Source organism: Peromyscus leucopus, chromosome 16_21, assembly GCF_004664715.2.
Source record: "Peromyscus leucopus breed LL Stock chromosome 16_21, UCI_PerLeu_2.1, whole genome shotgun sequence".
Lineage (NCBI taxonomy): Eukaryota > Metazoa > Chordata > Mammalia > Rodentia > Cricetidae > Peromyscus > Peromyscus leucopus.
Genome location: NC_051084.1, coordinates 20,559,355 through 20,847,712, shown reverse-complemented (window position 1 = coordinate 20,847,712; position 288,358 = coordinate 20,559,355). Strand labels below are relative to the sequence as shown.

At 45.8% G+C, this 288,358-nt stretch overlaps 3 protein-coding genes across 8 annotated transcripts in view; all 3 read left to right on the top strand.

Annotated features, from left to right (window-relative positions):
• Bcr (BCR activator of RhoGEF and GTPase) overlaps window positions 1-50,249 on the top strand; it is a 132,930-nt gene extending 82,681 nt beyond the window's left edge. For both annotated transcript variants that reach the window (XM_028874209.2, XM_028874210.2), the window contains exons 6-23: window positions 2,322-2,382; window positions 6,010-6,062; window positions 8,344-8,484; window positions 15,717-15,838; window positions 17,175-17,343; window positions 19,309-19,428; window positions 20,262-20,337; window positions 21,790-21,894; window positions 22,545-22,619; window positions 29,348-29,445; window positions 31,519-31,650; window positions 40,866-40,925; window positions 42,015-42,124; window positions 43,715-43,854; window positions 45,226-45,360; window positions 46,324-46,429; window positions 46,936-47,098; window positions 47,482-50,249. In XM_028874209.2, coding sequence (XP_028730042.1) covers window positions 2,322-2,382; window positions 6,010-6,062; window positions 8,344-8,484; window positions 15,717-15,838; window positions 17,175-17,343; window positions 19,309-19,428; window positions 20,262-20,337; window positions 21,790-21,894; window positions 22,545-22,619; window positions 29,348-29,445; window positions 31,519-31,650; window positions 40,866-40,925; window positions 42,015-42,124; window positions 43,715-43,854; window positions 45,226-45,360; window positions 46,324-46,429; window positions 46,936-47,098; window positions 47,482-47,571 — 1,956 coding nt within the window. In that variant the 3' untranslated portion in view covers window positions 47,572-50,249. The remainder of the gene's footprint in view (window positions 1-2,321; window positions 2,383-6,009; window positions 6,063-8,343; window positions 8,485-15,716; window positions 15,839-17,174; window positions 17,344-19,308; window positions 19,429-20,261; window positions 20,338-21,789; window positions 21,895-22,544; window positions 22,620-29,347; window positions 29,446-31,518; window positions 31,651-40,865; window positions 40,926-42,014; window positions 42,125-43,714; window positions 43,855-45,225; window positions 45,361-46,323; window positions 46,430-46,935; window positions 47,099-47,481) is intronic.
• A 31,408-nt stretch (window positions 50,250-81,657) lies between these two features.
• On the top strand, window positions 81,658-194,224 carry Specc1l (sperm antigen with calponin homology and coiled-coil domains 1 like). Its single transcript, XM_028874212.2, has 16 exons — window positions 81,658-81,806; window positions 101,309-101,498; window positions 111,521-111,674; window positions 115,275-116,908; window positions 119,145-119,352; window positions 133,340-133,413; window positions 134,715-134,890; window positions 138,360-138,523; window positions 139,970-140,061; window positions 144,413-144,503; window positions 152,330-152,413; window positions 155,480-155,636; window positions 159,036-159,138; window positions 189,370-189,486; window positions 190,060-190,119; window positions 191,594-194,224. The coding sequence occupies exons 2-16, from the start codon at window positions 101,346-101,348 to the stop codon at window positions 191,681-191,683; spliced, it is 3,357 nt and encodes a 1,118-aa protein (XP_028730045.1). The 5' UTR covers window positions 81,658-81,806; window positions 101,309-101,345; the 3' UTR covers window positions 191,684-194,224.
• A 4,624-nt stretch (window positions 194,225-198,848) lies between these two features.
• Adora2a (adenosine A2a receptor) lies at window positions 198,849-217,318 on the top strand. Of its 5 annotated transcripts, none has more exons than XM_028874215.2 (3): window positions 198,849-199,089; window positions 208,164-208,729; window positions 215,555-217,318. In XM_028874215.2, exons 2-3 carry the CDS (start codon window positions 208,407-208,409, stop codon window positions 216,456-216,458), a joined length of 1,227 nt encoding a protein of 408 aa, XP_028730048.1. In that variant the 5' UTR covers window positions 198,849-199,089; window positions 208,164-208,406; the 3' UTR covers window positions 216,459-217,318. The 5 variants fall into 5 exon arrangements, with proteins under 5 accessions (XP_028730048.1, XP_028730049.1, XP_028730052.1 ...); XM_028874216.2 differs by lacking the exon at window positions 198,849-199,089 and adding an exon at window positions 199,119-199,383; XM_028874219.2 differs by lacking the exon at window positions 198,849-199,089 and adding an exon at window positions 199,400-199,582.
• The last annotated feature ends 71,040 nt before the right edge of the window (window positions 217,319-288,358 follow it).

Below are 288,358 nucleotides of genomic sequence, written 5' to 3'. Positions count from 1 at the left end.
TCCCTGTCGGCCATATTTACCTCAGGTGTGCAGTCTGCTCCTTCCTCATCCTTCTTCATTAATGAACTACTTTCTATACCTTTATCAACTTCAGTGTTTGTACAGAATCCCAGGTGGCCCCGACAGATAAAAAGATTTGATTCTGGAAAAACAGACTGTAATGAAGTGGCAAAGTCTGAGTCCACCCAGACAGGATTCTACCCAAGGAGAAAGCTGTGGTGGGTTGCCACCCGGAAGGGCGTTCGCATGGTCCTACTGACCGCTGCAGTGGGAATCCGAACCAACACTGGGATGCAAGGAGCAGGCCTGTGGTGCTCTCTGAACCTTGGTTGTTCTGGTTACCACCCGAGCAGCATTTCTGCTGTTCCCTGTTTTTCAAAAATGCTTCAGAGAGATTGGAGCTGCCTGAAGAGAACAAAGTTAAGTTCAAGGAAGAAGCAGCAGCCGTGTGGTTGTGAAGGGACTGGATCCTGGGGCTGTCAGTGCTCATGCGTGGAGCTCTCTGTAGGTTCATCCCCAAGTACAGGGCAGGTAGTGGACTTTTACCCTTCCCCAGGGCCGTTGTGAGAGATGTGTGAGGTGGTACCCAGTTAGACCAGAGATGCCCACCTGGCTTCTGTGGGGTTCTAGTTCTCCAGATGATAAATGAGAGCCAGATAAGAATGACTTTGGAAGTCAGGTGTGCGGAGGAAATGTATGATTAAACTCAAGGCTCCTTGAGGCAGGACGCCATGTACCTTAAACTGTCCGGGAGAATGTGGAGTTTGGGCCGATCCCCTGATCCCATGAGTCTCTCCCTTAGCTTCCATGCCTCCTTCTACCCTTTGGGAGCTACTAAGTAAGATGTAGGTAGAAACAACCACTGCCAAGGCTGTTAACCTCTGAGGAAAAGTACTCAAGTAGCCATCAGGCGTTGGCCCTGATGAGCTAGGGAATACTAATGCCATCTTCCAAACCCAAGACATTACTTGTAGCACAGAGGATCGGAAGAGTGATCCCAGACCTAAGACATTACTTGTAGCTCGGAGGATCGGGAGAGTGATCCCAGACCTAAGACATTACTTATAGCACGGAGGATTGGGAGAGTGATCCCAGAGGCCCTTCCTGTTCCTATACTGGTTATGCATTTGCTCAGGAGTTTAATGTCAGGATACCTGGCAGCTGCCTCACAGGGAGGCTTTAACGTCATGTCTCCAGTAGCACCTCTGATCAAATGAGACATCTTTGATGTCATTCCATTAACAATCCTTGCTTTCAATCTTAGTGCCTCCTTTTATAATAAAGCAATTCATTGGCACAATTAGCGAGTATGTATGTGCATTTCCACTCACGAGACTGGCTGAAGGTAAAACATGATATCTGTCTGGTGGTGCCCCATCCCTACCCCCACTATATTGGCTGTCACCAAAGGTGAGTGAGGATTCTTCTGAATGACCAGCTCCTTGAATGCTGTTAAACTGCCCTGTGCAGAATTCTCCGTCTCAGAGGTCCTCATCTGTAGATGACTTTGTTCTGAAGGAGCATTTGGCAGGAGGATGGATTGTTACTGCACCCATAGATAGGGACCCAGGGATGTGGCTTAGGGCAGCCATGTGGGGCAGACACTCGGGACAAGAGATTTCTGACCCCTCAATGCCCGCACAGGGTGCTGAGGTTAAGAAACCTTGTCTTAGCCGGGCGGTGGTGGCGCACGCCTTTAATCCCAGCACTTGGGAGGCAGAGGCAGGCGGATCTCTGTGAGTTTGAGGCCAGCCTGGGCTACCAAGTGAGTTCCAGGAAAGGCGCAAAGCTACACAGAGAAACCCTGTCTCGAAAAACCAAAAAAAAAAAAAAAAGAAACCTTGTCTTTAGGGAACATCTGGGGCCGTGGTTCTCAATATTGCTAATGCTGTGACCCTTTAATACATTTCCTCATATAGTGGTGACCTCCCCCAACACCATAAAATTATTTTGGTTGCTACTTCATAACTGTAATTTTGCTACTGCTGTGAATCATAATGTAAACATCTGTGTTTTCTGATGGGCTTAGGCAATCCCCCTGTACCCTCCCCACCCCACCTCCACCCTGCATGAAAAGGTCACTTGTCTTCCAGCAGGGTTGCGACCCACAGGTTGAGAACTACTGGTCTAGGGGCACCGGTGGTGCTTATCTTGTTCACAGGCCATGGCTCAACCCGTGTTTTCATTGGGTGGCTCGGAGTGCCCCCTGACGCTTGCTGTACATAGGGGGCTCTGTGGGGAGGAAAGACTAAGTTCTCTGTTCCAGCGCTGTCCAAGCTGCTTCTGCCATTCCGTGTGAGCATGTGCTCTTCTCTCTGCAGAACCTGAGAGCCCGGAGTAACAAGGATGCCAAGGACTCCACCACCAAGAATTCTTTGGAAAGTGAGTTCTCTCTGCAGAGCATGCTCTGTGCTGTGGTGGTTGGTTGGTTTGTCTGTCTGTCTGTTTACTCTTTGCTCTTTGGGGGCCCGCCACCCAGCTCCCAAATAAATACACGGAGACTTACTCTTACTTAAGAATGCCAAGCCTTAGCTTGGCTCCTTTCTTGCCAGCTTTTCTTAAATTACCCTATCTGTCTTTTGCCTCTGGGCTTTTACCTTTCTATATCTCTTTCTTTACTTCTTACTCCGTGGCTGACTGTGTAGCTGGGTGACTGGCCCCTGGAGTCTTCCTCCTTCTCCTTTTTACACTCTTCTCTCTTTTCCTGTTTATTCTCTCTGCCTACCAGCCCCTCCTGTCTTTTTTCCAGCCTTGCTATTGACCGCTCAGCTCGTTATTAGACCAATTAGGTGTTTTAGACAGGCCCAGTAACACAGCTTCAGAGAGTTAAACAAATGCAACATAAAAGAAGGCAACACACCTTTGCATCATTGAACAAATGTTCCACAGCGTTAACGAAGGTAACAACATATCTTCAACTACTGTTCCACACCACTGTGCCTTCGTGGTGGTGACCTCTTCCAGCAGAGGGAGTGCTGTTGGAAAGACAGACACAGGACACCTCATTGGATCATTACTATCATCTTCTCCGTTCTAGACTTCAAGTAGTGAGAGTGAGGAGAAACGAAGGCCAGCCTGGGTCATGGCGGGGCAGAAGGGATGAGGTCACTGACCGTGACACCAGGAAAACATTGCAGGAGTTAGCAGGTACCACCATCTGCCAAGCTCCCTGTGAGGCCATGGGGAAAGGTGCTTGCGGCCATGCCTGATGACCTTGATCCACACGCTAGAAGGAGAGAGCCAATTCTCAAAAGTTACCCTACAAATGCCACATGCATACACCCGTGCCTGCTGTCCAGTGCATGTGCATGCATATGCACACACAAAGCTTATTAATCTATATCTTTAAAAAGGTATTAAAGAGGGGTGCTGGAGAGATGCCTCGGAGGTTAAGAGCACTGGCTGCTCTTCCAGAGGTCCTGAGTTAATCCCCAGCAACCACATGGTGGTTCACAACCATCTATGAGATCTGGTGCCCTCTTCTGGTATGCAGGCAATATGCAGGCAGAACACTGTATTTGTAATAAATAAATAACTCTTTCTCAAAAAATTTCTCTCAAAAAAAAAAAAAGACTTTAAGGGTTTGGAGAGATGATTCAGCAGTTAAAAGCCCTAACAGCTCTTTCAGAGGACCCAGGTTCAGTTCCCAGCACCCACCTACATGGCAGCTCACATAGACACAATATTAATCACATAATAAATATCACATACTAAAGTCTTACTGTAAAGACCAGCGAGGTGGCACACACTGATCATCTCAGCACTTGGGAGACATTTAGGAGAAACTTACATTTGAGGCTGGCCTGGAATACATAGTGAGACCCTGTCTGAAAATAAATCTACACATTGCTGTGCCTGGTTCAGGGACATGCAGTAGTAGCCTGAGACACTGAGGAAGCTGAGGTGGAGGATTGCAAGTTTGGGGCCAGTCTGAGCAAGTGAGAGCCCCATTTTAAAATACTTCTTAAATTTTTTTTTAAAGATTTCCTTATTTCTGTTTTATGTATATGAGTGTTTTGCCTAAATGTATGTATGTGTACCATATGTGCCTGGTACCGAGACCAGGAGAAGGCATTAGATACCTTGGAACTAGAGTTGCAGGCAAATGTCGGCTGGAAAGAGCAGCAAGTGCTCTTAACCACTGAGCAATCTCTCCAGGTCCCAAATACTAATACTACTGATTTTATCATTAGTTGTTGTTGTTGTTGTTTTTATTAAATACTGTGTATGTATGTCTCTATGTGGGTCTGTGCACATGAGTGTGGTTTTGTCCATGGAGGCCAAGAGGCAGTGAATTCCCCTGGAGCTGGAGTTACAGGTGGTTGTGGGTGCTGGGATCTAAACTTGGATCCTCTGGAAGAACAAGAAAGGTACTTAACAACTGAGCCCTTCTCCAGTCCCCCAAAATACTTTAAAAATTGTCTTATTTTAATTGTGTGTGTGTGTGTGTGTTGGGGGAGGAGACTATGCATATTGTGTCCCCTGAAGCTGGAGTTACAGGTGCCTGTGAGCTTCCTAACGTGGGTTCTCTGGAAGAGCAGCATGCACTCTTAAGTGCTGGGCCATCCCTCCGGTCCTCTTAAAATACCTTTTAAGAATATCATCACGTTGTCTCCATTGGCCCTGAAAGGATTGTATTTTCTCTTCTTTTGTAAGTATTAGTCTAGTTTCTGCTGCTGCAACTGAGTAGTACCACTGAGTTCTTTATTTCATTGGTTTTTGAGACAGGGTTTCACACTGTAGTCCAGACTTGCCTGGAACTCACTGCTCTCCTCCTGACTCAGCCTCCCAGGTGATGGGATTACTAATAAGAGCTGCCACGCATGACTTAACTGAGCACTCTGTGGAGAATAAAGGCTTCTTAGCATACACAGTGCCTGTGCTCAATCTCAAGTAATACACACAAGCACACACAGCCTAAAGGGTGAGAAGTTCAAGGTCAATCGTTGCATCCAGTAAGGGCGCTCTTGCCAGTGGGGCCACACAGCACACAGCAAGGCAAACAAGTATCCAAAAGAGATAGTTCAAATGAATGGCAAAGCTACTTCCTTGATAATCCATGAATAGATGAATTCATTCGCGGGGGCAGAGCCCAGTCATGTTTCAAAGGAAAAAACATATCAACTATGGATAGCAGAGAATAAGGCAAGGGCATCATCACATAAAGTGCCTGAGTGGAATGCAGGTAGGCAGGCAGGCAAGCGATGAATCCTGGGACCATGTGTCTGTACTAATTAAAAAGTAGTAAGTTGCTTCTTGCTTGGATTGTTGGGCTGGTGTGAGCAGTCAGGCTGGTGTGAACAGGAAGGGTTAGGCTGGTGTGAACAGGAGGGGTTAGGCTGGTGTGAACAGTTATATTCAGTCATAAGGAACAGTGAACATAGTTCCGTTCCCCAGAGCTCACCCTTTAGCCCTTCTGAGCCCCAATTTCCCCTGTGTATAAAACAGAGACAGCAGTGTATGTCCTGAAACCGTCATGGAACTCATGTAAAGACGTGTACTTGGCATATGTTAGGAAGACCTTGAGTGTCTGTGCTCACATGAACCACATGCTCATCACTGTGTGGGAGAAGCAAAGATGGCCAGGGCTAGCCTTGGTGTCCCCAAATGAGCTCCCATCCCAGAGCACCCACCAGATCTAGAGCTATATTTTGCACCCCACTTGGGTTTTGCCATTCTCGGATCCAGGTCTCTCAAGCTTGTCCAGCCCTGGACTTTGAGAGCCACATCCTGGTCTGCTCCAGGGTAGGATCAGGGCCCTCGCCATCCTCCTGGACAATCCCAGTCAGCAGCACGTCCATACTGAGCCTTTCCAGTGGATCGGGCCCGAGCAGCAGCCCTGAACTTAAAGCTGGTAGCATGGCCGACAGGTACCCCAAGTTTGCCCTCATGGCCCTGCAAAGGGGAGGTAGGACTTGCCTTCCTCTTGGCCTGGCAGCACCAGTGGGTAGATAAGCATGTTGTTCTCTCCAAGTGTGGTCATGTCTCACCCTGCCACTCTTTCCACAGATCTGCTCTACAAGCCTGTGGACCGGGTGACAAGGAGCACGCTAGTCCTTCACGTGAGTCCCATCATAGAAGCGTGACAACTGCCTCCCTCCTCTCCCCGTCCTCAGGCCAGCTAGGGAAGGCCTCTTCGCTTAGGTCTCCCATCCCAAGGTTAATGCTGCTCCTTTGCCCGCCTCTCACCTGCACCCAGCCGTCCCATTGCCACACGCTGTTGTGGAGAAGTCAGGACCTCCCTGGAGGCTTCTGGGTGCTCCCACTGGGACAGACAGGGAAGGAGCATCCTGTCCCACGTGGACAGAGGTCTGTAAGTGGGAACATTCTCTGGCAGTGAAGTGTGTGAGCTGAGGTTCCATGGGAAACAGGCAGGGCTGGGGGAGTGGGCCGGTGTTGCAACGGGAAACCCACTACCAGGAGGTTTCCCTATGCTGAGAAACAAAAGCAGAAAACAGAAACAACTTCAGTCTTGCTGCCCAGGGAAACCCTGTTAATAATACCATGCATGCTTACAAATTCCAGTCATGTATTTTTTTTTAATGTACAACCAATGCACAAGAATTTTATGTTTTCTTGTTCCCCCTCCCACTAAGGAGTCCCCACTAGAGGGTCTGTTGCGTGTGAGCTAACACGTGTGAACATCTTTGTTAGTTACTCAGGAGGTGGCGTCCTCCACGTGTTCACACCACTTCGGTCCTTTTATTTCTGTCTGTGGGTACTTTGTCTGCATGCACATCTGCACACCAGAAAGGGGCATCAGAGAGTTGTGAGCTGCCATGTGGGTGCTGGGAACTGAACTCGGGACCTTCGGAAGAGCAGTGAGCACTCCTAACCTCCGAGCCATCTCTCCAGGTCTTACCTTTTCCCTTTTAATAACGTATATGGAGATGATTATTTCATTTTGGTCTGGGCAGTTTTGTCTCATTTTTTTTTTTAAGCTATGGAATATTCCGTTGTGCGGCAGGGTTTTGCTCTGTAGCCTAAGCTGACCTTGAACTCATGGTTCTTCTGCCTCAGCCTCCCAAGTGCTGGGATTGCAGGCATATGCTACCATACTCACCTTTCTTATTCTTTTATCATGCTCTGATTGCAGTTTTGGATGGGGCTGGAGAGATGGCTCAGCAGTTAGGAGTGTGTACTGCTCTTCTGGAGGGCTTCAAGTTTGGTTTTCAGTATCCACATCAGGTGATTCACAGTCACCTATAACTCCAGTTCCAGGGGGATGGTACCTCTGAGCTCTGTGGGCAGGAGCTCTCAAGGTGACAGATCTTGAAGCCTCCAGTTACATCCACAGTCAAGAGCAGAGATGGGATGAATGTGTGTGCTGTGCAAAGTTGGCTTTCCCCACTCTTACACAATTCATAATGCCCTGACTAGGGAGTGGTACCACCCACCGTGGGCAGGTCTTCCCACCTAAATTAATATGTTCAAGATAATTCCTTATAGGTATGCCTACAAACCATCCTGTTCTAGACAACTCCTCATTAAGGCTTTCTTTCTAGATGACTCTAGAATTGTGAAATAGTAACAGTTCAGAGGTTCTGTCCAGGTGGCCCATCCATTTGACTCTCTTGAGATATTGCCACCTGCTTATGACTGTGATTGGTCCAGATCAGGCACATGTATAATGAAGTACCCTGGGAGAGAAAACCAGAGCCTCCTGGGAGTGGGGGGTGGACCTGCTCATCTCTCCATGTCTTCTTTGTAGCGGGGATTAGGAGTTGAAAGGGTTTTGTTTCTGAATCAGGGAGCTAGCTGTTCACGATGGGCAGGAACAATTTGCCCTTGTGGTAAATAAATCATTAATACTCCTGTCTGGGTAGGAAGAAAGGCCGAGGCTCTCATCTGAAGGAAGGGGAGCCTGGAGGACCCAGGGCTTTCTCCTGACCTTGTATAAGCCAGGGGTTCTGGGCCATGATCAGTTCTGCCCTTAAGGAGCCAGCATCAATGACCAAAGACGTTTTGGTCCTCACAGATGATGATGAGAGAATGTTTACAGCCATCTAGTGCATGCAGAGGCCAGCAGTGGTGCTAAACGCCCTGAGCTGTACAGAAACAGCCCTTTTCTTTCCACTATAACAAAGAGTTTGGCCCCAAATGTTAATTATAGCAAGAACAGAAACCCTGCCCTAGGTCTTTGTAGTGGAAGCCCCCCACCCTTACCGGGTTTTCCGGGCATGCCATGGGGATCAGGGCTTCTTCTGGAATGGAGTTCACCCAAGCGCTCTGAGAGCAGGGAGGCTGCAGCTCTGAACCGCAGCCAGTGTGTGCGCGCGGTTTTCACACGGTGGTCTGTGCCGATCCCGTCCTGACTAACTCTCGTCTTCCCACCGGGGCCAGGACTTGCTAAAGCACACTCCAGCCAGCCATCCCGACCATTCCCTGCTACAGGACGCCCTCCGCATCTCCCAGAACTTCCTGTCCAGCATCAATGAGGAGATCACACCCCGTCGGCAGTCCATGACGGTGAAAAAAGGAGAGGTGAGCATTGGCTGAGCGCGGCACCCTCGACCTCAGGCACAGAGAGCCCCTTGCCGGTCCTTAGCAGGTGGCTCAGCACAGCACAGGACACATGTGTTCCTTGGGGAATCCATGACTCTGCCAGGTACAGCCGGGCATCTGGGTAAAGTCAAAAGGGTGACCTTGTACTGCCATAGCCACATCAGCCTCTGTCACTGTCCCTCACTCAGCCACCTCTTTTTTTTTCCTTTTCTGTTGAGCCTGAAACATCTCTCATTGTTTTCCTCATACGCCACCCGAAGCAACGGCGAGCAGAGGATAGAATTTTGTTTGCCTAGACCTGCCACCATCTCCTGGTGTTCTTTTCTTGGAAAACGGCTAACACCAGATTTAAGGGTTTACTTACATGTCGGACAAAGAGAAGGAGCCACAGGTTGGGGGGACCCGAGTCTGGCTAACGAAGTCGGTATCTTCAGAGCGTCTCTTTCTCCCTGTGGCCGCCACTAATGGTGATTCTGTGTCTGTGTATCATCAGTAAGCAGCCCTTGGCCTGTGCGCCTAGCTGCTTCTGACCCTTTGAAGGAGGAACCCCGCACATTAACGAGGCAGGTACCTTTTTCACTTGGGTGGAATCTGGTGAGGACAGAGGCAGGGCAGAGAGCTGGAATCTAGCGCGAGCATTCTTTGTCAGAAGTGGTGTTAGAGTTAAGGAACCTGTCCTATGGTCTCTGGAGTCTGTGCAGAGACAGGAGCTGTCAGACCTAGGCAGGGCATGGAAAGGTCATGCCATTGACTGCAGGTGCTTGGGGACTTTTTCTTCTTCAGTCTAGTGACAGGTGGGCTGCTCTTGGCTCCCCATGTGCTTCCCTGGGAAGAGCTGGTCTACATGTTGGGTTGAAAGTACTCACTCGGCCACAGTCTGATTGGGCTTATGAGTGAGGTGCCTGGGCACATTTCTCTTGGTGGGACTGACCCAGGAGGAGCCGGGGAAGAGGAGGGAACTGTCCTTCAATTCCATTCACCAGACCTGTCCAGGCTCTGGAATAAAGCCAACTCAGGCTCCGTCCCAGTATCCTGAGGGCCTGCCCCAGAGCATCCCACCACTCACAGCTTCTCCCTTCTAGACCCAGGCTTGGTCTCTACAGTGGGATCGGGACATAACTCACCTCCCTGGGCCCCTGGGCCTCCAAGTGATGCGATTGTTGGAAAAGGCAGTAAATGGCAGCACCCGGGCCCTGTGTGCGTCCACTCTTCCGTTATCGTTAAGTCCATTGAAGACGGAAGTGGTGGGACCCTAGCTTCACTAGGAAAAGTGTTGAGTGGCGCAGTTTCCCACCTTCCTAGGGGAGCCAGGAAGCAGGTCTCGTCTGAAGCGACATGGGGCCTTGCATCTGGTTCTCACTTGAGATAAGGGCAAAGCCTGTGCTTCCCATCAGCAGTCAACTGTTTCTAACTTGGCCTTGGGTCTGTATCCGCCATGATCTCATGTATCGATTGGATGCCTGCTGACGTCACCCACCCCACATGGCGCTTCTCTTCTTTCTCTTTTGCCGGCGGCTGTTCTGTTTCTGAGAGAGCTTGGCCCGAGAAACAAGCATTCGAACCCCTTTTCCCTTGGCCCTGAATATGGGGCCAAGTTCATGCATGTATCCCTGCCCGCTGTCTAGGATCCTTTAAAAGATGTGTTCAGAGCATTCAAATCAGCTGCCTTCGGGACTGAGGATGTGATGTCACCTGGAAGTTAGCAGCTAAGTCCCTATTCCCGCATCTGTCCGTAGTGTTTAGGGCAGAGTGCTTTAGGAAGGCCGGAGACTCCCTGCAGAGGAGTCAGCCGGGACTACCTCAGCTGCTTACAGGCTCTGCCGGTTTGCAGTCCTGACTTAACACCCCTTTCATCCAGCACTGCCCATCAGCACCTCAGGGCTGATTAAGCCAGGATGACAGGCAGGTGCCTCTACTTGTGCCCCGTGGTCCCCAGACATGTCGGTCTGGTCCTCAGCATCCTCCTCAGTATCCTTCCATCATCGACACGGTGCTTGACGCTGCAGAAGAGGCGCTAGAGAGCGACCTTCCAACCCCGCGCCAATCCTCACCCACTGCTTGCCTGTGGACCTGACCTGGGCCCCCTCCCCCTGGAGCGTTTGCGTTCTCTAAGGACAGTGACCCCTCCACTGGGCGGTGGTGAAACAGAGGTGGTGACATGGAGAAGCCCCCTGTGTTGAAGAGGGTGAGCGACACCCTTCATGTCACCATCCAGGAAAGACCCCATAAGTGTCCCAGCGTGGTGAGCCAGGGCCTTGTGGAGAGACCCAACTGTGAGCCGTGGGTAGCAAGCACCTGATCTCCAGTACGTCTGCTGGGAGCTCTTCATGCTTTTCAGCCAAGTCTCCTGACTCCAGGGCTGGCCCTTTTTTGGAAGTGTCTGGGCAGCGTTAAGAGGTGGTTTCCAAACTGGACAGTGGCCAGCAGCGGCCCTGGCAGGCCAGAAGCCTCGCCCGAACACACCAGGAGCTACCCAGCGTGAGGAGTGAGGGCTTGAGACCTCGGCTTTTGGATCAAAGGGTCTTGCAGACACATCCGTCCAGGCCCTAGTCCTGTGAGCTGGTTGGGTGGGTGTGCACTTGTTTGGCCAAATTAACTTCACAGTTAGGTAACTAGGTCCCTGCTGCTCCATGTTTTCCTCCAAGCGGTTGTTGCCTGTCTGCTTTGAGCTCTACCCTGTGTGCAGCTTAGGGCTTGCAAGAGTAGCTGATGAGTCCAGTATTCTCCCTGGGCTTCTAGCGGCCCCTTGTGGAGGAAGGCAGGCAGTGGCTTCTGAGGGAGCTGTAAGAAGGAATCGTGCCGGAGGACTAGGGCTAGGGAAGGCTGAGAGGCAGTGGGGCTCAGACAGAACACGAGGCTTTCCTGCTGGTGATTAAAAAGAGTGGGGGACTAAGGATATACCTCGCTGGTAGAGTACTTGCCTATCATGCTTGAAACCCTGGGCTCCATTCTGTGCACACACACACCCAGTCGTGGAATCACCAGAGCTGGACAAGTCAAACCCATTTGCAGCTGGTGTGGAGAGGGTGGTGAGCAGAGGTGAGGGCAGGGTGAGGCCCCCAACTCCACCAGCACTTGAGTAGTGGGGCAGTGCTTGCTTGGTGTCATGATGAGGATGGGCAGGGACCGCAGAGCCCGCAGCCCATGCAGAAGGCTCAGAACTGTAAGTATAGAACAATATCAGAATATAGATACGAGAGCCCTGAATTTGCTCCTCAGTACCCATAAAAGCCCAGTAGCCCCTGTGAGGCCCTGTGGGTATGCAGTTTCATTTAATCCTCAGAAAAAAAGGAAAAAAAAATGCCACTGAACAAGACTTTTCCCTCCTGTTTTAACTTTTTTTATCTGTAACACTGGCGTGGAACCCAGAGCCTTGTACATGCTAGGCAAGCATTTTGTCGCTGGACTGTAGTTCAACCCCCTCCCTACCCCACATCTGAGTTTTAAAGAAACAGAAACCAAGTCAACAAGCTGTGTCAAGGAGAAAGACAGTGTAAGCGTTAAACCCATAACAACGTGCTTCTGCATTTGGTCTTCCCCAAGGAGGTCCCGGATGGGCTGGTGCCATCCAAGCGATGCCAGGAGACAGGCAGTGAGAGTGGAGGAGACCCTGGATCTCTTCTCCCCAGGATGCCTGGCCATGTTGGGTACTTAAGAAGGCCCTTCCAGCTGGTATTTCCTACCTGAACATAGAGGGCCGCCCAGAGAGTGCCCCCCACCAAACCATACACACATATCTTCCTGCACTGCTCTGCCCCACAATATGGGGACAGAGACACCCACACAGGGACTCCTGCCAGCACACAGGACACGCAGATATGGAGAGACCAGGACTTACACACCAGCAGCCACACACGGGAACATACACACATCCAGGACCTCTCTCCATGTCCTCTTATACACACTCTGGCCATTTCAGCAAACGTCCTTCTCTGAGCTACAGACTCTTTAGACCTGGGTCAGCAAGGTCCTGGGCTGTCTACCCTTCAGCTCTGTCTTGGGGCAGGGGTGGGGCAGGGGTGGGCTGCACTGGGTGAGACTTTGAGTCAACAGTTCTTCCTGGCTGCCTGACCTCATTTAATTTTTTTAGCACCCTGTTGATGCTGTTAGCAGAGGTGGCTCAGCCTTGACCTTGCCTGTGTACCCTGGAGAATGGGGGCAGGCTGGATGGGAAGGCATGGCTGAGCATCCTGTGCTGTAACCCGGGCCTGTAACCAGGCTGACGGGCACTTCTGAGCAAGGTGTCCCCTGGGCAGACTGAAGCTGTGCAAGAGTCTGAAGTCACTGATGCCATGTGAGCTGGCCCAGCCAGACTGACCAGGCTGGCCAGAGCCTGCACAGGAGCCAGGGTTCCAGGAAGGGAATGGGGGAGGCAACAGGGGAGTCGGATTTCCAGTGGAGCCTTCTTAGCAAGGTTACTGTTAGGTCTCCGTTGTCCATTCGCCTCAGTATTTCCTTATCGTAGATTCCTCCCTACATTATCTCACCCCTCCCCCCACCCCCACCTGGAGCTGTTTCCCAGCGGGAGGTGATGGAGGATGGAAGAAGTGAGACTATCTTAGCCCCTCTCCACACGATAGAGCTTCTAGCTGGGCTCCGAGCAGAGTTGAGCCCAGGCCTGGCCAACCTCCTGAGCTATGGAGGAGGCATCTGCCCAGAAGTCCTAGCGATCTTAACTATAAAGCAGGGCAAGACTGCCAGCCTTGAGACTCTGCCCTCCGGGCCTAGGACAGTCCTCATCCTGTAGGACTGGGCCTGCCCTCCCTCTGCCCACGGCTGCCTTCACCCACGGACCCTTCCTTCTCTGATTCCAGACCTCCCTTCCTGGATGGGCTCTTGTGAGGTTTGGGACCTCACCTGTTGTCCCAAGGCTAGGAGGCCCTCCTCCCTGGCTGTTGGATGCTCTGTTTGGGTGGAGCTGACCCCGCCCTGGGGCCCAGAAGTCAGATCCCATGCTGCTTTGCACAAGGACAGCTCTGATGTCCCAGTCAGTGACTTAACACACTCCTGGAAGAGCTCACATAGTCTGAGGGCCTGGGGTGGTGGGGCTGGCTGGGAAGTGATGAAACCCCACCCACCTACTCCCACCCCACCCCCCTCACCCTCCCATCCCCCACTCCCCACCCCGTGACAAAGCTGGAGAGGGGGTTAAGTAACTGCTGTGATATCAAAAGTACTTGCGACGACCAGGCTGAATCTGCCTCTTGGAACCTCTTAAGCCTGCATGAGATTGGAAGAGCATTCAGTGCCAGGGGGCTCTTGTCTGAACACTACTGGCCTAGAGCGTCTAGGCTGGGCTTAGAGTGCCTTCTGCTGGCTGTTGCAAGACGTTCCGTTACTCCGTGTAGAGAAGACTGCCACCTTGTGGTCTGGGGATCCGCTTCTGCGTCCTTATCGACGAAGCAGTCACGTTCCCTGCAGACCTTGGTGTCCCAGCACCTTCCTTTATCCCTACCACAGACCTAGCAATCTGTATACCCAGTCTCTAGAACCTGCCCTCCAGCCCCACGCTGCCATTTCTTCAGACGTATGCACTGCTGGGCTCGGGAGATGGCTCACCTGTTAAAAGGCTAGGCTCACAACCCAAAAGACAAATGTATATACACGGTTCCTTGAATCTTACGGCTACCATCACCCAGAACGCCTTCTTCTGCCTTGTGGAGATGTGTGTGAGATTCATGATCTTAGCATGTTGGTAGCCATATGGACACCAGCCTGTATAAAATAACTGACTGTCCTGTGCTGGCAATCAGCTGGCCGTCATGAGCTGAGCTGCCTGTGATGCTGATGTGTGGCCCTCCAGGGGATGTCAGGGGCCTGTCCAGAATGCACACACCAGAATCTACCTTCTATCCCTACAGAGCATGGGAAGTAGAGTTTATGGAGGTGCAGCCTCCAGTCCACTGTGATGAGGGCAGGGAGCATCCCTGCTTCTCGGGGTGGGGAGGCAACCATACCTCAGGCTGGGGGAGAGAGTGGGTTTTCATGTTGCACTTTGTTGTGTACATCTGACCTGCAGATCCTTCCTAGACAGTGTGGAGAGCAATCACCCCTCCAAAAAGCCTCCCTAAAGCCTGGTGCTCCCCCCTAGGCCAATGGGTACACACACACACACACACACACACACACACACACACACACCGCCAATGAATGCTCCCCCCAGGCCAATGAGTGCTCCCTTGGGCCAACGAGTGCTTCCTCCAGGCTGAGTACTCCCCCCAGGCCAATGAGTACTCCCTCTAGGCCAGTGAGTGCTCCCCCCAGGCCAATGAGTGTACATACCACTTGCTTGCAATGCTGCCTTGGGATGGCCTTTCCAGGACCATTCTCTTATCTTTGAATTGGGCATGGGGGTGGCTCACAGTAGCAGTACCCCATCCTATCTCTGTCCTCTGCGTGGCACCTCACCTGACCCACATGAGGTGTCTGGCATTGTTTGAATAAACTAATGACTTGCCTTACTGTGCCTGCTTAGCAACTTCTTGAGTTGGACAAGTGAGGTGGACTGTCCCTTGGCTCTCAGGTGGACTGTTGAGACACAGAAGGCTTGGGGCCTGTGGGAGACTCTCTTCATATCCTTTTCTTTGTTCTAGGCCCTGCCCACCCAGGTCACATGTCCTGTGCTGTCCACCTCTTTTCTCTCTTGGCCTTGTTCTTAGTCATTAGAGTCTGGGGAAGGGCCAGAGGTGGGGTCCAGACGTAGGTCCATGGCTTCCTGAAGCCTTCGGCCTTAGATCCGGCCCATGTTACCAGCACTGCTCTTCTCAAAGACTTCCTGGGCCCGTCTTCTCCCTACGGATAGGCTGCCCGGTCAGTCCCTGGGGTACTGTGCCTGTGCCTGAGAACAGCCACTCAACAGGGACACCCCTTCGGTGTGGCTGACCTCCGGCCAGCACCTCAGAGAGGCACTGGTCACCCCAAACTGATGTCCACCTCTGCGCCATTCTCTGGTGGTCTTCTATGGGCCGAGTGTCTAGGTGGGACTCAGAATAATTGGCTGAACCAACGAGATGCCATGGCAGCCCCACCTGTTAGCAGGCAAGGAAGATGAATAGAACATGTTGGAAGCCAATGTGCAGAGAGTGAAAATCCCCAAAGGAAAGAGGTTTCTAGATAGTCTCCTCCTCCTGCTGAGCCCAGAGACCCTGGTGCCCCAGCTCCCCGCCACACCCATCACCCTGACTTGCCGCCTGTCCACACTGTGCCCACAGCACCGGCAGCTACTGAAGGACAGCTTCATGGTGGAGCTGGTGGAGGGGGCCCGCAAGCTGCGCCACATCTTTCTGTTCACCGACCTGCTCCTCTGCACCAAGCTGAAGAAGCAAAGTGGAGGGTGAGTGACGTTGGCCGTGCCCTGGCCACAATGCTTTGGGAGGGTGGGTTTCCGACATCTTCCTATTCACTGACCTGCTCCTTTGCACCAAGCTGAAGAAGAAGCAAAGTAGTGTGGGGGAGTGGGGGGGGGGGGTGAGTGACCTTGGCTGTGTCCTCACCACAGTGCTTTGGGAGGGTGGGCTTCCAACAGACACGGATAACAGTGTAGCCAGATCCCCCCCCCTCCACTCCTTACATTGTTTCCATCTGGATATGAATCAAGAACAAAGTCAGGGTTGTCACTAACCATCTGGAGGTGTCGCAGGGCAGGACAGTGACATGTCTTCGCCTTCTGTAATGGGGGGCAGACAAGGTTATGACTCCTATTGTTGGGGGAAGGTCTCATCATAAACCATCCAAGAGTGAGCGTCCAGGGCTATGGGGGTGGGCCAGGAACCCTCCCCTGTCAGCAGCCAGTCACTGGGTAGGTGGTAGCTGTACTTCTGTCTTGCCAAGCTGTGATGCCTTCTAAGTTTTATACACACTACCACCATCAGTGAATTACCCAAAATACACACACATACACCACCACCACCAGTGAATTGTCCAAAATACATACACACATCACCACCACCACCAGTGAATTTTCCAAAATACGTACACACATCACCACTGCCACCAGTGAATTGCCCAAAATACACACACACATATGTACACACACACACCCCACCACCACCACCACCAGTGAATTGCCCGAAATACACACACCACCACCATCACCACCACCACCACCACCACCACCAGTGAACTGCCCAAAATACATACATACATACACACATCACCACTACCACCACCAGTGAATTGCCCAAAATACACACACACACACACACACACACACACACACACACACACACACACACACACACACCACTACCACCACTACTACCACCACTACTACCACCACCACCAGAGATTTGCCCAGGATACACCAGGTTGGAATGGAGTCAAGAGGTCATGTTAGAACAGACGTAAGCCCAGTGGGGTCTCCTTACACATTTCCACTGACTTTGTACAAATGAATCTAATGATTCACTCGGAAGTGAGGCCTCCACTCCCTGTCTGTCAAGTGAAAGGATTATGACAGGTAGATCGCAGCCTCTCTATGCTCTGAACTTCAGTCCTGCCCTGTCTGTCCATAACCAGGGCTGGCGGTGTCTCCTGCCAACCTCCACCTAGCCTGTTACATGAAGCACAGTGTGAGGTCGGGTGAACGGCCCAGCTGCAGACCTATGGCTCTCTGATTCCCAGAAGCAAAGGAAAGTAATTGGTCTGCTAATGTCCTCTTCCCTCTCCAGCAAAACCCAGCAATATGACTGTAAATGGTACATTCCGCTCACGGACCTCAGCTTCCAGATGGTGGATGAATTGGAGGCAGTACCCAACATCCCTCTGGTGCCAGACGAGGAACTGGATGCCTTGAAGATCAAAATCTCCCAAATCAAGAGTGACATCCAACGAGAGAAGGTGCGACCAATTGGGAGAGCTCAGGCCAGGTTCTGGGTAGCCCGAGTACATGTGCAGGCCAAGCAGGTGCCTTCTCAGTCTTGGCCAGGCATCTGTTCCGGGATCTGCTGGGACCCTTGAGAGTTCTCAGCTCCTAGAGTGCTGGGCATCTGGTTGTAGCTGGACTCAGGTTGTCTTAAGAAGCCTCCAACTAAATTTGAGTTCTCATACCAAAGTCACTAGCAACCCAGCCCCAATGGGAAATGAGGCATACTGGCACTGGTGTTCTCAGAGTGTCTATTATAGGATACTTACCCCATCTGTAAAACTGCTTGACGTCCACTTACCTGACTTGTGATCAGCGACCCTCGCACAGAAGGTTCGTGTGCACTCGCCGGTCCCCTGTGACTCCTTTCTGATCCATGTCCAATTGAGTCCTGCGTGGCCATCCCTGGAATGTGAAGAGCCCAGCCTTGTACCTACCTTTTCCCTTCTTCTCATTCTCTCCCCTACCCCATCCTTGCCTGGCATCTCGAGAAAATCTGGCCTCGGGTAGCCTCTGATTCTTCTCATGGAAGGTGTAAATGTAATGTCCTACCACGTAGAAAACAAGCCGGGAGATTGTTACTCTCAGATCCTGGCCAAGAAAGGCACACAAGAGTGGGAGGACCACTTTCCCACCAAGGAGAAATGAAAAGTCAGGCAGAGAAAGAGTGTATACCTGGGACAACTAAGCGCATTCTTTTGCTTGTTAAGAGACAAGGTCTTGGCTGGGTTGTCCAGGCTGGTGTCCTGGGCCTAAGCAATCCTCCTACCCTAGCCTTTTCCATATTTAGAACAGCAGCTAGCTGGTGCGCAGGCAGCATCCATGTGGTACTGAGGCAGGGAGACATGCATAATGGGAGGGGTGTGTCCCATTTAGGCTGGAGAGGACTCAGGGCAGTCTAGGATGTGGGGATGGAGAGGTTGGCCCCTCTAGCTGCCTTGGATTGCAGTCCCCTGAATTCTTTTCTGGAGAACTTTTAGAAGGTGTAAAGAGTGGGTGTGGATCCCTTGAGTCTAGGGTTAATCCAGACCAGAGGGTGGGGAGGGTCTGGTATTAGCCACAAACAAGTTATATCATCAGAAATCGGGCCTCAGCTCAAGGACACCCCCTGGATCCCTGGTGAAGCGGATGCAGCAGGATAGGGGTCCTCTTCAGCCGGTATGCCCCTTCCTAGATCTCCACACTGTAAACGTTGCACATTTAGGAGCGTGTAGGGAAGCCCTGTAGCTTCAGACAGGGGAAATCCAAGACCGCAGTGAATGTTAGATGGTTTGTTTATGACCTTTGTAGGACTGTCCCTAAGCAGAGCAAGCGCTGCATCCTCAGGGCTCCTGGGCCCTGCTGCCTACGGATAGTTGCTTCCATCCCACACCATGCTCTTCATCTGGGAATTGGGGTTGGAGCACCAGCTTATGAGAGGCCACAGTCTTCTTTCCAGGGTATAGCGGCTTCAGGAAAGTTCAGCGCAGCTCAGGACAGGCAGGGGTTTTCTGATCAGATCATGGTGACATTCATCTTAATGTACTAGGACCCTCTCCTCCCCGACCCCCAACATCCCAGGGACCTGATGTTAAATGTGACCAAGGCAGGAAGCAGGTAAAAGGTCTCCTAGGTGCCAGTTAACTCCTGAACATTGTTGCCCAGATTTTGAAAAGTGGAAGGCCTCTCCTCTGCTCTTATGAGAAGGGCTCATTCCTTCAGGAAGGACTTAGTGAGTATAACCCCAGTTAGTGCTGAGGCTCGACCCCAAGGAAAGGCTGTTGACATCCTCTAAAGGCCACCAGCAACAGCTGACGAAGGCCCTGGACTGTGCTGAGTAGACAGATGGGATTCTGTGCTCCGTGAGCCTGGGGTAAGGGTGGAAAGCAATGGACCACAGCTGACGGGGAGCAGGTGGCATTGGTTCCAGATGAAAAGGCAAGACTGTCCTCTCTCTGCAGAGAGCAAACAAGGGCAGCAAGGTCATGGAGAGGCTGAGAAAGAAGCTGTCAGAGCAAGAGTCGCTGCTGCTGTTAATGTCCCCCAGCATGGCTTTCCGGGTACACAGTCGCAATGGCAAGGTGAGTGCCAGCCGCGGTCCAGACTCACCCAGCTGCCTGCTGTCTCCAGCTCATGGATGCCTGGGCCACGACCGGCCATTCTAGGCTCTGGGGAGCATCCCCATTCCAAGAGAGATCAGTGCAGCATGTCGCCTGTGGGCACACATCCCTCTGATGGTGCTTTGGGCTGGAGTCCCCAGCTCAGTAGCAGCAGCTTCAGCTCCTGCAGCTGGGGAGTGGCCAGGACTCCAGGGAGGGAGTAGGGGAGACAGCATGCACATTTTTTTTGCAGATGTGACCTTAGGTACAGGAACCTGGGGACCTCCAGGGCCATTGACATTCTCTTCTGGTTCGATTCCTGGTGCCATCTATAGCCTAGGCCTCTCCCTCCACTAGCCCCGTATGTACTGTGCATACATAGCATGACTAATTCTGTAGCACGTGGCAAGGAGAGCAGTTGACAGACTTTGTGGGGCCTTGTCCCCATCTTGTCCTCTTACGGATTGGATACAGAGGTGAGAGTTCCATCAGCCTTCACCTTAAAGATCGACCTCATAACTCCTCCATATCCCTTAAGCCACACCCCCTCGGCTAGAGTCATTCCCTAACCCAGGCATTTCAGGTAAGACTTGTGCTGGACACAGGCCCATCCTGTGCTTGGGTACGATGGCCCACAGTACAGTCAGTGCAGTAGAGTGTGCAAAAAGTAGTCAGTTTGACTGTGTGCACGCCTGGACTCAGCCGGCTGCTAGAGAACGGTGTGTGTCTCAGACTCCGCCCTCTGGGGTTCTCCCAGTGTTGATTCAGCCAGAGTAGAGATAACTGGGGTCTGTTCTTCTCCTCACTCACCATAGAGTTACACATTCCTGATCTCCTCCGACTATGAGCGAGCCGAGTGGAGAGAAAGCATCCGGGAGCAGCAGAAGAAATGTGAGTGGTCCCCTGTACCCGGCGAACTTGGCCATCAGCCATCAGGGCTAGCTGGCTGGATACTCTGTGGACAGTTCTTAGTGTTCCAACTCCCCTCCCTTTCCCTTGTTTCTCTGCTTGGCTCTTCCTTTCAGAGGGGCTTTTAGACCGAGGGGGAAATTTTGCGTGGAGCCCCGACTAATTCAGCACGCCCATTAGAGGAACTCCCCAGCCCCACTGTGCTCCCCCACCCTCCGTGCCCTTTGATCTTCCCCTAAGAGTCCTTCCTCCAGACCATCCCAACTCCTCATCTTTGCTAGCTGTTCCTGTGTCTGCTCACTGCCCTTCCTAACTTAATACAATTGAAAAGGCCAACTGGTCAACCTCCATCTTAATGAAAAACAAAAACAAACAAAAAAACCTCACACAGCCAACTGGTCGACCTGAATATTATTTTTAAAAAAACACACACAAGTGTATATATGTCAGCTCCCCTGGGGCTCCATTGTTCTCCCTCTGTAGGTAGTAATGAAGAAAGAGCCTTTGGCTGGACCCCCCTAAGGAACCATACTGTGTTGGTCCACTGTCTTCCTCCTACCTCACCTCAGGACAAGACACTTAATCCTCACTGTAATGACTCCTTCCTTCTCTAGGCTCTTCCCTCTGTTAGAGGTTTGTTTTTTGTTTTTTCCTCTCTCTCTGGAATTGCAAGCTACGCTCCAGGCCCTGGAACAGTGTTGGGAGTACAATGATAGACCTTACCCCAAGTCTTTGGGCTGCGGCTGCCCAGCTCCCTAGCTCCCCATTGTCCACAAACTGTGCCCTCAGAGGCCTGCTTGCTCCATGATGAGAAATCAACAGCTCCTGCTGAAGCAGGAGTTTGGGTCCGGTTTCTACAGGTGCAGCTGGGGGTTCTGCCTGCTTCTGACCCATCCTGAGCTCCCGTCTCGAAGGCTCATCATTTATAACATGCTGAGCTAAGACCATCTCTTCCTTTCAGTGCCTCCGTGGCCTGGGAGAGACCCAGGGCCTGTGACCCCGGGATTCTTAGACTGACATGGGGATGCAAAACCATTTCCAGTACGGCAGCATCTGTCCCTGCTCCAAGTTGTGCCCAGAAATAAACCCCTTTGCTTCACCTGACTGAGAGACATGACCCACCTTAGCAGAGTCAAGGACAGAGCTACACTGGTGTCTGTCTGGGGAGACCTTCCGGGCAGATGCTTCCAGGCCATCCTGTTGTATTCAAACCTGCCCTGTGGGCGCTGTGCTTGGGTGGCAGGTCAACACATGTGAACATGAGTTTGTAAGCAATATTGCTGATCCTCTCAGCAGCCCTCGGGCCTGGGCACTCCCGGGCTTCACATTGCTCCGCTGCTGTACCTGCGTTTCACCTGGGAGCCATGGAGCCTCATCTCCCTGCCCCCTGTGTGTTGTGACTGACCTATCCCCTTACCTCCTCCACCCCTTCAGGTTTCAAGAGTTTCTCTCTGACGTCGGTGGAGCTGCAAATGCTGACCAACTCGTGTGTAAAACTTCAGACTGTTCACCACATTCCACTGACCATCAACAAAGAGGGTAAGGCTGGGCTCCCGGGCATTGGGCTGATCTGGTAGGAGCAGTGTCTCCCCTCGCAGCCACGGCTGGGCAGCTGAAGAGACTGGCCAGAGGCTTTGTCCCCAAGTCATCGGGTTTGTGACAGCCCGTCAGACCGTCAGTACAGTGGGTGTGAACCCTGAGTGCCGCCGAAACCAGGCCAAGTTTTGTGTTCAGCGCTGTCCATGTGCATACGGACTCACTTAACACACGTGGGCAGGTTTGGCACACCTTAAGCACACCTGCTCCACACATACCTTTGTCACCCCAGCCCCCTCTCTTTTCTTTGGAACTTTGTTTTTAGTTTTTCAAGACAGGGTTTCTCTGTGTAGCTTTGATGCCTTTCCTGGAACTCACTCTGTAGCCCAGGCTGGCCTCGAACTCACAGAGATCCGCCTGCCTCTGCCTGCCTCTGCCTGCCTCTGCCTGCCGTGTGTTGGGATTAAAGGCGTGTGCCATCGCTGCTGCCGCCGCCGCCACCACCACCCAGCTAGAGCCTAAGACTCAAAATGCAGAATTCACAGTGGGCACATACTGTCTGTGCTACTCCCCCCGTGCTGGATCAACCAGTCGCTTTACCCTCCCATCCTGGTGAGGCAGAAAGCTTACTACCTCTGTGGTCTCTCTTGCAGATGATGAGTCTCCTGGGCTCTATGGCTTCCTGAATGTTATCGTCCATTCGGCCACCGGGTTTAAACAGAGTTCAAGTAAGTAGCTTGGGGGGGGAGGTGGTGGACCCTGTAAGTAAACTTTAACTAAGAAGGACTATCGGACAAGAGGCATGGGCAACCTAGGAACACTGTTCAGATGTCCACCAGAAGTGCAATTCTTTGAGGGGCCTTTGCGGGACCCTGCTGGTTGAAACTTGCTGGACATGGGATTGTTTTCTCAGCCTTTCCCCATATCTGTCTCAGAGAATGCATACAAATGAGCTGCCACCTGCTGGCGGGTCTTTTAATTATTAGGTCTGGAATTTGAGCCCAAGGCCTGATAGCAGCAAAATGCCAGAGAGCCCAAGCTCCAATTCAGGAAACCATAGGCATGGATCCCTCAACCCCCTCAGCAGGGATTTAGTTCTTCTGTTGAACTGGATAGAGAATACCTTTCTGTGGGCAGACCAGCTGCACTTTTATGACCCAGGGTACTCTTGAGTAGGGAGAGGTGAGAAATATTAGCTAGAAAGAGATACCTAGACGAGAGGAAAGACAGAAAACACAGGATAACCTCGGTAGAGCCTGGATCTCAACCCACCAGCCCTGAACTTTATTCCAAAGGGCTTTTTATGGCAATACCAAGAGGAGGAGCAAAGATCTCCCCCTTGCTAGTTACAGCCAAGTGTAGACCCTTCCAAACACCTGTACTCAGGCCTGTGGTCCAATCATCCTCTTATTCAGACCTGCTGAGCAAAGCCACCAGGAAACCCAGATGGGCTCCAATGCCCTTCTCCCAGCTAGCTGCTCTAGCTGCCTGAGGGTGACTGCACTGTAGCTCTACGGATCCCCTTGCCTAGCTCCTCCCCCCAACTCTTAGGCCTATGGTTCAAGGGTGAGGGCAAATACAGTTTTGACCCTCTCCACCACTGCTGCAGAACAAGAGGCCTCCACAAGTTCTGGAATGGATCTGATAAGGGACTTGCATCCAGAATATACAGGGAACTCTTAAAACTAAGCACTTTGAACATGCAATTTAAAACATTTTTTTCTTTTTTTAATGAGTACTGGGTTGGTGAGATGGCTCAGTGCGGGGAAGAGCTTCCCATGCAAGCCTGACCACCTGAGTTCAGTCCCTGGAGCCCACCATGAAAGGAGAGAACCTCCACCTAGAAGTTGCCTTCTGCCTTCTGTACATGCACTGTGAGCACACAAAGGCACCAGCTCACACACCTCATGCATGCATACACACACAACACATGCATGCACACAAACTCACTCATGTGTATGCACACCCCCACACAAATGATGATGATAATTTTTTTAGTGTGAAAAAGATACGGAGAGACACCTAACCAAAGAAATAGTACCTAGCTAGTAAATACCTGAAAAAAAAAATGCTTGTCATGTCAGGAAAATGAGAATGAAAAGTGCTTTAAGATATTTGCTCATACACCCTGAAGTCAGTGATAATCAGTAAGATGCACATGAGAGCTGAAAGTGTAGCTCAATGGTAGAGCCCCTCCCTGACATGAATGGGGCCCAACCCCAACACCTTAAAACAAACAATACATTGAACAGTACCAAATATTGATGAGGAGATGGAAAAACAGGAACACCATGTGCTGACGTCGCATTGTTCAGCTTCCTGGGAAACACTGCAGTTTTTTCTTTTTTTTAAGATTTATTTATCATGTATACAGTGTTCTGCCTGCATGTATGCCTGCAGGCCAGAAGAGGGCACCAGATCTCATGATGGTTGTGAGCCGCCATGTGGTTGCTGGGAATTGAACTCAGGACCTCTGGAAGAGCAGCCAGTGCTCTTAACCTCTGAGCCATCTCTCCAGTCCACCACTGCAGGCTTGTTTGTTTGTTGCCAGGAATTAAACCTAGGGCCCTGTGCATCTGAGCACAAGCTTGACCACCGAGCGACACTCTCATCGCATGGTTCCTTACGAAGTGAAACAAGCCTCCCGTTCACATATTCCACCAACAGCACTCTTAAACCTCTGTCTCCATGAAGTCTTGTGCAGACATAGTGCGGCACCCTTACGATGATCCATCGAAGAGGAATGAGTTAGCTGCTTATATACGCCATAGTTCGGATGAATATAAAATAAAAACACACTGAACAGAGGAAACGGTGCAAAAAAAAAATCTACATCTTGTGTCATTCCATGTATGTTAAATTTGTAGAAAAGGCCAAGGTTGAAGTCAGCCAGCCTCTCCAGGTGTCAGGCTAAAGGTGAGAATGAGACTTGTTTATAGTTGGACCCAAGGAGGCTTTGGGGGTGAGGGCAGTTTTCTGAAATTTTTGCATTATTTGGACAGTTTTTTTTTTTTTTAATTTATCAGAAATTATCAAAGCTGGACATGGTAGGGCACCCTGATAATCCCAACACTCGGGAGACAGAAGGACCATGAATTCTCAGACAGCCTGGGTTGCATTGTGACATCCTTTCTCCAAGAAGCAAAAAAGAGTCACCAAGCCATGCAGTTGCAGCAGATACATTGCTGGGGTACAGACAACTCCCCTAAAGCTATGACAGGCCAGTTAGTCCCAAACGCTTCTCTCTTGGCCCCTATGTGTGTTTACCGGTTACATTAGTTTCTTTTTAATTTTTTTATTACATAGATTTATTTGTGTGTCTGGGTGCTTGGGCATGAGAGATCGATTGAAAATGTTATCTTGGTTACCTCCTATTGCTATGATAAAGCACCGTGACCAAGGCAACTTAGAAAGAAAGCCTTTATCAGGGCTTACAGTTCCAGAGGATCAGAGTCTGCAATGTAGAGTGAAAACTTGGCCATGGGTGCCTGGAGCAGTGGCCAAGTGTTCACTTTTCACAAGTAGGAAGCAGAGAGCACACTGGGAATTGTACGAGTCTTTTGAAACCTCAAAGCCCACCCCCAGTGACACACCTCCTCCAACAAGGCCACGCCTCCTAATCCTTCCCAAACAGTTCACCAAATGGAGATTAAGTATTCAAACCTGTGAGCCTGGAGGGGCCATTGCATGTGCAGGGAGCAGAGGACAACTTGGAGGATTTCCACGTAGATCCCAGGGATCGAACTCACGTTTTCAGCATGGGTGACAAGCTCCTTTACCTATTAAACCATCTCATCAGCCCTTATATTAGTTTCTTATCACTATGACAAGTGCTACAAAATGCAATTTAAAAAGTACTAGAAAATACAAAATATGACAAAATGCAACCGCTACTTAAGGAAGGGGAATTTCTCTGTGACATTTAGTTATGGCATATAAGTTATGGGGCATACAGTCCAACATGGCAGGGAAGCCATGATAACGGGAACATGAAGGAGCCTAGTCACGTTGGCATCCATAGTCATGAAGCAGAGGTGAACATTTGTGTCCAGCTCACTTTGTCCTTTTTATTTAGCTCAGGAGCATTTAGGGTGGGTCTTCTCACTTCAGTCTAAGCTAGATAATTTTCCCACAGTCATGCCCAGAGATTTGTTTCCTTGGTGATTCTAATTCCCGTAACATTGACCACCAAGATTAGCTATAGCAAGTCCACATCTCATCAACTTGACACCCCAACATCACTTTAAGCCCAAACCTTCAATCCCTTGTCCCTGTAGACTCATGACTGTCTCAAATGTAAAACACAGTCTTTTACAATGTCAACACTGCTTAGAAGCCCCAAGTCCTATCTTATCTGAACTCCTATAACACAAAAACAAGTTACATGTTTCCAACATACAATGGCGCAGAATCATCATTCCCATAGCAAAGAGCCAGAGTGGGGGTATAGCAAGGAATGATAGGGTTAAAGCAAGAGTAAAATTCAGCAGGGAAAACACTAACGCCTGCGTGCGGTTTTACGCCCAGCATCTTGGACTTATGATGGAACTCTCTGACCTCGAAAAGGATTGGGTAGCCTCTCCCCTGCCCAGCTCTGCCACATGTAGCCTCTCTCTTTTGCCAGAACTATTCCGTATCTACAGCTTTCCTTGGTGGCTATCTGTGGTCCTGGCATCTTCAACATCCTGGGTCTCCATTGCAGCTTGGGCTTTCCTTCCCAGCTTAACCTGGTGGCCCCTTGAGGCCTCCCGGAAGAGACTCCAACTCTGTTATACATTGTCCGACCTAAGTTGCTCTCTGGAACCCTTGTGCAAGATTCCACGACCCCCTCAATCTTACATCTTTCATGTCCATAAAACCAGTGCAATTGTAGACGATACTACCAAGTTCTGCTGCCAGCTTGGGATAGAGTCTGGTCCCTAGCAACACAGTTACCACGGCTTCTGTGTGCTGACTGAGCCTGGGGAAACACTTCCCAGGGCAGGAGAGGGAACCCTTCAGCCACACCCTCAGTTTAGGCTTTCTCCTTTCAAACGAATTTGCATTTTCACATGGGAGACTTGGATGGGGTCTTGACCTCAGGGCACCTTTGATTTTGTCCCAGTTCAGAGCACACGGTTTCTCTTTAACAATTACAGCCACGTTTTTTTGCCTTGGGTTCTGGCTGCAGCTCTCAACTTGCTCAAGCTCCTCTCCTTAGCAAACCACCCGTTTATGTTTGGATAAGAGCCGTGGGCAACAGCCATGCCACAGCCTGGATGTCCTCTTCTCTTGAAATGTCTTCCATGAAACAAATTAGTCCATTGTTGTTTTTTTTTTAAAATTCAGCCTCACCTCAAGTTCTCAGGACATGGGCAAAATACTGCCCGAACACTTGCCGGACTATAACCTGAATGACCTCTTTCCCAGTTCCCCTCTGAAACCTTATGAGGTGGGCCTCCACCGTCCAAATGTCTCTCAGTCTTCTGGTCCTCCAAACTCACACCAGAATAATGTGTGTTAAATTAAACTCTGCTCACGGCATTCAAAGGCAATTCTAACCCAGAGTTCCAGGTTGCTTTCGCATTCCTCCAACAAGCCCATTCCAGAGTCCTGAAGCCACAGTCAGACTTATCACAGCAACACTCCCGCTCGTGGTACCAGGCCCCTGTATTAGCGTCTCTCTTTTTGTTGTCATGACAACTATCTCAACGGCGGCAGCTTAAGGAGAGAAGAACTTATTCTGGCTCACGGCTCCAGGGTACCATCCATTATGGTGGGGAAGTCACGGAGGCAGGAGGCAGCTGGTCACATGGCATCCGGATAGGAAGCAGAGAGAGGCGAAGGCTTAAGCTAGCTTGCTTTCTCTTCTTAGCATGTGGAATGGTACCACCCACATTTAGGATGGGTCTTTACATCTTAATTAACCTAGTGTAGATAAGTCTCACAGCAATCTGTTTGCCACGGATTCTAAATTCAGTGGAGCCGATAAGATGAACCATAAGGATGGTCCATGAGCATCTTCCTCCCTTGCCAGGCCTACCCCCAGGGTTCATCCAGTAACAAGCCACTGATGCCAGAGCTGCCTTTCCAACTCTTGAGTCCTGACTGTAGATGTAACGGTCTTATTAAATAAGAAACACAGCCAAATGCAGAGTTAAAAGCCCAAGAGGTCAGAGCAGCAGCCAAGAGCTGAGACTTAAAAACCTTTCCTTACCCTTCACTGCCGCTGCTGTCATTCCCCTCAGAAAGAGACCTACTTCCTGTGTATCTTTTTAATTGACTTTCTGTTCTGCCTTCTCATTGGTTGTAAACACAACCACATGACCTCCTTATCACTGCCTGTTTATGCAGACCTCCAGGTCTTCTATGGTTGGTATTGAGATTAAAGGCATGTGTCTCCATGCTGGCTGTATCCTTGAACACACAGAGATCTGTCTGTCATGTGATCAGGATTAAAGGCGTGCGCCACCACCGCCCCAGCTTCTGCTATGGCTTGCTATTAGCTCTGACCCCCAGGCAACTTTCTTTATTAACATACAAATAAAATCACATTTCAGTACAAATAAAATACCACCATACCTGACCTCCCATGTTATTTTTTCATCTGATGTCTTAACTCTCTAAACTTTAAATTTCCAAGCCAGACCTGTGGCTTGCAGCCTCTGGTCCACTTTGTGACTGCTTGCCGTCAGCCAGATGCCATTCTCCACCAGTGTCCCAGTCTGTATTCGTCTGGACTCTGGACACTGCCATTAATAACTGTCCTGTTCCACCACACTGTTCCCCTTGCCTTATCAGTCACATGTCATTATCCACTGTGGCACTTGGGTATCATCTCGGTCTATCTTTGACATGGCCTCCCCGATCCCCGCCCCCAGGCCTCGCCTACTCCTCATCCGGGGCTTTCCTAAGATGCGGAACCCCTCCCCCCCCACCTGTCGTTCCCCACGTACACTTGACCATGTCACACACAACCAGACAAGTGCCTCCGTCTCTTCCTGTGCCCTGCCCTGGTGGGGGACTTCCTGAGCCCTAGCTCTGCACTTGGTGAAATTCCTGTCAGGGTCTGCTCAGATCCTAGGAGCTTCCCCTAGGCTCCGGTTGGTTGCCTCCTTCTCTCACTCCCAGGATAGGAGACATCCGCTGTGCTGTGGCCCTCTCCATGCAACACAGCACCAGCCCACCCTGGCTTCCAAGGCCATATTCGCCTTTCCCCCTACACACCCGGCATAGGTTGCCTGTCACTGAAGGGACTTCAACGGATGCTGAGTGTGCTGTGAGAAGTCCCGTTTCCCAACTCCTCTGGCAGGACCAGGGGTATTGCCTGAGGGCTGGTGTTTGTGCCAGCCACTGTTTAGGTTATTCTAAGAAGAAAAAGTGTTCTTTTTCCTGATTTTTTGTGAATAACGTTTGCTCCTAAGAAAAGCTGGTCATATGGAAAAGTGGTCACCCTAACCCTGTCACTTCCTCCCAGATCTGTACTGCACCCTGGAGGTGGATTCCTTTGGGTATTTTGTGAATAAAGCCAAGACTCGAGTCTACAGGGACACGACCGAGCCGAACTGGAATGAGGTGAGGAGGCTGCCTCCACCAGGATGTTTTCCACAGATCTTAATCTCCAGGGGCTCCCGAAGGGCTTCCCCACACTGCTGCCAGCATTCCTGGAATCTCCCAGAGGTTGGTGGGGTGGGGGTGGGGAGGCATGTGACACAGCCAAGAGATTTTTATCTCTGTGTTCCTCGGAGTCTTACCCACCCACTCCCAGCAGAGAAATACCCCGTTTTTTCCAGAGAACTGTTTGGAAAGAATACTTTAAAAGGCTTTTTGACTCCCGCGATAGCCTATTGTATAGTTGTTAGGTTTCCATTTTCCGGTTTTCCTCTGAAGCTTGAATGAGCTTCTGTGGTTATTCCGGTTTCCAGAGTTCTTGGGCCCTGCCTGTCAGGGTTGTAGGCCGGGCTCCCCAGAGCCCCCTGGTCTGTCTCCAGGGTCCCTGTATGTTTGCCTTGAGGTACTAACTCTGCGCAGTCTGTTGTCTGTAGTTGCCAACCTTGGACCTTAGGAGTGTGCATGAAGTGCTCAGACCTCTAAGTGGCCACTTCTGGTCTCTGCCGTTGCCGCCACCCTAAAGAACCTTGATTTAGTTGGTACAGTAGAGCAGCGGAGTTATAGAGCGGCCTCCCACCCCTTGCCCGCCGAGGAGTGAATCACGAGATACCAGGCACCCTGGTCTAGTCTGCCTTGGTCATGTGGCCTAATAGGAGGACCGTGGGGCCAGATCCCAGGTCTTGCTATATAGCATCCCCTCATTGTCTGTCATTACAAATATTGTTTAAGTAGGACAAAGACACAAGGGAACCAGTACTTACCTCTCTGGTCATCTCAGCTATGATAGTGGCAGGATAAAGCCACATGAGACTTGCTCGGTACATTCTTGCAGTCCCAGTACATGGGAGGTAGAGGCAGGAGAATTGCCTAGCCTTCAAGGCTAGCCTGGGCTACATAGTGAATACCAGGCCAGCTCCATCTTTAAAAAAAAAAAAAAGCTACAGGAGACGCATTGTAGAAGGCCTCCAGAAAACAAGGGGACTGGGGGATTGTGACCCCCTCAGAAGCCTCAAAGATGGATTCTAGGTAGGTTGCAAAAGGTCCAGGTAGGTGTCATCAGCCAAAGCTCTAGGGGGGCATGATGGGAGGTCTGGGTCGCCTGGTGTGTACATGCAGATCATCCAGGGAAGTCCCATACCCCTGACACATCTTCCCAGAAATAGCTACTCTGCCCAGCAAGAGCCGTGCATGCCTGCATAAGCATGAATAGAAAATGAAGGATTCACTGGAGGCTCAGCAGGTTGATAGAGGAGCAAGTTTAACTCCACAAGTGGCAGACAAAGCTCACAGGACCATTCCAAAGCCTTCTGTTTGACCTTCCATGAATTACACTTTTTAAAAGAGAATTTACTGAAACCAGAGCTCGCGTTTGCTGAACACTGAATTGTACCCCTAGCCTCAATTTCATCCTTCAGGCTTAGGTTCACAGCAGAATTAAGAGAAAGGGCAGAAATTCCCATATACTCCCCACTATTAAAATCCTATATGTTGTAATTCACCTACATCAGCAGATCATCGCCCAAAGGCTACAGTTGATGTTAGAAGTACACGCTGTGGATTTTCACAAATAAATGACGACATGTGTCTTCCATTATAGTACTAAACCAGAATGGCTTCACCGCCCTAAAAATGAACTCACCTCAATACCACCCAAAGTTATCAAATATCTGTCTCTAACAGTCAACCCAAGATCCTGGCGCCTCTAACAATCACCCCCAGATTCTGATGTTGTTGGTATCAAGACCATGCTTTGGAGATAGATGCTGATGTACCAAGTTTGAAATAGGTTAGAGAGAGTTTAAAAGCTTCCAGAAACATCCAGTCAGAGAACCACAGTGTGGTGACAGTGATGCCCACAGGGATGCTCACAAAGGCCCCAGGACCAAGTGAGGAGAGTTGTGTGAGGTCCAGGTCCCTCTGGGGCAGCAGGGGTACCATTTGTTGTTCAGCCGTGGTTCAGACACGGCGATGAACTGCCACATCCTTGGTTGGACCTGTTTGTTCGTGGGTAACGTTCTTTCTTTCGGGGAACCACAGGAGTTTGAGATAGAGCTGGAAGGCTCCCAGACCCTGCGGATACTCTGCTATGAAAAGTGTTACAACAAGATGAAGATCCCCAAGGAGGATGGCGAGAGCGCAGACAAGCTCATGGGGAAAGGTCAGCTCCAGGTGAGCCCGCCCCACCCCGACCCTCTGGGTGCTCCGGGGGGGCCTTTCCCATGGGAGGCTGCTAAAACAGCCTAACTCCTGGGATGGAATGGAGAGCCAGCCCAGTCAGTCACGGGTCCTTCCTTCTCTCTGTCTGTCTGTCCTATCGTACTGTCTCGTTCCCCAAGATTTTCTGTTAGACTTATTCTTCAGCTGAAGCCATAGCTTCTCTCGTGGTTCTAGCAGCCCGCAAGCAGATGGTCAGGTGGTGCTAAAGTTGGTTATGAAACCATCTCTCTTTGGAAAAGTTAGAATCCCAGAGCCTACTCCTCTTCTGTCCGGTGTATAGGCCCAATTTTCAGCCGCTTTCCTGAACAGGGTACACACAAGTACTCCCCAGAGTTAGCATAGGAACCCCCAGGAAGGCCAAGAGACTATGTCCATACGGGACCAGCGCAGGGTCCCCAGGCCTCAGGAAGGGCCACTTGGACCCTCTGTCCTTTGGAACTAGCTTTATACAGCCCCAGAAGCATCACCGGTGTTCCGCTGCTTCCTGGCAGACTGGAGCTGATGCCACCTGCTGTGAGTGTCTCATGGCTTTGCCTGACCGCTCTGTAGGAGTAGCTAGGAGGAAATCTGGACTGCAGCTGGATGGACTGCATGTGCCTAGTATGATCACATGAACTCTAGTGTTCAGAGGCCAGTCTGGTGTTGCAGAGAGCAATCCTTTTTCAAAAATAAAAAAGGTGTAGTCTCTACTTTCCTTACAAGTGTGACTTCTTTCTGTGGGGTATTTATTTGTTTATTTATTTCATGTGTGGGCACGGCATCCCAGAGTAGGCATGTAGAGGTCATAGGACATCTCCTTCCACCTTGAAGCAGGGTCTCTTGTCTCTGCTGCTTTGCTGAGTATTCCAGATGAGCTGGCCTGTGAGCTTCCAGGCAATCCTCCTGCCTCCTCTCTCACCATCCTGCTGGTGCGTCTTACTCCATGCAACGCAGCCCAGCCACTCTGTCTGACCTCTTACTCCCACGGAAGTGGGTCAGGTCTTGAGTATGGCACCCCACTGCCTAGACTTTCTACCTCGGTGTGAGGCCCCTTAGAGGAGAAAAGAGACACCTGTGAGAGAGCTCTATACACACCCACAAGCGCCAGGTTCCTTCCCTGGGGGCGAGAAGTAAGATTCACCTTGTGATAAGAACAGTGTCAGGAGTGGGGAAGTCACTTCTGTGAGAGGCGGGGACCCATCCTCTTCCCTCAGATCAGCAGGTCTCTGCCCCCTGCCTCTCTGTCCCCTGCCTGGCTAGAGTCTTAAGAGGTGCAGGCTGCTGCCTGGCTTTAACTGTGGAAGTGTGTTGGGGGACTCGGGTGCTTGGGGCCTCAAGGGATTACCGTACACCGAGAGCAGACTGGAGAACAGAAATGTTCCTCTAAGTGTCCTGTCCACGCTCAGCCAGACAGTTGCCACTAATCCAGCCAGCCACAGAGTGACCACACTGCCCCTGGACACCATGATGGGTCTTTTTTTTTTTTTTTAAGATTTATTTATTTTTTATCTTATGTGTATAAATGCATGTTTTGCCTGCATGTAGGTATATGCACTACATGTGTGTCTGGTGCCCGAAGAGGCCAGGAAAGGGTACCAGGTCTCCCGGAACTGAAGTTGCAGGTGGCTGTGAGCTGCCACGTGGGTGGTGATGCGAACTGAACCTGGGTCCTCTGTGAAAGCAGTTAAGTGGTTCCAGCCACTGAGCGACCTCCCCAGCCCCAGTATTGGTATTCTCTGTCTGTCTGTTACCATCATACTGTCTCGTTCCCCAAAGATTTTCTGTCAGACTTGTTCTCGCAGCTGAAGCCGTCGCTTCTTAAAGAAGTCAGGTGTTTGCGCATCTACCAAGCCACAGTTACAGATGGAATGAATGTCTGTCATGGCGCATGACAGGCCCTGTGTTGTGTGCCCTATCATTCCATTTTTCTGTAGTGCAGCGTGCTTGAGGCAGGTTACTCAGGGAGAAAAAGGACTTCATTTTGCTCCGTTTTGGAGACCGAAAAGACCATCATATTGGTAGTGATGTAGAAAGAGGAGGTTGCATCTTGAAACGGCAACCCTGGCGGGGGGAGGGGGTGGGGTGGTAGTCTGGGTATCAGGCTTGATCTTGCAACAACTTGTCCTCACTACCTCCCTAGAATCCAGGTGTCCCCTCAGAGCTTCTTCTCCCAAAGACACCTCCTTCGGTGGCTTTAGGACCTCCCACTTAGGCTCCACTTCTGAAAGCACCCACCCTCTCCAGGCTGTCAAATGGAGGGCTGGGTCCATCCAGATTGTAGCTCGAGCTTTCTCCCATGGTACTTACAGCAGATCTTTTTTTTTTTTTTAAGAGAAGGGAGTGAACCCAGGACCTTGCATGTGCTAAGCAAGTAGTCTACCACCGTTCTACAGCCCCGTCCCTTCCTTATTTTGGATGGAGACAGAGTCTTCCTGATTTCTTTCTTTTTTTTTTTTTTTTGGTGTTTCGAGACAGGGTTTTTCTGTGTAGCTTTGCGCCTTTCCTGGAACTCGCTTTGTAGACCAGGCTGGCCTCGAACTCACAGAGATCCGCCTGCCTCTGCCTCCCGAGTGCTGGGATTAAAGGCGTGTGCCACCACCGCCCCGGCAGAGTCTTCCTGGTTTGCCTAGGCAGGCCTTGAGCTCACCTACAGGCCGACTACCTCAGCCTCCGTCGTAGATGTGGGGGGGGGGGGGGAGATCAGGTGTGTGCTGCACCCAAGTGCAATAAGACTTGAAGGGTGCTCATTTGACGTTCAAGGAGATGCTTTCCCAACTGTGTCAGGTCCTCCGGTGAGCAGTACTGTCTGGGACTTGTCAGGAACAATAGCCATTGCTCCGCTCCCCTTCTCCCTCTTGGTATGTGCTCACAACCCAGGCATCCTTCACACACACCCCAGCCCCTGGGACCCTCTTGGAGCCTGTATTACCCAGCTTCACTCAGGGGTGATCCCAAGGATGCCAGCAGACTGGGTGCCTGGCTCCTTCGTGGTTTTATCAAGTCCAGCCAAGAGAAATTCGGGGCCCGCTAGTCATCCTGAGTGACTTGAAGTTTCACCTCTGGAATCTTGAGAGCGGCTGGCTTTGAAGCAAGGCCTCTGAGTACTACCACCAGAAAACTAGGGGTCTCAGTGGAAAGCGGACAGAGCTATTCTGTCAAACTAAGCTTCTCTGGAAATGCCTTGCTGCGGTACTGCCATAGGAACAAAATGTTTCTGGATGTGTTTGCTTTTCTGTCAGGGAGTCTTGAGTGCCCTGTAGCCAGCTTAGTGAAGAGAAGAGAGAAAGTTCCAGAGCCAGAGAGCAGTGAAGGCAACAAAGACAGATTCATTCCGGATGCTTCCGAGAGGGAAGAGACACCTTTATATAGAACAGGGCTCGACTCCAGATACGGCACAGACAAGTGGGAATTTACAGCCAAGTGAGGCTCAGTGGGTGGAAGAATACTAATAGGAAATGCCGTGAGGAAGGAGGATTCTGGCTAGACCAGCCTAATGGGATTTTTGCTCCAGGAAGGTCAGGTAAGCAGATAATACCTAGAGGAAGGTAGGAGATAAAGAACCCAACCGAATATCCAAAGGTGGTGGTGTACACCTGTAATCCCAGCACTTTAGAGATAGAGGCAGGAAATCCCAAGACTCCAAGACCAGTCACAATGCACAGTGAATTAATGGAGGCCAGCCTGGCCTTTAGGAGACACTGTCAAAAAAACAAAACAAAAACCTGGGGGCAATAGGAGGGAGAGATAGTTGATCTGGCGGCTTGAATGTTATCTCCAGAATCCATGTGTAAAAAAGAGGGGCAGGGATAAAAGCCCAGTATAATGACATGCTTCTGATCCCAGCACTGGGGGAACTGAGGCAGACAGATCCCTGGGCCTTGCTGGCCAGCCAGCCTGTCCTTAGGGCAAGTTCCAGGCCAGTGAGAGATCCTATCTTAATGAAAACAAGGTGGATAGCACCCGAGGAACGACAGCTGAGGTTGGCCTCTGGCCTCCACAAACATATATACATACACACACAAAATAAAGCACCCCTAAATATATATATATATACACACACACACACACACACACACACACACACACACACACACACATGCACGCACACACACACACACATGCACGCACACGCACACATAATCTCAGGATAGAGGTTTTTAGTAAAACTGACTTAACAGGATTCTTACTCAAATTGGGTTTTTGAGAATGTGCCCAGGGATGGAGCGGTGTTGAACAAAAAGCTCAGAGTCTGTGTGGTAAAGAAGCTGATCTCTGTCAGCTCCCAGCCCTGCCATGCCCTGTGGGACCCAAGTGAGTCATCACCCCCTCACCCTCCAGTGTTGTTTCCTTACGTAGCTGGTCGGAGTGGGAGACATGATGCATCTGGAGCTCAGTGATGTGTCACTGGGACCTGGTCAACATTTGATGCTATTATGTTATTGTCATCGTCATTGTTAGCGAAGAGGCACTGGAGACAGCCGGATCCTGCTCCGGCCCCCCGGGTCATGAGGATCTATCTCAGCCATGGTCTGAGAGATGAATGGCCTCTGGAACCTCATGAAACAGGAAGGAACCCAAGTGCTTGTAAAGGGTCTAGATGACTCATGGCCGCCTCCACAGTGGCTGGCTGGTCTCCTGGCAACAGGGGCTTGTTCGTGTGATCTCAGGAGGAAGGAAGCAGGAGGAGGAGCCATGGACACCCATGATGCCCTGACACTCCAGTCTGGCTCCGTTCTCCTGCCTCCTGGCTTATTCTCACCTGCAGATACTGTTTTCTGGGTTAGGTGTACCCGGGAGAGACGTCCGTGACTCATTAAGGCCAGCCTTCCTGAACCCAGGCTTCCCCGATGACATCAGTGTCTTCTTCCCTGTGTGCCATGTGGGTTGGGTGCCTAGCTGTCCGTTTCCTGCTGCTGGGAGTTGGTAGGGATGGCAACCTTGGCTCAGAATCTGAGTAGAGGGGCTTCCTATGAGATAAGGCTTTATGCTGAGATGAAGAAGGCACAGTCCTGGATATCCAAGAGAGGACAGGAGGAAGTCCAGTCCCGGGCAGGAGAGCAGGGCCCAAGGGAAGGGCCAGAATGGGAACTGGGACTCCAGCGGTGCTGTTCATTCACATCCCTGGACAGGAGGTGTCGGACTCTTTCGAGGTTTAGATGCTGCCTCGGCATGCTTTTTGCTCCGTAAATGTTGTTATTGAACACTTAGTCCAAGCACCATAGCCTGGCCGGGCGGTGATGGCGCACGCCTTTAATCCCAGCATTCAGGAGGTAGAGCCAGGTGGATCTCTGTGAGTTCCAGGCCAGCCTGGTCTACAGAGTGAGATCCAGGACAGTCACCAAAACTACACGGAGAAACCCTGTCTCGAAAAACTTAAAAAAAAAAAAAAAAAAAAAAAGAACCATAGCCTGAATCTGTGGTTTCTGTCTACCCCACCCCCCAATACATGACTGTCTTAGGTGAGTTACCAGGTCCCCACTTCTCTTCCTGAAGATGGAATTCCACAAGAGAAAGAGTAGGGGTCTCCCTCTTTCTGAACCCAGGATACATGAGAGCCACTGGCCAGAAAGAGAGGGCTGTGGTGGCACTGATCTGGGACACGGTCACCAGGATGGTGCCAGCTGTTCAAAGAGTCACCCAGCAAGGAGAACGGGAGCCCTCACGTGCAGTATGTACCCAAGACCTTGGCCAGGGTCCTTTTCAAGATCGTCCCAAGCTTCTGTGGGTTATCTAAACACACAATACACAAGAGCCTGCTGTATTGCCCTCATGAGGAAGGACCTATATGCCAGGCTTCAAGAATGCCATAACATTTATCCCCAAGCTCTGTGATCCAGAGTAGAGAGACTCAAGAACGATACTACAGATGCCCCGAAAGCGAGGGCCAGCCTGCACCAAGGTCACACTGGTTCAGATGGCACTGATGGTGGCCCAAGGTCAGGGCACAGGGAGACTGTCACAGGATGGGACACTAGCTGTATCTTCAGGGAGAGATTTCCCAAGGTAAAGACATCAAGTTTTACACCCAAGACTAGCAGTAACCCAGGATTCGTGGGGATGCTTGAGCTGTAGCCTGGTGGGATGTGGTCAGGACAGGGACAGGATCCTGAGAGCATCATCCTCAGCCAGGGCCACCATCCAAAGGAAACCATCAGACCCAGCAAAGCCCAGGGCCCTTGGAGATTTTCTCCCTGCCTCTTCTCTTCCCTCATTTCCATTCACATACTTTCTAAGCGGAATAATTCCCACAGCCCTGTTCCTTCTTGGGGAATAACGTCATATCAAGCATATCAAGACATAGAATCTTGTCTTTTCCCATTTTCCCTCCTGTACCATCTCTTCTAACCTCCTAGTGTCCTGCTGGGGTTATCGCTCAGATTCCCACAGAGCCATCTGGGTAATGATATCTTTTGTCTTTAGAGTTTTGTTCATTCTGCACATTTCCTGTCAACAGAATCGTACCAGAGATAATCTGTGACTGTTTTTTTTTAGAGACAGGGTTTCTCTGTGTAGCCCTGTCTGTCCTGGAACTCACTCTATAAACCAGGCTGGCCTCGAACTCAAAGATCTACCTGCCTCTGCCTCCCAAGTGCTGTGATTAAAGGCATGTGCCACCACCGACCAGCTGACTTTTTTTTTTTTTAAGTTTATCTACTTCTTGGTATTATCAATAGTAGCTAAATAAGAGTAACCTGTCATGGCCTACAGTTTTGTTTCTCTGATTACTAGGCTGTTGTGATTGGTGCCGCTGTGGACCATGGCATTGGTATAAGTCAATCTGGCCGACTGCTTTCCAATCATAGGTAGAGGAGGCTCCAGGGCCCATTCAGTGTCTGCTCCAGTTGAACTCAGGCATTCCCCAGCTTGTCCTTCTGTGTACTGAGCAGTTTTCTAGGCAGGCCTCTGAGCAACCATCCCCCAGACCCACTGACTACAGCTCTTGGAAGTTCCTGCCTGATGCAGTCCCAGGGAGACAGTGGTGTTAACAGACTGTCCTTCTGTGACCGCCGTATGAACACGCACCTGCTGGCTGCCCAGTGCCTGGGTGGCACTGTGGTACCTGACAGCCATGGTGGCGCTGAGGGCTTTAGCTTTTCCCTGCACTTGTATGTAATAGCGCTTCCCCCTCGGTCATCAGTTTTTCCAGATCCCGGCCTCTTGCTTGGTTATTGCTCTGGAACTTTAAATAACTGCCTGGCAAAGTGTGCCAGCCTTGAATGCTGTTTGCAGTGTAGCCCGGCCCTCTGTGTCCTGTTATTCTGTACATGGTTTCTGCCCTGCCTAAGCACAGTCTATTCTTTGAGGCCAACCCACCTATTCAAGGCTGCTGTAAGGGTTGAGTGTACCCAGACACCAACATAAGCTACACTTAGGGGTCCCAGCAGCTCTAGGCGGAGTTAGATACTAGGCCTTGGTGCTCGAGAGTGGACAATGTCTAGATCAGCAAGACCCTGGAAGCTTGTGGGGGGGGGGTACGGAACAGGATCAATACTCAGGATGCTCTCTGCCCCCAGTCCATTGATGGCAGTGCATGGGATTTGAAAGTATCAGCTTGCCTGGAAGCATTCTTTCAGGAATGGAAGCTACCAGCTTGGAGTGGACTGACCAACAACACACGTTACTCAGTGTCTCTAAATTTGGACCACAGGAAACCACCCACTCGAAAAGGAGACTCGGGCATGGGAGTAAGGAGACGGTGACCTATCTGAATTCCCGTAACCAATAGGCTCTGGAGCGGGAGCTGTTTTTCCCATATACTGCCCAAAAACAAAAGTGGAATGTAAGGGTGATGGGAAACTGTGACCTTGGCTGGCCCAGCTGTTGGGTGGAGCTTCCCTGGGAGCGCCTGCTCAAAAGGAGACAGAGGTTAGGAGCTCGCCACGGTCCTGCTGGTCAGCTCCACCAGCCGCCTCTTTGCCACCGCCTGACCCCCCGTCGCCATGCAGGGCCTCGTTCGGTTTTTCTACCCGAGCCGGGCAAGCCGGAGCCGGATAGCCTCTGCTGAGAAACGGCTGTGTGCCCGAGGCACTGCCCTGTGGACCCATATCCGATGTCTGGTGTGCAGGGGCAAGGTGGGCCAGTCAGTCAGGGCCCGGGGTCCCGGGTGGGCTGGGAAGGGTGGGACCCAGTCACCCAGATGTCTCAGACGGCCATTCTCCTCACCCTACCGCTCACCCATGTCTTAGGACTGCTCATTCATGGCCTTTGCTCCTCACTGGGTGTCTAGGGGAGAGGGGTCCCCGTTACTCCTGTCCCCAGAGAGAAAGGGAAGGATTTGTCTCACTCCACTTGCTTCTGAAGAAGGAAGGGGCCACTATCCTTGGGCAGCCAAGATGCAGGTGGGGCCCCGGGGTTCCTACAAGGAACCGTGAAGCAAGGACAGGCTTCCCCACCCCACAGATTCCCACAGTGAAGAGAGCTGAATTTCTTTGTAGAAAGAACCTGGGAAGCAGTGGTTGTTCTTTTATTTTTGAATTTGGGGGTCCTAGAGATAAAAAAAAAAAAAACCAGGGACTTTGTGCATGCCAGGGAGAGCTCCAGCACAGCGCCACCCTCAGTTCATGACATGTTTTCAGAAGACTTCGAGTTCCTTATTCGTCTAGCCTCGCTAGTGGCCTCTCTGAAGCCTATGATCGCTCATGGGTGCACACCGAACAGGGGAGACAGAGCTTCTATACATGGCGGCGGCGGTGGGGGGTGGCAGTTATAAAGACTACTTATTCGGGTGACATATAGTAGGTTCCTGTAGACTGGCTGCTGGACAATGGTCTGCAGAGGTCAAAGTTGGGGGTACAGTGAGGCTTCTATCTGATTCGGGGTGGCACTCTATGTCTTTCTGGGCACGGTTGAGGGAGAAAGCGTGATTAGCAACTCTTGATGCTCTGCTCTCTCACAGTCACCACTGAAATTGGTTTTTATATCAGCCTGCCCTCCGTTGGGATCTAGCAACCCCTCTGACAGATGGAAGTGGGACTTAGGCTCCACCTGGGCTGGGGGTGGGGAGCGGGGTTCATGGCGCGGAGCTGTGGCACTCTGAGGTTCCAGGACCATCTAACAGGTCAGTCTGCCTCTCTGGCCATGGTAGGACTCTGCTTCCCGTGTATAGAACAGCATCAGGGTGGCCATTGCCGGGCAGAGCCTCCGAGCAGGCCTGAGGACCTTTTGTAATCGTGCATCTCTGGTTTCAGCTGGACCCCCAGACCCTACAGGACAGAGAGTGGCAACGGACTGTCATCGACATGAATGGGGTAAGTGGCCGGCCACAGGGCTCTTTTTGTGTCTGTTTCCCACTGAAAGTTAAAACAGACCCAGTTCCACCCAGAACGGTCAGAAGAAGGCTAAGCCTGAGATGATGGCCGGAGAGGAGAACGGGCCCCGGAGGAGGAAGGAGTGCCCACCACGAGTGCTGTGTACAGGCAGGAGGGGGGCACCTCCAGAGCAGAGACCCCGTGCATAGGAAGGAGCCCTCTCTATTTGGTGGCCAGTTGCCACCCAGACCCTGCGTGTTCAATCCTGAAAGAAAGATCTGTGATGCTAGGGTCCATCCCCAGGACCACATCTCACCAAACACTTAAGATCCATTGACATCATCTTTGGCTATCCCGGGAAAATATATCCAAAAAGATTGGGACTAGCGCAGTTTTAGAGATTTTTTTTTTTCCTTTTCCTGATATTTGCATGTACATAAGCAGTCTCAGACATGGGACCCAAATATAAATATGAATTTACTATTATCTACTATTTTATAGAGAGTCTACATGCATAGCTGTGGGGTGGTGGGATTTTATGCATCTTAACTCACTCTTGGGCGGCCAGTTGGGTGTGGAACCCTCCACGTGTATCACTTTGGCACTCGGGGAGTTTACAGTTTGTGATTTGCAGTTTAGATTTCCAGATTAGAACCTTCTGACCTGTTCCTTTTGTTGTGGTGGGTTCTTTTTTAGGGGAGGCGGTGGTTGTCCAGCTGTCTTGTCCTCTTCTGCTTTGTTCTGATGATTTGAACTGAACGGAGTACCTTGTGCATGCTAAGGGTGTGCACCGCCACTGAGCTACACGCTCCAGCCCCGCCTGCTTATTTTTTTTTTAAACTATTACTTTAAAAAATGAAGGGAAACAATGAGGGTATGAGAGGAGACTGTGCAGAAGTAAATCCTTTACGCCCCTGGCCACCCCTGGCTCTTACTGACTACGAGGGCTTCCTCCGTCTAATCCTGGGGCCTTGACCTGTCTGCCCTGGGGGTGAAAAGGTTTCTTGGGCTAGGACCTTCAGGGACCCTGAGATCTCAGCCTAAGAGGTCCAGAGGGTAAGAGACCCACACCCTTCCTTTCCCCTGCAGATTGAAGTGAAACTCTCCGTCAAGTTCACGAGCAGGGAGTTCAGCTTGAAGAGAATGCCTTCCCGAAAACAGACAGGGGTCTTCGGTGTCAAGATCGCTGTGGTCACCAAGTGAGTGGTGGGAGGTGTGGGCTTGTTCATGAGGGCCTTCTGCAGGCATGCCTGAGGGAAAGGCCTGCTCTCTTAGGGCACAACCCTGCTGGCTGCCTATGGGGGCCTGGGGGTAGCCCCAGGGGAGACTGTGAGGCTCTGCTTAGCCACAATAAACCTCCTGTGTTTATTGTCAGACCAGCTCAGGAATGTCCTCGCCTCCTGGTCAGGAACTGCCCAAGTGCAGGACTTGCTTCCCTTGCCTGGAATATGTTGTGATCCCAAGTTCCTGTTGAATAATTTGAACCTCGGCCCTTTTGTCGTGAGCCTGTTGCCAGGAGATGCCTGTTTGTTGCTTTGAGGGCAATTCTTGGGGATACAGGCCACTTCCTCCCAGATTTCCATTCACTTCCCCAGGATGGAGTACTGCCCCGACACTGACATGTGTCCAAACACACTCTTGTCCTATGAGAGATTCTGCTTCCAAGCTCTTTCCAGAAAACACGGATGTGCACTTTGGGGGAGGAAGACGCCCCCTCACTTCACCCATGTAACTATGGGATCGGGGCTTGGAAAGGACCTGATTGTGTTTATCTGAGTCCAGGTTCATACCTCCACATAGCACTGGTTCCTATCTTCAAAGCATTCTGGTTCCAGAGCTGTACCAGGAGGTCCAGAGGTTGTCCAGAAGAGAAAGCATTTAAAATGGCAAGGGATCTGGGTAACGCTGAAGACTTGTACATGCAGCATGCCTTAGGATTACTAGTGCTGTGATGAAACACCATGACCAAAGAAACTTGGGGAGGAAAGGGTGTTTTTGGCTTGCAATTCCATATCACTGTTCATCACTGAAGGAAGTCAGGGCAGGAACTCAAGCAGAGCAGGAACCTGGAGGCAGGAGCTGATGTAGAGGCCATGGAGGGGTGCTGCTTACTGGCTTGTTCCCTATGGCTTGCTCAGCCTATTTTCTTACAGAACCCAAAACCACCAGCCCAGGGGTGGAAACACCCACAATGAGCTGGGCCCTCCCCCATTGATCACGAATTAAGAAAATGTCTTATAGCCAGATCTTATGGAGGCATTTTCTCAATTGAGGTTCCCTCCTTTCAGATATCTCTAGCTTGTGTCAAGTTGACATAAAACTATCGAACACACAGCAGATGCAAACCCTGTGCGAGCCTTAGCTCTCCAGGAGCCTCGGGGGATTCACTGCACAGGAGTCAAGGGTCTGGGTCAATATCCTGTCCAGCTTCCTACCTTAGAGGTGAGAGTCTTTATCAGGAGACTCTAGGAAGCTTTTGGTTCATTCACAGCCTGGAAGCTGTACTTCCTAGAGCAGTGTTGCCTAGAAAAGCCTCCTAGGTTGAGAATATAGCTCAGAGTATTTACCTAGCATCTGTGAGGTATGCCCTGAGTGCCCTCCAGCACCGTGGAAGAAAATAACAAGCCTCATGACCTTCCCACGGGGTCATGTGTAACTTGCAATGTGATTGGATACTTCGGGCTCTTAGAAAGTTCCTGATAAAATAGAGAGCTCAAAGCAGGAAGGAAAACTTGCCCGAGCTTACATTTGTGGTCTCAAACTGTACACACCTTCTTCTCCCCCTGCAGGAGAGAGAGGTCCAAGGTACCTTACATTGTGCGTCAGTGTGTGGAGGAGATCGAGCGCCGGGGCATGGAGGAGGTGGGCATCTACCGAGTGTCTGGAGTGGCCACAGACATCCAGGCACTGAAGGCCGCCTTTGACGTCAGTGAGTATTGCCCAGGCAGGGTGGGACAGAGGTGGTGTCCACACTGAGACTCCCAGAGGGCCTGGCACATCACTCTCTACCTTTTCCTTCCTTACTGTCTTATTATTTAAGAGTACAAGACAAAGGCTGGGCATGGCAGTGTGAGCACATACTCTAACATTCAGGAGGATAGACTTTCAGTCTAGCCTGGGCTACATGATGAGTTCCAAGCCAGCTTTAGTCACATAGTGATTCCCCAGATGGCCATACAGTTTGTAAACAATATAAGTCTCTATGTTTACTTGGTTGGGTCTCAGCGGCTGTAGGACTGGCGGGTGAGAGAGATTTGTCCTGACTGTGGGCCAGACAAAAAAACTCTTAACTACACCCAAGTGCTAAGCAAAGGCCTTGAGACCCTTAGAGAGTCAGCCTTAGGTAAGGTTTCTATTGCTGGGATAAAATACCTAGACCAAAAGCAACTTGGGAAAGAAAGGGTTTATTTCAGGTTACAACTCCCAAGTCATAGTCTATCACGGAGGGAAGTCAGGGCGGGAGCCTGGAGACAGAAATTGAATCAGAAGCCATGGAGGCATGCTGCTTACTGAGCTGTTCCTTGTGGCTTGCTCGGTCTGCCTTCTTATACAGAACCACCTGACCAAGGATGGTGCTGCCCACAGTGGTCCAGACCCTTCTACACCAATCATCAATCAAGAAAAGCCTACAGGCCAATCTTATGGGCACATTTTCTCAGTTGAGGTCCCCTCTTCCCAGGGATATCTAGGTTTGTTTCAACTTGACAAAAAACAACCAGCCCCGGGTCCTTAGCCAGCATCCTCAGAGAACAAGTAGACAGAAACAGGACTCGGCAGGACTGTGTACTTAACAGAGACTGTGTGCCGCCTTCCTGACCTGGGGCACCAAGGGCCCAGCACCCTTTGATGAGCCTTGCTGCCCTTTTAGCTTCTCTGGGAAACCAGAGAAGGCTTGCTCTCCATTGGCCACCACAGTCCAAAGAAAATACCCAATAGGACCATAAATATGACCCAAATGACCCCAGGGCCTTCCTGTTAGAAGAAGCGGCCACCCAGGCAGCTGTTCTGTACAGAACAGAGTTGCCTGAGTCCTACCTGGGCTCCATGAACTCTACCTTCTCCTTCTCTGGCCAGCCTGGCTCTGTAGCCGGACCTGCACTTCACAGAGCAGAGACACAGGCAGAGGTGTGAGATACTCTTGCTTCCCCGCAACTCTGCCCAGACCCACACACAGATGCTTGGGAGAAAGAAGGCAAACTACACATTTGTCAGCATGCTGGCGACCTCATTAGCCCGGGCAGGGTTGCAGAAGCCCAGACCTGGGATCCACATAGAGAATCCCTTTCTGTGTTCTTTCCAGATAATAAGGATGTGTCGGTGATGATGAGTGAGATGGACGTGAATGCCATTGCTGGCACGCTGAAGCTCTACTTCCGGGAGCTGCCGGAGCCCCTCTTCACTGATGAGTTCTACCCTAACTTCGCAGAGGGCATTGGTGAGCGTTGACGGCCTCAGCCTTGTGGGAGGCATCTCCCTACCTCTTCTCTCTCCTGGCACTGTTAGGGGAGGGAATCAGAACTCTTCCCCTCTACGCCGGTCCACATTTGAACCCAACCTAAGAGAGTTGGCTGGGTAAGACAAAAACCAAGCCATCTGTGGGTTGTCCCGAGGGCTGCTGCTGCCCTCTCCTCTCAGTGTGGCCAGAGGGTAACCAGTGTCGCCATGGGCACGTCCAGCTGTGGGATCCTGGTAGCCACAGCACTCCTTTCAGTAGAGCAGCATTGAATGGATGGCTTGCCGGGTTCCTCTTGGAACCCCTAACACTCTATCCCCAGGTCCTGGCCCAGTCAAGCAGAGGTTCAAGCCTAACCCTTGACCTTTAGTCAGCCTGAAGGATGGTGCTCAAAGTAGCCACTGGCACATGAGGCAAGCATAGCTCCTACCTCGCCCTTAGGGTGACCCAGCCTGTATGGCCAGTTCACCAGAAGACCTGGGCCTTTAGGCCTGAAAGTGCCCCTAGGGTGCTCATGAAAACAAGGGAAACTCCCAGGGACCGGGGCAGGGGCCTTTCAGCCCTCCAGTTCTCTTTATCCCAGCTCTACATGCTTCCTTCAGAACCTGGGCTCTTTTCGGGTGCTTACAGCAGCAGAAAGTGGCCCTGAGCACAGCTCTGCCCACAGTCAGCAGGGTTAGGACACCTTCTGGACAGGTGCCTAGGCTGCTGTTGTCCCTTTGAGATGAGAGAAGGCATTTCGGGTATCTCCCATGCCACATAAACAACCACCACAGGGTCCTTCTCAGGGGGGATTACCCTAAGCTGTGTGAGCCGCCGAGACCGCGATGGGCCTGAACTCTGTGGCATCTTCCAGCATAGGCTTTGGATCTGTCATCGGATCGCCTCAGGAGAGGGCTCCAGCTTGGGCTATGACCCTGGAAACTAAACTTCCTCTTTCTGTAGCTCTTTCAGACCCCGTCGCAAAGGAGAGCTGCATGCTCAACTTGCTGCTGTCTCTCCCAGAAGCCAACCTACTGACCTTCCTTTTCCTTCTGGACCACTTGAAAAGGTAACGCCTGTTCTCCCCTGCAGCCCGAGACCCCAGGAGACCAGGCACCAAGGGCTTTGTCTCCTTCCCGGGTCTGCAGTCGTTTCCCATTCCAGGGACCAGAACCACTGCCACCCCTGTCCCTCTGCACCATGACATTAAAGCCAGCAGCTAGAACTGCACTTGAACTTGTCCTTGACTCTCAGATCATGGCCCAGAGCTGTCCCAGCTGCCCACTGGCCTTGAGTTCTCTTGATCCAGGGCTCCTCAGACTCGGGGGTGGAGTCTTTTTGTTTGTTTGTCTGTTGTTTGTTTTCGAGACAGGGTTTCTCTGTGTAGTTTTGGTGCCTGTCCTGGATCTCGCTCTGTAGCCCAGGCTGGCCTCAAACTCACAGAGATCCACCTGGCTCTGCCTCCCGAGTGCTGGGATCAAAGGCGTACGCCGCCATGGCCCGGCTGGGGTGGAATCTTTACCTCTGCCCTGAATGTAACGTTGAAACAGCACCCTCTGCCTTGGCCTTGCACAGGGTGGCCGAAAAGGAGACGGTGAACAAGATGTCCCTGCACAACCTCGCCACAGTCTTTGGCCCCACGCTGCTTCGACCCTCAGAGAAGGAAAGCAAGCTCCCTGCTAACCCCAGCCAGCCCATCACCATGACTGACAGCTGGTCCCTGGAGGTCATGTCCCAGGTACAGGAGACCGTAGTCCACGTTACCCTGACTTGACACACGGGGCCTCAGTCTTCTTAGTCATGCCCACCTCTCCTGCAGAGGTCGACCCCCTATGACTGCGAGGGCCAGGAACGAAGGACCCTGGCCACTTTGATTCCCTCGGGACCCGAGTAGATTTGCAGGGCCCAAGGCCCAGCCCACCTGCTGGTCTCTCAAGTGTGCACAGCCTAGGCCTTAAGACGTCATCGCGTGTAGGCGGACACCCGCCTAATCCGGGGTGTCTTGATGCGCGAGGCTGTTGTCACGAACGGGGTCTCTTAGTGCCTGAGCTGGGTGAGCCTAGATGAGCTTCCCACCCGCAACCTCTTACTTGTTTTCCTCTCCCTTCTCTGCTGGGACAGGTCCAAGTGTTGCTGTACTTCCTGCAGCTGGAGGCCATCCCTGCCCCCGACAGCAAGAGACAGAGCGTCCTGTTTTCCACGGAAGTCTAAAGGCCTGGCGTCAGTCGTCTCATTAAGAGGTCCACAGAATGACCTGGAAACCTGTGACAAGAGACTCCATCCCCGGAGTGCGAATGGGACTCTTCTTGTGGTGTAATCTAACCATTCCCAAGCTCTGGGCCATCTGCCGAGAGACAAGTACCCAAAGCCAAAGGCCAAGGGGGCCTACTACACAAGTCATCCGGGTGTGTCTGCAAAAGCGCCAGGCTGGCCCCAGACTGTACTCTTTCCTTGTTGCCACCAGAGGGCGCCCCAGGCCAGCCCATCTGCCAGCCTGCACACGAGGGACCGGTGGCAGAAAGCGTGGTTTTTACGAAATCTAATTTATCAGAGTTAAAAAAAAAAAAATCTCTACTGGATCATTTGTTCCGATGCACCCTCTCTGGGGAATAGGGACACCACCAGATCCCTCACTCTTGTGTCTTGAATAAACACTGCTGCTGCTTCATATTGTGGGGTGGGGGCCAGCCATGTCCCTGGGTGGGTGGGGATATTCTTCACTGCCCCGACTGTGTGACAAACGGGGTTTGAGATGCTGAGTCAACGCAGGGGGGGGGGGGCGCCTTCACTCCTTGCTGCTTGCTCTGTCTTTCTACAAAGATGTCTGTGCAGAAGTAGGTCAGGCTCCTCCTGTCTGCTGATGCTCCTGTTTTAGCTGTTCGTGCCCTTCTCAGGAGGACGCTCCATCGCAGCCCAGAAGTGTCCAGGGGCCAGACACGGGGTGGGGGGAAGGAGACCCCGGCCCTGCACCTTACCATTCCTTCTGCAGGGAGAGTGGCCGTGCCCACTGATCTTTACTGCCTGCCTGGTACCCATGTCTCCCTTTTGGCTTACAAAGGCTGTGACGTCTCTGGCCTGGCTCTAACTGCTCTCTCTCTCTCTCTTTCTCTCTCTCTCTCTCTCTCTCTCTCTCTCTCTCTGTGTCCCCCGTCATCCCACATCCACATCACGTCCTTTCCCCGCTCTCGACTGAGCAGACTCGGTTAACTTTTGTAGGAGTTTCTGCTCCGAAGCAGCAGCTTGCTCTAGCGGCTTGTTTTAAAACTTTGATCCGAAATAGCTTTTGATACTTGAATATTTTTAAGTTTTATACATAGTTTCTAATTTTTTTCCTAACGGATTCAGACACCTAATGAGATACTAGAATGTACACCGTGGACGGGCAGTGTCCAAGCAGCTTTTCTTGTCTTCCTTCAAGAACCAGCTTTCTTTCTTGTTAGGAGTCATTTCTGATGTCCCTGGAACGTCAGAAACTTGGGAAGAAGGTTAGGAAATTCAGGCCCGGGGGTGGGAGCAGATGCCCCAAAGCAGACTGAAAGCTAGCCCATCTTCTGCCCCACCCTCCATTCCTTGTACCTGGGCGGGAGTCGGGGTCGTCTCTTCCTGACCACCCTCCGTAGTGAAAAGAGAAAGGGGAAGCCGCCAATCATCTTCCAGAAAGAAATCCAGAAATCCTTGCATTGTTTTTAAAATGGTCTTGGAATCCCACACTTGGGAGGTTGAGGCAGAATTGCCATGAGTTCAAGACCAGCCTCGGCAGCGTAGAGCTAGCTGATCAGGCGGCCGGCCAAGGCGCCAGCGGTGCAGGGCTGTGGTACAAGGGGCTTGGAGTAGACAGGGGAGAGAAGAAAGAGACCAGTAGACTTGAAAGCTGCGCCGCTCCTGCAGAAAGGCATGACTTGGGGGTGTAGGTTGCTTGTCGTGGAGGACTCCTGCACCTGGTCACATCCGCCACAGCCCCTCCCACGCCCGGAAGGTGGGTGTGTCCGCGAACAGCCTCTGCCGACCCCACAGCACGTGGGGATTCCCGAGAGGCAGAGTCATGTATCCCCTACCGTCTGCTCTTGAACCTGCCCAAGGTGTTGGGCAGGAAACAACAGACCCAGCAGGGTCTTCTCTGTCTGCATACAGTGTTTGTTTAGTTGGCTTTTTTTTTCTCAGCAGAGCCACCCTTTGGTCTGCCCTGGAGCGTTTCTGGACCCAGTGGGCTCCCCTGGTTGGGCTGTCCATCTTGGTCCCCCTCCGTGGCTCTGACCCTAGGAGGGGACACTGCTGAGGAAAGCCAACCCCAGCTGTCGTTTCTGCCCCCCCCCCATCTGTTGTCTCTTGATTTGCATCTGTCACCTTGAACTGGAAAGCAATATATCAACGTGCCAATTTGCATCCCCTCGCCCGGCCCCTCCCTTGGTTCACTTTATTTATATAGGTGTTGTTTGAGGATGGAATGATCACTCTTGTGTTGTGCTCCAAGTGTTCCTCCGCCATCCGGCCACGGTGGCAGTGGCTGGGGCTGCCTCTGTTACCATCTCACTCACCACCTTGCAGGCCTGTAGGCTGGCAAAGCCAACGTGGGGCTGGAAAATACACGGGCGGTTCTCCAGGAGTGGGATAACCTAGCCTTCCCTCTGCAAAGAGAATGATGGCCCGGAGTCCCTCGTGGCTGCCCCCCCCCCAAGCATGGCTGCCAGACAATAAAGGAAGAAGTGATGCTTTCTTACCTTGGAACCTGGGTCCTGCCTGGGTAGAGTGGGCTTGGCGTCAGGGTGGTAACCTGGCCTCCCCGTGGGTGGATGGTCTCTTAGCTGCGATCTTGCTTTTGAGCTCAGCTGTTTGTACTACTCCTGTGCCGGAAGGACCGTGGACACTCTCATTAAAGTCTCCTGAGACTACTTCAGTTTGTGGTGGTTTCTAGTCGGTCAGTTGCCTCTGGGTTTGAAGCCCCCTGCACTCCTGGGGCTTGCCAAAACTGGAAACTGCAGCATAGGGAAGCACCAGTGGACAGAGCCCTTCACTGTCCAGCCAGGCCATCAGTGAGGGAGAAGGGGTCTGCGCGTACCACTGTGGGAAGGCCTGGTTTACTGGAATTGGGTGCCCACAGGCAGTTGCCAGGCAAGCCGTTTCAAGATATGGAGTAGTTAGTAGCTGAGTCCTCAAGCATGGGGCAGTCTAGTTTGGGGAAGGAGCATAGCCTTGGCTAAGGGGGAGAGAGAGAAACCGCATAGGAAGTCAGTCTTGAACTGCACGTGGGAGAGACGGCAGTAGGGTTGTTGACCAATCTTGCTTGTTTTGCTGGGACCTGGTTCTCGCCTATGCCCATGCCCCTGTCTTAAGCCCCTAAGCCTGCTGGGATTGCAAGTTGGGGCAGCTGGACCCTACCTTTGTATGGCACGTAGAGTGGGTAGATGGTCTTGGCTCTCAGAAGCCTGCTTACAGGGAAGTTGCATCTGGGGAAACGGGCATGTGACATGGGTTCTTTCTTTGATGGTGGTGGCTTGGGAAGAGCCTTGCCGTGGCCATCACATTACCTTTGCCAATACCTAAATCAAGTCACCGGAATGCTTCCTAGAACAAGGCTCACTTGACAGAGACTGCAAAATGGCCAAGGGGGCGGGGGAGTGGGGGAGCTGAGCAATGTGGGTTTTCAGTCAGTGTGACTCCAGCCTGCAGGCTGCTTGGAGTAAGGATCACTGTCGCCATTGCCATTTTGACGACAGTGCAGGGTTACAGAGGTGTTAGGAGTGACAGGGTTGCTCAGGGTAGACGCTCACTGCTCCATTCACCAGCGGACAGGCTGGACAGAGATGGCCCTGAAGGACCAAAAGAGCTGCACCCTCCTCACTCTTCGATCCTGAGCAGCCCCAGCTGCCCTAACCCCATTCCCACCCCACAAGCACATGGGTTGACCTTGGACCCACCCTTCCCAGGAAGCTGTGACCAGGAAGGGCGTCTACTGGTAGGAGGCTAAGTCCAGCCCCTGAGAGGTCACAGTCGGCGCTCACTTTCGTTGTCTGCCCGGCTCTGTCTGGAAAACGTACACACATACATGCATTCATAACCTTTTTTGCATCTCTTACTAGAGGTGGATTCTTCAGGCAAAAGCTGACTCCTCACCATGCTTCTGCACGCCAGAGCCAGGTCTGGCCAAACCCAGATCTGTGGCATGGCCTGGGGACAGGATAATTCACTGTGCCCTCAAATCTGAAGTCATCAGCACTTCCGGGAGCCCTTCGAGCAGTGGTTCTCAACCTGTGGGTTGCGACCCCTGGGGTTAAACAACCTTTTCACAGGGGGTGCCTAAGACCGTAGGAAAACACAGAGATTTATATTATGATTCATAACCGTTGCTATGAAATAGCAACAAAATGATTTTATGGCTGGGGTCACTGCAGCTCTACATAGCACTGCAAATCCTGCCTGTGAGCAGATGCGGGGGTCCGTCTTAACTCCCTGTCCCCAAATGTGCCAACTTTCTGATAGGCGAGACCTCGACTTCCAGCCTGGGCCTGAACAAAATGGCATTTGTTGGTGGGGACGTACAGGCTGAGGTTGTCTGGCATCGTGACCTCTCAAATTCACCTAGAAATTGCAGAAGGGCTTCTCATGACCCCTCCCACCCCAATGTGCCAGTGGCCTTAAAAGACATTTCCCGAGGTCTGACGATGGGCCCTTGCAAATAGTTCTGAAAAGGTAAACAAGAAGAGTGAGGGAGTGACAACCTGCTCCTGAAGAGGCCCGAATGGCCTCTGCTGGAGCAGCGCCCACAGGCCAGCAGGACCGGAGCTAGATCCCGGCAGAGGTCAAGAGAGCTGGTGGGGTCGAATGGAAGTGGGAGAGAGCGGACAAGCCACGGTCAACTTCCAGGCAGAGTTCTGCATCACGTGACAATGACGGGCAGTGGGTTAAGAGATGGGTTCTTAAAGACACATGCCACATCTCATTCCTAACCAAATTAGAAAGGGTACCAGCTCCTTGGGGGGAAATGGTGCCCAAAGCTCCTAAACCCAGCAGGCTGGCCTGACGTCGGATGGGTGATAACATTCCAAGAAAGGCTTCAGAGCTCCTCAGGCTATGTCTCCAACTACTGAAGTACTTCAGAGGCTTCATCTACTTTCCTGTCCTGTGTATGGAACTCGGGAAGGGTCAAGACAGCGTGGGCTATCCAGCAAGACCATGTTTCAAAATACGAATGAGAAAATAACCATGCGCAGATGGAGGGGGCAATTTACATGTCAAGTATTGCCAAGGTTGCAGGAGGCACCGTGACTGAAGAGGCAGGCCTGGACCAAAATTCCACCCAGCACATCCATCTGCCGACAGATGAGCTCGGCACTTCTGGCTTCTAGAAGTCAGTCCTGGTTTTCTGGAGCCCTGTGGTTTATAAGTTTCTAAGGCAGCCACATGAAACTAATACTGTCACACAACTAGGAAGTCAAGATACATCCATCAGTCCTAGGGTCCAAAGCCTGAAGGAGAGAGGCAGAAGCCAATGAGGCAGACCCAAAGGTCACCCCCACACTTGGCAATGATGCAGCACAGCATTTGGGCAAACAAAGAGCTTGCTGACCTGATCTAGAGGTCTTGGCTGCGCCTCTTCGACCACCAGCTGTGCTTACAAAGGCCCTGAGGAGGTGGAGTGCCTTCCTCTGCTACGTCCTCACTTGACTCTTGTGTCCACATCCTTCCTAGTCTTGGTCGCACGTCAGGCTCAGTCCGCAAGGCCCTCTAGTATGTTTGGAATTCGTCACCTTCGCCTCACAAACAGCTCCCATCTAGCCCTCGGAAAGCACCAGGGAGTTGGAAATGGGGGTCCGCGACTTGGTGCTTGCCTAAGACGCAGCCCCTGGGCCTTGTCGCTGGAGCTGCAAAGGGAGGGGAAGAGGCATCCACCAGGGCTGCTGCTTGCTCAGAATCTGACATCAGTGACATCTACCTTGAAGTGCGAGATGTGTGCTGGTGTCTGCAGGGGATCAAATCAAGCCCCTCGCACGTGCTAAGCATATGCCTTACCATTGAGCTACACCCCAACTCCAAAAGATCAATTTTTTAAAAAAATTTTTTATTATGCCAACTATACAAAATAATAGTTCCATTAGGATACTTTATACATGTATAAAATCTATTTCAATCATATTTACCCTGTTTCCTTCTCTTTCCCCTTCCTACTTCTACTGATACCATCCTCTTCCCAGCTAGTTTCTAGTCTTTTCATGGTGTGTGTGTGTGTGTGTGTGTGTGTGTGTCTGTCTGTCTGTCTGTCTGTCTATGAGCTTGATTAGGCTTGTTTTCAGGAACATGGGTAAGGGTTTATTCACAGGAGCCCTGGCAACTTACAGAGGTTACACATTTCCCCAAGCAACAGTAACTGCCTATAGAAGGCAAGGAAGGACGGGGTCTCCTGAGTCCCAACCCTGTTGCAGTTCTTAACTGCCTAGAACGCCACTTGCCATACGAGGTCGTTAGCAGGCCTGATCTTGTGCGGGACTTTGTACAGATAATCACAGCTCCTATGAGTTCCTAAGCGCAATGGCCATGTGACATCAGGAAGATGGCGTTCTACAACACTCTATGCCTTTCAGCTCCTTCTCTCTATCCTTCTAGTCTTCCTGAATGTTCCTGAGCCTCGGAGGGGATGATTCAGAATTGAACATTCAGCAGTTACTTATTCTCAGCACTTTGAGTAATTATAAGTCTCAGCAGTAACTGCTGCCTACTGCAAAAAGATGATCTGTCCAGCGTTGAGAGCAACACTAACCTACGGGCATAAAGATTTAGAAGGTAATTGGATAGACACAACATGTCCATTTTTTAAATTTTTGGTTTGGTTTGGTTTTTCAAGACAGGGCCTCTCTGGGTAATAGCTCTGGCTGTCCTAGAAGTCACTATATAGACCAGGCTGGCCTCCCATCCACAGAGATCTGCCTTCCTCTGCCTCCCGAGTGCTGGGATTAAAGGCATGCACCACTATGCCCAGCACAACATGTCTATTTAATAAAACAATAGTTCTAGCCTTGCCACTAAGGCCTAGTCAGGGGATTTGATCAGAATTATGGTACCAGGTATAAATCCCCTGCTGCGGAGCAGACCTCCTTCAAATCCAATCAGAAAGTGGTCACACCATGACTATTCATTCCACCACCAGTGGGCACATTTTGACTAGCAGGTCAGCAGTGAATTATGGCAGGTCTACAGCTGTCTAAGACTGTTAATGACCACCACCATGAAGCTAGCCGACCAGGAAGAAGTTCCCTCCATGCCTGCAACCAAAGCATGTGGTGTCTTCAGTAATAGAGTCTTATCATCCAGTTCTGGTGGGCAATCAAGAGCAGTGGGAATAGCCTATAATGTTTTAGGGGCCTCCCTGGCCAAGAAGTCATTGGGGGATAGCCCACACTCAGCACTCGAATTGTCATTTAATAACCTATGGCTTATGGGCGTAGCTTTATCCACCCACACAGAGTACTTCAGCTTAACTTGATGGTTAATTATCTTATCAAGTAGCAGGTTTATTTACGGCCTTTTGCTGTGGTATGTCTTTCTGTATGCTGTGAATATATGTTGCTCTGATTGGTTGATAAATAAAGCTGTTTGGCCAATGGCGAGGTAAAATAAGGTTAGGCGGTGCATTCGAACAGAAGAGATGGGAGAAGAAAGGAGAGAGAGGAGAGATGCTGTGAGCTGCCCCCAAGAGAAGGAAGATGAGAAAGTGCCAGTAAGCCACGAAGCCATGTATCAAAACAGACTAATAGAAATGGGCGGAATTAAGTTATAAGAGCTGGTTAATAATGAGCCTGAGTCATAGGTCCTATAGTTTGTAATTAATATAAGCCTCAGGACCAGGTGGGACACAGGAAAACTTCTATCCACAACCTTTTTTATACATTCTTAGTCTGGGGTGACCCTCCCCAGCACGCCCTCCTCTCCCCATCTCTCTGTCCTCCTCCATCCTCGCTTAAACTTTCCTGACTCCAGTATTCATTCACCCTTCCACTTTCCTATGACATGTTACTATCCTTGCCCCCAACCAAAGCCTCTTTTCCTCTCCCACGGGCCCCTTCTAGTTTCCTGGCCTCTACACATCCTCACCCTCATATAAATACCCCTATGTGAGAATTAGAGCTACGACGTCATGAGAGGGAACACATGGTGTTCATCTTTCTGAGCCTGGATTACCTCACCTAATCTAACATGCTCTATTTCCATTAATTTTCTCAAATATCTTCATTTCATTTTTCTTCACGGCTGAATAAAATTGCATTATTTATGTGGACTATGTTTTCATTGCCCATTAAAGGACATCTACATTAATTCTATTCCTTTGCTATTTTGGACAGATCAGAAATAAACATGGATGGGCACATGTCTCTGTGAAGGATATAGAGCCCTTTGAGGATATGCCTGGGAGTGCAATGGCTGTGACATATGGAGTTGTGTTTTGAGCTTTTTTTGTGTGTGTGTGTGTGAGAAACCTGCCCACAGATTTCTACAGTAGCTGCACCAGTTTTCCCACTCACCACCAGTAAAGAAGGCTTTACTCATCCTCACTAGCATTTGTCATCCATTGGTATCGTGATGGTAGTCATTCTGACTGTAACAAGAGGGAGTCTCACAGTAGTTTCAATTTGCACATCCCTGACTGCTAAGGATGTTGAAATTTTAAAAAATATACATTGGCCATTTACATTTCTTCTCTTGAGAACCCTCTGTCCAGTTCAACTTCCCTTTTTTTTTTTTTAAAGAAAGGTTTGTTTATTTTTATCTGTTTTATTTTTATGAGTGTTTTGCCTGCATGAATGTATGTGTGCCACATGTGTGCCTGGAACCAGAAGGGGCCAGAAGAGGACACAGGGTTCCCTGAAATTAAAGTTAGAGATGGTTGTGAGCTGCCATGTAGGTGCTGGAGCCAAACCCAGGTCCTCTACAAGAGCAGCAAGTGCTCTTAACCGCTGAGCCGTCTCTCCAGCCCAATTAGCCCATTTGCAACTGGGTTATTTTTCTTACTATTCTAATTTTTAAAAAAAAAAAATTTGTATATTGTTAATATTAATTGTGATGCCTATTCTTGGTTGTCAATTTGACTGTATCTGGAATGAACTATAATCTGGAAATGGAGGGCACACTTGTGATCCAGATCTTGAGGCTGGAAGACACAGGCCTTTGATCTGGATCTTGAGGCTGGAAGACACAGGCCTTTGATCTGGATCTTGAGGCTGGAAGACACAGGCCTTTGATCTGGATCTTGAGGCTGGAAGACACAGGCCTTTAACACAGATCTTGAGGCAGGAAAGCACACCTGTAATCTGGGCCACACCTTCTGCTGGAAGCCTATGTAAGGACAGCGGAAGAAGGAAGCGTTCATTCTTCTTTGCCTGCTTGCCCTCGCCTTGCCAGCACATCCATTTCTTCACTGATATATTGGAGCCCACTTCTTTGGGATTCCAGCACATAGAGAAGACCCGCTGTATGGTCGGTCACTCAGCTGGTGGGACTGAGCAATTACTAGATTCTTGGACTTTCCATTCACAGCTAGCCATTGTTGGACTGTAGCCTGTAAGTCATTCCAATAAATTCGTGTGTGTGTGTGTGTGTGTGTGCGTGCGTGCGTGCGTGCGTGCGTGTTTGTGTGTGTGTGTGTGTGTTGTGTACACATATATAGAGAGAGAAAGAGAAAGAGAGAGAGAGAGAGAGAGAGAGAGAGAGAGAGAGAGAGAGAGATTCATTCCATAAGTTTTTTGACTATTGCTAATCTGTAGGATACCTCTTGACTTCCTTGTCTCCTTGGCTGTACATAAGCTATTTAATTTCAGGAGGTCCCATTTGTCAATTGTTGGGCCTAATTCCTGAGTGCTTGGAGTCTTATTTACAAGTCAGTCCTTAGGCTAGGGAATGACTCAGTGGTCAGAGTGCTGGTCACACTTCCCGAGGACTCAAGTTAGGTTCCTAGCACCTGAGTCAGGAGTCTCACGGCCATCTATAACACTAGCTCCAGGGGATCTGACACCCTCTTCTGGTCCTGTCAGGTGTACACACACACACACACACACACACACACACACACACACACACACACACACGGCAGCCACACAACCACACAGATATACACATGAATAAAAATTAAAACTTCAAAACTATAGTTGAAAGTCCTTACCTATATCTTGAAGTATATGCCCTACTCTTTTTTCTTCTAGTACTTTCAAAGTTTTGTATTAAAGGCTTTGGTCCATGTGTAGTTGATTGTTAGTCAAGGTAAAAGGTAGAAGGGAGCTAGTTTGAGCTGGTGAGATAGTTCAGGAGATAAAGGGGCTTGCCACCAAGACTGACAACTTGAGTTCAATCCCAAGGATCCACATAGTAGACAGAGACTGACTCCAACAAGCTGTCGCCTGACCTCCATGCTTGCGGTAGTGTGTTGTGTACACATACAATAAACAGATAGATAGATAGATAGATAGATAGATAGATAGATAGATAGATAGATAGATAGACAGACAGACAGACAGACAGATAGATAGATAGATAGATAGATAGATGAAATGCGACAGAAAAAGAGACTCTGGTTTCATTCTTCTATATGTAGATAGCCAGCTGTCCCAGCACCATTTGTTAAAGAGAGTGTCTCTTATCCAACAGGTATGTTTGGCATCCTTGTGGTTGTAGTTGCATGGGCTTATATCTAGATTGTCTATTCTATTCCATTGATCTGCTTATCTGGTTTGTGCCAGCACCATGCTATTTTTTCTTATTATGGCTCTGCAGTTTAACTTGAAATCAGGTCTGGTGATAACTCCAGCATTATTCTTTCTGCTCATAATTGCTTTGATTATCTGGGGTCTTTGGTTCCTGTGCATGTTTAAGATTGTTTTCCTGTCTCTGTGGGGAATGGCATTGGAATTTTGATGGGCATTACATTGGATCTATAGGCTGCTCTTCTCAGTGTAGCTGTTTTAACCGTGTTGATTTGTGTCTTCTGGAATTTCTTTTTTTTTTTTTTTTGTAACGATCGATTTTTTTATGTTATGTGTATGAGAGTTTGTCTGCATGTATGTATGTGCACCATGTACTATGTGCAGTGCCCTTGACTGCCAGAAGAAGGCATCAGATTCCCCTGGAACTGATATCACAGGCAATTGTGAGCTGCCATCTGGGTGCTGGGAACTGAACCCTGACCCTCTGTCAGAGCACCAAGTAACCTTAACCACTGAGCCGTCTCTCAAAGTCCTTTCTCTATTTCTTTCTTTGGTGATTTAAAGTCTTCGTTGTAAAGCCTTTTAGTTAGTTAGATTTGTTCCAAGACACTACCTGGTGTGGGGATGATTGTGAATGGGGTTTCTTCCTGATTTCTGTTTCAGAGTGTTTTTATTGTTATGTAGGAAGCTGCTGTGTTTTGTATGTGTCCTGTTTGGCTTTCTGTTGCTGTGACTAAAACCCACTTAGAGAAGCCAAGGGTTTATTTAAGATTACAGCTTATAGTCGACCATGAAGGGAAGCCAGGGCAGGAGCTTAAGGCAGGAACCTGGAGGCAGGACCTGAAGCAGAGACCTTGGAGCAGTGTTCCCCACTGGCCGGCTCCACTTGGCTTGTTTATCTGCCCAGCCCCCTGTGGGTGGTTTAAGAAGCATCGTTGTCCTTTCTTCTTTGAGGTCTGACAAAACCAAGCACTGAATCCATATGAGTCTATGCTTCTTTTAGTCAGAGATTTTCAATTAGTTACTATTTCTATCTCACTTATAAATTATAAATCTTATAAATCTGCTTAAAATGTTTATGTCATCTCGGTTTTGTTTGGCAGAAAATGTGTATCTAGAAATTCATCTATTTCTTTTTCTAATTCAATGGACCATACATATTTAAGGTATGGACTCATGGTTTTCTGAATTTGATTGGTGGATGGTGTGATCTTTTCCCTTTCATCTCTAGTTATATTACATAGATCTTTTCTCCATTTTGGTTAGTTTAGTTAAAGGTTTGTCAATCCTTTTCATCCTTTCAAAGAACCAAGTCTGTTTCATTGGCTCTTTTTATTTGTTTCCATTTCATTAATTTCTGGCTGGTCTTATTTCTTTCTATCTGCTACTTTTGAGTTTGGCCTGTTCTTGTTTTCCCAAGGCCCTAGAGTACATCGTTATATGAGATCTGTCTGATTTTCTTTTGTAAAATATTTATTGGGGCTGGAGAGATGGCTCAGCAATTAAGAGCATTTGTTGCTTTTGCAGAAGCCTGGGTTTCATTCCCATCACCCACATAGTGGCTCACAACCATCTGTAACTCCATATCCAGAAAATCTGAAGCCCTCTTCTGACTTTCTTGGGCACCAGGCACACACCTGCTACCTATACATATATGAAGGTAAAACATTCATAAACATAAAATACAAATAAATCTAAAGATTTTTAGATGTTTGGTTTTATATGTATGTGTGTGTGCCTGAGTGTGAGTATATGAACCACACACCATGTGTGTGCAGAAAAGATATTGGATACTCAGAAAAGATATTGGATACTCTAGAATTAGACTTAGAGCTGCCATGTGGGTGCTGGTAACCAGACCCAGGCCTGCAAGATCAGTAAATGCTCTTAACTACTGAACCATTTCTCTGGCCCTCCTCTCTGATTCTCTTCATGTAGAATCTTATGTAGCTCTGAAACTTCTTAGGAATGTTATCATTCTGTCCAATAGAGTTTGATATGTTGTGGGTTTTTTTTTTCCCATTCAACTCTAAGACTTTTTAAAAATCCCTTCTTGATTTCTGCAATGACCCATTCATTGTCCAATATTGTGTTGTTTCATCTCCATGAATTTGTGTATGTTCTGTAATTTCACTTGCTGTTATGTTGTAGTTTTGTTCAATTGTAATCAGATAGAAAGCAATGAGTTTAAATTTCTTTACACTTTTGAAGATTTGCTTTGTGACCCGAGAGACCATCTATTTTAGGGACAGTTTCATGAGCTATTGAGAAGAATGTGTGTTCTGCAGTGTCTGGGTGGAATTTTCTGTAGATGTATACTATGTCCATTCTACCTATGCATCATCTAATTCAGATGTTTCTCTGTGTATCTCTTGCCTGGATGGCGTGTGAATTGATGTGAACTGGATATTGAATTCATCCACTACTATTGTGTGGTCACTTTTCCTTTAGTAGTATTTATTTTACAAAATTGTATGCACTCGTCTTTGGTAGAAGAATTGAAATGTCCTCTTGACAGAGTGTTCCCTTAATAAGTATAAGGTGACATCTTCCTTGTCTTTGTTACTGGTTTTGATTTGAAATCTGTTTTGACAGATATTAGGACAGTGACAATTGCTTGTTTCCTAGTTCCACTTTCTTAGAATACCTTTTTCCATCCTTTCACCTTAAGATAGTGATGTCTTTTATGGTGATGTGCATTTGGGGGATGCAATAAATAGGTGAATCTTGCCTTTTAATCCCTTTTTGCTAGTCTGAATCTTTGGAGTAAGAAGTTGAGTCCATTTATATTCAGAATTAGTATTGAAGGGTATGTATTAAGTTCTGTCCTCTGTAAATTTTGTAGTGCTTTGTGTTTTCCTATTCCTCTGTTGCTTCTCTATTATCCTGGCATGGTTTGTTCCTTCCTATGGCTGCATGTATGTGTTTGTCATTCTCTTTAGCCTAAATGATTCCTTCATGTACCTTCTCTAGAGCTGGCCCAGTGATCACATGAGGTTTCTCTCTCTCCTTTCATTATTACAGATACCTTTGCTGGGTATAATAGTCAGGGCTGACATAGCTTTGCTGGGTAAAATAGCCTGGGCTGACATAGCCTTGCTGGATATAAAAGTGTTGGCTGACATAGATTGCTGAGATAATAGTCTGGGCTGACACAGCTTTGCTGGGTATAATAATCTGGGCTGAGCCTGGCAGTGGTGGCGCACGCCTTTAATCCCAGCACTCGGGAGGCAGAGCCAGGTGGATCTCTGTGAGTTTGAGGCCAGCTTGGACTACCAAGTGAGTTCCAGGAAAGGCGCAAAGCTACACAGAGAAACCCTGTCTCGAAAAACCAAAAAAAAAAATAAAAAATCTGGGCTGACATAGCTTTGCTGGTTATAGTAGCCTGGGTTGACAGCTTTGCCACATAGAGTAGTCTGGGTTGCATTGTTCTCTTTCAGAGTCTGAAATACCTCATTCCAAGCAGTCCTGGCTTTTAAAGTTTCTGTCAAGACATCTGCTGTAGTTCTGAAGGGCCTGCCTTCCTGTGTGAGTTGATTCTTCTCACTTGTCACTTTCAACACACTTTGCTTTTTCTGTGTATTTACTTATAGTATAATGAGGAAAGTTCTTTTGTGGTTTTTTCTGTTTGGTATTTTAAATCTCTCCTATATGTGGAGTGACATCTTTTCACCTATTTTCAACCATGATTCTATTGAAATTGTTTCTCTACCTTTAGAATGAATTTTTTTTCTCCCTTTCCCATGAGTCTTAGATTTGGTCTTTTCACAGTGTCCCAAATATCTTGAAAGTTCCACTCATAGCATCTTATTAATTTATCTTTGTCCTTTCTCTAATCCCTCTATTGTGTCTTTGGGTTTGGATAGTTTGTTCTTTTCTGGGTCCTTTGTATTGATGAAGCTTTCCATGTGTTTTGTGGGTTTCATTTCCAGTATTTCAGTTAGGCTTTCTTTCAGTATTTTTCCTTATTGAGTTCCCAACCCATATCTTATATCAACTTCCTATTTCATTCACCAATTTTTTGTGCTCTCTTGGATTTCATTTGAGATTTTATTCTTTGAGTTCTTTGAAAATATTTCTAATCCTTCTTTTGAGTTATTTGTTTAAGATTTTTTCTAATTCACCCTCAATGAAGGTCATTACTGTGGGATTAGTAATTTTTGTGTTTTTTTCCAAGACAGGATTGCTTTGTGTAGTCCTGGCTGTCATAGAACTCATTATGTAGACCGGACTGGCCTTGAACTGCTGCCTTCTGAGTGCTGGGATTAAAAGCATGATCCACCACTGCCTGGGCTTTTTGTTTTTGTTTTGGGATTAGTAATTTTTGAAGGAGTAATATTATCTTGGCTTTTCATGCTCTCTGTATTATTACTATATTGGGATTTATGTCTCTGGGGTTATTTTATTGCTTGGATTTTTTCATAAGATGTATTCTCTCATTTGAAGTATTTTCAATGTTCAAGTGAGGCTAGGATGTGATAGAGTGGAGGTATATAATTCAGAAGCCACACCCTGTTTAGGAACTGTATGTGTCTAGTGTGATCTTTAGGAGTAGACCATTAACTGTGGAAGCTACCACAGTGTTGAATATGCCTACTATGCAAATGTACTACTAGCTCATTAGCAACATTGGTCCCTTTGACTTTGGTAATTTTTTTTTACATTTAATTATTTATTGTGTGTGAACATGAATGCCCCATGGGTACCCTAGCAAGCATGTAGAGGTCAGAAAACAACTTGTGGAAGCCAGTTCTCTCCATCCATCATCAAGTTTGGCAGCAAGTGCCCTTACCTATTGAGCAATCTCACATGTCCTCAATAACTCTTGGAGTGAGTGTCTAACATACCTGTGTGAACAGAGCAGTGTAATTATCAAATCCCTCCCTGGCTTGGTTCAGCTCGGCTTGGCTCAGTGCTGTGTGTAGGAGAAGCAAGTGGGAGCCCTTGGCTGCAGAAGCATCCTCAGTGTCCCATGGTGTGCTCATGTGGAGGGAGGTGAGGCAAGTTGCTGCTTGGTGATTCCAGGGACCTCAGCCCTTCTGGGCTCTCTGCTTCTGTTCCTCTGATTTGTGTAAAAAGAAGTACTTCCTGGGTCTTCCCTGCTTCAGCTTAGTTTAACTGGGTTCTGATTTGTGCCAATCAATAGCAGCATCCACCTACTTCCCCACAGATACCTCACCTGGCTTAATAAGTTCATTTATAGATTTTTTTTTTCTCGTGTAGGAAAAGAGATTGTTGTGTGTCATCTTGGCTATTTTCTTTCTCCAAGTATCATGGTTGAGGCTTCTAATCCACTATCTTACCTTGAAGGACACCTTAAGAGGTGACAGAGGGGGCTGGTGATGTGACTCAATGGCAGGGCACCTGCCTACTGTACATAAAGTCCTGAGTTTGATCTCCAGAATAGGTGTATGTATTATCCATATAGGTGCATGGGGAGCCTTAAGGTGGTTCAGAATACTCAGGAAGCTCAAATACAGGAAGGCAGCTGTGGCTTAGGGGACTGAACACAGAACTCAGAGGCCAAGGTTGAGGTCTGCATCTTGATGTATCTCTCTGAGCCCTGCTTTCTTCACATGATAAACGAGAGTGTAAATGAAGATACATTTCCAAGGTAATAAATATGCCTGAAAGCTTCAGGGACACTACTTGAGTCCCTCTGGGCCACTATTCCTTTCCCATGTTGAAGGAAGATAAGGCTCAAATCAGTTGTCAAGGCATGCACATAACGTACTTCCTTATGAGCCAACCTGGAGTCTGCCTGAGGGCCTAGCAACAGGAGCTGTCAGCAGTCCTGATTGTGCCTAGCCAATGAAGGGCAACTACTCAATGTCACCAGATTGGGAAAGCAGCCTGGGTGCTGGGAGGAGGGTATATAAGGCTTTCCCTGTCACTGAATAAACGAGTCTGCTGTCTGCCTTTCACCTGACTCCTGGTGTCTATGTCATTGATGCTGTGTCTTCTCACTCCCTCCCCTAAGGGAGCCGTTAGGACCCAGCAACACCATGTCTCCACTGTGCTTGGAGACATGGTTTCCTGCTTTCATTGTTTTTCATTGGTGTGTGCCATCACGAGGTATGTATGTCATCTTTCTGTTACTGTAACAAATATCAGAGATAATTAATGAGAGGTAATGTTCCATTTGTCTCAAAATTTCAAAGGTTTCAACCCATGATTAGCTTGTCCTGTTGCTTTGAGTCTCTCAGAAGTCAGTGCATCACCATGGGAGCACATGGCAAAAGAGAGAGTTTACATCTCAAGCCAAGGACAAATATAAGAGGAAGGGAAGAGAGCTGCACAATCCGCTTGGAAGATATGCCCCCCCCACCAGGCCCATCTCTTAAAGGTTCTACCACCTCTCCCTAGCACCAAGCTGGGCTTTTAGGCTCAAAGCATGGGCTCTGGCAACTCTAATACACCAATTAAAAAGAGGGTCAGGTGTGAGGGCCCACAGAGACTCCATAGTGTGGCCTTATTCCATCTTGACTCAAGGTCAGAGAGTCTGTGCTTCTTTTGCCCAGCAGGGCTGTATAATAGGATGTTTTGGCCAAGGGCATAGTTACCAGGTGTGTTATATTTCAAGGCCTAATTACAGGATGTTTTGCCATAAAGCGTGGCTACTAGATGTTCTGAGAATTAAGGAAGTGCTTATACTTGTCTGAACTTTGTACCTTGAACCATGGTGTCCTTGAAAGGGGGAGAGGCCTTTTGCCTCTCCCCTTCCTGGTGTATAAAAATCCCATGGCTGTAGTATTGACCCAGAGCCCTCCTGATGCTATCCTGTGTCTCTGTCTTTTTCTTTTAGTCTATGTCCCTATTTTTCATATCTATTATTTCTCAATCCACACTCCCCTATACCAAGGACCATCTGAAGGTTGGGCTGGACTCAGTAGTCAAGTGACCCTGCTAAGTCCATATTTGGGGTCCTGATGTGAGGTTTGGGTTTAAATAGAGGGTAAGGGGTATGCATAACAAAGCAGTCCTATATAAGTGTGACCCGCTCATTCCTGAAGCATCACTGTCTGGCATAGAAGCAATTGGAACGGGATTGAACCAAGCACTCAGGGAATACAGCTAAGGCTTTATTCAGCATGGCTTCAACCAGTGGGACAGAGCTGGTCCGGACTGAGAAGTCTGCTCCTAGACCAAAGGAAGTAGGCCTTCGTTGGTTTCCTAGGCTAGGTGAACCAGCTTAGTTAGGGTTTCTTCATGCTGTGAAGAGACACCATGACCACAGCAACTCTTACAAAGGAAAACATTTCATTGGTGCTGGCTTACAGTTCAGAGGTTTAGTCCATTATCATCATGGCAAGAAGCATGGTGGCATGCAGGCAGGCATGGAGCTGGAGAGGTGGCTGAGAGTTCTATGTCTGGATCTAAAGGCAGCAGTAAGAAAGAGAGACACCGGGCTTGGCTTGAGCATCTGAAACCTCAAAGCCCATCCCGTGACACACTTCCTCCAACAAAGTCACACCTATTCCAACAAGGTCACAGTTCCTAATAGCGCCACACCCTATGAGCCCATGGAGGCCATTTTCATTTAAACCACCGCACAATCCATCATCATCTTGTCAGAAGGACTTCAGGGATTCATGAACATGTGTGGTAAAACTTGAGGTCTCCCAAGTTTTTACATTGCTGCTGCTGCACCTGCAGCCGGAGCAGTGTTTGGGTCCCTGAGAAGTAACCCAGGCAACCGTTCTCCTAACCCTGTCAGAGGTTTTCTCTACCACAAAGCTGGTGGGAAAATAATAGATGGCCCAATTGTGTGGCCTCTAGAGCTAGTGATCTTTATGTCAACTATGAGAAAGTGAAGCCAGTGTATTTAGGTTTTGTGTCGGTAACATGAGGATTTCTGATCTCTCTGAGCCATGAGGGAGGGTGGATGTACTGGTCTGAGTTTTCCCTATGCTTCTCTAGGATGTCTGTAGCTTGAATGGGCACTGCAAGGAACCTCTGGTTCAGCTCACAGCTGCTGGGGTTGGGCCAAGGGGATTTGTAAACAGCTCATCCCTGTACAGAGACACTTCCTCCCTTGGCTGAACTTGTGTATTTCCCAGAACCCATGGTTCCCCTATTTCTAGGGGAACCATGTCAAGAATCCCAAGACTGTGACCTGGCACTCAGACCTGATCACTTGACGATGGTTTGGAACAGTTGTTTTCTGATTAAAACTTGGCCTGCAGCCCTAGCTGGTTCCAGCTTCTCCAGCCATGGGTGTAGGTGGAGGCAGCTGGGCCCCAAAGCCTCAGTTATAGTGGGATGGGTCCGAGGGTTTAGTGTTCAGAGTGAGACGACAGAAACAGAGGCAGTGCACAGCTTGGCTCTTCCCCAGCTGTGGAGTTAGGCCTATTTCAGGGGTAAGGATGTAGGACAGGGCCAACCAGGCCTGACGGGAGAGGAGATGTCATCTCCTGATGTTGGGGTGCTCTCGTTCCATGGGTGGAGGTATGGCGGTATCCATAACCCTGACGTCTGCATGCTGAGTGCAGGAAGGGCCTGACTCATCAGCACATGGCCGTTGCTCAGGCAGTAGGCTGCCATTTCCTCAAGACTGGGCCTTTCTGCAGGTTTCTTCTTGGCTCATGGCCTCTGCTTGCTCTTTCTGCCCCTCCAGTCGTGGAGAGATGAGAAGGATGAGCAGTGACCGGAAGTAAGGTGTAGGAGAGGACAATGGAATCACTCCGATGCTGGCTCTGAGGTCCTCCATCTCCGTGGTGTGGAACTGGGGTGTTCTGTGCCCTGCCTTCAGACCACTCAACTTCTCTTGATCCTAACCTGCCCAACCTCCCCAACATTTTCCTGACTTCCTTGTTCTTTCCCAGGGCATCTCATGTGCCCCCACCCCACCCCTTGTGAAACACTTCTATAGAATCCCACTGGCTAAAGGTTAGTAGCAGGTCTCATCTGGCGACACCAGGTTCTGCTGCTGCCCTAGGCAGAGAAATCCTTAGAGGCTGGGGCCTTGGTCAAAGCTGTAATTGCCCACTTGCAGCCCTGGGTCCAGGCTCTGGTCTTCAGGAAAAACCTACTCAGCTGCCTTTTGTTTGGCCTGTTGAAGACCCTGAGCTCAATCCCCAGCAAAACAGAAACTTTACTAAATACAAGTATGCTCACATGACTTTCCAAAAGTTAACGTTTTAGATTAGCATACAAAGAAATGGACTTCATCATGGCGTCGTCATACGTACATTTGTTACACTTTGTTTTCATTGTTCCCTTCCCCCACTGGTCTGCCTTGTGCTCCGCCCTTCTCCAACTAGTTCCTTTCTCCCCAGTTACTCACTCCCCTTTCTGCTTTGTTATCAGAAATATCCCATTGCCTGCCCTTTCTATTTCCCACCTCCCTGAAGATATTTTTTCCTTCTCTCATCCCTTTCCTAGTTCTAGGACCTACCTATAGCACATGCATAAATACACACTTATGTAATCTTAAATCCAAGTTTCATATGTACAAGAAGACCTTTATTTGTCTTTCTGAGTCTGTCTTATTTATTTTAAGAAGTTCCAGTTGCATCCAGTTCCTTCCAGTGTCATGCTTTTATCTTTCTTCATTTCTTTTATTTATTTGTTTGTTTTTGAGATAGGACACACAATCTTACCGTGTATCCCTGGCTGGCCTGAAACTCACTATGTAGACCAGGCTTGCCTCACACTCACAGAGATCTACCCACTTGCTGGGATTAAAAGTCACTATTAGACCAGACTTGCTCCAGACTCACAGAGATCCACCTGCCTGTTGGGATTAAAGGTCACTATGTAGACCAGACTTTCTTCAAATTTACAGAGATCCACCTGCCTCCTGGGATTAAAGGTCACTATGTAGACCAGACTTGCCTCACACTCATAGAGATCCACCCACCTGCTGGGATCAAAGAATTGCTCCACTAGGTAGGCCTGGCATTTCTTCTAAAGAATAGAGTCTATGTTTTACTTACTTTGAAGTACTTTTTGGCAGTACTGAGTAATGGGTTTTCTGTCCCCTGATAATAAATTTCTTTAACAACGCAGTAAATCAAATGAGGCTGAATTGAAAAAATACAACAGGTTTATCTGAGCAAAGCAATACCTGGGCAAGTTCTCCAGTCCCAGAGATTGATGCCAGAGAAGCAGCACTCTGAACCAAGGCAAGGAGACTTTATAGTTTGTAGGCAAGGGGTGATGACGTGTCTACCACAAGCTGGGCTTGTGCTGAAGTATGATCAAAAGCTGAGTGGTAGGTGGGAACTTGGGTGCCTGGCTACGTCAGGGGAGGAAGCGGCAGTAGCCGCCAAGAATGCCGAACTGGGCTTTTTGGTGTCTTTCCTTTGTTTGGAGACTGAGCGGGTGGATTTGGAGAGAGAGAGGGAGACAGGAATGGGGCTTCTCAGACCTTGCAGGGGTAAGCCAGAAGTTCCAAGTGAACACTGAGAATTGAACCTAGCTAGGACCTCATGCACACGAGGCAAGAGCTGTGCCACTGAGGTACAGCCCCAGCCTTTTCCCTTTCCTTTCTTTTCTTTTTTAGATAGGGCTTTATGTAGCCCAGGCTGTTCTTGAACTTACTATTGTTCTTAACCTTGAACTCCTGGCCCTCCTTCCTCTGCCTCCCAAGTGAGGGGATTACAGGTGTGTGCTACCCTGTTTGGCTTATGTTTTCATTTTTCCTCATAGCTGCATGAAATTCTATTGTGTACACTTGCCACATTCTTTATTCACCCATCTGTTCATGGACAACTAGGCTGGTTCCTTTTCCTGACTTCCTGAATAGTTCAGCAATAATCATGAATATGCATCCTTCCAGGTCTGGGGAAATGGCTCAGTGGGTACATTGGTCCTGCAAGTGAGGACCCGTGTTCAAATTCCCAGAACCCACTTTAAGCTGGGCATGGTAGCACATGTCTGGAATTCCAATGACCTTATGGTGAGGTAGGAAGCAAAGACAGAAGACTTAGAAGCTCATAGGGCAACCAGCCTGGGACACACAGTGGTGAAGAGGAGACCCTGTCCCCAACAAGGTGGATGCAGACCAACACCTGAGGTTGTCCTCTGACTCCTACATCTGTAGTGTGCCAAATGCATCTCTCTCTTTCCCTCTCTCCTTCTCTCTCTCTCTCTCTCTCTCTCTCTCTCTCTCTCTCTCTCTCGCTCTCGCTCTCGCTCTCAATTTTAAAAAAACAAGTAAGTAAATGAGATAATAAAGTACTTATGAGGTATGTTAACTTTGAATCCCTCAGGTATACTTCCAAGAGTGACTGTGCTGGTTAGTTTTTTGTCAACTTGACACAAGCTAGGGTCATCCGGGAAGAAGGAAACTCAATTGAGAAAATGTCTCTGTATGATTGCCCTGTAGGGAAGTGTGTGGGGCATTTTCCTGATAATGACTGATGTGGGAGGACCCAGTCTATTGTGAGTGGTACCGTCCCTAGCCAGGTGATCCTGGGTTGTATAGTAAACCAGGCCACGAGCCGGGCGGTGGTGGCGCACGCCTTTAATCCCAGCACTCGGGAGGCAGAGGCAGGGGGATCTCTGTGAGTTCGAGGCCAGCCTGGACTACCAAGTGAGTTCCAGGAAAAAGCGCAAAGCTACACAGAGAAACCCTGTCTCGAAAAACCAAAAAAAATAAAAAAAATAAAAAAAAATAAATAAATAAACCAGGCCACAAGAGCCATGAGGAAGAAGCCGTGGAAACAGGGTTCTTCCACGGCCTCTGCTTTATTCCTGCCTTCAGGTGCCTGCTTGAGTTCCCACCCTGACTTCCCTCAGCGATGAACTGTGGAAGACTAAACCAAATAAACCCTCTCCTCCCCAACTTGCTTTGGGTCATGGTGTTATCGCAGCAACAGAAGGCGGACCAGGACAGTGGTAGGGCTGGGTCACACAGTGGTTCTGAAGTAGAAAGATGGAAAAAGGAGCCCTTCATCCAGGAATCTGGTTGAAGCCTCTTGCCAGCAGTGAGGCAAGAGCCACCTGTCTCCATTTGCTAAAGCTGGGATGACAGACACACATGGCCATCATGCCCAGGTTTTTATGGCTTCTGGGGATTCAAACTCAGGTCCTCATGCTTGCAAAACAAGTGCTCTTATCCTCAAAGCCAGTTCCTCAACCCCATGGTGTACAACCTTAATGTTCCTGGGCAAACCGAGGTTCCCTTTTGGGCCATTAGTCTCCTTAGTAAAATAATTTAAGAACAGATTCAGAAGGGAGCTTGAGAACGATTTTATTACAATTTGAGGGGGAGGGAACAGGACAGGCAGGTTAACAATCACAGTGGTTGCCAAGAGGAGGGAAGATGAAGAAAAGTTATGCCTTTGAAGTTCAGCATAGAGGTCAGAGAAACAGTAAGAAGGCCCAGGCTATCAAGGAAAACATGCTTAGAAGTGCCAAGTCACAGATCTGAGTTCAGAGCGCTCTCAATCCCAGGCGCTTGTGTCCCAGGGTGGAGGGTTGTACCAGGGACACACAGAAAACAGAAATAGAGACAGCTCATTAAGAAAGGGAAAGCTCTCCCCCAAATGGGAGTGGGGTCACTGGGCTGAGGAGACCTTGTCTCAAAATAATTTTTTTTAAAGTAAGAAATTGTGATAGGTATTTGATAGATGGTAAAGTGTTTGCCTAGCATGCTAGAAGCCCTAGTTCAGTCCCTATTACTGGAATAAGAATGATGGTGATGATGATTGGTGGTGGTGATGGTGGTGACAAAATTTTTTGTGATGCTGAGAACTGAACCCAATGCCTCACACACAATCGCAAATGCTCTACGATTACTAGCGGCAGAGAATACAGTTTCAACTGCTGGCTGTGAAATCTACCAGAGTCAAGTGTCTCTACTGAGATACAGTTGAATTCCGCTCCCCCACCCCCACCCCCACCCCCACCCCGGAGACAGGGTTTCTCTGTGTAGCGTTGGCTGTCCTGAAACTCGATCTGTAGACCAGGATGGCCTTGAACTCACAGAAGTCTGGCTGCATCTGCCTCCCAAGTGCTGGATTAAAGGGGTGTGCTACCACTGCCTGGCTGGTTTGTTTATTTTTATGTGTGTATGCCTGTGCATGTGTATATATGCACCACATGTGTGTAGGAACCCAAGGAGGTCCAATGAGGGCATTGGAGCCCCTGGAACTGGAGATACAAGTGGTTGAGAACTACCATGTGGGTGCTGGGAATTGAACCCAGGTCCTCTGGACAAACACCCAGTGCTCTTAACCACAGAGCTATCTCTCCAGCCCTGCAGTTGACATCTTAATTTAGCTTACTGATTATCACGAAGGACAGGAGAAGAAGGCACCTCAGTGTCACAGCAGGAACTGCATATGTGCTCTCTGACTTTGAAGCCATATCATGTATGTGGAACTTAGAAGGTAACTTTTAGGAGTTAGTTCTCTCCTTCCATTGTGGATTAGTGGGTCAAACTCAGGTCATCAGGCTTGCAGGGCAAGTGTTTTAATCCACTGAGCCAATTTGCCAACCTTCTTTTAATTATTAAGAAGCACGGCTTGGGGCCACCAAGATGGCTCAGTCGGTAATGACATTTAATTCAGCAAGCCTGGCTGACTAAGTTTGGTGCCGAGAACCCACATTAAAGTGGGAAAAGTACAGACTCCCACAGGTTGTCCTCTGACCCGCTCACACACCAGTCCCCCTTATCACACACATGCACTTCTATTAGTTTTCCTTGCTTGAAGAGAATATCTATGAATAACTGCCATTGCTCTTGGTTGCTCACCGTAAGTAGATGGTAAGACACTATTGCTGAAGACATCACTCACTTGGGATGTTGAACAAAGAGAAATCCACCTTGACTGACCAAGACCCTCCCTTCCTGCTGGCTAGCTTACAGAGTGCCAGGAGGGGCTAGGAAGGCTGCTGTGAGAGAAAAGCCATCAGTGGTTAAACACAAACCTGGATCCCAGATAACCACAGTACCAACCTGCCTGGAAAGATGTGCCAATTGGTCAAATTGTGTCATGAAAGTTATGGGGGCGACCAACCACTTTCAGATTGGATACAAGGCTTGCTCCACAAGAGATTTTTATGGCTGGTACTGTGAACCTGGTCAAAAGCCCTTGACTCGGGTGATCATGTGCTCTAGGGTAGGGGAACATACTGTTATGATTTTGCTTAATGGTCAGGTTGCCAAACTACTTCTAAATATTTATGTTTATATCCACATGTAATGGTTATTCTTGATTATCAACTTAACTACCTCTGGAATTAACCAAAACCCAATGCCTGGATACACCTGTGAGGAATTTTTCTTGATGGAATCATTTGAAGTGGAAAGACCCACCTTAAATCCAGATCATTTGAGGTGGGAAAAATCCACCTTTAATCTGGGCCACACCTTCAGGTGGCAGTCTATATAAAGGACATAGAAGAAGGAAGCACTTGCTCTCTCATTCTTGCTGGTTAGTCCATTCCTTCACAGGTATTAGAGCCTACTTCTTCAGGATTCTGGTGTATACTGAAATTCAGCTGAGGCATCCAGCCTACAGACTGAATAACTACTGGATTCTTGATCTTCTATCGGGAGATAACCATTGTTGGAATAGTCAAAACATAACCTGTGTGTGTGTGTGTGTGTGTGTGTGTGTGTGTGTGTGTGTGTGTGTGTGTATAATTTAAGGATATATTAAATATATATATAAATAGGATATATAACTGATGTATATTCATTCAATGAGTTCTGTTTCTCTAGAGAACCCTGACTAGTACACCATAGGTTTGTGTTGCTCTCAACTTTGGTCAGAGAAGCCTCTTTTTACAGTAGGTAGTGATTAATGTAAAGAGTCATAACTGGTCAAAGTTCTGGGAATAAAAAACTGTGAGTGCTTAGTTGTGGATGAATCATCTGCATCAATCTCCACTCCCACACCTAAGGCTCAGGATACACCAGGAAAAAGGGAGCAGAAAGAATATAAGAGCTGGTGGATGGGGAGTGGAGCTATAAAAAATATGGACTCTGAACATGACACAGCTCTTGCACATATCAACTCAAAGCAGCTGTGGTTACCTGTACAAAGCCTGCACAAGATCAAGCCGGTCAAAATTCAAGCATGGATGAGGTCTCTATCTTTGGTGGAGGAGCTAAGGGCAGTTGATGGCTGATGAGAAAGAGAGAGAGAGAAAACGAATGAGCGAGCTGTGGGATGTCTTTCTGTATGCTGTGAATATGTGTGGCTCCCATTGGATAATAAATAAAGCTGCATTGGCCTATGACAGGGCAGGATGGAGCCAGGCAGGAAAATCCAAAAGAGATAGTGAGAGAAGAAGGGCAGAATCAAAGAGATGTCAGCTCGCTGCCAAAAGAGCAACAAGATGCCAGCAGACTGGTAATGCCACGACCATGTGGCAACATACAGATGAGTAGGAATGGGCTAATTTAAGATGAAAGAGCTAGCAAGCAAGAAGCTGAAGCCATAGGCCATACAGTTTGTAATTAATACAAGCCTCTGAGTGATTATTTTATAAATGGCTGCGGGACCGTGGGCTGGGCAGGACTGAGAAACTTCCTGCTACAAAAGAGTCCCTCTCCTTTAAGGATGTGGCTGCTCCCATGTTGCCCATGCCCCAGTGGATGGTCCCATATACTTATGTATATAGACATCACTGATTGGACTGGGGGTTATCAATAACAGAGAATAGCATGAAGTGGAGGATATGGGGTGGGGATACTAGTAGGTGTTGGCAGTAGTAGATCAATATGATCAAAATACACCTGGGAAGGCCAAGAAGCTAGGGAGAGGGTATATAGTGATGGGCCTGCTATACATGAAGTTTGAAAGGGTTAAAGTTAAGAGGTTTTTCTAGAGAGAGCTTGTAAATGAAGGAAAGCAATAGTTAGAACTGGCCAGGACAATTTAAGTTCAAGAATTAGTTTTGTTAAGTATTGTCTGAGAAGAACACTGGCATGTTCCACCTTTTCTGATGACTGGGGTGAATATGAATATGAATGAGTGAATATGAAAAGAGGATTCCATGTCTAAGGAGGTTGCCAGATGTTAAGTTATTTTAAAACAGGTCCATTGTCAGGTTGTAGAGATGACGGCAGGCCAAAACAGTAAGGAACAATTTGAGCTAGAAGGACGCAAGTGGCCTTTTGTATCTCCTCAGACCTAGCTTGGTAAATTCCACCCAAGCTGAGGAAGTGTCTGTGAGAAGACAGGAGAGTTGAGATAGGTCTTGAGAAAGGTAAGAGGAGGTTGATGTCCCATACAGAGTCCCTCATGTAGGGTGGGAAGCATGTATCACAAGAGGGAATAAGGGGGAGTCATATATATGGAGTCGTTGAGATGGTTTCTCCCTTTTCTATTTGGAGAACCTCATCATTATGGGGGTCCCTGCAAATGCCATGATCAGCAGAGTAATCATCCATTTGAGACAAGAATGAAATCCAGTTCAACACAATTTAGTAGCAAGTGTTGGTTCAAACTTCTAGAGTCTGACACCAGTCAGTTTATTTTACATATATTGAAGTACAGTCCAATTTTGGAAAACTGTGTCCTAGTAACAGATATCTCAATCCCATGTGCACAATAAAGCTTAAGGCATGCCAGGTGGTAGTGGTGCATGTCTTTGATCTCAGCACTTGGGAGGCAGAAGCAGGCAGATCTCTGTGAGTTCAAGGCTAGCCTGGTCTACTGAGTGAGTTCCAGGACATCCAGAACTGTTTCAAAGAGAAACTCTGTCTTGAAAAACAAAACAAACAAACAAACAACGCCAACAAAACTCTGTTTGCATAGTGCACATGATCTCTTCCATAAAGATGTGTTCTATAGCTTAAGGTGTTCTATAGCTTAGGATCTGGTGTGGTCTTTGTCATACAGATAGCGCAGAGGTCACCAGGCTATAAAGTACATGTGACATCTTCCTTAAGGATGGATTTTATTGACTGAGAAGCAATGCTCAAGAGAAAGGTCTAGGGAAGAAAAGTCTGGGATGAACATATAGTCTGGGGAACTTGGGTATGGCCTGGCCCTACAGACAGTACAGATCACCAGATTATTACTAACAGCTATTCCCAGCCATCTGGGTGGAAAAACAGTATACACATCCCTTCCGTAAAAGATAAACCTGTGTGTTTAACATTCCTGGTTTCCCTGGTGCTTGTCTGTGAGTTAGATAGGTTGGAATGAGACAAGGGTTAGAAGAGTATTAGAGTCACCAAATGAAACAAATTTGAAGGAGCAGAATTTAGAGGATTGGAATTATATGATGGAGAGGCTAGTGACTGTCTCCCAAGGGGGTCAGCTGGAGCGATGCCTTTGGCTATCTGATCAAAAGCACTTGGGCTGGTGTTGCAGTAGATGACTGCTGCCATCAGAGGCAAGGGGGTGGCCTGGAGTTTATGTATTAATTATAGGTGTCCCCTATGGGGTGAGAGAGCTTTTCTCTTGCCAAATTAGGGCATGAGAATGGAGAATAGGGTCTGCATATTTGGAGTCAATGTACACAGTAACCTTTAGGCTTTGTGTTAGTGTGCCAGGTAAGAGCAGTGAGTGCTGTCTGTTGTGAGGTGATGTGTGTGTGTGTGTGTGTGTGTGTGTGTGTGTGTGTGTGTGTAGGGGACACTGAGCTTCTAGGGTGTGTCCTGTGACAATGGAGCACTGGACAGATGACTAAAAGAAGGTAGCAAAGAGTAAAGAAGACCAATGTAGGAGTAGGGGTCTTCTGGAAGACTCTGTAGGAAGGAGGGTGGCTGGATTAAGAGTTTTACAACATTGAAAAGTGATCAGGAGCTGGCAAGATATCTCTGTGGTTAAGTGCACTTGTTGTTCTTGCAGAGGACCTGAGTTCAGTTCCCAGCACCCATGTGATGGTTCACAACCCCAGTAAGTTCAGTCCCAAGGGGTATGCTGCTGACCTGGGAGGGCACCCCACATGAACACGTGCACACTGGCATGAATGTGGTACATATACACACATGCAGGCCAAACAGTCATAAATGTAAGGTAAAATAAATAAATTAAAAATGTTGTTTAGAAAAAGGTCAGTAGGAGGTTTTGCATAAATTTATGTACCTGTTACCTGCAAGAGGGAGGCAGCTCTAAGGGTCTTTAAGCAAGGCCAGCCCTGTGCCACTCAGTCTAAGTGTTTAGACAGGTAGGCTACTGCTTTGGATGAGTCTCCATAAAACTGACATAGACCTAAGGCTCAGTTATGAGAGGTATGTATAAACAGTATGGAAGTTTTAGAGGGGCCTGGGAACCCTAAAACAGGAATGTTCTGACAGGCTTGGTGCTTGGAGTATAAGGGTAGGATGGGTTGGGAGGGATCCAGAGGTCCTATAAGAGGACCATGAATAGCTTAGTAAAGAGGTTTAGGTAAGACCCTGAAGTTGGGGGTCTGAATGTAAAAGCAACCTGCTAGCCCAGAGAAGAGAGAAAGTCCAATTTCGTTCGGAAGGTTTTGTCCTGGATTAGAGCTTTGCAACTTCGAGTTATGATCCAGGAAGAGGGGGCTAGGATAAGGCCAAGTTGTAGGTTACTTATAGGGAGGCCATAGAGGGTGTAGAACAGGATACCCAGTGTCCCTGGGCAGCTTGAAAAGGAAGGAAGGTAGAGATCTATCTATAGAGATAGATCATAAGAGGGACTTCAAAGAAAGAGGTCATCTACATATTGGAGGAGAGTCCTGGGAGCAACATTGAGGCTTAGCAGGTTGTGGGCAAGGACCTGGCTATAGATGAGAGCTTTTCCAAACTCTCCGGGGAGTGAGTATCCAGGTAAGTTGAGTGGGCATTTGTGTGTCAAGGACTGCCCAGATAAATGCAAAAAGCTCAGGACAAGATAGATTGAGGGGAGTGATATGGTGATTCCTGAGGTCCAGGTCGAGAAATGAGAGGTGGAAGGAGGAATGTAGGATTCCAAGGTACAAGGGTTGGAGACCACCAAGCGGCTAGGAATTACAGCTTTGTTAATTGGGTGTAAACCTTGAAGGGCTGTGGGGAGAGTTAGTAGGCTATAAAATTCAGGCTTTGAAGAGTCTGGTAATTACCGGTTTCAGTCTCTCTCACCCTTTAGAAGTGAGCTGATATTAAGCTTGATGCACGAAGGTGGGGAGGCCCTGTAGTCTGATTTGTGCCATGGGTAGCAACAGTGAGAAGGGGCATTCCAGACCTGAGGATGGTTGGATGGTAACAGAGTAGTAAGGAAGGGGGTGAGTCTGCATGACAGAGTAGGAAAAAGAAAGCTGCTTTGTGATGGACCCATCAGAGGTATGCAATTTTCCTGAATGTCATGTTCCAGGACAGGGGTCAGGTAATGAGGAACGATCAGGAAGGAATGGGAAAGCGAACGTTCAAACAGATTGCACAGTTATGGACTTGTCCGTCTGGGTTTGGATAGAATGCCTTCCACCTCTGCTGTGGGATGTTCTGTATGTTAAATGTGTTGCTCTGATTGGTTAATAAATAAAACACTGATTGGCCAGTAGCCAGGCAGGAAGTATCGGCGGGACAAGGAGAGAGGAGAATTCTGGGAAGTGGAAGGCTGAGGCAGAGAGACGCTGCCAGCCGCCACGATGAGAAGCACATGTTAAGATACAGAGAAGCCATGAACCATGTGGCAACTTATAGGTTAATAGAAATGGGTTAATTTAAGATGTAAGAACAGTTAGCAAGAAGCCTGCCACGGCCATACAGTTTGTAAATAATATAAGCATCTGTGTGTTTATTTTATAAGTGGGCTGTCGGACTGCTGGGGCTTGGTGGGACCCGGAGAGAAAACTCCAGCTATACACCTCAGGACATTATGGTTTAAAAAAAAAAAAACCAAAAAAAGAATAATCTGCACCCCCCTGCCCCAGTGTCAATGAAAAAAAGACACAATCTTGCCAGCTAGTGACAGTGTTGTCCCAGGTCCGAGGAAAGTGATGGTGACGGGAGCAGGCACCTGTCAGCTGGCAGCAGCTGTCAATCCTAACAAACCAACCTATCCCAGGAGTCTGGCATTTAAGACCCAGCAAGGACAGAAGCCTAGTGGGGACTAGCATCCTTCTCCGCTCTGACTCATTTTCGGTGTCCTTTTCCCCACAGAGGGAGCAGGCAGGGGCCAGGCAGTGGCCGCGGTCTGGGGCACGTTCTTGCCCAGCGGACCATTTGGTGGTCTAGCCCTGAGTCGGGAGGGTGTCACTAGAGTTACCCCGGGATGAACCTTGGCATAAGGCTGCCACCAGCATTTGCTCTATCACCTCTTCCTTAAGGTTTTTATTTTGAAGATCCCGCTGTCTGTTATTAAAGACCTTGAAGACCACGTCTGTACGGTCTCTTTGAAGGGTAGAGAGCTGTCTGTCCAGAGCCTTTGAAACTGTTTTCTACTATCAGGCGGCAACTCAAAGCTGCCATGAAAGTGTTGATATAATTTCCCCATCGTTATCCAAGATCGGGTTGGTATGTTTAGTTTCTGGTAAGTGTTAGGTGCAAAGTGGGGGCCCCCCTAGAGGATTCTGTTTACCATGAACCTCCCTTAGTCCGCTCAAGGTCAACTACCTGGAACAAGGGCTCTAGTTCCTGGTCAGTCTTAACAGCTCTATTAGCTCAAAGACCGCATCCTGTTGACTTGTTTTCCCACCATTTTCTCTTCTCTCTGCGTGTGCGGCCCCCCCCCCCCCCCCCGGGAGATAGCCTTGACAGTTTGATCCAATAAACCTTTCTTTCTACCCACAGAGAGGTCTATGTGGTGGTATTGTGTTCCCCAAAATATTTTGTACTCTAATAAATTTATCTGGGGTCAGAGAACAGACAGCCAGTAGACACAAAGGCTAGAAAATGGTGGCACTCACACCTTTAATCCTAGCATTCCAGAGATAGAAATCCCTCTGGATCTCTGTGAGTTCAAGGCCACATTGGAAATAGCCAAGCATGGTGACTCATGCCTTTAATCCCAGAAAGCCAGCCTTTAATCCCAGGGAGTGGTGGTAGAAAGCAGAAAGATATATAAGGCGTGAGGACCAGAAACTAGAAGCTTTTGGCTGGTTCAGCATTTGACTGGTTAAGCTTTCAGGCTATGGAGCAATACAATTCAGCTGAGAGCCATTCCGGATGAGGACTCAGAGGCCTCCAGTCTGAGGAGACAAGACCAGCTGAGAAGTTGACCAGATTCCTGCTACAGGTCTAATTTGGAGGTGTCACTGCACCCTCGCATACAATAAGTGAGAGAAAAATAAGGCTGGACCTTCATTGACTCCCTAGATAATTTCTTTCATTTTTGTCAAAATTGACCACCGTTAAAGGTTGCCGCCTTCCTGCTTGCCTACTTGTCACCTTCTGGCCACGAGGCAAGTCATCATGAAGACTTGTTTGTGGAGCTCATCTGAATTGGGTTGGTAATTCAATGAGGACTGGTGTGTAGAACTGACAGAGCACCTACGTTGATATCAATCCTAGATACGAAGAGTGTTGCCATGTGCCCGAGCTGCCATCCAGATACAGGGATGACATCCTTGGGCGACAGGGTGGAGGTCAGGGTGACATAAATGTCAGGCCTGGTTAGGTTTAAGGCCTGGATAATAAATTGAAAACTGTTGTGATAGAATTTGGTGTCAGACAAGAAGCCCAAACATTTCTCTATTTGGGAGAGATCAGTGAGGGAGGGGAAGAGATTGGCGTATTCGGGGGCCTCAGGTCCAGCAACCCCGTGGAGAGGAGGAACGGAGTAGGGGGTTGACAGAGAGGAGTGAAATGAGAGCAGGTGTGTGGGGCGAAGGGAGGGGCAGGTAAAGGTTTGATGGAGGGAGAGGAGGTGGGTGAACGGCTGAGGGCGGACCAGGGAGGATGGTCCTCAGAATGGGTCTGGCTGAACAGAAGAGAGGAGCGGTGGGGATAGGAGGGGGTTATTGTTAGAAGGAGGCAGTGGCAGAAGACGGGTCTCAAGGCACCACATACCTTTGAATCTTTTTACAGTTCTAGGAATTGTAGGAAACAGTCAGCAATGCAAATAATTCTTTTTTTTTTCTTTCTGAGACAGGTTTCTCTGTGTAACATTCTTGTCTGTCCTGGAACTCGCTCTGTAAACCAGGCTGGCTTCGAATTGACAGAGATCCGCCTGCCTCTGCTTCCCATGTTGGGATTAAAAGAATGCACCACCACTGCCAGGCTAATGCAAATGATTCTCACTTACCTGAGGATAACTCCCACCCCTACTCCCCACCTCCAAACAGGATTAATTTAATATTTCCAATCGATGGATTTGTCTGATCCTTGAATTCTTTGAAGACATATCAATTCCTTCATTTAATTAATGAATCTAATGAACGAATGCTCTAACCAATGTTTACTTTATCTTTGTACAAGGCTCGTGATTTTACTCTCTGAAAATTATCCCTAAGTCTTGAGATGAAGGCCCTGTGGTAGAAAATGTAGCATGTCTGAGGTTCTGGCTTCAATTCTGAACACCAAAATAAAATAAAAAAAATAATGAAACTTCATTAAAATAAACTTCCTGGGGCTGTAGGGGAGGGCATCTGGTTAAATGATAAAGGGACTTAGAAGTCAAATGGCCCATTCAATTTCCAAGTTCTGGGTAATAGCAAGGCCCAGGACCACTTCTGGGTCTGCTGTTTGCTAGCTTGTAATCTTGGGCAAGTGACATACTTTTTTTGTTTGTTTGTTTTTTCGAGACAGGGTTTCTCTGTGTAGCTCTGGCTGTCCTGGAACTCGGCTCTGTAGACCAGGCTGGACTGGAACTCAAGAGATCTGCCTGCTTCTGCCTCCTGAATGCTAGGATTAAGAGCGTGCACCACCATTCCCAGTGAATCAGATACATTCTTAAAAAGAAAACATCAAAGAATAATGCTTTGTCAGTTTGACCCAAGTTAAGTGTTATCTGGGATGAGGAACTTCAGTTGGGAAAGTGTCTTCATCAGATTGCCTGTAGGCAAATCTGTAGGGCATTCTCTTGATGTGGGAGGGCGCAGCTTCATGAGGAGCGGTACCACCCCTGGAGAGGTGGTCCTGGCTGAAGCAAGGCTTGAGGAGCAAGCCAACAATCTGTGTCCCTCCGAGGCTTCTCCTTCGGTTCCTGCCCAGACTTCTCTCAGAGATGGAGCGTGGCTTAAGAGTTGTATAAACTCTCCCTTCCCTCAGTTGCTTTTAACCACACTGCCTTAGACACATTAACTAAGACAAACTAAAAAATAAGCCACTGGAGAATTCCATGGACGTATAGAACTCCTTAACTTTATAACTGCTAGTCGCTCGTTCCCTTTAGGGAGGTAGGTGGGGACAGGTGTTGCTCACTCGTTTTGTGTTCCCTCAAGAGCACCAGGAGTGCCGGTTATGTGCATTTTTCTCAACGGTCGGGTTCGTTAAGAGCAAAGTACTCGGCACACTGAAAACACACACTTCAACCAGAACGGACCTGTTTGCCTGCGAGAGAAAACCTGGAACGAGGGGCTCCTGCACGGATCACCCGGCAGCCCTTACCTTCCTAAGGAACATCTGCAGCACAAAACGCTTGCAGCCTACCAAAGTGGCACGGCCGCCTCGCCACCGCGCCTGCGCAGCCCGGAGCCAGCGGGCGCCTGCGCAGTGTGTGTGGGGGGGCAGGGAGGTGACACGGCGCGTGCGCAGGGAGTCGTCCGGAGGAGGGGAGGGGGGCGGCGCTGGCCGGCCAGGGGCGGGCGGAGGGCGGGAGCCGCCGGGGAGACAGGCGGGCCGAGGGAGCGGCGCCGTGGGGTTGGCTGCTGCCCTGAGGCCGGACTCAACGGATCCGGGCCGCGCCACCGGGCCAGCTCGCCGCCCGGCCCCAGCCCGGAGCCAGCGAGCGAGCGAGGCGGTGCCGCGCGGTAAGAGCCGGGGCAGGGTCTTCTACGCTTGTGCCGCGGGCACCTTCGTCTCCTCAGCGCCGCCCGCGCGGCCAGGCCCGGGCGGCCCCGCAGACCCTGGGCCCCGCGCCTGCGCTGTCCCCCTTCGCCACCCCCTCTCCACCCCCAGCCATCGGCGCCTGCGCCGTCTCCTTCCCGGCGGACCTCACAGCTTGCCGGGCAGACCCCCCCCCACGTCCCATCCCTGTCCCCCCCGGGAGCCCTGGCTGGTGTGGTACCCACCTAGCTGGGGACCTCATCCTGGCGGAGAGGCTGGGTGCGACCCTCGTGCTTGGATTCATTCCCTGTGGTCCCGCCGGGGGAGACTGGGCATTCATTCGCCCTGGTCCCTTGCCCTGGGCTGGGGACAGGTTGCCTCCCCGTCTGGAGGATTGAATGTGGGGAGCAGAAGCGGGGGTGGAGGGGTGGGGGGCGGAGGACCCCCGAAGGCTGCGTCCTGTTGTTAGGACCTAGCTGTTGTGAAGCTGGCAGTGTTCTTTATTCTTGAGACTTGGCTAACTGTATCGAGTTGGATGTGTGTTGTTGAAGAAATGCTGCATTTCCAAGCAGTGGTTACACGTTTGAGACATCTGTGGTTCTTTTTTTGGTGGGTGTGTGTGTGTGTGTGTGTGTGTGTGTGTGTGTGTGTGTGTGTGTTTCTGGGCGGGTTTAGCTATTTACAAACCAAACGAAAATTTCCGCGATCCTTCATATACAGGCAACCTTGATTTGTTCATTGTCCTGAAGATCTGTCCTAAGGTGCAAATGGGGAACCGCTGGATAAAATGGAAAATTGACCTTGTCATGAAAAAGAATCCTAAGCTTTGACCCACACTTGTAATACTGGTACTGGGGAGGCCGAGGCAGGTTGAGCTCGGAGTCGGGCTGCAGAGCGAGACACCTTGCTTCAAAATTAAAAAAAAAAAAAGACAGCTATTGGAGCCCAACAAGGCTTGTTGTCACCCGGCAGGCTAAACCTTGAGGTGAATTCAGCTGTGAACCACAGGCAACAGCAGTTCTTTGTAAAGGTTTGGAGGGAGGGACCTGGGTTGTTGCACAGGCAATACTAAGGCACTGCCCTTTGTTGGTCTTCCAATACATCAGGAAGAAGTTTGAAAAACAGTATGTCTGTGTTGAATTCATGCAGATTTTTTTCTTTTCCTTTCATTGTACTGGCTTAATATAAGAAACTCTTGGCGATTCATGGATACTCGAGGATTAAGTTGTATGTGAATAACTTCATTCCCCCGTCTTTTGGGATTAAGGGCATGGCGTATGGCTAGATACATATAGCTAAGCTATATCCCCAACTCTGCTAGCCTCTTAACCTTTAATTTGGAGATGGAGGTCAGACCAAGTATCCCAAACTAGCAATATCCCTCTCTTTGTTGCCACACAGGCCGGTAACTTTCAGTCCTGTCTCAGCCTCTGGAGTAGCTGGAATTAATTACAGGCCTACACCGCCCTTCTAGCCTAACTTCATCATTCTGGAAGAGACTTGAGTGTCTGCAGATTTTAGTTATCTCCAGAGAGCCTCTAATGCCCCGTGCAGCCAGGACAGTTGTAGCTTTTTTTTTCCCCCTAATCAAAAAATAGAAAAGTAGTACATGTATGTTGCAAAATAGTCAAACCAATATAGGAGGGGGTATGGAGAAAAAGAGTATTGGTCTCATTACATTTTTTCCTATTGAGAAAGAGCTGATGTCCCCCTTTCCTAGATTCCCCCATAAAAATGTCTCATTTCCTTTTGGGTCTAGTGTATACCAGACAATATCCTCACCCTCAGCAACTTTAGATAGCTTGAGAATATTTTGTATGTTTGCATATGTATATCCCAAATGTATAAGGATTTCCTTGCTGTTTCAGCAAGAAAGTGATTATTATACCGCAGAAAAACTGTATCAAGGTGTCTCTTGGTATCATTCAAAATATCAGTATCTGGACAGTTCAAGTGAAATTTGCTCAGGGTGTGAGCCAACATTTTGCTTTCTTGACAGACAGCATGTGACTTCTGAAGTAGAGGTTCCCTTTCTAACTGACTTGATGTAGCTCATTTGATCAGATGACTCAGGTATTGCAAAGGGTCAAAATTCCTATCAGGGTTGGGTTTTCTGAATGTACAAGGCTTGCTAAATAGCCATATGCATATTTAAATCCCGTGTCTAACTTGCACAGAGTGTTATGCAAGCATCTCACCTTAATAGAGGACCGGTGACCGGGTCAAGAGGTGTGGCTTTGGGCCATAAGTGAGTTTCTCCATTCTGTGTGCATGCATACAAAGGAGCTTCAGGAGGGCTGGACTTGTAGCTCAATGGTAGAGTGCCTGCCTAGCATGCACCAAGTTCTGGGTTTGATTCCCCAGTATGATAAAAGAAAAAATTGAAAGGAAGATTTTGCCGGGTGTTGGTGGCGCATGCCTTTAATCCCAGCACTTGGGAGGCAGAGCCAGGAGGATCTCTGTGAGTTCAAGGACAGCCTGGGCTACAGAGTGAGTTCCAGGAAAGGTGCACAGCTACACAGAGAAACCCTGTCTCAAAAAACCAAAAAAAAAAAAAAAAAAGAAAGAAAAAAAAAGGAGCTTCAGGAGCAACTTTAATATTAAAGAATCCTTGTCTACAGTTTTCAGCAAGTGTCTACATGACACTGTGAAGTGTTTAATTATTTTATCAATAAAAATTTGGGAGTCAGAGCCGGGTGGTGGTGGCGGCGGCGCACACGCCTTTAATCCCAGCACTCGGGAGGCAGAGGCAGGCGGATCTCTATGAGTTCGAGGCCAGCCTGGGCTACCAAGTGAGTCCCAGGAAAGGCGCAAAGCTACACAGAGAAACCCTGTCTCGAAAAACCCAAAAAAAAAAAAAATTTGGGAGTCAGATACCGGGGTAAAAATCTGTATGATCAGAGAAGCTGCGGAGAAGCGACCAGTGACAACCTCTCTCCTTTCTCATCCAAAAGGCCAGAATCTTTGTAAGCCCCTCCCTACTACTTCCTGTATCTCTCTATATGTCCTGGGTCCTCCAAAACCTCTATGGCTAATTTTGGTTGGCTAGTAGCTGGCTCCGCCCTCTGATTCAAGGTAAACTTTATTGACAGTCTCAGGGGTGTCAGAGTGTGATCAAAATATCCCACAACAGCACTGTAGTTTCCTTCTCAAAAATCTGGGTGATGAGCCAGGCTGTGTAGTAAGGTAGGTGAGAATGAATTTGAGATACTCTGGTGTGAAGGAATATTGAGTAGGCCTAATAAGAAAAACAAGGACAGTGTTGGGAGTTTTAATGACACTGAATTTTATCCAATTTAAAGGACCATCATTTCTTAAAAAAAAAAAAAAAAAACAAAGTAAACGAAAAAACATCCAGTTTCTTGGTAATAACATTAAGCATTTAGGGTCTGGAGAGTTGTCTCGGTGGTTAAGAGCATTTGTTGCTTTTACAGAGAACCTGTGTTTGATTCCCAGAACCCACATACCATCTGTAACTCCAGACACTAGGGACCCCACACCTTTTAACTTCTGTGGGCACCAAGCATGCATGTAGTGCACATAAATACATTCTTGCAAAACACTCATACACATAAATAATTCTAAAGTAATTTTAAAGTTCAGCATCTAGTTGGATATGGTTTTACAAGCTTGTAGTTCAGTTATATTGGAGGCTGGGGTAGAAGGCTTGCTTGAGTCTAGTGGTCTGAGGCCAGTGTGAGCAACATAGGTAAAAAAAGGTTAAGCATCATTTATGATGGCGATACCAAATGGTGGTGTGTGGTAATTGCATATGGTAAATGTAAGACCACTTATTTATTGTGAGTTTAGAAATAATAATGAGAGCATAAGGTCTTGTTTTGCTGTTGGTGAGTTTAAGGAAACATTTCTGGGCTGTTGTTGCTTTTAAGAAGGTTCAAATACAGCTACAGCCCTGAGGAGGCTGAAGCAGGTGGAGCTTCAGAACAGGCAAGACTACATAGAGAGACCCTGTCTTGAAAAACCAAGGGTGCCAGGGGGTGGGGGTGGGGGGTATTTAAGTACATTTTGTCTGTTGTTTGTTTGTTTGTTTGTTTGCTTGTTTTTGAGATGGGACCTTCTTTTGTAATTCAGGCTATCTTCAAACCCACTGTGTAGACAATGATGACTTCACACTTTTGATTCTTCTGCCTCCATCTTCTGAATGCTAGAATTATAGGTGTAGCACCATGTCCAGGTTTATGGAGTACTGGGGATGGAATGTAGGGATCTGTGTATGCTCAGCAAACACTCATCAACTGAGCTATATTCCTGGGTAGGTCTGAATTACTTTTTGAGAACAAGTATGACTTTGTGATGATTTACCACAGACCACAAAGAATGTAAAAAGCCATTCAGTGTGATATGAAGCATTTCCTGTGATTATCTTGAAAATATGATTCTTGGGCTGGTGGGGGGGGGGGCGCTCAGAGGGAGAGGAAAGCTCTTGCTGCACAAGCGTGAGGACCAGAGTTTGAATCTCCAGAATCCGACCAAAGCTGACGAGGTAGTGTGTATCTGTCACTGCTATCTGTCACTGCAGTACTGCAGTGACAAGTTGTGAGGACACAGGAGCATCCCCAGGTGCTCTCCGGCCAGCTAGCTTGTGGTATGCAGTAGCAGACAGGAGACCCTGTCTCAAGATGGAAGGTGAGGACCAGCACCCAGGCGGTTTTCTGACCTCCGCATGTGCTATGTGGCACTGGATATCTGCATGCAAGAATACGACACAAACACACTATACACATACACAAAGATCAATATGTGTATTTCCCATGTTATAAAACGTCAGGAGTTTTTTCCCTCTTCATTTGTGTGTATGTGTGTGTGTTTATCTGTATATGCATCATGTGCATAAAGTGCCCACTGGTAGAGGTTAACAAATCCCTGGAATTGTGAGTATGTGCCAACAAAATAATACTAAAGGAAATTCCTGTTGGTTGGAATTGTTAGCACTGAATAGACTAGCTGCAAAGTAAAAAACTCCCATCCGCTCAGAAGTTTTTTGTTGTTGTGGTGTTGGGTTTTTTTTTCCCCTTCTCAGTTGTTTGATCTGAAACAACATGATGATCAAATTGGTCTTGGGGATGTAGCTTAGTGCTCAACATCCCTAGATATCAGGGAAGTGCAAATTAAAACTACAGAGATACTATCTCAGCCTAGTCACTGGCTCTTGAGAAATCTGATATAGGGAAAAGGAACTCTTACTCACTGATGGTGGGAGTGTGAATTAATATAGCCATTATGGTAGTCAGTTTGGCGACTCCTCTAGACTGCTCCTGGTCATTTTCCTAAAGATATTCTATTACAGAGATGTTTGCACGTCTGTGTTGATTGCTGCTCTATCCACAACAGCAGGGAAATGGAAACAGCCTAAATACCCATCAGCTGATGATTGGATAATGAAGATATAGTACATACATACAATGGAATATTACTCAGCTATAAATAAAAATGAAATCATGAAGTTTGTAGGAAGGTGGATGAACCTGGGAAGCATATTAAGTGAGGTGACCCAAACTCCGACAAATCAAACCATATGTTCCCCCTCATACGTAGGTCCCGGTCTACATATGTGTTCGTGTATGTGTGTATAAACAGGGGTAAGTGTGGACTAAATCCAAAAGGTAAGGAGACTATTAGGTGATGAAGAAAGCAGGCAAAAGGACACAAGTCATGAGGGAGGACTTGAAACTATTTTCTAGTTTTAACTCTGTCATAGGTGGTCTTGCGTGAGTGTGTGTGTGTGTGTGTGTGTGTGTAGGTGGAAATATGAATCCAACTTTCTGTATATTAAAATAGCAATAATCATTTTGTTCCAAACGAATCTGGTATGTGTTATTCTTTTGAGGCAGTGATTATGAAAATTGGGCTTTCCTTTTCATCCCATTGATTAGCACAATATGATGTGATTAGTTGCTGAGTACATTTGTCTCATTGGCCCACTTAGAAAAAAATGAACAACTTTTTGTTGTTGTAGTTCTGGAGGGAGGGGTTCGGTAACTGGAAATTTTTCTGTTTTTTTTTTTTTTTCATTCTGTTCAAAGCTGTCAAATTATTTTATTACAATGTTATTTAATGTGTAAATTATATTACACTTTATAAAGTATGGTTTTAAGAAAACTTAAGCTTCAGATGAAGCTTAGTGGTAGAGTACTTGCCTAGCGTGTACAAGGTCCTGGGTTCAATCCCCAGCATCACAAAAATAAGTAAATCAGGCTTAAAGAATTGAAGGGGGGTAGGATATTAGGGCAGCTTTGATCCATAGCAAATACAGAGGACTTTGATGTTCATAAAGTTCTTACTACAATTCATGGTAGTCTGCTCAGTGCTTATCCTCCAGAAAAGCATACTGTTATAAACATACAAAAAAAAAAAAAAAGCACACACATGCATGCATACACACATATAACTATAGCTATGAAAGCATACTGCTAAAAAAAAGCTGTAGAGAAAAGTAAAACAAGCAAAAAGATGGTAGGGGATCAAAATTTATTAACAGGTGTATATATATGTTGAAAGCCTTCAAATGAATGTGATCCCAGATTTGTCATTGTGGTGTGCACAATGTAATCCCAACACTCGGGAGGTAGAGGCAGGAGGATCAGGTGATGAAAGGCGTCCTCAGCTGTAGTGAGTTTAAGGACAATCTGGGCTGCATGAGACTGTCTTAAAATAAATAACTCAATTCAGAAGTAAAATCTGGGCCTGCAGAGATGGCTGCGTGGTAAAGAGCACTTGTCCTTCCAGAGGACTGGGGTTCTACATGAGACCCTGACAATAGGTGACATTAAGAAGGGGGAGGAAAGGCATTTTGAGCTTTTTTTAATTATTATTATTATTATTATTATTATTATTATTATTATGTATACAGTGTTCTGTCTTCATGTATCCCTGCAGGCCAGAAGAGGGCACCAGATCTCATTACGGCTGGTTGTGAGCCACCATGTGGTTGCTGGGAATTGAACTCAGGACCTCTGGAAGAGCAGCCAGTGGAGCTCTTAACTGCTAAGCCATCTCTCCAGCCCCAGCATTTTGAACTTTTAGGAATAGCTGTGACGTGAACATCCCTTTGTTGGGGGAAAGAGTTAGCCAAGGGAGGGAAAGGCATATTGTAGAGTGGCCACCAACAGGCATCCTTCATGAAAGACCAGGCAGTCAATGTTTTAGTCATCATAACTGCTAACCACCTCTCAGTGTAGTTCAGAATAGCCTTAAACAGTATGTGAAGGAGAGTAACTGGGCTTCGGTAAAAGGTAAGACTTGACAGCGTTTCCTACTGTGAAATGGTCTAGATTTACTCTCCAGTCCTTCAGTAGCATAATCTGAGTTTGTGATGGTCTGGACTTGGCTTTCTCATAGAAATAGTTAAAAGTGTTAGTTTGCAGCTGTTCATTGCTGTGGGTGGAGATGTAGTTGATTCTTGCACACCAGTCTTGTTCTCGGAGATCTTGTTTTAGTGCTTGTCCTGGATCTCTCTGTAGACCAGGCTGGCCTCGAACTCACAGAGATCCACCTGGCTCTGCCTCCCGAGTGCTGGGATTAAAGTCGTGTACCACCACCGCCCGACTGACATTTGTTCTTCTTAAAAATTATTTATTCAACCAAAGAAAATACATTTTAAAAAGCCAGGCAGTGGTGGCACACACCTTTCCCAGCACTCGGGAGGCAGAGGCAGGTGGGTCTCTGTGAGTTTGAGCCAGCCTGGAGTACAGAGTGAGTTCCAGAAGAGTCAGGGCTATCCAGTGAAACCCTGTTTCGAAAAACAACAACAAAATTATTTATTTATTGGTGTGTGTATGTATGTGTATATGTATATGTGAGGTTTATGTGTATGTGCGTATATGTGAATATGTGTGTATGTGTGTGTATGTGTGTGTGTGTGTGTGTGTGTGTGTTATACACGCCACAGCACACTGTGCCAGAGGACAACTTGTAGGAGGAGTTGGTTCAGATCATCAGGTTTGGTGGAGAGTTCCTTAACCCAGCAAGCGGGCTCTCTGGAAATCACTGGCCCTGATACACTCAGCTTTGTTTGTTTTCAAGACAGGGTTTCTCTGTGTAGTTCTGCCTGTCCTTGAACTCAGAGATCCACCTGCCTCTGCTTCCTGAGTGCTGGCAAAGGCGTGGGCCACCTGGCCTGGCCCTGATACTCATTTTTGATATAAAAATCTTTGTTTTGGATTGTTGGATTAAATTTTACAGGTTTTCTTTTTCTTTTGTGATGCTAGGAGGACTCAAACCCAGGGCCTCATACATGCTAGGCAAATACTCCTACAATACCCTCAAGTTCTAGTTTTCTGAAATTTTGTTTAGAATGTATACATTCACTTCCTGAAGAAATATTAATTAGTAGAGTGTCTTTTTCTCTGTAATTTTTTCCTTTTTTTTTTTTTTTTTTGATAATGCTTTTGCCAACAAGCTAACCTGACAAAGTGAACTGGGAACTACGTTGTAGTTTTCTCGAAGAACATGGTGATTTGAATGTGTTCCCAAAGAAGACTGCTGTGGAAACTCAGTCCCCAATGCTGCAGTGTGAGGTGAGGCTAGGCAGTGCTTGAGTCTTGAGGCGTTCACCCCACAAATGGATTAGATGACAGTTGTAAAAGGCTTGAGGCTATGCGTTCAAGCCCCCCTCTCTCTGTCTCTGTCTGTCTCTGTCTGTCTCTGTCTCTCTTTCTCTCTCTCTCACATTGCCCGCCTCACCATCTATCACAGGTGATCCACAGGGAGGCCTCGCCAGATGCGGCCCCTGTTCTAGACTTCTCCACTTCTGTGTGCCAACCAAATTCTATTCACCCAGGCTAAGGTTTCCTACTAGATCAGCTCAGAACAAACGAGCTGTAGACAGTTGATACCGAGAAGTCGGGCCTTTCCTATTACAAATACCTGACAATGCATATGCAGTTTGGGAACTGAGTGGAGGCCAGATGGGTTTAAAGGAGCAGTCTAGAGGAAAATGTACATTTCTGTGAATGGAACATCACAGGCACGGAGCTATAGAAGAGCCTGGATGTTAGGGATTGGTTAAATGGCTGTCATCGGAATTGCACAAGAAAGACCATTCTAATGAGGTCTCGGGTGGAGCTAAGGACTAGGTACTGGAAACCCTAGCGAAGGCACTGTGGTTCCCAGCTACAAAGACCTTAATGGAATGCAGAACCTGAGAATAGTGGCAGATGAGTGGTTGAGGTGCAGGGTGACCTGGCTGGGGATTGCCTACAGACGAGAAATGATGAAGATGGATTAGATTAACAACAGAAGTAGAATAGCAAGGTTTGGAAAACGTAGAGACTAGCCATTTACAGAGGCCTGGAGCTGATGTAGTGGTGCATGTTTAGAATCCCAGCATGCACATGGTTACATAGTGATACTCTCCCAAAGAATTAAGACAAAGCCAGGTGTGGTGGCTCACTGGTCTGATGGCAGCACTTGGGAGGCTGAGGCAGGAAGATTCCTGTGAGTTCAAGGCCATTTGTGAGCTATGTAGTAAGTTCCAGACTAGCTTGGGCTGCAGAGTAGAACCCCATCTCAGCAAACAAACCCACAAACCAAACAGTGCAAACAACCCCCCCCCCGAAAAATTAAATTTAAAAGTGTGTTAGAGAGATAATACTCAAGATGTGACCAAGGAAACATTCGCTAAAACAATTTATACAGATTGAAGGAAGTAGATTATATTTGTGAAGAAATTGGGAGAAAGATCCTGATGACATCCGAGAGACTTTAAGTCTTTGAGGGTTGTGTTTGCCAGGGAGACACTGTGGGATGTCGTTGGTTGTGGTGTGATACCCCTGGACTTTGCTCCCTGAGTCACAGTGCAGTGTGTTCCAGCATAGTGTCCCTTTGCCCCAACTGTGACACATGTAGGTCCACGTACTTCAGGCTGCCACTCTGAAAGTGGAATCTGTAAGCCTTAGTGCTAATTACAGATGATGAGCACAGGGCACGGGCTGTGGGCTGGGGGCCAAGGGGCTGTGCAGCCTCCTTTGCTTAAAGGATGTGTCAGGCAGCCCAAGGGGCTTAGACAGGAATCTTACAGAGTCTGTCTACCACAGAGCCTTCCATATGACACTATTGAATTGTGGAATTAGGATGCTGTGCAGGCTCCAGCACTGTAGAGCGCATGAGAGAAGCAGGCACAAGGCTCCAGCCTGGGAGATCTGTGGCACGGCCAGCGCCTGCAAAGCCTTATGGGCAGTGCTGCGCGATCTGTCCAGAAGGTGGGGTGTGGAAGTGAGATTATTGGACCCTATGCATGAATAGAACTTTCCCTGCCAACTTTGAACTCGATGTGAGCAGTTGCTCTACTTCTGCATCCAGTCTCCTTTTTGGCATGCAAATCTCTCTTCTGTGCTTATCCTTACCATCACATCCCCCCTTCCTAGTTTCGGTTTTGAAAAGAGGTCTCACTGTGTTGGCTGTGTAGCCCCAGGTGGCTTCAAAATCATCCTCTGCCTCAAGCTCCCTAGTGCTGGTATTACAAGTGTGTGCCGCAATGCTCAGGTCAGTGAAGTGTTTCCTTCTGATTTCAGTTGTCACTGTATTTCATTCTAGAATTGGAAACAGAATTCTATGAAATGTAGGAAGTGTTCCCAGGTAGGCAAATCTTAACTATAAATTGGACTTCTCCCATAAGTACTGGCCATTCAGGTTATCTACTTTGTGCCCTGAGGCCATCTCTTCTTTAATGAGCTTTTGTATTCTGTGTTTCAAGGGATTTGTTTCATCTAAACTTTTGAACTTGTTGACTTAAAGAGAATCTTAGGTGTTGTACCCATTGGCTTTACACGTTTAGCCCTTCTTTGTTTTGCTTACTTTGATTTTCTTTAAAATTTTTGAATTAAATTGATTTATGTAGTGTGTGTGTGTGTGTGTGTGTGTGTGTGTGTGTGTGTGTGTGTGTGATACAGAGGAGAGAGAAAGAGAACGTGTGTGGCTTTGTAGATGTCAGTTTGCTCCCTCCACCCTGTGGGTCCCTGGAATTGAACTCAGTCATCAGGATTGGCAGCAAATACCTTTATCCAGTGAGCCATCTTGCTGGCCCCTTGTCTTTTTCTCATTTCTTGAAGAAGCAGCTGAAGTATTGCTTTGAGTCTTCTTTTTCTAGTGTGTTATATTGAAATTTCCCTCCTCAAATATTGCTTTAATATTCCCACACATTTTTATGTCATGTTATTTTTATTCAATTAAAAGTATATTCTCATGCCCCATTGCCCTTCCTTCCTTCCTTCCTTCCTTCCTTCCTTCCTTCCTTCCTTCCTTCCTTCCCTCCTTCCCTCCCTCCTTCCCTCCCTCTCTCTCCCCCTCCCTCCCTCCCTCCCTCCCTCCCTCCCTCCCTTCTTTTCTTCTTACTATAATTTTAATGTGGAGGGCTTATGTTGCCAAGCTGACCTTGAACTCCTGGGCTCAAGCCATCTTCTGCAGCCTTTAGAGCTGCTGGGCCCTGAGGCGTCCACCACTGTTCCTGGCTAATTCCCCATTTGATTTCTGCTTTGACTCTGATGGTTTAGCAGTGTTTGAGAACTTCTTAGAGATGTTTTTGTTATTTTCTAATTAATTAGTAGTCTACTAAAGAAAACAGCCACAGTACCATTACCCCATCTTAAAAAAGCAATAGTTCAGAAAGACAAGAGATCTGTGTTCATCCGAGAATTGTGTTCAAAGGCCAGTGGAGTGAGTCAAGGAAGGTGGAGTGAATACTCTGAGAAGAGAAAGGGATGGACAGGTGGACGCCAGGACGTCAAAGAAAAGGTAAGAATCAGAAGTGACCCACAGGTGGAGGTTGTGCTGTGGTGGTGAGGGGCAGCAGTGACGGTTGCCCGCCAGAGCTCCCCAGGCCTCTCTCTGAGTGGTGGAAGGGGAGCTGGGCATGTTTCTAGGACCGTAGGGCAAGAGAAGGAATTAGACGTGAGCTTAAAACAAAGGAGAGTTGCCTCACTCGCCGTGTTGGGGAAAGAGTTTATCATGTCACATGTACAGCTGCCCCTTGTTAGTTCACACACTTTGTTTAATGTGGTCCTCAGATTCTGTGCTGTTTTGCTTTCTAACATACTCAGCTTACGCTGTTTTAGATTCTTAGATCTTTCTCCTGCTACTGAGCTATGAGTAATTGTAGAGTGAGTTATTGATACCTTATGACAGGTCACAGCTGTAGTGGAGTGACTAAGTGACCTGACTCGTTAAGAGTTAGGCTTTAATTCTGACTGCATGGATTGGCTCTTCAGATCATAGCTTTGATTTTCTGTTTCTCAACTGTCTGGTTATAGTTTTCGTATAGTTGCTGAGTGGTGCCTCTGACACATGCTGTTTGCTTCCTGTCTGCATTCTAGGAGAGTCCCGTGGGAGAAATGTATGCATAATTGATGTACAGTTTCAAAGCCACTGTTTGGGATTCCTCCAGCACCTTAAGCTCAAGTCTGTTTCTCCTACATTAAACCAGCCACTCTGCCAGCCATTATTGGTGAAATTATTTTGGCCCTCCACGTAGTTAAAAGGATATTTATTTAATGGCGTCTGTTACACTTTTAAAAGCAGTAATAGGAGAAGAGTATGTAGTTGCAGGTTTGGAAAATTCAGGTTGTTTCTGCTATGCCCAAATCTCAGGAAGCCCCCACCCCTACCCCCAAGACCACCATGGAGACCGAATCCCTTATGTAAAAGCAAAGAGCCTTTATTTCAAGCTCAAGCTTGGTCTCTCCATCTGTCTGATGCAGTGGTGAGAGCAGAGAGCCCCGGGCTTGGGCGGGATAGGGTTTTTATTATAGTAGAGGTTGGGGGTGAGAGGGTTTCCAGGGTTCAGTACCCTGATTTGCTGATATTTGTCTAGGGGTACCTTGGCAAAAGGGGAATAGGTGTGTCCTAGGCTCAGGCATCTGGAGATCTTATCTAATCTTATCTAACATTGCAATGTTTGGATTGTCAGGTACCTCCCCTTAGATGCTGGCCCTCGCTGGGTGATGTCAGCTTATGGCTTTTCCTGGATCTGGGTGCTGCCTGCCAGTAAACTGAAACTCAGGCCTGCTTTTTAGCTGGTTTTCATGGATCCTGTCATGTCAGCCGTGTAGCCAAGCTGCTGCTTGGGTCCCACAGTTTCTACTTGTTTATTATATTTCAGTGAACTTTTCTGTGCTAAAGCAATAAAATAGAGTTGTGTTGAATGGTCTTGGAAGACTAACTCATTTCTTCTAGCATCTGCTTAGTTGTGGTTTAATGGAAAGAGCTGACTCTGGGTCGACCAATTGTCACGTTCTCTAGCCTCGTGTCTTCCTCCTCTCCAGCCCCGAGAGTGATTGTGGGGCTTAAATGTACTAGTACTTGTACAGCGTGGGGCTCACCTTATCAGTTATTTATTTGCTGTCGTTTTTAAGTGACAGTAACAAAACCAACCAAGTATCTTGCTGGCTGTGAACCTTTTGAGAATTCTCTAGCCTTTCTTTCCCACTTAGACTTGATCCAGCTGCAGTCTGATTTGGACACATCCTTCACTGGTGCTAGCTTGGCTCTGCTTGCTGTCATTGACATTGAGTCACCTGACATTGACTGAAGGGCCGTTTGGGCACAGCAATGAGTGTGCCTTTCTCCCGTGCCTTTACCTCCAGACTCTCTTCACTATGTGGCCTAGTAGGAAGGAGGGAGCTGTGAGGGGAAGATACTCTCACTATGAAGGTTATTTGCATAATTGGCAGTTCCCATGTTAAATGCATACATGTTAGCAATAATTGCCCCAATTTTAGACCATCGTCCAGCTCCACATTTGCTTTTAAAGTGGTTATTTTTAATGTATTGTCTGAGTATTTGGTATAATTCGTAACTGTAATAGTTGTTTGTGTGGTGTGCTGCGGAATAATCCTCTTGTACACTGTAAAGATTTGACACTCGAATTGATTTAATCAAATGCTGATTGGCCAGTAGCCAGGCAGGAAGTATAGGCAGGGAGACCAAACTAAAGATAATGGGAAGGAGAAGGGTGGAGTCAGGACTCGCCAGCCAGATGCAGAGGAAGCAAGATGAGAATGTTGTACTGAGAAAAGGTACCAAGTCATGTGGCTAAACATAGATAAGAATTATGGGTTAATTTAATGTAAGAGCTTGTTAGTAATAAGCCTCAGTTATTGACCAAGCATTTATAATTTATATTAAGCCTCTGAGTCAATTATTTGAGAAGCAGCTGCTGAGTATTTGGGAACAGGCAGGTGGGAGAGAAACAACCCAGTGGTGGGCTGGAGGATTGGTTTAGTAGTTAAGAATACCTGCTGCTCTTGGAGAGGACCTGGGTTCACCCACATTGTGTTTCATAGTGGAGTCTGCAATTCCAGTTCTAGAGGATTTAATGCCTTCTGGTTTCCGTGAACATTGCAAGCATGTGATGCCCTTGCATGCATACAGGCAAAACATTCATACACATAAAATAAATTAATAAGGGCTGGAAAGATGGCTCTGCTGTTAAGATCACTGGCTGCTCTTCTAGAAGACCCAGTTTCCATTCCTAGCACCCATATGATGACTCACAATGTCTGTAACTCTAGTCCCAGGGTATCTAATGCCCTCTTCTGGCTTCTGAGGGCACTATGCATGTGGTGCTCAGTCATACATGCAGGCAAAACACCCATACACATAAAATAGAGGGGAAAAAAACAATAAATCTCACGCCTTTAATCCCAGCACTTAGGAGGCAGAGGCAGAGGCAGATGGATCTTTTTGAGTTTGAGGCTAGCCTAGTGTACAGAGTGAGTTCCAGGACAAACTCCAAAGCTACACAGAGAAACCCTGTCTCGAAAATTGAAGAATTTAGTATAGAATTTATTGCATTATGATTGACTTAATAAAATGTTTTTTATTGGCTTTTCAAAATTAGTTTGGTTTTTGTAGGTGTGATTTTTATCTGACACTGACTTACCCATGGCACCTACCATGACTTCAGTTCTCCTTTGACTGTGATTCCTTTCCAGTGTTTAACTCTGTTCTTAGTTCATAATTTTAAGATGATTTTTACATTTTAAATTTGTGAAACTATAGAAACTATAGAAAGCTATATTTAGATTGCTTGGATCAAGACCTTTTGTAGATTTTTTTTAATGGGATAATGCTAGGAATAAAAATCAAATTAATAAGCAATTACATTCCTAAAATATGTTTTGAGCACTCCTTGCTGGTATTATCAAGGCTCACAGAGTTAGCCATTTTCAGAATGCCAGACGTAGGATGTAGTCTAGGTTTCTTGATTACTATTCCCACGGACTCCTCCTTACCATGCATCTGCAGCGGTTCCTGATTTGTAATTTTCAGTGGGAAAGATCTAGAAGCTAGTGTTGTTTGTTGACATCTACATGCTAGAGTGTGTAATTTAGTGTAAGTAGTAAGTGAGACAGTCTTTAGTCATTCCTTGTAAAGGAGTCTCAGCCAGGCATAGTGACATACACCTTTGATCCCAGCATTTAGGAAACAGAGGCTGGTAGATTCAAGGCCAGCCTGGATTACATAGAGGGTTCTGGCCAGCCAGAGCTAAGTGAGACACTGTCTCAGAAGGAGTAGGGGAAAGGTTTCTCTTACAGAGTACCTTTTGAATTGCTGCCTTAAAAAAAATATTTTTGTTTTATGTGTGTGGGTGTTTTTCTTTTGTGTATTCTGTACACTGCCTGTGTGCCTCGTGTTTGTAGAGGCCAGAAGAGGGTTCTGGGTTCCCTAGGACTGTGGTCACAGATGGTTGTGAGCCACCGTGTGGGTGCTGAGAATAGAACCTGAACCTGGGTCCTCTGGAAGAGCAGCCCGTGCTCTTACCTGCTGGTCATCTTTCCAGCTCCAAGTTGCTGCCTTTGACTTAATTATTTGTTTGCTTGTTTTGCGATGGTCAGGCTGGTCTCACGCTTGCTGTGCAGCTGAAGATGACCTTGAATTGAGTTTCTCTGCCTCTGCCGCTCAAGTGCTGGGTTACAAGGATCCACCACTATTCCCAGCTGCCTTTGTTTTAATAAGGCTTTAGTAATAGTTGGGATTTGCAAGATGTTCCTCTATAAATTTTGATAGCTTCTATCTATCTGGTCTTCGTTGTGGGCTGTTACTCTGACAAGTATGCTAGGCTTATTATTTAATTATCTCAGCATCCTTATAAAGTACATACTGTTACCAACCCCATTTTATGAACGAAGGAACTAAAATTTCAGGAGTTAAGCAACTAGTCCCTAGATAGATTTGATCTCAAATAGTTACTAGTTTTTAAGACTAAGCATGGAAGATTTTTTTTTTTAAACCCTCCTCAGCATGGAAGATCTTATGATAGCAGTTATATTCAGTACTTGAAAATATCAGTACATTTCTTTTGCAGGGGAAAAATGATTATAATGAGGTTAGAGTTTAAAGGAAAAAGTAACATTCGGGTGTGATGTAGAAAGCAGGCTTGGGTGTGTTTCTGTAGTGTCAAGAAAGGTTCCTGTCCCTCACTGTTAGGTTGGAGACACCCACCAGCCAGGGAGGGGCTTCAGAGCCCTCTGGTTTCCAAGACACTCAGTGTCCTTGATTCAGGTTGGCTTCTCTTTGATGCAGTGTGCCAGGTAAGATAACTCCATAGAGTCCCGTTGGCATTACTTCTAAAACTGGATTGGTCTATCTTTTGTGGGTAGATACTTGGAGAGGGTCGGGCTTCTAAATGGCTCTCTAACGTTGGTATGTTGCAACATGTCTTTAACCTTTGAGCCCTGGTGAAATAACTTCTAGAACTAGGCTGTAAAGACTTCCCTCTTACTGGTTTACATGTGTTATTTGTACCAGAAGTCTTTAAACGAAACTTTATTTTCTTTTATAAGAGAGGAAATTTATAAAGATAAGTGATTTGCCCCTGGGAACATAACTCATATGGCAAAGCTAGAACTTGGACCCAGGTCTCCTGACTTTTCTTTTAAAACACTGTTATTACAGAGAGAGAGAGAGAGAGAGAGAGAGAGGGAGAGGGAGAGGGAGAGGGAGAGGGAGAGGGAGAGGGAGAGGGAGAGAGAGAGAGAGAACACACACTTAAATGGCATATGGACATACCACAGGACATGTAAAAGTCAGAGGATAACGTGGGAGTTGGTTCTTTTCTGAGGTTGTCAGGTTGTGCTATATCTCACCAATTCTATCTTATTTACTATTACTAATTTTTAAATTAAAAAAAAATGTTAGACTGAGTCTTGTTATGTAGCTCAGGATGAACTGAAAATCTGTATAGCCTGGCTTGGCAATCTTCATGCCTCATGCTGGAGAGGAATATTGGACTTCATTGGGTCTGAGGCCCAGAGGAGGCCTCTTTGGGTACACCACAGATTGTTGCTTTGTCCCATGTAACATTGTCAGTGATTAGGTGAATATCTTAGTTACTTTGCTATTGCTGTTAAGAGACACCATGACCAAGGCAACTTATAAGAGAGCATTTAATTGGGTGCTTGCTTACCGTTACAGAGGGTGAGTCCTTGACCATCATGGCCAGAGTCATGGAGGTTGGCAGGTGTAGAAGGGAGGGAGAGGAAGGGTGGAGAGAAAAGAGGAGAGAGAGACTGGGTTTGTCTTGGGCTTCACAACTTCCCCAAGAAAGCCACACTTCCTAATCCTTCCCCAAACAGTTTCACCAACTAGGGGCCAAGCTGAAATATGAATCAGTAGGGGGCGTTCTCATTTAAACAACTACAGTGAATGACATTAAATTATGAGGATGCCTTACATAGATTCCTTACAGTGCAACTTCCTTTTCTTAATTGTAGAAGTAATAATAGCATGCTAGTCAAGGATGAAGAGATGAGTGAGCAGTGGCTAATTTTGAAGGGGCCCTGGATTTGATTCCCAGCACTCAGGTGGTTTCTCATAACCATCGTTAACTTCAGTTCCAGGGGATCCAACACCCTCTTCTGGCCTCCACTGGCACCAAGCCCACAAGTGGTGCACAGACATACGTGTAGGCAAATCACCCACACACATACAAAAAAATTTAAAAGGGGATACAGGTATGTTCAGAATGGTGCAGGAACTGAAAGGAATGAGCTGGAAAGTTCCTGGTACTGAGCTGCTGGGGGAAGAGCCCACAAAGGCAAGCAAGCTCTCTGGCTTTCTCAGACACTGAGTGCAGTGGAGTCAGAATAGTACTTTTGAGCAATAGACTTTGAGCTTAGATTAAGGCAGTGAAAAGTCGCAGGGAAGGATTCCTATTCCATGTCCTCACCCCTGGCCCGTATGCCCTGTGACTCTGTCCTTCATAGCAGCCCCAGGCTTATCTTTGGGAGATGCAGATTGATTAGAACATGATTTCTTTAAACTGTGTGTTCCACCTCCGTGTGGGCCTCAGTGCAAGGTTTCTGGATGCACAACAACTATAGTTTTCAGAGTCACAAGTGTTTCTAGCAGCACTGACCTGTGTTGCATCCTGTGACTTCACTGCAGCCTTGGCTAAATTGACAAGTTCTGGACTAATTTTGTTGGCAGAGAAATTTCAAGACCGCCTAATAGTGACTCTGCCCTGTGGTTATTAATGATTACTCTTACGCAGATATACATTGAGAAAGAGGAAACAGGGCTATATATATATATAGCCTGTTTCCTCTTTATATATATATGTGTGTGTGTGTGTGTGTGTGTGTGTGTGTGATGTACAGTTTGAGGGGAAAAAGAGCGCAGGTAATTTGATGTTGGAACCAAGGTATGTGCTGAAAAAGAAGGAGAAGCCTGATGTGAAATGGAATAAATGAGGGAGTGGTGCCCTCAGGACAAGATGCCACCCAGCTAATCCTCTGATTTGTGAAAGGAAAAGGTTCGAGGAATTTCCTCTACCTAAAAAGCAGCTACAAAGGAACGTTTATGCAAATGTAGTTCAAGGAGGGGCTAGGTTCCATCCAAAGGAAGTAGTCAGACTTGGCCGCTTCAGCCACATGGCTCTGGTTTTAGAGCCATGAAGGATACAGGAGTAGTAAAGGGGTTGTGGAACTTCCTCCATGGGTAAGGAGAGCTGCAGGGACTGGACATGTGGCAGTAGAGTCCCTGCAAGGAGGCCCTGAGAGGCCATTTTGTGAAGATGTGAAAGTGAAACCTGGGTTGTGTTAGAGACCACAAAATGTTGGAGGTACAAGAGCCTTGGGACCCATGCCAGGGAAAACTGAATGCAGGGAGTGGAACCTGCCCGAGAGAGGGAAGTGTGTTGTGGTTAGTAAAGCCGGGAGGACAGAGCCATGTAAGTAAGCCTTTGACACTGGACACAGAGCTGCAGGATTTGGAGTTTGCCCTGCTGGGTTTCGACATAGAACTAGCCCCCACAGATGTAAGGTGTCTGTCTACTGAATGAGCTAGAGCACATTATAAATCAGTAAACTATTACACTTCTATAATGTGAGTTTAAGGGTTTTCAACGTTGTTTTCTGTTGTGACATCTGTCTTTCAGATATTTTGATCATGTGGTGAAATTCTTCAGAAATGGTTTCTAAAGAGCTGTTTTCCAGTTTTCCTTTCAACGTGATGCTGTTTCCCTCCACAGGTTTGATTGTAAATGCATCACCAGGAGGCAGCCCAGAATGAAGAAGGCAAACAGGAGTGTTGGCTCGGTGCCTAAGGTGTCTGGGGTGAGCAAACCGCAAGCCGTAGAGAAAAGCAAGCCCGAGAACGGCTCTTCAGCACCCGCGGGAGGCAAGCCTGTGAAGCCCAGCACAGCAGCATCTTTGTCAAAGGTATTAACATAGCAAGATTTGAATGTGCAGTGGGTTTTAGGCATGCATTTTAATATGCTGAATTTATTAAAGGAGTATTATTTGGGGTTCACTCTCTACAAGTACTAGGGACACAAGTCTTGGAAGAGATCTTACAGCAAGGTGGCCTTAATTGGTGTTTTGGTCCATCCTTATGAATGAAACTAATAATAGGCTCTGCATGAAAAAAATAACCAAGTGCCTGCTTTATGTAGGGTGTTGTGTGCAGGTGAGCTGGAGGTAGAGTCTGCCTTCGGGGAGCTTGAGGAGGAAAAGATGGTCATCATGAGATGCAAGCAGGAACAACTGAACTATGGTGAAATGTCAGATGCCCAAGAGACAGACAGTATGGACAGTAGATAATGCTCCTAGTTCAGGAAGGCTTTGAAAAGCACAGGCGAGCTGTGTTAAAGGATGCCTGGCTGTCATGTTCCTGTGACTAACTGACAGTGTCCGTTCCGTCACACACACTTTTATAGCATGAATCTCTTTGTTTGCTTGTTTTTGTTTTTTGAGACAGGGTTTCTCTGACTCTGTAGCCTTGTAGTTTTTACCTGTCCTGGAACTCTATCTGTAGACCAGGCTGGCCTTGAACTCAGAGATCCTCCTGCCTCTGCTTCTTCAACAGCTGATCCAGTATTAGTCCTAGTTAGCCTTGGGGGTTTTAATTCAGTAAGAACATAGTTAAATTTTCTTTAGACTTTCTTAGAGACTGGATTAAGTTCTTTTTTAGTATAGAATTGTGATTGGACTAGAGACTTTGGGGACAGAGATGAGTACATGGCTTCAAAGGACTGTGGCCATAATTAAAATAGAATACAAGTGGACAGCGCGGATCAAGGACTTAGTCAGTGACAGATGGTAGCAGGTTTGCTGTTGTTGTTAGATTTGAATCTTTTAGCCCAGGATGGATTTTGGGAACATAGCAGTTTTCCAGAGGTATTCTCACTCTTAGGGTATTGTGTATTGGTTTGGGCTATCCAGGGGTTGCTACATGCCAATCTGTCCGTCTGTCTATCTATCTAGTGTGCACATGAGTGTGCATTCGTATGTGTACCCTCAGGCCACAGTGTGGGAGTGGGAGTCGTTCTTCCATCTTTGTGTCACAGGGCTTGAACTCAGGTTGTTAGTCTTGGTGTCCCGCATCTTTACCTGCTGAGTCGCAGCCGTTGCCCTCCACCCCCTCTCTTTAAAATGTCTTTTGTTGTTGTTGTCGAGGTTATGTTTGAAGACAGGAGCTTGCTGTGCGGGCCTGTCTGGCCTCACCCTCCCTGCACTCCCCCTGTCTCGGCCCCCCAAGTGCCTAGATGACAAGTGTGTACCACCGCACCCAACTCCTCGTGCAGTGTTGGATGCCGTTGCACACGGATCCACAGGTCCTCTCCAGCCCTTCCAGTTGAAACGTTATTTCCGTCCTGGCCTGCTTCCTTGCTTTAGTGCTGGGATGTTTGGGGTAGAAACTGACTACAGACTCTGTCTAGGAGGGGTTCTGCCAGTCTGACAAGGAGAAACCAAGCATGGTCTGACCTCCAGCAACCCTTTATTCAGGCAGAGGGTTTTAGGTTGTGGATTCACTTATTTTAAAAGCACTTCAGAAGAACAACTTGGGATGTCCATGTGTGTTCTGAAAGATCTAATAGGAAATGCCGTTCTGTATTTCAAGGTTGTTAAAACTGAACCCGGGCTGATTCAGTGGGCATGGAGGGCCCTAATCTTTTCCTTACAATATTCTTGATGAGTTGCTAGTTGTCATCCTGTGGCCTGGGGGACAGTGCCAGGAAGGACCTTTGCCCTACTCCCGATAGACTGACTCAGCACCCTCAAGTGTTTCCTTGGTGGTAGTACTGCCACTCTTTCATGTAAGGGAGATGGCGTGTTCTGACCTAACTGGTTACTTAGTTGCTGGGCCGTCTTCAGAGTGGAGTGCCTGTGTGACAGGTGACCTGTTATTTATGTGACTGGAAGAACAGGTTGAAGTGTTGTTGTTGGATGATGTGTACCACTGCCTGCCTTCTATGTCCCCTGTGTCAGATTTACTGTGGTCTATGCACTGAGCAGGCATGTCACAGCTGAGGTGTGGGTCTGGAGTTGCTGGGAGTTTGGTCTTGAAGGGTGAGTACTTTTCCACTGTAAAGCAAAACGGTATACTGCTCTGCCAGCACACACCAGCTGTTCCTCTTCTAGGCTTTGTTACAGCAGCAGATTTGTTTAAGTGTGTGTGCATTGTGTTGGGGAGTGTGTGGGTAGATTTGTAGTAGGGAGGGTCAGCTGTCATACTCTGGGGACACTTTGCCTGTACTGGGTCAGCTAGAAAACTGTTGTTGAATAGAAATTGAAAAAGAGTCAGGAAAGAAAAGGCTAAACTAAGCAGAAAAAGTGAAAACATTAAAGAGCTTTTGAGAGGCTCAGAATTCAACCCCGTGGCAGAGTGCTTGCCTAGCAGGTGTTATGCCCTGGGTTCCATCTCTAGCACTGTATAAAAGAAGGGGGTTGCCACCTCTCTGACTTATTTATATTTTGTTTTTCAGAGTTACTGTAGTTCACTGTTCTTCTGGCACAAGCCTCCCACAACCTTCATTCCTGGGACTATAATGGAGCATTGATGAGTAGCAGGATAAATGAAGTGTTTTGTTTTTAGTTATTTAGAGATCATGTGTACATACTTAACCCCATTCATACATTTTTGTCATTGGTCAGTTTTCCCATGACCCCTTTCTCATAGGGTAAGGGTAAAAAAAAACAGCACTTGAACTTTTTTAGTATCTCATTTCAGGTGCCAACTCTAGTTAAGAGTCCCGAGGATGATCTTTGTGACTTAGAGCTCCAGTCACTCCAGATGGGAGCTGCGGTGCTAGGAGACGAGCAGCCATCGCTCTCTGCAGTGAGATGGAGGGAGGGAGGCTCTTCTCACACTTGTTCTCACACAGGGGTTGTGCCGATCTGGTTAGGGCTTCGGCTCTTTGTCAGTCAGTAGCTAAGCTTCTTTTCCATGCCGAGGTGGTCCCTCAGTGCTGGCACCTTCCTCTTTGCATGCTGCTCAGTTATTCATAGCACTTGAAGAAGCAGCAGAGTCCCCTTTGGATTGGGAAATGTTTTTTTAAAAATCGATGGAGGGAACTAATAAGCTTCAGTCAGAACACAAGTAACCAATAGTACTCTGTAATTATTTTGATCATACTTTCCTGCAATTATTATTTTGTAGTATAAAAGCTTAGTTAACAGGGTTGTAGCTTTGCCATAGGCTGCTTGTATACACACACACACACACACACACACACACACACACACACACGCCCATCCATGCACACAGGCACACAGGTAGAGGGGGTGAGTCGGGGGAAGAGAAAGAAAAAGTTAACAGTGTGGCGGTTCCCCTCTGAAATGTACAATTTGGAAAATAATCTTAAAATTTAGGAAAATACATAGACTAGACTTGACCATGAGGTGTATCTAATACTTTGTGAGATTTCACTCTCTGTATCTGCAATATTTTTGCCAAATTAATTGAATCTTGCATCTGTTGTTAAAGGTTCACCCATAACATGTTCCTTCATCAATTTCATGTTTTGGGATGTTATTGATAGGGAATTATTTATGGGAATGTACATCTATTTATGGAATCATAGCATAATTAGAAGAAATGGAAAAACAGCAGTGAGTGTACAAGTAGTCTAATGTAAAAGGCAAACTGGAAGGTACAGTGTTGTTTTGAACTTGTTTTTGCGTTGTGCAGATGCATTGGCAGATGCTCTCAAAGTATACACTGAGCTTAGTGAATCCTTGTGCAGTGGATGTACCCTGCAGCCACCACTCAGGGCAGGAAGCAGCATTCCTGCTTCTCAGCATCCTCGCTAGCAGCCTCGCTAGCACCTCCCGAGAAGTAACTACTGCCTCAGTGTTCAGCACCAGAAATTCATTTGCCAGTTTTGATTTTTATACAAGCGTAACTACAAACGCTGTTCTTACTATGTGTGTTGGGTGCCTTATCCATATTATGGTAAACAACAGAACTTCCTTTGCTGCTGGTTAATACTCCATGTGATTAATAGACCTTAGTTTACTCACCTAGCAGATTGTTGAGTGACTTTCAGACTGCACTGGGAGCTTCTCAAGACCATATTGTTAGGAGCATTCTCACGGACATCTTTATGACCCCTGCATCCTCGTTTCTGTTAGCCCTCTAACCAGAGTGTGGCCACTGTGCTGGATTTTAATAGGCTGGTTAAGTTGCTTCTCAAGCCTGCATACCAGTTTGCATTCCTGGGTGCTTAGTGCCACATTGTTACTTCCTTTATTTTAACCATTCAGGGCTGTGTAGGGGCTTGTGTGGGAAGTTAATTTGCATGTGTTTTATGAATGAGATGGAGCACCTTTTGTATGTGCTTTCTTACTTGTTTTAGAGACAGTATTCTATGTTACTGAGGCTTTGGACTGCTGGTCTCAAAGCCTCAGACTACCATGCCTGACTCTACCATGTATTTTTTACTAAGAATCACCACATACTAACTTTTACTATGGTGTTATAATATATATATATATTAATATATATATATATATGTATATATATATATATATATCAAACACACAGAGAGTTTGTCTTAAACCATTTAATTGTAAATTGTAGACAGTAACGATCCTTTACTGCTGAATATTTATATTTTCAAGAAAACAAACATTCTCTTTTATAGCCATAGTACAATTAAAAACCAGGGCATTATATTACTGTAAATCCAGTAGTTAGCGTATTGGCTCATTAAATTTACTAATACAATAGAGTTCATTACCACAAATGAGAATTTCTTTTCTCTTTAAAAAAGGTTTGCTTTTGTTGGTGGTGGTAGCGCATGCCTTTAATCCCAGCACTTGGGAGGCAGAGGCAGGTGGATCTCTGTGAGTTTGAGGCCAGCCTGGTCTACAGAGCGAGATAACTACACAGAGAAACCCTGTCTCGAAAAACCAAAAAATAAATAAATGGAAAAAAAAAAAAAGGTTTGCTCGTATTTTGTGTGTGAAAGTGTGTTGCCTGCATGTGTGTCTGTATAGCACATGCCTACAGTGCCTGCAGAGGCTGGAAGAAGCGTCAGGTCCCCAGGAACTGGACTTGCAGAGAACTTCTGTTTAGATCCTTAGCCCATTTTTTAAATTGCCATTGTTTCCTCGACTCTTTGATTTCTGAGTTCTTTGTCTCAGGGTTTTATTCTTCTGTCACATGTAGAGCTGGCAAAGTTTCTCCTACTCACTGGTTCCTTCTTCACTCATGATTGTTTTAGTTTTGTGAGGTCATATTTGTCATTTGTTGACCTGAATTCCTGTACAGATGGGGTCCTCTCTGAGTCCTTTCCTACACCCAGATCTTGTAGACACTGCTGCTGTTTACTCCCAGCAGTTTCAGTGTTTTGGGTTTCACAGTGAGTTCTTTGATCCACTTGGATATAATTTGTGCATGGTAATAGATACAAATCTAATATCATTTGCCTGTACACATCCAGTTTTCCTAGCACCATTTGTTGAAGATGTAGTTTTTTATCCAGGGGTTTGGTTTCTCCCCTCCCTCCCTCCCTCCCTCCCTCCCTTCCTGGTGTGTGTGTGTGTGTGTGTGTGTGTGTGTGTGTGTGTGTGTGTGTGTACATGTGTACATGTGTACAGGTCAGGGGGCAACTTGTGAGAGTCAGTTCTTCCCACCATACAGGTTACAAAAATTGAACTCAGGTCTTCAGGCTTGGTGTCAAGTGTGCCATCTCTCGAGCCCTCTATACCACAAAACTGATTATTTTTTAATAGCTGTGTGCCACACTATGTTATATACCAATGCATACATTTACACTGTCCTTCCCGAAAGAGTGTATTATCACACTTTTTCTGTTTTTGCCAGGCTGGTTGGTATCAGTTATTTCACTATTTGGTTTCTTTTCTTTCCTTTCTCTTTCTCTTCCTTTTTATTTGTTTGTTTGCTTGTTCATTTATTTCTTTATTTTAACTGTGATGAGGGTTTTAAAACTTTTTCTAAACTAAAGTTTTATCTTTTTTTATTTTTATTTTTATGTACTTAAGTAGATCGAAGTCTTTGTTTCATGATTTCAGAATTTCTGGTTGTAGTTAGAAACTTTATTTTTAATGTGGTATAAAACACTTCAAACTCATATTCTTTTTCTACTTTGTGAATACACAGTTGACCTAGCATGTTTTCTTGTAAAACCTGTGTCTTCTGAATGACTTTTAAAGCCATAAATCAACTATCTTACTATATAGTTTCTTTATAGAATTTTTTGGTTATTAGTATTTTGGTTTTTTGAGACAAGATCTCTCCATGTAGCTCTGGCTGTCCTGGAACTTGCTACATAGACCAGACTGGCCTTGAACTCAGAGAGATTCACCTGTCTCTGTCTCCTGAGTGCTGGGATTCAAAGTGTGTGCCACCACTCCTGGTTTATTATACTATGGTGGTGGTGCTGAGCGTACAACCCAGGACCTCACACATGCTGGATAAGAGCGCTCCTGCTGAGCTGCACCCTTGCTTTTGGACTCTTTTTTGGCTTCACTGATATATTTTTTTCCCTTTTCTGTACTATGTGATCTGAGTTACAAGTTCAGAGTTTGTGATTTGGTATCCCAGTGTGTGTTTGACTTTGTCAGTACCCAAAGGCAAGTTGTAACCTGAGAAGCGTGACTAGGATTAATCTCCCTCTTCGCATGACTTAGAGAATATTTTAGCCTGGTCTGCAGAGGGAGTTCCAGGACAGCCAGGACCACACAGAGAAACTCTGTCTCAGGGGAAGAGAGAGAAGGAAAGAAAAGCATATCTAACATAATGGGGAAGACAAATTAGTTTGAACATAGCTTTTTTTAAAAAAACATATAAAAGATGATTTGAAAATACACTTGTTGGTCAAGCGGAACGCTGCTCGTGGCTGGCCGCCGCCCGCAGCGGCCATGCCGGCGGCAGAGGAGAGTGCTGATCGGAAGAATCAGAGGCGATGGTTACCTTTTTAGAGCTTTATTGGGAGAGGTGGGGGAGGGGAGAGAAGGAGAGAGAGGACAGACGGAAGGAAGGAGCGGAAAAGAAAAGAGAGGGGTGCACAGAGGGCCCACCCGCTTTTTAGGTTGGGACGCCATTGCAGGCTGATGACGTAATTAAGGACAGAATCCTTACAACACTATGTTGCTTTTTTATAACTGCTAATGGATGAAGATTGATGGGATAGGTAGAGAACTTGAGATTTAGAGGTATTTTGTACCATAGTTGATAGCTGCGTTTTACTAGCAGACACAAGTCTTCATGGTTAATGTCATTTCCCTGTTCTCTTTATCCTATGTATTTAGATGTCAAACAGTATGACAATCCTTAATTATCCGAGTATAATTTTGTAAATGTTTGAAAAACTGATCCCTTTTCCGTCTATTTTTAGTTTTTAATTTAAAAAATATAGTATGAGTGTTTTGCTTGAATGTATGTCTGTACCCCTTGTATGTCTGGTGCTCACAGAGGCCAGAAGAAGGCATCAGGTCCCCTGGAACTGGAATTACAGATGGTTGAGCCACCATGTGGATGCTGGGAGTCAAAGCTGGGTCCTCTGCCAGTACTCTTCACCACTAAGCCATCACTCCAGTCCCCTATTTTACTTTTTATCTTGGTTTTGGGTTCAAACCCAGGTCTGTGAGCATGCTAGGTGAGCATTCTATTTCTTAGCCTCATCCCTAAGTCTTCTGAGTCTTTAAATAAAATGTTGTTACCTATCTGCACTACTGTAAGACAGCTTTAATAATTGACTGATGAAGGGCAGATCAGATGGCTCAGTGATTGAAAGGACATACTGCTTTTTCAGAATATCTAGTGTGGTGGTTTGAATAAGAATGGCCCCCATAGATTCCCTTGTTTGAATGCTTGGCCCATAGGGAGTGGCACTGTTAGGAAGTGTGACCTTGTTGGAGGAAGTGTGTCACTGCTGGGGTGGGCTTTGAGGTCTTATATATGCTCAAGCTACGCCCAGTGTGGGACACATTTCACTTCCTGTTGCTTGTGGATCAAGATAAAGAACTCTTAACTCCTTCTCCAGCACCATGTCTGCCTGCATGCCACCATGTCCTGCTAATGATAATGGACTACATCTGAAAGTGTAAGCCACCTGAATTAAATGTTTTCCTTTATAAGAGTTGCTGTGGTCATGGTGTCTCTTCACAGCAATAGAAACCCTTGTTAAGACACCTAGGTTCACGATACCCAACATTCATATGTTGACTCACAATCATCTGTAACTCCAGTTTCAGGGGATCCATTGCCCTCTTCTGACCTCTGACTCACAATCATCTGTAACTCCAGGTCCAGGGGCTCCAATGCCCTCTTCTGACCTCTGTGGGAACAAATCTCAAATGTGCTGTACAGCCATATATGCAGGCAAAATATCCATACACATTAAATTTTATATATATAATGATGACAACAGACATTTCCATATGGAATCCCTGGTATTGAAAACTGGAAAAAACTTCAGAGTTTACTCATGTATGAACCATTTTTGCTTGTAGAAGTGAATTCGTTATGATTATTTTAGGAGCATTGCTTTAGCCAAAGGTAGGAAATCAGTCAGCTAAAGTGTACTTTCACCTTACGTGGAGAAAAGCTTTGAGTTCTTTTATTAAAAGGCATGTTTTCTTGGTCTGGGAGATGTTCAGTGGGTAAAGGCGTTTGCTGCTGGGCCTGACCACTTGGGTTTGATCCCCAGGATCAATAGAGAATAGATTCCAGTAGATTGACCTCTGACCTCCACCTGTGCTCTGTGCAAGAAGGCACATATATGTGTACACACATGTATACACACACTAGATACATAAATACATAATTATTAAAGTAATAACAAGTACTTTTCCTTTTCTACTGTTTTTTAATTCCTGGTGTTTAAAAAAAGAAGTGAAAACGAGTCTCTCTTAGTCACTTTTCTATTGCTATGGTAAGACACCATGACCAAGGCAACTTATATTTAAAAAAAACAAGAGTATATTGGGACATACAGTTTCAGAAGGTTAGAGTCCATGGCCATCATGGTGGAGAGCGTGGCAGCAGGCAGGCAGTCGTGATGCAGGAGCAGTAGTTGAGAGCTTAAATCTTGATCCGTAAGTGTGAGGCAGAGAGAGCTAACTGGGAATAGTTTGGAAACCTCAAAGCCCACCCCCAGTGACAGAGCTCCTCGAACAAGGCCACACCTCCTAATATTCCCCAGTCTGTCAACTGGGGACCAGGGATTCACATACATGAGCTGCTGGGGGCCTTTCTCACTCAGACCACCACAGGGGCTCATCACTGTTTTTCCTTAAATGATATTTTTAAAGCCATTACCATCATCTGTAGTGTGTTTCTCTTAAAAATCCCCATATTTTTAATCATCTTTATAAAGTATGAATGTTACAAAATACACCTTAGTGGTGGTGATCTTTGGTGTCCCTTGATATCCCAATGAAGTCCCAGTTTTTGTTACTTGTATTACACAGGTCTTTAAATTTTTTTCGGTTTTTTTGCAAATTTAACACTAGAGGATTAGATAAGCTAAGCTGCATTCCAAAATAGTTTCTTTTAGAATCATGTAAAGTATTGAAGATTTACTTGACTCTTAGTGGCAATTTCTAGAACTTACAGCAGTCAGTATCGGCTATCCTCATTGTTGCCTGTATAGTTTCATTGAAGTGATCCCTGTTCATGAGTCATGTCCTAAATGAAAGTTTAATAAGGATAACACCTTCCTGTCTTTGTCTGAATCGGGCACAAGTAGGTACACAGCAGGCATCCATAAAATCTTTTTTTTCTGTGCGTGATTTAGTGTCTTAAGAAGATGTTGTGATTGCCTGTAACTCTAAAGAGACTTTGTGTCTGAGTCTATAGCACAGTGGTGAGCTGCTTATTTATTAAATGTCAGGAAGTCTTATTAGTATAATAAAAGTCCAGAGCCTTGCTGAGTCTTCACATTAATCTTGCTTCATTTAGTCAACGTCTCTTTATTTCCCTTTGCTTCCAGACCAAGAGCAATGATGACCTTTTAGCTGGAATGGCTGGAGGAGTAAATGTGACTAATGGTGTCAAAGCAAAGAAGAGCACCTGTTCATCCGCAGCGCCTTCAGCACCTGCCCCTGCCATGACCGTTGTGGAGAATAAATCTAAGATTAGCACAGGTATGGCTGCTACTCAGTCCTGTACTCATCTGCTTTGGCTGTCCAACTCATAATCAGCCCGGCACCTTCATATCCACCCTCCTCCGGGGGGCGGGGGAGAGAGAGAATAAGAGAATGTGTGTGTGTGTAAGAATGTTTTACTTGTTTATGTGTATATGGTTTCAAGGCTGATCACTTTGTATTGGGTAACCAGTTAGGAGGCTGACCCTGGAGAGGTTAACTTTCTTTCTTCCAGCAGTCATTGTTTGCTGGAGTGGGACCCTTTGAGATTTTTCTCCCTGGTTAGCCTGTCTATTTATAACGCTATTATTGTTTCTGTCTTGTTTGTGCAGTTACTTCTAGAGGAGACAGTCTTATGGCAGTCTTCCTGGTACCTGGTTCTTACAGTCTTTTTGCCTCCTCTGCTGTGATGTTCCCTGAGTTCAGATGCAGGAGCTGTGATGTAAATGTATCCGTTGGAGCTGGGTTCCCTACAATTGGTTGATCTTAGCATTGTGTCCAGTTGGGATTTTCTGTAATGGCTTCAATTTTTGTAGAGAGGCTTTGTTGATCAGGAGTCATGGCCACACTTGTGGTACAGCGATAAGATTTAGAGTGAAGTAAGGAATTATGCTAGTCTAGCAGAGTGGTGGTAGAAGTCTCTTTGGCCTAGGTAATTCAATAGATTTCTAGTACCAGGCATAATTTCCTTTCCGTTGAGTGGGCCTCAGTCTAACTAGACAGCTATTGGTTACCACCAACATGTGAGTGCCACTTTATTGCACCTTTAGGATAGCTTGCCATGGTGGGTATTGGTGTGGATCGTAGTCACAGCTGGGTAGGACTGTTAATGGCTTCCCTCCCTTAGCAGTTTGCATAGTACTTCCTGGTACTATGGAAGCTAGACTGCGAGAGATAGATGGCTTTTAGGTTAGACCCAGCTTAAGTCATCCGAGTCTAGTGTACTATGTGTGTGATTTCTTCAGCAATAGGGGCTTCCCCTCAACCTCTGATCAGAAACCAAGAACAACAGCCGTAGCCTGTGTAGTTTTGGGAGTCCCTTGACTACCCTGACCAGCTACTCAAAAGGATTTTTCTTGTTTCTGGTACTGGGGTTTTTGTTAGTTTGTGGTTCTTTTGGGGAACATTGTCAGCCCAAGTGGCATTTAAGACACACACACACACACACACACACACACACACACACACACACACAAGTGTGTCTTATATAATTTCAGGTGAATATTAAATATGATTACTTAAGGCTTTATCAATCTTAGTATTATTTGTCCCTCTTCCCTTCTCCTTAGCTGTTTGTTTTTAGATTAATAATATTAATCTAATTATTATAATAAAACTAATGAATAAAGTTAATAAATGAACTTAGAAAATCTGACCGTTTAAGGAGGAATATTACCATATTTTACTTCTTATAGTTACAGGAAAAAAAACCCTTCAAAACTAACAGTGAATATAAGATCATGTGGTGAAACCCCTTAATTTGTACAATTAATATGTACTAATAAGTAATTATAAAATATGAAAATGTCACATTATATGAGAAGGCATATGAAAGAAAAGCCAATTGGCCACCGTTATAGGGACCCCTCTTAAGTCATTAGGTAGCCATCAGCCCCTTTGTTTGTGTTAGACTTTCCTAGCCCAGGTTCCGACTGTCCCCTTACCCCTTTGAACCTCTGCAATCTCTTCTTACATTCCAGATCACACTCCACTGTTCATTTTAATGGTGGTGTGGTATGATTAACCAGAGGGAATGATTCCATCCTTACTTTCTATAAGCATTATTTTATTTGATCCTCGCTCATAGGGCAAGCATGTTGAGATGAAATACTCTGTTGCCACCTCCTCTTTGTGACTTCTAGAGCTGAGCAGGGGCACATCCAGTGTGCACATGTGGTTTCCTGTTGATGGTTACACCTGACCTCAGGATTCATTTATTTCCTCCTAGGATTAGGTACTCTAGTTCAGATTGGTATGTCTGTTAGTCTCCTAGTACACCGTAATGCAATACCACAGACTGAGTGGTTTACACAACAGACATTCATTTTATTATAATGTGGTCTGTAAATCAAAGTATTGGCATTACGGCTCCTCCTGAGGCCTCCTTGGCTATTTGGCTGCTTTCTCACTGTGTCCCCCGCAATGTGTCCCTCTGCTTCTGTCCTAATCTCCTCTTTTTGTAGACACAAATCACACTGGATAAGGGCCACTCTAACAGCTTGACTTAGTCAGTGTTCTGTTGCTGTGAAGAGATACCATGACCATGACAACTCTTATAAAAGAAATCATTTAAATTGGGACTTGCTTACAGTTTCAGTGGTTTAGTCCATGCAGGGAGGGAAGCATGGCGGCGTGCAGGCAGACATGGTGCTGGAGCAATAGCTGAGAGGTCTACATTTAGAAAGAGACACTGGGCCAAGCTTGGGTTTTTGAAACCTCAGAGCCCTCCCCCAGTGACACACTTTCTTCAACAAGGTCACACTTCCTCTAACAAGGCCACACCTCCTAATCCTTCCAAATAGTGTCACTCCCTAAGCATTTAAATATTTGAACCTATGGGAGCTGCCATTATTCAAACCACGACACAGCTCTATCTGAATTTAATTGACTGATTGAATTACCCTGTCTACAATACAGTCACATTCTAGGGAGCAGTCATGGCTTTAACATACACGGTTCTGGGGACATATGCATGGTTCAGCCCCAGCAGCATCCTTATTCTTCAGTTCGTTGGCTGTCTGGTGATCTTACTGCTTTAGTAGAAGTAGCTTGGATGGCAGGCCTGCACACCCCCAGGCCCAAACAATCAGTGAATTTTTAAAGAACTGCCATTTTCTGTAGTGGACAGCGAGGCTACAGAGGTGGTGTAGGAAGAAGATGGTTACTTGTGTGGGGGCTGTAGGTGTGTTCTGAAGCAGCTCTGCAACTGGAAAGGAATGAAGATACCATTTACCTCAAAGTTTTGACGAGTCTTCTATAAATTAATGCCTGTAAATTTGTTCCTCTCCCTGCATTGTAGTTCTAATGGTTGAACCCAGAGCCTTGCACATGCTACACAAATACTCTGCCTCCCTCTTGACCTACTCTGAGATTTTCCTGTGTGTACATGGAGTAAACCTAAAAGTTGTAGTTCCGCGCAGAGCTCTTGTTACTGTTTGTGTGGCCCTTTGTGATTGGAAACTCGTTGGCATTTACTTTGGGTGTCATTTTCCTGTGTCTTGTAGGTCGCCTGGACTGGGTGTATTCTGAGGCTGGCTTTCCCTTCATGCTGCCCTGTGATCTCCTTTCACTCTGTTTCCTGTAGTTGATCACCTGACTGGTTGATCTTAGAGCCCATCCTAACTGAGCTTCCCCTAGACTATTGCATTCCAGCCAGTATTCTGGTCCTGTTATATCTTTATAACAGCTTTATTGAGATATAGTTCATAGTCCATAAAATTTATCCTCCTAATGTATAAAATTGGAAGTATAAAAAGGAGATTGACTTTGAAGATGACCAATTGCAGGTCTCTGTCAATGTAGAGTGAAGTTCTGGGCTCTGAACACATGCATTTTTGTTGCTAATAATTTTTTCTTAAATTCTTTGTTTTGAACACGTAGGCACCAGTTCCTCAGCCAAACGGAGTACTTCAGCCGGAAATAAAGAATCCAGTTCTACTAGAGAAAGATTACGTGAACGCACACGGCTAAACCAGAGCAAAAAACTGCCTTCTGTGAGCCAGGGCGCTAACGATGTGGCACTGGCCAAACGCTCTCGCAGTCGCACTGCTACAGAGTGTGACATCCGAATGAGCAAGTCTAAGTCGGACAATCAGATCAGCGACAAAGCTGCTTTGGAAGCCAAGGTGAAAGATCTCCTCACACTGGCCAAAACCAAGGATGTAGAAATTTTACATTTGAGAAACGAACTCCGAGACATGCGTGCTCAGCTGGGCATTAACGAGGAGCCTTCTGAAGGGGATGAACAGTCTGAAGAGAAGGAAACCATGATCGCTCACCAGCCAACTGATGTGGAGTCTACTTTGCTGCAGCTGCAGGAACAGAATACGGCCATCCGCGAGGAGCTCAACCAGCTGAAGAATGAGAACAGAATGCTAAAGGACAGGTTGAATGCATTGGGCTTTTCCCTAGAGCAGAGGCTGGACAACTCTGAAAAACTGTTTGGTTATCAGTCCGTGAGCCCAGAGATCACTGCTGGTAACCAGAGTGATGGAGGAGGAACCCTGACATCTTCAGTAGAAGGTTCTGCCCCTGGGTCAGTGGAAGATCTCCTGAGTCAGGATGAAAATACACTCATGGACCATCAGCACAGTAACTCTATGGACAACCTAGACAGTGAGTGCAGCGAGGTCTACCAGCCCCTCACTTCAAGTGATGATGCTCTGGATGCCCCCTCGTCTTCAGAGTCGGAGGGCATCCCGAGCATAGAGCGCTCTCGGAAGGGGAGCAGTGGGAATGCGAGCGAGGTGTCCGTGGCTTGCCTGACGGAACGGATTCACCAGATGGAAGAGAACCAGCACAGTACCAGCGAGGAGCTTCAGGCTACTCTGCAAGAGTTGGCTGACCTCCAGCAGATTACCCAAGAACTCAACAGTGAGAACGAAAGGCTGGGAGAGGAGAAGGTCATCCTGATGGAGTCACTGTGTCAGCAGAGTGATAAGTTGGAACACTTTGGCCGACAGATTGAGTATTTCCGTTCCCTTCTAGATGAGCATCACATTGCTTATGTCATAGATGAAGACGTAAAGAGTGGGCGCTACATGGAACTGGAGCAGCGTTACATGGATTTGGCTGAGAATGCCCGTTTTGAGCGAGAGCAGCTTCTAGGTGTCCAGCAGCATTTAAGCAACACTCTGAAGATGGCGGAGCAAGACAACAAGGAAGCCCAAGAGATGATAGGTGCACTCAAAGAGCGCAGCCACCACATGGAGCGGATTATTGAGTCTGAGCAGAAGGGCAAGGCGGCCCTGGCAGCCACACTGGAGGAGTACAAAGCTACTGTGGCCAGTGACCAGATAGAGATGAATCGCCTGAAGGCCCAGCTGGAGAACGAAAAGCAGAAAGTGGCCGAGCTGTACTCCATCCACAACTCTGGTGACAAATCGGATATCCAGGACCTCCTGGAGAGCGTTAGGTTGGACAAGGAAAAGGCAGAGACTTTGGCCAGCAGCCTGCAGGAAGATCTGGCTCATACCCGGAATGATGCCAATCGGTTACAGGACACCATTGCTAAGGTATTGCCCAAGCAAAGATGTTCATTTAGCGTCACACAGCTGCCATATATAGCACGCTTGTTGAAAAGCAGAAGTGCTTGCTTAAGGTGCCATTGCCTTTTATTTACAGTCGTTCTCAAGTTTTCAAATGTGCTACCTTAAATAGAGTAAAAGTTCTCTTATAATATTCTCATTTTCCTCCCAAATGGTCTATAGTTAAAATGAATTCATGCCTCCTGGGCAGTAGAGAACTTTATATCCTCATCTTTAATACACTGTGGCACAGGCTAGATGCTGAGTCAGGATTTCCATTTTCAGGGATTGATTGGCAATGTCTGCTGCCTTTTGTCTTGCTGTAGTTGTAGATTTTTCAGATAGCATTTTCTTGTGAGTTAGTTCTAGTTTAGAGTACAGCTGCACCTATTTCTTGGAGATGTAGGAATTACTGCTGGCAGAGAGAGCTTAGAGATGATTCTTCTAGTCTTCATTTTACAGATGTTCAGTGTAATAGTTCTGCCTTAGGATTTCTGTTGCTGTGAAGAAGCACCAGGCCCATGGCAACTCTTATAAAGGAAAACATGTAATTGAGGTGGCGGCTTACAGTTTCAGAGCTTTAGTCCACCATCATCATGGTAGGAGATGGCAGCGTGCAGGCAGACATGGTGCTGGAGAGGTGGCCAAGACTGTTACATTTTCAGGCAACAGGAAGTGAACTGAACATCTGGCGGTATCCTGAGCATAGGAGACCTCAAAGCACACCTCCACAGTGGCCACTTCCTCCAACAAGGCCACACCTCCTAACAGTGCCACTCCCTTTGGGGGCCATTTTCTTTCAGACCACCAGAAATAGTGAAGACTCACTCAGAGGTAGGTTCCTGGTGTTCTGACCAGGGTTCTTTATCAAGAGATTGTTGAAGTGAGTGTTTTTGTACAAGATATCTATTCTGTCCCACATTTTGTTTCTTTTTTAATGTGTATGTGTGCTTGTGTTAATTTATGGCACCTGTGTATGTGCCCACAGAGGCCAGAGGAGGGTGCTGCAGTTACAAGCTGTTGGGACTCCTGACGTGGGTGCTGGGAACTGAACTAGAGTTGTCTAGAAGAGCAGAAAATGCTCTTGATTGCTGAGATCTCCCCTGCCCAAGTGCCATGAGTTTTAAAGAGAGAAGTTTTAGCCGGGCGGTGGCGGCACACGCCTTTAATCCCAGCACTTGGAAGGCAGAGCCAGGCAGATCTCTGTGAGTTCGAGACCAGTCTGGTCTACAGAGCAAGATCCAGGACAGGCACCAAAACTATACAGAGACACCCTGTCTCGAAAAACAACAACAAAAAGAGAGAGAGAGAGGGAGAGAGGAGAGAAGTTTTAGTGCACCTTTGGTTAAAACTTGAATAACTCATATTTTAACTATTTTCTTGATCCCTTTTTAAAAAATCATTTCCCATTTGTTTCAGAGGTGGAAGGGGATAGAATATGTGCATGTTGCTGGAGGGCGTCAGTCAGGACAACTTGTGGGAGTTGGTTTTCTCCTTTTCTCATGTGAGTGCCAAGGACTGGACTCAGGTCATCAATTTTGGCAGCAAGTGCCCTTACCATCTTGCCAGTCTGTTAGTCATCACTTTTAGAGATACAGTTCAGGAGATACATGTTGAGGGGCACTATGAACTAATACTTTGATAAAGGCTATTAGAAATGAAAAATTTATGTTTTACTTATTTTTTGAATGTGTGTGTCTATGTGACCAGGCTGTGAGTCTTGTGAGGAGGATGACGTATTGAAACGTGTCTTCTTCCTCCACCGTGTGGGTCCGGGGACTGAACTCAGGTCTTCCGGCTTGGAAGGTAGCACTTTACCAACCGAGCCATCTTGCTAGTCTTAATTTTTTTTAGTGGCTTCATATTTGATTTGAGTTCTTTTTTTTTCTGTCATAAGTACTGTATTTTTTTTTTTAGTGGTAGGAGAGCATGTTGATCATTCATCAAATGCACACTTTATACTGAAACCGGAAAAGAGAGAAAATGTCCCCCAAGTGCTTCATAAGTAATCTGGTTCAGTTCAGTAATACATTGGTGTTATTTCGGCCAGTGATTGAGCGGGTCTGTGCTCAGACATATCACGTGGAAATCTTGCTGTAGTGCCGCTCCTCGTGTTGTGTTTAGCTGGGTTTCGGTCTGTCTGCAGCTGCTCACACTTAGCCTCTGGGTCAGACAGTAAACACTTCACTTGTGAGGTTATCTCGAGCTGTCATCGTTCCTTCAGGTAGAAGATGAGTACCGGGCTTTCCAGGAGGAAGCCAAGAAGCAGATTGAAGACTTGAATCTGACGTTGGAAAAAGTGAGATCAGAGCTGGAGGAAAAGGAGACAGAAAGGAGTGACATGAAGGAAACTATCTTTGAACTTGAAGATGAAGTAGAGCAACACCGAGCTGTGAAGCTTCACGACAACCTCATCATTTCTGATTTAGAGAGTGAGTAACGAAGGACTTTCTGTTCCCTTCTGTTCAGCCCTTTGCACACTCGTGTTCAGTGGTGAAAATAGTAATCTGACTGGCACATAGTCTGGACACAGTAGCACAGCTGACTTACAGAATTACACATTTGACAGAGGTGTGCTTCCTGAGTTGGGAAAACTTTGAGTATGGTTTGTTCTCAGATGTTCAGTAGAAGCATCCCTTGAAAACTGCATCTCATTTAAGCAAAATCACTTACATGAAAAGCCAATGGAGTCAGTTATTTTCTAGACCATAAGAAATGCCATTTATTTACTTTTAGTGATTGCAAGTGTACAGAATTTAAAAAAAAAAAAAAAAGAAAGAAAGAAAGAAAATACCAATCCTGTAGCATCCTAATTATGGAGCACTGTGGTTTTTTTTTTGTTGTTGTTGTTGTTGTTGTTGTTTTTTAATTTATTTGACTTTTCTGATTACTCTGAAGATCTTGTATTATGGTAGAATGAAACCTCCATTTTCAAGTTTCATTGTACTTTGCATGATAGATTTTTAAACTTTATTTTGAAGTTATTTTGGATTTGTAAGAAAGTTGAGAGATCAGATTTTCATATGAACCTAATCTATTATCTTATAAATTGTTTATTAGTTACAAATGAGAAAAGAGAAAAATAACTGCTTAGGCAGTGTGGAAAGTTGGGCAGTACTTTGGGTTTCCCTGTGGGTGATGGAGGCCCATAGATCCGAGGCATGGCACACGTGAGATACATTCTGACTGAGGCAAACACTCACCTTGGAGAAACATCAGACAAACAAGATGATGTGTGTCCAGTAGTGGAAGTGTGAGGGTGCTACAGCCCTAGAAACATTAGTATTGTGAAAGAGAAAGCCTATGGAAATGTCCCAGACGAAAGGAGATTCAGGAGACATGATAATTAGATGTAATGCCCTTGTCTAGACAGGTTCATTACTATAGGGGAAAATGATATAAAGGCACTAATCGAAAACTAAGTTGTGGCTAAGAGATTAAAGATATGTTAATAATACATTTAGGAAGTTGATAATTACACTATGTTTACATAAAATATCCCTGTTCTTAGAAACCACACACTGAGTTTTCCAGGTGAAGGGCTGTGATTACTACACCCTGGAGGAGTTCTGGGAAAAATTAGGTTGATGGGTAGAGAGAGAAACGAGGGACCGCAGTTTATAGAACAAATGAGCACACACTCCTGACACCGGGGGGCCGTCGGAGTCCATGAACCCATGTACTGTCTGCCACTTCTTGTGAGTTCAAATGATTTCCAATGGTACGTTTCAAACACTCTTGTCTGGAGCTTTCATCTAGATCCATACGTTATTAACAAGTTTTACGTTGTATTACTCCTGCCTGCTTTTGTGACGCTGGAGATGAAGCTCAGGAACTTGTCCATGTGAATGTCACTTTTGTACCACTGAACTACATCCTCTCATTTGTACACTTTCTTTTATATTACAGAGCTGCAGGGAATGGGGTAGCTTTTTCTGATGCATTAAAGTCTTTAAATGATTGGGCGTATGCAGTATTCCTTTGGACACTGTCAGTTTATAATTCCTTGACAGTGTTGATTAGCAAATACAGCATTGGGCCTATCGATAGGTTGGTGGGGACATTTGAGATACTGTCAAAGAAGAACAGGTCATTTGTGGGAAATTGTCAGAGATTCTGAGCTCTGGTTAGCCAGACCCTGAGTCTGTTTATTGAACAAGGTTTTGTTAAAACATTCTGGGGCTTTTCTATTGAAATAGCTAATGATGAGACTAAATCTTTTTGAGATGATGTTGTGTCTGTGTGCCAGCTGGTTTTGTGTGTCAATTTGACACAAACTAGAGTCACAGTTGAGGCTTCTTGAGATCCAGCTGTAGGACATTTTCTCAATTTGTGATCAATGGGGAGGGCCCAGCCTATTGTGGGCAGTGCCATCCCTGGGCTTGTGACCCTGGGTTCTGTAAGAAAGCAGGTTGAGCAGGCCAGAGGAAGCAAACCCGTATCACCCTCCATGGCCTCTGCCTCAGCTCCTGCCTCCAGGTTCCTGCCCTGCTTCAGTTCCTGTCCTGATTTCCTTCGGTGATGGACTCTGATCTGGAAGTCTAAGCCAAATAAATATTTTGTCCTTCCAGCTTGTTCTTTGTCATGGCATTTTGCGGCAGTAATAGAAACCCTAACTAAGACAGGCTGCCATGAACTTTCTCACCTACAACTTAGAAACCCTTCAGCGTGATCTTAGTGATGTGTCTGTGACTCAGTGCTCAGTAGTGATTGATTAGAGTGCTAAGCCATCCTCAGCTTCCTCAGCTACTGCAGTCAGATCTGTCACAGAACCAAAAAAAAGTCAAAGGACTTTCAAGCATTTATTTTTTGTTTTTTAAAAAAGATTCATTTTTACTTTCTAAATTGTGTACGTGTTTGCGTGTCTATGTGTGTGTCTCTGCATATGTGAGGCCAGTGTCCAAGGGGTCCAGAGGAGGATGTCAGAGCCCTGGAGCTCTGATTCAGGTGCTTGTGAGCGGTCTGACATGCACCGGTGCTGGGACTGAACCAGGTCCTCTGGAAGAACAGCCAGTAATCTGAACCACTGAGCCATCTCATCAGCCCTAGCTTAAGTTTGTATTTTGTATTTGAGAGAATTTATTTAATTCTGCTTCTTTCTTATTACATATGTTCAAGTTTTTATTAGCATATATTAATTTTACATAAGAACGTTGCTTTTTGATATTTTATGTGTATATAATATATTGTGATCATACTCATCTCTTTACTCCACTGTCTGTCTCCTGCTGATCTCGTCCTCTCCAGCTAGTGTGTGAGCCCGTGAGTGTCATTAGGGTTTCTTACAGGAATGTGGGTGGATTTTTTTTTAATTGGTGTTATTTATAGGCACATAGGCAAGCCACCAGTGGTTACAGTGCGGTGTGCATCCCCAAACAGTAGCTGCTTATAAATCCTCAGAGGGGCGGGAATGTTGCTTCTTGCATGTAAGAAGTTTTTAAGTTTTCCCGATTAATTTTGGGAGTTCATTCAATGTCCTGTCCATTTAGTAAGCTGGTGCTACCCTTTTCTCAGGCAGTCCTTTGGGCTTTGAACATGGGAAGAGTGACATCTTGTGGTAGCTGGAGCATTAGCTAGAGAAATGTTAGATGATGACGATTGGGGCGGCAAAGCTTTACAAATCATTCATTTTCAACATGTGGAATTTAACTAGAAAATGACTAAAACTCCTGAGTAATTTTAAAAAAATCCATACAGCTTCTTCCCCAACTTTTTGAGATGAAAAGTTCAAATCTGTGTCAATTAGAAGAGTGCTTATTACTTACTCAGTGCTCACCGCTGACAGTCATTGCCACTTTCCATTGCTTGTATGTGTGTGTGTGTGTGTGTGTGTGTGTGTTGAACTGCTTAGTGTGTTCCACCCTGTGACGTATAACTCTTAAATATGTCTGCGTGGGACTCAGAGAAGGAAGAGTTCCTGGGCACGTCTACTAAAGGCAGTCTTACTTTCCTACTGTCGTCGACTGGTAACCTGCAGTTAGATTTTTTTCAGTTGTCATCCAAAGGTCTCTTGATAGCTTTATTTACTCTCAACTTCTAGTAATTTTTAAAATAATGCTACAGATTCATCCCAGGACCTCATGAATGTTAGGCAAGCTTTATGTATTCATGTATTTGGGACTTTATTTGTCTTAGACCAACTGCAAACTCCTGGCCTTTCTGCCTCTGAGTTTCCACAGTTATAAGATTATAGGTGTGTGCTGCCACACTCTCCTGTCTCTCTCTTTCTCTCTCTCAAATGATAACCAGTGTCCAAACTAATTTTCTACTTTATGTTAGATCTCTAGAGTTTGATGGCAGTCAAGTTTTTTCTGTAGAAAATTCTCACATTTGGAGTTAACTCATCATATATCACATGCTACATGAATTTGATGACAAAGAATTGTTATTTGAGAAAGCAAGATTTCCTCTGTAGAATAGTTTAACAAGCGTCATCACAATTCATCAGCCCCCCCCCCCAAATAAGCAATAGCAATCACTCCCCAGTCACCCCAAGATAAACCCTGTATTCGATAGTTGTTGCTCCTCAGTACTGTTAGCATTCAGACCCACCCCTGGGGGACTCGGCCAATAAGCAGTTGGCATCCTGACAACATCATCTTATGTAAAGTCCTCTTTAAGAGAACCCCCTTCCTCTCTCTTGCCACAAGTTAGTGCACACCTCCTCCTTTCCTTTCTTCCCCTTTATTTTTCTCTTTTTCTCTCAGCCCCAACCACTTCCCCCTCTTCCCGTCTCCTTTCCCCCAATAAAACTTTCCACGTGAGCGTTATCGCATGATGTGAGTGACTTTTGACTGTGCCTGTTAGCCCCCACCCGCCAAGGCCACCCCGGCACTGTTTTTAAAATACAACAAGTATCCCAAGATAAATTCCTGTATTTAATAGTAGTGGGTCCCCAGTTACCCCAAGAAAAACCTCATATTAAATAGAAGTTGCTCCTCAGTCACTGCAAGATAAATTCCTGACCTCAGAATTGGTACATAGGGTTTTACAACAGCTCCTGGACTCAAGAATGTGGAGGAACATATGCTCAGAATGAAAGGACAAATGGAAAACTGCAGGGAAATAAAAACTACGAAACAAAACAGGTAGGCATTCTAGAACTCCCAATTTAATGTGTATTATAAAAAACTTCCAGTCATTTAAACATCAAACTAAATGAACAGAACAGTGAACTTGAGGGTTTTAATCTGGTCATTCTGCAGGAGGAGGTACAGAGAGAAAACAGTTGAAGAAAATGAATAGAGATTAATGACCTATGAAATCATCTCAAATTTACAGCACATTTAGAGTCCCAGGAGACTCCCAGATCACACCAGCACCATACAGTGTGTACCTGACCTTCAGTGCTCTAGTCAGTGGCTGTAGCATCTAAGCCAGAAGACATGATATAAACTCCCAACTTCCAGTTCAGAACAAGGCTTCAGATCACCATGTCCTTCCTTTCTCAAAAAACCCAGTATGGATGAAATATAAAAGCCTCAGTGAAGCTAACGCTGAGATAGAAAACAGTTGGCTTGTGCCAGTAGACAGTCATTTTGAGTAATTCCTGGAATATGGAAAGCAGATAGAATCAGGGGTATGGAGAAAGAAAACAATAGAAAAACCTGCAGACCAGGAGAACCATGAGTGAGACTCAGAGTAATGACGTTCCCAGCAAGCTCTGGGTGGGAGGGGAGCAAATGATTAAAACTGCCTGCTCAGGGCCGGGCACTGTCCTGAGGCCCCGACTTAGCTGTCTCCACCTCTGCTGATCTGCTTCTGGGCTGAGTCTTCGGGATAAAGGAGTAGAACAGGGCACCAGGCTCTTCTTGTGACCCTGCTGTCAGAAAGGAAAGTGGATGGTGTCTGCAGAACTGCAGGCTACCATGGGTCTAGGTGAGAGAACATACATGACGAAGAAAAGAAGCGGAGTGAGTGTGTTATATTGATGCGCTGATGACTTGAATGATACCAATAGACCACCAAGTATGTCAGCATCTTTGTAGTAGTCCATAGCGTCTTTCGACCCTTAGGTCTTTATGATTATTCTTGCGGAATCATTATCGCTATATCTATGTTAACTTAGTTGCTGTTCTGGAGTGAGTAGCCATAGTGGAAAATTAACTGATTTGTTTAAAATTAGGAGGGTGAAACTAAATTGATATACCAGTGGACTCCATTGCAGTTATTGCTAAGAAATTTGTGAGAGTATGTCACTATGCCGATTCTGTTGGATATCAGTTCTTCATAATAATATAGAAAAGTACGCAACAATGTAAGGTTACTTGTGCAGTTTGTTATTAATCTCGTTAATATAAAGAACAGTGTTGTGATCTTATAATATATAAATTAATTAAGAATCACCCTAATTAGCTTCAGGTACTCTTCATGCGGACCATAGTGCTGGTAGAATGACATTATCTGGTGTATGATTGAATAGATTTGAGCACAGCATGCTTAAACCCAACAATTGATAGAGATGAGAGTATTACTATGAGTTTCTAGACAAAGCTGGTTTCTATAGGATGTTAGTAGGACCAGCAAAGCTTAATAGGTCTGTAGCTCCATAGTCTTCAAGAATGGTAGGTGATTGATGAAGGAGGAGTAGGTGTGGTAGGATGAGGGCATTCGAAGTTTCAGATGAAATGTGGAAAATATGCGAAAAACTCAGGACCTTGAGGTAAAGAGAACTGCATTGTAGATAAAGACATGAGCACCTGATTTAGATGAATTAAAATCGCAAATCACTATAGAAGATGGTTATGGTATAATGTTTACTTGAAGATATACATGCAGCTGCAGCTGCTAAATGACTGCCTAATAGCATAGCTTGAGTTCTCGATGAGAACCTAGTAGACTCTTTTCAAGAATATTAATGGAGATTACATATATACACGTATGGATTTACTAATTTTGTAATATATTCACACACAACTTATATTAATTATGTAACAAAGAAGAAGCAGTACAAATCAGAGATTAGAAGTGTTAATCTTAATTCAGTTAAAAAAAATCAGATTGTATGTTATTTGTTATATCATATGGAATTTATATGCTCAAAGATCAATGCTTTAATTTTAGATTTACTATACTTGCAGTGATAAAATTTCATGAATAAATTATAAATCTAAAAAGACTCATATAAAAGAATACTTTCCGACAATAATTTGTGTGAGAAGAATTACTTAAAATTGCAACATATTTAGTCGCTGCTCTCAAGTATCATTTGAGCAAATGGTGCAAAGTGTAAAAAGCTTGGAGTCATTCATCTTTATGCAGAGGTATATCAATAGATTAGCATACCATATTGATAGTGGTTAGAAGAGCTATTATCGTAAATGCATGCTATTTATACTTTGAAAATGTAGTGTTGATATATCCATTTAATTAATGTAGAAGCAGCTTAGCTCCCTCCGTAAACTTTCGAGTACCATCCTAGAGAAGCAATATACAGGCTTTTGTCAGATCGTCATGGTGTGAGTGATATGTTAAAAGTACTTCTGCACTCGCTAGTTAAGCTACTAAACTTTGCTAAAATGAATCATATTAATATTTGAGATATTATTCCATTGTAATTGTTGAGCTTTTATGGTCCCTGATTGTTATTCCATGTGCAAATTACAAGGTACAGAGGAATGAAATTGGCGATGATTGTTTATTTGCAGAATTAGGAAATTTAATATGTACCATTATTATATTATTCAGGATTGTCATAGCATCTTTGAGTTATGAAAAAGCTTGTTAATACTATTGACTAAGTTTATGGGGCAATAATGGATATACTACAATTAAATGACAATGCTCCATCATGTCTGTGTTAAAATGAACGTTTTATGCCTATTAAATTAATCTTACAAAAGTATAAAACCTACAGGCCAATGCTGCGATTGTGTATGTTTTGGCCTATAGAAGATCAACAGCATCTAAGGATTGGCTAATAAGAAAGGGGTAACCAATCGCCAGAATTATTCATAGTTTCTTAACTTTTTAATTTGTCTCAATCAAGGAGAAGGAAAAAGTAGCTGAAAGTTAAGTAAGAGGTTGTGTGTAGAGATAATAGGAACCAAGGAATTACATGATAGGCTAAGCTTTCACATATAGTTCTGTATCATTGACTGTTAATCTCTCTCCATACAGATTATGCAGACTATCTCTGTAATCACTGGTTGCTGTATCTCCTATGGTCTAAGCTATTTCTTCTTTCAGCAGATATGTAGAGTCTAGTTATAGCTGTAGTTGCATCTCGAATTCTCTATTCTCTCTGCTAAGTGTATTCTGATTCTGAAAAGAGAACTCTATTGGATAGTGTATATCACTAGCTAACATTCAATTTGAAACTGATGGGATAGCGGCTAATATACTAGTATATACCTTATTTTTAGAACAGGTCATCTAGTCTGCTTACCGTATTAGAAATTTTAAAGCATAGCGAAATGTAAAATGGTAATGTGTGAAGTCGCAGTGAACATGTGTGTGTTGTCTATTATGTGATATTTTGATGTTATTTTTTCTCGAGAGCTCGAGAGATCAGACGAAGATGATCAATGTCGTGACTGTAGTGTGCCCTAATTTTAATATTGAATATGAAGATGATTGACTGTACTCTAACTAATCTCGACTCTACTGATAAACTAGAACTCCTTCAAAAATGTCTAATACCTTACCCTAAAATATAGTATAGCATCAATTTACTCATTTATCCATCTGTTATACCCTAATATAAGATTATGTATCTAGCTGAATCTAGTCAGTGATATTCATTATTTTTGTTATTTGAGTTTGAAGGAATCTATCATCTACGTCATTTAATCCCAAGCTTCTCAGTTGTCTCAATGAAAGGCAATTTCTCTAGCTTGAGCTCAGTCTCAGGCTCCTTTTTGTCTATGTTGTGCTATTGTTAGTAATTCATACTTTTCTACTTTTGGAACCTTTTTCCAAGTTAGATTGTCTGTATAACACGTCTTCTGTTAATACATCTTCCGTGCATGTTGTTGTGGTTATTATATTAAAGTTGGTAGTATGGTTTTGAGTTTTCCTATCTCTAATCGTCTTCCTCCCAGAATAATCATCTCAGCGTATTAAACTGATCCCAGTACTTTAATTTATTTATAAATATATTGCTCATTCTGAATTTCTGCAAGACTATTTATAATCTAGCATAGTCTCTTACTAATTGAGATTATTTAATCTCGTTCATATATCATGATTATCTTGTTTGGTTTTGTTGTTTCGAAGACGAGGGTTTAGCTCATTTTATTTTAAATTGGGATTATGTGTAAGCGTGTTGGGTGCACTTTCTGACTACATCTCACCATTGTCTCAGTATTTTATTAAAACCAACTGCTTGCACATCTAACATCACAGAGATATCTGTGCTGATGCTTTGCTATTTCTCCAAAATGCTGTGGTAATTGATGAATATTGGTGGGCTTTTGCAACCATCTGTCCTCTGATTCATCATAATTTCATTATTGCTATTTTTTTTTTCGCTTGTGTTTGTACTCAAACCAGGTATATATGTATGTATCTCTTTCAATCTTGCTCCTCTTGCTTCTGGTTAAGTGCTGACTCTCTGTGACGTCTCCCTCTTCAGCTTTCTCATTCTCAGGATCTCGGCAAATAATATGGCTCTCTTGCACTAATCCTAAGTACTCTGTTTTAGCGTGGTGTGTGCCAGTTGGGTTCTTTTTATTAATCCAGTTGAAGTGAATTTACATAATTCAACAATTGTACAGAAAGAATTTTTCGCATTATGCAATAGTGTATTGCTGTCTAATTGTTGTATAACAAACTTATGGTTGGGTATGTTACCAGTTGAGATGTGATAGTAGCTCTTAAGGGCATCTAGCTGTGTACCCACTGGAGAATTTACTTATAATGTGATTTGTTTCCAACTAGTATATTACTCATAGGCTGCTTATGAAAAAACAAATATACATAGTAATGTCCTGTGCTTAAACAGAAAAAGCTCAGCAGTGTATTCATGTTCAGTATTGCAATGCGTCATACGTCCAAACGATTATGGAAGAATTATCTTTAGCTCTCTGAATAATTCAATAGAGCTTACTTGTTTCATTCTTGACAGTAAGACCCACCCAGTTCAAACAAATACAATAACTAAAATCAATTAACTATACGAGAGCTCATGATTTACGTTATATATTATAGAAGGATGTAAGTCTAAATGAAGATAATTGTTTATCTTTTTGTAGTGTGTAGTGCTGTGATTCTTTCTTTGAAATTGTTCTGTTGTTTGTTTTTTTTTTTTATCGAACTTGTATTCTCTGTGATTACAAGTTAATATCTGTGGTATGTTTGTTGTTTGCTTTTCTGTGTTGTTAATTGTATTTGGAACTCATCTGTAGTCCAGCTGTGCCTTTCGTACTCAGCGAATATTTGGCGCCTGGCTTGCTGCCTCCTGTTGCGTGTTTAAAGGCATGTGGCCACACTGCCTGACCAAAGGTAATGTCTTTATTTGTTACAGTTTCTGTTTTTTTTTTTTATTTGCAACATATCTTAGTTAGAATTAAGAATAGAAGTTTATATATCGCATTTATTTTTTGGAGTGTGAGAGGAGAATTAAAGATATTGAACAGAGCACATCTTCCACAAAATAAAGTGTTAAAACTCATTATGTATATACATTGAAAATGTGATCCTATTCTCTTCAGTTCGTAGTGTGCCATAATTGCCTAAGTCTATTTTACCGACATTGTTTTCTGTGCGCACGATACTCTTTTGTTCCTTAGCACATTTGTCTTTGAAGCTTAACCAGTGTAGGCATCATAAGTTATAAGCGAAGTGTGAGTACTTAGAGCTTTCTGTAGCTTTGGATGCTAAGTTCAAAAGGTTATTGGCTATGGATTGTCTTATGTCTATTTTTTAATACAGTCCTCCGAGTGATGTCAACTTATAGCTGAAGCTGCGTTCCCATTGGGTGTAACTGCCCATCCTGGGGTGTGAACGTTCGTGGATTCGAATAGGGGGACAGTTTGATGACACGTTCAGCAGCTAGCTTGTGAATTATCGTCTTGAGTTGGTCAGGGGCAGATGAAGATATGTCGATTGTCCAGAGATATTATTATTGGAGTCGTTACTAACGTAGTTATAGGCGCTAGTGGCCCAAAGTCAGATAATAGAATAGAAGTTAATATTGCAATCTGAACAATTTATCTGATCTGAACATAAAATGCACAACAGTTAAAAATTAATATGGTTTAGTGCGTAATGTTAAAAAACAGTAGATACTAAATAGTTTACTGCTCTTGGTGAATTTGACTTGAACAGTGAGTGGCAGTCGCGATTTGTCACGCGAGGACTGGGAGAGGTAAGGAAAGCACGATTGAAGTTCCCCTTGCAGTAAGGGGGGGTGCTTCCTGATCCTGCTGACCCTCTCGAGTTGTGCATTAGTGCGAGTAGTCTCTAAAATAGAAACTAATAGTGAAACCTCTTCCGATATCGGGAAGTCAGAAAGGGCATGTCCATTCTTAGACTTTGCGGTTCTCGAGGAGAAAGTACAAACATGATCGATAAATTGTGAGAGAGTAACATGCAGCAAGGACACACTGCAGTTTCAGTTTATGCTTTTTAACCTGTTCTCTCTCTGGATCAGCTTTTCCGTTCTCTGTAGAAAGTAGCAATCCCTAAAGTAAATACATTTGCTAGATGGATGTAATCTGCGTCGTTTTATTATGTTAGTCCATTGCTTGACTAACAAAATGTCCTTGCTTAAAGTAGCTCGAGTTGTGTGCTGTTTGACTATGATTGTAGAGCGTCCGTGACGAAAAGGCTACAGAACAATGATAGCTACTGAAGGGGATTGCATTTTAATAACCAGCTAGATCGCTACTTTTGGTTGGAATGTGCGCATAGAAAGTCAATATCTATGCAGTGTCTGAAAAGTGAGCTGGAATAATCAGGTTGTATATCTGTTCTCAGAAGTAGTAATTGACTAGTCCTTTTGTGAGAATCAAGATGGCAGGTGCTAAAAGTGAGCTGTAATGCAGTTGACTGTCCTGAGAAGTGTGTCTGACAGTGTCCTTTGTGACCAGAACAAAAGGAAAACAATTTAAATTTCGTTTGTATATGAGTGTTTTACCCCTGTGGGTCTTGGATACCCTGGAGTTGGCGTTGCAGACAGTTGTGCGGTGCCATATGGATGCTGGGAACTGAACCTGGGTCGTGTGGAAGAATAGCTGGTGCCCTTAACCACTGACCCAATTCTCTAGCCCTGGGAAAATGTGTTAGCCAGTTTGAAGAGAATTTTTTTTTGTTTGACTGTTTTTCTTATGAAATATCTTGGGCAGGCGACTCTCTGGGAGTTCAAGGCCAGTCTAGTCTACATAGCAAGTTCCAGGCAAGCAAGGACTAAAATGGGGAGGCACCCTCGAATCAAACAGAACAACAAGCAACCCTTGTGTATTAGTGGACTGAGTGTAGAAAAGGCAGAATCTCTAGAGTCTTTCGTCCTTTGTCTGTGTCCGAGTGTCCAGATTCACCCATGCGAGCTGACGAGGAAGAGGTTTCCCTGCCCGTTTCAGAGTCACCCTTGTTTCTGTCAGCAGAGAACAGGGCCATGGGTGTGTCCACTTGCCTTGTCCACTTGCCTTGATTGGACCGGGTGCCTGTCCACCTCAGTGTCCCGGTTAAAGGAGGCTTGAAGTAGCTTTCAGTTGAGACAGCCTCTAAAGTTCAGTCTCTTGAAGATGAAGTCATCCTGCTTCATTAGCTCAGTGCTGCTGTGTTAACTTTTTTTAAATCTCTAAGAAGGTGGAAACTATGTGTCTTTTTGTTTATATCTTCATTATCTAGAAAACACCCTGATTCCTAGTTCATACTTACAAGATGATTGTTGAATTAATGAATAAATTTTGAACACGTGATTTCCTGGGCCCTGACTTTACTAAACAGCTGTGGGGCAATGTCTCCTAGTGGAGACATTAACTGTCGGCTGCCAACATTAGGCTGTCCGTCCGTCCGTCCGTCCATCCCCTGCTATCCCATTTTATTCTGTCCTCTCCATTGTTTTGCCTCATTTCGTCCAACTCTAGAAGATACTGTGTGCTTCTAATAATAGTTCGTACCAACATTTTATTACTAAAGTTAATTCATGTCATTAAAAAGATATCATGGGCTCGTGAGAGACTGGGCAGAAGTGTTTGCCATGCATGACTGATTAATTTGAGCTCAGTTCTGCCACCCAAGGTGGAAGAGAAGAGGCAACTCTTAAGGTGTTCCTTGACCTGTATACCTGTGCTCACTTGAGTACGTAAACACTCTCTCTCTCCCTCTCCCTCCCTCCCTCCCTCCCCCTCCTCCTCCTCCTCCTCCTCCTCCTCCTCCTCTCTCTCTCTCTCTCTCTCTCTCTCTCTCTCACACACACACACACACACACACACACACAGACATACTCTGCTTTTAAAAAAGCTGAATGTGGTGGCACACACCTTTTAATCCCAGCACTCAGGAGGCAGAGGCAGACGAATCTCAGAGTTAGAAGCCAGCCTGGTCTCCATAGTGAGTTCTAGGACAGCCAGGGCATAATGAGACCTTGTCTCAAAAAACAAACAAAAAGGTTAACACACACACACACACACACACACACACACACACACACACACATCATGCCTGGGATGTAGTTCATTGGTTGAAAACATATGCATATCATATATGAAGACTTGGATTTGAAAGATTGATTTATTTTCATTTTATGTGTATGTGGGACCAGGAAGAGAGAAAATATGAAAGAGAATGGCGAGGGAACTGTAGCATCAATGGGCAAAATCCTAGTAAACAGTTATTACTGTACACAAGAGCCTTTTCTAGTGCATGGCCGAGAAGTGATTTATTCCCGAGCTGTCAGGGTACCGAGTGGGACAGCTGTTCAGAAGGACAGTTACAGCATGGTGCCCTTCTGAGATATTTCTCTTTGTGCATGGCTTTTAAGGCAGAACTTCCTTCCAACCAAACAGTATGTGATTTCCTATTGTATTTACTGCTTCTGTTCCATAGATTAATTGGTAGCTCTCTGGATATTACAATTAGTTGTATAAATAATTTTACTGATTTCATTTTTCTGGAATTTATTCCAGTGTATAAAGGGAGTTATGCTTGCATGGTTTAAAGTGGTAAGTTCTGTGATTAAAAGTTCACATTTTAATAGCATTCAATGTTGTTTTGATTGGCTTTCTGCCAATATGTATGTTTATAACAATTGCTTTCAGTTTACTTAGGAAGTGATGCAAAAAACGATAATCTTGGATTGACTATTCTTTCATGCTTTTAAGTTTTATGATGAAAGTAAACAAGTCTTTGTGCAGGAAAACTATTTTGATGATCAGATTTTAGCACCTCTTTTATATCATTTCTTTTGAACATGTAAGATCATTAAGAACATTAGGTTTAAGGAGAAATATTTAATCTTTGTAATCTTTTCAGATACTGTTAAAAAACTCCAGGACCAAAAGCATGACATGGAAAGAGAAATCAAGACACTTCACAGGAGACTTCGGGTAGGATGAATCTTCGTGTGCTGTCTCATTAGAAAGCATGGTTTTCTGGAACTAGCGCCATGACTTTAATCTGTAGATTAGTGGGGTGTCGGCCACACTGGACTTTGGGCTGAAAGAGGTGCAGTTATTTTAAGTTGGGCCTGACACTGGATTTCAGGTAGGAGGATGTACTAGTAGTGATTTATGGGCAGTCATTTTAGGGAGATACAGTAAAGAAATGTATTACATTTTGAAAAGAAAGTTTACTAACTTGATTTTAAAATCACAAACGAGGCTGTTTTTATGTGAGATTTCTGCATTCTCTGGGTTGGGTTGGGTAAGCTGCCAGCACCCAGGCTGCTAAGATGTGGAGGGAGAGAGTGCTAATCCTAGACCATGAGTCCTGACACAGTCGTTCTGGCTGCTTTCACGGTATTAGAAAATCACTTTGAGGTTGAGAGGGCTCATGCATGGCCAGCTGTGGCTCTGGGGGAAGTGAGGCCCCCGGGGAGACTTCTCTGCCCAGCCACACCCGCATCCTTCTTGTCTGTGGGAAGCGGCAGACCACTCAGTTCCTTACAGCCTCTTGTACGATTGTGTCTGCCTATATTGAGTTCAGTTTGTCTTCTGGCTTCCTCTTCCTTTTCCTTTACTTTAGTTTTTTTTTTTTTTTCCTGCTAGTTTTTGATGTCAGGGTATTTATAGTTTTTCACAGTATGGCTCACATACCATTTATACACCCTTACTTATCACTTTTATACTTTCACATACCATTCATATACCCTTACATACCATTTATGTACCTTCACATACCACTTATATACTCACATACCACTTACATACCTTCACATACCATTTATATACTTTCACATACCCTTTATATATCTTCACATACCCTTTATATATCTTCACATACCCTTTATATATCTTCACATACCCTTTATATACCTTCACAAGAGTTCCAGAGGTAAAGCTCTAAATTTTTGATGATATTTGTTTTCATAAGACTTGGCTTTGAAACTTGATGAAGAAGGGAAGTCTAACATTTTTCCTCATTAATATTTATTGAGCACTCTGAATACTTGATAGCTCAGTGGGAAGACCAGATGGCACATCTTTTCTTCATTAGGACCAAGTTCACTGATAAGAGCTGCTTTGTTTGTTAAAAATAGATAACAGCAACTCTTGGGATTAAAAGAAAAGTCATCATTCAAGAATATGCTAGGGCTTGCTAGGGCAAACTCATCATAAGCAAATTTTACTGCTTTAAATAAATCTGCATTGCTCTCCTTTGGAAGTAAAAAGTTAGTTTTTGACTGTAGGAAGAATCTGCGGAATGGCGGCAGTTTCAGGCTGATCTCCAGACGGCAGTGGTCATCGCAAATGACATCAAATCCGAAGCCCAAGAAGAGATTGGTGACCTAAAGCGGCGCTTACACGAGGCCCAAGAGAAAAATGAGAAACTCACAAAAGAATTGGAGGAAATAAAGTCACGCAAGTACGTTCTGAGACTCCAGCTGTGTGTTTCAGTAAAGAACAGTTAAGCCTCGTTTAGTGATGCGCCACGAGTGCTGTTTTGTCTCACGCTCACAGCCCAGCACTCTTGTTTCTCTTTAGACTCTAGGTCTGAAGTAGACAGAATCGGCTTCCGTCTGACCCCACCCCTTAGGAGATGTGAGATCTTGGTTAACAATCCTGCCTTCTCTACGCCTGGGTTCTCTCCCTCCAACATGAAGGCAGTATGCGGTGCTCTATAGTGTTGTAATGAGTAAATGAACTAATGCTTGCAAAGTGATTGGCCAGTGAACGTGAGTGACTGGTTTTGGGGAAACAACTGATAGGTACGGTGTAAGGTTCTTTCCATCACTCATTTGCAGAATTTCCATTTTTCAATGACCTCCAAAATAGTACCCTCCATATCTAACACAGACATTGTTGGAAACCCTTAAAATGACCATAGGAGGTGATACCTGTGATATGCTGAGACTCCGTCTGAGTGACAGAGAGAATTTATGTGTTTGATGTTGTTATTAAGAATTTGATTTTACTTCACTTTGAATAATTCTTAATTAGGCATAGGGAAAAGTGGTATTTCTTTGATAGGCTTTTATTTAATTATGGCTTAGTCCTACTGTGTTGCTGTGTTATCCATTGGCATCCTTAGATAGAATTTGGAATGAGGCCTAATGAATCCCCACTGATATAAAGCTGGCATTACTCTTTATATTATACTCTTTATATTGTTAAATAAATAGCTTAGCAGAAATGCCTTATTTGATAGTTAACCGTGAGTGACTAAAGTTGGTTCTGTCTGTCTGTCCATCAATCCATCCATCGTGCTGGGGATAAACTCAGGGCCTTACACATGCCAGGCAAGTACTCTCTCACCAAGCCCTAAAATTCAGTTCTTGAAGGATCATTCCATTGGATCCTGAACATTTACTAGTCTTTATATTTCAAAGAAATGCCTGCTAATAGAGGCAGCATCTTGGGGCTGGAGAGGTAGCTAAGTGGTTAGGAGTACTTCTGCTCTTCCCAGAGGATCTGAGTTTGCGTCCAGCACCCTTGTCAGGTGACTCAAGACTACTTGTAACTCCAGCTCCAGGGGACATGTTGCTCTCTTGTGGCCTCTGTGCCCCCCCCCCCCCCCACGCACTATTAAAAAAAGGGGCAGCATCTTATACAGCAGTGCTTGTCAGAGTGATCCTGGCAGCACTTAGTCGTCAGAGTAATACCAGTAGGTTGTTGACTATTTTCACTATGCTGATTTTTGCATTGAGAGTGAAGAGCAAATGTCAACTTGACGAACCAAGGCCTTATATCAAACTACACTTGTAGTCACAATCTCATTACAATACATAATAACAATCTTTTAAGTGCAAAACTACCTAAATGAAACAAAACATGGGCTTCACTTAAGAATGCCTTTCTTCAAGGGGAAAAGTATTACTTTTACCAAATCTCAGTCTTGGAGTGCCCTATTTTCAACCTTTCGTGTGACAAAATGGGAAGTATGAGCGGGCACTTCCCCTTAAAACTGTGTTTCCTGGTGTGAGGTTGCCTTGAGGTGAACACTGACAGTTTCAGTCTGAGCTTTGTTCTTCTCATGGAATGGCATTGTATTTGAGAACGACTGGGAGAGAAACTTGCTAATAAACTCTGACATTTGACTGCAAGTTCCTTGATAATGATTAGGAGCCTGTCCCATCAAGGAAAAAATCTGATGGTGTTTGTTGTTGATGAAATGTAGGTATTCAAGGGAGCGTTAGAATTTTGGAAAACATATCTGCCATTGCAAGATGAAAATTTAAAAAGTTTTTTAATTACATTTATTTATTTTGTGTGTGCTCCATTCTGTACATGTGGAAATGAGGAGGCAACTTGTGGGAGCTGATTTTCTCCTTCTACCATGTGTATTCTGAGCATCAAACTCAGGGTGTAAGCACCTCTACCTGCTGCGCCATCTCACTGGCCCTGAAGTTTTTTGATGCTGTCGTTAGTAATAGCAAATATGACTTAAGTGTACTATATGATTAAATGCATTTGAAAAACCTGTATAATGCCAGTATTTTTTTTATGATCAGTATATGATGTTACAGAATCAGATGGGTAGAAGAGTCTTTCAAAGTATTTAATAGACCAGTGGATTTTAGTGGAGAAGTTTATGTACACGGCTTCATTTTCTGCATGGTAGCTACCTTTTGTCTTCTCAGAGTGCTGGTTCTCAGACAGAGCTTCGTTCATGCTCCACAGGTGCTTTAGTGCTGCACCGTGTCTCCAGTCTGCAGCTAAGTGTTCCCCCGGGTACTGCCGATCTAACCCGGGGCCTTCTACCTGTTAGGCAGGGGATCCAGACTAAGTTACTTGCCTAGCCTAGCAAAATTTAGTAACTACCCTTGATGCATTTTAGTGTATATCATAGAATAGCTATAATTATCTGAAAAGGTTATTAAAATATTCTTCCTTATTCCAAATACACATTTGTTTGAGATCTGCATTTTTTTATATCTCAATAGATTGAATACAGAAGAAATGATAATATAGTTGTCTTCTAAGCACTTAAATACATATTTCATTTCTATTTATTTATTTTGAGACAAGGCCTGGGTAATCCTGGCTGTAGCTCACTATATATAGTCCAGGCTGGCTTTGAACTCACAGAGATCCACCTGCTTCTGCCTCCTGAGTGCAGGGATTAAAGGCATGTACCACCACACTTGGCTAAATACATATTTTTAAAAATTGTAATATACTGTTATTTTTCTTAGCAATTTTTTGAATTTGGAAAATAAAATTCTTTATAAAATATTTTTAGATTTTTATTTACCTCTCTTTTTTTTTTTTTTTGAGACATTGCTCGTCTTTGCTGGTCTAGAACTCTGTATGTAGACCAGACTAGCCTAGAACTCACAGAGCTGAATAAAATATTTTGTGGTCTTCATTAATTTAATGAGCTTTTCCAGTCCTTTGCAGGGATTCTCTTTGGAGACTGTGGCAGTTTTGCCTTGGTCCTAGGGAGCTGGAGCTTTGGTTCCGTTCCTTTGTATGCCCCTGTGTGAGCATAGTGCATCAGCTGGAAACAGCTGCTCATGAATTCCCAGGTCCCTGAGAAGGCCTGCATCTTCCTGGCAGTACAGAGCCAGAGATTCCCAGTTGAGCCAGGCTGCGGCCAGGCTGCCTCCCGATTTCCTGCTAATTGATTACTGGTGTCCTCACCTGACACTTAATGAAAGTGGAACTGATGGCTATTTAACTTGCTTAGGATAACCTGATAGGAGCATTTCAGTATCATTTCCTGCTGTTTACCAGGCAAAGAATATTAGGTCAGGCAATTGCTGTGTTCAACTGGTACAATTTAAAAAAACAAAAAACAAACCCTAATACCTTTTACTGCTTTTCAATCAGTAATTTAAAATGTGTATTTTTTTTTCCATATGGGCAAATGCCTTTATTTCACTGTTTTTTAGGCAAGAGGAGGAGCGAGGCCGGGTCTACAACTACATGAACGCTGTGGAAAGAGATCTGGCAGCCTTGCGGCAAGGGATGGGACTGAGTAGAAGGTCCTCGACTTCCTCAGAGCCCACTCCTACAGTAAAAACCCTCATCAAGTCTTTTGACAGTGCATCTCAAGGTAATTCAGTTACTTCCTTGTCTGTGGTTCCCAAGGCTCGTGCTTCTATCCCCTTGACTTACCATCCTGATCTCGTTTGCTGTTCTTTATCACTTCACTCTCAGATTCTTCAGCTTGCAAAGGTATCATACAGTGTCCTCCAGTGCATGTAGCGTGCAGTATCGTGTAGTGTCACATAGTGTCGTCTTACGTGTCATGAGTTAAGGCAAGTTCTATAGGCCTATGGAATGTACTCTGCTTTAGAGATCCTGGTCTCAGCTGCACACTCTACTTCTCATGCTGAGCAGTATCTTTTCTCCCTAGATGGATCACACTCATTCCTGTGATTTCTCGTATCTTCTTTATGCGCAGACTTCTGGAGACACAACTCTAGCTTCTAACCTTCCGAATTTCTCAATTCTCTATACCAAGTACCTCATTGACATTGACACTTGAGCATCTCTAGGCATCCTGTGTTCAGACCAAGCCCCATTTTCCAGCTTCATCATTCCCAGAACCTAGTGCAAGCACAGTTCTACGCAGTCATTGGAACCACAAACCCAGGATTCTGCTTAACTCTTTTCCTCACTGTCTGACTTCCAACGTGGACTCCTTTGTTCTCTTCCCTTTCTTCATTTTTAGGGACATAGACTTCAGTTCAGTTTAGCTAGTAACCAGTAAACTTCTACTCTCCTTGCCATTGAGAGCTTTCTTGTTCAAAATGCTGTAGTTATCTTATAATTGGGATGGAGTTCAGATCAAGGTTCTGTAACTGCTGGGCTGCTCTTCTTTTACTTTGTACAGCCCAGCAATACTGCACTTCAGGGTCAGAAACAAGCTGGGCTCCTGATGAGGTAGCTCTTACAGCACTAACCCTGAAGACATACCTGCTGTCTTATGTGTTGGTGTGCATTTGTGTTGTTTAGTGAGACAGGGTCCTGCTGGGCAGCCCAGGTTGACCAGAATAGTTACTAAGTAGCTAGCTCAGTCTAGTCTCAACTTGCTATCTTTCTGCCTCAGCCTCTGAAGTACTGAGATTGTAGGTGTTCACTGCCATGTCTGCCTCTTACTCTGTTTCTTAAAACTACGTAGTGATGCTGGGGATGGAAGCTGGAGCCTCATGCATGCTACAAATGCTCTACCACTGAGCTGTGCCCCATCCCTCTTGTTTTCTTTCTTTAGATTTCATTGATTGATGGAGTATTTTAGCCATATGATTAAATAGCAAAAATGAAGTACTGGCTGGTCCAGGAAAGCAAACCATTTGTCTGGTAGGAGAAGAAATACCTGTGTCATAGGCTCAGCCTGTGAGTATTCAGCATAGGTCAGGCATTGTCCACAGCATACAGTTTGCAGGAAATTAGGAGCATTGGCTAACAGGAGAATTCTTCCATGGAGAGGAATAGGAGACTACCCTTGCACCATGATGGGTTTAATCATTAACTTTCTCATTTGCTATTTTTGTAGTACCAAATGCTGCTGCAGCTGCAATTCCTCGAACTCCTCTGAGTCCAAGTCCCATGAAAACCCCTCCTGCAGCTGCTGTTTCCCCCATGCAGGTGAGTGCCGGGATCACTGAAGGCTCAGAAAGGTTAAGTTTGCATGGTAGGTCCTCTTTTTCAGCCATGCACATGTCTCAAGTGGGCGAATGGGCTGCCTCAGAAGAGATATTTGTAAGATTAGCTTGGTAAATTACCATGAGTATCCTTAATTGAGGCAAATTATAAATTGTGATGCTGTTCTGGAAAACACTGATTCTGAGTGTGTAGCTGGCATATTTTATCTTGCTGTCTAGCAGATCACTTCAAAACCTACAAACTTGGTGGCTGGAGAGATGACCGAGCACTTAGGAGGGCTTACTGCTCTGGGGGAGGACCAAGTTCAGACCCCAGCACTCATGTGAGATAGCCGCTCCAGGGGTAGATCTGACACCCTTTTCTGGGTCTCCTTGGACACCTGAACTCAAGTCTACATAGCTACACACTTGCAAATACACAACCCAGAATTAAATGTGGATCTGCATAGGCATGAATGGAGAGAAGAGTTGTTCGTGGTCGCAGTCGAGCTCAAGGATATGGCATTGCTGATCCATTGTAATTGACTTTCAGAGTTGCTGTTTTTTGCCATTGTTAGAGTGCAGCCAGAAGCAAGGCAAAAGGCTGTTCTCTGTGGAGCTCAGACCTTCTTGTTCTGCCATTCCTGACACTTTCAGAGTGTGGCTGAAGTGAAATACTTTAACATGGGTGAGGGTAGCCAAAGGAAAGATGGCCCCTGAACTAGTAGTGTTCTGTGATAAGGATAGCTGTGATTACCGTTCACCCTAAAATGGGGGCTGGGGCATTTTCTTTTTGACTTCTATATTGGGTTAATGATTGGCCCTATAATTTGTGAGTGGATAAATGCAGTTTCTCAGCCAGTGGCTTTGCTTTTTCATGTTTATGTAAGATGTGTCTTAATTTATAAGGAAGGCAAGGAAGCTCCCACCATGTTTTGCCTGCAGCTTTAATGCATTTTTGATGTTCTCTATTAATCAGACTTTTAAAAGAAAACCTGAAGGTTCCAAGCAGGATACCAAGTAAATCACACCTCAAATAGAGTAAGACGAAGCTTCTCTAGCATCTGTCTGTTACATTTCATGTCTAAGACATCATTTTGTAACATCTTTTTGAGGATAGGAGGATTAAAAATATCTGTAGCTAGAAACAAAACTCATTATAATTCTCTTTAATACATGTTTAGTCTGTCCAGTGTCTCTCAAGCCTAGCTGCACAGAAAACTACATAAAGAGTTTAGAAACAGATTCCTAGACATCATCTTTGTGACTAGAATATCTGGGACAGCACCAAGGTTGGGTGTGTTAGTTTCTTAAAAACTCTATGGGCAGGAATAATTCTTGTGTTGTGGAATAGCAGGAGTTGTCACAAACAAATGGAAAGCTGGACAAAAGGTAGGAAACATTGTTTTCAGACATTGCACCACTGTGGTCCCTGACAAAAATACCAACAGATGAGGGAAGTCCTACTGTGGCTCACATTGTTTTTCCGGAGGCAGTTTCTAATTGGTGGTTTAGGAACCAACTTAGAACAGAGAAGGACAAACCAGTTAGATCTGAGGATACAAATCACCATTCAAGGAAAATGAGACCCATAGAATTTTCAAGGCACGGTCCCTGGGAAGAGGAAGCTACACAGAAAGGGTCCAGACATTTCCATAGGTATCCTTTTGAATCTTTGCCTGAGGCCAGCTGACTGACCGTGCCTGGAGTGAAGCTGACAAGGCCTGCCTGGAAGAATTCTTCAGCAGCAATTGCAAACACTTTTGATAGTTTACATTGGGTAGGGTATCATGTGAGTTCATACCAGCCACTATGAAGAAACCTCCTTGAACAGATAGGGAATAAAGTATAGTGTTTGATACTCTAGGCCTGCCCCAGAAGACCTCAGAAGTAACTTCCCAAAGGATTAGGAGAGCTAGAAGTAACTGTTGTAGTCTGTAAACTCTCCCGGTGAGCTCCTCTCCTGGTAGTTATTGCCTGTGTACTCTTGTTGAGTGTTGGCTGACTTGATGATTTGTCTCTAATAACTAGATTATAGCAGAAGTATTATAACCTTCCCAGAGAAGGTTATAAAATGATTGGCTTCGGCTGTGAATGCGCCTCTTAGGTTCACTCACTCTGTGGGAACCCTCTATAGTTGCCATGTGGTGAACTTGTTCTTGCGGAGGACCGCTGAGGCTTACTGTCAACCATTGCAGATGAACTTGAAAGAGACCCCACACCTTTCCTCCTGTCTGTCTGGGATAACCAGTAGCTTGATTTGCCTTTTCACTGAAGACCTGGAGCTAGAGTTATCCAGCTAAGCTTTTGGACCCATAGAAATCATGAGATCATAAATGTTTATTGTTTAAAGTCACTGTAAAGTATGGGGGTACTTGACAGTGCAGCATACACCAGTAATATCATAGACTCTTTCCCCGCCAGAACAGTCTTACAATCTTTAGCAGAATCCAACAAAATAAAAGATAATTTTGTATTTACATGGAAATGCAAAGGGATTTGAATATGCAAAACATTTGCAAGATTTGGAGTGTTTGATTTCAACATATACTGGATGACACTGACATTATGTTTCACTGAAGAGAGATCAGAAAGTGGACAGAGTCCTGGGGTAGATGAGCTGATTTTCAGCACAAATGTCAGGATTATTTAGTATGAGGATAGGAGTAGTCTACATAGGATTCTGATTAACTAGATATGTATATGACATACTGTTAGGTTTATTTAGTTTGAGGGTAGATACAGATTCGAAGTATGACATACTGAAGTTGACCAGTAGACCCAAATGATAACAATATATATATATATATATATATATATAAAGCTTATGAACAGAAACATGAGTGAAAATCTTTGTGTTCTTGAGCATGCAAAGGCTTCTTATTTAGGACACAAAAATAACATGAGTCATAAAAGCAACTGATACTTGGGCATTAGGGTTTTAAAGTTTGACCTTAAAGCATATAAGCAAAGGTATACTGTATATAGGAGAATATATTCAAAATATTTACTTGTCTTAGAGAAGTATGCAATAACTTAAAGACAACATATAGTAAAAGGCAAACAGTTTATATGTAAGCATATGAGAAGGTGTTTAGCATCATTAGTCATCAGGAAAATGGAAATGAAATTCACAGTAAGGTGTCAGTCCATATCATGGCCAAAGTTAATGGTTAATGGTGTAAAGATGTAGAAAGCCGGGCCTTTTGCATAGGTCTTTTGGGAGAGTGAAATAAGTAGTTAGAAATTAGCTAGGTTTTTAAAAAAATATGGCTGGGGTTGGGGTGTGGAGGCAGAGGCAGGTGAATCTGTGTGAGTTTGAGGACAGTGGAGTCTACATAGCAAGTTCCAGGACAGCCAGGGCTATATAGTGAGATCTTGTCTTTAGGGGTGTGTGTGTTTGTAAAGCTGGAGAAAAGCCAAGGAAATGAAAGTATAAGGAAGACGTGTGGGCAACCTGTTACATATATTATGGATTAAAGTAACAGTGGTGGGTATTTCAGGCTGCTGTGTATCCCTCCATCAGGGGATAAGGAAATACCTAATACTGCTGTTGGCGGGGTTGCTGAGTTAAAGACCACAGGCCATACCAGGACAATTATCAAATTATCAAGTGGAACACATAGTTGAGGTCTGTTTGGAACCAGGACAAGAAAAACCAATAAAACCACAATAGAAACATATCCACATTTCGGTTTGGAACCTAATTTTGTGTTCAGCACACTGTCATATGGTAGTTCAAGAATTCTCATTAAACAGAGGAATAAAATTGTATTCAGAGTGCCAGAGGCTGTCGGGTCAGTGGTATGCGTAACTCTAAGGGGCCCAAAGAAGCATCCTGTGGCGAGGAAGTGTCCTGTGGCTTGACTGTGTCAGCGTTCTAGTTGTGATGTTTTAATATAGAATTGTAAGGAGACCAAGTGAAGAGGATGCTGGCTTTTAAAACTGCATAGGAATATATAGTTTCCTTATAATAAGTTTATTTACTTTAAAAATGATTTATTTTTATTTTATGTGTTTTGCTTGCATGTTTGTCTGTGTGGGGGTGTCAGATCCCCTGGAACTGGAGTTGCAGACATTTGTAAGCTCCCTTGTGGATTTGAGGAATTGAATCCAGGTCCTCTGGAAGAGCAGCCAGTGCTCTTAACTACGGAGCCATCTCTCCAGTCCCCAAGTTTATTTTTTTTAAGAGTACTGATCACACATTGTATGCGTGTGTGTATTATGTGTTTATATCCTCACTATAGCAGAACAAAGGGATTGTGCATTGTTTGTAACTAAATATCTACTCTCTGAAGCATTTATTTTCTCTGTGAGTTTCAATACTAGATTTAACATAACTGCTTTTATTTCAGAGACATTCCATAAGTGGACCAATCTCAGCATCCAAGCCTCTGACAGCCCTGTCAGATAAGAGATCAAACTATGGAGAAATTCCTGTACAAGGTACAGCTAACATGTCCTTAACATTTCACTTTTTTTTGGTTAATTTTTAGATTCCTTGGCTAATTTTTAGATTCCTTAGCTAATTAGCTTATTGTCTTGGTGCTGACATTATGCTTGCCAACCTAGTGTATGTCTTTATCAAAAGTTTTTACTAATATGTCTTAACTACAAGTAGGGAAATGAGTTATTGGTAAGTAAAGCTTTCATGACAAATGTATTTTTTTGTTGTTCTGAGACAAAGTCTTGCTATATAGTTAGACTAGCCTTGAGCTGAGTTCTAGGTCTTCCTGCCTGATATCTAGAGTGTAGTGTTATAAGTGTGTGCCACCTTCCAGGCTGATGCCTTTTAAATTATAATAATAGTACAGAGTGCATGTCACTGCAGGGCACTGTTTCACAGTTCTTCACAGAAAGTGTATTACTGTCACCCCCATTTTACAGACATAAAAAAAGTTAAGACCCAACAACATGCTTTTAAAAACCCACACTTTAATATATAGGCACAGATAAAAGCAAAACAAAGGAAAGGATTTACCATGCAAAGCCAAATATGGCAGCACATGCCTGTGATCCCAGTACTCAGGTAGGCAAGGCAGGAAGACTGAGTTCTAGGCAAGCCTGGGCTATACAGTAAGACTCTATTTCAGTATGTCTGTAAGTTTAGACTGTTCAGTGTTAACGTGCTTACTGCTGTGTCTGAACTGAAGCCTGCCATCTTGACAGGTGTTCTCTACTTGCCTCGTCCTGTTCTTTTCCCCTGCTTTCTCTTGAGTCCGTTCACCATTTTTACTTCTCTACTTCTAGCTCCTCTATTAACATCCAGTTTTAACTTGAAAATTTTTGTTGGGACTTGAAAGATGACTCAGCGGTAAAGAACACTTGCTGTTCTTGCAGTGGACATGGGATTGGTCCCTAACTAGTTCCAGGGCACCCAGAACCCTCCACTGGCCTCTGTGGGCACACACGCAGTTGTAAATTCATGCATGCAGGCAAAAACCGCATACTCATAAATAAAAATACATCTTTTAAAACTTGTTGGTTATTACAAGGTTTGTCAACCTTGGCTCTATTGATATTTTGGGCTATGTAGATCTTGGTTTTGGGGGGTTGTTTGTGAAGGGTGGGGTGTTCAACAGCGTCCGTGACCTCCGCACCCTGAAGGGTAAGCACCCACTAGGATAGTAGTAGGCCTCACATAATCCCTCTGGGCAGTTGATGTTCTTCAGTTGGGGGAATCCTGGAGCATGACTTTCACAGCTTTTCTTACTTTTTCTGATTTCTGTGGATAGGTGGAAAGTGTAAGAAAATAAACTAGGAGAGCCTAGCTGATTCTCTCTCTTTTTTTTAACCATTCCCATTAGATACTTAATAGGTTAATTATGTTTTAAATGCTCTGTCAGATAGCTAAAAATCAGTACCACATCTGAGATTGATCTTTTTTATTTTCTTTCTTTAAAAAAATTGTCTTCTGTCTTGGGGTAGAGGGGATATATTGGTGTTTTTCCTTGCCCCTTTTAAAAAAAATAGTTTTCCTTATCTAGCCCAGCGTGGCTTCACACATTCAGATGATCTTGTGTGTGTGTGTGTGTGTGTGTGTGTGTGTGTGTGTGTGTGTGAGAGAGAGAGAGAGAGAGAGAGAGAGAGAGAGAGAGAGAGAGAGAGAGAGAGAGAGAGAGACTGAGACTGCTTATGGAGGTCAGAGGTCAGCCAGCTCTTTGGAATTTGGTTCTCTTTTCTCCTGCCATGTGGTTTCTGGGGATGGAACTTAAGTGTGGTCAAGCTTGTACAACAGAGCCCTTTACCACTGAAACATCTTGCCAGTCATGGTCTCAGATTTTTAATCCCCCTGTCTTAGCCTCCTGTGTGTCAGGTTTATAGGTATAATCATATGTCCAGCCTTTTATCTTCGTATATTTCTAGTTCTCTGTTGAAAGTTGAACATCTGTAAAAAGACCGATTTCTTTTTTTCTTTTATGCCTTTGATGAGCACGTCTTTCCTTGCACTAGGTTTTTACTCTGGGAGTGTGAGTTCTCTACACAGGAGCTAGGCTGCACTGGGGACTTACTGCTGTGGTGGTCGTCTCCATGTAGAACGGCTTCTACCTCTTCAGGTCGTGCTTGGAGTTTAAAGCAAGAACTGGTTTTCCAGAATCCCTTTTGAAAACAGCTTTTTCAATGAATTCTTTGAAAGTGTCGTACAGTTTAGGTTCACCATATTCAACTCCAGCTCTTCCCCTAACTTCCTCCAGGCCCCCTCCTCTCCCACCTTCAGCTTCACATGTTCTCCCCCTTTGTTTGAAATCTAATAACCATCAACTCGAGTTTGTCCTGTTCATGCACTGCTGGGTCTGTGGCCACCCACTGGAGCATGGTTGATGTACCAGGAGCGACACCCTTAAAAACTTGGCTCCCTCCATCTTCATCGCCCCTCTTTGGTTTTCTTTTTTGAGACCTGAAAGTCGCCATGCGTCTGAGGACTTAAATTCTTCATCCTCTCTGCTTCCTAAGTGCTAGGATTATTGGAGTGTGCCAGTATGTCGGGCTGATAGAACCTCCATTGGCTCCCCCTGCCAACAGGAGGAAGCCCAGACTCCTTGAACGGGTTTGCCTGTCTTTCTCTCCCGTGGAGCCTCCTCACCTGTTCCATTTCCCTTTGCCCTTCCAGCGTTGCTGGTCAGCTGGGCATTAAAGTCAGGAGTGTATCCCTTCTGCATTGTCTTTTTCTTCTGTAAAACTATTACTTATCTTTCTGATTTCAACCTCACTGTAGTTACTGAAGTGAGTAAGCTCAGTGTTTTACAAAGGAACACATGAACAAAATGAAAGTAATTTAGCAAGGCAGTTTCTCTCTTTTCAGAAGGGTCATCAGAACTTAAACAGGCCTAATGAACGCTTCCACCAGAGTAGCTTATCTTTTATCTGTGCTATAGGTGGCTCCTCTTCCTTTTCCTTTGGCTTCTAAGGCTTCTCTCCAGAGCACTGAATCCAGAGTTTGTTTGCAGGTACTTTGATAACTGTGAAATGGCTACAATCACAGTGTTAGGTCCTTCTATCATGGCTCCTAGTGAGGGAGAGTGAGAAATTTAACTGTAACTTTATTTTTACGTCAAAACAGTAGTGGGTCTGTCTTGTAGGTAGGCAGGTACTGCAGTGTTGAATTGAGCCAGGGTCTGAAATCTTATATCTGAGTAGCATTTTTCTTATCAAGAGGGAAATTACTGCTGAAATATTGTTGTCTAAATAAAGCTTATATGGATTTCAGTTTAATATCTAGTAAGTGCAGTGCCCTGAACAGTTAAAGAAACATACTAGTCATTTTAGTTTTTGGTTATTCTTTTCTGTTGGGTGTTTAAGATTAGTGTGTGTGTGTGTGTGTGTGTGTGTGTGTGTGTGTTTGTAGGGCAGATGGGGGTTCTGGTCCTCAGGGATCACTTGGGTTTTGGAGGAGACCTTCCTTTTGTTCCATCCTCAGAGGCCTTGCATGACTGTGACTTCACTTAGAATTATAGAGAAAAGCATTTCTCTATGTTTACCCCTTCTCTTTTAGACTATACACTGTATACATACTGTTGAACTATGGGGCTTTGTACATTCCCAGGTAAACCTTATAAAAAACACAAGACAGTCTTTATACAGCACATAGATCGATCTACCATAACTGCTGTTTGTTTTGGATGAGCATAAGTAGCAGATAGAAACACCTGATACATAATAAAGCATCATTAAGTTGATTATTTATATCATCCAGAAGAGTCCAGCTAAGGAAGCCCTGTTAAAGCTGTGACACTGGAGTTAAAAGAACTTAGGAAGACATAGTACCAGCCTGTTCTGTTTCTTTGGCCTCCCATATACCTGTACTGGGAAAGTAAAAACAAATGCCAGGATTCCCAGGGCTTCATGGAGCAAAAACAGAATCAAAAAACTATCATGGATGCTCAAGAAGAGAAAGAATACTCTGTTTTGGTTAGAGAAAAGCAGCCTTGAAAACTCTGGGCAGAAAGAGCAGGCATTACGAGCCAGCGTGGCCTGTATCTCCAGCCTTCCACTCAAACAGGCTGATTTCTTTGTCACCGGTTGTTGTAGCTGCTGGTCCTCGGCATCTTGTCAAGCACCTGGCTATCCATCCGTCGGGTCCTGGTTGGGATTTGTGCTCTCCCTAGTGCTCCCTAGGCTGTTGCAAATTCCCATGACCTTTCCAAGTCTAGCCATTTTGATGTCAGTTCTCTTTGACAGCTGGCTAGCATTGGAAGCACATGGCTGCGAAAACACTTAATCCCATCTGGACATTAGTGAATACATCAGGTAAAACAGTGTGTTAAATTAAAACAAAAAAAATTAAAAGAAAACAACAATGTAGGGGTCTGGTATTGCCTCCCTCGTCTGATATCAAAAGTGTTGACCTTATCACTTGGCAGTTCAGCCGTGTTGGAGTCTCCTCTGTCTTCACTCTGGTAGGTGATGGAAGACTGCGTCATCCCATTGTTGGGCACTCAACTTCACAGTGACACACTGGCTAGTGAAGTAAAGGGGGAGGAGGTAGGCCCTTCTCAGGCTGCTTTTGATAGAAAACAGACCAGTCAGCCTGTTTCTCACAAGTGCTGTAGGTCTCCTTAGTCTTTTCTAGACTCCTCAGACCGATCTCATCAGCTGTTGGGTCCCAGAGCCATGGCCTCTCCTCCCTTGACTGCTGTATTCACAGAACAGCAGCTGTCTGATTGCTGCTCTAGATTCCAGGGTCCGTGAGGGCAAGTTTTGTCTCCTATCTTTGACCTTTGCCCTAAGATGAGTGCCCAGCAAGTGGTAGATGCCCAGATGATTTTTGTTTAGTGAATAAGATAAAGATAAGGCCAGTGGGGTTTCCCGTCAGGTAAAGATGCCTGCCACCATGTCTGGGGACCCGACTTCAGTACCTGGAACCTGCATGATGGAAGGAGAGAACCAACTTCCCTAAGTTTTCCTGGGACTTCCACATGTGGAAGAATTGAAGACTACTAAAAACAACAACAGCAGCAGCACAGGGACAGGAATAGCTCCAGAGGTCAACAGGGTAGAATCTCTTAGCATAAAATATAATGCATTAATCCTATTTCCTGAAGAGGGCTGACCCGGCATTTTACCTGAAGATGGAAAGAGCCTGCTTACTGCAGACATAACGGACCTGTGTGCTTACTGTGGCAGGTGTGTCTTAGCTTGGGGTTTGGGGTGAAATACTTTAAGAAATGCCAATAGACCGCTTTATGACTGTTGAGTTACTGCAGATGATTTTGCTTTTTGTACTGGGGATGGAGCCCCGGGTCCTTCTTACACCTGTCAGTTACCACAGTGGAGCTGTGCCTCTTGCCCTACCACACAGTCATAAGAAGAGTGACTTAGCCAGGTGTGGTGTTGCACGCCTGTAAACCTGGGGCTTGGGCGGCTGGTGCAGGGGAACAGAGTTTAAGACCAGTCTGGGCCATATAGTGAGCTCCTGCCTCAAAAATTTAAAAAAAAAAAAAAAAGAAAGAAGAAAGAGAAAGGAAGGAAGGAAGAAACAAAGAAAGAAAAATTAGTTTTCAGTGCATTCTTAGAAAGGGCAGCTGGGTTGTGGCAGGACCACATGTGAAATGAGACACAGGTATGGACCTTAGACGTCAGCATGAAAAAGACAAGTGGGTGGAAGTGTCAGGCCCTCGGTTCCGTGGACATTTTCCCAGCTGTGTACATGAAGGGTAAGACCGAATGGGGGGCGCTTTCACACAGGGAGGGGTGACCAAGCTGTGAACCGCCACCCATCACCGCCACCCCTTGTTTTGCATTTTGCGATGGGGTTGTATTGTATAGCTGGCCTGGGACTCTATTTAGACCAAGCTAACCTTGAACTCACAGAGACTCATCTGCCCTGCTGAAATTAGGTGTGCGCCACCACACCTGGCTAGACACTACTTGTTTTGTCTTTATGACTTTTGTCTTTCTTAATTTGCTATGTTGTTCCTTGGGAGACAAGATTTATAAGGAAATAATCCTTCAGTTCATAGTTGACTTAATTTAAAATATTGATTAGGGGACTAGAGTTCAGTTGGTAAAATACCCTCTGTGCAAGTCTGACGTCTTCAATTGGACCCCCAGCACGCATGTGAGAAACTGAGCATGGTGGTGTGTACACTTTAAGCCCAGCACTGGGGAGGCAGAGACAGGCTGATCCTTGGGGCTCACTGACCAGCCAGCCACGCAGTGGCAAGACCCAGGTACCAGGGAGAGATCTGTCTCCAAAACCAAGGTGGATGGCTCCTGAGGAACCACACCTGATGGTGACCTCTGGCCTCCATGTTTGTGTACACACACACACACACACACACACACACACACAATTAAAAATACAATATATTTTTAAAAAGAAAATCATTTAAAAACAATGCTATATGCCATTACTTTTCACATTATGATGTTTTGTTTTGTTTTGCCTTGTTTTGTTTTGTTTTGTTTTTTCCGAGACAGGGCTTTTCTGTGTAGTTTTGGTGCCTGCCATGGTTCTTGCTCTGTAGCCCAGGCTGGCCTCGAACTCACAGAGATCCACCTGGCTCTGCCCCCCACCCCCAGTGCTGGGATTAAAGGCATGTGCCACCCCGCCCAGCACATTATGATGTTTTAAGTGAGCTGTCATTTAAATTGGTAATTCCTTTGGTTTTCCCAGTTTGTTTTTGGTTGTTGTTGCCAATCATTGAACCCGGGGCCTCATGCATGTTAAAACATGCTTTGTTGTTGACCTGCTTTTCTAGCCACTAAATAGTTAATATGTTTAAAAAAAGAAATGGGTGGGCATCCTTGGAAAGCAAGGCTAATAATAGTCTTTATTAAATACAGGCATTATTGTTTAGTTTTACACTAGTCATTCATCCCTAACGAATCAGTTCTTGGCTAGACAGAACACATGCATTCATGTCTGCTAGCCCGAGAACAGCCTGTTGGGTTTGTAGTCCTGGATAAGACGTGTGCAGGAAGAGAGAAAAGCAGGGACAAAAAGATTGCCCCTAAACTGAAGAGACTCCTAAGACAGCTTGTGTTCAAGAACCAAACTGAAGCCCCAATAGAGGCAGCACCGATTGTGTCTCTCCAGCTGCTCAGGAGAGAAGACTAGACTACCCCTCATACTAGAGCCCACAGGCAGTAAAGGCTCCCAGACACCATCCTCCTCCCTGGGGGAGCCCCGTCCCTCATGCCCTGTTGTCCATGTACCCCATAGCTTATCAAACCAAGCTTACTTTTTCTTCTAATTGGTGTCTTTGCTCCTACTATTATGTGGCTGAAACACGGTTCCCAACCCTCCCCCCCCCCCTTTTTTTTTTTTGCTAGTAAGGCCCAGCTTAATACCAGTATGTTTTTCAATCTCTGTCTCTTCCTTCTATGGCTGCATAGTGTTGCTATTATGGAATTCTATCTGTACTATCCGTGTCTGTCTATGGATACATGTAATGTGTGATGGCCCCTTTAACTAGGCACAGAGGGGCAAGGTTTATTTAGTTTGTTACTTAGGCCCATGTGAGAAGTGACCTCTTAATTTTGATTGATTGGCTTTGAAGACCCAAGTGGCACAAAATGATTTAGAAACAGTCACGTGTGTAGCATGTCTCACTGTCATCTCTAGAAATACATTATTGACTTGGAGTGTTTTATATGGTCCTTGTCTAAGGAAGTTATGTTTTAATAAATGTGCTGTTTGGGGGTTGGAGGGGTCTTGGATTAGGAAGAGGGATGGGCCTCAAGGTTAAGAAAAGTAGAAGTCACCTGTCTTGTTCTTCTACCACCTCAGTGTTCATAGTTCTTTGTTGTACCCTTTCTACTTTGTGCAGAGCATCTATTAAGAACATCTTCAACTAGCCGACCTGCTTCTCTACCAAGAGTTCCTGCTATGGAAAGTGCCAAGACCATCTCAGGTAATGACTTTTATCTGTAAATTATTAAAAAAAAAAAAAAAAAAAAAAAAAATTCCTCTAAACCGGGTGGAAAACTCCTCTAAGCCGGGCAGTGGTGGCGCACTCCTTTAATCCCAGCACTCGGGAGGCAGAGCCAGGCGGATCTCTGTGAGTTCGAGGTCAGCCTGGTCTACAGAGCGAGATCCAGGAAAGGCACCAAAACTAAACAGAGGAACCCTGTCTCAAAATGAAAACAAAACCAAAAACAAACAAACAAAAACTCCTAGAAGTTTTCAGTTGCCTACATTGTGGTAGATGACATGTGGAAGGCACATCTTTGTGAAAATTGATGGAGTTAGGTATGCATGACTGATTTGAAGAGTTAGTCAAAACACACCAAAAATGTATAATAAAGCCACCCTACAGCTATGACTTTGAAGGCTTACTGTGTTTTTGTTCTGGGATAACTTTTCTGTTTTCAGTTATTCATACTATTTTCCCTTGTGGTCCTTTCAATTGTACCTGGAAAGGAAACTCCTGATAACTCTGCCATGGTATGGCTAATGTCCTCCATTACATGGAGTGTGTTCGTACACCTGCTTTCTTTCTGCTTGCCCTCGTTCCCGGCTTACTATAAATGAAGGCTTTTATCACTTACATAAAATGTTGATCTCGTCCCAGAGTCTTAGCATATCACTTTAAACACTTGCTGATTTAAGACAAACAAAATACTTGGGGGAGGGGGGAGAATAGCTGTAAAATTTTGCTTAAAAACATGTATGTTATTCTAAGGTTATTTAATAGGAGGAAGCATCTGCCCCATCTGGATCTTTAAGGAAACACTAATTACTAATGCTGCCTGTGTTTGTCCTGAATTCGTCCAGACCATGGCAGCCGGAGTGGGTGTGGCAGCCGGAGTGGGTGTGGCAGCCGGAGTGGGTGTGGCAGCCGGAGTGGGTGTGGCAGCCGGAGTGGGTGTGGCAGCCGGAGTGGGTGTGGCAGCATACCCTGTGCTCACTTGCAGAGGCTGAGGCAGGAAGGCTGCAGAGTTCCGGGGCAGTATTTTGTTTTTCTTGTGTCAGACTTGCAAAGTTAAAGATGATTGACTTGGTAACTTGTAGTTTTCTGTCTTACTGGTGTGTGTGTGATGCTGTAGCCTGGCCTAGAACTGGGTCCAGCTCTATGGATAACCATCTTTCCTCTGCCCCTTTAGCGGTGTTAAGCTCCATTTAGAAGGGGTGTGTTTGAGCCAGGCGGTGGTGGTGCAGCCTTTAATCCCAGCACTCGGGAGGCAGAGGCAGGTGGATCTCTGTGAGTTCGAGGCCAGCTTGGTCTCCAAAGCGAGTTCCAGGAAAGGCGCAAAGCTACACAGAGAAACCCTGTCTCGAAAAATAAAAAAAATAAAAAAGAAGGGGTGTGTTTATTTTCATTGTGAATGCTGGGTAGGGGTGAGTAGTTGCAAATGTCACTCTGGCTTTTGGCTGTGTTTGTATAGTTCCCATTGTGTACCTGGTAGACACTGCAAATGCTACATGGTAACAAGGCACTTGTTCACAAAGATGTTGTCCAGTGTGTGTTTCCACTACCAACCTTTTCACAGATTTTCATTTTTTGTGCTAATGTCTCACACTGTAGCCCAGGCTGACCTCAGGTTCATGGTAGTCCTCCTGCCTCAGTTTTGAAAGTACGGGGATTCTAGATATAAATCCTCATCTGTATAAGTGTTTTAAGTGAAAAGTAGATACTGTCCAGTCACCAGTAAGATCAAGTATTAGTTCTTCCTCCCACAATGTCTGTTCTTTAGGAATCTTCAAAAGACAATCTCAAGAACTCAAACTAAGAAAATTTAAAACATGTATATCACTTTATACTTCTTTGTTTTTTTTTTTTTTTTTTTGTTTTTGTTTTTTGTTTTTCGAGACAGGGTTTCTCTGCATAGCTTTGCGCCTTTCCTGGAGCTCACTTGGTAGCCCAGGCTGGCCTCGAACTCACAGAGATCCGCCTGGCTCTGCCTCCCGAGTGCTGGGATTAAAGGCGTGCGCCACCACCGCCCGGCCCACTTTATACTTCTTAAAGATGTGTAATTATAATTTTTCAATATACATACTACATTTAAAACATGTGATAAGGCATTCTGGCTTTTTCTCTAAGAAAAACATCTAGATGTCAAAAAATAAAATAACTCGATCTTTCTAAGATACTTTCTTCCCAGAGTTGTCATATCTTTTTTTTTTTATTGAAATAGATTTCATACAGTATATTCTGATTCGATTTCATGTACTATATTCTGATACTCCCCTGCTCCAACTCCTCTCAGATCCTCCCTACTTCCCCACCCACCCAAATTCACACCCTTTCTTACTCTCACATTAGAAAACAAACAGGCATCAGTAATAATAATAATTAAATATAAAATAAAAACAAACCTATTAGAATAGGGCAAAACAAACAGGGAAAAAAGAGCCAAGAAAAGGCAGGAGAAACACAGAAGCCGAGACGCACACATTCTCACTCACAGAAGCCTTCTGTGTTATTCATTGCACATGATACCATGTTTCATAAGGATTTTATTCAACTGTAAGTTGATCATATCCCCCCTTCCTCCAGTTCCCTTTCTTTGTTTCCCTTTAGCTCTGTTTGTCCCCTAGACAGTTTGTTTCATGCCATGTATAATGTACTTCTGTGATTTATGACCTGTATAGCATCTAGAAACCGCAAATGCGAGGAAACATATTAGTTTTTGTGAGACTGACTTAATTTGTGTAAATAATATAAAATGTTTCAAGATCGTCTTACCTAGAGTCTAACCTTTCCCTGCAAGTGATGGAACTTTGTTCTTTTTGGCTGGGAAAAGAAATCCTGTGTCTATATACTACAGCTACTTTACCCCTTCCTCTGTGGTTAGACGCCTGGGTTGGTTCCATAGCTCAGCTAATGTGACTAGTGCTTCAGTCCACATTGACATACAAGTAACTGTGATATGTTGATTTGAACAGCTATCAGTTATAGCTTTAGTTTGGTGTGAAGCCTCCATAGTGAACTCCACAGTGGCTGGACTGGTTTATATTTATGGTGACTTTCTCACAGTGTCTCGACGAAGTAGTGAAGAAATGAAACGGGACATCTCTGCATCCGAGGGAGCATCACCAGCCTCTCTCATGGCTATGGGCACGACATCACCCCAGCTCTCCCTCTCTTCCTCTCCCACGGCATCAGTCACTCCAAGCACCCGGAGCCGAATAAGGTGAGAAACTTCCTGTGTATCTTTCCTGGCCTTTCAGGGTGAAGGATCGGCTTACAGTGCTGTCTGAGCACTCCCCTTTCTCTTGGTGTGTTATTCAGAGTCGACTTTTGTTTTGTTTAAACTAGAAATGTAAGGGTAGGTGAGGCATCCCTAGTGTGAAAAGCCAAGGACATGCCATTTTGAGTACCAACTTGAAGGTCAGAATGTTTCAGACTTTCGATTTTCAAATTAGAGATGTTCTACTGGTAAATTCTTTGTAAATACCCTGGTGCTTGCTTTTGGGGAGGGTGTAGCTCAGTGGTCACATACTTGTTTAGCATGTATAAAGGCCTTGGGTTCGATTCCCAGTGTCCTAAGTAAAGAAATGAGATAAGGGAGGAGGAAGAAAAAGAAGCCATACACGTGGATTCAGGGCATGCCTACATTCTCAGTATTCAGAGGACGGAGGCAAAAAGACTATGAGGTCAACCATGACTACATAGTGAGACTCTGTCTAAAAAACATTAAATAAAAACAAGGTGAAAAAGTTCTGAAATCTGAAATGCTTTCCAACCATGTGTTATGAAGTTGAACCACGGGCATCCTGGTAGAGTATTAGAGAAGGCTTGCTAGGGCCTGAGGTAGAACCTGGGTGAAGCCTTGAAGATTGTGGATGGCGACATCATTGGCAGGATAAATAACGTGAATAAACGTAGGAAGGGGGTGAATAAGCATGAAGTCAGGGCATGTGATCCGTGGGAAATGCTGTGCTGGTTCAGGGGACAGACACAGAAAGTCTCTACAGTCTCACGGTGGAGAAGAAGATGTGATTAAGTAGCTAGCTGATGGAACCTTTTAAAGTCAGACCGGGTCACTTTGGTGTGATTCAAGGTAATAAGTGGAGTGAATGAACTGTGTGAGGAACGCAGGCGTAGCAGATATGAGAGGCAGCTCTGATTGTTCAGACTGGACATTAGACAACAGGATGTTATGTTAATCATTGTCAGCAGGACGTGAAAATAAATGTGAGTTTATGTTTGTGTCTGTTCCTTCTGGCAGAAGCTACCTAAGTAAGTAAGTAAGAGTTCAGAGGTGTGCAGGAATAGTACACACAATCACAGGAGACAGACAGGTAGGTGCCTCTGGGAGTTTGAAGCCAACCAGGACAGATAATGAGACCTTTTTTTTCTACACACACACACAAAGTTTAGAGAGAAAAGATAATATCAGAATTCTAGCATACACTATTTGTAGGAATGAGGAAAAGCTGTCTTCAGGTATAAGATTAAGAAAAGGAGGAGAGGGCTGGAGAGATGGCTCAGAGGTTAAGAGCACTGACTGCTCTTCCTGGGGTCCTGAGTTCAATTCCCAGCACCCACATGGTGACTCACAACCATCTGTATTGAGATCTGGCACCCTCTTCTGTATACATAATAAATTAAAAAAAAAAAAAAGGAGGAGAAAGAAAGGTTTCAGAAACTTATCTGTGTATAGTTTTAGGTTTAGGTTTAAATGATGAACTTTTTAAAAGATTATCATATTGTAGAGACAGGATCTCTCTTCATAGCCTAAGCTGGCCTTGAACTTTAGATTCTCATACCTCAGTTTCCCAGGTGCTGGGATTATAGGCTTATGTCACCATGCCTGGTATATGAACTTACTTTTATTTGTATTTATTTATTTTAAAAATAGCCTTTATTTTTGTTTTGTGTGTTGCCTGTATGTCTGCGAACCATGTGTATGTAGTACCCACAGAGGCCAGAAGAGGGCATTGGATCCCCAGGGCTGTCATCTGGGTGCTGGGAATCAAACTTGGGTCCTCAGGCAGAGCAGCCAGTGCTCCTAACCTCTGAGCCATCTCTCCAGGCCCATGAGCTAACTTTTAAAGCCATACCTCTTAGGTGACCAACCTCTGAGAAATGTGCGCCCATACGTGTACGTTTTGTGAGTAAGTAGATAGTGAAGGACAAAGTAGCTTGGTCACCCTGCAGTGCCAAGGGCCTGCTAGGCACAGTGGAACACACCTGAATCTTAGCACTCAGGGAGAGGAGGCCAAGGGCTTGAGCTCAGGAGTTTGAGCCCAGCCTGGGACACAGTGAGCTTTCTTCTCAAAAGTCAGGACATACAGTTTAGCAGTGAACACATGAGATATTTTTCAGAAGTGATACATGGTTTTTTGTTCTGTTTTGTTTGCGATGCTAGGGATTGAGCCAGGGCCCTGTACTTTCTAGGCAAGCACTCTGGCACCGAACAGCAGCTTTAGCATTTTCCTTTTTATTGTTAGGTTAGTTTTTGTTGTTTGTATTGGTGGGTTTTTGAGACAAGGTTACCCTAATCACCCATGCTAGCCCAGAACTTTCACCGAAACCTAGATAGGCCTTGAGCTTGAAGCCTTCCTGCCTCCGCTCAGAAATGATGGGACTACAGGATTCCCCACAGGCTGAGCTTGGGCTTGTGATACATATGGTCTTGGTTCTGGTTTGTGTGTGTGTGTATGTATGTGTGTGTGTGTGATCTTGTTTTGTTTCATGAGCTCTCTATGTAGACCAGGCTGGCCTTGAACTTAACAAAGCTTTCTTTGCCTCTGCTCCCTGAGTGCCACCACATACAATGTAATATGTGTTTTCAATGTTTATTGCTGTCTTTTTCCCCCTATACCTTTAAAAGGTATAGTAAAATTATTTTTATTATTTTACTTTTTGTGTATGGATGTTTTGCCTGATTTTATATCTCTGCACTGCATGCATACATGGAGTCTGTGGAGGCCAGAGGGAAAGACATTGTTTCCCCTTGAACTGGAGTTACAGACACTTGTGAGCTCCCGTGTAGGTGCTGGGAATTGAACCCGGGTCCTCGGGAAGGGCAGTCAGCACTCTTAACCACTGAGCCATCTCCAGCCCTATCACTGTCTCTTTCTGTTTTATTTGTCTAATTTTGAGCTCCATATAGGCTGAATTTTAGAATTTCTCATCTCATAGAACCTTGTCCTTTACACTTACAACGAGTGGTTTTCAAGTTGATGAGAGAATTAAGGACATAAGGGGATAAAAAAAAGTGAAATAAATCAAAGCATGCTATGGAATTGAGTGAGCTGTTGAATAAAAGACCTGGAACAGTTTTAGATGTAAGCAGTATCACGTTGAGCACCCTGGAGTGCATCCTATCACTTCTGAATGCACTTGATTCAGAATCTTTGTTGCCATGTGGATGGGGAGTGGAGTTCCTCCTTTTAGCCTTGATAGCTGTAGGTCTGTGGAACCGCAAACTAAAAACTGATTGTGAAATTAAATCAAAAGCTGTGTCTTACCATAAAACAGCCTTCATTTTGTGCATTTATCTATTCAAAAGTGCAATTAGTGCTGTGGTCTTATTGTGGTACTCAAATATTTCAATTTGGGGTTCCTTATTTTCACAAATTAGGGAGGAACGGAAAGACCCCCTCTCAGCTTTGGCACGAGAATATGGAGGATCTAAGAGGAACGCCTTGTTGAAGTGGTGTCAGAAGAAAACAGAAGGCTATCAGGTAATGGTGTGCTTTTCATTCCGTCTGAACGAGTGCTGAACAAGTGTCAGCTGCCATGACTGACTTTGTATCTCACATTCAAAATGATTCTTACCTGAGTTTTAGGAACACATTCTCAAAGTCCATACTGAACTTGGTTGAGTGCCCCCGGGACAAAATAAGTTTCTTATGTTTGCAAAGTAACCAGTTTTCCAGGACTGTTGATGAGCTTTAAAAAGTCTTCCTTGCTTTGTGTTTGTAAGTGTGCGTGGGTATGCATGCCACAGCGTGCATGTGGAGATTGGGAACAACCTTTGGGAGTTGTTTCTCTCCATCCACTGTGGGTTCCAGACTAGTTCAGGTTGTCAGGTTTGCGCTGTAGGCACTTTTACCCACTGAGGACTTTCACCGGCCCCTACAGCACTTCTTAAATCCAGCAAGTGCTTCTGTTGAGATGACATCCAGATTAAGACTGAAACATACAGATTTCACTTAAAATAGTGTAGGCATTTGGTGCCTGTCTTTGTTTTCATAGCCTTTTGTAGTTCATGGCTCATTGTTTCCTGTCTGGACTGTTACAATATCCTGCTGCTTCTTCCTCTCTTTCTTCCAGCATTTTATTCAGGTTTTATTTGACATGATATTAAATATGACCATGAAGCAGAGATCTAATTCCACATAAATTAAATGTATTTGTTAAACTGCTAAAAAAAAATGTGATTTAGATTTACCTAGGGCCCTCACATAGGATTTAAATTATAGAGACTTTTTCCAGATTGTAACTGATGTTCCTCATAAAGGTGTAGGGGAGTTCCACAAACTGATTGGAGTTCTATATTCCTGGGCTCATGCCAACAAAATAACCAAAAAAGAACTAACTATATTTGCAGAAGATTTTTCTGCGAAAGAAATGACAAAGTAGTAGAGGAATCCGTGAACAAGACCTACCATTAAGAAGCCTCCTGACTTCAAGCAGTGATTGTCAGTTCATTTAGGATTAATGAGCCAAGTCCATGCTGGAGATGTAGGAGAAGGCAGTAGTCACTGAGCATCTGCCAGTAGTCTGCCCGTTTCCAGCTCTCGTTAGCTAAAGTGGAGATTAGAGTGAGGGTGTGATTAGGGAGCTATGCATTGTTAGACAAAATGCAAAGTGTTATAACTGCCATGGGCAATAATATAGCAATCCTTAAAAACATTCAGAATTACCATGTTACCTGACACTTACATCTCTGGATATATAAACGAAGAATTGAAAACAAGGATCCAAAGAGACAGCTTAGGTATTCCCATGTCCATAGCACCATAATTCACAGTGGCCAAAAGGTGAGACGTACAAGTATCCCAGTGGCCATTGGCAAACGAGTGATATGAGATCTCTGCCTGCAGCAGAATGTTGTATGTGTGTAATGAAAACATTCTGATACACTATAAATGAACCTTCAAGGCTAGAGAAACAAACCCTATACGAAAGGACCGATTCTGTATGACTCTGCTCATGTAAATGCCCACAACAGCGACATAGTGCACACAGACAGTAGAACCGTCTTTGTGTGGGGCTAGAAGAAGGAGGGACGGGAGTTACTGTTTAGTAGTTGCAAGATGAGATGGCAGGTGGTGACGAAGTATAATAGTGCAAAATTCTCATACCACTGATGGTTACAGTTGTAAATTGTATGTGTACTTCATCAAATAAGAATTTTTTTTAAAAGAAAGCAAAGGGTTGTTACCCCAAGATATATTTTTAAGGCTATTATGAAAGGTATTGTTCCCCTGATTCTTCATCAGTTTGTTTTTCCTTTGTCTATAAAAAGGCTACTGGTTTTTAATGTGCTAATTTTGTATCCTGCTACTTTGCTGAAAATGTTTATCAGCTATAGAAGTTTCCTGGTGGAGATCTTAGCGTTATTTATATATAAAATCACATCGTCTGCAAATGAAGGTACTTTGACTTCTTCCTACCATCCATCTCCCCTGGATCTCCTTCCTTTGTCCGGTTGCTCCAGCTATGACCTCATGTGCCATATTGAATAGGTATGGAGAGAGTGGACATCCTTGTCTTGCTCTGATTTTAGTGGGAATGCTTGAGTTTCTCTCTGTTTAGGTTGATTGGCTCTGGGCTTGGTGTAGATTGCCTTTATTATGTTGAGGTATATCCCCTGTATCCCTAGTCTTGCAGGACTTTTATCATGAAAGTATGTTGGCTTTTGTCAAAGGCCTTTTCTGCACTTCATGAAGTGATCTTATGGGTTTTGTCTTCCATTATGCTTACGTGGTTTATTATGTTTCTTGATATATGTATGTTGAATCATCCCTGCATCTCTGGGATGAAGCCAACTTGATTATGGTGGAAATTGTATTTGATGTGTTCTTGGATCCAGATTGCAAGTATTTTATTGAGAATTTTTGCATCTATGTTTATAAAGGAAATTGATCTGTGTCTTAGTTAGGGTTTCTGTTGCTGTGAAGAGACACCATAACCATGGCAACATTTATAAAGGAAAACATTTAATTGGGTGGCTTACAGTTTCAGAAGTTTAGTCCATTATCATCATGGTGGGACATGGTGGCATGCAGGCAGACATGGTGCTGGAGAGGGAGCTGAGAATTCTATATCTTTGGTCTTTTGGCAACAAGAAGTGAACTGAGACACTGGCTGTGGCTTGAGCATATATGAGACCCCAAAGCCCACTCCCATGGTGACACACTTCCTCCAGCAAGGCCATACTACTCCAACAGAGCCACACCTCCTAATAGTGCCACTCCCTATGAGCTTATGTGGGCCAGTTATATTCAAACTACCATGCTGTAATTTTCTTTTTTTGTTGGGTCTTTGTGTGGTTTTGGAATCAGGGTAATTGTTGCCTCATAGAAAGAATTAGGAAGTATTCCTTCAGTTTCTAATTTGTGGAATAATTTTACAAGTATTGCCATTAATTATTCTTCAAAGGTCTGGTAGAATTCTATGCTGAATCCATCTGACCCATCTGACTCCCCCCGCCCTTTTGGTTGTTTTTTGGGAGACTTAATTATTGCTTCTCTTTCATTAGGGGCTTATGGGTCTGTTTAAATTGCTTATTTGTTCTTCACTTAAATTTAGTAGATTGTATACATCAAGAAATTAATCTATTTCTTTTATGTTTTCCAGTTTGGTGAAGATTTTTAAAGTTTGTCTTTATGATTCTCTGAATTTCCTTAGTGTCTGTTGTAAAATGCTCCCTTTCATCTCTGATTTTATTAATTTGGATCTTCTGTCTTTTTATTCAGTTTGGCTAAGTATTTGCTAATCTTCTTTTTTCTCTAAGAACCACCTCTTTATTTCATTGATTCTTTGTGTTTGTTGTTGTTTTTATTTCATTTATTTCAGCCTTGAGTTTGATTATTTCTTGCCATCTACTCTTTTTGAACCAGTCACCTTTTATTGAATGTTAGTTCTCAGTCAGGATTTAGAGATTCAGCCACAGTTGAATTCTTCATGGATAGGAGCTGGCAGCCCGTTGTACTCAGGTGTTTAGTGCCCTCCATGCTCATCTCTCTCCGGGGGTACTTACACACCTCTCATGTTTGAGTTCCTTGTAAGAAATGCAGTAGCTGGAAACCAGACAGGCTGCCAGCGCCATGTTAAACCCTGCGATGCTGCCTTTCCAGACACTGATATACTTGTGTTGCTGGCTGTAACCTCTGAAAGGCTCCCACAGTGCCCCTGCAGCCGAAATTCTGCATCAGTAGCAGGTTGGCAGCCCTCCATGTTTAACCTCTGTGAGCTTCAGTGGCACAAGTGACACCATCATACAGTCCTGATGTCCCAAACAGTGTGCATGCTGGGAACTGATTTCAGGTCCTTTGCAAGAACAGTACGTGCTCTTGACAGCTGAGCCATCTCGTCAGCCCCTACCATAATCTTTTTAAACTAAAAGGCTGATCTGTTAGAGCTCTTAATGTGTCAGATGCCACGTAAGAAGTGCCAGAGCCCCTTTCCAGACTGGCTGTGCATATGGGTGAGCATGTATCCTTAGACACCCGCAGTGGGTTCAGGCCTTTGGTCTCTGCCGCCTCACAGATCTCTATTCAGAAAGGGCATGGTGTGACACTTGACTGTTTAGTGGAGCAGGAGCTGTTACGTGACACTTAGTATGCACTGTTTTCACAGACCCCCAAATGAACCATAAATGCTTTATGTCATAGAAGCTGTCTCATCAATGGAGATAGATTCCCTAATACTCATATCTTTTTTCCTTAACTCTTTTAAATGGCATCCTCAAATTACTGTGCTGATAACTGTAATCTTATTAACCATCCATTACAAAATAAGCTATTGTAAATACACCTTTTATCTAACAAATACTTTTGTCTCCTTTAAATTGTGCCCTGCCATTTATTAAGCACGGCAGTTTTAGACCACGAGAGTTAGCATCGGAAGGACCTTGATGTTCTGGTTTATTAAGGGAGAGAAACCCCCTGAAAGATGAAGGACTGCCTCAGTTATATCGTGATTCCACAAGCAACTTCTAGAAGTACCGAATTAAGGACTGGACCTCGGTCTGGCTGTGTTCTTTCTTTTGGCAGCAATGCTGTACTGGGTTGGGCATGGAGCTCAGGGCCTGGCATGCTCAACCACTTGAGTCATGCTGTGAATTGTCATTTAAATACGGAATTTAGCCCAACAAATATTCTTTCTTTTAATACATTTTCAAAGTTTTTTTGAGAATTTTATAGTGTGTTTTGATCATATTCACACCCGTCTCCCATCTCCTCCCAGGTCTACCCTCCCCCTTCCCTATTTACTTCACTTAGTGTTTTCTTTTTTATACAAAAAAAACGACAACAACAAATATCAAGTCAGATTTGTGCTATTCCTGTACGCTTGGATGTGTGGCCTTCCAGTGAAGGGTGATCGATTCCAGGGGCCACAAAAGGACACCGACTCTTCCTTCTCCCTCACGTGTCCGTCGCCTGTAGCTCCTCAGCTTAGGGATGGGATTCTGTGTTCATCTCCCTTCTCCACCTTGAGCTTGTACACGTCCTGTGTGTGCTTTCGCAGCTGCTGTGAGCTCCTGTGTGCTGCCTTTCTTGCTGTGCCTTTCCTCCCCCTCTTCCAAAGGATCTCTTGGCCTTGGGCAGGGGACATGGTATAGACGTCCTGTTTAAGGCCGTTCACTCTGCAGACTCTTAGTCTCTGCTCCTCAGCCAGATTTGGGTCTGTGTTCATCGTCATCTCGGATGAGTGTTAAAAGACACACTAATCTATAGATATAATGATAAGTCATTAGAAATCAACTTAATAATATGTCATAGTAGCAGAGTAATAGTGGTTGGTTCTCCCCAAGGCCCAAGACCCATGGCACCTGCTTTTCTGCTTCCCCAGAGACAAGAGGGAATCCAAATTCTGGTCCTCGTTCTTATGCAGACAAACACTCTACCCCTAGAGCCAGCTTCCCAGCCTGAGAGCTTCATTTTAGATGAAAATACTCAGTTTCTGATAAAATACCACACTTAGAAATGAATTAGCTAAATCTAAAGGATAATGAAATCACTTAATCTAGTACAAAACAGTTTAATAAACACAGATTTGAGTCCTGCTTGAGGTCCTTGAAGTTTTATTGAGAGATGTGCTCCATTAATATGTAGACAATATCAGGCATTTCTTAGTGGAGAATTTATGGCTTCATCACTCTATTTTTTTTTTTTTTCTTTTTTTTGGTTTTTCGAGACAGGGTTTCTCTGCGTAGCTTTGCGCCTTTCCTGGAACTCACTTGGTAGCCCAGGCTGGCCTTGAACTCACAGAGATCCGCCTGGCCTGCCTCCCGAGTGCTGGGATTAAAGGCGTGCGCCACCACCGCCCGGCTTATTTTTTTTTTTCTTTCTTTTCAGAGCTGAGGACCAAACCCAGGGCCTTGCACTTGCTAGGCAAGCACTCTACCACTGAGCTAAATCCCCAACCCATCACTTACATTTGTTTTGTTGTTGTGTTTTTGAGACAGGGTTTCTCTGTATAGCTTTGGCTGTCCTGGAACTCACTCTGTAGACCAGGCTGGCCTTGAACTCAGAGAGATCTACCTGCCTCTACCTCCCAAGTGCTGATAACTAAGGCGTGCGTCACCACCACCCAGCCCATCACTCATGTTTTTAAGGACAATGCTTTATCTGCATTGTAATATTTCCTTCTAATATAAAAATTAGTAGTGAGCTCTGTGCTGGGACTTCTGCCGAGTGTAGAGGTCGAAGTCAGGGAACAAAAGTGTAGGTAGTGTTGTCAGGAAGCTGTGGTAAGTCCATATCAGTCAGTAAGTCCATATCAGCCCTTAGCCGGCAGTGTGGACTTCTGTTTCGTTACAGTTCAGTAATAGGCCCAGGCCTCTCCCGAGACCAACAAACAAACAAACAAGAAATACCTTCAAAGGCAACTAACCAAGACAGCTCTTCCAAACTTGTAGAGAAGAAAGCACCTTGAATTGAGTACCATATTTACCTATATTTGTTTATTTATATATTTTTTTTTGCTTGGTGATATCAATAAGTAAAGTTTCCATTTATTACTACTTTGCTGAGGTTTTCTTTTTTAAAAAAATATCAAGAGTGAGCCAGGGGTGGTAGTGTATTATGGCTTTAATCCCAGCACTCAAGAGGCAGAGGATCTCTATGACATAGTGAGTTTGAGGACAGCCAAGGCTATGTAGTAGGACCCTATCTCAAAAAGGGGGAGGGGTTGGAGAGATGGCTCAGGGCTTAAGAGCAATGGCTGCTCTTCCAGAGAACCTAGGTTCAGTTTCCAGTACCTACATGGCAGTTCAAAAGTGTCTGTAACTCCAGTTCCAGAGAATCAGATGTCCTTTTCTGGCTTCTGTAGGCATGAATGTGGTGCATGCAGTATATAAAATAATGAATAAATAAGCCCTCCACCCATCCACCCCTCCAAAAAACACCCAAAACCAAGAATGAATGTTGTGTTTTGTCAAGTGTTTTATCTGTGTCTGTTGAGTTGATCCTATGGTTTTTCTTTTTGGTTTGTTGACAGAGGAAATTAAATCACTCAGTTTTGAATATTAAATCCTTTGTATTCCAAGGACAAATATTAATGGTTAATGGAATATTATATTTTCTCTTTATTGTTAGAACCTATTAAGAATATTTTTAGAAGTTACATCACTTTGTTTTTGTATACTTTGTCAGTATATGGCTTCAAGATATGTTGACTTCCTCGAATAAATTGTTAGGAATTACCTCTTCGGGTCTGTGGAGACATTTGTGTAGAACTGGCATGATTTTTTTATGTATTTGGTAGAATTTCCCAGTGAAGCCTCTGAACTTGGGGTTTTCTTTGTGGGGAAGTTTTTAACTAAAAAATCTGATTTCTTTAATGGATACAGACTGTTTATCTCTTTATCTATGAATGAACTTAGTTTTAAGAAATCTGAGTTGACATAGGTATTCGGAGTATCTGTAGGATTCCTTTTATATATAATAGTGTAATTTTTATAGTCTTTTTTTTTTTCAGATTAATCTGCCTACAAGTTTATCAAATATATTTGTCTTACTGAAGAATTGGTGTTTGGTTTTGGTTTTGATAGTCTGTTATTTTTAGTTTCTGTTTCATCAATCCCACTATAATTGTTATTGTTTCTTTCTTGCTCCTTTGAGTTCCATTTGGTTTGGGTTTTGAAGGAGGAATAACTTATTTTGTCTCACGTTTCCAGAAGGGCAGTGCTTGGTCACTCAGATCCACGGACTTGGGCAGAATGGCGTGGGTGCAGGGCGTGTGTAGAGGGGCTGTGGGGCAGGTGGGACCGAGGAAGGCTCACTTGCTTTTCAGTTCCTTAGGGTGAAGAAAGTTGATACCTTGAGTTGAAGCTTTTCATCTTTTCAGTTGACATTCTATAAGTTTTCATGTATTCTATTTTAATCCCAAATACTCTTTAACCTTTCTTTTCATTTCTTTCCGTTTTATTTTTACTTAATTTTATTTTGAAACACTGTGGTACGTTGCTTAGGCCTTGCACTCCTGGACTCAAGCCATCCTCCTGTTGTAGTCTGTCAAGTAGGTGACTGATTTAGGGTTTTGACCCATGGGCTGCTTAGAGAGTGTTGTTTGGTTTCTAAATATTTGAGGATTTTTCCAGAGATCTAAATGTTTCTAGTTTAATTCCATTGTGCACAGAGAATCCTTTCAAATTTATTAAGACTCATTTGAGGCCTCGGACTGTGGTCTGGAGTGTTCAGAGGATGCTCATCTGCTGTTGCTGGAGGGACGCTGTGTAGACGCCAGTTCAGTTTCATTGTGAGAGTCGTGTTCATGGCTCCCGTCCTTAGTTTTGTAAGGACATTGAGGGGGCCGTTAGAATCTCTTGGCAACAGTTACAGATTTCTCTACCTGTACTTCTAACGGTTCAGGGCACTTTGACACTAGCTAATTAGTTGGCCGGTTGCTGGTTTCTCTCTATATCTGAGGCTGGCCTAGAACATGAGGCCTTTCTCTTACCGCAGGCTCCCACATACTGGGATGGCTGGTGTGCACTGGCTTGCCTAGCTCCAGAAACTTACTGGATCCGTAGATGTTTACGATTCTTTCTCTTGAGAAATTTGCTTCTGTTGTTATGAAATGACTTTTTCATCCCTGGTGATATCTTTTATTCTTAATTTTACTTTTTCTGATAATTATATATATATACTTTCACTTTCTTCTATTCATTCAGCATGGTATGTGTATTTTTGTGTGTCTGAGTGTGCACAGGTGTGTATCTGCACGTGCCTGTGCCTCCTACATCTGTACTTATGCATGTGGAGTTGGAAGTCAACCTTGGCCATTGTTCCTTATATTGCCCACCTTCTTTGTTATATTTTTATTTTTAATTATGTGTCTATGTGTGTGGGTATGTGCATACATGCAGGTACCCTTAGAGTCCAGAAGAGGCTATTGGGTCTCTTGGAGCTGGAGTTACAGGCGGTTGTGAACCATCTGTCCTGGGTGCTAGGAACTGAACTTTGGTCCTCTGGAGGAGCACTGTACTCTCCTAACCACTTCTCCAGCCCCTTCCCTCCCTCCCTTCCTCTTTCCTCCCCTTTTGTAGAGTCTCCATGGCTTGAGCTTGCTGAGTAAGTTAGGCTGACTGACACCTAATTTGATCTACCCCCAACACTGGGGTACAAGCACTGCCCCGGGGCCTCAGGCTTGCATTGCAAGTCCTTTTCCAACTGAGTGATCTACCCAGCTCCTCTATTGTGCTGCTTTTCAGTGGCAGAGAATTCATTAGTATCTTTATTTGTTACTGATTTTTCTAAGATCTATACTGTAAATTCTGTCTTAATTACCTTAAAAAAAGGAAAGACAAGGTAGCAGCCTCGCCCCTAGTATGGTTTGGTTTCTTATTTCTTTGCACTGTCAGTCTCATGTCTGGATCTCATGTGCTGTAAACCTTAGAGTGTAGCATGCAAAGAAGACCAGAAGAGCTGGTTTTAGCAGGACCACACACTCCTGCTATTCTTACCTCAGATTTTTTTAGCCACTTTTCATGAATAATAAGGTTATTTGCCTTGAGTTGATTTCCAGTGTTCGAAATGGTTATTTTTGAAAATTTTGTGTTGTTTTGAATTTGCTTTTTAGGGGAAGTATTTGTCTATCTTTTGCTCTACCACAGTCAAAAATTTCCTAGCATGCTTTATTTTGGTATTCTCTCCCCTAACCTCAGTCCTCTTTTGACTAAGCAAAATCAAAGGCAGGACCTTAATATTCCTTCTTTCAGGGGTGTGTCTCCATGGTTTAGAGTCAGCATAGTCAGAATAGTCAAGAGATAAACCTTCCCAACATCCTTTGTGACAATAGACCATTCACAGGCAAGCAGGGGAAAAGGAGGTTCTTTCATAGAGTATATGAAGTGACTGTGCTCAGCTCTCCAAGCTTGTGAGCTGCATGTGCAGATGATGCTTTCTGCCTAAGGAGACTGCCTTCAGAGCTCAGGTGCCTCCATTCTTGCCGGGTCCACATGCTGGAGCAGAGGAGGATGCAGCAGGAGAAGGGAAGCCTCTTCAGCTGACCCATCCCATGTTCTCGTTCCTTTCATCCCTTCTGGTTTTCGAAGAGGACTGGAGTATTTTTCAGAGAGATGGGACAGCTTCCACACCCCCCCCCCATTCTTCCTTCTTTTTCTCCTTTCTCTTCCTGCGGCTGCTCTTGCTCCATGATTAGAATTAGGACTAGGCCAGAGAGGGTGGAATGAGCAAGGGTAGGCAGGCTGGAGTCCTGCTGGAGACACCAGTTACAACAATATGTTATAATTAATTTCCTCTTCTATAACTAACCTATCAGGTCACAGGAATGACTTCCCAGAGCTAAATTAAAAAGGTGCAAGTATAGATAAGGTTTTTATCTGAATCAAATCTAAGTTGGAAGTCTAAATCTCTACATTTTTTCATTGTGTTTTACATGGAAACTGAGTATGTGAGATGATTTTATTGTTTGTAAATATTACTGTGTTCCAGGGGTTAAAAATACTTGAACAAAGGGGAGAAAGAATAGCCCAATTTGTAGCCCCACCCATTCTTTCTGTGGTGTGTGCCCACTAAAATGTGGCACAGTGAAGCTGAAAAACTGCCAGCATGTAGCATCCTCTGCCTTGATGGTCGTCATCTGGAGAGCAGCGGACAGACAAGAGCTTCACATTTCTCCAGGGCGCCACAGGGGATAGGAAAGCTCAGGGCTTTTCCTGGGCTGTGTGCGCTGTGTGCTGCAGAGGTTAGATGATGGCTTTGTGGTCACGGCGGAGTGAAAGAGCCGTTTCCTGTTTTCAGGGGATTCCTTCTAATGCCAAACATAGCAGCTGGGAAACAAAGTTTTCCCAGAAGCAAGTGTACTTGCTGCATTTTGTCTAAACATGGTTTTGACAGCATCTATTAACATCTATTTCCAGAAATGTCAGCGCTATAATTTTAAAAAGTTAATTCTTAGTACTGTTACATAAATTACTTTGATCTGTGTCTTGAGTTTTTGTTTTTGAGAATAGAGCTCTCACATTGTAGCTCAGGCTGTCCCCGAACTTGCAGTCTCCCAAGTGCTAGAGTTCAGGTGTGAGCCATCATACCTTGCAAGCATGTTGTAGCACCCAGAAGGTGAGACTGCTCAGTCACCTCTCCCGCTCCCTGGCTGACACAATTTGACTTTCCTGCATAGGTGAAGAAGTAGAGAAATGACAAGACCAATTCTTAAATGCCAACTTTGAACTTCTTCCTTGTAAGTATTTTTAGATCTACAGCCAAAAGCCCTGGATTTGGGGAGCTGTTTGGTAACGATGCCCTTCCAGCCACCTGGCAGCCCTGCCCTGCACACAGCAAGAATAGCTGCCTGGAAATAAGTATTGTTACTTCACCAGCACAGTGGGTTTTGAAAGCCCCAAAGAGACTGGCCTGAAGAGTTTGAAAGGATTTCTAGATCCTTGTCTTTCCACTGGATGCAGAAGTTCTGTTCATTTTCTGTGCATTTTGCCTCCATGTAACTTCTGCCCATGATGTAGAAAAAAACCTGCTGAGTGTAGTAACATATTTGGTTTCCAGTGTTCTTGGTTAGCTTTAAAATAATTGTCTTAAGGATGAATTTCCTTAGATGAAAAGCAAGGCACGTGATGGTGTATGTCTATAAATCCTAGTATTTGGGAGGCAGAGGCAGGAGGATCAAGAGTTAAGTTTTATCCTCCAATTCGAAATGAGTTTGAGGTCAGCCTGGGCTACATAGCTACATTGAAAGATCTTATCCCAAAAGAAAAAGAAAAAAGGAGATAAATACTGAGTCAGCACCTCAAATTCTAGTCTCAGAAGTTGGAGACTTGTAGGTTCAGGCAGGGGGATCCTGAGTTTGAGGCTAGACACTGAGACACTAAATGAAGTAAAGGTAGAGAGGAAGGAATATAGCTATGTCAAGTCTGACCTAGCATACACAGACTGGGCCTTTAATTTCTTAGGATATGGAACTTACAGATGAGAGACACAACATGAGTGTCTGTGACTTTCCAATTGGGTCTCCAGGCTCTCAGCTGCTGCCTCTTTATAAACTATGCTACCCACCCACCTCCCCCAGCAGCATTCTGATTCTTCAGGAAGTTTCCGTAAGTAGGTATTTTTATTATGAGCAATGCTAAGAAATAGAAGAGAAACCAGCTAAGTAACATTTTCAAGATCTGCTTAATTATTTTATTAAAAGCAGAATCATTAAGTTGTCTGATTCAAGTGATTTTTAAAAATTCATTGTAAATAAATGTGTGCAGTCCCCTCTCCTGTGTTTCATCTGGTTCAGGATGCTAGCTAGCTCCATGGTGTGACAGCTACAGAGGAGCAGAAGTTTGACCCGCTGATTTCATTATATAGATGATTGCCTTGGATTTCATAAATGAGTTTAGCCTGAGGGCATCCTGCTATTTCAGGTGACCTCTCCATTTGTAGAAGCAGCTTACTTATGAAGACCGCCACCTCCTGATAAATCATTCTGGAAAGGACGCTCAGCCATTACACTGTCAGGAGCAGGGAAAGAGGGGGAGGTTTCTTTTCTGAATGGGCTTTTTAGGTCTGAGAGAAAGAAGGCTGGCCTGCTCATCTACAAGCACCATCCAGAACTTAATGGCTTCAGATAATGACTTCATCTGTTTAGCTCATCACTCTGCAGTCTGGGTGGGGCATAATGGGTATCTCTCCCTTCATTTAGTTTCCTCAGAGGTGGCTCAATACTGCTGCAGCTGGAGTCATCTCTTGGCTATCTCCCTCAGGACTGGTGGTTGGTGGCTAATGGCTATGACAGAGCCTCTATACATAGCCTCTCCTAGCGACACCTGCCTTCTAGGGCCACATGTCATGAGAGAGACAGGTCCAAGTGTCTTTCCTTCTGTGATCTGGTCTTGGTCATGTCCTTTCTGCCACACTGGTTTTCAGGCAGTGATGAACTATGAAAACAGGTAGCACGTCTTGAGGGAGTTGTGACAAGTTCTAAAGAGAATGTGGTCCAGAAAGATTGCTGTGGCTGTATGCCCCGAGAAGCTAGTAATATGACACAGGCTGGACACAGCCTTATACTCTTTTTAAAAATAAACTCTCCTTCCCAAGAAGGAGCAATCTGGGGGAGTAAAGCAATATGAAGGCAAGAATAAGTAACAGCCTAGGGAAGCATCCACACTATTCAATCCGGATGTGTCTGCAGGACTTGGAAGATCACCTAAGATGTAGCTTGTATGCTGGAACACATAAGGAGATGAGCCCTGGCCCTCAGCAGCCATCCAGGTTGTCTTTCATCAGATGTAACCATTTTACCAGAGGTACTTGGGCTGTGTCTGTGCTGGCCATAGACCCTCCTACTTAGGTCTCCAGGCCCTGGGGTACAGGTGCACATCAACACAATGGGCACAGCTCTGAAAATGAAAACGGAGGATTTCTGAGTTCCTGAATATTGCTTGTTTGTGGACCTGGAATGCCTTTTAAAAATAGATGTATTAAGGCATAATTGATAAGTATTAGTAAGCTGCATATCAGTTTATAATTTAGTAACTGATGACATTTATATACTTGTTAGACTGTAACCATAGGTGACAGACACATAAGTACATATAGGTCCTCATGTACTTTGTACTCCCTTGGATCTCCCCTTTCTTCCTTAGTTTCCAGGCTATCATCCATCTGTGGGCGCTGTGTATCATGTGCACAGTTTTTAACTTAATGTAAGTGGAAATAATTTACACAGTGGGAATCGCCTCTTTACTTAGAATTATTTTGAGAATCAGTTCTGTTGTACATGTCAGTAATTCATTTCCCTTTCTTCTGAGTAGTAGCCTGTGTTATAGGTGTATCACAGTGTGTCTGTCCATCTTCTCACTAGCATTTGGATTGTTTCCAGTTACTGCTACTGTAAGTAAAACTCCTGGTACCTTCATGTGCATGTGTTTATATGATAGTTTAGCTTAGCTGCTCTTACAAAGTATCATAGATAAACAAAGTATCATTTACAAATAAAAATAATTCTTTTAGATCTGGAGACAAGATCTAGAGTCTGAGATCAGGGTTTCCAGTGGTCAAATTTTGTGAGGTCCATGCCCCAGGTTGCAGCTTGCCATCTTATATCTTCACATGATAGAAAAAGCAGAACTCTTTAGGACTCTTTTGTTTACGCTTGGTTTTGAGATAGTCTGTATATCCCTGTCAGGCCTGGAACATGCTGGGTCAACCAGACTGGTGCTGAACTTTCACTGATCTCCTGCGGCTGCCTCTCAAATGCCAGGGTTGCAGATATGCACTGCTCTATCTGGCTTGGAATTCTTTTTCCATTATTATTATTAATTTTCTTCTTTCTCTTTCTCGTCCTCCTCCTTCTTCTCTCTTCTTGGAGACATGGACTCAAGCAAATTCCTGCCTAGTGTACCACCCTACCCACCCCTAACACACACACACACACACACAAACACACACACACACACACACACACACACACACACACATATTTGAAGTCACAGGCATGTACCACTGTATCTGGCTTGGAATCCTTTAGGACACTAATGCCATTCAGTGGGTCTCTACTGTCATGACTTGATCGCTTGCCCAAACCCTGGCTCTTTATACGTCACCATAGAAGTTCAGGTTTGAACGTGTGGGTTTGGGAAGGACAAGATCATTGTCTGAGTATCTTAAATGTACTCGTGAAGAGAGGAGCTGAGGTGAGTTGAAGCAGCTTAAGAAGCTGCCAAGTTGTCTGTGGGAGGGGCCACATCACTTTGCTTTCCACTAGTGTTGGAGGGCTCTAGTTCTTTACTCTCCTCTGGGCAGCTCAAGGCCTCAGAAAGTGTGAAGTGCAGCTTCCTTGTGGTTTAGTTTTTATAGCGTCTTTCCATAGTCGTGTTTGCTACTATATAATTGTCTGCTTGTCCTGTTATTCTGTGTTGTTTGTTGACTTTTAGGATTTCTTTAAATAGTTTAAGTTCAAGTCCTTCATAAAATGCCTGGATTTCAAACATTTCCTCACTTTCTGTTCTTGCCATTTTTGCTCTTAATATTTTTTGAAGGACAGAAGTTCTTGATTTTAATAGCATCTAATTTATGAAATTATTTTTTAGGGAAATCTTTTATGGATGATTTGGTGTTACATATAAATGTTTGACTACCCCAAGATCTCAAAGAATTGTTCCTTCTTTTTTCTGGAAAGTTTCTGCATTTAGGTCTGAGTTCATCTCTGCATATGGTTTAAGACATAAATTGAGGTGAGCTTTGTAGCCTATGGGCTCTTAAGTTGGGGAGGATTGTATGTGATAGATTCAAAAGAGTCTTAAGGACAGAGTGCATGGTCACAGTGATTCATATAGGATGCCCCATAATATCAGAGATGGAGTAACATGAAGCAAAGAGCACAGACCTTTCCAAAGAGAAGGATGTCTCACCGGTTTTAGAATGGCAGCTCTGGAAAGGATGGAGGGATAAAGTGTGCAGAAGCAGGTTCTAGGTCACAGGCTTTTGAGTTTCTACTGTTTCAGTGCCCTGTGTTTTCATCTCCACACTCTTCCAAAGAAATTAAGTGTAGAGAAAACAAAGGCTGTGACCTTGTTGAGCTAAGTGTCGGGTGGGATGAGGTGTTGCTCTCAGTGACAGTGGTGCTTTGGGGTTACGCCTGCTAAGTGGGGTGCTTGTTAGGAGCATCTCTAATGCCGACTCCTTCAAGTGTCTCACCTTGTGAAGAACTGTTTTCTGTTTCTGTTCTAAACCATGAACTGTGTACATAACCACTGACCATGGGCAGCCGGAGGGTAATTAAATACAAGTAGGAACAGTTTGTAATCTAGAGCATGACCTTTGTCCTCGGGAACTTTCAAATTATTTCTGAAACTATCATTTCCAAGCCTTTTAGAACTATGCCTTTTCCTGGGCATAATGTAACTGTTTTTTAATGACTCAGATTCATCATTGCAGATATTTTTTTAGTTACATCAACATGGAGTTTTGTGTACCCTTTGTATTTCTGTTGCCTTCGCTTTTCCCTTACGGTCCTCAACCCTTTATATCTTGTTGCATCCTGTGTTGTATACCAAGAAAATAGCAAGAAAAACTGGTAATGAACTCATTTGCAAAATACAATCAGAAACGATGGAGTCAGGAATGAAGTGTCAGGCACAGGGCAGCGGTGGTGGAGTACATGTTCCCCTCTAAGGCCTGGTCAGCTCTGTCCACCATAATAGTGGTGTCTGTTACACCCTGGTCCACAGGAAAATCTCCTGTGGTTTCTCTTAACAATCTGTTGTAGTAAAGGAAAGTGAATTGTGGGGCTTGGGGCTTAGAGGAAGCAAGAGTGGCAGCACACTGCCAGAGGTTTTGCCATTTCCTTCTGCCAGAACTACCTGGTGGGTGTGCAGAGTAACACTCACGGGTTTAAGAGAACAACTCGGTTGCTGCTGCAGACAACAAAAGAGGTTCATCGTAAGGTGAGCATGCTACGCAGAGCATCTCTTTCCTGAGATCATTTCCTTTCTGAGCTCCTGTGAGACCACAGCATTTCACATCCAGGATGTCTGCACTTGGATGGCCTGGGTGTGCTGGGTCAGGCTAAATACATCGCCCGCATTTCAGAACTAGGACAAGCTATGCCAGGAAAAACCAGGGGTCCTTCCAACTCTCCTGTGCCGTCTCAGTATGAGGGAGTGAGGCAGACAGGTAAGCTTCCTGAATGTGAGTCCAAGACAGAAGTGATGTGTCCAAGTGTGTGGAGGGGTTCGCCATCAGTACAGTGCTCCAGATCTTCTCACTGTATATTGATTAGCAGGATGCTGTGGTTTTAGGGATATATTCAAACCTGTCTATGCTTTCAGATGCTCTGGACTTTGTTTATGGATTTGTGCTTCTCTTGGTGTTTTCTTATGCCTGCATAGTATTCATCAAGTCATGGCTGACACTAGAAAACCATCAGATTCTCTGCTTAAGTTCTTAGGTAGGATGAAGCCCACTTTTGAAGAGTCTCTTTGGGAAGCAAGGTCATGTAAGTGCAATTCTCTGAATGTTCGCTCTGAAGGTCCATGATAGAGGCTTTCTTCATCTCTGGGCGTGGCTAGAAATGAGGAATTTGAAACCATTGTGTCTATCTTTTGGTACCCAGAAGCCTCTCCCAAGGGCGAGGAAGCAGTGTTTTACATTTGTTCTATGTTTTTGGTTGAATCAACACTGTCTTGTGGTCAGGAGCAAGGAAGGCAAGAGAAGGCGCAGTGTGCCGGCTCCAGCAAGAGGAGCTGCCTGCTTTACCAACTGTCCTATTGACCCTCATACTTGGTTATTGTTTCCATTTGCATATGAGAAGAGTGGGACTCACACGAGTGAAAAGCCATGTGTCGTCAAGATCTTCTAGCTAGAGCAGAGTGGCACCAATATCAAAGGCCCTGCCCGTAGAAGTCTGAAACTCGTGATGCTCTGACCTCACTTGCCCTTCTCAGTAATGTTCTACTGAGAAGGTATTTTCAAATCCATATGTAATACTTGCCTTGATTTACAATAGAGAGTAGTTAGTCTCTAGACTAAAGAGGTGCATCCCTTAAGCAAAGTTCTAGCATGGATTGAAGAGCCTTTGTGGAGAAGGTACTTGAACAAGGTTTCTGTGTTGATTGCATGGGGTGTCTTGGTAGAATTCACATCCTACACTTTCAGATCCTGTACACAAAATTGATAGCTTTTTTTTCCCCTAAGAGTAAACTGAAACAGGCCTCCAGGGATGTTTTAATGCTTAATTTTCATCCCCTCAAACATGCCTGTTCTCTTATGCGTTTGGGACAGGCAACGCTTCCATACAGTCACCCTCCCATCTTGCTTTGCCAAGCCTGTCCCAGAGCACACACCAGGGCAGAGTGCCCTCTGAAGTCAGAATTACATCTTGGTTTTTAATAACCCCTGGCAGAGCAAAGCTAAATCTGTGGAAGTATCAAATCTATAGGAATGTTAATTAAGAAAAACAAAACTAATTCTTAAGCTGCTAATAAAAGTGCTCACAGCGTGCCCTTAGTTCATCATCGGCTGCAGCCCAGTCACCAGCTTTAGACAGCACTCATCTCCTCCCAGGAACTCCTGAGTCTTCAGGAAGCCATCATTGCTGGCCCTCCATGCTCCTCCATTAAAAAGTTACTGCTTGTTAGACGCACTCATGGGAAGCAAAAGATAGGATCCTTATTTCTTAGGGTGACATTTGCTAACCTACTGTTAACTATCCTCTCAAAACAGGTTAATTTGACTGATAAAAAAAGGTATAAAGCCATTAACCCTCCCAAACACATACTGCATATTTTATTTTTGATGCTTCAATATATTTGGAGGCATTCTTAGAGCTTTGAACCAGTTTGGGAAATTATTATTTGAACATGGTTGTGTTTCTCAGAATCAGGGACAGGGTCTCACTGTTGGAATTTGAAGAAGCTGTTCATAGAGATGATGTGTCCAGTTTCTGTGGTGGTACTAGGGCTGTTCAGTCTTCTAGTGGTGCAGAAAGCCAGTAGATAGATGCTGCCACTTACCTTAGTTCTTTTTTGTTTTTAAGAAATAATTCTCTCTCTCTCTCTCTCTCTCTCTCTCTCTCTCTCTCTCTGTCTCTGTCTCTGTCTCTGTCTCTCTCGTTTATTTGTTTTTCGAGACAGGGTTTCTCTGTGTAGTTTTGGTGCCTGTCCTGGATCTCACTCTGTACACTCTGTAGACCAGGCTGGCCTTGAACTCACAGAGATCCGACTGCCTCTGCCTCCCGAATGCTGGGGTTAAAGGTGTGCGCCACCGCTGCCCGGCAAGAAGTATTTTTTTAAGGGCCATAATACATTCCCATAAATCACAACTACATTTAAGCTATGTGACCTTTAGTAAATATTCTGAAGAACTTACTTGCTACTGAACTCTGCCTGGCATATAGACATACTGGGTATAAAGTATTGCAGAATATCTGCTAATTAAAAAAAAAAAAACTGTGGGAAAAACACATTTAATAAAGTTTACCATTTACCCATTTAAAAAATATATAATCCAGTGGTATTAATTATATTTAGAATGCTGTGCGTAGATTACATACCTAGCTCCAGAACTTTCCATCAGTTCCCAGTGGAAATCTTCTACACAAGAAGTTATCACTCTCCTTTTCTTTCCTCCAGTACCTGGCAACCACTCATCTACTTGGTGTGTGTTTCATTTAGTTTCAAGATTCACTCATGTTTTAGTGTGTCAGCACATCATTCCTTTCTATGGCTGACAAATATTCTGTCACACAAAAAGACTACATTTCGTTTACCCATTGGTGGGTATTTGGAGCGTTTCCCTTTGGGGGCTGTTGTGGTTGTAATGCTGCTTTGACTGTTGCTATCCAGGTGTTTATCTGAACATCTGTGTTGAGTACTTCTAAGCCTTTACTATTGGAGTGCCATCATTAGTTATATGGTGGCCATGTTTGACTGGCTGAGGACTTGTGAGGCTCCTCAGTGGCTCCAGTGACTTGTCATTTTTCTTTGGAGTTTGGTGGTGAGGATGAAACCCAGAGCTTTGCACGTAACAAGCATACACTGGACCACTGAACTGCATCCCTAGCCTATTCTCCTTTGCTGTTTTGAAATGTCAGCCATCTTAATGGGTGTGAAGTGGCATTTCATGGTGGCTTCAAACATGTTTTCTGGATGATTAGTGGTGTTGAACGCCTTTTCATAAGTATACTGGCCACTTTAATGCCTTCTTTGGAGAAATGCCTGTCATGTTCTGGCCCATTTCAATTTGGGCAGATAGGCAGGTTTGTTTGTCATGGGAATAAAATGCATTCTTGTATACTCCTTCCAACTACCTACCCTTCATCTGCCTAGGACCCTCCTACCCCTCCACCACCTGGAGGACTCTAAAGCCTCTCTAGCCATTCAGTTTTATTGTAGCTGAGAATACACTGATTTGCTGGAGTTAAGATGCACATAAAGTTCCACGTTGTATTTGGATGGCATGTCCTTTTTCAAAATTTATGTCTATAAATTTCTTCTTCTTTTCCTTGAGGTTTCCTATCAAAAGAACTCTGTCATGTGTGCTGTGTCCACATTCTAGATGCTTCTCACCAATCCCGGTGCTTCTGTCCCTTGTGTGAACCGATTGGAGGGAGGGCAGATCTGATCCCAGGTCACATTCTGACAGAAACTGGGTTGAGGAGCTGTGTGCAGTAGGAATGATCGTCTTTCTGTGGTGTCATTGCTGATCATTGTTATACCTATTCTTTCTGAACATTGTCCCAGTAACCCTAGGGTCACCGGATCATTAGTGTAAAACCTCTTTATAGGGAAATTCTTGTTAGCTGTTTGGTTGGCTTGATCCAGTTTTGGTCAAGAAAGTCCTGTTGGGTTTATTGTCTTCCTTGATTTCCCAGCTTCCAGGCTGGGCTGGGTGTGTCCCCTGCCTGTCCTCGAACTTAAGGATTGCATGTTATGGACAGTCTTGCCCATTACTGCATCATCTTGGTCCTCTCTCACATCCCCTAAAGAAAAGGTTTAAAGAAAACGATGCCCTGACCTTCTCTAGACAGTTGGATCAACAGCTTTAGGGTTGAGCCAGTGTCCCAGTTAGGGTTTCTATTGCTGTGAAGAGACACCATGACTACGGCAACATTTATAAAGGAAAACATTTAATTGGGATGCTTACAGTTCAGAGGTTCAGTTTATTATCATAATGGCGGCATGCAGTCAGGCATGGTACTGGAGAGGTAGCTCCAAGTCCTACATCTTACAGGCAACAGGAAGTGATGTTTCACTGGGCAGTATCTTCAGCATATATGAGACCTCAGAGCCCACCCCCACAGTGACAGACTTCCTCCAACAAGGCCACACCTCCTAATAGTACTACTCCTTATAAGCTTATGGGAGCCAATCACATTCAAATTACCACAGCCAGGTAGAGGAAAACCTGAAAAACTTGGCAGGTGATTGTGGTATGCAGGGGCGATTAAGGGTCTCCAGTAAGACACCGGACCCTGCCTTTGGAGGCTTACCAGCTCTGCCCTGCTGCCTTGCAGGAACTTAAGGAGGAAAGATGTTTGCTAATGGTTTCATGGCTACTTGGCCCCAGGTGTTTGAGCAGAAGTCAGGCAGCTGAGTGTGTGACAGAGAGGACTGTTTAGTCCTAGTGATGAGGGGTCACAGATGTAACAAGGAGGAGCCAGGGATAATATGCCTCAAGTGCCACTCCCAGTGGACCTCCCGACTCCAGGTAGGCCCTCCCTCCTAAAGTTTCCACAGCCTTCCCAAATAGTGCCACAGTTCCTATTCAAACTGTGACAGCAGGTCCCAGCTTCTGGACGTCATGGTGTGTCATCTTTCCCTAACTTACATCTCCTTGGTCAACTTCAGGAAGAAAGGGCATGGTGCCAGGGACTCCCACATCTCTCCTCTGGCCCTTCTTTTAACAGCACTGAGAGAGGGATTTAAAGAAGAGTTTATTTTCAATTTACTTATTTATAAATTAACCGCCCCCCCCCCAGCATATCGTACCCAGGCTCCCAAACAACTTCCAAGCCCTGCCCCCTGGCGAGAAGGTAGGCACCTGCAGTAACTCGCTCCTGCCTGTTCGGTTTCTTTTTCACTTTACATCACAAAACTGGTTCTTAATGAAGATAGCTGTACCTTGTGTGGTCTGCAGACTCTGCTCTCCATAGCCGAGGGCATACGGAAGTAGATGATGAAACATGAGTCATGCCCCCTGGCTTCTTGCCAGATACCCATAAAATGGCATTTCCTTAAATAGATCAGAACTTTAATGGCTATTTAAAGAACATATGGTCTTTAGAGGTGATTTGGTGGCCCTTAATTAAGTTTCAGACAAATTCAAACGTTTTTTAGATGTGTGTGTTATGTGTATGTACGTGCTTGTTTGTGTGTACCTCTGCACACGCATATGGGGGCTAACGGTCTATGCCAGACACCTTCCTTAATTGCTTTCCACCGTATCGTCTTGAAACAGGGTTTCTCACCGAACCTGGAACTCAACAATTAGACTAGCCTGCCTGGTCAGCAAGCCCCAGGGATCCTGCTCTCTCTGTCTCCCCAGTGCTGGGGTTACAGGCATGTGCCACTGCCCCCCCACCTTTGTGTGGGGTGCAGGACCGTAGCATAGGCCCTCAGGCTCACGTGGCAAGCACTTCGCTAACTGAGCCATCCTCCTGGTCCCCGTCTTTAGATATTTCTTGGCGTTTTCAATATATATTGAGATTTCTGTACATCTGAGCTTTCATGTCCCCTAAACTCCCAGTGCTTTCAAGGGAATAGAAGACAGGCCCATCTGATGGCCATTGACAGACGCCCATCCCTCAGAAAATTAAAGGTGCGGGGGCCTGAGGTTCTCTGCTGCAGGCCCTCCAAGGTGAGTGTCACAGGTGACATCACACTTAACGGATGAAAAGGTACTTTCTGTATTCGGCATCTGTCTTAGGGTTTTTGTTGCCGTGAAGAGACACCATGACCACAGCAACTCTTAAAAGGAAAACATTTCATTGAGGTGGCGGCTTACAGTTTCAGAGGTTCAGTTCATTATCGACATGGTACTGGCAAAGGGGCTGAGAGTGCTGTATCCTTCAGGCAACAGGAAATGGTCTGAAAATCACACTGAGGGAAGCTTCAGCAAAAGAGATCTCGGAGTCCGCCCCCATAGTGACATACTTCCTCCAACAAGGCCACAATGGCTCCCTTTGGGGGCCATTTTCTCTCAAATCACCACAGTACATTATTGTAGACATTTCCCCGACTGACACTGTCTGGCTTAAAGACGTAGTTTCACTATGTAGCCCAGGCTGGCCTTAAATTCTGGATCCTTCTTCCTTGGCTTCCTGAGTGCTAGGAGCATAGGCCTGTGCCACTACACCTGAGTTCTTATTGGATCTTTCTTGCACCCCTGTTTTCTTTCTTTCTTTTCTTTTTCTTTTAACATTTTATTTATAAAACCTAGTTAAATTTTAAACATTTTATTTTATTCTTCTCTCATGCAATACATCCCAACCTCAGGTTCCCCTCTTCCCAAGCCCTCCCCCTACCTCCCCTTTCCCCATATCCATGCTTCTCCATTTCCCTTCAGAAAAGAGCGGGCCTCCAAGTGATACCAACCAAACTCGGTGTCATACGATGCAGTAAGTCTAGGTAAACAGCCTCCTTTCAAGGTTGGACCAGGCAACCCAGTAGGAGGAGCGCTCCTGTTTTCACAAACATCACACAGCTCTTGTTTCTGTGTCCTGTGCCAGACAGAACTAACTGCTCTGTTGGGTAGAAAAGCCCAAAACTGATGTGAAAACTAAATGCAAAGTGAGAACTCAGCACTAAAGAACTGGAACTATAACTACTAGTATATCTTTTAGCTCCCTGTTTGTTTGTTTGTTTGTTTTAGAAACAGTCTCATTACGTTGCCCAGGCTGGCCTCAAACTCAGGATCTTCTTGCCTCAGAATACTGGAATTGCGTTTTGGTATGTGGCTGGTATGTGTCACTTTGCCCAGCCCCTGCTTCTTGTTTTGTTTCTTAAAGTGATTATTTTTTTTTTTAAGATTTATTTTATCTTTTTATTTTTAATTATGTGTGTCTGTGTATGGGATATGCACATTTGAGTGCAGATGTAGATAGGGGCCAACGGCACTGGAATCACAGGCAATTGTAAGCGGCCCTGCTGTGGGTGCTGGGAACCAAACTTGGGTCCTTTGGAAGAACAGTACATGCCCTTAAAAGCTGAGCCATCTCTCCAACCCCAAGTTTTATTTATTTTTAAGTATGTGTATGTGTGTGGCTATATGCATTGACTGCCAGAAGCCAGAAGAGAGGTGCCCAGGGAGTTGTGAGCCACCTGATGTGAGTGATAGGAACCTACCAAGTGATTGTCAATGTTGCCTGCCAACAGTAGAAAGAAATTCTATACAGAAATTGGTATACATTTTTTTCTCCAGAAAAGTGGGACTGATGACATGGTTCAGTGGGTAGAAAGAAGCATTTGCTGCCAAGCCTGAGTTTGGGTTTGATGACCTGAGATTTACATGGTGGAAGGAGGGAGACACACACACACACACACACACACACACACACACACACACACACACACACACACACACACACGATCAGCTGGCCAGCATGGCAGCTGCCCTGTAGGAGTTGGGAAGTGACACTCTCAGCCTGTAACCCTTAATCTGCAGTATAGAGGTGCCCCTGGCGAGAGCCCTGCAAGATTGAGATCTGCCTGTGCACCAAAGGCTACTTGTAAAAACTAGTGTCCATTGTAGGTCTTGTGACTAAACGCTTTGTAGAAAGAGTGACTGAAAGTATGGTCCTATTGCTATTGTAGGGTGTGGCCTTTGTGTGTGCTCTCCTCCTAAGTGGCCATTGCTCACTGTCACTTCAGAGTTCTGTGTCCTCTAGGCCTCTGAGCAGCACTGCTGCACTGGCCTCTCTCTCTCTCTCTCTCTCTCTCTCTCTCTCTCTCTCTCTCTCTCTCTCTCTCTCTAGGCTGTCATTTCCACTCATCACGTGGTGCTGGGGATCACACCCGGGCCCCCTGCGTGGTGGGAATGTTCCTACCGCTGAGCTGCACCACCGCCTTATCTTCGGAACACTCTCTTCCTTTGCGTACTAGTTCCTCTTCCCTTCTTTGCTCCTCTTCATGCCCCATTAAGGGTTCTTTTCTTCAGCGTGGCCACTGCTTTGGGGAGTTCCAAGACCTCCTTTCTCCTGACTGCTCCTCTGTACCATCCCTGGGTGACTAGGACACCGATGGTCCTCTATTTTCTCTTTCACTGAATTCTCAGTGCTACGAGGCCCCTCTCTGTTTACAGAATACCTTCGAGTTAACACATCTAAAATGTACCCCCTGTGTGCTCAAACCCTGTTTCCAGTGAGTTCTACTTCCAGGAAGGTCACTATGGGTGTTTGGTTATCCTTGGTCCTACATGCACGTCCCCTTCATGCATCTAACCCGTCACCAAACAGATTTGCTTTAGCTCTCAATTACGTCTATAGCCTACCTTCCTTTCCCTTCCTGCTACAGACCTCTGCAGTCAGCAGGGCGTCCCACCCCCACCCCCACAGCCTCCCAGTTCCCATCGACTCTTCTGAGTCCCTTTTGATTCCTGTTCAACCACACTTCCCTTTGCAGCCTTCTTTTGACCCTGGACTCTGTCAGGTCCACATGTGGGCTTGTTTTACTAGTCAGCCACCCCTGATTGCCAAGGCCTGACCCCAGGGCCTGGCCTTGGGTGAGGATCCATCAGATGGGCAAATGATCCTCAGAAAGAACTCTGCCCCACACCTTCCCTCTCTTGTCATCTCCCCAGGTTCAATTTCCCTCTCCCAGGCGGTCCCAGGTGACCATATTTAGACACAGACCTGAGGTGGTCACTGTCTCCTCGGGGGACTCTGGGCCCTTTACTCCTTGTTTGTTTAGTTCTTGGAGAATTTCATACAAGGTGTTTTCATCATAACCGCCCCCCACAACTCCTTCCAGATCCACTTCCCTCCCCATCCACTTTGTGTCTTCTTTTTTTCCCTCTTGTTTTTATGGTGATCTCCTAGAGTCTTGCTTAAGTCTGCAGAAAACAGATCCACTTGAGGAGGGCATGCTAGTCTTGCTGTTTTGAAGCAAATGATGATAGATTGGGTGTCTTAGTGTCTGCCTTCTTCACAGTGAATAGACAACTCAAGGACTCTTCAGGTGTCCCCTGAAGGCTTAGCAATTCATCACCATGGTGGACTGACATTCTATATCTACTTTGCTGAAGCCAGGGACAGCTGCTATCACTTATGTGTCCAGGAAGTGTGAGACCTGGCCCTCCCCCATCCACAAGCTTCACACAGTGCTGTTGACTTGGTTTTTTTCTGAGTCACAAAAAGTTTAAGTTTTTACCAATTGCCAAGAAAACCGAAGGGTGACATTTATTTGAACCTTGTGGGCAAGTAAAGTGACAAAGATTGTCCCCAGGCCAGCCCATCTGTCTTTGCTGTTGGCCTCAGGGGGATGTTTAGCCTTGAACTTGGAGAGACAGAACTTCAGGCTGTACCTGCTGCCCTGAGGAGGCCAGACTGAGAAACAGGAAGAAGCTGGCTCTGATGGTAGCAGACTTGCTGAGGGCCCAGAATTTCCCACCCATCCCGGCAGCCTGGAGCTCACTCAGCAGGCCGATTTTGGGAACAGGTGGTAGCCTCTGCAGGGCAGGGCACTTGGACATTCACTGGGTGGTGCAGGGAAAAGCTGGTTCTCTGGTACCTCTCTTGGTCTGACTTTTTATTATCCAGCATGTTTCTTCTCCGTCTGTTCACCGGCCCTGTCGTTCTGTCTGTCACTGTACTGTAATACGCACATGGCGAAGAGCTTCACACGTGGGCAGGGTTTCCTCTCTGACTTTTCTAGCACTGAGCTCTTTTTTTTCCTTTGCAAGCCAGCTTGGTGTTTGCAGACCTTTGTAAGTCCAGCTGACATTATTTTATTAGTAGCAAGACTTTGAGCCTTGACCATTAAAAAGAATAAACTATCTGGAGTGGCTGGGGCAAGAGACCTGCTAGCTGGGGCTCGCAGGCTTCTTCCTACTTTCCAAGGAGCACTCCTCTGTCCAGGCCTGGCATCCTTCCCAGCTAAGTGTTTTGGGAGCAGATCTGAGCAGAGGCTAAACTGGTACTTAGGGTCTCTTTGGGTTCAGTGCTTAATAGCCTCATAGTCCTTAGTCACCACCCTCCTCCTAAATAGCTCACCTCCTACCACCAGGGGGTTGGGAGCTCAAGACTCAGCCAGCTTATCTAGGTTTGGGCTTTATTTTGATCTGAAATGTTATCATCAAGTATCAGACAAAAGTACCTCTCACCTGGAACCCCCAGGATCCTTGGTCCAGCCCAGGCGCTGCTGTATCCTGTGTCTGTTTTGAGGGGAGGAACGGGGTGAGGAGGCACAGGGACAGCAACAGCAGCTTCTCCCACAATAGGGTGGGGTTTGTCTGGAGGAAGCAGGCCTTAGCCGGCAGCTGAGGTACAGGAGTCTCTGCTGTGAGGCGCAGTGAAGTTAGGCACGTCCACAACCCTGTGAGAGCTGCCTCTGTCCCCGGGAGCAGAAGGGGGCACCGACACAGGAAGAGGGGGTTTGTCTTTTTCCAGCAGTGAGTGACCTCAAGTGAGATACTGCCTCTGGTCTGGCATAGAACTCTGTGTCACTAGCAAACTTCCTGCTTGTCTGTAAAGCTTGTGCCTTAGCGTCTACATCAGTCACTTGGATGCAGGTCCTGAAAGAATGGGAAGGGTTTGTCTGTCTTCTTTTCATTTTAGTGTCGTTAGTGGGCTTTCCTCTCTGGCGTTTTGTAAACCAGAGACCTTTCCTGTTTGTTTTTACTGGATCTTGCATACCAGGTCATTCATCAGTCCTGGCCCATTCAGTTCTCTTGTGTACCTCATTTTTGTCTCCTTTCTGTGCCCAAGTCTGGACTTACTTTGTAAATACAGCACTTCCTCTGAGTGTGGATCTTTACTCAGATACCATCTGAGCAAGTTACCTACCAGTGAGAACTCACTCAAAAGAGTGAGAGCCACCACACTCTTTTTAAGACTTGTCCAGAATGGGCTGCCCGGTGGTAGAACACTAACCTAGCATTTGTGGGAACCCCCATCCCAGCACTGCAAAAATGACGGTGACAGAAAACCCCAGCTAAGCAAGATTTAGATGCTTCTTGTCTAGTGTTTGAAACAAAGGCTCAGTCCCTGTCATCAGTACTGCTGCAGAGAACCTTGGGCATGTGTTTTATCTCTCAGGTCCAAGATCCCTCAGATAGGCCAGGAGGTAGTGGCGCACGCCTTTAATCCCAGCACTTGGGAGGCAGAGGCAGGTGGATCTCTGTGAGTTCGAGGCCAGCCTGGTCTCCAAAGTGAGTTCCAGGAAAGGCGCAAAGCTACACAGAGAAACCCTGTCTCGAAAAACCAAAAAAAACAAAAAACCCAAATCCTTCAGATGGAGCTGGCTACTTTGGATGTCTACTTCCTAAGATTCAGATGAGAAAAGAGACAGTCAGCTGCGCATGAATGTATGCCTGCATCTCATATACATCTGGGAGGGGAAGGTGTCTTCTGTTGGCAATAACTGTTCACCATTTATTTCAAGGTGACTAGAACATCATCAGAAAACCCTTGGGAGTGGTAGCTATTAGCCCGAATGGAGACTCTTGGGAGGAGAAGGGAAAAGAATGACCAGGGAAAGCTGATCCAGTGTGGTACCAAGACAGAGGCTTCTGATCAGACCCAGGCATTTGGGGGAGGGTGATATCAGTGAACACTGTATGAGAGCATCCTTCTGCTGTGGAATAATCCTCGTTTTTTTTTGGTTTTACGAGACAGGGTTTCTCTGTGTAGCTTTGGAGCCTGTCCTGGAACTCACTCTGTAGCTCTGGCTAGCCTCGAAATCACAGAGATCCACCTGCCTCTGCCTCCCGGGATTAAAAGTGTGCGCCGCCACCGCCCAGCTGGAATAATTCTCTTGTACACTGTAAAGATTTATCACTCACATTGGCTTAATAAAACACTGTTTGGCCAGTAGCCAGGCAGGAAGTATAGACAAGGCAACCAAACTAAGAATGATGGGAAGAAGGGCGGAGTCAGGAAGTATGCCAGCCAGCCGCTAAGCAAGCAGGACATGTAGAAAATGAGTTACAAGCCATAAGCCACGCGGCAAAGCAAAAATAGAAATGTGGGTTAATTTAAATATAAGCATTAGCTAGTACCAAGCCTGAGCTATTGGCTGAGCATTTATAATTTATACTAAGTTTCCGAGTCAGTTATTGGGGAAGCAGCTGCCAGGACAGGGAGCAGGCAGTTGGGACAGGAGAACTTCCATTTACACCCTTCAGTTCCTAAGTCAGGTGCAGCACTTTGGCCACCACTAATTTATGTCACCTATCCCTCCAAGTCTAGTCAGGTCGCCATCCTTTTGTTTTTTAATCTGCCTTCCTTCTCTGTACAAGTTTATGAAAGTGTTGAAGTCAGATGGGAGAAGCAGGAGCAACAGTTATCAGTTACCCATTGCTCCTGGAGCCACTGCACTCAGCAAGGAGTACTTGGTGAAGATGCTGCCAGAGGGCAGTGTTCTGTGCACGCACTGTCAAGGGCAAGAAAATGCACTTGGTGGTGAAGCTGATGGCCTCGTGCTGCTCCGTGAAGGGACCACCTAGGTCTGTAGACACTAGCCAGCTTGGACACAGCCTCTCAGCTCAGAGCTTGGTCTCTAATGCTTTCAGGATCTGCCATTTTATAAAGCGGAGTGAAAGTGGTGAAGCGCCTTATCAACTGTAGAACTGCAGCCCCTTGCCGCTTTGAACAGTGTTGGATTACTCTGGGGACCTCTCGTTCCTGGAGGAGTCTCAAAGGGTGGGTGGTTTGCCTTACATAGTGAGATTGGACTTGCTTGCCTCAGGAGGCAGGCTCTTGATGCAGTTGAAGGTGTAGCATGCAATAAACTGAGGTGCGAAACGAGGTGTTGAGGAGCTGTTGATCAAGTATGTGCCAAAGCCTGGTGCACTTGGGGTGCTTTTCACCTTCACTACACATGTCAGTCCCTGAGCAGAGCGTGTCTTCTCCTGTGCATGCATACTTCTGAGATGCATAGTGGCTGAAAGGATGGGGGTTTGTTGTTACTAATGTCCCCTTCCCTTAAGCAAACCAGTGAGTTGATTGGAGTTCCTCAGAGGAGTGGGAGGAGCTCCTTACAGGAGCATAGTTATTCAAAGGCAGCAGTATCCATCGGAGATTAGTCACGAATGCTAAATCTCTGTAGCTCCCTACACAACTTGCAGGCAGAGAGGAGTCTCCTCAGTGTTACTGGTATTTGTAACAGAGTCTCTCACAGTGTCTGCACATCTCAAGCTGGCTTTGAACTACTAGGATTACTAGGTGTGTCTCACAATGCCTAGCTTGAAAATCTTTGAATGCTTTAATAAGTAATGAGGAAGCCATTGGTTGTCACCCACACCTGGCAGGCATTCTGTACTGTTACCATAGCAGGCCTTGGAGAGGCCTTTCCATGTGTGGAACAGCCTAGAGATCATGTCTCAGGCCCAGGCCTCACCAGCAGGAACACCAGTCTGCAGTTGGCAGGTAGGTGGGATGGGTGATCCATAAAAGGCCTGGTGATGGTCACAGGGTAACTTCTGGGACATGGCCCACAGCACACTCTGGTTCCTCCAAAGCGAGGTCACATTATGGGAGGCCGCTGTGTCCTCCGTACACAGCATTCCTCCTGAGAAGATCAGAGAACACACTACATCCCTCTTTTTCTTTTCCCTCAGAATATCGACATCACAAACTTCAGCAGCAGCTGGAACGATGGGCTGGCTTTCTGTGCATTGCTTCACACCTATCTCCCAGCCCACATACCCTACCAAGAACTCAACAGCCAAGATAAGGTGAGCAAATAGAGATGGTGCCTTGTTAGTGGGTCGCTCACTCCAGCCTTGCCGCACAGCAGCCTGTCCAGGCTCGTTCCCCTGCGACTGGTTGTTCACACACAGCCAGCCAGTCCTTGGTCTACCCAGAATGCCCTGTAACATCATTCCTAGTGGGAGTAGTTGGTTCTTCTTGAGTGACAACTTTTAGGATCAAGGGCTTTAAGAAGTGCCAGAGAAAGCTGATAGTGGCATGAACAGTCAGGGCAGTGCCAGCTAGCCTGGGCTAACCTGTGACCAGCACTTCTGCTCACAGCCTCTTCTCCACCATGGGTCTCAGAAATGACCAGGCAACCATTCTTCCAGTCCAGGATGTGGCTGAGGTGTCCCGCAGGGGAGAAGAGCCTTTCAGCAGGCATACGCTTTAGCTCTTGGGGATCTGTACCCGGTTAGCTGGGGCCCTTGTGCTCAACTTTCTGAGCAAGGAAAGAGTAAGTAGCTGGCTGGGGAGGAGGGGGTCAAGGCCCATGAGGTCAGTCTGCCCTCATGATCTTCCATTGTCGATACACTGCACTGACATGATTGCTTTTACAGAAAAGGAACTTCACCTTGGCTTTCCAGGCAGCTGAAAGCGTTGGAATCAAATCCACCCTGGTAAGCCCACAACTTACTGAGGAGTTGCTGACAGTGCCTTCTGCCTAGGAAAAGTGGTCACAGGTGGGCTGGGTTGAGGGTGTTGAGTGCTCGTGGGATCTCAGCTGCTGCACCAAATGCTTCCCTGAGGAAGCATCCAAGGGGTGGGTAGCTCGTGATCACGGTCCCAGCAGCCCTCGTGTGGGGCTAACCTCATGATTATCTGTTCCTTAGCAGAATCTCTGGGTTCAGGGGGAAAGTGTCACTGTGAAATGCATTTTGCACAGGGCGCTGTAGCTTTTGTTGGTCTGGAGGGTGAGGGCCAGGAACATCCTGAGTCCAGAAGATGTTCTGGAAGCACAGCCCTGCCCACAGTTCCTCCCAGGGGCCATAGGAAGGTGCTGAAAATACTGCTCATGATGCAAAACACCAGTGGTAGAAAATGAAGGTCCTTTCTTAGGCTTCTGCCCTGCCCCAGCTGAGTTCACACAGACAGGGAGGCACCTGGTGGGAGCTCTTGCTGTTCTCCACAAACCTATGGATTCCAGATGCAAAGGGATGCTTCAGCACCTAGAGAGACAGTGCCCAGACCTGCTCCTGCTCAGGGCCATGCACAAAAGAAAGGACCCTGTGGCACCAGAACATTCTTAGGACCCTACAGTACCTGCAGGTCTCCAGGTCTGCCTCCTCAGCCATGGGCACCCATTACCTTGACTTGCAATACCTGCATGGGCCTGGAAGAAGTATTTACATCCATAGTTATACTACAACAGTGTTTGCCTGTAATGTGTCTTCTGAGTTCATAGAAGCAGGCTTGCTATGAGTAGCTTCTATCCAGCTGTGTAGGAAGAGATGGGGTGCAGTCGGACATTTCATACCATGTACGAAGTGTTCTCGCACATGAAAAGTGGTTAGGTGTTTTAGCCTAAAAGGGAATCTCATAGTCAAGATTCATTCACTAAGCCTTATTTTCTGAGTCTTAAGTTGCTCAGGGTAGCCCTTCTCGCCCCACATGCTCAGGGACACTTCTAGGTCTCTCCACTGTGAAATAGCCCTCAGACTACCATTTTGGTTGCAGCAGGCACTTGTGACAGGTGCTGAGACACTGGGGCCAGGAGCAGTCACTTTCCACACCACAGGTCACAAGTACTCTGCTGAAGGCAACTAAAAAAGAAAGTCTTGGGTAACTTCTGACACACCGTGGTACTGTGACCTCAGAGTGTCTCCAGAACCAAGGGAAGTCCTTCCAGCTTTGGCAAGCTATGGCTGGGACAGAGAGGGGACCCTGGTGGCACAGGAGTGTGGCTTGGGATCCTGATAGGAGGGGTGCTCACCGGGGCCATTGGTGGAGGTAGAGCAGGTACTCGTCGAGGCCTGTCCTCTGAAAGAGGCAGGAAGCATTAGACAAAAAGCTGTCTGCTGCTTGCTGGGACTAGAAGCCTGTGGGATGGCCTGGGAAAATAGATGAGTCCTAACTGAGCCTCTTCTCTACCAGGACATCAATGAGATGGCACGCACCGAACGACCTGACTGGCAGAATGTAATGCTGTATGTCACAGCCATCTACAAGTACTTTGAAACCTGAACATACAGGAGGAGCTGCTGCTACCAGCTAAAGACCTCTGCAGTCACCAAGTGACACCAACACCATTAGCTAGAACCCCTAAAGCTTTCAGCGACTCTGGGCCTCCCTGCAGGGAGTGTGCCCAGCTCTAGGCCTCTGCATCGGAACTGGAACTGCAGACCAGGGCTCTTCCATATGGCCATCCTCAGGAGCAGGAAGCACAGCACACAGCCAGCTTACTTCCAGAGACTGTGAAGCTCCATCAGTGCCCTGAAGTCTGAAAAAACAGGAAGGCTTGTGCCCGGCTCGTCTTGGGAAATGGGATTAAATTGTGGGAACCAGGGGTTAGTGAAAGCTTAGCCATCGCGCTTCCTGACTGTCGTCCATGTGATTCCCAGTGCTGGGACAGAGCTGGCCTTGGTCCCTTTGTGTGGGCCTGCGTTCTAGGAGTGTGTCAGAGAAGAGAGTCATTATCCTTTCCATGTAACAGGACCGTCTTTACCACTGCAGTTTAACTTAGAAGTGTCAAAAACCCAGCTTAGTGGCCCACAGCCAGCTGAGTCTACACTGCCACCAAGCAGACTTTTGTCAGCAAGAAGCAGGTGGCACGCTCACTGGGTGCTTAGCCACTTGCCCCTGGCCCCAGGGAAAAGACTGGTCACAAGGAGTTCTCCTAGTTCAAGTTGTTGTTTTATTATAAGCAATATTGGAAAAATAGCTCCTATTCTGTTAGTACCAAAGTCAATTGTTTTAGTACAAATAGAAATTAAACACAAAATGTGGGTATTAGCATGGTGAAGGTGAGGATTCATGCAGTACGGAAAAGGAGGAGGCGCTTTAGGGAGCCAGAGATTCACGTCATGGATGGCTGCCCCTCCAGGGCAGGAGTTAAGACAGTGCCTTAGCCCTGCACCAGGACAGCTGAGCCCACACCTACATGAGTATCCTGCATGTTGGTGGGGACTCTGGTAGAGGTGGCTCCGTGCTGTGCCTGGGGTATGGGGCCTACATCACGAGCCAAGGCCTTACTCAATTCTGTTGATTTCTGGCTGGAATTTAGCAGCCCCTTTTCAAGAATAGGAAGCCCTTATCTCATGTGCCTGACACAGAAGCTGTTGTTTGAACAATGTCAAGACCTATGTCCAGGATACACTTGTTTGCCACCTGCAAGATACCATGAAGAAGACCAGCCATCAGTAGAAATGGGGCCACAGCCTCAATAACTAGATGGATGCTGGGAATGTCTCCCAGGAGGCATGCCCAGTTCAGTCACGGACCGAGTGAGGTTCTGTGTTCAAGCATAATGCTTTACCCTGGGACTTTGGTGTGTCTGTGGAACCTAGAGAAGAAAGCAGTTATTAGGAAGTGGGCTGTGTCTGTATGCGTTGCCATCAGACAGACAGCCCCTCCATCTACCCCGCCTAAATGTCCACATCTAGCAGCTTATGCTGCACAGTGTACCAGAAGCCCCCTGTTATTCTCTCTGGCCCAGTCTCTGGTCTCCCTTGGCCCGGTTCTGTTCTTGATCTTGTTCTCTGATGAGACCTGTCAGGGTGACTGACTGTCCCTGTCAGAACCACTGTTTGCTGATGAGTCTCCACTGAACTTCTCTGAGCTTCTAGTCTCCGCTGTCATCTGCCTTCACTGAGGCCTGTCCACTGTGCACCAGGGTGTTGGATCTGAGGCCAGGCTTTATTTATTATGTCATGAAGAAGGGTTGTCTTGTTAAAGAGACTTTCCTGGGCTTACACTTCACAACTTCTGTCCCTCTCTGGCTATAATGAGTCTAGCCTCATGCCAGAGTAGAAGTTGCCAGAGTTTTCGGAAAGTATTTAGAGTAAGTTGGCTGCTGCTGAAGGGGTATGTCCATATTGAGATAATGTTTCTGTTCTGGAATCTGAGAACTTCGGATAGGCCTGGAGCCAGTAGCAGGGACAAATGGTGGGCTGCCCCCCAAGGCTGCCCCCCAACCCCCAGACTCAGGGCAGTCATCACAGACAGGGCCAGGCTGCCCATGTTTGTGCGAGGGCCCACAAGTCTACAGGTAACTCCAGACCATTGCTTTTTGCCTTCTCTAATAGGCCCCTAAAAGAGCACTGTTAGCCCTGTGGGCAAGCTTGTAGATGGCCATGTGTTTTTAAAAGTAGTATTTGGGAGTTGGTAGAGTGCCTGTCTACAATGCATGAAGCCCTGAGTTGAACCCCAATACCACATCAACTGGGTGTGGTGGTGTATACCTGTAATTCCAGTACTTGGGAAGTGGAGGCAGGAAGATCAGGAGTTGAGTGTACCGTTGACTACATGATGAGTTTGATGCAGCCTTGGCATGCGAGACCCTTTCCCCAAAATAGGTGATATTTGGAGGTTCTTTCATTCTAGGGCTGCTTCCTGGGAAACTCCAGGATGTAAACTTGCCTCTCTTCCCTAAAGCACAAGCTTCACTACAAAAGGGCCAGTTACCTTTCTACTTTTCTCAGTCACAGGCTTCTGCTGATGAATGATACTTTGTCATTTTGTTCTAGTAAATACTCTTGAATGTATTAAATTGTCATGTTTTGAGTTTCTAGTTTGTTCTACCTCTTGCTGCCCCTCTGACCTTATGCAGGCCAGAACTCTAGCCCTCCTGTGGAACTGGAGGAGAAGGCATGGGTGCACCCTCCTCAGGTTCATCTGCTGTAGCACCCTGAAGGCAGCTCTGGACAGAGGGTGGAGGAAATGGATGAGCCCAGAGGTTCTGGCCTGCCCTGAAGCCACAGGGTAGTCCCTGCATGAGTGAAGCCTCCCGAATAGCCCACACATTGGATGAGGATGTCCCAAAGATTTTTGTTTGGGTTTCTTTTCTCTTTATAAATGTTAACTTCTAGAGATGGATGTCAGGATGTATAAAATTACAGAGGTGGGACATTCTACCTAGTGGCCCCCAGGTAGGTGGTTTTCCCCTGTGCATCTCTTTTTTTGCTGGGGTTCAAACTCAGCAGGACCTTGCACGCGCTATACAAGTTCTCGGCCTCTAAGCTGTACCCCAGCTCCTTGTGTGCATCCTGTGTGTGGTATTTTCGAATCCAGTGTGCTCAGGTTGGACAACACTTTCTTTCTACTTTGCACATGTCACACGTACAAGAGATCTGTGGGCTTACCATCTGTACACATGATGAGCATCCTGCCTGGGCATGATACCCTCCAGGATTTAGGGTCCCAGGGAGGCCAAGACTCTATCTGGCATGAGTTTGGATATGTCATCAGAGTGCCCACAAGCCATGACCTCCAGTGGAGCCAACACTTCAGGTGCCCTGAACAACCCATGTGACCCTAACTCAAGCCTTGAGTAAAAAGGCCCTATGCTGAATTTTTGGAGCTGTCGTGGCAGGGGCCGGACCAGGACTGCTCCAGCTCTTGCTCACTGTCTGAACGCAGGACTTGTGTCCTCTAAGCAGGACAGCAGGATGTCCTGTCGCATGGCAAGAGGAGATCTAAGCCTGCCTGTGGCACGTCGATGTGTCCCTGAGACAGCTTGGGCTCCTCCAAAGAAGGGCTTTCCTCAGCCCTGCCCACTGCATGTTGTATGCTGACCCCGAGGGGCTCCTATGTAACCAAGTTTATCTGCCAGGAGTCTCTCAGTGATAACATCCTTCCTTATCTTAGGTCTGGTATTGCCTGTCCCAACCAGTACCTTGAGAGGGGGGGTTCAGAGCTCTGAGGGGCAGCTCTATTGGGAAAGGAAAATAGGTTCCTGGGAAGAAAGAGGTAAATAGAACGTTTTCCAGACCCCTGTATCTACAGCCTCTGGAAGCCAGGGCACCCAGTGGCCAGCTCTTGCCCTATCCTGACAGGGCTGTTAGCTAACACTTCCCAAAGTCTCGGAGGGGCTGCACTGTTTGAGTTGGTTCCTCCAGCGGGAAGTGATCAGACGTGAATGGTCTCAGTGTGTGGCCACTCTGCTCCAGTTGGAGTGGTGAAGGTGGAGCCCCAGACTGCCGTGACTCCAGTCTGGTGGAACAGCAGCAGGTTGGATTCCCCAGGAGGAGGCCAGGTAGGGATAGGAGAGGAAGTCCACACTTGGGGCTGAACTGCTATGAGGGTGGGTCAGAGGCATGTGGTTTGCCTGTGACCACCACCAGGCCCAAAGCAGCCTGGGAGGACTGGTCTTTGTCACCAAAAGTTCCTAGAGGGTGTCTGTATGGCCCTATGTGTGAGAAGGGGCCATCAGGGTCTCTGCAGTTTGGGAGCTGAGTCCAGGAAGAGAGAGAATGAGATCTTGGAAGGGCGATGAGCAGGTGTGCTCTCAATGCTGTTCTTGTGTGGGCTGGACCCTAGAGTCTTCCCCAAGGTGTAGATGCTGGAGCTGCAGGCCCCTAAGGCCAGGCATCCTTTAATGCAAAAGAGGCCTGGTGCGTCCCAGGGCTGGGGGTGCACAGAGCACAGGGAGGTGGCTTAGGGCCATCCTTGAGGGTGGTAAAGGTCAAACCCTGGCATAAGGAGCTGCAGAGCAGTCAATTCCCACCAGGGGGCCAAGACAAGGCTGCACACACCTGTTGGCCTGTCTACACTACGGCACCAGATTAGCTCTGGGGTTGGACTCCTGGTCAGCTGCTCTCCGTCCCAATGGTAAGAAGTAGATACAGGATGGAGAATTTTCCCACAAGGCTATATAGGTTGGGAGGGAGTTGCCCTCCTGTCTGCCACGCTTTGGACAACCTGGGCTGCTTCCGCTCGCATTTTGCCTTTTCAGGGGTTGTCCCTCTGAGGATGAACTTAGCCTCTTGCTCACAGGAAGAAAATTGAGCACTTGGGGTGGCCTGGGGTTCTCAAGGGACTTGGCCCAGAGCCCACTAGGCTCATAGTCCCCTGTCTTGGCGTGTCTTGTTCCCTGATGTGGCCCAGCTGGCCCTAGAGCAAACAATGAGGGTCAGAGGCCACGCAGGTGCATCCTGGGCAGGAACAAAGAGCTGGGGGGTAGGGTGGAGGAGTGGTCTGAGAGTGGAATTCTGCAACATGACAGAGCCCAGCTGGCCCCACGGTCGGGACTGAGGAATTGGGACCGGGACATAAGGAAGGGTGGGCAGCTGTAACCTTCAAACACTGTCTGGGACTACGAAGAGAAACCAAAGCCCAGAACTAGAAACCGAGTGGGCTGCCGGGGCAGGATCCGCTAGAAACAGGCCTATACCCTCCTCCTTTGAAGCCTTTTCAGGAAAACCCAGGCTCCTGATTGGTCTCAGCACCCATGAAAAGCCCACGTAACTGGGAAGGGAGTCAGGCCAAGACCAAAGTGAACCTTTATTGTCTGGGAAGGCCTGAGCCAGCCTCTCATGGCTTGGCACAGCTCTTCATGGCCATGTGGGCTGCTGGAGCTGAAACCATCCTGGCGCTGCCTGATCATGGTGGCCTTAGGAAACAGATAATTTTTGTGGTGGGATGCTACCCATCAGAACTTAAGGGTGAACTGCAAGGGTCACCGGCTTTGTTTTCCTGAGGGCCAGTATTGGAAAGGAGGTCTTACTCCCTGGGTAAGGTGATGCTGCAGTGTACCAGGCAAGCCCCTCTAGAGCAGTGGTTCCCAATCTTCCTAATGCTTCAACCCTTTAATACAGTTCTTCATGTTGTGGTGGCCCCCCAACCATAGAATTATTTTCGTTATTCATAACTAAATGTTGCCACTATTATGGATCAGTGCAAATATCTGCTATGTCCGAGAATCTTAGGCGACCCCTGCGAAAGGATCGTTGGACCCACAAAAGGGTCACAATTCACAGGTTGAGAACCATTCCTCTAGGGGGCTCCTGGAGAAAGGAATTGGAATGACTGAGAAGAGAAGCATCAGGAAAAAGGAGGGACCCTCAGAACTGGGCAAGTGTTGGCTTCTACTTCCTGGGTCCCCATAGCGCCTTCAGGGGGGAATTGTCAAGATAGTGTCCCCAGGACATGAGTCGGACATGAACAGGAAAGGATGGTGCTGCTCCTGTATGAGGCGGCCCAGAAGCAAGGTGCATGGTCAACAGCTTGACAATAGGTCCCAGCTTGGTTGTGTCCCCATCCTTGACCCCATGGTACCAGTTGCTGGCAAGTTCCAGGAGGTGGCTAAACAGAAATAACCACATCCCTGGAAGGCATGTGTCAATTCATGGCAATTCATGGCAGTGGATGGCAGTGCATGGCAGTGCCAGGGTTGCCCAGAGCTAGTCCTGCTTGATGATTATAGGCTTCTTCACCTGGAGATTGAAGCTATGATGGCAGTACCTCGGTCACATGTGCTCCTCCACGGGGTCTCGGGTTTAATTCTAATTGCATGCAGGTCCCTATTCTAACCAGATCCACACACATGAGCACATGCGCACACATGCAGGCATGCCCGCCCTTGACACTACAGATGCTGTAACACTGCGCTGGGCTCATCAGGTGGAAACAAGAGGACAGACTTGGGAGGAGTGAGCCAGGGAGGCTGCCAGGCCATCAGAGTCAAGCCCTGGAAAGTGACAATCGCCACTTCAAAGACAAGCATTTGGCTTCTCCAAGGGCTAGGCACCTGCATGCTCACTGCCCACCAGCTTCTGTGACAGAAGGAATAATAACTCCAGCCGCTTCCGGAGTTATTCCTTCCCATCGACACTTCAGCCCTGGGGTCTAGCCTGGTTCTCAGCAGGCCTTCTCCACACTTGCCTCTAGATGACAGCCTGTAGGATCCAGGAAGGTCTTGGCCCTCAATGCCTGGGTGTGTGAAGGGCTTCTGCTGCTGTGAACAGATGGAGATTTGCAAATCCATCCAGAGACGAGAGTCCAAGGCAGGCTTCGCCATCCGGCCACCTCCAGAACTAGGGTAGTGAGAGCAGGGGATTCCCAGTCCAGACTTCTGAGAGTCCTAGTTAGTCTGTGGTGCAGATGCAACTCCCTCCTTGCTCTATAGTTCAGAGAAGCGGGGCCTGGGGGAGGAGTCACGGTCCCACAGGCATCAGGGGTGTAAGGACAGAAAAGGACCCGGGTCTAAAATCGGATGTGGCGCGGTAGAGAGAGTAATATAGCACCAGGGCAGCCTAACTCCGATAAAGGGCAGAACTGGGAACACTAGAGTGGCACGGACAGCCTGGTGCCTTGTGGAGGAGCCACCGGAGAGGGGTGGGGCGCCAAGGCTTCATGGGTGGGGGCACCCGGGTGGGGGTGGGAGTGGCGCTGGAGGAGGCAGTCAGGACGCGTGGACCAGAAGCGCCCACGTTGGGGCAAGGGGTGCTTTGCTGCCAGACCCATCACGACCTAGCCCTTCCAGGGCCATTTCCTCTGATTCCCGCCTCCCGGCCTCGGTTTCCCCCAGCGGCGGGGCGGGGCGGGAGGAGCGCTGGTTTCGAAGCTGCCTGCAGGGTGCGCCCATGAGCGGCGCGGCCGGAGCTGGAGCCCGGAGCGGCCTCTGAGACGGTGGGAGCCAGCGCAAGAGGCAGGTCAGCCGGGGCCTGGGTCTGGGGAACCGTAAGGGGTCCCGGGCGGGCGTCTTGGCGATCGTGGCCGTCGGATTCTGCGGGGCCGGGAGGTCTGAGCGGATCAGGACCCTCCCGCCCTTCGGAGCGCACGCCGCTCCCTCGGATCCTTCCTTCCTGCTGTCGGGAGGGGAGTCCGCCGGTGTCAGGGTCCGAGCCTGCCCTGGCTGCCTCGGGAGTGGTCGCAGCTGGGTTCCTCGGCGCGGGTCACATCTCCAAGTGCCGTGCCCCCTCGGGGCGGTCCTCCGCGACCGGAAGGTGAGCCAGGGCAGGTAGCACGGAAGGGGCTAGTGTAAGGCAGGGCGGCGGGATGCCTTACAGTCGTCTAGAGCTGCAGGCGACGCGCCGCTACGACCGTCGATTTGTCCGCTCGGAGGACCGAACCTGCAAGCTCCCAAGTCCCTTTAGGGCGCGTCCCTGCCAAAGCTAGACTGTGGACGTCGAGGCGCGGCCGGAGGTAGGCGGGTCAGACTCCCGGGTTAGGGGTTCAGGCGGGCACCAGCTTGCATCCAGGAAGGCACGGAGAAAGCAGGGGAGTTTGGAACCCGGGGGAGGGGAGCATCCTGTTGACAAGTGGTAGCGGGAACCCGACTTAGGACACTGTGGAGAAGCCAGAGGACAACAGGGTGGGTGAGCGTCTGGGGCTGCCTGAAGCAGGGGCAGAAATGGCGGGAACGGTGGCAACTCTGAAGGGTTTGGCAGAAGATGGGCAAGGGCTCTGCCTTGGGAACATTTAGACTAATTTTGCTAGTCGACACAAAGGGAGGAGCAGGGATTCACAGTGGTCCAGAGCAACAGAAGCAGCTGGCAGGTGATCGCCAGGACTCCTCCCCACGACTAGGGCAGGCAGAACATGTATTCTCCTGATGGCTGAGGAGTCTTTTGGACCCCTCTCCTTGCCCACCCAGAGGCCGCACCTTGTCTCCCTAAGAAGGGAGCCTGCTTTCTGTCCTTCTACCTGGAACGCTCCGCCTCTGCTGCCTAGCTCCCTCTGGACTCCGTGTGCATTTCAGAAGACTGTCACATCCAACCAATTTTGCCCTTGGTGTCAGGACCTTTAGGATGATGATGGAGAGCTTTTAGGAAACATGGGTTTGGAAAGGCCTGCTTGTTTGGGTCTTCAAAGGCTCCTCAAAAACCGGTGGGTCCCGTGACTATGGTGTCAAGATCTCAAAACTCAGCCCTTGCATTCTGGGACTTCCCGGGTTCTCTCAGATCCTGGTGTCTCTTGGGCACACCCTAGCCAGTGTGCATTCTCTCAGAGCTGACCATGACTGTTGTGGGCTGGGGTGGCCTCCCTGTTCATGGCTTGAAGTTAGGCTAAGGGCAGTCCACACATGTAGTAAGAGACAAACTCTGGGCCAGGCAGAAGAAGCAGTGGCTGATCTCTAGGGCCCTACAGAGGGACCAAAGATTTTGGTGTCCCAACTTAGGCTTTGATCTTGTCCTCTAGATGCACACTAAGTAGCCTTGGGAAGGTCACTGCCCTGGGAATCCATTTTCCGATCTGTAAAGTAATGGTGTTCTTAGGAATGCTAACCCATAGGGATATAGAGGAAGGGGAGAGGGAGATACTCTTTGGCTGGGTGTGCGGATAGGTTCAGGGTAAGGGGTGGTGGCAGTGGGGGTTGTGCCAGAGGCCAGGTCAGGGGGCTCTGTGCTTAGGCTGGGTAACCCTGGAGAAAGAGGCAAGGATTGCTAGGAGTGGAGGTGTGGGCAAGAGTTAGCTTGGGAGCAAGCACGCGACTTCAAGGTGTCAGATTCTGCAAAGTCCAGGACCTGTAAGTGGGACCACAGCCCCTGGTAACTCAGCGGTTGCCTGAAATCAGCAGCTCTGGCCTCTGAGCTGCCCGTTCCTGAGCTACCTCGTCTCCTAGAAGCTACAGTCACCATCTCAGTGTCCTTTTGATACAATCCAACCCGGGCCCTGCGTGGTGTGTGCATATGAGAGTAGAGGAATAGAAAGCTGGGCAGATAGATAGATAGATAGATAGATAGATAGATAGATAGATAGATAGATGGATGGATGGATGGATGGATGGATGGATAGATGGATGGATGGATGATAAATGATAGATATAAATAGATGATAGATATAAATGGTAGATATAAATAGATGATAGATATAGATGATAGATGGATGATAGATAAATAGATAATAGCTAATAGATATAAATAGATTATAGATAAATAGATGATAGATAGATAGATGGTAGGCAGGCACAGGTAGAAAGGGTTTTAATAAATGTGATGGAGGAGCTGAAGAGGTGGGAATTTACAAGTGAAGATGTTGCTACAGACAGGTCCTGAGCTGGTAAAAGAGAATATCCCTAACTACCCTGGAAGAATCTTGTCCCTGGGACACACTGGGGACCACAGAAGGGTAGATCATGACCTGGGGCACTCAGAGGAGGAAAGTAGTGGGGAGGTTGGAGGGAGCAGATGTGATATGGTACTTGAGGACGGGTCCTAGGTCCATACTGGGCCCCCAGTAGTAGTAAAAGATTAGGGGTAAAGACAGGGGCCCCTGAAGACTGCTCATGTCCAGAGCAAGACCCAGACCCCACAGCGGGTAAGAAGGAGCCATGTGGGGCAGAGAAGATGGTCCCAGCCCTGAATCTGGAAGCCATGAGATCCTGCCAGGTGCCAAGCAGGGATGGAATAGGGGGAAAGAGCAACCACCCTCACTCTAGGCCTGGGAAGGGGTTAGACACTAGGAAGGCAGGACTTTGGCACTTTTCCAGGGCTACCTCTAACTTTATGTGCCCGGTCTCTATCCAGAGGCTCTAGCTACAGGGAGTCTTGACATTCGACCTCACAATGGCCTCTGGGAGCCATGAGCCAGCCTGGGTGGAAGCGCTGATGGGCGGAGGGCAGTGACGGGGTTCAGGTGGACATTACTCAGGTTAGTCCAGTGCACCCCACTCTGTCCCTTCATCCTCTATGGCTGCGTCATCACACCTATATCCTAAAGAGCTGAGCAGTGGGTGTGCACCCCTCCTTTCTAGTGTCCAGGCCAGCCTCCTGCCAGGGTCCCACTCTGAGGTCCCTTGTTCTCTCGCCAGGAGGCACAGCACCTGCCGTCCACTATTTATGGCCGGCACAGGGGCTGAGTCTTTCATGTGATGCTCTCGCCATGGCCTGTGCATGTGGGAGAAACCAAGGCACACAGGGGGAAGTCTGTGATGGACATGGCATGGACCCTACTTAGGCAGCTCCCAACACAGGCTGCTCCTCAAGCACCTCCGTGAGGCCTGGATCCCGGGAGGGGGCTAGATCTGCAGAAGCAGCCTCCAATGGATGAGTGGCACCTGAGGTGAGGACTGGGGGCCTGTGGTCTTTCTGGGTACCAGACCTGGACAAGTGGGCATGCCAGGGTCCATTCTAGGACTCTCAGTGGGAGAGAAGGGAGACGGTAGCCTAGGTCCTAGCTGCTGACAGAAGTTGTTTAGAAAGGCAAGCTAGTGCCCCGGCCTCCATCTTCAGAGAGCTGGTTCTCCCTTCCTGCCCACATCCTGTCCCCAGGAACACAACAGCAGCCGCAAACCCATGGTTGGTAGGGGAAGGACATGCTGGTCACCTGCTTATGTACTTGGGGCCCAGCCTTTACCAGGTATTAGAATTCGGGTGGCTGTGCAACTCTGGGGGGACCCCGGAAGGGAAGGGAGACCCAGACCACGCAGCATTAGGCCGTCTCCGAAGGCGATTGTCTTGTTGACTGATGTGTTTGGGAGGGGCTCAGGGGGCTTGGGGTCTTCCTGCAAGCCCAACTGCTGCTGAGCCACCGCAGGACGGTGCTTTGGGTGTGAGAGGTACCAGCCCATGCCGCTGTGACCCTTGCTTGGTGACACTCCACATATCAACTGCTTCCCAAGGACGGACGTGGGAATCTCCTCAATCTAGACTTTGCCTCTGGTTCCCGGAAGAATTCCTCGGTGTTCCCTTCCATCCACCACGGCCTTGGTCCTCAACTGGCTGCAGGCCTGAAGACTGTCTCATACAACATGCTCTTTATTTTGAGCCCTGTGTTTTTCCTGTCTGGGATTTTATGCTTCTTGCTTGTGTTTGCTCCCGTGTGCCAGTGAGTTTGCTAGCTCTCATTCTTGTTTATGGCCATCCCTTTGTAAAATATCTAAATTATTACCACATAGGCCATATCCTCTCCCATGGGTTTGACACTTTTATTTTTCTTTCATGGGCTTTTTTTTCTTTTCTTTTCTTTTCTTTTCTTTTCTTCTCCTCCTCCTCCTCCTCCTCCTCCTCCTCCTCCTCCTCCTCCTTCTCCTTCTTCTTCTTCTTTTTTAGATAGAGTATCATTATGTAGACTGGACTGGCCTCCACCTCACAGAGACCCACCTGTCTCTGCCTCCAGGGTGCTAGGGTTAAAGGTGAGGGCCACATCTTTTTCTCTTCCATAGTCTTGGATTCTTCTTGCATTTTGAAATCTGGTTTGCAGCTCCCCTGACGTGGGAGATGAGGTCCTGCGGTCTGGGGGGGCATGGCTTCTAAGTATCTGAATCTCTAAGGTGGCAGCTGTCCTTGAAGAATTCCTAGGTTTTTCTTGTCTTTTGAGACCCCTGCGGTAGACTCCAGGACTGCAGGGGGCAAAGGTGGTAGTAGATGGCTCGGAGTTCCCCATGGCCCAGAAGACTAGGTAGCTGGGTGAGCATGGTCTATGAGAAAGAGGCAGCTGAGGGCACATGCCCGTGATGTACCACTTAGGGACTAGAAGAGGGAGGATCAAGAGTTTAAGATTATACTTGGCTACACAGTAAGCTTGAGGCCAGCCTGGGCTATGAGGCCAGCCTGGGCTGCAAGTGACCCATCTCAAAATGAAACAACATCGTAAGGCTGGGGTTCTGGAGCCCAGGAAGAAGCCCGGCGGCACTGCAGTGGGCAGTTCTCTGTGCTGCTCTGTTCCGTGTGCTTGGCTACACCCAGGAGCAGTATCTGGAGCACTGTCTGGGAGCTTGTAGACACGTCCAGCAGGGTCTGGAGCCACCACCTAGGCATGTGTACACAGAGCCTGGGGTGGGTCAGGAGATGAAGTGGTTTTAATTAAAGTAGGGTGGGAAGGCAGAGGCAGTGTTGAGTTTGGCTTCTGGGACCCTAAGGGGTTGTCCCTTCAAGTCTGTAGCATGTGCCTGTAGTTTACACGTGACAGTTTCTGTACCCTGCCCTGTCCCCAACAAAGGACAACCATAAGGAAACGCAACATTATTAATATTTAATTACCCCTCTTGGCTAGCAACAGATGACTCAAGGATTAATTCGATAGAGCCAGCGGAGAGGGATAGGAAATTGCTAGGTCCTGGCTCTATGCTGGCCCCTTCCCCTGGGCCCCCAGCCTTCCCGTGACTCCAGAGCAGTGGTTCTCAACCTTTTTAATTCCGCGACCCTTTAATACGGTTCCTTATGTTGTGGTGACACCCCCCCCCACCACCACCACCATAAGATTAGTTTCATTGCTACTTCCAAACTGTAATTTTGCTCCTGTCAGGAATCGTAATGTAAATTTTTTTTTTTTTTTTTGAGATAAATGTTTGTCAAAGGAGTCGCAACCCACCTCTGAGACCCATTGCTCTGGAGGCTTCACAGAGAGGGATGTCTTCTGCTGCCACCCTTGGCATTCTCCAAGGACTTTGCCACCCTCCAACGTTCCTGGTAAAGCCGGGGCTCTTTTCACCTGTTTGGGCTGCAGCTTCTCATCTGAAAAAATGGAATTTACCAGGCCGTCGGGGACACAGCTTTCGGTCATTTTTCCACACTCCCAGGCAGCACACGCCAGCTCCTCTAGAGGGGGCCCAGTGTAGCCTTGGTAATTCAGATCTACCACCACCTGGAGAGCACAGGACTTAGCGGTTCAGCAGTGGCTGACAACTCTTGGCTGTGTGTGTCTGTCTGCACGTGCGTGCGTGCGTGCGTGTGGTTCAGTCTGGTCAGTGATACACTAGTAGGTTTGAACTGGCCCGGTGGGAACATTCGTACTACAAAGACAGGCTAAAGTCAGGGTGCCCTGGCCCCGGGCTCTTTTGCCTGCCTGTAGCTGGACAGTCTCAGCCTTCCCCTGCGGGACTCCTCCCTCCGGTCTGTCCTGAGAATGCCTCTGGCTCCGCCGCTGCCGATCTGCCAGACTTGGGGCTGGGGAAGGCTCAAATGAAAAGAAGGATTCTTGTTTGGCAGCTGCCCAGGTGGCCCTGGGATCAGAGGAGCGGTCCCCTGGGATGTGCTGCAGCAACCGGGGCGGCCGTGCAGGAATGTTGAAGGAAGAGCAGAGGCAAGGGCCCTGGGACAGGAACCTCTGGTGTGTCCTCAGCCGCTACCAGGCAGGCCTGGCTGGAGGGCCAGCTGTGTTGAGACTGGAGAGCAGCAGGGTGGCCTCAGGACAGTCAGGAAGGGGGCTGGGATCCAGAAATACCCAGCGTGGACCCAGCACAGAACATGAGGATCCTTGAGAACTGGGAGTACTCAGGCAGGTACCGAGGCTGCTGGGAGGACTGCAGGAAATACAGGCCTGGGTCAAGTCCGTTCCAAGCTGGTTATGGAGTCAGTGCAGCTGCCGGGGCGGGGGGGTCAGCGCTGGCGGTATGACCATCAGCAGGGCTCTAGCCTCAGGGATGGCGCTCTCTCACCTTGACAGAAATGTATTGTGTTTCACTGCATCCCACTGGGGACCTTGAGGATGGGGCATGGTTAGGGCCTGGGCCAGCTTTCTAGCATGGGCTGGTCTAATTGCAGGCTGCTTTAGTGCCCTTCAATGCAGATTCCACGAGAGAGAGGGCCCAAGGGACAGGTGGTTACCTTTTTCTCCCCAGAAGATACCACTGGGAGAGTCGGGATTCTTGGAAGCCGGTGGCTCTCCAGGGGCTCACTGGGCCTGGTTGGGCCTGGTTGGGCCTGGTTGGATCTGGTTGAGCCTGCTGTGGCTCCAAACCTTGAAAGCTAGAGCACAGGGTGGGAGCTGTTGGTCCTGGGCTTGCTGTGGCCCTCTGACGAATGCTTCTGCAAAGTGTAAGCCGTGAGCATAGAGGGACATGGTGTGGACCTGAAGGCGGCACACATCCTGGGGGGGGGTCTGGCCATTCCGCTGGGGATCTGCATTGTGAACAGCTGGTTGGCAAATGGCTGGTGCAGAGGTGGGATTCACAAGGACTTAGCCCTAAGTGTCTCCGCCTCACTTTAGGGGCAACGGTGCCGCTTAGGTAGGAATGGTGATTCTGTCGGCTTCTGCAGACTCTGGCTCCCCTTTCCTAGTCCTCGGTAACAGCCTCCTGGTTGGGCAGAAGGTGCTTCCACACCAGCACAGCTGCAGCCATATCTCCTCTGGCTCCAGACTGAAGCGCTGGTAACATCACAGAAGGAAACTTGAGGTTTATTTATTTCAGCCCCATCTTACCTCTTGGCCAATTTCACGTGGAGAAGATCCTTCTCCCAAGGCCTGCGGTTCCCCTCATCCCTCCTCCCCTGGAAGGGAGAAGTAGGAAAGATGTGTCTACATGCAAGCACAACCTAGGGTTCCGTGAAGGTCCAGAACTGAAGAGGATGGATTTGGGGGTGGTGCGGAGGAATCTCCTGCATCTTGCTTGGAGAATGCAGGCTATTGGAAGAGTCCTGCTTACACCGAGTTTTGCAAGTTCAGAGAGTAGAGCAAGAATTTGGGCTTGATGGCCGGGCGGTGGTGGCGCATGCCTTTAATCCCAGCACTCGGGAGGCAGAGCCAGGTGGATCTCTGTGAGTTCGAGGCCAGCCTGGGCTACCAAGTGAGTTCCAGGAAAAGGCTCAAAGCTACACAGAGAAACCCTGTCTCGAAAAACCAAAAAAAAAAAAAAAAAAAAGATAATTTGGGTTTGGTTGGGACCTGGTACAGAGAGAGCAGGACTTCCAGCTTCCAGGGGTCTCAGCTCTTCCTGTGATCTGACTCTGGGGTAGCCTTATCCAAATCTGTTACTCCTTTCTCAAGCGACTGTGAACGAGTTCTGAAATGAGCCCTTGGTCGTCTTCGGTCGACGACCCAATGGTATGACAGTCCAAATGGAGAAACTGAGGCCCAGAACAGAAACGCATTCTTGCCCATTGTCCTCCAGTGAGTTCTCACGGAGCACCTGTTTTTCTAAAGCAGCATTCCCCGCATCAGCTAGGCAGAGGCACACGTGGGGAGAGGCGTGGGAGGAGAGCGGGAGGCGGATCCCTCAGAGAAGGGAAGCAGCCACGGTGCCCGCCCTGCCTGCCTGGCTGTACAGCCTGCTGGCAGGAACTCTCAGAGCAGTGGGTTTGGTTGGACCCTGCTCTGCCGCCTGTGAGGGTAAGAGTGCTTACTTGCCGGAGCTGGAGAGAGGACCGTAAGGCTCCCAGGTCCCTCCAGAAGGGAACTCCAGGAGTGTCTGAAGTGACCTTAGTGACCATGGTGTTCCTCAGGTGGGGGGGGGGATGGTCGTTCCCTGAGGGGAACGGAGCAAAATGAGCTGGGGCCGGGAGGCTAGCTCCGTGTGAGAAGGTAGGTGGGATTTGGAAAGCCCAGTGGAGAAAGAACCTCCCTGGAGGGAGGGTCTCATGGAGCTGATCATGAGTGAAGGGACCCAGAGGACTGGCCAAGCGGCCACAGAAGACTTGAAAAGCTACATAAGAGAAGCCGCTGATGTAAACATCATTTTGCCTTGACTTCAGCTTGCTCCCGTAGGTTAAACGTCTTCAGCTGCTGGTCTGAGCTGGGAGGGCGGTGACCCAAGTACCTGGAGAGAGGAGGATGCGTGCTGGGTAGTGGGGACAGGTTAGTGGGAGTCCGCATTCTGTCTGTAGTTCCTTCTGTGTCTGTCCTGAAGAGACTGCAGGAGGAACTACTTGCCTGAGAAGGGTTGGGTGAAGATCTTGACAAGAATTCTCTTGGAACCCGTGAGCTCTTCAGGCCTGTGTCCTGACTGACTTGCCCACAGTTGGGGCAAGTCGGGAGTCATTCTCCGGCAGACACCTGGCCCATCCCTGAGGCGGAATCTGAAGCGGCCGAGGTGGTTCAGCTGCTCACTGGCGTTCTCTCTTTGCAGGTACCTCGGAACCCTAAAGTTGAGCGGAGCCAGGCCAGATCTCCTGGAGTAGTCATGATTTCAGGCGGTGCAGGATCATCTGTGAGAAAGCCTTTGGAAAGCTCTCTCTGGGAACACTCGTGGCTCTTGTGAGGGAAGGGCTGCGGGGCTTGGGTGGGCGGACGGCCGGGCTGCAGCTATGGACCGAGAGCTGGCCCAGCCCCGCATCCTTGCTGAGCCTGCCCAAGTGCGGCTGCTCCCGCCATGGTCTCCTCAGTGTACATCACGGTGGAGCTGGCCATTGCTGTGCTGGCCGTCCTGGGCAACGTGCTTGTGTGCTGGGCCGTGTGGATCAACAGCAACCTCCAGAATGTCACCAACTTCTTTGTGGTATCGCTGGCGGCGGCTGACATCGCAGTGGGTGTGCTCGCCATCCCCTTCGCCATCACCATCAGCACCGGCTTCTGTGCCGCCTGCCACGGCTGCCTCTTCTTTGCCTGCTTTGTCCTGGTCCTCACTCAGAGCTCCATCTTCAGCCTCTTGGCCATCGCCATTGACCGATACATCGCCATCCGCATCCCACTCCGGTGAGCCAGGGCTTTACGTCTCTACGTAAGGCTTGATCTGCGGGCACAAAGGACAGGGCTCTGGGGTTTGTCTCAGTCTTCACAGAACTGGAGGTGGCCATGCCTGGTCTGGCTTATCCCTCTAGGTACACAGGGTACCCTAGCCCTCCCCACGTCACATCTTGAGGCTGTCTATAGGCAGCCATGGATGGCTGCTGTAAGATGAGGGTTGCCTGGCTCTGCTACTACATGCTGCCATATGTGAGCTCTTCTTCCTACATCTAAGTATGATCTGAGATGGGTGGGGAGCCATGAGAAACCACAGAACCTCAGCTAGCAACCTGCCTCTGCCTTCCCCCAGTGCGTATGTACATTAGGAGAGTGACCCAGAGAGGGGAAGTGAGTTGGCCAAACGCCACAGTGAGTCATTTGGACTTCTATGCAAATTATGTTGCTCCAGATCGGAGAGGATTCTGCCTGCTTCAGGGGATGGCTGTGCGCAGGGGTTTTTAGAGTGATTCTGTTCTGAAGTGACTTCAGCCAAGTATTGTGTAATGACGATCTTCCCGGAGGCCTCTTCCCGGCCACCCTGTAGATAACCCACAGTTCATGACTCTCTCAGGGATTCCACCTCTGTGCTTTCTACCAGAGATAGGTCCCATGGCCAGCGTGGCTTGCAGGCCTTGAGGACGGATTCTATAATGGGGGATTAGAAGGCATAGTCCCCACAGTGAGTTTTTCTGCTCAGGTAGAGTCCCCGCCCACAGAAGAAACATTAGTGAGTCTCCTGTGGGCAGAGGGCAGCCAGCAGTAAGGACCAGGCTCAGTGAGCAGTGATAATCAGGGTCAGATGCGAGAGAGCCTTTAGAGATCATTTGCTTCCCCTCATCTTCTGGATAGAAAAAGGAGGCTCTGAGAAGGGGGCTAGCTCTCTCTCAGCCATCCAAGGAGTTGATAGCAGAGCCTGGGAAGAAGTGTAGCCGGCCATCACTGTGACATCAGTCTTTGAAGTCTGCCTGGAGTGGCTCAGTGTCCTGGACGGTACATCACACAGCGGTTGCTATAATCTGAGTCCTAAGGGAGACACGAACACCCACAACTAGGCTACTCAAAAGGACGGAGCCTGTGCCTTGGGTTGCCTTAAAGACTTTGTCAAAAGTGACCCAGCCAGGCATGGTAGCATGCTTGTATCCTGGAGCTTGGCAAAAGCTAGAACCTGAGGATGGTGAGCTGCAGGCCTAGCCGGGAATCTGCACTCAGACCCCTGCTCAAAGAAAAGAAAAATAATCAAACAAAATAACAAGCAAAGGGGGAGGGACTTCCGGCCAGCTCTAAGAAGTGACAGGGGTAAAGGTCACCTGTGGGGACAGCTCGCGCCATTGCCTCCACCCTGTGCTTCTAAAGTAGGCCAAGGTCTAGGTTCCCGCAGTGACAGATTAGAACACAGAGGCCTGGGGGGGGGGTCTGTATATGGGCCCCCAGGGGGGTCAATGGCATCTACCCTGGGAGTCTCCAGGATCCATGGCATCTACCGTGGGAGTCAGGCTCAGCCATGCAGTAATGGATCACCAAGAGGGAACAGTTGCTTAACAATTCTCTTTCTCCCAGCTCCCGGCAGCAAGATATTAGGAGAGATGAGGCTGGCTATTCTCAAGTTAAAGGCATCAGAGCTTGCTTTCCTCTCCTTGCCCTCTCATTTTCTCAGCATCGGGAGACGGAATCCTTGAAATAGGATGGGCTAAGTTGTGTGCCTGTAGAAAAGCTCGCTGCCCTGTGCCGGGCCCGTTTTCTCGTGTGTAACAAGGAGACAAGTTTCTGTGCTGTCCCTGTGAGCTCACGAAGCTCTGTGGCTGCAGTAAGTGGGCCGGAATGATGAGGCTGGGCAGGGTAATGGGGGCGGGATGCAGCTTTTTTTGTGAGGTGGAGGCTTGGAGCCTAGCCCCACTGTAGTTGCGTCCCTGACCCCCAGGACTCCCTGACCTCAGTTCCACTTGGACCTTGGACCATCTGAGCTCTGAGTGGGGCTTCAAAAAGCACAGGCTAGTCTCCGCAAGGAGCTGATAGATCTGAAGATGCCCGCTAAGGATGGACACTCATGTTGCCTAGGAGCAGTTTTAAAGCAGCCATGGAGTATATCCTTTGATCATCCTGGCCCAGCATTTCAGCCAGAGCAGGTGCCATGACCCTAGTTAGATACCAGAGCCAAGAAAGGACATCTCTGTGTCTCCCAAACTGGATGGACTCTAGAGCCCGCCCCTGTGTTCCTGGCTATTGAGCCCCTATCTGCTGATGTCTCTGGTTACCGGGAATGTGGAGGTATCTGTACAGGGGCTTCTGAGAGCAAGCTAGACATGATGGGGAGATGGAAGATACCAGGGGACCAGGCATGAGGGGTTTCTAGATGGGGAGCAGGGGACCAGGCATGAGTGGGGTCTGGAGAGGACCAGGGGACCAGGCATGAGCAGGCTTTGGAAGAGATATGGGGACCAGGCAAGAGGGGTTTCTGGAGGGGACCAGAAGACCAGGCATGAGGGGAATGGGCGGGGGGCTACGCACCCTTGGCTAGCTCTGGAGGTGTTCTAGCTTCGACTCTCACTTTCTTCCCTTCACAGCCTCCTCTAAGGTACTTCCCGTGCTATTGGCCAGGTCCACAGGCTCCAGTCTTTAATGGAGGCCTAGTCCCAGGCTTGCACCAGGCACGAGGAATTCTTCTGTTGTTTTAAAGAACTCAACTTCAGAGTACGCAGTCCACTCCTTCCTGCGTGTAGCGACCCTGTGAAGTTAAGGCAGGGCCTCTTGGGTGATAAAGAAAATGGGCTAAAGGCAGAAATGAAGCTCCGTGTCTGCAAGGAATGAAAAGTGTGGTCTAAGAGACCAGGCTCCCTTTCCTGGGGACCCTTTGTACCGCTGTGTGCAAGTCTCACGTCGGCCTCAGGTGCTCAGACCCAAGGGACAGGCCAGGGGACACACAGGCAGTCAGTTGGTGCAAGACCTGAAGTCCTATCAAATACACTTCTCTATTTCCAAAAGGGCACGAGGGCCAGGCATCTGCACAGTGGTAGAGTGCTTCTGTAGCGTGCCTGAGGTCTTCAGCTACATCTCTACCACCACAAAAGGGAAAGGAAGTAAAGAAAAAAACAGCTTTCCATTTGGCCGTAAGCCCCTGGTGGACCAGAGGCGTGGCTCAGTGGTAGAATACTAGTTGCTTCACATATGTGAAGCCCTGGATTCCATTCTTCCCTCCACAAGGGTGCTGGTGAGGGTGCAGAATTGGGAGACGGTGGGCCCTGGAAGAAGTCTTGCCATATTGGTGTTGCAGGATGTGCAATGTCTTGATAGGTTGAATTTGGGGTGTGTGGGGGGGGGAAGTGCCAGAATGGTAAAACACTGGCAAAGGTCCCAGGGAAGGAGTGAGGGAGCATGTGGGTGTGGCCTCTCTGGGCCGGAGAGTGATCCCAAGGCTGCTGAGGGGCAGGTGTGGTGTGAGGCTGATTTAGGCTGGTCTCTGCCTATGAAAGGATTTTGAGTTTCTTCTCTGGGCAAGATGTTACTCAGTTCTTAGGTCACTGGCCCCTTAAGGTGACTTGGAAAGTCCCACCTCCTCTTCAATGTTGCAAATCCACATGAAAACTCCACCTGGAACCGTGGATATGTTCTGGAGCCCTGGGGTGAGCCCCCAGTATGGGTAATCAGGATTCTCAGGGAAGGGCAACTTCTACAGGCTAGAAGATATAGGAATGTAGAGGCCACTTGAAAATAGGGGCTGCCAGAGACTCTGGCCCCCATCCTATACCTCTGATACCCCCTGGAATGACTCCCAGTCATGGTAGGCAGCCTGGGCATCCTTCTAGCTGCACAGAATGTATTTATCCAGGAGGCCTGAATGAAACTATGTTAGTCACAGATACAGGCCAGGACGTGCCCCTTGGGACAGCTATGGTTTATTCATGATTTGTTTTGACCCCTGATGCCATCCTAGACCTCAGACTCCAGCCCCACGACCTTGAATTTTTGATTCTCCTGCCTCTATTTCCAAGTGCTGGAAATATAATGTGCTCCTATTTGGTGTGTGTGTGTGTGTGTGTGTGTGTGTGTGTGTGTGTGTGTGTGTGTGTGTGTTTAAATAATACTTGCATGTGCTTAAACATTCAAGAAGAGCACAGACCATATAAGCACATGTCTCCAAGCCCCTCAGTACATTGCCAACATAGGAAAGTACATCTTACATATTGGGTTCTGTCCCCATAGGGGCTTTCTTTCTAGAATGCAGTGGAAGACTTCCCCTTGTGGAGTCCCTGTCTGTAAAAGTAAGCTGGACAAACCAGGGATTTCCGTGGTGTGTTCCCAGAAGCTCCCGGGCCTGGCCTGTTGTCTCCAACAACAACTTGTTAACTCAGAAGCTACTTATTCCGTTGGATCCCTTCTCTGAGACTACTGCCTTTCCAACTCCCTGGACAGGGGCAAGGAGGCCTGTTCTGAGAACAGTTTGAAAGCCGCCAAAGTGAGAGTCTCTAGACCATTCCTAGAAGCCCACCAGTATCCCATTTCTCTGAACAGCAGCTGAATAGCTCTGATCCACCCTGAGCCACAGAGTGGCCCCCTGGGGTTTCCATCCACTATATTCAGTGTCTTGCCCTTATGGGGCAGTGGTGACAGGTCTAGAATTCTTAGTTTCATTTTGTAAATGAGGAAATTGGGGCCCGGAGAGATGAAGTGACATGGCATTCCTTGTTTACAGGAATGCACCAGGCCTAGGACCCAGGAAGGGTGTGCTTGTCCCAGGACAGATGTGAACAGTCACATAGATTCCCCTCCCACAAGGATCATGTAAAGCATTGTTGAGGGGTGCCTGGCACAGAGTAAGTAGCTGGGGTGGGGACCCTAGGACTTCATGGTTGAGCCTCCAGACAAACACACACGCTGGTGCTTGGTGGACATAGTAAGTCTGTGACCCTCCGGCAGAGGTCCTGCGGCAGGTGACCAGGGGCCCCACTCAGGGGACCTGGGAAGCTCCTGAGAACGTGCCTGACAGTTACTGTTGGGATTCTGAATTGACAGGGCTGGAGGGGTGGCTCTGTGGTAGAATGCTTGCCTGTCATAGGCAAGGCCCTGGATTTGACCCCCAGCACCATGGAGGAAGGAGAATAAAAGATTCTGGGAAATTCTCCTGGGCTTGAGTTGCCCCTGGGCCTCGGAATGTTCACAGCAAGTCCCTGCCTCGCCTTGGGTCTCAGTTTCAATTTCCCCAGCCCTAAAACAGAGGAACAGATTAGATAAGTGGTCAGAAACTACTAGGGTTTATTTATTTATTTATTTGGTAACATTTAAAATGAGAGATTTTTTTTTTTTTTGGCCTCAAAAAAAAATCGCACTCGGGAGGCAGAGGCAGGCGGATCTCTGTGAGTTCGAGGCCAGCCTGGTCTACAGAGTGAGTTCCAGGAAAGGCTCCAAAGCTCCACAGAGAAACCCTGTCTTGAAAAAACAAAAAACAAATCAATCATCTAGTCCTTCTTAAGATATAGCAATGCTAGGTACACATTTCCTTCCTTCCTTCCTTCTTTTCTCCCTTTCTTTTTTTTGTATGACACTTGAACTTAGAGCCTCATACATGTGAGGTTAGTTCTATCTTTAACTCTGGACATACATGTTGCATCACCATGAAGACAGAGCAAACACATACCAGCCTTCTTCCCATGCCTGTTATCAGTAAATACCTGGGTCTGCCACCCATAGGTGACAGCCTTTCTGTAGCTGCTTTAAGTGTGGAATCAGTAAGTGTGTGTGTTGTCCTTGTTACCTGCCGTAGACTCCTGTCCCCCAGCTGGCAATGTAGAGATAAATGCAGGAGACTCCGAGTGGGCTCCCAGCATCAGATGGGGCAGGAAGCTTCTGCAAGATATCTAGCCTGGACTTGAAGAGTCAAAGTTCCACTGGGCAGTGGGGAGGGCAGTCTCGTTTTGCCAGAATTGGAACCGTTAAACTTAAGTTCATCCCTCAGATGCTACTTTATTCAGTCAAGGAGACTTTGAAAAATACCCCCTTTTTTGCTACAGTAATGATGTGTGTCCAGTGGAGCTGACTTCCTGGTTGACAAATCAAGCCCTGCTCCTACCCCCACCCCGGGACTGGCAGTCAGCACAAGAATATGTTCATTTGGCCCTCGGGCAGATTGTTGTCTTGTTTCACACCCCTTTCGTGACCTTTTGATTATTAAGATTGCCAGGAAAATGTCAAGACATAATTGTCTCATTTCCACCCAGAGGATTGTGGGTGGGTTTGGAGAGGGGATGGTATCTCATTTGGCCTGAGACTTCCACCCCTCCTCCATGCCCTGGAGAGCCTTTTCTTGGGGTCCGTGGAGATTCAAGACAAATGGGGGAGACCAAGCATCGAGTATAGTGGCTCGGACCGTCTTCAGGTCTCATCTTGCTGGTTCCGTCCCCTCCCTGGACCTGCCCTACTCTAAAGGAGAGCACGTTATAATAGGAACCGAGATTAACCAACTGGGAAATGGCCTTTATCCCCCCCCCCTCAAGATGACTTATTTCTCTCAAACCAAACTCAAACGAAGTCTCAGGGCCCGACTTGATGAATAACACCTGAACATTTGTGTGATCGTCTCCATGTCCCGAATGTCCCCTTCCCGTTACCTCCCCACAGCTGGGGGAAAGGCGAGGCCCAGTACCTCACTTAGCAGAGTATACAGCTGAGGCTAGGGGGAAGTCCTTAGTCGAGACCCTATCGGCGAAACACACAGGGACCATCCGGGCTTCTGTGGGCTTCTTAGCGTGCGGCCCTGCGGGACCTCTCCTCACCAGGCTCCTAATGCCAGTCCTCTCTCCCCAGGTACAACGGCTTGGTGACAGGTATGAGGGCCAAGGGCATCATTGCAATTTGCTGGGTGCTGTCGTTTGCCATCGGCCTGACCCCCATGCTGGGCTGGAACAACTGCAGTTACCTTCGGGAAGACCAGAACTCCACACAGCCCTGCGGCGAGGGCCAGGTGACCTGTCTGTTCGAGGACGTGGTGCCCATGAACTACATGGTGTACTACAACTTCTTTGCCTTCGTGTTTCTGCCCCTGCTGCTCATGCTCGGCATCTACTTGCGGATTTTCCTGGCTGCCCGGAGACAGCTGAAGCAGATGGAAAGCCAGCCCCTGCCGGGGGAGCGGACTCGGTCCACGCTGCAGAAGGAGGTCCACGCCGCCAAGTCCCTGGCCATCATCGTCGGGCTCTTCGCCCTCTGCTGGTTGCCACTGCACATCATCAACTGCTTCACCTTCTTCTGCCCCTCCTGCCAACACGCCCCTCCGTGGCTCATGTACCTGGCCATCATCCTCTCCCACAGCAATTCTGTTGTCAACCCCTTCATCTACGCCTATAGGATCCGCGAGTTCCGCCAGACCTTCCGGAAGATCATCCGCACCCATGTCCTGAGGCGTCAGGAGCCCTTCAAGGCAGGGGGTTCCGGTGCCTGGGCCTTGGCATCTCACAGCACTGAGGGAGAGCAGATCAGCCTCCGCCTCAACGGCCACCCCCTGGGGGGATGGGCCAATGGCAGTGCCCCCCATTCTGGACGGCGGCCCAATGGCTACACCCTGGGGCTGGTGAGTGGAGGGAGTTCCCAAGGGTCTCCTGGGGATGTGGAGCACCAGGAAGGAGACCCGGAGCATCCTGGCCTAGGGGATCAGCTGGCCCAGGGCAGAGTAGAAACAGCCTCGTGGTCCACAGAGTTTGCCCCTTCCTGAGGGAAAGAAATCTGTATCTTTTTGGTTGGCTGGACCAATCTCACTGAGAGAAGACGAGGAAGACCACGCCAGGAAATCCATTGGGCTTCTGGTTCCCACTTTGTACTAAGAAGAGGGACCATCAAGCTGGAGCAGCATGTAGCCCAGTAAGAAAGGCCTGGGGTGGAGGAAGCAGATGCTCTGTGCCACGGGGCCTTGTGTTAGGCCGGAGTTACAGCCATAGCAGCAGCAGTAGCAGCATCTTCCAAGGCGGGGCCCAGTTCCCCAACTCCCGAAGCATCAGAAAGCTCTATCTTGTCTCTCTAGAGCATCTATGGCTTGGAGGACTGGCCTGGCCTGGCCTGATGCTGAGGTATGGCTGCTTCAGGCCTCCCACCATAGTACACTACCCTCCCCAGACCGTCTAGGGCTCAGGGAGCTGCTGGCCTACAAGTGGCACTTGACTACTTTTTTTTTTTTTTTTTTTTCTCCAGAAGATAAAAATGTGAGGAAACCCTTTCTATTTTATTGACTTCCCTCCCCGGCTGCTGGGTCTGTTGTCCATCCTGCTCTTATCCCAAGGAGTGGCGGGCAGCCCTCATGCTGCCGCAAGCGGCCACGCACTTAGTCACAGGGCCATCTCGGGGCAACCAGGCTCGGCTTGAAGACAGGAACTGTGGAGGGAATCGTGCCAGAGTGTGGGCTCTCAGGTCCCCTGAGGGAGGTTGGAGCTGTCAAGCCATGGACCTGAGCCTGGGTAGCTCAGAGCTGCCTCTGTCAGAGGCCTGGTCTGATGCCTTTCCTTCCGGGAGGGGGAAGGGGCTGACTTTTTTGTTTGTTTGTTTGTGGGTTGTTTTTTTTTTTTCTGAGATAAAATAAAATGAGCCACACTCATGTTTTAAATTTGTCTGCTAAGAATGATGTCTGAGTTCTTTTCTTGACTCCATAGCTCAGGTCTGATGCACACACACGGGCTCACGTGATTATGTGTGAGAGAGCGTGTGTATGGACAGACAGACAAAAGCTACACCATTGCTTATCCTGGGGATTTTCCAGGCTCCTATTCTCCAAGAGGATAGGTTGCCTGATTACACCAGAACCCAAATGCCTATGTGTTAGGATGAAGTGGGGGTGGCATGTGTGGCAGACTTACATCTCCTATGGGAGATGCGGTCATTCCTGAGAGGCACCATCAAAGGTGGGGGCTGTTGGTTCAGTCACCCCTTCAGGGTCACGGACCCCTCCTGTCCTAAGCATTGAAAGTGAGAAGACCTAGAGTCTTCCTTCTTTCTTTCCTTCCTCACATCCTACAAGAAGACCTGTCTGCAGGTCATCTCAGAGCTGTGTCCATCACTCCTAACCCCTGCTCCAGTCCCTGGCCAAGAGGCTACAGAGGTCCTGGAAACAGATCTGGGCTGAGGCAGAGCTGCCCTCCCTTCCTTCCAACAAAGAAACCTCTGAGCCACCGTCCCTGCTTCAGTCTTGGCCTCCGGGTCCCTGCCTAAGGAGATGCTGTTCTCTCACGGGGATGGAGGCTGATGACAGCTTGGGATGAGCAGGGAGCCATGACTGCTTCTGACAGGGCCCTGAGGGCCAGGTTAGTATTCCTCCGGCTGTGATTCAGGAAAGGGGGGTTAGAATTTCGTGGATGATGCTCCCACCATCCTGGGAGCCTTGTATTACATGCAATGGACAAGCTCAGAGAGGCTAAGTTCTGGCCCCAGGTCACACAGCAAAGCAAGTGGCGGAAGTGAACCAAAATCCAGGTCCACTCGGCCGCGACACGCATACATTTTAGAATTAGTGGAGGATGAACTCTCTCAACCAGGCCAAACTGTGTGAAACAATCTCTGTTATCTTCAACTTAGGAAGCGTTGCTTCAAGTGGTACGCAGTTTTACTCCCAGCAGCATTCAGGAGGCAGAGACAGGTGGAACTCTTGAGTTCGAGGCCAGCCTGGTCTGTAGAGTGAGTTCCAGGACAGCCAGGGCTACAGAGAAATCCTGTCTTGAAAAAAAAAAAAAAAGCCAAAGAAAGAAAGGAAACATTACTTCAGGTGATCCACCTGGCCCGTCCATTACGCCCTTCATACTTTCCCTTCCTACAGAGGCAGATATACATGCAAGTTGCTGTTGTCCTCTTCCACCGTCCCATCAATCAGAGGTCCTTGTAGCCGACCCAGGAGAACCATCTAGAACACTTCTCAGCAGCTAGCTCTGAAGCCTGAGTGAACTGCCCTGCGTGACTCTCCGCCGTCATTAGTCACCTAAGCATCTTACAGACACAGCGAGGCCAAGAAGTGCCGATATGGATGCAGAGTGTACCCTAGTCCTCACCGGCTTCTCCCTCCCACACACCTTAGGTCCGTACTGTCTGGAGATGGAACAATGAATGACAATGCGTGTGTGAGGAGGCAGGGAGCAGGGATGCTGCCGCCATCACTTGGTCCCCAGTTGGTAGAAGACCAGAAAGAACCACACAAACAGAAAAGGAAGAAATCCCGTCGCCCTAGCCTTTTCTGGCAACTGAGCTTTTGGGCTGAACTGTGAGGTGTAGGCTTGGGGGTTAGGAGATCAGGATGCGGAGCTTAGAAAGGACTTCTAGGTACGGCTGGGATGCGAACGCTTTCAGTCAGCCCAGGGCCAGCTCTGGAACCCAGGCTTCCTGGAGTCTTCAGGATTCAGTGTCCCATGTCCGCATCTACCCCAGGTAGGCTCCCACTGTGAGTGGAGCACTTCAGTATGAGGACACGTGTCTAGACACAAATAGATACATGTCGTTCCTCCAGTCGTAAAACTGTAAGTGTTCATACATGGGCATGGCAAACAGGGGCAGTGAAGAAACTGTGACATGGCCAGTCCGTTGCATGGTTAAGGTTTTTAATGTGACCAAGAGAGAGCAGAGAGAAAAGGCAGAGCAGACGTGGCCAGCAGGATACACTTGGGTAGGAAGGATAAACCAAGTGGCCTCTCACATAAGAGTGACAGAGGCTTACCCACTGTCTGGACAGCCAGCCCGTGATCCTCAGTGGTGATATCAATGGCTGTGTTGTGGGCAGAGGTCATCAGTCTTTGGCTGCCACACACGGCAGCATCAGCCCTCAGCCGCCAGACAAGAAGATCTGAGAGATTTTCCTATGGAGGAGGGACTTGAACTGGCTTACTTTCACGGGGCAGAGAAGGACCGTCGCTCCAACAGTGTGGCAGTCTGGCAGAGGTGAGGCATGAGAGCGTTCTTTGCCCAGTGGTGTGTATTCCCACACTTGAAGTCAAGCTCAAGATGGAGCCCATTGCTGCCCATGTTCTTTGGAGATAGCCTCAGCTGCTGCTACCAGAAGCTGGTGTTTTGTCTACCAGGGAAGGCCTTTTTTATTAAACACGTTGAATGCCATATTCAGATCTCTCGGGGGTGGGGGGTGGGGGGTGGGGTTGAGGGCCACCATCTAATCTATTGACTATACCTGATTTGAAACACACTTGAATTGATTTTAGTTAATGGCTTCAGGCTTAACCTTGACAACATGTGCAGAAAGCTAAAGCTTGTCCCTGTCAATGAACTACATTTGTACTTAGCATGACTACAGGCATAGTTCTGAGCACATTAAAGAACCCAATCAGAGACTGATCATTAACATGCATGTCTTATTAATCTTTAACAGTTGGCAAGCTAGTAGCTTTTTAGGATCTTGTGGTTTTATCCCTGTTAAGTTTGAGTCTTAAAAAAATCTGAACTGAAGCTCCTTCACCGTCAAAATAAGTCTTTAAACCATAAATACAGCCCACAGAGAGACTGGAAACGTTACCTTCCTGGTCTTTTCACAGTGAACTTTTACAGAACATCACAGTCTCTTGTATGACTCAGTTTATCCAAGCAACTAAAGCTTACCAATGTTAGCAAAGACAAAGAGGCTAGACATACATTTTCAAGTCAGTTTTTGCTAGCCTGAGTGAACCTCAGGAATTTATAAACCTTAATCTCAAACATGTGTTTAGTAAGTCCTATTTATTGAATCCAAGTTACAGGTGTATATAATATTCTGTAGCAAATTAAGATGACCCATGTAGGGGTTTTTATAACCATGTCACATGTTTTAAGTTAACTTTTTTTGTTACAGATTTTACAGTTGTTGTTGTTTTTTAACCACACTCAATGAACTTACAAATCCTGAGATAAAGTTTAAACACTGGTCTTAGGTTTTTTTTTTTTTTTTTTTTTTTTTTTTTGTTTGTTTGTTTGTTTTTTAACAGAGTGTGAAGAAGGCTTAGAGATAAGAGATTGTTGAGACTGAGGAGTAGAGAAAGCTTAGAGATAAAAGATTTGGGGGATCATTTGCTTGTGCACTGGCAGAAATAGTTGCAACTTGATGCCTAGACAGTGGCCACCCCAGCAGGAGTGTCCGTAGCAAAGCAGACAGTGAAGAGCAGGAGCTACAGCATTCTGGTTCTGGTCGAGGACCCCTCTGCCCTTTGAAAACTTTTTTTTTTTAAGACAGGGTCTCACTATGTATTCCCGGCTGGCCTGGAACTCACAGAAATCCACCTGTCTCTGACTCCCGAATGTTAGGATGAAAGGCGTGTGAGCTTTATTCAGGCCTGTTCTGAGAACATGGGGCCCACCATATAGTCATATCCACTGGCTTCCAGGCCATCTCTAGGGCAAGAATGACAGGGCCCCAAGGAGGCCCCAAAGCAGAGACCTGTCTCAGGCTGGATCTCAGCCAACCTCACCCCCCTGAGAATCGGGCTTCTCGGGCATCTCCTGGCTCTGCTCTTTGCCAGGTCTTGAAGCCCTGACTTTGTAGTTCTTTCCATTTGCATGAGGCTCCTTACTTCCCAGTGAGAGGCATCATGAAAGGGGACTCGTGGAGCTTGAGGAGTTGAGCGGGACCACAGGTCTATGTGTTGACCATGGAGGGGCAAATCATAGGACATGGAGGAAGGGTTTCTGACTGAGGAGAAATGGCCTATTGATGCCCCCTGCATTTCCCCAGAAATGGGAAATTGACCTTCTTTTAAATTCTAATGGGGAAGCTCAGTCTTTAATCCCAGCACTTGAAAGGCAGAGGCTTGTGGGTCTCCGTGAGTTCGAGGCCAGCCTGGTCTACATAAATAGTTCCAGGACAGCCAGCCAGGGCAATGCGGAGAGACCCTGTCAAAATAAAAAATAAAAATAAATTTAACAAAATTGTGATGGGAACACAGGACCCAAAAGGTCCATAGAAGACAAACGTGGGAGATAGTTCTGTGGAGCCTGCCTGGATTCTGGGCTGTGGGGAAGGAAGGTCAAGATTGCTTCTACCCTGACCTACCCATCTGTCTTCTGGTTAACCTGCTGACATTTATAGCTTAGAATATGAAAGCGTTCTCCCGCTGAGATCTCAGCTGCACAAGGCTGCCACCCTCTGCTGCTGGCAAGTGACTTGAGTGGGGACAGCGCTGAGGAGACCCAGAAGATCTCAGAGGCAAGGTGACTTTGGGCCTTGCCCTAATCTGCTCTTCTGCCCACATCAGTCTCTCCTGCCTCCTCAGGTACCCTTCCTTGTAGCTGTATCATCAGTAACTGTCAGCGTTAGGACAGCCCACCAGGCCTCAGAACTGAGAAAGAGGTCCTCTAGAGAGGGGCTAGAGAGAATATGGAGCCCAGGTATGGGGGTCCCTTTCTAGACCCCTAGCTCCATCTCTTCTTGTTAAGGAAGTTCTATTTATTATCTCAAGTCAATAAGTGTTTTATCTGCATGTATGTCTGTGCACCACATGTGTGCCTGGTGCCCGTGAAGGTCAGGAGAAGGTGTCAGATTTCTTGGGGCATGGTTTACAGATGTTTGTGAGCTATCATGGGGTGCTGGGAACCAAACCGGGGTCCTGTGCAAGAGCACTAAGCTGATCCATCTCTCCAGCCATCTGTCCTTTCCTTCCCTGGTATAAAGTATACTCAAGTCTCCTCTGCCTTCCACTGCCAGGCTGGGAAAGAACCTAGGTATGGGGTGAGTGTGAGTAAAGGCAGACAGTAATGTCCCTACTAAAGGGGAAATGTCACAAGGAACCATCTTTATTACTGTATCTAAGGAGTCATCTTTGAAGTGGCGAGGATTCTGTCATTTATCCATCTGGACTGGTACCTAGCTATGAGCAAAGTCCTAGAGAGGGCTGCTTAGGACCTGAGTCATATCCCCTGCCTCCGTCCCACTTCTAACCACTCAGAGATCCTCATTGGTCCACACAGAGCCTGGGGCTGGCGGCATGCAGGGGGGCCAACAATCAACCTAGGAGAATAAACCAGACCTGGGTGATGAGGGCCAGGAGAGAGACATGAATCTGCTGAGTTCAGAAGAGGAAAAGGTCACATTTCCAGGATGTCCCAGAGAGAGCCAGGTTGAGTTAGCCATGGGTGGTGATGGTCAGCCAGGTTGAGTTAGCCATGGGTGGTGGTGATCAGCTAGGTTGAGTTAGCCATGGGTAGTAGTGATCAGCCAGGTTGAGTTAGCCATGGGTAGAAGTGATCAGCCAGGTTGAGTTAGCCATGGGTGGTGATGATCTACCAGGTTGAGTTAGCCATGGGTAGAAGTGATCAGCCAGGTTGAGTTAGCCATGGGTGGTGATGATCAGCCAGGTTGAGTTAGCCATGGGTGGTGATGGTCAGCCAGGTTGAGTTAGCCATGGGTGGTGGTGATCAGCCAGGTTGAGTTAGCCATGGGTAGTAGTGATCAGCCAGGTTGAGTTAGCCATGGGTAGAAGTGATCAGCCAGGTTGAGTTAGCCATGAGTGGTGATGATCAGCCAGGTTGAGTTAGCCATGGGTAGAAGTGATCAGCCAGGTTGAGTTAGCCATGGGTGGTGATGATCAGCCAGGTTGAGTTAGCCATGGGTGGTGATGATCAGCCAGGTTGAGTTAGCCATGGGTAGAAGTGATCAGCCAGGTTGAGTTAGTCATGGCTGGTGGCGGTCAGCTTTAGGGCTGTGACTCTCCAATGTGTGGTAAAGACAGAAGACCCAGGGGAATCTGAGTAAGTCTACTTGACTTCTATCTGCCTACACAGAATTATGCCATCCATTTAGAGGCAATTTTCAAGTTAAAATGTTGTCAGGAGGTTGTCACAGCTTTGATGTCTCTTTTCTGTTCCTTTCAAACCACCCACATTCAGTAGCTGGGATGGAAATGGGAGCGAGTGGGATAGAACCTAGTTTAGAGTCAGAGATTTTTTGCAGTTGTTTAAGGTGGATGGGGACTTTTGGGAATGATTGGGTTTTCTCTTCAGAAACTTGAATCACAGAACCCAATGCCACAGCTGCTCTGTAGCCTTCAGGACTTTGGGGACAACTAGAGAGATCAGATCAGGCGACCAGTGGTTATCCCACACTATCTTTGGGGGTTTCATCTGGCTCATTCTTTCTGTCTCATGTGGAAATGCCAGATAACCCCACCACTGTGCTTCAATGAGGTCTCTCAGGGTACCAGGTTCACATAGACTTCTTGACTGTGAGCTGTCACTCTTGAAGCTGCTGTACCTCCTCTCAGATAAAAAAGGACAAGAGGTGTGAATGTGCTGGAGATGGTACATGGGACATAAGTTCCTAGGATTATAATTATTACAACGACCAATCAGCTGGTGAACAGCTCCAGTGTCCTTGGCATCAAAGGGGAAAGGAGAGCTGTGAGGGGATAAAAAATAGGGGCAAAGCAAAACCTTCTGGCCTGGTTTCTATGTCCTACTCACTGCCTTGCTCAGCCACTACTAGATGAAGAAATATGATGGGTATAACTTTAAGTCATATCCAGAGGGTTCTGGTCGCAGGGGGCCAGCCCCAGGCTCGATGTGGACCAGCCTGGGTGGTTAGAGGTGGGATAGGGGCCGGGGCTATGGGTCAGATCCTAGGCAGCCCTCTCTAGGACTTTGCTGCCAGCTAGGTGTCAGTCTGGGTGGGCAGACAATTGAGGCAAGGGACACTGATTATGGATCATTTCCTGCTTTCGACCCTACACCTTCCCCTCTGTTAACAAAAATTTAGAAAATAGAGACGGTTGTACATGTGGAAAAGGTGAGTGAAGAAAGGACATAGCAACTATCTGGACAAAAAAAAAATCAGATTTCCAAATAACTTCAGCAGACTGGACAGATAAAATTGAGCAAGGATCCATGGGAGCCCCACACGAGTTTGAAAAGGCAGACCTGTAAGAAGTGGGAGGAGGTTAATTGACCGGTGTCTCATTTGTCCAGTTCAGCACTGGATAGCTCCAGGAAGCCGACCTGGAAAAAGCAGCTGCAGCTTCCAACTGTACCTTCACCCCCAGCCAATGGGATGCTCCCAGGCAGAGAATTGTGGGGTGATCAAGGCAGGAAGGGTCTGGGAACTGAAAGTGGTCGGAGGAAGTGACGTTGGAGAAGATCTGGCAGAGTTACAACAGCAGGTGAAGGAATAATAAAGCATTAAGAGTCAGTTTACAGGTAAAAGTGGGATGTGATTATCTGGTGTAGACGGAAAGGAACCGAAGAGGCCCCAAGCACCTAGGCTTAGAATCCTGGAGAAGTATGTTTGTTGTTTGCTGGGAACAGCGTGACGCTTTGTTGGGTCCTCATGTGGACTTCCGGCAGAGAACTAGAGATGGTCACATTGAACCCCACCACTGTTCACATAGACTTCTTGACTGTGAGCTGGTCCAGCTTGGCTGCCCTTATAAAGTGTGGTCTCCTCACCCAGTGACCAGTAGAGGGTTCTCACTGACGCTTCCATCCTGCTGCCACACCTCTGTAGCAGGTTTTTTGGGGCCACCAACCAGATCCTGAATCATGACACAGAGACTTATTAGTTAGGAATGCTCAGTCTTATCTTATGCTTGTCCCATGAGCTCTTGTAACTTAAATGAACCTGTTTCTCTTCATCTCCATTTTTGCCTCGGGGCTTTTTAACCTTTCATTCTTTACCTCCATGTCTGGCTGCTGTGTCCCTCTCTTTCTCCCTCGCTCTCTCTCTACCTATTTATTCTCTCTGCCCACCAGCCCTACCTGTCCCTCTACTGCCTAGCTATTGGCCATTCAGCTTTTTATTAAACCCATCAGGTACCTTAGGCAGGCAAAGCAACACATCTTTGCCTAGTTAATATTCCATGACACACTTCCCTTCCCTAATGCTACTGATAAGGGTGCTTTCCTTATAGTCCCAAATCCAATTTATCACCTCTGCTAATTCCTTCCAAACGCATTCAGAATCTGTTCTATTCACTCTACCTCCGGGTAGACTAGGCCTCCAATATTATGGTCTTAGCTGATTCTCCGTCACCTCTACCCATGTGGGTAAAATTCCTTCCCGGGGTGATATATCAACCATATCTATTTCTCCTCTTAATGTCCCAATAACAAACCAAGGCATGATTCCACCTAAGTTCACTCTGGGAAACCAAGATTTTGTTGGGTAAGCTTAAGTGGGGGATTACTTACAGGGTGTGGGTGCTCCTGCCCCCAACAGGCAGCACCTGAAAAGCCTTTATCCAGCAGGGATGAGGACTTCCCCATAGCCGGATAGAAGGAGCCTCTCTCCCCAAGTCTTTTCTGGCCTGTAAACTAGCCCTCCCCTGAGGTCACGTGCATTTAAGGTAAAAAAGCATATGGATAATCATATGAAGGTCTCGTGACCCCTTCTATCTCTCCACGATGGGTGAAAACGGTCAAGAAGCCCAGCTGGGGCAAATTTATTTATTTGCAAGAGAGCACAGCTGGATTCCCTAAGATGATGGTTGCTCAGCTCAGAGGAGAGTCACTTGAAAGAAGACTGACCTTTCCAACTGACTTCTCCACGCTTAGATTTTATCTCCATCTGTTCATCCCATGAAATCAGACGAGTTCTCCTAAGGCTTCAGGTGTGTGCTGGCTAGTTTTATGATACTCGGCACAAGCTAGAGTCATTTTGGAAGAAGGAACCTCAACTTGGAAAACACCCCCACTAGATCGGCCTGTCGGCAAACCTGTGGGGCGTTTTACTGATTGATGATTGGTACACAAAGACCCAGCTCACTGTGGGCGTGGCAAAACCCTGTGCTGGTGGTCTTGAGTTCTATAAGAAAGCAAGCTGAGCAAGCCATGAGGAGCAAGCCAGTAAGTACTACACCTCCATGGCCTCTGAATCAGTTCCTGCCTCCAGGTTCCTGCCCTGTTTGAGTTCCTGTCCTGATGTCCTTCAGTGATGAACTGTGACCTGGAAGGGGAAGAACTAATCCTGTTTCCTCTCAAACTACTTTGAGTCATGGTGTATCACCACAGCGAAGGTAACCTTAAGATAAGCTATGGCTCTCATTTGCTGGAAAGGATCTATTTCCAACCAAATTCTTAGGCATGGGCATTTTCTATAAGTTGAATATAAAACATTGTTGATGTGTTGGATACTTGGTCCCAGAGCAGACAGAGATATTTTCAGAGGCTATGGAAACTTTAAGAGGGTGCATTGAAGGAAGCCAGTCACTAGAGACATGCCTTGTCCCTGTTCCCTGTCATCCTCTGCTTCCTGTTCCCCATAAGGTGAAGAACAGTTTGTCACATGTTCCCACTACCTCTTTGTTCTGCCCAGTTGTACATGGGTTGGCCCCTCTGAAACCATGAGTGAACTTGGGAGGGGTAGGGTGAGGAAGGACATAACAATCTCTGCTGGATGCCTCTTCACCTCAGGTCTCCTTTGGCACGTGCCGCAGACCATGGACATTTGTTCTCTGGTGGCAGCGGGGCTTCAGTCACTGAATTACACTTAGCTCCTGGGTGCCGGCTGGTTTTCATCAAAGCATGTTCTATAGACCATGAGTTCTAATCTAAACTCCAGAGTCTCAAAGGTTACAGTGGGGGAGTTACCTCCTCCTTCTGAGGTCAACCCCGGTGAGCACTTGATGAGACATGTCACACATGTCTGAGAAAACAGAAAGCACAGCCATGATGTCAAAAGGCTTTCAGAGGAATGTTCTTTCCTTGCACAGTAAAGCAGATGGGTGGATGTGTGTGTTCCTTATGTCTGGGGATTGACTCAGCTTTAGGGCTGGCTAAGGAAACAGTAAGGGAGGCTATGAGAAGCCCTGGGAAAGGGAGAGGGAGATGGGGGAGCTAGAAGCTCAGAGGAAGGAAGGGCATGCTGGGCTAATGGGATAATTGGATCATCCTCAGTGCTGGGGGCTGCCAGGCTGGGGCCAGCTGTGAGAAGCAGACACAGATAGCATGAGCAGAACAGAGTGCTGCTGGTGCAGGAAGCAGCTTGCTGAGGCGTGGGGGAGGGGCGGGCATAGGGAGGGGCGGCGAGAGCCAGAGGATTGGTGGGGGTGGGGGTGGGGGGTGAAGAGAAACAAGTCCTGAGAGGACACTGAGGACAGGCTCTTGGGGAGCTTGTATTCTGATCCTGTTAACTAAGGTGACAGTTAGGGACCCTGAATCCCTTTCTGTACCAGAGCCCATGGACTCAAGGGTGTCCTGGCCACCAAAGACTTGTAGACACCATGAGGCCCCATGCCTGCTCGTTGGGGAAAACTACAAATAGGGTTTCTGTTTGACATGCCTGTGAAATATTGCTGGACTCTTGTAAAATGGTCATTTTGGACCCAGGGCTCAGGGAATCCCTCTATTTCAGGTCTGCGTTGGGCACAGGACAAAACACATTTTGGGGAGGGGTCTGATGTAGGGGTCAGAAACCTGGCTTCTAGTCTTGGCTTTTGCCAGGTCCTATAGTTCGTGATGTGAGCTCTCTGGACCTCAGTATGATGGAAGCAATAAATGGTCCCTTCCTGCAGGGCTCCATTATGAATGGGACCACTATGAAGCCATTTGTCATATACTTTGCTCTCAAATGTATGTATGTAACTTGTATGATTTGAAAAGGTTGCATATTGTTCTAGGGGTCCTAGTTTCCTTTGTAAGTTGATTATATTAGACTGGGTATCCCTATTCCATTTTTCAAGACAGAATCACTGTTAGCCTAGACTAGCCTCCAACTCATGAGCCTCCTCGGGGTCCTAGCTGCCAGTATTACAGCCATGTGCAGCCAGCCATACCTGGCTCGGATGTTCTTTAAATGCCTGTCTAATTTTAATAACCCTAATTCTTATTTAAAAGTCTGCTTTGAGATCTGAATATAGAATAGGAAGAAATGTTAATTAGAAGCCAGTTTTATCTATGAATGTAGATATACAATATTAGATATAAACAACCTGTATCTAGCAATGTAGAAAAGCTAGTATACATCATGACCAATTAAGGTTTATACCAAGAATGCAAGGATGGGTTAACATTAGGTAATTAATCAGTACCATTTCTATTCATAGATTAAAGAACACCACAGGGGCATCTCTGTACATGGAGAAAATGAATCAGATAAAAATTCAAGGTGAACACTTGGCCAAGTAAATCTACAAAGATATTTTCATAATACAATAAAGGGTAATTTCTTTTTCTCTTTTAAGATTTTTTTTGTAGATGTGTGTGTCTGGTATGTGCATCATGTGTGTGCAAGTACCAGTGGAGGCCAGAAGAGGGCGGCAGATCCATTAGACCTGGAGTTAACAAGCAATTGAGAACCACCTGATGTGGGTCCTGGGAACCAAACCTGGGTCCTCTACAGATGTAACGAGGGCTCTTAACCACCGAACGATCTCTCCGGCCTCCTTTTCTTTTTTTAAAATTAGCCTATAAGGTAATGGGTTTTGTTATGGGATTTTCAAACAATTTTTTATTACATTCATTTATTTACTCTCTGTGTATCTGTGTGTGCACACACATGCTCTATCACGTTTGCCACAGTGCATGTGTGGAGGTCAAAAGAATATTTTCAAGAGTTGGTTCTCTCCTTGCGCCTTGTGGATTCCTGGGATGGAAATCAGATTTGATGGTGAGCACCTCTATCCACTTGAGCCATCTTTATATATATATGTGTGTGTGTGTGTGTGTGTACAGAGATGCTCCTGTGGTGTTATTTAATCTATGAATAGGAATGGTGTTGATTAATTACCTAATGTTAACCCATCCTTGCATTCTTGATATAAACTTTAATTGGTCATGATGTATATTAGCTTTTCTACATTGCTAGATACAGGTTGTTAATATCTAATATTGTGTATCTACATTCATAGATAAAACTGGCTTCTAATTAACTATATATATGTAGTTATTGTTGCTCCTTCATTCCTGTTTACCCCCCTTCCTGCCCTTCTGCTCTTAGTAATCCCTTTTCCATTTTCATGTCACAGATATTCTATTACCCTCTGTGGTGGTTTGAATAAGAACGGCCTCCACAGGCTCGTAGATTTGAATGCTTGGTCATTAGGGAATGGCACTATTTGACAGGTTAGGAGGTATGACCTTTTTGGAGGAAGTGTGTCAATGGGGGTGGGCTTTGGGGTTTCAAATGCTCAAGCCAAGCCCAGTGGCTCTCTCTCTTCCTGCTGCCTGCCAATCTGGATGTAGAACTCTCAGCTCCTCTCCAGCACCATGTCTGCCTGTGTGTCACCATACTTTCCCTACCATGATGATAATGGACTAAACCTCTGACATTGTAAGCCAGCCCCAATTAAATGCTTGCCATTATAAGAGTTGCTGTGAGCCAGGCAGTTGTGGCGCATGCCTTTAATCCCAGCACTTGAGAGGCAGAGTGAGGGAGATCTCTGAGTTCGGGGCCAGCCTGGTCTACAGAGAGATCCAGGACAGGCACCAAAAACAACACAGAGAAACCCTGTCTCAAAAAAATTAAAAATAAAAAGAGTTGGCCATGGTGTCTCCTCACAGCAATAGAACACTAACTAAGACACTCCCCTGCCCACTTTCTTCAAAACTCTTTGTACCCTCTCATGATTTTCTCAAAAAATCTGTAGAAAACATGAGATTATCAAAATTGAAAGTCTTCTCTTTGCAGTGAAGAGCATGTGCATTCTTGGAGTCAGTACGGCATTAAAAGCCCTAACACACAAAGAAAATATGTATTGTTAAGAAAGGAAAGAACATGTCACAGTCTGCAGTTAGATTGACTGTCTTTTGCCATGGATTGTTATGGCACAGGTGTATGGATTCATGGGGATCTGTGGAAAGAAGATTCAGAGGCACCTTAAGAATGAATCTAACCTTTCTCAGCTGCAGGGAGGTCCAGCCTCGAAGGACTGAAGCACTTTTCCTTTGCCCAGGGTATTTTTATTTTACTAAACTCTATTTTATTTTATTAAACTCTATTTACAGTTTAGCCAGTTGATTTCCATACCTTCAAACCAACCTGAAAAGAGCTCCCAAAGATACAATGCCAAGTGCAAATTCCTTGATTACTCAGGTACCAAGGTTTTCCTGGTTTCCTGAGCCAAGTTTTGCATAGGCCTTTAATCCTTAAGAGACTCGCAGACAAGATTCACAAAGGGCAATAAGGAAAAAAAAGGTATCAGTTAAGCAAAGGATGGATTAAGGCTAGGTGCTACTCTCTGGAGCCAGGCCAGGAGTAGCTCAGTAGGTATGCAGCCACAGTCTGTAGAGAAAAAACATAACCTTTTTCTTCAGAGTATTATAGGAACTTGTAGCTTGAGTTTTTCGCCTTGCCCACAGTTTGGACAAACCTCTGCCACCCGCCAGTCCCACAGCGGCTCAGACCCAACCAAGTAAACACAGACACTTATATTGCTTTCAAACTGTATGACCGTGGCAGGCTTCTTGCTAACTGTTCCTTTATCTTAAATTAACCATTTCCTTTTATCTATGCCTTGCCACGTGGCTGGTGGCTTACCGGCGACTTCACATGCTTCTTGTCATGGCGGCAGCTGCAGCGTCTCTGGTCATTGTGGCAGCTGCAGCCTCTCTGGTCACTGTGGCGGCTGCAGCAGCTCCTTCTGCCTTTCTGTCCTTTTATTTCTCCTCCCTGTTAGTCCCGCCTATCCTTCCTGCCTAGCCACGGCCGATCAGGTTTTATTTATTAACCAATCAGAGCAACTTGACATACAGACCATCCCCCAGCACAGCCAAGTGCAGACCATCTCAAACACCTGCACTCAGGCCCATGGTCCTAATCATCCTCTATACGGACCTGCTGGGTAACGCCACAAAGAACCCAAGAAGGGCTCCCACAGGACATACAGAACATCCCACAGCAGGAACTAAAATGGCTTGGTCAAGGAAGTTGAATGAAAACTCAACAGTGTTCCTATATACCAGCGGAAACTATTATCAGAAGTAACTCAAAACAACAATAGCCACAAGGACTAGAAGGTGTCTGGGAATGAATTAACAAATATGCACAAAACAGAAGTCAAGGGCTTGATTGACAGCTCAGTAGTAGAGGACGTGCTTAGTATCTGCAAGACCATGGCTTCACACCCTATACACACAAAGAAAAGATCTCAAATAAAATGTGTGTTATGTTCATGGGTGTGAAGATGGGACAGTGTAAAGTTGGCAGTTTTTTTCCAACTCTATATCTCAGCAAAGGAAAGCTCTCAGATAAATAAATATGTGTTATACTTAAAGGTATGAGGACATGATTAACAAACAGAGTGAAATTCTCCCCAAGTCTGTAGATCAGTTGAAAGCTCTTAAAATTACTAATAGGAGCTTTTCATGAAACCTGACAACTTGGATTTTAAAGATTCATTGAATTAAAAACATTGGTCAGGAAGAGCCAAAATAATTTCCTTTCTTTGGAAGAAGGTGAAGATTTGCTTTAGTGATTATTAAAATTGAAGTAAAAGTCTATGGTGGTATTTTATTTGTACTGAAATGTGATTTTATTTGTATGTTAATAAGTTGCTTGGGGGTCAGAGCTAATAGCAAGCCATAGCAGAGCTGGGTGTTCGTGGTGCACGCCTTTAATCCCAGCACTTGGTAAAAGAGCTAGGTAGATCTCTGTGTGGTCAAGGATACAGCCAGCATTGGAGACACACACCTTTAATCTCAATACCATAGAAGACCTGGAGGGCTGTACATACAGGCAGTGACAAGGCAGTCATGTGTTTGGGTTTACAACCAATGAGAAGGCAGAACAGAAAGACTATATAAAGACAAACACACAGGAAGTGGGTCCTTTTCAGAGAGGTCTCTTGGCTTAAAAGGCTAGCTACAGCAGGTGGTAAGGCTCTTAGCTCTGATCTCTTGGCTTTCTTCTGTGCACTGGTTCTGTGTTTCTTATTTAATAAGACGGTTGGTTACATCTACAAAAGTCAGTATGGCAATGCTGTTTGGGCAACAGAGCATCGATTCCAACACAACAGTCAGAAGCAGCCCCATCTACCCATGGGAATGCGGTCCATTTCCCTGTGAGAATGCAGTGTATGGTAAAGTTCTATTTACCTGTGGGAAGACAGCATTTAGTAGATTTCCATCTACCCATGGGAATGCAATGTATGGTAGAGGCTTAACTACCCTTGGGAATGCAGTGTTTTGTAGATGTCCATCTACCTGTGAAAATGCAGTGTATGGTAGAGGTCCATCTACCCATGGGAGTGCAGTGTGCTGTAGAAGTAGATTGGACATGGCCAGCACGCTGGACATGGTCAGGGCTATCTACAAGGTAGGGGGAAAGAGCAGGGGATATAGAATAGAGAAAACATAGTAAGAGAAGCAGGAACAGAGAATAGAGAACATAACAAGAATAGCAGGGTTATAAGGAGAAGGAGTAGCTGGGAGAAGGGGGAAGACCATGAGCTGGAGGGAAGTTAGGGTAGTCAGGGGCAGTGAGAAGGGCTAAGGTGTTAGCATGGACTTTGAAATGTGTAACAGGTACTTGTGATGCCAGCATGAGCTTCGATATGCTGATAGATGCCACAGGCAGCCCTGTGTCCCTTCTGCCAGGGCTTAGGGAAATGACTCCTTTTGGTAGAGGGGAACCAGCTTTGCAGATTTCTGAGGAAGGCTAGCTTTTATCTAATCACCAGAAATCCCCCTACAGTCCAGTTGAGCTCATTTAGGATATCTGAACTGCCTTTTGGGAATTGGGAAACTGGAGTTTCCTTTGGATCTGACAACGTCCAACTTTGTATCCCTACTGCAGATGGACATCTTTGTTAATACAATCTCTTCTCTGTGCTCTTCTGGTTTGGCCTTCTCTACGTTTCTCCCCTGAGTTCTGTAGGGCCGCCACCCCTCCCCATCCACCAGCCACTCCTAGGCTCCTGCTATTCAAGGTCTACTGAAGCATGAGGTGGGGAACTGTGCCCGGCCCATGTGTCAATCAATGCTGAACTGAGCCTGATGAACAACAGCTGGGTCTTTCCCCTTACCCAGCTACTGAGTGCCAAGCAGGTCCTCTTGCTCACAGAAGAATGTCTGATGGGTCCCTTGCTCCCGAGTATTGGAACCCTTTCCATTTGGTTTCCTCTTCTAGGCCCTGTATAGTCAAGCTGACTCTTGGAAAACAATGTAAACTTGGCCATGGGTCACACAGGACAGTGGAGAGAGGAACAATGGCTGGGAGTGTGCAGGGGTAGGACTGGATGGGCCTCTGCCTCCTGGCCCAGCTCCTCTCCTAGCCTTAGAGGTTTCATACCATGTTCCCTTAGAAGGGCAAAGTGGTGGCCTGGGAATCCCCAGACAGGGACAGGGTTAGGGTTAAGGAAGGCTTTGAAGTTGAACGGTTTCTGTTCCTTCTCTTCTTTCATTTTTAATTGAGAAATATTCACTGTTTTCCTGCTTCTTAGTACTCTTAAGAGGAATAAGACAAGAGGGAGCTGGGCAAGGTGCCTCCCGAGCCCACCCAGTCTGCTGGGACCTCCTGTCTGTGGTACTCAGACCACTGCTAGTTTAGGTTGCCATCTGACAGCCTAGGACCATCTCTGAGGGCCCTCCTGTCACCTGCTCCAGGAACATAGGGACCAAATGCCAGAGACCGGGCATCTCTAGTGACCTTTTATCTACACAGGATTGTTTTTGTCTGCCAAATGGAGCAAGAGGAAGGAAGGTCAGAAAATTCTTTTCTTAGCTCTTAAATAGCTAACATTTCAGGAAATCAAAATTCTGAATGGACTAGAGGGCATTTCAATTCATTCTGCCTTTGTGTGGATGGGGCTAGTCCTAAATAGGCACTCCAGTATGCAAAGATGTACTCCTCCAGGCTTAGGGGCACATGTGAAGGTGTGCTTCTCCAGGTTTAGGGGCGTGTGTGAAGGTGTGCTCCAGGCTTAGGAGAACTTACCATTCCTGTTTGGAGACTCATTATTAGGGCTTTTTTTTTTTTTTTTTTTTTTTTTTTGATGCAGGACAAATGTATATTTCTGTCTTTTATAAAGCTACACAAAAACCATATAAAATCACATTTATAAGATTGTGTCAGGAGCCCAGGGATGTGGCTCAGTGGCTCAGTGCTGGCTTAGTATCCCTGAGGGTCCAGGTTCAGTTCTCCAGTACTGCACAATCAACAAACGATAGGACACCTCACATCTGTCTCTGCAGTGTGTCTGGAGGGGATGGTCTATCCTGAAACTGGGTTCAGACAGAAAAATACTGAAAGCTGTGGCCCCCCCAAAGCCGTGTGGAGGAAGGTGGTGACCTTCCCCCTGGATAGTCAAGTGCAGACTCCAGAGCACCCCTAAGGGGGACATGAAGAAAATGAGATCATTCTGCATAATTACATTTGAGACCAGCAAATGCAACTGGATGCGTAGTGACAGACAGGAGATCAGTGGTTGCCTGGGTAGGGCCAGGGATGGCCAGAGAATTACCAAGGGACCTGGCAGAATTTGGTGAGAGACTGATATTTGGGCTCTGACGGTGGTAACAGGAATATATGTGTACCAAAATATATCCAGTCGTATACTTAGGTATAGATATTTTATCCCAATTATTCCTAAATAGCACTTTTTAAAAAGTCAATCTACAGAAACGATTCTACTAGTTAAGTTTGCTTTTAAAAAAAAATGACTTTTCCCAGCTGACGTTACAACTGGGAAACATTATTTCTGAGAATAATGTTTTGTTTCCTAGTTGACAGAATGACTCCAAGATAAACAGTCTAGGCTATACCCATCATCCATCTAGTGAGCGGAGAACATTTCAAAAGCTTGAAGGGCTTCATCACAAGCCTTGGACCAGTCTGTTTCTCAGATTTCCCTTAGTCTAAGAAAATACGTGAGACAATCAAATTTTTAAAAGGGAAGGCCGGTGTTGGCTTCTTTTAGAGGTTTGAGTCAAGGGTGACTAGCTCCAGTGCTGTGGACCTGGAGCAGCACAGTACATTTTATCAGCAGCATGTAGGAAGGGACCTCCATTCACAGGTCAGTGAGAGTCCAGTGTCTCAGAACATGTAGAGCGCTCTCCAAAGCTCTCCCAGTAGACCTCATCCCTAATGGACACCACCTTAAGTACTGTGAGTTGGGAACTAATCCTTTGGCAAGCGGCCCTTCAAGGGACATTTCATATCAAATGATCGCAGTCAAAATTATTAAGGGCTTTATGCCCATAGTGCTACTAGGTAATGATAATGTAGCAAATGCATGTATTTAATTTCATATTATCTAAAATTTCACTAAGATGGTTTTCAGTAGCAAAGTCTACAGAGGGAGTTCTTAGGAAATCAAATACTTAATGTCCTATCAAGAGGACAGATTGAAGACATTTCCCAGAAAGTAAGGGAAAGGGCAGGGGCAGAACTGGGAAGGAACAGATGCAAAATTCATTGCAATGTCAGAAGAACAGGAATTTTAGAAGCTCAACAAAGGAAATGAAACAATTGAAGAAAACATCCCAGAGCCAAAGGACATGAGTTTTCAGTATGACGGGGACACTGAGTGGCCAACATGATAGACATCTCACAGTGATGTTTCCTAATGCTGAGACAGAGAAATCCTGCAGGGTCCCCCACACAGTCAGGGATCAGATGGGTTTAGGTCTCCTCCACAGCAGCTCTGGAGGCTCGAAGCCCATGGGCTGTGCTGGGAGATAAGGACTGTGCTATTCCGAGGCAGGGTGGCTTCTCACCTGGAACTGTACTTGTAACCAAGCCTTAGATACCTTCGGACAGGCAAGACTTTGAAGGACAGTGTCTCACATGTCTTCTAGGATGCTCCTACAGTATGCATGTCATCCAGGGGGAGGAGGAGAACACACAACTTGAGAAGGTCCAGGAAGCAGACCTCCCTCAGAGGAAGGAGGCGGAGGAATTCCCCTGGTGATGCTGGTAGAAGAGTCCAGCATGGCAGCCACACAGCAGGTCCTCAGAGTAGGAGCCCAGGCTCTAAGACACATCCTAAGAGCAACACACTGGAAAGAGATCAAGATCAGAGGGTAGGAAGGACTGCTGATAAGACCCTAGAAACAGAAATGCATGGAGAAACAAGATGCTCAAAACAAAAACACGTTGGAGAGGAAAAGCCGTTGTAGCTGACAGCGTGGCTCCATGGCAGCTGGTGTGTATGCCTTGTCATAATAATAAAAAAACACCACTTTGAGTATCTTTTTTTAGTAAATATAAAAATAATAGGCTTCTTTTACATTTCTAACTTTATTATTTTTGGTCATGTGTACATGGGTGTGTCCGTGTGTGACCATGGGCACATGCATATCAGTGCCTGCTGAGGTCAGAAGCAGCAGAAGGATCTTCCAAGAGCTGGGGTTACAGGCAGCAGTGAGCCACCCAGTGTGGGTGCTGGGAATTGAACTGTGGTCCTCTGTAAGAGCAGTATGCGGTCCTTACAACTATGCTATCGCTTCTACCCCTAAAAAAAGCAGTATTTTTGACATTGTCATGCATACATATCGTCACATCTCGCCTATATTCATCCCCTATTAACTACCCTTGTCCCTTTCTTTCTCCAACAAAAGAAAAAGGAAGAAAGGAAGGAAGAAAAGAAAGATAGATAGATTGATAGATGTATAGATAGATAGATAGATAGGTAGGTAGGTAGATGACAGATCGATCTGGGTTCTAAATATGAGAGAACAGGTGGTATTTCCCCCTCCTATTATTCGTTCTTTCTCCCCTTCTTTTAAACCCTTTCCTCCTTCCATGGGGTCTTCTTTCTACTTTCAGATTTTACTTAACTGTATTTATTTATTTAGACAGAATCTCACATAGTCTAGGCTGTCCTCAAAACTCACTGTGTAACTGGGCCTGCCCTCGAACTCCAGATCCTCAGCCTCTACCTTCCAAATGCTGAGCTGAAGTGAGCCGCTACATCTGTTTTCATATTTTATGTGTGTGTATATTTTACTATCTACATATGGCACCTGAGAGAAAACCCCATGACATTTGCCTTTCTGACGGTGCCTTATTTTGCCTAGTGCACAATGTCCAGCTTATTTTCCTGCAAATGTCATACTATTTTGTGGCCAAATAAAATTCTATGGTACACATAGCCACAATAAGATTCTATTGCATACATAACCACTGTTTTGGAATTTTTTTTTTAACTTTTTAGTTTTCAGGTGAAGACTCACTATGTAGCCCTTATTGGCCTAGAACTCACAGAGATGCACCTGCCTTCCCAAGTGCTGGAATGAAAGGTGTTTCATTGTATCCAGCCATACCATGCTTTTGTTATCCATTCATCTGTTGATGGACGTCTAGGCTGGTTCCATGTCTTGGCTATTGTGAACAGTGCTGTAACAATTGTGAGTGTTCAAGTATCTGTAGTTTGCTGGCTTTGATTTCTTTGGGTGTAACACAAGTGGTAGCACTAGATTAGATGGTGGTTCTATTTTTAGCTTTGGGATTTCCAGAGTGGCTACACTCATTTTCATTCCCACTAGCAATTCGTGTGTTCCTCTGCCCTCCCACATCCCGACCGGCATCTGTTTCTTTTCTTGATAACAGCCATTCTGACTAGAGTGAGATGAAATCCCAGTGTGTTTTTATTTCCCTGAAAGCTAAGGATTTTGAATATTTTAAAATGCTTATTGGACAGCTGTAGTTGTTCTGAGAATTGTCCGATCAATTAATTTACCTATTTACTGCTTTTTTTTTTTCTTTACATATCTCGGCTGTGAATTCTCTATTGGATGCACTGTTAGCAAAGATTCCCCCTAGTCTATAGATCGTTTCTTCCACTTTGGCAATTGTTTTCTTTGTCACACAGGAGCTTTTAATTCCATGAAATTGTATTTGTCAAATTTTGCAATTGTTTCCTGAGCTACCACAGTCTGTTTTGGAAGGGCCTTGCCGATGTCTCTACATCCTGAAGTGGTTTTTTCTGGTCGTTTCAGAGCTTTGATCTTATTATACATTACAGTCTCTGATCTATTTTGAATTGACCCTTACATAGGGTGAGAGTGAGGTCCAGTTTTATGCTTCTGTGTGTGGACCTCTGGTTTTCCCAGCACCATTTGCTAAAGAGGCTGTTCTCCAATGCATATTTTAACATCTTTGTCTAAAATGAAGTGACTCTAGCCGTGTGGTTTTATTGCTGAATCCTCTGTTCTACCCCATCGATCTACACGTCTGTTTTTATGTCAGTACCAAGTTATTATCAGATACTGTGACATCACTGGCATTGCCTTTTCTGCTTAGCGTTTAGGCTATCCGGGGTCTTTTTGTGCTTCCATATGAATTTAAGCATTTTTTCCCTACTTCTGTGGAGAATGCCATAGGTATTGATGGAAATTATGCAAGGTCTTAGATCACTTCTGGTAGGGTAGCCATTTTCAAAATAATCACCCACGGAACCATGAACATAGATCTCCCAACTACTAGCATCTTTAATATTCAATTTTTCAAAGTTTTTATTGTAAAGGGCTGTTCACCTTATTTGTCATGTTTTCCCCCTAGGCATTTTGAAGCTATGCTATGGATATACCCAAAATTAAGCCATAACTGTATCTAGCACAAGGGGACTTAGGGAGGGCCGGCCCGTATAGAAAGTGGGGGAAAGGGCATCCAAGTCCTTATTTCCCATGATATGTATGAAGTCAACAGAAAATGCCTCAACTGAAAGATCAGGATGTAACATTGTAAACATGTCATTTAGAGATAAGTAAATTCCAGAAGAGCTAATTAAACAAGCTCAGAGCGCTTCCTCAGGGAGAGGAAAATGGCTTTGTGATGAGTTGAGGGGGACTGTGATTGACCACTCTTTGTTTCAAGAACCCTTGGAGGATGAGCGTGCTTTTACAAATCTGTGCTTGTGTTATTTGGAAGTGAATTTAAAATCACAGCTGTGGTCAACAGAGGTGAGCACTGTTTACAGATGCCCATATGGAGGTGCTGATGTTAGCATCCAGGATTGAGAAGCTGCCAAGGATGATGCGCCATGCAGGCGTGAAGCCTCTTCATTTGGGAAACAGTGTAGGGTTGATTCTACGCCGCCCACCGCCATGCCGACTGCCCTACACAAAGGCTCATTGTCTCATCAGATTCACAACGCGGTGAAGGTTTCCTGGGCAGAAGGTGCCAGCAGAAAACCCGAGCAGGCTACAGCCTGATGTCGAAGGGCCTTATTTGGGGAAGGACAAGGGGTAGAAAGGTACCGAAGGGTGCATAAAAACATGCAGGCTGGCAGCGGAAACAGACTTTGGCCCCAGGAGCATGAGAAGAATGAGAAGGTCTTTCGCTAAGGCGGAGCAGGGTTCCCTGAGGCTGGCTATTGCCCTCGGAATCCAACCTCGATTGGACTCCTGTGTTTTCAATTGTGTTGAAGGGCAGACCCCACGAGGGTGGCTTCTGACTGAGTTCTGTTGTTAGCTACCAGCAGCAGGCACCGAGGGTGGGGGGGGGGCAGCATGAGCTCTCGGGACTAAACAATGAACAGGGAGGCTAACTCCTTAGAGCCTGAGATAAACCATAGTTCATGAAACTCACCGAAAGTGGAGGAACACTTCAAACCAGGAAAGAAGAGACGCAGTCTCCCCATCCCTTCTCTGCCACTTCTTGGCTTTGTGACTCTGGAGAAGTGGATCACCTCATAGTTCATTACAGTCAAAATACCCAGTTAGATGCTTCTGAGGGTCCCTCCCATTGGATAAGAAATTAAGCTCCCTGAGGGCAGGAACCCTGTTCATCTCCTTCATCAGTCCTCCCCTACCCCTACCCTGTACCATATACAGTGTATCTAAACAGCACACACAGCAGGTAATAGGATATGTGCATACAGAATCTTGTGTGCTCAAGGCTAGCCTCAAACTCACTGTTTATCCAAGGACAGCCTTGAACTCTGATCCTCTTGATGGCATTCCCCAAGTGCTGGGACCACAGCATACAGTATCACAGCTGGTCGACCAATAAATAGGTCTTAGATGACTGTGACGGGCAGATAAAGTTATCAGTTCATTGGACTTTTAAAACTGGACAATGACTGTAACCAGCATTTTAATTTCACAGACGGAAAGATGAAAAAGCCCAGGAGGCCAGTGAGGTGCTCAGCAGGCCAAAGCACCTGCCACCTGATGGTGCAACCTGAGTTCAATCCCTGGGTCGGACATAAAGATGGAGGAGAGAGCCAAGTACATAGACTTGTCCTCTACCCTCCACATAGCACACTCTTCCTTATATCACACGCACACGCGCACACTCACACCATTAAATACTAGGTATTTTTTAAAGCCCAGATAAAAAGATAAGATAAAAAGAATAAAAAAATAAGATAAAAAGAATAGTTGCAGCTATGATATTTATATAAGGATGGTACTGACACTCAGGACCCCACCCCTTTGGCACTATCAAGGGTAGACTAGTTATGGAAAGGAAAAGACTTACCTTTTGAGTATTAAGAAAAGAAATATGCAGGGAGACAACGAATTCTAGATAGTAAGTTTGACTGTTCAGAAAAACACACAGCAAAAGATACGAACGGCGAGCTGGAGCACACCTGTAAACACAGCCCTCAGGAGGTGGAGGCCGGATAAAGAGGAGTCCAAGGCCATTCGAGTCTACACAGCAAGCTCAAGGCTAGCCTGAACTCTACAGCGAGACTCTGTGTTGAAAAGCAAAGCCTGTGCGTATAGTTCAGAGGTACAGTGTTTGCCTGGCATGCTCACACCCCCCAAAGTCAATCCCTAGCATAGCAAGGAACAAAAATGAATTAGCACAACAGCAGGTTCACAGGTTCGAGTCCCACCTCAGCTACCTTATGGTGTGATCCTGAGCTAGCTCCAGATTCTCTTTCATTGTGTGAAGAGAGATTTCATCAACTTTATGCAATTTTTGTTACAGTTAAAATGTTAAATGTTGAACATCAAGGGAGTATTTTTCAAGCTTTAAATTGTCAAACACACAAGTAACACTATGGACTGAGCAGGTTGTATTTATGCGTTTAGGAGTCTATCTATGGATACGTGTAACAACCATTAATGAAAAAAGAGGCCATGAATTTGAAAGAGAGCAAGGAGAGGTACATGGGAGGGTTTGGAGGGAGGAAAGGGAAGGGGGCAATGATGTAATGCTATTATAATCTCAAAAAAAAAATGAAAGGAATAATTACAATTTAAAAGGCATCATGACTGTGAACCTGCCTGGTTAGGATCCTGGCTAAGTAGCTCATTCATTAACACATCCACAGAGTTTGCTGGCAGTTCACTTAGTCAGCTGCATGTATTGTTGAAAGTCAGATGTAAAGACCTGAAAGGGTTGGGAAGTATTGATAGAGTAGGAGAGGAGGAAGAAGAAGTGGGCAAAGTGCTGGGATGGGTCTCAAAAAAGGTGAGGGTGGGTAATGCCAAGAGGAACATGGCACCATATTCCACACTCTGGCTGGGAAGGCCTGGGAACCTACCTGGTGTTTCCTTGTCTCTAGAGGAGAGATGACTACCCTGCCTCTGCTGCCTGTTTGGAGGCTGCAGAAATGTATCCCAGCATCATGATGCAGAGACTATCTAAGAAGCGTCGAATCCATCTGTGCAAACAGATCGGATTATCATTTCCTTAGGCCAGATGAGGGGGCGCTATACATTTGTCCACTGTTATGACTGACGGGTGTCCACCTGAAAAAGCACATATGTAAGTCCTGAGTCTCAGTGTGGTTGTCTTTTAAGATGGGGCTTCTGAGGAGGTAAATAAGATTAAGAGAGGTCATAAAGGTAGAGCTCTGATATTCTGGGACTGGTATCCACACAAGAAGAGATAGAAGGTGTCTGTGTGCACAGAAAAGGGGTGTGTGTGAGCATGGAGTAAGAATACATCCTGGGACACAGCAAGGACAAGCCTCCAGGAAAACCAAACGCCCTGGCAATACTCTTACCTCCAGAACTCCGAGTTTAAACATCTGTAATGTATTAGGCTTTCTCCATCTTGTTTAAACATCTGTAATGTATTATGCTTTCTCCATCTGACTGACAATCTCTTTCCCATGTAACTTTTACACACATGCATACCCACATGCACGCACGTGTGCATGCACACACACACACACACACACACACACACACACACAGAGCACACAAAGCAGATTATCCTCCATACTGACAGTGTTCCACAGCCATGGTTCATGTGGGCATCCTGGGTAGCCAAGGGAGAAGGCAGTGTAGCCTAATGGTCAGGTGTTACGACTTGACCAGGTCCAGGAGCGGGTTTTGAGCTTACACCTCTAGGTGTGTGGGAAACAGCTGCCTGGTCCTTAGATCCCAAGTTTGCCCTTTACCTTACCAAGATCCTGAGACTCAGCAGAATGATGAGGTATATAAGGAATTCTTCATCATTGTCGGGTGGGATGGGATGTGCAGGCATATGACTAAAGCTCGAGTTCATTATGTGCTCGGTGCTTTGAAAAATGATTACTTAGAAATAAAATAAGACATCAATATTTCAGATGGGAGATCAAAAATTCATCTCATGGGCTTCTTCGGGCTTGAATTCTATCAGAAATAGAAAACAAATCATATAACTGCATTATTACTTACAAATCAACTTTATAGATTCTTTTTAGTCAATAACTTTTTTTTTGAGGCAGTCTTGCTATGGAGTTAAGTCCAGCCTCTAGATTGCAATCCTCCTGCCTCACTCACACACATGCTGGAATCAGAAGTATGTGGTATTGTGTTTGGCTCTCAATCACCTAAGACTTCATGCCAACCTCTATCACAAATCATAAAGACGCAGGAAAAGAAAAACAAGCATAATTTCTCTCCTAGAACTTATAGTTGAGTGATAGATAGAGGTAAGAGCCCAAGGACCAAAACAAAGTTCTCTGGCCTGGCATTGAAAACCTAGTTCAGTCTGAGACCAGTTCACCCCTGCTCAGATGCCTGGCTACAGCCAAACCCCACTAGTCAAACCTGACATCTATTTCTTACCCAGCATGCTACTTTTCTGTTCTTGAAAACAAACAAACAAAACCCACTGTGATTAGGGTAACTTAAGAAAGACTTTATCGGACTTACATTTCCAGAGAGAGAGAAAGAATCCATAATAGCAGGTCTATTAAAAAGGCCTGTCTCGGGGACCAAGACCTACAAAGCACCACTTTAGTGAACTTGACATCGGCTTCCCTTCAACCACAGTTAACCTTTAGGCTGAGAGCTCAGCTGTGACCCCGTGAGACACTCTCAGCCAGAGGCAGCCAGTTCCTGTACCTGATCCTGAACCACGGAAACAGCTGGATAATACATGTTTGCTGTCTGAGGCCACAAATATTAAAGTAATTTGTTGTGCAGTGATAGACAGTGACACCCAATGGAGGGTAACACGTGGCGCAGCAATAAACCTCCAATCCACAAGACCCGGCTCAAACGGTTAATGACTTCTCCGTGACTTCTTGCCCAGAGCAACCTTTGCCTCATCTGAATGTGACAGAGCGGCTCACGTTGGTCGTTTTGCACACTGGTGCCGTCTCTTCCTTCCTCTCTTCTGTTTGTCCTTTCAGTCATCGAAGGTCGGTGGTGGCAGCTTAAATTCCTTTCGGCCCTGTGTTTGGGTAGAGCAGGTGTTGGTAGAGAGAAAGAAGTCTGAAAAGGTAGGGAAAATGGGAGGGGTTCTAGTTAAGGAGGGAGAGGAGGGGAAATACAGAAGAAGAGAAGTGGGTGAAATAACTGTAAAGTTGTCTGAAGAAGTCATAAGGAATCACAGTATTAACTGTATATCAAAAAAAAAAAAAAAACTATACCTGTAAGTCTGTGTATAAATATACAGATATAGTTTAAATGGGATTTCTCATCTGAGCTGATAGTACTGTCTCCCAGATCAAAGACCATCTATAATAAAAACTCCATCACCAGGCATGAGAGGCATTCTTTTGAGTGATCGGTCAAGGGTTATTGAAGAGACCCCCAAAACATTACAGGCAATTGCTGTTGTCCTTGGTTGCCCCTGCCCCCAGAGATGGAAGGCAAGTCCCTATTGCGAAAGACATCATGGACTTCAGATGCAGGACCCAGAGACCCCCGAGCTAGAACTGACCTGAAATTCTCCTCTCTGAGGACTAGCTGCCGTGGTACAGAAAGCATCGTGCAAACTTTCCAAAGAATGGAAGCAACCCACAGTGCTACCCAGTTATGACGCCTATGTGCCCCAACAATGACCAGCATGGCACAGTAACCCTAAGGGTGCAGTAGCAACAGTCATACCCTGGTGGTAACCAACAGTTCTCTAATTAGACTTAAGACTCACTCAAAAAGAAGGAAATCATGCCTGGTCCGGCAAACCCAGCTAATTGCTCAGGGCTAGTGAAGTCACAGATCCTGGAGGAGAGCCCACAACCACCACTTTACTAAGTTAGCGTCATCCCTAACTACATCTGACATAGTTGTCCTTGCGTACACGGATACGTGTATCTTACCTCCACTATCATCCAGGGAAATTCTCTTTGCAACAGACAGAGAAAACCATTATAGAAAACCATAATCGATCAAAATGCAATTACGAAAAACCCCGTCTCCCGGCTCTTCCATCGATTGTGCAGGTTTGTTGTGAGATGGTGTTTCCTAGGACGATCAGACACAACCCCCCGAAGTCTCACCCACACGACTGCTTAAACGTGAGCTGAACAAGGACAATAACAAAAGACACACTGAAGTGGGTGGGGAAAACTCACAAGGTCTTAACCCTCCACAGAGAACTCCAAGCCACTGAGGAAGGCAAAGAGAGGAAGAAACAATCTTCCCCAGAGAAGAGCACACTAACTGGGTATCCAACACCAAGTGGTCAACCCTGAAAACATACATACACACGGAATAGGTATGTGTGTGCATGCAATAGATATATGTAACAACAATTAACGAAAAAGAAGCCAGTTTCAATTACTTTGAAAGAGAGCAAGGAGGGGTATTTGGGAAGTTTTGGAGGGAGGAAATGATATAATTACTTTATAATATCAAAAAATAATAAAAATTAATGAGTCTTCCACAACAAACACCAGCAGCCAATCCTCCTTGCAATTTGTTTCTGGTGATTTCACCCCCCTTGTGGGCAGTCTAGCCTTGTTGGCAGTCGTGACCGGCGACAGACAGAGCAGCCCCTGGACACTTGGGGGTCACTTGAGAGGGAAGGAAGCCAATTATTTTCTCAGGCCCCCTTGTCGCACGGTTATTCTTTCTGGGCCTCTGCGGCGGGCCTGGCTGAAGCCCGTTTCCTACCGTAGCCCCACTTATTAAAACACAAATCACACAGACCAAGTGTAAAGGGAAGAGGAAGGAAGGGCTGAAGAACAGAGTCACTGAGAGTTCAGGCTAAGAATAGAGAGGAACTCTGAGAGCTTCTTGGCTGTGGGACCTCCTGCGGGGCCTTGGCAAGAGGCCAGGGCAGCTTTGTTTTTTCTAGGCTTTTACAAAGAAAGAGCTGGCCTGGGAGGCAGGAGATGAGGTACCAGGCTGGGCTCTGACAGGCCTCTCTCTGCGACCTTGGGTATGTCCTTCTTTCTAGGCCTCACTTTCTTGATTGTAAAATGAAGGAGTTGGACTAGGCTCCAAGATGATCAGGACTAACTATGAGAAGACACAGGAACAAAGCGTGGTCACTGGCTGGCCAGGATGGAACAGGCTGCCTTCCTACCATGACTCTTTTAAAAACCTGATTCCTGTGACTGCCACCTCCTCCTGTATAAAATAAGGTGTTGCGCTCATTCATCCAATACTTGATTAAACGCCACATACCATATGCCTGGCTTGGTGGGAGAGATCCAATGGTGAGTCACGTGCTCATACATCCTATGGGATGTCCTGTATGTCAAATGTGTTGCTCTGATTGGTCAATAAATAAAACACTGATTGGCCAGTAGCCAGGCAGGAAGTATAGGCGGGACAAACAGAGAGGAGAATTGAGAGAACAGGAAGGCAGAGGGAGACACTGCCAGCTGCCGCCATGACAAGCAGCATGTGAAGATGTCGATAAGCCACGATCCACGTGGCAAGGTATAGATTTATAGAAATGGGTTAATTTAAGATGTAAGAACTAGATAGCTAGAAGCCTGAGCCATTAGGCCAAACAGTTTAAATAATATAAGTGTCTGTGTGTTTATTTTATAAGTGGGCTGTCAGACTGCCAGGGCTTGGCGGGACCTGGAGAGAAAACTCTCCAGCTACACATACAGTTTCTGGTTTATTGGACAGAAGAGAGGAAGAACACACGAGCTGTAATCAATTACAGAAGAGAAAGTATCATTAAGGATTATACTTGGTCACACTCTCCATCAGTTCCAGTGTCTGTGACCCAATCTGGGAGGCACAGAGAAACCCTTTGATCATATTACTTAAAAGCCAGCTACCCTCACTCACCCTCTGTGAATGAGACAGTTTAAGCCGATCGACCACCAGCTTACTGGAAGTGGACTAGATGGAATATCAGCGACCCCCCTCCTCCCTCCCCTTCCTAAGGTTTACACCAGTGGTCTCAATGGGTTCGTAAACTAACAAGGCTATGAAAGCTTTCACACCATCCTGTGATTGAAACTTGGTGTCCCAAATAACCTGGTTGATGAGTTAAGAACTAAGAGGAGTCGGGGAGGGGCAGGTGGGGCTGGGCCAGAGAGATGGCACAGCAGGTAAGAGCACTGGCTGCTCTGTTCCAGAGGACCTGGGTTCGAAACCCAGCACCCTTGGGTGGCTAACAGCTATCTGTCACTCCAGTCCCAAGGAATCTGACACTCTCCTCTGCCCTCCACTGGGCACTGCACACGTGTGGTGCATAGACATGCATGGAGGCAAAACACTCATATACATAAATTAAATGAATTAATTTTAAAAAAGAATTAATTGGGAATTTGGGCTTGGAGGGGCAACCAAAGAGATTTCCTTAGAAATAGACACTGAGAATGTCCCTGAAAGTTTTCTGCAAGACTTTAGATAAAAAATGAGCAAGGACCTCAGGATGCAAAGTCCCCTTTTTACTCCTAGACCAGACAGGTTCCTGGGACTTGTAAGAGATACCCCAAAGCAGAGGTGACTAAGTCCAGGCTGCAAGGAGTGATGCAAGCCCCACTTTCTGTCAGGGAACAAAGCATCTTTTGATGATTGGCTCTGAAATTGGATTAGGAGGCCTGCTGATGGCAGGCTTCCCTAATTCGGGCATCCACCTTGCGTCTTAGAGCTGCTTACGTAACATAAAATGGGGTGTTAGCTGATACCGAACATTCCATTAAGTACCCAGAAGTATTGGCAAAAGTCGAATTCCTATGGGAATCCGTGTTATTTTGTATTAAGCTTGTGGCTACGGAGTATGATTTGTGAGACCTTCGGCAGGCTACCAAGTTTTCTAAACCTGACACAAGTTCCTTTTAAATTGTTTTACACAAATAAAAGCGATGCACAGTGGGTGTGGCAGTGCATGCTGATAAAGCCAGCATCTGGGTGAGTGAATCAACAGGATCAGGAGTTCAAGACCATCCTAGCTACATAGTGAGTTTGTCCTCACTCTGAGCTGTAAGTGATCCCATTCAAGAAGTCAAGGTTGTGCTAGGCTATACAGAGAGATCTCAGAGTCAGCCTGGGTTACAGGAGGAGGTCCTACTTCAAACACCAAAACAAACCAAAAATAATACACATTAATAAAAAGCATAACTCATACTAAAAATAATTACAGAGTTCTTGTCGGAGGTGATGAGAACATTTTGGAAATTGTGACCATTTGTATAATATTGTGACCGTCATCAACGCCGGTCAGTTGTGTACCTCAATGTGGTAGAGAATGAGGCATGTGTGAGGGCACTTGGAGGACTGAGGCAAGAGAATTATGGTGAGTTTGTGGCCAACCTGTGTACATATATAGTGAATTCAGAGACAGCTTGAGCAGCTACAAGAGGAAAAAAAAATGTGTAAAAATGGATCACTTTATTTTGTATGTATATATTTTTAACATAATGTGAACATTAATTATATACTTTAAATGCATTTTGCATATGCAATTATATGTGTATTGTTCGTCCTTTTGTTCTCCACAAAGGACTTGCTTTGTGTCTTAGGCTGGCCTAGGACATGTGTTTCTACCACCTCTGCCTCCCAAGAACAGAAATTATAGGCTTATGCCACCCAGCTGAGCCATGAATTATATCTTGATAAAAACACTTTCTTCATACACCTAGAACCTCTGATTCCTTTCTCAATAGCAATTATTTTTTTCTTGCCTTCTAGAAAGAACCCAGGAATACCAAGTGCCTCTTAAAATCTATTATATATTTTTATTTTAATGCAAATAGAAAGAAGTGCTACACTGTTCTTTGCTCTTTTTTCTTGCTTAATAGTGTGCCTCTTAGATGGTGTGTAACAGCCCAAGCACATTTACATCTTTTTTCTCACACTATCTAGAATCTACCTAAGAACCAAAGGACTTCTTTGATGAGTCCCCATATTGATGACAAGCTGATTGCTTCTAGTCTTTTCCCAGAAAGCAATGCTTTAGTAAACATCCACCCACTTATGATCTTATGCACAGACATGAATCTTTCTTGGATGGGATGATTTCATAGTTACATGGGGCAAGGTCCAAAGTTAGGGTGTATCAAATATTAGCATTGTTGAACTGACTTCCCTAGACTCTAGACTAATTTATACTCCTACCAAGAATTCATCCAATCACTTAATTTTTGTTACATTTCTAGTCCCTTATCTGGGGAGGGGGTATGGTGTGCCATGGCCCGTTGTGGGAATCAGAGGACAGCTTGAAGGGTTGGTTTTGGTTTTCTCCTTCCACCATGGGGGTCTCTGGGACAGAACTCAGTGGTCAGATTCAGCAACAGGTGCCTTTAGCTGCTGACGCATCTCATCATCTCTCAATTTTTTTTTTTAAATTGAATTCAAGCAAAACTTGAGTAATAGACTGAATTATAGGCCTTGGGGATATAACAATTAAGAAATAATGACAACAGCAAAGACAAAATTCATTTCCTAATGAAACTTACATTGTTGGAGAAATGAAAAAATTAATTTAAAAAAATTGTAACATCTTAAGCAACACTAAATTCTAGGACCAAATAAAGCAGAGAAAGGAATATCAGGCAGGGGGTAGATTAGTAGAAATGCTTTTTGAGACATGGGTTTGCTGTGTTGTTCAGGTTTTGAACTCTGGGCTCAGATAGACTTCTGCATCTGCCTCCCAAGTAGCTAGGATTACATATTATATCACCATGCCTGGACTGGGTCAATGCTTACGTGGGAGGGCTAGGGTTATGAAAATCCATTCAGCCTACTGGATTTGAGAAAATCTTTTTCATCTAGATGGATGGCAGAAGATAAATGTCTAGACTATGTGGTGATATTATGTTTCCCAAAATATTGTGCACCCTAATAAACTTATCTGGCATTAGAGAACAGAACAACCACTAGATATAGAGGCCAGAAAATTGTGGCACACACACCTTTAATATTAGCATTCCAAAGACAGAGATCTACTTGGATTTCTGTGAGTTCAAGGCCACACTGGAAACAGCCAGGCATAGTGACTCATGCCTTTAATCCCAGAAAGTGATGGCAGAAAGCAGAAAGGTATATAAGGCATGAAAACCAGGAACTAGCCTGGTTAAGCTTTTAGGCTTTTGAGCAGCACAGTTCAGCTGAGAGCCATCCAGTCTGAGGAAACAGGACCAGCTGAGGAACTGGCAAGGTGAGGTAGCTGTGGCTTGTCCTGCCTCTCTGATCTTCCACCTTTAACCGAATACCTGGCCCTGGGTTTGATTTTATTAACAAGCCCTTCTAACAATTCGTGGTACAAGACTATACAGTGAACTTACAGTAAACATATAGAAAATACACAACTCAGTTTTTAAAATGAGCTGTGGAACTGGATAGCGAGTTCTTTTTTTTTTTTTTTTAAGATTTATTTATTTATTTTGTATACAGCATGTATGACCAGAAGAGGGCACCAGACCTTATTACAGATGGTTGTGAGCCACCATGTGGTTGCTGGGAATTGAACTCAGGACCTCTGGAAGAGCAGTCGGTGCTCTTAACCTCTAAGCCATTTCTCCAGCCCCAGCGAGTTCTTAAATGGAGAAACACAGACAGCTAATAAGGGTCCAGAGAAGTGGTCCAGCAGTGAAGAGCACTGACTGTTCTTTCAGAGGACTTGGGTTCTGTTCCCAGCACCCACATGGTGGCTCATAACTACCTGTAACTCTATTCTAGAGGATCCGATGCCCCCTTTTGGCCTCAAAAAAGCTCCTGCATACACATTGGCACACATAAACTCATGCAGGCACACACATACAAAATTTAAAAAATTTAAAAAAAAAACCACAAATGGCTAATGAACTATAAAGTTTTCAATATCATAAGTCATTGGGGATGTGCAAATCAAAAACTACTTTGGAATTCTATCTCACCCCAATCAGAACGCCTGTCATCAAGAAAACAGATGACCACAAATGCTGATGAGGAGGTTGAAAGTCCTTATCCACTGTTGACAGGAAGGTGTGTTGGTAGAGCCACTATGGAAATATGTATGGAGTTTTCTCAAACAGCTAAAATATATACATACATATATATACATATACATATACATATACATATATATATATATGGGGCTGGAGAGATGGATCAGGGTTAGGGACACTGTGCTCTTGCAGAAGAGCTAGCTTCTGTCATGGCGACTCCTAACCTCCTGTAGCTACAGTTCTCGGGGTTCAACATCATCTTTTGGCCTCCATGGGCCTCCGCATGGACATAGTGTACACATACTCACTCAGGCTCATACAGGCCCAGACATAAAAATAAATAAGTCTTTTTTTAAAAAGCTAAAGCTTAAACTGCTCTATGATCCAACAATACCACCCTGGGTACACAATCAAAGTACTTTATTTTATATCCTACTACAGAGGTATCTGCATATCACGTTGACATATGTTGCTTTTATTCACAGTAGCAAGGCTATGGAATTAATTTCCTTGATTTCCTAGATATCCATCCACTGATGAATGTACATTGGAACTGTGATATACATAACAATGGAATTTTATTACTCTATAAGGAAAAAAAATTAAATTGTGTAATTGGTAAGAAAATGGGTAAAACTGGATAATACACTGAGTGACATAACACAGGCCCTGAAGGACAAATGTCACGTTTTCTCTCATGCATAGATTTGGGTGTTTAATTGGGGTACCTGTAGAGGTCAGGAAGCTAGGAAGGGCCCGTGAGAAGAGGGAGGGAAGGAGTCCTAAAGGGGAAGGAGATAGTGGAATACATACGTGTGATATGCAAGTGGGAGAGGATATGGGGGGGGCGGATAAAGGTTAAGTGGGGATGGAGAAGGGGCATGAGGAAGAAATGGGAGTAGGGTGGCTTCATGTAAGGAGTCTGAATGGAACCACTTGGCATGAATGTGCTGTGCCCTTCCAAGATGACATGAAGTGTTAAGTGGGAATCTTGGTGCTGGGTGTGGCCGGCGTTGGATACCTCTCTACCAGTTTTTGGTCAAGAGTGCTCCAGAGAGACACAAGCTACTGCTCTTGGCGTTGTCCGCCAGAATGAAATGAGGAGACTGTAGGTGAAGGCAGCACAGACTTTGAGAACTCAAGCTGGAACTGACCTGGAAGTCCCCTGCTGGCTGGTTTTCAGAGGGCCAGAAGGTGCTATGGAAGCTGCTAGGAAAAGTCGTCAGTGGTTTTCCCCAGTTGTGAAGTCTGTGTTGCTAAAACTACCAACCTGCTGGCAAGATGTACCCATCGATGCTATAGTGGCATGATTGTTATGGGGGATAACTAACCACATTCTGCTTTGATTTGAGGCTTGCTCCGTGTGAATCTCTTACCATAAATCTGGTCAAAAGCCCATGGCTGGGGAGGCCCTAGGCCCTAGGGGGATAACTAACTACTATTGTTTTTGCCGATGTTGTGTCGAACTCTCTTAAATATTTATACCCGTACAGGCTGCTCTCGACCTTGGTTAAACAGGCTTCTTCTTTGCAGTGGTCAACGATTAATACAAAGACTCACAACTGGTCAAAGCTCTAAAACTCAGTGACTGTTGATTGCTCGTCCATAAACGTAACATCTATGCCAAGGCCCTCAAGGCTCAGGGAAAACTGTGGTAAGCATACGAGAGCTGGAGGATATAGAAAGGAGTGCCGTGATAGGATGTCCTTGGTGCACGGCACAGCTGTTGCTGTGTGAACTCACAGCAGCCATGTTTATCTATATAAGCCCCACAAAGCCAGTTGTGGCTCATACTGGTGGGATATGTGGAAGAGGCAGAGGCAGGAAGATGATGAGTTTGAAGCTACCCTGAGCTCAAGTTGGGCTGGCAAAACGACTCACTAGGTAAAGATGCTTGCCGCCAATCCTGATGACCTGAATTTGATCCCCCACCCCACCCCCGCTAACCTACATGGCAGGAGGAGAGAACTGACTCCAACAAGTTGTCTTCAGACCTCCATATTTGTGCCATGGCAGGTGCATACCCAGCATTACAAATACATGTAATTAAAAACAAGACTCATACAAGATCAAGCCAACTGACGTTCCAGCATGGACCCGACCCCCAGCTGACTAGCTACTGACATTTAATGTCTGCTGGGAGGGTGGGAGTAATTTTCCTTAGGGATGGAGCCTGGGGTAGGTTGCCTATGCTCTAGTGGTTGTCTCTACACCCATGGATATACAAACATATAAACAGCACTAATTGGATTCAATGAGCATGAGGCTGGGAACTGGAAGATGGATATGATCAAGATACATTGAATATATATATATATATATATATATATATATATATATATATATATGAAATTATCAAAGAATAAAAACCAGAATTCTAAGCCTCCATTTCCTTATCTGTAAAGCCAGACAATAATAGCACACACACACCAGAGACTGTTGAAAGAATCCAGAGGGATTATGTAATTTATTATAAACAACCTTATAGTGGACAACACTGTGGCCCAGGGAAGGACAGTTTGGCCACAAGGGAGCAAGAGCCTGGGGAAATCAGCAACTGCAGAGCAACCAGAACCCAGGCCCCTGAGCCTGCACACCATGCACTTGTGGAGACTCCAAGGAACTCCAAAGCACTGAGCTCTCACAAGCACAGGAAGGAGAGAAGAGGGGGAAACTTCTAGAAGCAGGCTGCCTGACTCAGGCCTATGGCCGAGCCTGCTGGGGCTTACTCACAAGACGTTCACTTCCAGGATGGTGCTCTCAGCCAAAGGCAACAAGCTGGCTGCCCTGGCCCATCTGCTCCGATGAGACTCTCCCAAAGCCTGGACTCCCATTGGGTTCAGTCCAAAGAATCTCTTGGAGGGAAGATAAGCAGCTCTTGAGTCGCAGCTGTAGAAATACACAGACCCAGAGGAGCACGCGCATCTGTTTGCCTGGGCGAGACTCTCAAGTGGGCCGAGGGTATGGCGGACATTGTTCCTCAACTCCCTGTGTGTCCTTGTCTCACTCGGAGGCACCTCCTCTTCGGTCCACAGTGAGATCCCTACCTCTTGTCTCTTCTTTTGCTCCCCAGAGCCCTGTCCTTGCCTGGGTTCTAACCCTTCTTCTACCCCTTCCAGTCCTCATAACTCCATCTGTGGGATTAGATGCTTCGTGGATTAAAAGCATGAGTGTGAAAATGGAGATCAGAAGTGGGCTTTCTCTGTTAATAAATGCCTATATGAATCAGGAAAAGATGATGATCTTTTGGGGACCTCAGTTGTCTATTATATGTTATTTCAGACAAGATTGGGTACACTCAGGGTGATAAAGCTAGACATAATTATTTGCTATTTCTAATACCATTGAGCAGATTTTTCTGAAGAGGCATACCCAATATAAATTTAAAGTTATACACACACATACACACACACACACACACACACACACACACACACACACAGAGAGAGAGAGAGAGAGAGAGAGAGAGAGAGAGAGAGAGAGAGAGAGAGAGAGAGAGAGAAAGTGCACTAGGTACATCTACAGCCAGTTTTTCCAAAGCAGAAAACAACTTAATAGTAACAAACAAACAGAAATCCCAGATCAAAACACAAATGACCCAGTTGGAAATGGGAAGGGTTTCTTAGGAGATACAAATGGCCAACAAGTATGTAAAACATTCTGAGCATCAATAATTATCAGCAAAATGCCAGTCAAAGAATACGTATCACCTTGTCGCAGTCAGAACGGCTCTCAGAAAAAGACATTAAGATTGAAATAAAATACTTTAAAAAAATAGATTAAGAATTAGAAGTGTTGGTGGTGACATGGAGAAAAAAGAACTTTTGTACATTGATAATGGGGCTGGAAATTAGTTACAGCCATCACGTAAAACAGTACGGATGTTCCTCAAAAATTAAAACAGAATTATCATCTGACCTAGCAAGCATATATCCAGAGGAAATGAAATCAGTATCAAGAAACAACTTGAGTCTCACACTTCCTGCAGCATTATTTATAAAAGTAAAGGAATTATCCACTGGTAGATGGAGAAAGAAAACTTTTTATATACACAATGGAATACTATAAAGCCATAAAAGAACAAAGCCCCCTTCTCTGTAACACATACAGAGAACGGTAGGCTACTATGTCAGTGAAGTATGCCAATCGCAGAGAGACAAACAGCACATGGTTTCAATGATATGAAATGTAAAAATGATCGCCCTGTAGAAATAGAGTAGGACTGTGGTCACCAGGCCTTGGGGGAAGAGTAAGAAGTGTGGAATGGGTAAAGGGTGGTCAGGGCGACTACTTTACAGCTAGATAAGAAAAATAAATGAAGTAGGGGCCAAAGGTAATCAATCACATTGATAACAGGGCTACAGATAATATTATACTTGAAAACTCTATAAAAAAGGGATTTTGAATATTTGCATTATGAGGACCTGATGTTAGAATAAGTAAGTAGTCTTACCCTGATTTGAACATTAGGTAATGTACGTATGTATCAAACCATCACATTTTATCTCATAAATGTGTACAAGTTTTATGGGCCAATCAATAATATTCGGCATGTATTTTACACGCACAATTTGGATATATTTACATGCACAAAAATTTCTTTAAAGAAAACAGTAAAAGTGTGTTATAATGACTAATGTCTAGTGAGTGGTATCCAGTATCTAGTAAGGGGCCTATGTTTTGAGGTTTATTTTTGCATTGAGTGGATCCAGGTGCATGGGGTAATCTAGACCATCACTGCTCTTTAAAAAGGATCATAAGAAGCAAAAGAGTCTGTGGTCCAGATAACCAATACTTCAGCTATTGGAACATCATGGTATACGATATAGCTAAGGTTTCTCTTGCTGTAAAGAAACACCGTGTCCAAAGCAAGATGGGGAGGTAAGGGTTTCTTTGGCTTACACATCCACATCATAGTCCATTATTGAAGGTAGCCAGGACAGGAGCTCAAACGGGGCAGGACCCTGGAGGCAGGAGCTGATGCAGAGGCCATGGAGGGGAGCTGCTTCCTGGCTTGCTTCCCATGGCTTGCTCAGCCTGCTTTCTTAATAGAACACTACCGCCTGCCCAGGGGTAGCCCCACCCAGAACGGCCTGGCTCCTCCCCCATCAACCACTAATTAAGAAAAGGCCTGTTGCCCTACAGGCATTTTCAGGAGCCTGATCTTACGGTTGGCTTTACTTGTCAACTTGACGCAGTCTAGATTGTCAAGAGACTCTCCATGAGGGACTGTCTAGATGAGGTTAGCCTGAGGGATTGTCTGTGGAAGAGGGTCTTGATTACCTTAATCAAAGTGGGGAAAACCCACCCACTGTGGGGGGTACCATTCCCTATGCAAGGGATTCTGAACTGTAGGAGGGTGGAGAAAGACAGCTAAGCCTTAACAAGCATTCTTCGCTCTCCTCGACTAGGGGTGCAATGTGACCAGGTGACTTGAGTTCCTGTGACTGCCTGCAATGGCAGATGGTGACTTGGAACTATGACCCGGAGCCAACTTGCCCACCCCTAATTTTTTTTAGGGTGTTTTATCACAGCAACAAGAAAAGAAACTGAGACTGACTTTTAGGATGGTATCTATTTTCTTTAAGACAAGGTCCGACTGAGATGCTCCGGTTACCTTGAGCGCACGGTGTCCTGGGCAGATCTTGAAATTATGATCATCCCACTTCTGTTTCTTGACTATCCCAGAAATAAAAAGATATTTTGAACTTAAAGTTGTAAAAAGTGATCTAAGAAGATTCAAAAGATGCTAGAATTATAGACAAGCAATGTAGTTTATTTTTCTTTCCATTTTTGCTTCAGTTGTGGAAGTTACATTAGTAGATGAAACTTAGGCTACAGTGAAATTGAGAAAACTTTAAAATTTTCAGTAAAGGTCATTAAATATATGCTGTCTTTCAAGGTGTGTGTTGTGTGTGTGTGTGTGTGTGTGTGAGTGTGAGTGTGTGTGTGAGTGTGTGTGTGTGTGAGTGTATGTGTGTGCGTGCGTGCATGTGTGTATGTGTGTGTGTGTGTGAGTGTGTGTGTGTGAGTGTGTGTATTGCTGGAGGTGGAAGCCATGACTTTAAGCATGCCAGACAAGCCCTCTGACACTGTACCCCAGGCTCCACTCTTACCTCAGCTAACCAAATTCGATGCTACCACACCTCTAGGCATCCATATTCTTTACCAGCTGAAAGGAAAGGAGAGAACGGCCTAAGGCCAGACACATGAGATTCTGAATTCTGAAATAAACTATGGTAATTACTACACCATTTTCCCTGTATGAGAAACCTTCTGGACTCAAATATACTTCTCTTTATCCTTGAAATTGGGTTGACAACCAATTTTTGCAGGCTTGAGTCTTGCTGCATCATTGGTTTAGCAAAAACCTGCTGTGGACACTTAGCATCTGGGTTGGAAAAATCTACCAAGCCTGCTTAGAGTCCCGTGTCTGCTGGGACGACACTATGTCAAACCTCTGGGGTCAGCAGTGTATCCCAGCAGATAAATACCAATGAAGGGGTACCACTGTTTTCACGGACTTTCCGGTGACTTTCCACTGAACTATGGGAATATTTCTCAGTTGACTCTGACCGAATCGTAACCCAGAGGTCCTGACCACACCGTCTCTTAAGATTCCGTTCATTCCTGGCAGACTCCACTGGCTTAACTTCATTACCTTCAGTGTCTTGCAGTTACACAGAGGCGCAGAGTTTAATGCTGTTAGCGGTGCCAAATGGGTATCAGAGGAACAGCATATACAACCTGCATTTATAATGGCTTCTCTTTCTCCGGTGTTCACTGTGTCAGGCATTTTAAAAATAGCTCCTTTTTATTGATCCTTTACACGCCCGAGTAGGGTATATTCATTCCCCTCATCTCTAGTAGGCAGATGGGAAACCAAGTTCCAGAGTGATGAACAGCTTGGTCATGGCCACATAGCCAGGTATGAGATGAGGAGATTGCACCTAAGCATTTCAGTCTGTGCTTCCAGCCACTAGGCTATATATACCATATGCATACACTGAGGCAGATATTCCAAACTCAGAGGCACCTTAGACATCACAGATCACCCCCTGGATTTTGCAGCTGAGTAAACAGACCCAGTGCGATGATGGAAATTACCTATTGACAGAGCCAGGATTCCAAGCCGTTCTCTTCACACCAGGGCTCAATGCTCTCTGTTGGAATGCCTTTGGTTTCCGCATCACCTTGAGAATCTCAGGTTGAAAAAAAAAATATATGTCTTATGCCCTACTCTTTAAAGAATTTCTATTTGGGTAAACATAAAGGTGTTTCTATTAATTTTCTATAATATACTGACTTCCCAGTTTTCTCCCCTTTTAAAATATAGACTTTATTTTGATTACGTTTGTGGCTGGGGATATTTAAGGGCTGAGTTGGAAGCATGCATGCCTACCATGCACAAAGCTCTAGCACACACAAATGGGGTGTAGAAGTACATGCCTGTAATTCTAGTCCTCAAGAAATGAAGGCAGAAGGATCAGAAGTTCAAGGTTATCCTTTGCTACATAATGAGTTTGGGGCTAGCCTGGGATTTCATGAGACCCTGCACTGAGTATTTTATTTATTTGTTTATTTTTGGTTTTTCAGGACAGGCTTTCTCTGTGTAGCCCTGGCTGTCCTAGAACTATCTCTATAGATCAGGTTAGCCTAGAACTCAGAGATCCACCTGCCTCTGCCTCCCAGTGCTAGGATTAAAGTCATGTGCCACCATGCCTATCAAGGTGAGTATTTAAAATTTACTGCCAAAATGAGAGTGGCGATATCCCATACATGTCCTACCTCTACACGCACACACACACACACACACACACACACACACACACACACACACGACTTCACCCAATATAACATGAGATCACCAGAGAGGGATATTTGATAAACCACATACTATCTTTCCAAGTCCAGAGTTTACATTAGGGTTCACTCTTGTTTTTATATATTCGTGTGTGTGTGTGTGTGTGTGTGTGTGTGTGTGTGTGTGTGTGTGTGTGTTTCTCATTATAGTATCGTGGAATAGTTCTTCTCACTACTCTTAAGAATCCTGTCTCTTCTACCTGTTTATCCTTTCCTCTCCCTTAAAGTCCCTGCCAATCACTGATGTCTTTACAGCTGAGTATGTTCTCGACTATCTATAATGGGGTTTACAGTATGTTGCCTTTTCTTTTTTGGATTGGCTTTCTTGCACTGTACTTTGCATTTAAAGACACTGTACCTGTCTTTTCATGGATGGATAGTTCATTTCCTTCCAGGACTGACTATACTATACAATACTAGTTTATTTGCTTCCTAAAGGGCATCTTGACTGCTTTCGAGCTTTGGCATTTGCAAATGATGTTGTCGTGCACACACATGTACCGGCGTCTATGTGAACATGAGGTTTCTTCTCCTCTGGGTCAGCACTAAGGACCACAACTACTGGAGCACGCTTCAAGAGCAGATTAGTCTCATAAAACACAACAAAACTGCCTAACACTCTTCCAAGATGCCTATACTCTGCTTCTCTTGCCCTACAATGAATGGGAGCTTTTATTGCCCACCTCCTAATCATCATTTCACACGTCAGCATTTTAGATTTTAGCCGGTCTGCAGGGTATGTAGTGGTATATAGTTATTGCTTAATTTCCAGTTCTCTAATGACATTCAATGTCAGCAGTTTCCACACGCCTACCTGCTGACCATCTGCACACTGTTTGGTGAAGTATATTTTGATAACGAGCTGACCTTTCTGGTGTTATATGTCTGTTGTTGGCTTGTTTGACTGCGGGTTTCTCACTATTACTCAGGCTGGTGTGAAACTTGTAGGTTAAAATGTTCCTTCTGCCTCGGCCTCTTGAGAGGCTGGGGCTCCAGCTGCATGCTGCCATGGCTGCTTTACTTCGTCTATTTTTTGATATAATATTTTTATTGACCTTTAAGAATTTTATGCAATGCATTTTGACTATATTCACCCCTATTCCTCTCCCCCACTCTCCCCGAGACCCAGCCCACCTCCCTTTCTCAATCTCTCCAAACTTTGTATTCTTATTTTTTAAAACAAGACTGTTCTCTACTCCTTTTTAGGGGCCTTAAAAAAATGTTTCGGGGATGGAGAGATGGCTTAGCCGTTAAGAGTCTATACAGGACTGAGTTCAATTCCCAGAACCCATTTCACATGGCTCAGGATTAATTGTAACTCCATCTCTAGAGGATCTGGTGCCCTATTCTAGACTGGAGGCACACTCCTGTGCGAGTGTGCATGTACACAAACACACATACACACATACACAGACACAGACACAGACACACACACACACACACACACACACACACACCAATTTTACAAAAGCTTGGGACTGGAAAGATGGTTCAGCAGGTAGGAGCACTGGGTGCTCTTCAGAGGACCTGGGTCTGACTCCCAGTTCCCATGTGATAGCTCACAGCTGTCTGTAACTCCAGTTCCAGGGAATCCCTCTTCTGGTCTTCTTGGGCACTGGGCATGGACATGGTGCACAGACATGTACATGCAGGCAAAACACTCACACACATGAAATAAAAATAAATCTTTTTAAAAACTGTTTTTCTTTCCAAAAAAAAAAAAAACAGGCTCATTCTAATAACAAGCTTGTTTTTTCGCTTTTGTTTTTGTTTTAATCCTCTGAATGCTAAGGAAGTTTCATGTAGTATAAAAATGTCTTAACCAACTTTTCCTGTGTTGATCAAACACTGCCAGCTGTGGTTTCTAATCATTAATCATCGGGTAAGTGTTTCCTGATGTCTTCATGACACCCACCTTCCCTCGGCGGAGATGACCAGCCAAGGTGCGGTCTGCCCACTCAGCTCCTGTGTTTCCATTGCCGGGCCTACTGTGTACAGCTTTGCTTCAGGACCCGGCCTGCGGTCAAGGACAATGTTCCTGTTCTTCCCAGGTAGTTTCCCCAAAGTGACGCTGGCCCCACAGGCATTCTTTCTCCCTTCCATAACCAGATCAACAAATTATTCTCCCTCTCTCTCTCTCTCTCTCTCTCTCTCTCTCTCTCTCTCTATATATATATATATATATATATATATATATATATGCAGAAAAGCTTTGCCACGTAAACATGGGTTAGATCTGCAGCACTCACATAAAAGCCAGTCATGGTGGCATACGCTTGTAATCTCAACACAGGGAGGTAGACAGAAGATATATATATATATATATATATATATATATATATATATATATATATATATATATATCCCTTTCCCTTCCTCCCTCCCTTTCCCTTGCTCACCCTCCTGTTCCTCCTTCCTTCCTTCCCTTGATTATTTTTCCGGCAGGGTCTCACACTGTAACCCTGGCTTGGAACTCACGGTGTAGCCCAGGCTGGCTTCACACGCGCCTCACCTTCCTGCATGCTGGGGTTACAGGTGTGAGCCAGCATCCCTGGTTTTCCCTTTCTTTTGTGCTGCATTAAAGATGGGTAATGGACTGGGAACAGCTACATGGGGTGGCAGGAGTTTGGCTGCTGCGATGGAATAAATAAACCTTAGTTATCCATGCCGAGCCTCAAGGGATGTGCGTAAGAGACCACTGGTGATTATAAAGTATAGAATGTGGAAAGGGGTCACTCGATAGCCTAGAATGAAATACATACCATGTCGTCCCCCCTCCATCTCCCCGTACCACTGTTTACAAATGTGGCCCAGAGGCCTTCATTTGAAAAAACTTAATTCTCATCTTCAATTAACGACCCAGTCTTTGTCCCTGGGTCCAGCCTGCCATCACCAGCTTTTTGAGAAATTATTCTCACTGCAGATCCTTTCAACAAATTTTGTCTACCAGTTATTGCCCTCTAACTAGGGAACACATTGGCTGGTGTTAATACTCTCTCAAGTGCTAAATTTAGTAGATAACTGGAAATCAGCCTTACTTAGCCTTTAACTAGTGGCTGGCACACAGACCTCAGGCGACTGCTTGCTTCTGCATCTAACCTCTCCGAATGCTTGTTTCAGACATGGGGTCATTTAATAACTGGCTCCGAGTCACATAGCTACTTACAGGGCCCTGCATTAAGTATCACTGGCATAGACAGCATTGTTTCCTGCTTTTAAAATGCTAAAATTTCAATCAAAGAGACGGGTTCACGAGCCTTTGAGGGTAGGGTAGGATGGTATAGGAGTTGAAGAGCAGGATTTTTCACAAGTATTCTACCACTGAACCAGTATATTCTTGACATCTCTGCAGTAAACCGGGTGGCTGTAGCTGGGTAGGATTATATCTGGGTCCTTTATTCTATCTCACTGGTCATTCTGGGTGTTCGTCACCGCCATGCTGTTCATGTTACTATGGTTCTGGTAGTACTTCCAGAGTCATTTACATGGGAATGTAAATTAGTTCAGCTACTAGGGACATCAGTCTAGAGGGTCTTCAAGCAAAACTCTGAGTAGGGGCTGGGGAGATAGCACAGGCAGAAAAGCTTTGCCACGTAAACATGGGTTAGATCTGCAGCACTCACAAAAAAGCCAGTCATGGTGGCATACGCTTGTAATCTCAACACAGGGAGGTAGACAGAAGGCTACCTGGGCTTCCTGGCCCCTGGCCTAGGTTAATATGCATGTCCTAGGTCTCAGTGAGCCCCTGCCTAGAAAAAAAAATGAAGGCTGATTCCTTATCAATGACATGGGAGGTTGATATCTGACCTACACACACACACACACACACACACACACACACACACACACACGCACGCACACGCACGCAAACATATACATGTACACCTGACACACATTTTTCTGTACACACATGAGCATATATGCACACATACACACATATCTTTTCTCTACAAATAATAATAATAATAATAATAACCCCTAAAAGTAGAACTACCATATGACCCAGTTATACCACTTGCAGATATTCCCCCAATGTGATGGCTATTCTTCATAGTCAACTTGACTATGTCTGGAATGAACTAAAATCCAGAAATGGAGGGCACACCTATGAGACATTTTCTGCTTGGTTTGAAGTGGGTGATTCCATTTCTGGTCCAAACCTTTGAGGTAGGAAAACACACACCTTTGATCTAGATCTTAAGTCGGGAAGACACAGGCCTTTAAGCTAAATCTTGAAGTGCAAAGAAGACATACCTTTAATATGGACCATACCTTCTGCAGGAAGTCTATATAAGGATGTAGAAGAAGGAAGCTTTCACTCTTTGCCTACGTGCCCTCGCCTTGCTAGCACATCCATTTTTTTCACGGGCATTGGAGCCTACTTTTTCAATTATAAGGAAGACCAGTTGAGATACCCAGCCTTGTGGGACTGAGGAACTACTAGATTCTTGGACTTTCCATTTACAGCTAGTCATTGTTGGATTAGCAGCCTGTAAGCCATTCCAATAAATCCCATATATGTATGTGTGTGTAGAGGTTCATTCCATAAGGTCCATGACATTCTGGATAACCCTGACTAAGACACCCCAGTAACCCCAAGTCAATGTATCATAAAGATGTATGTGAGGGGGCAAAGTAAAGAGACTACCAGTATGACTGCTCCATTATTAAAGAAGGTTTTTATTGTATTTGAGAGAGAACAGTCAGAGGCATCTGGGAAGAGTCCAGAGCAGAGAGAAAGAAAAGCAGACTGGACATGGTCAGGGCCATCTTCAAGAGAAGGGAGAATAGCAGGAGAAGAGAGAGCAGTTCAGAGAGAGAGAGAGAGAGAGAGAGAGAGAGAGAGAGAGAGAGAGAGAGAGAGAGAGAGAATAGTGACAATAGACAACAGAGCAGCTGTGGGACAGGGTTTATAAAGAAAACAGGGGACCTGAGAAAGGCCATGCAGGGTCTTTGAAAGATATAACAAGTACTTGTGACTAGGGACTGAGGGAGCCTGGAGGTTGTATGAGCTTTGATATGCAACCACAGATATATGTCAACGTAGCTGTATGTCCCTTCTGCCAGAGGTAAGGGGAATGACTCCTTTTGGCAGATGGGAACCAGTTTCGCAAGTTCCTAAGGAACTCTGACCACAGAAATCCTCGTATAGTGCAGGTTGAGCTGGGCCTAGACTCGATTTGGATGAGTCAGTGGGCCTGCCCTTTTGGGTGCAGAGGGTGTTGGTGGGAGGTACCCTTTGGACCTTACAGGAGATAATTGCCCATGATGTTTACTGTAGTACTTCACAGTAGATAAGTCGGGGAACCGATCTATGTGTCCACTAGCCAAAGAATGGATTTTTCTTAAATGTGTTATAATTACACAATGGAAAATTTTCAGCCAGAAAGAAGAACAAAATTATGTCATTTGCAGGAAAATGGATGCAACTGGAGATAATCACATTAAGCAAATCAAGTCAGTTTCAGAAAGACAAATATTGCATGTTTTCTCTCCTTTGTGAGGCATGGATTTTTCCCCCTACACTTTGACCAATTGTGTATCTCTGTGTTAATCTCCATCTGTTGCAAAAATAAGCTTCTATAAGCTTCTCTGGTGAGGGTTGGGGGCTACACCAATCTATGGACATAAAGATAAGTATGTAGGGGGCAGTTAATACTATGTCCACTTAGCAAAATAATAGCAGTAGGTCCCCCCCAGGGCTTATGACCTACTCAGCCTTGGGTTCTTGGCCCAGTTAACAGTCCTATGCAGCGGTTCCATCTTGTAGAGCAGGCTGTAAGTACTGTCAGAAAGCAACTGATGACTTCCAGAACACTTGTGACATTATTGCACCAATGAGCAAAGCTTGCCAGAACAGCTGTCATTGGAGCTCACAGGGGTCACAGCCCTCCTGTCTCTTTTACCTTGTCCTCTTATTCCCCCCACCTCATTTAACCCTTTTTGCTCCACTATTCCCATACCCCCCTTCATATCACCTGTATTTCATATGTGGTTCATACCACTAGCTTCTTTTGAGGTCCTAAATTTTTATTTATTTATTTTTTAAAGATTTATTTATTTATTATGCATACAGTCTTCTGTTTGCATGTGTCCTTGCAGGCCAGAAAAGGGAGCCAGATCTCATTACGGATGGTTGGGAGCCACCATGTGGTTGCTGGGAATTGAACTCAGGACCTCTGGAGGAGCAGTCAGTGCTCTTAACCTCTGAGCCATCTCTCCAGCCCCCTGAGGTCCTAAATTTTTAAACAGATATATAAAATCATGTAGGACAAGAAAGTAGAACCAGAACTATCTATAGGAACACATGGGACTAATGGGGTCAGGGGTGAAAAGGGGGGAGGACGGGAATAAAATGGAGGGGGAGAAATACTCAAAGTACATTATTTCCTAGTATGAAAATGTGTAGTTGGAAGTTTTCTCCAGTCCCACCAGGCCCCCACACTCCCATGGCCTGCTTATAAAATAATCACTCAGAAGCTTATATTAATTATAACTGCTCAGCTATTAGCTCAGGCTTATTACTGACTAGCTCTTACACTTAAATTAACTCATAATTCTTATCTATGTTTAGCTATGTGGCTTGGTACCTTTTCTCAGTTCTGCCTTGTCATCTTGCTTCCTCTGTATCTGGCTGGCAACTTGTGGCTCAGCCTTCCTCTTCCCAGAATTCTCTTTGTCTGCTTGCCTATGCTTCCTGTCTGGCTACTGGCCAATCAGCGAGTTTATTTATCAACCAATCAGAACAACACATATTCACAGCATACAGAAATACATCCCACAGCAAAAACGTGCTTATTGAACCCAGTACCATGTATAATGAATGTACAACAACAGCACACATAACAAACTCAAGAGACTGAGTATGATGGAACATCTCAGTACTCAGGAGTCTGAGACAGGAGCATTGCTAATTTTAGGCAAATGTGTGCTATAGAACAAGGTCCTGTAACCCTTGAAGGAAGCATCCAAAGAAGCATTCTCATCTTATACTGGAGAAATACAGTGTTCATGCTGCAGCAGCCTCTGGTCCTGGTTTCTCAAGAGCAATCTCAACCACAACAAACAAAACTCAAAACCAAGCGGACAGACACATCATAAAAGGGGGTTCCATCAGTTACAGAATTTGCTCAGTTATAAAAGTAAGTTGGAACCTAAAAGCTTATGACTTTGAGCCAGGCATAGCGGGAACAGACCTCTTTTCTCAGTGATGGTGGTGGAGGCAGGAGGATCAAGAGTTCAAGGCCAGCCTTCATTGAGATGCACCTTGACTACATGAGACCCACATTGTTTCTGACAAAATAAAAATTGACTTTCAGAGTCTGGAAAAGTGATAAGTTAAGTACCCTTTGCTTTATGTATATAACTTAAGCGGCCGTGTGGGTGCTGGGAATCAAACCTAGGTCCTCTGAAAGAGCAGCAATACTCTTAGACACAGTACCACTTCTTAAGCCGCCACAATCCTACAACTTTAATATTTTTTTTTTTAGTTCATCTCCCCACGATTTTTGTCTTTATTAACATGGTAAAAATGAATCCAGGCATGAAAAATTGTCATAGATTTTGAGAAGGTAAGCCTGTTTCATAGAAATAGAAAATCAGAAATAAAAGTGTTCTGGGATCATCAGGTTTGACCCCCTCTGATACTGCGCTGGTCAGAGTTTGTCAACTCGACACAAACGAGAGTCACCTGGGAAGAGGAAACCCCAGTTGAGAAATTGCCTCCATCAGATCTACAGAGCATTTTCTTGATTAATGACTAATACGCGCAGGCCCAAGCCACAGTGGGCGGTGCCACCCCTGGCCAGGTGGTCCTGGGTTGTGTGAGAAAGCAGGTTACACAAGCCATGGGGAGCAAGCCACTGAGCAGCACTCCTCCATAGCCTTTGTTTCAGTTCCTGCTTCCAAATTCCTGTCTTGCCTTCCCGCCTGGCTTCCTGCCATGATGGACTGTGACCTGTAAGTCAAATACACTCTTTCCTGTCGAAGTTCCTTTGGTCAGTGTTTTCACACAGTTTAAGTATGTTATGGTTCAGGCCAACAATCGATAGCATTTCCTTCCCTGCATACCAAGTCTGAGAATGAAGGCTTTTGTGGATCTGCCACCGGGGACCTTGTTCCCTTAGTGATGCTTGATACAGGAGGCTTTCCCTATTCTCCTTTGAAGTCTTCTCATCCTCCACTCAAACCCTCCACACATTTACATATAACTGACTCTGACACCGTATTAACAGAGCCGGAAGCTTGCAGATTTAAGTTACCAAAAAAGAGTTCGGCTGGCCCTGCCAAGTGCTTCAATCAATGCACACTTAGGTGATAGAATCATCTTCCATTTTGTAGGATCTCCTCCCTCTAAAGGTGACGAAGCACCACCATAGTCCTTCTTCCTTTCATGGGACAATTTCAGACATGGGCCTTATTCTTTTGGTGTTTACAAATTCATGCCATCTTTTTCTCTGAGGAATATGGTAGGATTTTGAAGGGCTCCCTGTCTCTGGAATAGTGTAGGTCTGCCTCTTGTACATTATTCCAGCAAGACCCTCTGGCTGCTTGTGATCCAGATGGACTGGCTACTTTACAGTCTTCTGATTACAGCCTTGCTTTTCCTTCTTGGACTGGCCTTCCTACATTCACCACACATCCTTCTGGGTCACCATTGTGCTCCTACAGCTGAACTTTTGTGGCACTTTTGGTAATGCTATTTCATGACACCATGAACACTGATATAATTAATAAACACTAACCATGTGCTGCGTCTGGAATTCTCATTCTCTATGAAGGCTGTCAATTATAGACCTAGGTGACATACCTCTAGTCCTCTATAAGCCTGCCACTACAGGCCTTTCAGCACACTTGGCATAAAGGAGGAGGAGCTCAAGAGGTAGAAATTACTATCATGATTGTTATGGGAACAAGTACCAGATACAATGTTAATATTTGACCCCATGCCAGGTTCACTAAGTATGTGTTTATAAAGTAGTAACCATTAAATCGAACAAATGCTGAATGATTATAAGACTCTCGTGAGACAACCTGAGCAGCTTACTACAGGCTGATGAAAGTAACATCATGACATCTGTAGGTAGAGCACACAATTAACAGAGATACAGCTGTGCTTCCCAGAGGCCCAGTAGATGTATGGTACCAGCTGCCGCCGGAAGAGTTTCTTTTTTGGTTAGTGACTGTGGAGGCTGAGTTTGGAAGAGGGCATGGCTCTGGACACAGGCCAAAAATCTACAACCCCCTTCGATCAGAGGAACTTAAAAGAGACTCCTAGGCTAGGGGTTATAGCTGTCTGGAATACATAAGGTGCTGGGATCGATCCTGAAGACTGTGTTGCTACTACAATCATAATCAGTAGAAGCAGCTCTGGTGATGAAGAGATGCCTAATTCATAGGGAGAATTGAAGCTTGGAACTGTAGTCCTCACACAGACCCAAAGGGGAGGTGCAAAGGCCCTGGCATTTAGGAGTGGCTCTTTCAGAAGCAGCCTGAGCTATAAACTCTAGCGAGAGGTAACAGGGCCAGTGACCAGGATGACACCAGGACTCCAGTCTGGGCCAATGTTAGGTTTCAAAGGAGGCTGTTCACTAACAGAAAGAGACTTGGGTGTATGGAAACAAGACAGAATTAAATGAGTGAGTGTAGAGATGTTGGATGCTTTAAACATAAACAACTACTCATTCAATGTGGGGTCTTATTTTAGGCAGGGATGGTGGCTAGGTGGAGATCTGAAGTAGGGCTAAGAGCTAAGGGGGCTAGACTGGTCTATACTTCAGGTTGGGCTGACCCTGCCAGCGGTGGAGTTGTTGGTAGGGGGTTGAGTCTGGTGAGTCAGGGCAATATTTTGGCATTCATCACGGCTTCTCAGCATACAGTGTGACAGGCTTTAGGATGCCAGTTTCTGCGGATGGTGAAGTACTGAGCATAAGTTTGTTTGATTCATAGTAAAATCTCACCACTTGGTTGCTTGGGGATGGTCTTTCTGTACGCTGTGAATATATGTAGCTACCACTGGTTAATAAAGAAGCTGCCTTGGCCTATGGCAAGACAGGCTATAGCCAGGTGGGAAATCCAAGCAAAGATACAGAGAGAAAAAAGGGAGAGTCGGGGAGACACTGCCAGCCACCCCAGGAACAAAATGTAATGGAACACAGGTAAAGCCACAAGACACGTGGCAATACATAGATGAATATAAATGGGTTAATGTAGGATGTAATAGCTAGCTAGTAATAACCCTGAGCCATAGACCAAACAGATCATAATTAATATTAAGCCTCTGAATGATTATTTGATAAAAAAACGGCTGCTGCCCAAGGAAGACCAGGCGGGACGAGAAACTTCAGTCTACCCTTGGTCGTTCACATTTTCGACTTTGGTGTCTTTAGATACCAGCTGTCTGTCTTTTATTGTTTTATGATTTGTTTGTAGTTATCTGGACTAAATTTTCCATAAGAGATTTTTGTTTGTTGTTCGCTTGTTTTTGTGGTTCATGTTACAGCACTACACATAAATCATGGTCTTTCTAGTTCAAGGAATCATCTCGTAATGGACTTTCTTCTACAATACTCCCACCAAGTGGCCATCTGGACTGCACCTGAACATAATGAAGGCCTGAGAAGTCATCTCCTGCTAGCATCCTAACTCATCTTTTGACACAGTTTGTTGGAAATAATTGTCCCCATTTCTATCCATTAACTTCACTCCTATCCTTGAGATAGATGGAACAAACTAAGACCTTTTATATATGACCTCCCCTTTAGCAGTCAAGGTCAAGTGGTACTATCCTTTCCTGGTTCATTTGCTTTGTTTTGCTATATACATGTTCCCATAGTTTTCAGCCCTTATTGTTAGATATCCCTGTCAACAGCTTCTTCCTTTCTTTCCCATATAGTTAAGACAATCTGTATGCAATCTGTCTTACCTAGAGATAGATGTGTGCTGCATAAGCACAGAACAGAGTAAGAGAACCATGTCTTTTGTGTTCTAGACACTATAACATAGACTAAGACTGTATTAGCTTTTCTTGGCAGTCAAGCGTCTTTGCTTGTATTAAGCTTGTAACTCAGTGAATACCCACCCCTAAGTGCCGTGTAGAGTACTATTGAGTCAGTTACACATTTACGTAATTGTTTGGGAAGGAGGCAGATAGAATAGCTTATTTGCCATATTGATATGCCACGACTTTGAGATCTAAATATCCTAGGGTTTTAGATCCCTGATGATACATTAAGCTTTCACTTTCTAGGCAAAAATTATAGGCAAATGAATGATGGATCATTGGCTGGATTTCAGCTTAGGCTAGTCATGTTTTGCTTTATTTCATGGCCTCGGACTTGTAGTCTTCAAAATTACCCATCTTCCAATGAATTTATTTTTTTTTCACCAGAAGAATTGGCATAAAGACTATAAATGAGTTTAAAGGCATCTATCACCCCCTAGAAAAAATAAGCATAAGTGTCTACTACATTAAAGATAGAATGTTTGTAAGTTCCTGTGGACCGATTCCATCCAGATACTCTCCCATTAATTAAAATATAGATAAAACTGCATAGATTATGAAATACCTTTAAATGTAGTGTGTTTGATTCTTTCAAATCAAAGAAAACGTTGTATTGGTATTCTTATTTTTTCCAAGAAGAAATTGAGGTAGAGACAAGCCTTAAGATAGAGGCTTGTCTACAGTTACACAGCAAAAAAGAGGTTTCAAGAGAGCTAACCCCTTGGATACTGTGCAATCCTTCTATTCATGTTTTTCCAATAACATAAGAACCAGTTCTTGACTTGAGACATTAATATCCAACGTTATCCTCTTGGTGGTGGGTAGCATGTGATACAGTTGCTCTTGCTAACCACAGTTTTAAAAGGGTCTCACTTCATATTCCCCCATTCACAGAATCACAGAATTTATGATTATCCTAATTCTTTTTAACTTAGAATTTATGACATACCAAATAATCCCCCCACAATGTGGCAGTTAGATTTAATAGTAAAACCCAATTTAAAACCTGTTCGTGTACCCAGTCCAGTGTTCTTTCTCTTCGACTACTTCTCAAAATACGGGTCTTTTAGATTGTCATTTCTCAAAGTACAAGCGGATAGCTGTGTTATCTGTAGGAAGAGGTCAGATGTAAATTCTCTGTAATTCAGAAGCATCATTGGTTAAGGATCCTTCCAAATTTATAACCGAAGGAAATGTGACCCAGGAGGCTAATCAAAGAGAGATGATCCATGTTTACTTCTGAGTAAAGAGTTGGTCGTTCGAAGCAGCATGAGGGTGTGGACCACCTCATCATTCCCAATATCTGTAGTCGCTGTAGCTACTTGAGGACTCAGACCACTTGTGTATCAAATATCAAGACTACAAAGATGGCGAAGATCCTTGTGGACGTAAGACAATTATAAATCTCCCAGAGCCAAGAGTAGTCTCTTGATAAAGCAGAGTAAATAAGCTATTGAGTTAATATATAGAAAAAGGAGCCAGTAAGTGATGAGTATTTACACATGCTGATGCAGTGTTCAATTTGCCTCAACAGTAATTTCCGCAGTGCCAGTTATATGCAAAGCACTGTGGAGTCAACGACATGCCATATCTCTATCTATATGAAACACAACAATGATATTAACTGAACACAGTGCTGTGTCAACACTGAAGTGAGAACTTGGAAGAACCTGAAGGAGGCAGAGAGGCTGTGCTGTAGAGAAGGCATTTGACTCTTGAGTTTTGAATTGGACTATTTGGGTGAAGAAAGTGCCAAACAAAGGTGAACATTTGGAAGGCTCATGCCACCAGACACCGTTAGACAATAGTGGGGTCCTCGGTAAGTCTACATAAGGGTAATAGTACCAGCAACAATGAAATAAGTCCTATCAAGGAACTAACTTTGATTCTTCAGCAAGGAATCCAGATTGGAGACGAGACAAGTCAGGAATGGGAACATATACACTTGCTTAGAAGCTGGACCACCTTGAATCTTTTTTGCCACAACTATAACATGAAATAATGACCAAAGCACAAGATGAGCCAAACAAGAGAGCCTGATGCCATGTCATCTTCTGTTTCTTCCTAAACTAATGGGTCACTCTGGAACCAAGGTCAAGAGCAAGCTGAAGCAAGGAGGAAAACTGAGTGAGCTGGTCCAAATAGTACAGGAAGTGATGATGGCCTGGGGATGATGTTGTCTTCCTTTTAGGGTGAGCTTACTCCTACCAACCTAATCTAGATGATCCCTCACAGGCATGCCCAAAGGCTTGTCGTCTAAAGATTCGAGACCCCGTCAAGTTGGCCGTCATTATTAGTCATCATCGTAGCAGGCCAGAGAGAAGTTCAAGTTCGCTTGAGGCATTCTGATTTGGCAATGAAGCCCCTTCTAGTAGGCCTTGAGAGATTTCCCTTCCCAGGCTGGAAATCACAGCCTCCTTCCGCCAATCAACCCATGGTTATTGTTTTCAGTTCAGGGAAGTACCATTCAAATGAGGCTTTAGTGGGGTTTATGCTCACGTGTCAAGGAAACAGCACACCCCAGAGCTCTTGGTCTGGTTATCACTCCCTGAAGAGAAGTGGAGAGCTTACATTTGAGGCACTCACTATTGTCACGCCAGGAGTGGGCAGAGAGGCATTCTGTGATACAAGTTTCAGAGGGACCATCAAGTATAAATGGTGGGAGAGGGTGTCCGAGGACGCATTATCCTACAAAAGCCTGCTTTTCCTCAAAGACAGAAAAACCCATTTTCTCTTTACTCGTACAAGACGTTTTTGGTTTTGTTTTTCCTCCTTAATCTTAAAAGGTCATAGGCAAAGGTGGTTCTGCTCCGCAGCTGCTTGGTGCTGTCGGGAGATTGTCCGTATGGTTCCTTGGAATTGTTTAAAAAAACAAGAACTCACTAAGTGCTATGTGTGGGTCCAATGCCTCCCTCAGAGTATCAGAGAGACGCAGGAGCCAATTTAGGTCGGGCAGATCTGACCACCTCTCCAATGGAAGTGGCCATGTGGTGGGGCATCTGAAGCTGTAAACTGCTTTACTTCGATTCCTGAGACCAAGCTATGCCCTGCTCTAAGGTGCTCCATATTATATTAAAAGGTGACTAATTCATTGTTCTAGACAGTGCTTCTCAGCCTATGGATTGAGACCCCTTTGGGCCCTTTCGCTGGGGTTGCATATCAGATATCCTGCATATCAGATATCTACACCATGATTCTTTTTTTTTTTTTTTTTTTTTTTTTTTTTTTTTTTTTTTTTTGGTTTTTCGAGACAGGGTTTCTCTGTGTAGCTTTGCGCCTTTCCTGGAGCTCACGTGGTAGCCCAGGCTGGCCCCGAACTCACAGAGATCCGCCTGGCTCTGCCTCCCGAGTGCTGGGATTAAAGGCGTGCGCCACCAACGCCCGGCTACACCATGATTCTTAACAGTAGCAAAGTTACAGTTATGAAGTAGCAATGAAAATAATTTGATGGTTGGGGGTCACCACAACTTGAGGAACTGTATGAAAGGGTCACGGCATTAGGACGGTTGAGAGCCACTGCTCCAGGAGATTCTATTTTACAAGCAGTCCCTTATTTCATTTTGAGAAGGACGACTATAGCCCCTGTATGGACCCAAACACTGAACCATCTGTTAGGTAGCCCCATCCCACAAAGATTGATCAATGGCCTAGTTCTAGGAATAGAAAGGAAGTCACCTTGTAAATCTACTGGGGAGAATTAAAATTATGGGGGTACATGAACATAGTAAAAATTCTATCAGGGAAATCAGACCCAAGAGCGTATTGGACACACCAGAGGTAGGGAAAGGTATAAGTTCTTTGTCTGGACCCGTTATAATGGTGGACACGACACTGGAATGGCGCAGCCAGCTTGTCACCTGATGCTGTGTTTGAGGCAAGGGCCCAGGACTCCTCGCTGACTCGATGCAGTCCCCTGCTGCTATGGATACAGCCCGCTTGACTGCCTGCACATCCACCTGCTGGCCCATCTGGATCTGGGCCTGACCCACCGTTTCCTGCTCTTGACTCATTTCCTGCTCTGGACCCAGTGTGGCCTTTCACCTCACAGCTGAATTCTGCAGCTTTGTTCTCTCTCTTGACTTCCCCCTAGCAGCTCCGGTGTGGCTCTGGTTCATTATCTTATCTACCCAGATTCTTTCTCAGCCCGCTTCTGAAACCACCTGAGTGCTGTTACGGCCTCTCTAATTGGATTTATTCTGCAACCCGTCTGTATGTATAGATGTATTTGCTGTGTGCTATGGGAGTTAGTAATTAAGATCGGAATAAAGAACTTACATTTGCTCCTGCCAAGATACCAAAGCAGATATTTTTTTTATGACAAATTGCTGTCATCGAAACTGCTGAACTTTGTGAATTTATTGTTACTCAATAAATTCTGACATTGTGGAAAGAGACCAACATGTTTGCCAATGTCTCTGGCAAGGCACTGGCCTTATACAGCCTTCAGTAGGTATCCTGATGATGTGAAAACCTGCTGGGTTCCTTTTCCTGAGAGTTTTCCGATACAGAGACTTGGTACACAGAGGAGGAAGAGGTCTTCCTCTGAGTGATACCTGGCTAAAGTAAGCATGAAGCAGGGACGTGGTATCGTGAAAACAGGAGGAGGAAGAAGAAGGAGCCGCAAGCATGGAGACAGGAAGTCGGCTAGCACAGGCTCGCTCATCTGCCTCTGCCTCCTCACAGCCTCCTCTGCCACCTCTTCCTACAGCCCTCCGAGGCTTACCTACCGCAGTGGGGGTGCAGAGATGAGGCCAACCTCCTTCCCTTCCCTCACCTCCCGTTATGGTATTCCTGCTTGGCTCTTTCTTCCAAGAGACTCCAGTTTACACTGTTTTGGAAGTCCTCTGACTGCCGGCTGCCTCTGCTCACCCTCCTTTCCAGTCATCTGCAGCCTAGTTTTACCAGTCTCTTCCTTGGCTAGCTCTTACATACTGCTCTCTGAATAGACGTCGTTACCCAGGATCTGCTCCAAGACTGCTTTTTAATCCCATTTGAGTTAGTTTCCCATTGCTCTGACAGATGTCTGGGGGTGGGGGACACCAAACCAAACAACAATAACAAAAAGAACTCAAGGGAGGAGAGGCTCATGACATCTCAGTTTCGGACGTTTTAAATTGTGGTGTCTGGGCCCATTGCTTTAGGTCTCAGGCAAGCCTGACTGTCTAGTTCCTTCTGGGTTAAATGTGGGTTCCATGCAGGTGATGGCTATTCTTGGTTGTCAACTTGACTATATCTGGAATGAACTAAAAGTGAATGGCTAGGTACACCTGTGAGTTAAATCATTTGAAGTGGGAAGACCTATTTCTAATCCAGATCTTTTGAGGTGGGAAATTCCACCTTTAATCTGGGCCACACCTTCTGCTGGCAGCCTATATAAAGGACATGGAAGAAGGAAGCTTCTCTCTCTCTCTCTCTCTCTCTCTCTCTCTCTCTCTAGAGAGAGAGAGAGGTTGAATAAAATCCCACTTTCTCTATCCATTTATCTGTTGATGGAGATCCAGACTGGTTCCACTTCTTAGCTGTGAACAGAGTAGCAATAAGAAGGGATTCACATACATCTCTGTGGTATATTGACTTATAGTCTTTCAGGTATACATCTGGGAGTGAGCCCTAAGTCAGTTCTATTTTTAATTGCTTAGGAGACCTCGTGGCTGCACAAATTTATAGTCCTATTAGCAATGAATGAGTGTCCCTTCCCACCCCCCATGTCTTTCTTCACCAGCATTGGTTGTCCTTTGTTTTCTTTCCTTCTTGAACTGAACACAATTTTTTTCATATAACATATTCTGATCATGATTTTCCATCCCTCAACTCCTCCAATATTCTCCCCACCCCACCCCTGACCCACACAACTCCACATTCTTTCTCTCTTTAAAAAGACAAGCAAAAAACAAATAACAAAATAAACACAAACACACCAAAAAACCCCACAAAAACATACAAGCAAAAGACCAATAAGACTTTTTTAAATGACCAAACAAAGCAATATGAGACAAAACACCTATGAAAAACACCACTGAGTTCACTTTGCTTTGATCAGCTACTCATGGAGCCGGCCCTAAAGTGTGATGAATAGACCTAGTCAGAGCCCATCAGAAAAAACTTGACACTGCTTCTTTGGAGTCATCGACTACCTCTGGTTTCCACAGTCTTTCCACCTCCTCTTCCACATAGCTCCCTCGGCCCTGAGAAGAGAAGTCTGATGGAGACACCCCTTTAAAAACCGAGTACTCCAAAGTCTCTCACTCTCTGCCCACTGCCCATTTGTGGATCTCTGTGACAGCTTCCATTTACCGCAAGAAGAGGCTTCTCCGATGATGGCTGAGCAAGGCACTGATCTATGGGTATAGCAGTGTGTCATTAGGAGTCATTTTATTGCCATGTTCCTTTAGTATTTGTTCTTCTACTGGGCCCATGGCCTATCTAGTCTCAGGATCTTAGCCACCCTAGCAGTGTCTGACGTGGGTTCCATCTCATGGAGTGATCCTTGAATCTAATCAGACAGTGATTGGTTATTTCCACGATGTTTGTGCCATGATTGCACCAGCCTAGGCAGGTCACTACTGTAGATCACAGCTGGGTGGGTGGTTACCTTTCCCCTCTGGTAGTGAGCAGAGTACTTTCTAGTGCCACAAACACTAGTCAGTAGGGGTGAAGGCTCTAGGTAGGTACCAGCTTCAGCTTCTCTGTGTTAGATGGAATGTGTAAGTGTTGTCCTCAGCAATAGGTCCTTACCATCAGGTTGTGGAGAGCAACCAATAGCCTGAGGTGTTTCAGGGTTTCCATGGAACCTCTTTGGCCAGTGACTCAACTAGATGTAACCCATTCCTGGCACTTTACTTGGTAGTGTAAGATGTCTAGGTAGGGCATTGTCTCCCCCTTTGTTTGGTGACTATTTAGATTCCTTTCATATATGCATAAACTTTAGGAGGCCTCTAGAGTAGCAGATTTCATACAGCCCCTCAAATGGCCTTCAGTGTTAGCCGTTTCTCCCCATATTCTCTCCCTTATCCCTTCCTTCCTTCCCCCACATTGAATCCTTCCACTCTGGTCTCAACAGCCCCCCTTGTCTCTCTATAATTTATAGTCTATAATAATATATTCTATCCCCCCTTCCTTGGGAGAGCCCTCCACCCCTGCCTTTTCCCAATGTACCTAACCTCTGTAGTTATATGGATTGTGGCAATCATATTGAAGGCTTAAATGCTAATATGTAAATTTAAGAGAAAACATGGTATTTGTCTTTGGGGGTCTGAATTACCTAACTGAGGATAATTTTTTTTTTCTAGCTCCATTCATTTACAGGCTGTATTAGTCCAGGTTCTCTAGAGAAACAGAACTGATAGAATGAATGAATACATACATTACATACATGCATACACACACACACACACACACACACACACACAGGATTTATTCAAGTAGCTTACAGGCTGTGGTCCAACAATTCCAACAATAGCTGTCTCCCATGGAAAGGCTAAGAATCCAGTGCTTGTTCAGTCCATGCAGCTGGTCTTCAGTATGTGCTAGAATCCAGAACAAGTAGACTCTAATGCCAGTGAAGGAACGGACTTGCCAGTGAGAGTGAGAGCAAGCAGGCAAAGAGAAAGAGCTCCCTTCTCCATGTCCTTTAATAGGCTGCCACCAGAAACTGTGGCCCTGATTTTAACGTGGGTCTTCCCACCTCAACTGATCCACTCAAGAAAAGTCTCTCACAAGTGTACCCAATGGCTTGGGTTTTAATTAACTCCAGACGTTGTGAAGTTGACAACCAAAAATAGCCATCACATCTGTGAATTTCATTATTTCATTTTTAAGAGCTGAGTAATATTGCATTGTGTAAATGTTCTACGGTTTCGTTACTCATTCATCCACTGATAGACATCTAGGCTGTTTTCAATTTCTGACTGATATGAAAAGAGCAGCAATGAATATGGACGAGAAAGTGTCTCTGTAGTAGGATGCATCCTTTGTGTACATGCTCAAGAGTGCTACAGCTGGACCTTGAGGTAGATCTACTCCCAGCTTCCTGGGGAACCTGCCTCACTGATTTCCATAGTGGCTTTAAAAGTTTGCAGCCCTGCCAGCAATGAATAAGTGCTCCACTTTCCCCACATCCTTGCCAGCATATGCTGCCATTTGTTTCATTGATCTTGGCCAACCTGACTAGTGGAAGATGAAATCTCAAAGGAGTTATAATTTGCATTTCCCTTATGGCTAAGGATATTGAATATTTCCTTAAATGTTTCTCGGTCATTTGTGTTTTCTCTTTTGAGAGCTCTCTGCTTATTCTGTAACCCATTTTCAAATTGGGTTTTCTTGATGTTCAGTCTTTTCATTCTTTATAACTTTAGATACTAACCATCTATCTGATGTGTATGTAATTGGCAAAAATCTTTTTCTGTTCTCTAGTCTGTCATTTTGCCCAAATGATGGTGTTCTTTGAAACACAGACACTTTTTACCTCCATGAAGTTTCATTTATTAATTGCTGGTCTTAGTGTCTGTGCAGATGGTGTCCTGTTCAGACAATCCTTTCCTGTGCCAATGAGTTCAAGCCTATTCCCCATTTTATCTTCGATCAGATTCAGGGTATTAGGTCTTAGTTTGAGGTCCTTGAACCATTGGAGTTGGGTTTTGTGCAGGGTGATAAATATGGATCTATTTGCATTCTTTTACATGGTAGCCATCCAGTTTGAACAGCACCATTTTTTTTTTGAGATGCTGTCTTGTTTCCAGTGTGTGTTTTAAGATTTTTTGTAATGTCTGAGTCTTCAATTTAATTTTGTTGATCAATGTGTGTGTGTGTTTATACCAATACTATGCTGTTTTTATTACTCTGTAGCTCTGTAGTACAACTTGAGATCTGGGATGGCGATACCTACAGTAGTTCATTTATTATTCAGGATTGTGTTACCTATCCTAGGTTTTTGTGTTTCTATACGAAGCTGAAAATTGGTTTTTCAATTTCCATGAATTACGTTGGAATTTTGACGGTGATTGCATTGAATCTATAGATTCCTTTTGGTAGGATGGCCATTTCTACAATATTAATCCTACTAATCCATGAGCGTGGGAGATCCTTCCATTTTTCTGGTGTCTTCAATTTCTTTCTTCAATGTCTTAAAGTTTTTGTCATACAAGTTTTTCACTTGCTGGTTAGAACTATCACACGATATTTCTGTGGTTATTGTGAAAGATACTGTTTTCCTGATTTCTTTCTTAGTCTGTCATTTATATGTAAAAAGACTACTGATTTTTGTGCATTAATTTTATATCCTTCTACTTTGATGAAAGTATTTATGAACTCTGGAAGATCCTTGTTTGTGTTTTTAGGGTCTTGTATGTATAAAACCACCTCATCTATAAATAAGGATACTTTGACTTCTTTCTGTCTTATATGTATCCCCTTGATCTCCTTCAGCTATCTTATTGGTCTAGCTAAGACTTTAAGTATTATATTGAATAGCTCTAAAGAAAGGGACATTCTTGTCTTGTTCCTGATTTTAGTGGAAATGCTTGATTTTCTCTCTATTTAGATTGATTGGCTATGGGCTTGCTGTAGACTGACTTTATTGTGTTGAGCTATAGCCCTTGTATGCCTAGTCTTGCTGGGACCTTTATCGTGAAGAAATTTTGTAAAATATCCTTTCTGCATCTCAGGAGATGATCACGTGGTTTTTGTCTTTAATCCGTTTATAGGGTGGATTATGTTTATTGATTTAGGTATGTTGAACAATCCCTGCATTTCTGGCATGCAGCCAGCTTTGTCATGGCCTTTTCATGTGTTCCTGGATCCAGATTGCAAGTATTTTATTGAGAATTTTTGCATCTCTGTTCATAAGGAATATTGGTCTATAATTTTCTTTTTTGTTCTGTCTTTGTTTGGTTTTGTTATCAGGGCAGTTGTGCTTTCATATAAGGGATTAGGAAGTTTTCCTTCACTTTCTATTTTGCAGAATTATTTGAAGAGTATAGGCATTAATTCTTCTTCGAAGGGCTGGTAGAATTCTGGACTGAATCCATCTGGCCCTGGATTTTTGTTTGTTTGTTTGTGGTTTTTGGCTGCGAGACTTTTAATTGCTCCTTCTATTTCACTAGGTGTAATGGGTCTGTTTAAATTGCTTATTTTATCTTGATTTAAATTTAGTATGTCGTATCTATCAAGAAATTTATCCATTTCTTTTAGGTTTTCCAGTTGGGTGGAGCATGGATTTTTTTTTTTTCAAGACAGGGTTTCACAGTGTAGTTTTGGTGCCTGTCCTGGATCTCGCTGTGTAGACCAGGCTAGCCTCAAACTCACAAGATCCACCTGTCTCTGACTCCCGAGTGCTGGGATTAAAGGTGTGCACCACCACCGCCTGACTTGGAGTACGGATTTTTAAAGTTTGTTTCTATGATAATCTGAATGTCCTCAGTATCACTTGTGATGTCTCCATTTTGATCTCTAATTTTACTGATTTGGATCTTCTCTCTTTTTCCTTTAAGTTAATATAGCCAATCTTATTGATTTTCTTGGAGAAATGTGGTGATATTGTGTCCCCCAATATATTGCGCACCCTAAAAAACTTATCTGGGGTCAGAGAACAGAATAGCCACTAGATAGACATAGAGGCCAGAAAATGGTGGCACGCGCACCTTTAATTCTATCACTTGGGAGGCAGAGATCCATCCAGATCTCTGTGAGTTCAAGGACACACTCAAAACAGCTAGGATGATAGTACACAACTTTAATCCCAGGAAGTGATGACAGGAAGCAGAAAGGTATATAAGTGTGAGGACCAGGAACTAGAGGTTTTTAAGCTTTTAGGCTTTTAGCAGCAGTTCAGCTGAGATCCATTCGGATGAGGACTCAGAGGTTTCCAGTTTGAGAAAACAGGATCAGCTGAGAAGCTGGCAAGGTGAGATTAGCTTCGGCTTGTTCTGTCTCTCTGTTCTTTCAGGATTTACCTCAATAGCTGGCACTGAGTTTTTATTTAATAAGACCGTTTAGCAATTCATCTACAGAGAAACACCTCTGTTTCATCGATTCTTTGTACTTGTTATTTCTATTTTATTGATTTCAGCCTTGATTTTGATTATTTCTTGGTGTCTACTGGTTTGGGATGTCATTTATTCCTGCTGTTCTAAAGCTTTCAGGTGTATCACTAAGTTACTAATATGAGATCTCTCCAATTTTTTTCCCCTTTTTTTTTTTGTCCTTTCCTTTTTTCTTTTTTTTTTTTTTTTAAGATTTATTTATTTATTAAGCATACAGTATTCTGTCTGCACATATCCCTGCAGGCCAGAAGAGGGCACCAGATCTCATTATAGAGGGTTATGAGGCACCATGTGGTTGCTGGGAATTGAACTCAGGACCTTTGGAAGAAGAAGCAGTGCTCTTGACCTCTGAGCCATCTCTCCAGCCCCTCCAATTTTTTAATGTATGCATTTGTGTTATGAACTTGCCTCTTAAAACTGTCTTCCCTATTTCCTGTAGATTTGGGTATGTTGTGTTCTCATTTTCATCTACTTCTTAAAAGATTTTTAATTTCCTTTTTTGATTTCTTTCCTGACACATTTTTCATTTGGAAGTGAATTGTTCATTTTCCATACGTTTGTACACTTTCTGCTGTTTCTGTGGACAGATAGGATGCAGGATGTTATTTCTCACATATGTGGACTGTTGCTCTGTGTCTTATATATGGTCACTTGTAGAGAAAGTTCCATGAGCTGCTGAGAAGAAAGAATAGTCTGTAGTGTTAGGGTAGAGTGTTCTGTAGATGTCTACTAGGTCAGTTTGATTTATGGTGTTATTTAACTCCATAATTTTTCTGTTTAGTTTTTGTCTAGATGGCCTGCCTATTGGCAAGACAGGGGTATGGCAGCCTCCCACTATTAGTGTGTGAGGGTTAATGTGTGATTGTTAGCTGTAGCAGGTTTTCTTTTATCACTGGTTTCTTTTATCATTGAGTTTGGTGCATAGATGTTAAGAATTGAAATATCCTCTTGGTGGATCTTTCCTTTCATGTGTATCTAGTGTCTTTCTCTATCTCTTCTGATTAGTTCTGATTTATAGTCCGTTTTGTCAGATATTAAAATGGCTACAACTGCTTGCCTCTTGAGTCCATTTGCTTGGAATATCTTTTTCTGTCCTTCTACCCAGAGGAAAAGTCTATTCTTTAGAGTGAGGTATGTTTCTTGGATGCAGCAGAAAGATGGGTCCTGTTTTCTAATCCAGTGTGTTAGTCTGTGTCTTTTTATTGGGGAATTGAGACCGTTAACATTGAGAGTTTTCAATGAGGCGTACTTATGGATTCCTGTTATTTTATTGTTATGGTAGGTTTTCTTCCCTCTTTTTTTTTTTTTTTTTTTTTTTTAAAAAAACATTTATTTATTATGTCTACAGTGTTCTGCTTGCATGTATTCCTGTAAGCCAGAAGAGGGCACCAGATCTCATTACAGATGGTTGTGAGCCACTATGTGGTTGCTGGGAATTGAACTCAGGACCTCTGGAAGAACAGCCAGTGCTCTTAACCTCTGAGCCATCTCTCCAGCCCTTTCTTCCCTCTTTTAACTAACTATTCTGGGATTATTTATTGCTTGTGTCTTCTTGGGTGTGGTTAACCTCTTCAGACTAAAGTTTTCCTTCGAGTGCCTTCTGTAGGGCTGGATTCGCAGAGAGATATGGCTTAAATTTGGTTTTATCCTGGAATGTTACTCTTTCCCTATCAATTGGGATTGATAGTTTTTCTGAGTCTAGTAGTCTGGGATGGCATCTGCAGTCCCTTAGACTTTGCTGAATATCTGTTCTAACCTTTCTGGTTTAGAGTCTCCATTGAGAAGTTAGGTGTGAATCGTTTTGTTCGTTTTTTCCCTTGCAGCTTTTAATATTCTTTCTTCTGTACATTTAGTATTTTGATTATAGTATTTTGATTATGATGTGTCATGGGGAATTTCTTTTCTAGTCCTATTTGGTGTTCTGTATGCTTCATGTACAGTGATAGGCAGCTCCTAGGGGTTGGTGTATTTTTTTCCTGTGGTATTGTTAAAAATATTTTCTGTGCCTTTGACCTAGGTTCCTTCTTTTTCCTCCATGCCTATTATTCACATATTTGGTCTTTTCACAGTGTCCTAGATTTCCCAGATGTTTTGTGCATGGAGTTTTTTAGATTTGACATTTTCTTTGGCTGTGGTGTTCATTTCTAATCCTTGTCTTCAACACCTGAGGTTCTCTCTTCTATGTCTTATGCTCTGTTGGTGGAGTTTACCTCTGAGGTTCTGTTTGACATCCTAAACTTTCCATTTCCAGTTTTATTTCAGTTTGTGTTTTCTCTAGTGATTCTATTTGTTAAATTTCGCTTTCATGTTATGAATTATTTTCATTATTTTACTCAACTGTGTTTTCACAGATTTCACTAAGGGATTTACTCATAGCCTCTTTCAGGTCCTTGAACATATTCATAATTGCTATTTTGAAGTTCTTGTCTTCTGCTTCAGTTATATTGTATTTCTCAGGGCCTTCTGCAATAGGCTGATTGACATCTGGTGGAGGCATAGATATTGTCTTGGCTGGTCATGTCTACAGTTTTTGCCTTGGGATCTAGGTATTCATAGTCCTGATGTTTGAGGTGTTTCCTGGTGTCTGTATTTGGTCTTGTCTTTGTTGAGTGGATGTTCTACTTTGTGGTTGCTCTTGCTGTGTCTGGATTCTAGGCAAGTGTGGTGGCTGTGGTGGTCCTGAGAGAGGGTACTTCTGTGGGTAGGTGGGTGGCAGAAAGGAATAGAGATAGTCGAGAAGGAGTGCCTGAGAGGGTCTATGGGAAAGAGCTAGAGGGACCGAGTCAGCACCAACAGGATGTCCCCAGGGAGTGAAGGTGGGGGGAGGGGCTCCTGAGCAGTAAGACAATGAATAAGTCTGGAGAGACAGGGATGTAAGGGCTAGGGGGACCCTGGGTCACGCCAAGAGGTGGAGTCCCTGGAGAATGGAGTTGGAGTAGAGAGGGGGCTCTTTCAAAGCAAGCCTTTGTTTTCTTGATGATGACCATTCGCCCGGGGTGAGATGGAATCTCAAAGCAGCTTTAATTTGCATTTTCCTGATGACTGAGCATACAGAACACTTTTTTCAGTATTGATCACCATTGTATTGTATTCCTTCTTTGTATTCCTTCTTTCGAAAACTGCCCATCATTTTATTTGCCTATTTATTGAATGGATGATAGGGTTTTGGTGTTTAATTTCTGCACTTCTTTATATGTGATAGATAGTAAGTCCCTGTGTGGTATATGATTGGCAACATTTTCCTCCCACTCTGTGGGTTGTTTCAGCTTCTGATGATTCTTTTCTTGGGATTGCTTCCTGTGATGGCGGAGTTTCTTTTCAGAAAGTTCTCCGTAACACTCATACCTTGGAGGTTGTTGCCTGTGTTTTCTTCTAGAACTTCCAAGAAGAGTTCTGGCGTTACAATAAAGTTTTGATCCATTTTAAGTAGATTTTTGTGTAGGGGGAGAGGGATTTTTTTTTTCACTCTTGTACATATGAACATTCAGTTTTCCCAGCACCATTATTTGAAGAGGCTATCTTCCTCTGATGTATATTTTTGACACCTTTGTAAATTTTTAGATAGTTACAGCCGTGTGGATTTATTTCTGGGTCTTCTGTTCTACTCCATGGGCCAAAGCGCCTGTTTTTGTGTTAGTACCGCTCAGTTTTGAATCACTAGGGCTCTGAAGTATAATTTGAGGTGACTCAGGTATTGATTCCAACAGTAATGAATGCTTTTTCTTCTTAGGATTGCTTTAGTATCTTTTTGTGCTTCCACATGAATTTTTCAACTGTTGTTTTTTTGTTTGTTTGTTTGTTTTCCTCTAGTCCTGTGAAAAATGTCATTGGAGTTTTATGTGACTGAGTAGTATATGTGTGCACACGCATGATACCTGTGAGTATGTGGAGAAAGGTGACAAGGGTGTCAGCCTTCAGCTCTATCATTCTCCATCTGACCTCCACACATACGCTGTGGCATGCACGTATGTGCTCATGTGTGTAAGCACACACACAAATAAATGAGAACAAGTAATAAACGGATGAATAGGTTGTCAGAAGACAGTTTGTGGACGTTGGTTCTCACCTTCCACGGTGTGGGTTCTGGGATAGAAGCTGGGCTTGGTGGCAAGTGTCTTCACCACTGAGCCACCTCACTGGCTCTGTCGTTGGAATTTTGATGGAGAGGAAGACTGTGCTGAATCTGTGGATCACTTCCAGTGACGCAGCTATTTCAAAATATCGATTCTGTCCATCTCTGCGCAAGGAAGGGGCTCTGTCTTCCAGCACCTTCTTCAGTTTCTTTCTTCATGCTTTAAAGTTTTCAATGAAGAAGTATTTCACCTCCTTGGCTAAAGTTATAAGTATTTTCTTATTTACTTGGGGGAATACCTTTTCGGTTTTTTTTTTTTTTTTTTTTTTTTTTTTTAGCATGTGAATGTTGAACTGTGTTTAAGCGAGAAGTCTATAAAGGACATCAAGAAATACAGCTGCTTTTTGTGGGGTGCGTCTGTGACCACCATGGCCAGCAGAACAAAGATCGATGTGAGATAAGAAGGGAGTTTGGAGCCGGGCGTTGGTGGCGCACGCCTTTAATCCCAGCACTTGGGAGGCAGAGCCAGGCGGATCTCTGTGAGTTCGAGGCCAGCCTGGGCTACCAAGTGAGCTCCAGGAAAGGCGCAAAGCTACACAGAGAAACCCTGTCTCGAAAAACCAAAAAAAAAAAAAAAAAAAAAAAAAAAAAAAAAAAAAAAAAAAAAAAAAAAAAGAAGGGAGTTTGGTTCAACGAGGTGTTGGTTCAAAGAGAGTCTGACTCTGAGCAGTTTATTTTAGATATGTTCAAGTACAGCACAGTTTGGAGGTGGGGAGTTTCCTGGTATAATTAACTCAATCCCGTGTGCACAATAAAGCTGAAGACATGACTACATTGAAACTCTTTGTAAAGTATATGTGACATTTTGCATAAAGATGGGTTCTATGGATTGAGTACACGTGACATCTTCCATAAAGATAGGCTCTGTAAATTGACTGGGAAAAACAAGCTCATGATAAGGGTCTGGGGAGGGTCTGGTATGGTCTCAGTCATACACCTAAGCACAGAGGTCACTAGGCTATCAACTACCTCCGCTCCCAGCCTTCTGGGCAGAAAACAGGTTATGCATCTTTCTCTTTGAGGAGACAACCCCGAGTGTTTCACATTCTTGGTTTCCTTGGTGCTTCTCTGTGAGCACAAGGACCTCTGTGCCTTCTTACTAAACTAATATAATATAATAACATTTTACTAAACTAATATAATTCCAGGCATCCTGCAACAGACTTAACCATAACAGCACTAATGAGGCTGAGGCAGGAAGATTGCCAGTTTGAAGCCAACCTGGCCTTCATAACAAGTTCCAAACCAATTCCAGTAAGATTACCTCTAAAAGTAAACAAAAAACAATGTAAACAAGTCATTTCTACTTAATATTTTTTCTGAGTAAATTAAACCTTGCAAAGTATTTTGGCTCATGTCTTTTTTGTTTTAATTCAGGAGCTCTCACTCATTTCTCAGACAATTTTGATAGCCACATTAATGACTTATAAATATGAGCATATATGTTGACTTAACATGTAACACATATACATAAAATAATTTTCAGAATTGTTTGTTTGCCTTTTTGAGACAGGGTTTCTGGCTATAACCCTCGCTGTCCTGGAACTCACTCTGTAGACCAGACTGGCCTCAAACTCACAGAGATTCACCTGCTTCTGCTTCCCAAGTGCTGGGATTAAAGACCTGCACCACCACTGCCAGGCATAATTTTCAGATTTTATCTGAAAATTTGCTAGTTTTTCAAATAGGTTTTCTTTCTTTGAATTATCATCCTAGTCATTTTCGCCATAACATATGCAAACCTTAGTCCAACATTTGCATTTCTGAATCCTGGTTACCACAAGGAAAACCTAAATCTCAAAGAAACAAAAATTAGCCCAAAGACTGTTGAGAAGGGTGTAAAGGCCCAGTGACAGCCAGCACGTGAAGGTGAGCCTTGTTGTTACAAACTTAAGTTCCTGATTTTAAGAAGTACTCAACAGGGGCAGGAGAGATGGCTCAGTGGTTAAGAGCACGGACTGCTCTTGCAAGAGGGTCAGAGTTCAATTCCCAGCAACCACATGGCAGCTTACAACTGCCTGTAACTCCAGTTCCAGGGGATCTGACGCCCTCTTCTGGCCTCTTCAGGCACTGCATGCACATGATGCGTGGCCATACAAGCCCTCAAAGTACCCATAGGCATAAAATAAAAACAAACCAACAGGAAGAACCATCTATTTGATTATTCTTGCTAATCTCTCTTTCTCTCTCTCTCTCTCTCTCTCTCTCTCTCTCTCTCTCTCTCTCTCTCTCTCTCTCTCTCTCTCTCTTTATATTTTTGAGACAGGGTATCTCTATGTAACCCAGGCTAACCCCCAAATATCAATCATCTCACCTCAGCCTCCCACTGCTGGGCTTACAGACCTGGGCCACCACCACTTCACCTGGCTTTATCCTCTTTTCTAATCAGAGGCAACCCTTCAATAAGTAGGGTAAGGAATATTTTCTGTGCCTATCCAACTTGGGAAAGCCTCCTTTGACATTTCTAAAGTTCTCCTGTCGTGTTTTAATTACTTTCAGGATTCATTCCTTTTTGAAAGAGTTGATGCTTAAACCCATCCCAGTTAGCTGTCAGGTACCCTAAGGGTGAGTCCTGTGGGGTACTGGGAGGTTTCCTATACCACTAGAGCAGTGGTTCTCAACCTGTAGGTCATGGCATTAGGAAGGTTGAGGACCACTGCTCTAGAGATAACAATATATGTAATGAGCACACCTGTCACATAGAATGGTCTTGAGCAGTTTGTCTTTAGCATGCTACTCGACTCATTAACAAGAGAAACAGTAGGGTGTTAAAACCAGACCAAGTAATTTACAGGTGAATGCAAAAATACTCTGCACTAAACCATTGCAGCTCCACTGGACAGAACGGATTTGCCTTGGCAAGTCATCTTCAGCCCTACCCGTTCCCTACAAACTACACTTACAAAATGTCTAAAGACAATGGAAGGTGCAGGTGAGAGGTAGAGTGTTCTGGACAACACATCCACTAGCCCCTCCTCCCCTCCAAAGTCTTTCCTGACTAAAGACAAGCCTCCCTCCCCTCCCTGATACAGTCAGTCCCTTTCCTATGGCAGCTCTGGTTTTTGTCACCGCCCACAAGTCCGATGCACCGCGGTACCATCACCTATGGAACTAGATGAAGTTTCTCCACTCTCCTAAACACAAAGACTTCTAACCAGTCACCAACAAGATGTTTGCTTTCAGGTGAGTAAGGCAGTGAACTCCAAAATGAAGCAAGCTGATCGAATGTCAGGTCCTCAAGTGGGAAGTAAG

Coding starts and splice junctions, on each gene's coding strand:
- Specc1l (XM_028874212.2), top strand. CDS start 101,346: ATGAAGAAGGCAAACAGGAGTGTTGGCTCGGTGCCTAAGGTGTCTGGG. Junction 101,499..111,520: donor CAGCAGCATCTTTGTCAAAG/GTATTAACATAG, acceptor CTTTGCTTCCAG/ACCAAGAGCAATGATGACCT. Junction 133,414..134,714: donor CACTTCACAGGAGACTTCGG/GTAGGATGAATC, acceptor TTTTGACTGTAG/GAAGAATCTGCGGAATGGCG.
- Adora2a (XM_028874215.2), top strand. CDS start 208,407: ATGGTCTCCTCAGTGTACATCACGGTGGAGCTGGCCATTGCTGTGCTG. Junction 208,730..215,554: donor GCCATCCGCATCCCACTCCG/GTGAGCCAGGGC, acceptor CTCTCTCCCCAG/GTACAACGGCTTGGTGACAG.